The sequence below is a fragment of the Bos grunniens genome, chromosome X (assembly GCF_055505025.1).
Source record: "Bos grunniens cultivar Pamir isolate PY7600 chromosome X, Bosgru_T2T1.0, whole genome shotgun sequence".
Taxonomy (NCBI): Eukaryota; Metazoa; Chordata; class Mammalia; order Artiodactyla; family Bovidae; genus Bos; species Bos grunniens.
In genome coordinates, this window is record NC_141194.1 from 75,915,501 (window position 1) to 76,203,858 (window position 288,358).

At 38.2% G+C, this 288,358-nt stretch overlaps 2 protein-coding genes and 1 pseudogene across 8 annotated transcripts; 2 read left to right on the forward strand and 1 right to left on the reverse strand.

Moving 5' to 3' along the window:
- The first annotated feature begins 40,330 nt into the window (after positions 1-40,330).
- On the forward strand, positions 40,331-146,618 carry APOOL (apolipoprotein O like). 7 transcript variants are annotated; one of them, XM_086386249.1, is made up of 10 exons: positions 40,477-40,595; positions 42,727-42,896; positions 78,143-78,247; positions 117,654-117,773; positions 121,286-121,340; positions 123,681-123,779; positions 131,610-131,701; positions 134,147-134,254; positions 134,438-134,549; positions 146,112-146,618. In XM_086386249.1, the coding sequence occupies exons 2-10, from the start codon at positions 42,738-42,740 to the stop codon at positions 146,198-146,200; spliced, it is 939 nt and encodes a 312-aa protein (XP_086242375.1). In that variant the 5' UTR covers positions 40,477-40,595; positions 42,727-42,737; the 3' UTR covers positions 146,201-146,618. The 7 variants fall into 7 exon arrangements, with proteins under 7 accessions (XP_086242377.1, XP_086242376.1, XP_086242379.1 ...); XM_086386248.1 differs by lacking the exon at positions 146,112-146,618 and adding an exon at positions 135,650-136,747; XM_086386251.1 differs by lacking the exons at positions 40,477-40,595; positions 42,727-42,896 and adding an exon at positions 40,331-40,447.
- Positions 146,619-155,194: 8,576 nt separating this feature from the next.
- SATL1 (spermidine/spermine N1-acetyl transferase like 1) lies at positions 155,195-181,379 on the reverse strand. Its single transcript, XM_086386256.1, has 6 exons — positions 180,535-181,379; positions 168,377-168,428; positions 157,744-157,824; positions 156,988-157,089; positions 156,351-156,391; positions 155,195-155,497 (listed from the first exon to the last, which is right to left on the reverse strand). Exons 1-6 carry the CDS (start codon positions 181,027-181,029, stop codon positions 155,327-155,329), a joined length of 942 nt encoding a protein of 313 aa, XP_086242382.1. The 5' UTR covers positions 181,030-181,379; the 3' UTR covers positions 155,195-155,326.
- Positions 181,380-216,660: 35,281 nt separating this feature from the next.
- On the forward strand, positions 216,661-266,354 carry LOC147340727 (uncharacterized; annotated as a pseudogene).
- Positions 266,355-288,358: the final 22,004 nt, after the last annotated feature.

The window sequence follows — 288,358 nt, forward strand, 5'->3', positions numbered from 1 at the left end:
GGGATTGGAATGAAAACTGACCTTTTCCAATCCTCTGGCCACTGCTGAGTTTTCCAAATTTGCTGGCGTATTGAGTGCAGCACTTTAATAGCATCATCTTTTAGGATTTGAAATAACTAAACTGGAATTCCATCACCTCCACTAGCATTGTTCATAGTAATGCTTCCTAAGGCCCACTTGACTTCACAGTCCAGGATGTCTGGCTCTGGGTGAGTGATCACATCATTGTGGTTATCTGAGTCATTAAGATCTCTTTTGGACAGTTCTTCTGTGTATTCTTGCCACCTCTTCTTAATATCTTCTGCTTCTGTTATGTCCATACCATTTCTGTCCTTTATTGTGCCCATCTTTGCATGAAATGTTCCCTTGGTATCTCTAATTTTCTTGACGAGATCTCTAGTCTTTCCCATTCTATTGTTTTCCCCTATTTCCTTGCATTGATCGCTGAGAATGGCTTTCTTACCTCTCCTTGCTATTCTTTGTAATTCTGCATTCAAATGGGTATATCTTTCTCTTTCTCCTTTGCCTTTATGTTCTCTTCTTTTCTCAGCTGTTTGTAAGGCTTCGTCAGGCAACCATTTTGTGTTTTTGCCTTTCTTTTCCTTGAGGATGATCTTGATCACTGCATCCTGTTCAATGTCATGAACTTCCATCCATAGTTCTTCAGCACTCTATCAGATCGAATCCCTTGAATTTATTTGTCACTTCCACTGTTTAATCATAAGGGATTTGACTTAGGTCATGCCTGAGTGGTCTAGTGGTTTTCCCTACTTTCTTCAACTTAAGTCTGAATTTTGCAATAAGGCGTTCATGATCTGAGCCACAGTCAGCACCCAGTCTTGTTTTTGCTGACTGTAAAGAACTTCTGATCTTTGGCAGAGAAGAATACAATCAATCTGATTTTGGTATTGACCATCTGGTGATGTCCATGTGTAGAGTCTTCTCTTGTACTAGATGTACTAGATGATTCAAATAAGGACTTCATTTGTCCACTCTATACAAAGCAGTCTCCAATAAACTGCACACATCTAACAGTTATAATCTGCAAGTGTCTTCACAATATGAACCTAAGACCAGCACCCTTCTCTTGTCTCCTGCCTCCACCTACCCAGGGGGCTATAATGATCAAATTTTCAGAAGACAATCTTTCCTAGAAATTTTAACACAAAATATATATTATTCACCATTTCTATTTTTGTCATATGCTGGCAATTTCTTTAACATCTAGAATACCTAGATATAAATTAGGGCACATTTGTTTATTATATATTCTTTATACACAGCAAAGTGAAACAAAATGGACAAACATAAAAAAGACAATGATTAATTTTGCCTCACTATAAATACATTGACACAGAACTCTGCACTTCCTTCTCCTCCCTCTGTCCTTGAACCAGTGTGCAAGGAACAGCCTTAGTTCTTCTTGCTTTGTGCCATAAGGGTGGTATTATCTGCATATCTGAGGTTATTGATATTTAATCTCCCACCCCACCCAGCCCTGCCCACCAGTCCCCACCTTCCCTGTCACAAACACCCTGCTCTGCAGCCACAGGGCACAAGGAACAACCCTGAGCTTCCACACATGATGTTTCCCCCCATGTCTGCAGCCATGAGGCAGAGGTTCGACCAATTTCTTCACCAAAAGAACTGCATGACTGAACTTTTGACCAAGATCGAGGCCAACTGGAGTGAACTGGAGCGTCATCGTTCTCGGTGTCATCAGGCTGGTGGTTTAGTATCAGTTACGGAGCCTCTCTCCTCTGCAACATGATAGGATTTGGTTACTCAGCCTATGTCTCAGAAAAGAAAGTTTTGAGAAGCAAATAAGATGAAGATTTACTGAGTATGCCCCCACCCATCAGAACAAGATCCAGTTTCCCCCACAGTTAGTCTCTCCCATCAGGAAGCTTCCATAAGTCTCTTATCCTTATCCATCAGAGGGTAGACAGAATGAAAACCACAATCACAGAAAACTAATCACACTGATTACATGAACCACACACACAATGGTGAGGAATACAATGCACACACAAAACCAGTCTGGCATACAGCCTTCTTATATTTCTCTTCAAGGTCTTCCATTCCATGTCCTCTAAACAAAGGAACAAACATGGATCCCTGGAGCTCCTGAGGTCACTTCTAGAGGTGGTCAAACAACTCAACTTCGAAAAGTAATTTCCAGAAGACATTTATTTTCTTTGTTGTTTTTCAAATAAATGGCATTTATAAGACATGTGATTTTATAACTCTATCATATATTGGCAACTTCTTTACATCTAGGGGGTCTAGATGTAGTGAAAGTTTTCTTTTGAAAAGTTGAGGGGGAAGTTGAGGGCAGATTTTTCATATTATTGGAGAAGGGAATGGAAAACCAATACTCTTGCCTCAAGAACCCATTAACAATATTATATACACAGGCCTTTCATAAATAGCCAGTAAATCTTCCCAAAGGGCAGCGAGCACTTCTTGCCCAGCAACATGGGGCACATTTTCTATCATTTATATCTTTTGACATTAAAGTCTTGGTAGAATTATGACCAACTGCCAGATGGCCTGTTAAGTTTCCACCTATCTTCCAGGCCTGTTAAGACCTTTGTTTGTCATTGTTCAGATAAGGGGAGATCTGGTCCAACTTGGACAGAGGAGTCACTTCAGGTCCTGAATCTCTGTGGCTACAAGGCCTAAGGGTGGCCAGGCTGATATCCACACATATATGCCTTCTGGCACCCCTGAGGCTCTAACAGCCCTCCATGGCATTTGAGCAGCCTCCAATCTTCTCATCCTGACATGCCAGAGGCCCAAATGTGCCACATCCTCAGTAGCCTGGTGGAGGCTTTGACTAGGCCCAAGACCTGCAGCATTGGGCCAAAAGATCCGGTGGTAAAGGAGATCTGGGCTTGGAGGGGCCATTGCCATAAGGTCTCAGCAGCAGTGGGGTGGGCCAGAAGTTCCCAGCTTCAGCCCTACCAGTAAGCAGTCGCATGGAGGGCTCTGGGGCTCCACAAGACACAGCCTGAGGCTGTCCCAGGCCCTCCAGTTCACCCACTGACCAGAGGCCAGAGGATCTGGAGGGTCCCAGGGTAGAAGGCCATGATCCACTTCTTGCCATGTTCTCTGCCTGAACTCTCTTCTGTGTATTCTTGCCACCTTTTCTTAACTTCTGCTTCTGTTAGGTCCTTACCATTTCTGCCCTTTATTGTGGCCATCCTTGTATGAAATGTTCACTTGATATCTCCAATTTTCTTGAACAGATCTCTTGTCTTTTCCATAACATTGTTTTTCTCTATTTCTTTGCATTGTTCATTTAGAAGGCCTTCTTATCTCTCCTTGCATTCAGTCTTCTTATCTCTCTGCACTCAATCAGGTATATCTTTCCCTTTCCCCCCTGCCTTTCATGTCTCTTCTTTCCTCAGCTATTTATAAAGCCTCATGAGACAACCACTTGGCCTTCTTGCTTTTTTTTTTTTTTTCCTTTGGGATGATTTTGGTCACTGCCTCCTTACAATGTTATGAACCTCCATCTTTAGTTCTTCAGGTACTTTGTTCACCAGATCTTATCCCTTGAATCTATTTGTCACCTCTATTGTATAATCATAAGGAATTTGATTTATTAATAAATCATACCTGAATGGCCTAGTGCTTTTCCCTATTTTCTTCAATTAAAGCCTGAATTTTGCAATAAGGAGCTCATCACCTTAGTCATAGTCAGCTCCAGGTCTTGTTTTTACTAACTGTACAGAACTTCTCCATCTTTGGCTGAAAGAATGTAATCAGTCTGATTTCAGTATTGACCATCTGGTGATGTCCATGTGTCGTGTCATCTCTTGTATTGTTGTAAAAGAGTGTTTGCTATGACCAGCGTGTTCTCTTGACAAAAACTCTGTGAGCCTTTGCCCTGCTTCATTTTGTACTCCAAGGCCAAACTTGCATATTATTCCAGGTATCTCTTTATTTCCTACTTTTGCATTCCAGTCTCCTATGATGAAAAGGATGTCTTTTTTTCAGTGTTAGTTCTAGAAGATATTGTAGGTCTTCATGGAACCATTCAACCTCAGCTTCTTCGGCATCATTAGTTAGGGAATAGACTTAGATTACTGTCATGTTGGATGGTTTGCCTTGGAAACAAACCAAGATCATTTTGTTATTTTTTTCTAAATTTCTTTCTTTTAAAATTTTTTTTTTATTTTTTATTGAAGGATAATTGCTTTGCATAATTTTGCTGTTTTCTGTCAAACCTCAACATGAATCAGCCATAGGTATTGTACCCAAGTATTGCATTTCAGACTCTTTTGTTGACTGTGAAGGCTATTCCATTTCTTCTAAGGGATTCTTGCCCACAGTAGTAGATATAATGGTCATCTGAGTTAAATTATCCCATTTCCATCCATTTTAGTTCACTCACTCCAAAGATGTCAATGTTCACTCCTGCCATCTCCTACTTGATTACATCCAATTTGCCTTGATTCAAGGACCTAACATTCCACATTCCTATGCAATATTGTTCTTGACAGCATCGGACTTTACTTTCACCACTAGACACAACTACAACTGAACGTTGTTTCCTGTCTTGGCCCACCTACTTCACTCTTCCTGGAGCTATTAGTAATTGCCCTCTGCTCTTCCCCTGGAGAAGGCAATGGCAAGCCACTCCAGTACTCTTGCCTAGAAAATCCCATGGATGGAGGAGCCTGGTGGGCTACAGTCCATGGGGTCGCCACGAGTTGGTCACGACTGAGCGACTTCACTTTCACTTTTCACTTTCATGCAATGGAGAAGGAAATGGCAACCCACTCCAGTGTTCTTGCCTGGAGAACCCCAGGGATGGCAGAGCCTGGTGGGCTGCTGTCTATGGGGTCACACAGAGTTGGACACGACTAAAGCGACTTAGCAGCAGCAGCAGCTCTTCCCCAGTACCATATTGGACACCTTTCAACCGAGGGTGGCTGGGGAGGGGGGGGGTCGCTCATCTTCTGCTGTCATATCTTTTTGCCTTTTTATACTTTCCATGGGCTTCTCTGGGCAAGAATACTTGAGTGGGTTGCCATTTCCTTCTCCAGTTGACCATGTTTTGTCAACTCTTCACTATGATCCATCCATCTTAGGTGGCCCTCAAGCTTCATTGAGTTATGCAAGCCGCTTCACCACCAGGCTGTGATCCATGAAGGGGATTCATGTGTCACTGTTGTTTTGTTGTTTAGTCAATAAGTTGCACCCAACTCTTTTCCAACCCCATGACCCACCAGTCTCCTCTGTCCATGGAATTACACAGGCAAGAATACTGGAATGAATTACCATTTCCTTCTCCAGGGGATTTCCACAAATCAGGGATCAAACCCATGCCTCCTGCATAGGCAGGCGGATTATTTACCACTGAGGCATGGGGGAAGACTTCATGTGTCATTCAGTTCAGTTCAGTTCAGTTGCTCAGTCGTGTTCAACTCTTTGCGACGCCATGGACCACAGCACGCCAGGTCACCCTGTCCATCATCAACTCCCGGAGTCCAACTAAACCCATGTCCATTGAGTTGGTGATGCCATCCAGCCATCTCATCCTCTGTTGTCCCCTTCTCCTCCTGGCCTCGATCTGTCCCAGCATCAGGGTCTTCTCCAATGAGTCAGCTCTTCTCATCAGGTGGCCAAAGTATTGGAGTTTCAGCTTCAACATCAGTCCTTCCAATGAACACCCAGGATTGATCTCCCCCAGGATGGATTGGTTGGATCTCCTTGCAGTCCAAGGGACTCTCAAGAGTCTTCTCCAACACCACAGTTCAAAAGCATCAATTCTTCTGCACTCAGCTTTCTTCACAGTCCAACTCTCTCATCCATACACGACCACTGGAAAAACCATAGCCTTGACTAGACCAACCTTTGTTGGCAAAGTAATGTCTCTGCTTTTGAATATGCTGTCTAGGTTGGTCATAACTTTCCTTCCAAGGAGTAAGCATCTTTTAATTTCATGGCTACAATAAACATCTGCAGTGATATTGGAGCCCAGAAAAATAAAGCCAGCCACTGTTTCCACTGTTTCCCCATCTATTTCCCATGAAGTGGTGGGACCAGATGCCATGATCTTAGTTTTCTGAATGTTGAGCTTTAAGCCAACTTTTTCACTCTCCTCTTTCAGTTTCATCAAGAGGCTCTTTAGTTCTTCTTCACTTTCTGCCATAAGTGTGGTGTCATCTGCATATCTAAGGTTATTGATATTTCTCCTGGCAATCTTGATTTCAGCTTGTGTTTCTTCAAGCCCAGCGTTTCTCATGATGTACTCTGCATATAAGTTAAATAAGCAGGGTGACAATATACAGCCTTGATGTACTCCTTTTCCTATTTGGAACCAGTCTCTTGTTTCATGTCCAGTTCTAACTGTTGCTTCCTGACCTGCATAGAGGTTTCTCAAGAGGCAGGTCAGGTGGTCTGGTATTCCCATCTCTTTCAGAATTTTCTACAGTTTATTGTGATCCACACAGTCAAAGGCTTTGGCATAGTCAATAAAGAAGAAATAGATGTTTTTCTGGAACTCTCTTGCTTTTTCTATGATCCAGCAGATTTTGGAAATTTGATCTCTGGTTCCTCTGCCTTTTTTGAAACTAGCTTGAACATCTGGGTGTTCACGGTTCACATATTGCTGAAGCCTGGCTTGGAGAATTTTAAGCATCACACTACTGCATATGAGATGAGTGCAACTGTGTGGTAGTTTCAGTCATTTGTCATTAGGGAACTGAAAATTAAAACAACAGTGACATATCACTGCACACTTATTAGAATGGCCAAAGTTTTAAACATTGATAAAACCAACTGCTGGGGAGGATGTACAGCAACAAGTATTCTCACTCACTAATGATGGCAATACGAAATAGCATAGCCACTTTGGAAAGCTGTTTGCCTCCAGCATGTTAGGACTTAGACTGAACATCTAGTGCCCTAATTTTTCTGGCTGCTAACCAAAGGACTGGCTTCCAATCCACATGTCTCTGAGATATGATAGGGTACAACATTACTTAGGCCCCTGATATGACAGAGTCAAGCAACAGTTTAAAACAGCATACATTCTGAGCAAATGTGCAGATATCTGCCATAACTCCTCTTTCTGGCTCAATGCACAGTGAATGGATGATACAATCCACCTCCTATCTTCTTCTGAGGAGAAAAGGAATTGAACCAAACATCTAGTGTCCAAGCTTTTCTTGCTACTACTAAAAGAACTCAAAGAACTCGCTTGTATTTCATCTGTCTCAGAGTACTGATGGAACTTAGCATACTCTAGCCTACAGAGAACCACTAAGAACAAAGATGGTGGTTTGGACACATAGAGTTTTTGTATTCAGGTGAGGTTAATTTGTGATTAGCTTAAAATAATGAGTTATAAATAAACAATATTTTATGTAAGCCCCATGATAACCACACAAAAATTACCTATGGAAGTTACACAAAACAAGAAGTGAAAGGAATTAAAGCCTATCAATTCAGAAAAAAAAAGAAAGGAAAGAAGTACAAAGAAACTAGCATGACAGAAAAGTGGGGGCAGAAAAACTGTAAAGTCATTAACAAAATAACAATAGTAAATCCTTTTCAATAATTATTAAATGAAATAGATTAAATTCTCCAATCAAAAAGAATATATTTAATGGCTTAATGGATATAAAATAAGATCCAACTTTACACTGTCTACAGGAAGCTCACTTTAGATACTCATAGACTGAAAGTGAAGGGATAGAAAACATAGTTCACAAAAATGATAATCAAAAGAGAACAGGGTTAGCTAGACTTATATCACACAAAATAGATCTTAGGTCAAAAACTGTCTCTAGAAAAAAAGATATCCATTACATAAGGGTAAGGGGGTCAATTCACCAGGAAGATATAATAATTATAAATGTATATGCATCCAACATTACATCAACTAAATATATAAAGCAAATATTGACAGGTCTGAAAGGAGAAACCAACAGCAATACAATAATAGTGGGACACTACACTACCCTCACTTTTAATAATGTATAGAACATCTAGACAGAAAACCAATAAAGAAACAACTGACTTATATAACACTACAGATCAAACCTAACATACATATACAGAATTTTCACTCAACAGTGGAAGAAAACACATTCTTCTCAACAGTACATCACATGAAATATTTTCCAGGATTAATCAAATACTAAGTCACAAAACAAGTTTTAATAAATTTCAGTTCAGTTCACTTCAGTTCAGTCACTCAGTTGTGTCCGACTCTTTGGGACCCCATGAACTGCAGCACGCCAGGCCTCCCTGTCCATCACCAACTCCCGGAGTGCACAAAAACTCATGTCCGTCAAGTCGCTGATGCCATCCAGCCATCTCATCCTCTGTCGTCCCCATCTCCAACTGCCCCCAATCCCTCCCAGCATCAGGGTCTTTTCCAGTGAGTCAACTCTTCGCATGAGGTGGCCAAGTACTGGAGTTTCAGCTTTAGCATCAGTCCTTCCAATGAACACCCAGGATTGATCTCCCCCAGGATGGACTGGTTGGATCTCCTTGCAGTCCAAGGGATACTCAAGAGTCTACTCCAACACCACAGTTCAAAAGCATCAATTTTTCGGCACTCAGCTTACTTCACAGTCCAACTCTCACTTCCATACATGACTACAGGAAAAACCATAGCCTTGACTAGACGGACCTTTGTTGGCAAAGTAATGTCTCTATTTTTGAATATGCTATCTAGGTTGGTCATAACTTTCCTTCCAAGGAGTAAGCATCTTTTAATTTCATGGCTGCAGTCACCATCTGAAGTGATTTTGGAGCCCCCAAAAATAAAGTCTGCCACTGTTTCTACTGTTTCCCCATCTACCTGCCATGAAGTGATGTGACCAGATGTCATGATCTTAGTTTTCTGAATGTTGAGCTTTAAACAAACTTTTTCACTCTCCTCTTTCACTTTCATCAAGAGGCTTTTTATTTCCCCCTCACTTTCTGCCATAAGGGTGGTGTCATCTGCATATCTGTGGTTATTGATCTTTCTCCTGGCAATCTTGATTCCAGCTTCTGCTTCTTTCAGCCCAGCATTTCTCATGATGTACTCTGCATATAAGTTAAATAAGCAGGGTGACAATATACAGCCTTGACGTACTCTTTTTCCTATTGGGAACCAGTCTGTTGTTCCATGTCCATTTCTAACTGTTGCTTCCTGACCTGCATATAGTTTTCTCAAGAGGCAGGTCAGGTGGTCTGGTATTCCCATCTCTTTCAGAATTTTCCACAGTCTATTGTGATCCACACAGTCAAAGGATTTGGCATAGTCAATAAAGCAGAAATAGATGTTTTTCTGGAACTCTCTTGCTTTTTTCATGATCCAGCAGATGTTGGAAATTTGATCTCTGGTTCCTTTGCCTTTTTAAAACCAGCTTGAACATCTGGAAGTTCACAGTTCATGTATTGCTGAAGGCTGGCTTGGAGAATTTTGAGCATCACTTTACTAGCGTGTGAGATGAGTGCAATTGTGCAGTAGGTTGAGCATTCTTTGGCATTGCCTTTCTTTGGGTTTGGAATGAAAACTGATCTTTTTCAGCCCTGTGGCCACTGCTGAGTTTTCCAAATTTGCTGGCATATTGAGTGCAGCACTTTCACAGCATCATCTTTCAGGATTTGAAATAGCTCAACTGGAATTCCATCTCCTCCACTAGCTTTGTTTGCATTGATGCTTTCTAAGGCCCACTTGACTTAGGAAGATTAAAATCATACAAAGTACCCTTTCTGACCACAGTAGATGAAACCAGAAATTGATAACAGAAAGAAAACAAGAAAATTGACCAATATATGGACAATACACGATATATTCTTGAACAACCATTTAGTTAAAGAGAAATAAAAAAGGAATCATAAAAATACCTTGATAAAAATAAAAACAAAACACAACATATCAAAACTTATGAAACGTAGTAAAATCAATGCTAAAAGAGAAGCTCATGGTAATAAGCACATTAAAAAAGAAAAAATATCAAATAAAAAACTGACCTTTATACCTCAAGAATTTAGAAAAAGAGCAAACTAATCCCAAAGTTGGCAAAAGGAAGGACACAATAAAGATTAGAGTAGAAATAAAGATTAGAAAAGCTATAAGAAATAGTCTATAAAACTGAGAGCTGGTTTTCTGAAAAGATAAACAAAATCAACAAACTCATACCTAGATTACCTAAGGGAAAAAAAGAAGATGCAAATAAATAAAATTAGAAATGGAAGAAGACACATGACATTGGCTTATTTATTTGCCTCATAAACAATAAAGGTCATAAGAAACTATTATAAATTTTGTATGTCAATAAGTTCGAAAACCTAGAAGAAATGGATAAATTTCTAGAAAATATACAATACCCCAGGACAAAACATGAGAAAATGGAAATACATAATATGTCAATAAAAATTAGGAGATTAACACAGTAATTGAAAACCTCCCAACAAAGAAAAGCTTAGGACCAGATAGTTTCACAGGTGAATTCTACCAAGCACTTGAAGAATAATTAATATCAATTCTTAAATTCTTCCAAAATAGAAGAAAGCACTTTCAAACACATCACCTTGGTGTCAAAACCAGACAGACATCAGAAGAAAAATGCAGGTCAATATACCTAATGAACATAGATGCAAAAATGTTCAGTAAAGTACTAACAAAATGAATTTGACAGTGAATTAAAAGGATTAAACACCATAATTAAATGAGATTTACACTTTAGATGCAAAGATGATCAACATATGCAAATTAATGTGGTCTGTGGTATGATCTCCTAGTAATGCTGAAGACATGGGTCATGTGTGGTTTTATTTACACTCCTAGTTGATTTTACTGCTTTGTTAGAGGCTAAATGAAAACATTTAGATTCACATGGCCATCAATATCCTAGTTCTATGACTCTTTTCAGGTTTATGTTTATAATTAATTCACAATATAATTAACTAGTAAAAATATCTCTTCTGTGAAATATATTTTCAATGATGTACCAAACAAGGTTATAGAACATTTCTGTCTTATACATATTACACATATTTCAAGAAATAGTTCTTGAAATGTGTTCTGCATATGTGTGGTTTCACCCCACTCTAAAGAAAATATATGCTAGCACATATTCTTTTTTCTCAGTTTTATTAAGATACAACTTATAAATACTCGCCCTTATAAAATGGCTTTAGTATGCTCACATGTGGATGAAAAGTCACTTCTGCTGCTGCTGCTAAGTTGCTTCAGTTGTGTCTGACTCTGCGACCCCATAGACGGCAGCCCACCAGGCTCCGCCGTCCCTGGGATTCTCCAAACAAGAACACTGGAGTGGGTTGCCATTTCCTTCTCCAATGCATGAAAGTGAAAATTGAAAGTGAAGTCGCTCAGTAGTGTCCGACTGCAGCCCACCAGGCTCCTCCATCCATGGGAGTTTCCAGGCAAGAGTACTGGAGTGGGGTGCCATAGCCGTCTCTGGATAAGTCACTTCAGTCATGTCCAATTCTTTGTGGCTCTATGAACCATAGCCTGCTAGGCTCCTCTGTCCACGAGATTCTCCAGGCAAGAATACTGGAGTGAGTTACCAGTACTACCAGGTACCAGGAGGCTACCAGTAGATCTCCTCCAGGAGATCTTCCTGACCCAGGGATCGAACCCACATCTCTAACATCTCTCCTGCTTCTGTAGGTGGGTTCTTTACCACTAGTGCCACCTGGGAAGCCCAGTATAATCAGAGTTGTGCAACCATTGCTACAATCTAATTTTAGAATATTTCATAATTCCAAAAGAAATTTTGTGTCCATAAGCAGTTACTTTCCATTCCCCCCACCCCCCGCCTCAACTTTCCATCCCTAGGAAAACATGAATCTACTTTCTATCTCTAGAGATTTCCCTATTTTGGACATTTAACGGTATATGGAATCATACAGTATGAAAACTTTTGCAACCGTTTCCATTTTTTTAAGAATATATTTTACTTCAGTTCAGTTCAGTCGCTCAGTCGTGTCCGACTCTTTGCGACCCCATGAACTGCAGCACGCCAGGCCTCCCTGTCCATCACCAACTTCCAGAGTTCACTCAAATTCACATCCATCGAGTCAGTGATGCCATCCAGCCATTTCATCCTCTGTCTTCCCCTTTTCCTCTTGCCCCCAATCCCTCCCAGCATCAGAGGCTTTTCCAATGAGTCAACTCTTCACATGAGGTGGCCAAAGTACTTAGGCAACAAATATTTATTGAATGGTTCTAATACGAAAATAATGACAATAAACATTTTATGAACATGGTTATTTCCCTTTGAAGAACTAATTATATATAGGCATATGGGGAGAGAAAACATGAGTGTACCAAATATTTTGGAATGTCTGTTTAAAGGAAAAAGTGTATGAATAATCATGAGATAAGCAGTTATGGAAAATGTAACTACAATTCATCCCTATACTTAAAAATATATATATATATATATATATATATATATATATATATATATATATATTCATTTATTTAATTTTGGGTATGTTAGGTCTTCATTTCTTTGACTAGGCTCTCCCTAGTTGCGGTAAGTGGGGGATACTCTTCATTGTGGTGCATGGGTTTCTCATTGCCGTGGCTTCTCTTGTTGCAGAGAACAGGCTCTAGGCATGTGGGCTTCAGTAGTTGCAGCCCATGGGCTCAGTAGTTGTGGCACTGGGGCTTAGCTGCTCCATAGCATGTGGAATCTTCCTGGACCAGGGATCGAACCTGTGTGCCCTGCATTTACAGACTGATTCTTATCCGCTGCATCACCAGGGAAGTTCCATGCCTATACTTTTAAAACAGCATTTATTCACAATGAATTTTTAAATGAGTGGTATGCAATTCTTTCTGTGTGACAAGTATGGATGGATACTAGCTAAACATGAATTTTATAAATTCATGTGTCTATATATTACAAATACTTTATTCACACACACATATAATGCCAATTACACAAATAATTTAAATCATCATTTAGAAAACATATAACTGAATATTAGAACCTCAAAAAAATTCACCTACTTTTTAAATTTCAGTTTGTGTGACTGGCTTCTTTAACTTAGCATAAAGTTTTAAAATTTCATCCATGTTTTAATATATATATGTGAGCACTTTATTCACTTTTATTGCCAAGCAGTACTCTATTGAATGTATATACCATATTTTTTTAATACATTGATGAGTTGGTGGACATTTGGCTTGTTTCCACTTTCTAACTACTATGAATAGGGCTGCTGTGAACATTGATGCACAAGTTTTTGTGTGCACATATTTTTAATTTTTCTTGGTTAGATACATAATAGTGGAATTGCTGGGTTATTAGTTATTTCTAGATTTAACAATTTGAGGAACTGCCAAACTATTTTCCAAAGTGGTTGTGCCATTTTACATTCCCATCAGCAGTGTAGGAGAGTTCTAATTTCTCCACATTCACAACAACAATTGTTATTGTGAACCTTTCTGATTATAGCTAATCAAAAAGTGAGTATGATGTGATATCTCATTGCAATTTGGATTTGCATTTCCCTGATGACTAAGGATGTTGAACATCTTTTCCTGTGCTTGTTAGACATTTGTATACCTCCTTTGTAGAAATGTTAATTTAGGTTATTTTCTCATTGAAAAGACTAGGTTGTCTATTGAATTGTAAGACTTTTTTACATATTGTAGATACAAAGTCCCTTTTTCAGATATACAATTTGAAAAAATTTTCTCTCCCAGTCTCTCTAGAATACATATATATTTTGTTTTCTTTTCACATTCTCAGTGGTGTCCTTTGAAGAATGAAATTTTATGATTTTGATAAATCCAACTTAATTTTTTCTTTTTATGCCTGCACTTTTGGTATTATATCTGGGAAATATATATAAGAAATACAGGATACCTAAACTCACAGTATCGAAGATTTGCCCTGTGTACATCCATTATAATCATTTCTCTACTGCTTTATATATATTTTTTTGATATTATGCAGTGTTTAACAATATAGTTTTTAGAGGAAATTTACCAGCAGCTTGAGCTCTCTGTACGAATACTTAGTAGCTAGCTTTACACGGTTATTAGCAAGTCTTTTCCTCTGTTTCCTATGATAAATACATCTTTGAATGATGCTTCTTTGTTTTGGTCTCTTCTCAAATTTAAGCACTCCATGGAATTGCAAAGACTCAGACATGACTTAGTGGCTGAACAACAACTTTAAGAGAAAAAATAAGTCATCAGTTTTATTTCACAAATAATTATTTTGTACTTGTTTTAGAAAAACTCAGTTCACATTGAATGTACTCTGGATATGGCACAAAATCATCAATAAAACCAATTCATTATTTTCATAATTCTCATAATGGTCAACATGCTAGGAATTTGGAGTGAATATATCACTGATTCAATAAAATCTAATTTTTATATATTTATCATTGCAGTTCCTGGAAATATTTTTTTTTAAGTTACTTAGGCAAAATTATTGCATTCCCAGATGCATATATCTAAATGCATGATGATAAATAGTCTACGCTTGTTCAAAAAGTATACTAAAAAAACTGGTACTCTTCTCCCTTCTGGATAGCTTACCTATTTCACCTCTGTCCATAAGAAAAGAGTTGTTTATACTATTTTTTCTAACTCTTCACCAATTATTATTTATGTGCATTTTATTAAATATGTGATACATGAATCTATTCTTATAAGAAAAAAATTCAACTGATACAGAAATAGAGAAAAACATAAAATCTGTGTTCATTATCCATATTTACATTTTTATGGCTTGTGGTTTTTAGGTTATTTATTGTAGTACTTAGACTATCTTAATAACTATTATGTATTTTTGACACATTCTTCCACCAATGATTAATTTTTGTTAAAGATCTGAGGCAACCTAATTAGTAACAATAAAATGCAAATTTAATAAATCTAAAGACAAAATGCAAATTCTGAAAAATATACTAAGAAAGAGAAAATGAAAATGTCTTTGATGTGCACACATAAGCTTTGAGTATACAATTTTTACTAAGAATATAATGAGATTTCCGTAAAAATATTAATCTAAGATCTCAACTTTGTGATTATGTAACCAAAATTATTTTCTCGTATTTTTACTCTGAAACTTCCAACTAGCCTTGAGATTACTGGAAGAAAGATTACTCCATGCTTACCCTGAGCAGTTTCATTCATTAATCACCTATATGCAAGATTCCAAAATACTTGTAGACAGTTCAGACCACTCATCAGAACTCCAATATGCAAATGAATGCTCCCAAAATATCTCATACCGGGCACATCCAAAACAGAACTCATCAACTCACATCTTCCTTCACTCCACTATATAACTGTCTCTGAGCACATTTGATTATGATAAACAGAAATTACTCAAGGTTGATCAACTTAAAAAAAAAATCTCAGGAAGCTCAACTGTTACAGGGTGTAATAGTTATGGGATTTGGTTTTCTGCTTTAACAACAAGCTCTTCTTTTACTCTGGATAGAAGGTTACTAATTGTAAAAAGTATGGAGTATTTGGAGTTTCCCAGGTGGCACTGGTGGTAGTGGTAAAGAACTTACTTGCCAATGCAGGAGATTTAAGAGACATCAGAAGGATCCCCTCGAGGAGAACATGGCAGCCCATTCCAGTATTTTTGCCTGGAGAACCCCATGGTGAGAGGAGCATGGTGGGATACAGTCCATAGGGTCCTAAAGAGTCAGGCACAACTGAAGCAACTTAACACACACACATATGGAGTATTTATTCCTCCCTTCCAATGAAGGAAAATTCTATTTCAAAAGACTTCAGAAAGGATGTAAAAAATTAAAAGTTAGTGTGTTGTGAAGAACTGAGTCAGGCTCTTTCTCATGATTGTCAGACCTTATTTTGGGGGGGACATGTTAGAATTAAGACTTTTGTGAATAAGAAGAAAAGCAATGCAAATAAGTCAATCCTAAAGGAAATCAACCCTGAATATTCATTGTAAGGACTGGTGCTGATACTGGAGTTTAACCTCCAATACTTTGGCCACCTGATGCAAAGAGCCAACTCATGGGAAAAGACCCTGAAACTGGGAAAGATTGAGGGCAGGAGGAGAAGAGGATGACAGAGGATGAAATGGTTGGATGGCATCACTGACTCAATGGACATGAGTTTGAGCAAACACTAGGAAATGGTGAAGGACAGCAAAATCTGGCATGCTGCAGTCAGTAGGGTCACAAAGACTCACACATGACTTAGTGACTGAACAAAAACAACAATAAACAAAATTCTAAAGTCGGTAGGAACAGTGGGGGAAAAGGCATATTGCAGAGGCTTTGTATCCTGAAGTTCAGATGTCTGGCCACATCCTTGAATTCCATAAACTGTAGTCTGGAAGGTGCTGCAACTAGTGAGTTTCTATGAAGAGCACTGTGCAAGTACCCAGGATCTCTGATTAAGTGGAAAATTCACACCATCACTATATCTTGGAGATGATTTCACCTGGCATGAGCCCTATGAAATTTTGCTTGAATTTTCTTGTCTTAATATAAATTTCTATTGATTAAAGAGTTCAAGAACTGAGGTAAGTAATAACAATACAAAATACAGGACTAGAACTTGGTAATTCCTGCCACTTTATACTACTCATAACCTCCAGGTTTTGGGTTGCAGACTATGTGTGTGGTCTAAATATTTAAAAATCAGAATATTTTGTCTTGAAAACTTGGAATTGAGTAGAAGGGAATGCTCTAATATTTGCCAGAGTATCTCTTTCTCTTTCTATTGTCTTCCTGACACTGAGGCTAAGTACCATTGATCATTACACTAGTATTGTTTTCTTTGTATCCTTTTTTTTTTTTTTCAAAAATAGGAAAATAAAAGGTAGACTAAAAAAAAAAAAACTATCTCTTGCATGTCTTATGATTCACTCATTTACACTAATATATTACGAGTAATTTTGTGCCAATATATCTGAAAACTAAGATGAAAAAAGTCAATAATACTATAACTCGACATATGCATCCCTAAAAAGCAATTCACCATAAAATCATATAATAAAAACTGCAGATCTTATGGGGAAAATGAGATTAGAGGTGTAGCACCCAAACACTTCATCAGTGACACATTACAAAAATATAGGAACTTAATAAAATTGGTAGTACACTTTTATGCATGTTAAACTATTAAGAAATATATACATACTACAAACAATACATAGGGAAGTCATCTGAAGTTTGCTTATGAAAGCAGATGTAGCAAGAGTTGCAGCTCATGAGTCACTGGGAAGTAATTTTGAACAAAATTTGCAATATTTCACAGCCTTGAATCCGAGGTCATTATTCTTTCTTTAAATGGCCATTCAAGAGATGCAGATAACTATTTCATTAAAATTGAAAATGTAAACCAATGTAATCCTTTTTCTTCCATTAACATGTGTTTCACTGCTAGAAATTCTTTTGCAAGTTTTAGATCTGTAATCATAGCTTTATCTAAGGCTGAAAGCTTTGGAAATTACAGCAGTGCTTAAACCATCAAACCGTCATCTCAGTAATTGTGAAATGTCTACTTATTCTTTATTTCTTCTATGTCCTTGGTGATTGTATTAACTGTGTTAAAAGTTTCTTGCAGTTTCTCCATTCTATTTTCAAGTGTTCAGAGCATCTTTACTATCATTATTCTGAATTCTCTTTCAGGTAGATTGCTTATTTCCTCTTCATTTATCTGGTCTTGTGAGTTTCTCTTGTTCTTTCATTTGTCATGTATTTCTCTGTCTTTTCTTTTCTTTTTTAATTTTGCTCCACTTGAGGTCTCCTTTTCCTGGGCTTTAGGATTGCATTCCTCCTTCCTTTTGATTTTTGCCCTCGGAGAAAAATGTTTGTTGAGTGGTTTGTGTTGACTTTTTGTTAGGTGTGACTTTTGCCTGTGTTCTAGTGGGAGGAGATCAAGCAGATCAAGCAGGTAGTTACATAAGCACTGGGACATATACACACACTTCCATACACACAGTTGTAACCAAAGTATTCTAAAGAGTACAGGAAATTGACTTGATGAACAAGGGAAACCAAAGGTGATATTGACCAATTAAAAGCAGAGCTAAACTAATGCTCAATCTTGAAAACTGAGCCTGAGCAGATTGCTAACTGGGGAATATAGCAAAGAGAGCACAACAATTTAACTTACATGATGAAGAAAGAAAGAGTGAAGGAAAAAAGGGAAGAAAGAAAAAGAAAAAAAGAGAATAAGGAGAGAAAAGAGAAAATGAGGGGGTTGGAAAGAGGGTTAAAAAAGAGAGAAAAGAAAAAAATAGAAAAGCAAAGATAAACAGATGTATGTGAAAAGGATTTATATATATTCAGGAATAGCTACAGTTGGTAAAGAACTATACGAAAGGCAGTTTCATATTAAAAATCACAAAAAAGGTGAAAAAGATCTTAAAAATAATGTTTTTAACAAGAAAAATAAGAGGAAAACTCCACAGTAACACACAAGGCTAATGTGAAGGTAGAAATACATAGGGGGAATAAACTGTGATTTATAAGAAGAAAAAGAAAAAGGTCTCAAGATCATAGTTCTGTGTTGTGGAGTCTGCCCCCATGGATGGGGTTGGATTAGTGTCCTGTGATGTTTTCCTGGTTGGGGGAGTTTGTGCCTGTGTTCTGGTTGATGGAGCTGGATCTCGTCTCTCTGAAGGGCAGTGCAGTGTCCAGTAGTAGGTTTTAGGGTGTCCATGGGTTCATATGTTACCAAAAGGTATGCGTGGGGGATACAACTGCTTGCCACTCAGAAGCCAATAAGCAGGCCAGATTGGTGGAAAGGAAAGCTTGCTTTATTTCAGATGCCAGCAATTGGGGGAGAGGGTGGCAGATATGTGTTCAAAGGCTGACCCTTCCTCCTGACAAGCAGAGGGTGCGAGCTTTTATAGACAAAGTGAGGGGGAGGGTTACATGCAGAAACAGTATAGTCATCTCTAACAGTCATCTTCAATTGGTCATCAGTGGTATTACTGGCATCATCTTGGTTATTTTAGGTACAGTTAATGTTCAGTTCCAGGGTGCACTTGTTCCCATTTCTTTGCAGACAATTTTCATAACTGTGGCAGCTCAAGTCCAGGTACAGTCTGGTCATCATGTAGTTAACTTTTCCACCTGGGGTTTTAGTATATATAAGACAGGATATGGTTCAGAATCTATAGTCCTTGAGAAAGAACTAAAGGTCCTTGACTATGCTTAATGACTATGTTATTATTATTTAGTCTCCTTAGACTATTTTCCTTTATTTCAGCATATCTCACTTTTCTGATTAAGCTTATTCTTTGATTAAAGTTTTCCACAGGCAAAAGGCAAGCAGAAGACATTGGGGCTGGTGGGCAAGGGCCATACAGTCCTACTCTGTTTCAATCCTCCCCTTTTCTTTAATACTCCTCAATCTCGAGGAGGGACAGGTACAGAACAAGAAAGGCAACAAACTTTCATAGTACCTGGACAAAAATTTGAAAATTTCTAGACATATTACAATGAGGATAATAATAAAAATATACTTTTGTACTGTTTTTTGTCTTAATGATTAAAGCAGATGTACAACGCATGTTTAATAGGCCACAGATAGGCTGTTTTGGTTAACCTAAAGTTTAAATTAAATCATGTATAGGGCAGAATGACTTCTTCACACCTCAATATGTGAATATTTTTTCTATCATTTTCCCCTTTTAAGTTGTAACTCTTTCTATAGAGAGCATTGATAATCAATATATTTTTCAACGTTACCAGAGTGGTTCATTTGCCTGCTCTGGATCCATCCATGTCCCTCGGTGCCAGGTCTCCATTTTATTGATATATTTGCCTAGTTGTCCACGTTGGGAGAAAACTAATCAGATATCATGAACAGGTTCAGAGGTTAGTAGGGAAATGCTTTATAGGCCATACATTTTCTCATTTATACCCAATTGGCACACAAACATTGTACATGTGCTTTATAGTACACTTCAAGCCAGCAATGCTACACATCATGAGCAGCTATACTTTGTGACACCTTTATTGGAAAAATTTTCCATCCTGAATATTGGGGTCAGAAGTATGATTAGAAACAAAATAATTACTTTCCATTAGAAGTCTTTGTTACCAAAATCAGATCAATATTCCAGGAGAAGTTTGCTTTCTTAACAGAGAGAAAATCCAACTTCAGTCTTGCATCAGCTTACTGTTAATAAAACTCATATATCTAATTAAATTTAGTCTAATGTTAATCATGACAATGTACACAATTCTTTTTAAAAATCCCTTTTTCACAAACCTTTTGTCACTTTCTAGATGCAAACAAATTTGTCCTGTATTTCTTCATCAAGAAACAAGCAACTGTAGGACAAAACTATTATCATCATTTTTCCTCAACAAAAGTATCTCCATTCTTTATGCCTTTTCTTTGTTGACAACATATATCCTACTTGCTTTACATACCAAAATGCTTTGCTTATCATTTTTACATATCACAATTTTTAACCCTTGAAAGCTTTAACAAAATCAAGAAACAATCACTTGAAATGTTACACCAGCATTTCCTGATTGGCAGACTTATGAACATATTTCATAACCTCAAAAAAACATTTTTTTCATAGTGTAGTTTTTCTTCAGTGGTACAACATGTATGTTTAATAAACCCCAAACATCTTTAGTTTCCCTCTTGGTCTTACAAAGGGACCAAAGTAGATAAATTTAGATTTGTTTGATTTGTAAGTACATATATTTTCTAAGGTCAATTAAATAGAGTTCCTTTACAAATTAACCTCAGTGATATTCTCCAAAGACAAAAACACATATTGAGACAAACAAACATCCAGACAGAGATCTCATTGTTTCATCTTTTTACCTTTCATTAATTAGGCATTGCAATTACACTTATCAGTTTACGAATAATAATCAGAATAGCCAAATTACACACTCAATTTTAAAAGTCTTCCCTCCTGTTTTTTTTTCCTTAGCTTGACATTTTACAATTAACCAAAGGCTGGAGCTTCAGGCTATGTGGACTGTGGTTGTATTTCAACAACATGATAAGCATTAACTTAAAGTTTCTTCCTAGGTATATTTTTGTTTTCTCAGGGCCTGAAAAAAGTGTTTTATCAAGTTAGCTTTCCCTAACTGCATATGCAAAAAGAATTGGTCTTTTGAGTTTCAAGAGTTTGATGAATTTCAAGAGTTTTATCTTAGTCAATTTTCTCTGGAGTCTAAAGAATTCTGTAGACATATATTATCCAAAAAAAAAAAAAAAACTTTCATTTTTAGTCATAAATCCACAGCTAAATTTTTCTTAATGAATTGAACCTGGATTTCCCATTTTACATAAGGCAACAAGATTACCAGTCATACAAATAGAACACACACCTATACATGAAACATAGGATCTGTTATAAACCTTCTCCAAGGGTGACCAGTACGGAATCCCAAACACTTCCCCAACACAAACGACCCTCAGTGTTAGTCAAATGTTAGAACAAATTGGCAAAATACCCAAATGACACTCAGTGCTCACAAATAGTCCTCAAGAATAGCCAGACATCAGGACTAATTGGCAAAAAATAACCAAATAGCAGTCAGTGCTCATAAATGATCCTCAACCTCAAACACATGTCAGAACCAACTGGCAAAATGCCCAAATATCACCTCATGTCTCAAACAGTTCTCAACATCAGACACACATCAGAACCAACAGGCAAGAATGCCCAAATAGCACTAGTGCTCACAGTCCTCAACAGTAGTCAGAACTAATTGGCAAGAACGCCCAAATAGCACTATCACTCACAAATGGGAAGGTTGCCCGTGTGCACACCAGTGGACTTAGCCAGTCTTGGAGCTCATCAACTCATCCCGAATGCAAGTTTCCATTCCACCAAGAAAAGCATAAGTTCGCAGTTAGTGCTGAGCAAGGGAGAAATAGGGAGTGTCCTAAAAACACATAGTTTTGGCAGCTTCTAGGAAAGTCTCCCAAATCCCCTACTCAGGGCTAGCTAATCATGAGCAAGCTAATACACTGTCATGGCCACGACTCTCCCCTGGAAGATCCAGGAGAGCCAACTGCCATGAAAGCAAAGGAGTTAGCAGTAGCCAGCCATAGCTAGCAGTAGCTGCACCACGTTGGGCACCAAAAATCTGTTACCGAGAGGTATGGGGGCTGGGTGTCCAGCTGCTTGTTGCTCAAAAGCCAGTAAATAGGCCAACTTGGTGGAAAGGAAATTTCGCTTTATTTCATATGCCAGCAACTGGCGGGGAGGGTGGCGGATATCTGTCTAAAGTCCAACACCCTCCACCCTCTGCAACAAGCAAGGGGTGAGAGTTTTTATAGACAAAGTGAGGGGCGGATTACATGCAGAAACAGTATAGTAATCTCTTAACAGTCATCTTCAATTGGTCATCAGTGGTATTACTAGCATCTTCTTGGTTATTTTAGGTACAGTTAATGTTCAGTTCCAGGTTGCACTTGTCCCCATTTATTTGAGGTCAATTCTCATAACTGTGGCAGCTCAAGTCCTGGGTACAGTCTGATCATCATGTAGTTAACTTTTCCACCTAGGGTTTTAGTATGTATAAGACAGCTCACAGGATATGGCTCAGAATATTAACTATAGCTCTGGAGAAAGAACCAAAGGTCCTTGACTATGCTTAATGACTATGCTATTATTATTTAATCTCCTTAGACTGTTTTTCTTGTTTTCAGCATCTCTCACTTTTCTGATTAAGCTTATTCTTTGATTAAAGTTTTCCACAGGCAAAAGGCAGGCAGAAGATATGGTGGGGGGAGGGCAAGGGCCATACAGTCCTGCTGTGTTTTAAGTATGTCTTTGAGCAGTCCTTCTGGCTTTGGCAGTGTTAGTCACATCTATTTCTGCAGCCATGTCAAAGTGGCCTTCTCAGCATATCTTCACTGCCACCAGTCCCTTACTTACCCATAGAATCTTTGCTGGTGCTTCTGTTCCCAGGTCCTGCTCAGCACTGAAGGCTGAAGCTTGCTAGGTAGGGGCTTGTGTGGATCTTTTCTTGGCTCCCTGGCCCTGTCCTCTGTGTTGTGGACATTTGTATGGGCTTCGCTCAGGCCCCTGGGCTCTTTGTCCCTCAGCCCCCTGGGCCCTCCTTGTCAAGGGGCTTGGGTATTCTTCTTTTGGCTCCCCTAGCCTGCCTTCGGTGACACAGGGCTTCTGTGGGCTCCTCTGGTTCCCCGAGCCTGCCATCTGGTTGGGGCCACAATCCGTGAGCTGTCTATGGGCTGAGAAGTGCAACTTTCTCTGATTTTTGCCTAAGTCCCAGCTTTGCCTGGCTTTCTGAGATTCCACAGCTCCCCCTTGGGCCCACCTATAAGGAAGCTTCCCAGTGCATGGGAACTCTTCCTGCTTCATGACTCCCTCCCTCTCTCAGGATGCAAGCTCCCATCCAGAAGTACTCAGTCTTTTTGCTTTTTATATCCATCCTCTCTCCTGCCTCATTCCAAGGAGCTTAGCCTGCCCCTCTGGAAGCCTGGGGTCTTCTGCTGTCACCTATAGGTTGCTTTGTAGGAGTTGTCTGTATCTTGATGAGTTTTTGATATATTTGTGGGGAGGCTGGTGATCTCCCCATCTTACTCCTCCGCCATCTTCTTCCTCCTCCCATCAAACCATCATTAAAGGAGCCAAGCCACTTCCACAGGATTTAATAATTCTCATTTAAGGTTTTGTGCATAGATAGTGACTTCTGAGTGCCGAAGAATTGATGCTTTTGAACTGTGGTGTTGGAGAAGACTCTTGAGAGTCCCTTGGACTGCAAGGAGATCCAACCAGTCCATCCTAATGGAGATAAGTCCTGGGTGTTCATTGGAAGGACTGATGTTGAAGCTGAAACTCCAGTACTTTGGCCACCTCATGCAAAGAGTTGACTCATTGGAAATGTCCCTGATGCTGGGAGGGATTGGGGGCAGGAGCAGAAGGGGATGACAGAGGATGAGATGGCTGGATGGGATCACTGACTCGATGGACATGAGTCTGAGTGAACTCTGGGAGGTGGTGATGGACAGGGAGGCCTGGAGTGCTGCGATTCATGGGGTCGCAAAGAGTCGGACACAACTGAGTGACTGAACTGAACGGAACTGAGTGACTTCTTAGTGCTTCCCAGGTGGTGCTAGTGGTAAAGAACCCACCTGCCAATGCAGGGGGCATAAGAAACCCAGGTTCGATCCCTGGGTCAGGAATATCCCCTGGAGGAGAATCCTGGAAATTCTCATGGATTCTCATGGAATGCCTGGAGAATCCGTGGACAGAGGAGCCTGGCAGGTACAGTCCATAGGGTCACAAAGAGTCAGACAAAACTGAAGCGGCTTAGCTCACATGCAGGCAGTGACTTCTCAGTGCTTGTGAGAGAGGTTATTCCTGTGTAGTTAATCCACAGAATCATCAATCTTTTCATTTCTTCTATTACTTTAATTCTTATGACTTTTTGTATTTCCTGAAGTTTTTCTAGCTGTAAATGTTTATTTTCACAGTACTGTCTCAGATGGTCCAAAAATGAAGATTTCTTTATACCTACTGTTCAGGAATTATTACATATTCTCTCACTTCTTTCAAAATGCTTGGTTACTTCAAACTTTGAGTTGGTGGCCATTTTCTGCATTCACATCATGTTTCTTATAAATGAAATAGTATATGAATGCACATGAAATTTATGTAATTTTCAAATTATTTTCTAACATATCCATCATATTGGAACAAAGTCACCTTTGTAAAACACATGTTATTGTAGAACTGTCTGTGCACAACTCAGCAAAGCAGCCACTTTGAGAAAATTTGAGAGCATATTAAATAATTTGGATTTATAATTAAAAACTTTATTACAAAGAAATCTCCAGGCCTAGGTGGCTTCATTGGTGAAAGCTGTTAGACATCTAAGGTAGCAACAATGCCAATCTTAAACAAATTCTTCCATAAAATAAAGGAAACAATTCACAACTTGTTCTATGAAGCTAATAAAACACTGATACCGAAGTCTTAAAAGAAAATTACAAACCAATAACCATTATGTACATAGATGTAAAAATCCTAAAGAAAGTATTAGCAAATGGAAACAAGCAATATATAAGAAGGATAACGTATTAGTCTGCTTAGGTTTCCACAACCAAATACTATAGCCTGAATGGCTTAAACAACAGAAATATATTTTCTAACAATTCTGGAGGCTAGAAATCTCAGGTAAAGGTGAAGTAGTGTTGGTTTCTGGACACCACTGAAGGGATAAAAAGGTGAACCACCGTGTGGAAGAAAATATTAAAAACACATATTACTGGCAAAGTGCTTGTATACAGTCTTATGAAGAACACCTACAAATAAATAAGAAAAATAGACAACAGAATAGAAAAAAAATGGATTAAAAGCTTGAATAAGCACTTTATGAAAGATAACATTAAAATGGCCAATTGAAATATAAAATGGTGATCAATTTCATTAGACATCAGAGAAATGCAACTTGAATGAGATATCACTAAACACCTATCAGAATGGTTATAGTGAAAAAGATAATGCCAACTGTTGATGAAGTTATTGAGCAACTGGACACTTCAAACACTACTGATGAAACTGTAAACTGGTATAATCACTTTGGAAAATTTTTTGACTGTGTCTACTAAAGTTGACGTCTCTGGGTCCTGGTGCACACAAAATTTTGTTTGAGCCTTCTGAGCTTCCTCTGGTGTGTATGGGGTTTGATTCTACATGCAATTTTGCCCCTCCTACCATCTTGCTGGAGCTTCTCTTTTGCCCCTGGACATGGGGTATTTTTTGTGTGTGTGAGTGAGATCCAACACTCTCCTGTTGATGGTTGTTCAGCAGTGAGTTGTAATTTTGCACTTCTTTCAGGAGAAGATGAGCATGTGTTCTTCAACTCCGCCATTTTGTGTCTTGCACATCAAGACTCAGACCCCACAGAGACTGAGCCAGACCTGTGTTTGAGTCTCCTATAGAGGTACAGGTCAGCAGTGGTCTATCAAAAGGCCATGGGCTCTGGATGAATCATACCTGAGTCAAAGATTGTGGCATAAGCCCTCTTGGAGGAGCTCACCATGAACCCTACCATATAGCCATTGAGCAGAACAATTATACCAAAGAAATTCTCGCACTGTTAAGAAAGTTCTAGAACCTACAACAGATTTCCCAACCTGGGGATCTGGCAAAGGGACTGAGAACTCCCAGGGAATTTGACTTTGGAGGCCAATTGGATTTGATTACAGAACTTACATAGGTGGGGGAAACAGACTTTTGTAAGGCACAAACAAAACCTTGTGTGCATTAGGACCCAGGAGAAAGGAGCAGTGACCCCACAAGAGACTGACCCAGACTTGCCTATGAGTGTCCAGTAGTCTCCGGCAGAGGTGTGGGTTGGCAGCAGCCTTCTCCAGGGTCAGAGGCACTGAGTGTGGCAGCACATGCACAGGACTTTTTGAATGAGATTGCCATTATCTTCATTACCTCCACCATAGTTTGGTCTCAAGTCAAAGAGGGAGGGAGCACATCCCCGCCCATCAACAGAAAATTGGATTAAAGATTTACTGAGCATGGCCCTGCCCATCAGAAGAAGATCCAGTTTGCCCCACAGTCAGTCTCTCCCATCAGGAAGCCTCCATAAGCCTTTTATCCTTATCCATCAGAGGGCAGGCAGAATGAAAACCACAATCACAGAAAGCTAATCAAATGGATCACTCAATCAAATGGATCACTCAATCAAATGGATCAGTCAATGAAATTATGAGCCATGCCATGTAGGGCCACCCAAGATGGATGGGTCATGCTGGAGAGATCTGACAAAATCTGGTCCACTGGAGATGGGAATGGCAAACCACTTCAGTATTCTTGCCTTAAGAACTGCATGAACAGTATGAAAAGGCAAAAAGACATGACACCGAAAGATGAACTCCCCTGGTCAGTAGGTGCCCAATATGTTATTGGAGAAGAGTGGAGAAATGAATCCAGAACGAATGAAGAGATGGAGCCAAAGCGAAACAACGCCCAGTTGTGGATGTGACTGGTGATGGAAGTAAAGTCCAATGCTGTAAAGAGCAGTATTGCATAGGAACCTGGAATGTTAGGTCCATGAATCAAGATAAATTAGAAGTGGTCAAACAGGAGATGGCAAGAGTGAACATCAACATTTTAGGAATCAGTGAACTAAAATGAACTGGAATGGAAGAATTTAATTTAGATGACCATTATATATACTACCTTGAGCAAGAATCACTTAGAAGAAATGGAGGAGCCCACATAGTCAACAAAAGTCTGAAAAGCAGTCCTTGGGTGCAGTCTCAAACATGACAGAATGATCTCTGTTCGTTTCCTAGGCAAACCATTCAATATCACAATAAGCCAACTCTATTCCCCAACCAGTAATGCTGAAGTGCCGGAGTCCAGCTCCAGCAGCCAGGGAATCAGCCTGAAGGGGTGAGCTTTGTTGGCAGACAATGATGTAGCCTCTAACTCAAGGTGCGGGGCTACATGTTTATTTCAAGCTTCAGGTTTTTTTTTATACTTTGACAAAAGCATTAGGTCAGAGGTTTGATATTTTTAGTTTCTCCCACCCAGATTTATTGTCTCCAGAAATCACTGTTGCCCTACAAACAGAGTTCCTGCTTCAGGGATTCTCTAAGAATCGGCTTTACTATCTATTATCTACTTCCTCTTATGTGTCCTATACTTAACTTGTGATTACATTGTAACTCATGCTACATTCCTCAGTTTATTTCTTATCTTTCCAAATCCTGTTTGCCCCTAGCATCTTAAGATCACTATCTCCTAAAAAGGCTTCTAGCTACTCTTGCTGCTGCTATTGCTAAGTTGCTTCAGTCGTGTCTGACTCTGTGCAACCCCATAGACAGCAGCCCACCAGGCTTCCCTGTCCCTGAGATTCTCCAGGCAAGAACGTTGGAATGGGTTGCCATTTCCTAACTATTCTTAATTATTCCTAAACCCTAAGCTCAGCAAACTTCTTTTGCCATAAACATTCCCTTCACAAAGAGGTCTCAGATAACAATCCTTCCCATGGCCTAAATCTGAGGCCTGTGTACTCATCCTGGAACATTCTTTGTAAAGATCCTTGAACAAATGAAATGGTTACTTTATAGATCAGTTTCTGGGCACAACTGCAGAAGGCTTTGTGCTTTCTTATGCTTCTCTCAAGAACAATAAGCACCTTAACATTCTTTCCAGCCAACTCAACCAAAGAAAGGAAAGAACAAGTCAGAATCACAAGACCTAACTCCTTCATCCTGGGACCGTGACTGCGGGATGAGGAGAGGGGGTTGGGGCCATGCCTCCGTTTTGTTAGTAATACCTAATGCAGCTCCCAACACTGAAGAAGCTGAAGTTGAATGGTTCTTTGAATACCTACAAGACCTTATAGCACTAACACCCCCAAAAAAGATGTCCTTTTCAACACAGGGGACTCAAACGCAAAAGTAGAAGTCAAGAGATATGTTGAGTAACAGGCAAATTTGACCTTGGAGTACAAAATGAATCAGGGCAAAGGCTAACAGAGTTTTGCCAAGGGAACGCACTGGTCATAGCAAATATCCTCTTCCAACAACACAAGAGAACTTGTGTGTTCTCTTTGTGTGTGTGTGTGTGTGTGTGTGTGTGTGTGTGGAACAACACAACTACACATGGAAATCACCAGATGGTCAATACTGAAATCAGATTGATTATATTCCTTGCAGTCAAAGATGGAGAAGGTCTATAAAGTCAGCAAAAACAAGACTGGGAGCTGACTGTGGCTCAGATTATGACCTCCTTACTGCAAAATTCAGACTTACATTGAAGAAAATAGGGAAAACCACTAAACCATTCAGGTATGACCTGAATCAAATTCCTTACAATTATACGGTGAAAATGACAAATATATTGAAGGGATTAGATCTGATAGACAGTGTGCCTGAAGAATAATGGGCCGAGGTTTATAACATTGTACAGGAGGCAGGGATCAAGACTATACCTAAGAAAAAGAGATGCAAAAAGGCAAAATAATTGTCTGAGGAGGCCTTACAAATAGCTGAGTAAAGAAGAGAAGCTAAAGGCAAAGGAAAAAAGGAAAGATATACCCACTTGAATGCAGAATTCCACAGAATAGCAAGGAGAGATAAGAAAGTCTTCCTCTGTGATCAATGCAAAGAAATAGAGGGGAGGAGAGGGTGAAATGTATAGAAAGAGTAACATGGAAACCTACATTACCATATTGTAAAAGAGATGGCCAATGGGAATTTGCTGTATGACTCAGGAAACTCAAACAGGGGCTCTGTATTAATCTAGAGGGAAGGAGATGGGAGGGAGGTTCAAAACAGGGGGGATATATGTATATATATGGCTGATTCATGTTGAGGTTTGACAGAAAACAACAAAATTCTGTAAAGCAATTATTCTTCCATTATTATACAGGAAGCTTGGGGCTGGTGCACTGGGATGACCCAGAGGGATGGTATGGGGAGGGAGGTGGGAGTGGGGTTCAGGTTGGGGAACACGTGTACACCCATGGCAGATGCATGTTGATGTATGGCAAAACCAATACAATATTGTAAAGTAAAAATAATGATAATAATAATAATAAAATAAAATTTAAAAAAAGACAATTTAAAAAAGATAAATAAATTAAAAAAAAAAAAAAAGAATGGCAAAGACTAGAGATCGCTTCAAGAAAATTAATGATACCAAGGGAACATTTCATGCAAAGATGGGAACAATAAAGGACAAAAACAGTATGGATATAACAGAAGCAGAAGATATTCAGAAGAGGTAGCAAGAACACAGAAGAAGTATACAAAAAGAATCTTCATGACCCAGATAATCATGATGGTGTGATCACTCACCTAGAGCCAGACATCCTGGAATGTGAAGTCAAGTGGGCCTTAGGAAGCATCACTATGAACAAAGCTAATAGAGGTGATGGAATTCCAGCAGAGCTATTTAATATCTTAAAATATGATGCTGTTAAAGTGCTGCACTCAATGTGCCAGCAAACTTGGAAAACTCAGCAATGATCACAGCACTAGAAAAGGGCAGTTTTCATTCCCATCCCAAAGGAGGGCAATGCCAAAATATGTTCAACCTACTGCACAATTGCACTCATCTCACATGCTGGCAAAGTAGTGCTCAAAATTCTCCAAGCCAGGCTTCAACAGTATGTGGACCATGAACTTTCAGATGTTCAAGATGGGTTTACAAAAGGCAGAGGAAGCAGAGATCAAATTGCCAACATCTGTTGGATCATAGAAAAACCAAAAGAGTTCCAGAAAATAATCTACTTCTTTATTGATTATGCCAAAGCCTTTGACTGTGTGGATCACAGCAAACTGTGGAAAACTCTTCAAGAGATGGGAATACCATACCATCTAACCTGATAAGTCTGTATTCAGGTCAAGAAGCAACAGTTAGAACGGTACATGGAACAAAAGACTGGTTCCAAATTGGGAAAGGAGTATATCAAGGCTGTATATTTATCACTCTGCTTATTTAACTTATAAGGAGAGTACATTACGCAAAATGCCGGGCTGGATGAAGCACAAGCTGGACTCAAGATTGCTGGGAAAAGTTTCAATAACCTCAGATATGCAGATGACACTATCCTTATGGCAGAAAGCGAAGAATAACTACAGAGCTTCTTGATGAAAGTGAAAGAGGGGAGCGAAAAAGCTGACTTAAAACTCAGCATTCAAAAAACTAAGATCATGGCATCTGGTCCCATCACTTCATGGCAAATAGATGGGGAAACAATGGAAACAGTGAGAGACTTTTTTTGGGGGCACAAAATCACTGCAGATGGTGACTGCAGCCATGAAATTAAAAGACACCTGATCCTTGGAAGAAAAGCTATGACCAAACTAGACAGCATATTAAAAAGCAGAGACATTACTTTGCCAACACAGATCTGTCTAGTCAAAGCTATGGTTTTTCCAGTAGTCATGTATGGATGTGAGAGTTTGACCATAAAGAAAGTTGAGCGCTGAAGAATTGATGCTTTTGAACTGTGGTGTTGGAGAAGACTCTTGAGAGTCCCTTGGACTGCAAGGAGATCCAACCAGTCAATTCTAAAGGAAATCAGACGTTAATATTCATTGGAAGGACTGATGCTGAAGCTGAAACTCCAATACTTTGGCCACCTGATGTGAAGAACTGACTCACTGGAAAAGACCCTGATGCTGAGAAAGATTGAAGGCAGGAGGAGAAGGGGACAACAGAGGATGAGATGGATGGATGGCATCACCGACTCTATGAATATGACTTTGACCAAGATCCAGGGGTCAGTGATGGACAGGGAAGCCTGGCGTGCTGCAGTCCATGGAGTCACAAAGAGTTGGACACGACTGAGTGACTGAACTGAACTGAACCGATATGGACTCCCATTGAATTCACTCTGGGATGATCTATTATTGAGTAACTGAGAATGAGCACGGGGAGATCCACTGAATAAATAATCTTCCCTTTCTTCCCACTGTCAGACTGTCTTATGACAATCGATATAGCCTCTCAAAGAAGAGATTGTGATATTGAACAGTCAGTTGTTTTCATTCCAAATTGTGGTAGGCCCAGGGAACACACACTTTTGTTGACTCACTTCTTCTGAGACTTAATTGCCTTGGGAATGTGCTCCCTAATAAAGTAGCAACATATAAACTTTATCTCAGGCTCAATGTTCTGAGGAATGCAAGCTAAGGAAATATCAGACTGAACCATACACATCTTGTACATGAATCCTGTACATGGGTCAAGAGACATGTGCAAAAATGTTTACAGCAACATTATTCACAATATTGAGTAACTGGAAACAACTCAAATGCCCATAAAAGTATAACATCAATAGATTTTAACATTTGAGAAAAGAAGTCAAGCACAAAGGGGACCTACAATATGATTCCACTTACATAAGGTTCAAACATGATAAAACCAATATATAGTGCTAAAAGACACTCTAGTATTTATCTTTAGAGTTGATGGTAGGTACTGACTGAGAGTGAGCACAAGAAAGGAATCTGGAGTGCTGAAAATGTTCTATTTCTTGATCTGTGTGCAGTTGCTTGAATGGGTATACTCTATAATAATACCAGTTTATACACTTTTCTACAAACAGGTTATATTTCAACTTTAAAAGCTTAAATGATTGTGATCTCACTTGTTCATTTTTACTTGTTGTCTGTGCTTTTGTTGTCTGTGCTTTTGTTGTCAGACAATCCATGGAATGGGAAAATATTTGCAAACCACATATCTGAAAAGGGTTAATTTCCAAAAAGCATGAGGAATTCTATAATTCAATAGCCCCCCAAAAATGTGCAGATTTAAAATGGGCAAAGGACCTAAATAGACAGTTCTCCAAAGAGAACATGTCAATGGCCAATAAGTATATGAAAAGTGCTCAACATCAAATATCATCAGACAAATGCAAAATCACAATGAGGTAGGTAGTCTTTTCACATCTGTTACAATGGTCATTACAAAGACAGAGAGAGAGGGAAGGAGGGAAGTCACTCAGCCTTCTTTATAGTCCAACTCTCGCATCCATACATGACTACTGGAAAAACCATAGGTTTGACTAGATGGACCTTTGTCAGCAAAGAGATGTCTCTGCCTTTTTTTTTTTTTTTTTAATATGCTGTCTAGGTATCTCATAGGTTTTCTTCCAAGGAGCAACCCTCTTTTAATTTCATGACTGCAGTCACCATCTGCAGTGATTTTGGAGCCCGGGAAAATAAAATTTGTCATTGTTTCCACTTTTCCCCATATATATGCCATGAAATGATGGGATTGGATGCCATGATCTTTGTTTTTTGAATATTGCTTTAAGCCAGCTTTTTCACTCCCTCTTTCACTTTCATCAAGAGGCTCTTTAGTTCCTCTTTGCTTTCTGCCATTAGAGTGGTATCATTTGCATATGTGAGCTTGTTGATATTTCTCCTGACAATCTTGATTCCAGCTTGTGCTTCATCCAGCCCAGCATTTTATATGGTGTACTCTGCATATAAGTTACACAAGCATGGTGACATGATTACAGCCTTGATGTTCTCCTTTTCCAATTTTGAAACAGTCCATTATTGTTCCACGTCCGGTTCTAACTTCTGCTTCTTGACCTGCAGACAGGTTTCATAGAAGACAGATAAGGTGGTCTGGTATTTCCATCTCTTTAAGAATTTTCCACAGTTTGTTGTGATCCACACAATCAAAGGCTTTGCTGTAGTCAATAAAGCAGAAGTAGATGCTTTTCTGGAACTCTCTTGCTTTTTTGATGATCCAACAGCAGTTGGCAATTTGATCTAGTTCCTCTGCCTTTTCTAAATCCAGCTTGTACATCTGGAAGTTCTCAGTTCATATACTGCTGAAGCCAAGCTTGAAGAATTTTGAACATTACCTTGCTAGTATATGAAATGAGCACAATTGCATGGTAGTTTCAACATTCTTTTGCATTGCCTGTCTTTGAAATTGGAATGAAAACTGACTTTTTCCAGTTATGTGGCCACTGCTGAGTATTGCAAACTTGCTGGCATATTGAGTGTAGCACATTAACAGCATCATCTTTTAGGATTTGAAAGAGCTCTGCTGGAATTCCATTACCTCCACTAGCTTTGTTCATAGTGATGCTTCTTAAGGCCCACTTGACTTCACACTCCAGAATCTCTGGCTCTAGGGTTATATGTGTCATGAAGATCTTTTTTGTATAGTTCCTCTGTGTATTCCTGCCACTTCTTCCTAATCTCTTCCACTTGTGTTATGTCCTCGCCATCTCTTTCCTTTATTGTGCCCATCTTTGCCCAAAATGTTCCGTTGGCATCTCCAATTTTCTTAAAGAGATCTATAGTCTTTCTCCTGTGGTTTTCCTCTATTTCTTTGCATTGTTCACTTAAGGAAGCTTTCTTATCTCTCCTTGCTATTCTCTAGAACTCTGCAACCAGTTAGGTTTATCTTCCCTTTTCTCCTTTGCCTTTTGTTTCTCTTTTTTTTTCAGCTGTTTGTAAGATGTCCTCAAACAACCACTTTGCCTACTTGCATTTCTTTTTCTTTGGCATAGTTTTAGTCACCACCTCATGTACAATGTAATAAGCCTACATCCATAGTTCTTCAAGCACTCTGTCTACTAGATCTAATCCCTTGAATCTATTGTCACCTCCAATGTATTATCATAAGGGGTTTGATTTAGGTCATACATGAATGGTCTATGAGTTTTCCCTACTTTCTTCAATTTCAGCCTAAATTTTGCAATAAGGACCTCATCATATTAGCCATAGTCATTGCCATATCTTGTTTTCACTGACAGTATAAAGCTACTCCATCTTGGCTGCAAAGAGTATAAACAATCTGTTTTTGGTTTTGACCATTTGGTGATATCTATGTGCAGAGTCATCACTTACATTTTTGGTAGACTGTATTTGCTATGACCAGTGCATTCTCTTGTTACCCTTTGCCCTGCTTCATTTTCTACTCCAAGGCCAAACTTGCCTGTTACTCCAGCTATCTCTTGACTTACTACTTTTGCATTCCAATCCTCTATGATGAAAAGGGCATGCATATTTATTTTGTGGAGCATCCTTAACTGTGTTGCCTGCATCCTAGCCTTCACTGATCCCTGCTGATGTTTCTGATCCTATGTCTCCAGAATTTCTCTTAATTTGGCTTAATGGCTAATATCTTTAAAAATTATTTTATATTTATTAATGTTAGCTAAAATTGCTAAAAACTGTAGCTTATAACTAAGATTTATAGAAGATGTAAGCAGATGGACATGGATGGATTGGAGCCCAATAAGCAGACTTTGTAATAAGGAGACTTTGTAATAATTACAATTTGTTGGAACACATGCTTTTAGACAACAAAGCCTGGAATTTATTGTTGATTAGTTCTTCCTATTTAGATTCTCTTGCTATCTTGGTTCCTGACATTTTAAAGTTCTAGTTATTTAGCTTTACATTTGATTCAATTATTTGTCTAAAATAAGTTCCATTTTTGCTTATATCATCCAGAGCTGGGCTTTGTTGCCTGACAATAAAGAATGCGAAATAATACAGAAATTGGTATCAGGCTGAAGTAATTTTAGAAACACAAAGAATCAGTCTTTGAGTTTAGCTTTTAAAATCTCAGCATTTTTGATCATGTGAAGTAAAGGGGCTTTGCTTTCTTTAGTATGGCTATAAAAAGTCACTGAGGTTTACCATATGTCTTGGGGAAATTTTTTAAAGTTGCACATACTTTTCTTCTCACCTTCAGTTTAGTTCAGTCGCTCAGCCGTGTCTGACTCTTTGTGACCCCATGAATCGCAGCACGCCAGGCCTCCCTGTCCATCACCATCTCCCGGAGTTCACTCAGACTCACGTCCATCGAGTCATTGATGCCATCCAGCCATCTCATCCTCTGTCATCCCCTTCTCCTACCCCCAATCCTTCCCAGCATCAGGGTCTTTTCCAATGAGTCAACTCTTTGCATGAGGTGGCCAAAGTACTTGGAGTTTCAGCTTTAGCATAATTCCTTCCAAAGAAATCCCAGGGCTGATCTCCTTCAGAATGGACTGGTTGGATCTCCTTGCAGTCCAAGGGACTTTCAAGAGTCTTCTCCAACACCACAGGTCAAAAGTATCAATACTTTGGCACTCAGCTTTCTTCACAGTCCAACTCTCACATCCATACATGACCACAGGAAAAACCCTAGCCTTAACTAGACGGACCTTTGTTGGCAAAGTAATGTCTCTGCTTTTCAATATGCTATCTAGATTGGTCATAACTTTCCTTCCAAGGAGTAAGTGTCTTTTAATTTCATGGCTGCAGTCACCATCTGCAGTGATTTTGGAGCCCAGAAAAATAAAGTCTGACACTGTTCCCCCATCTATTTCCCAAGAAGTGATGGAACCAGATGCCATGATCTTCATTTTCTGAATGTTGAGTTTTAAGCCAACTTTTTTTTGTTGTTGTTGTTGTTTCAGATAGCATTTATTTAATACCTAATGCATGCATCATACTATTCTCTTTTTTTTGTAGATTTTTTTAAATTTTATTTTATTTTTAAACTTTACAGTATTGTATTAGTTTTGCCAAATATCGAAATGAATCTGCCACAGGCATACATGTGTTCCCCATCCTGAACCCTTCACCCTCCTCCCTCCCCTCCCCTCCCTCTGGGTTGTCCCAGTGCACCAGCCGCAAGCATCCAGTATTGTGCATCGAACCTGGACTGGCGACTCTTCCATACATGATATTATACAATGTTTCAATGCTATTTTCCCAAATCTCCCCACCCTCTCCCTCTCCCACAGAGTCCATAAGACTGATCTATACATCGTTGTCTCTTTTGCTGTCTCGTACACAGGGTTATTGTTTCCATCTTTCTAAATTCCATATATATGCGTTAGTATACTGTATTGGTGTTTTTCTTTCTGGCTTACTTCACTCTGTATAATAGGTTCCAGTTTCATCCATCTCATTAGAACTGATTCAAATGTATTCTTTTTAATGGCTGAATAATACTCCACTGTGTATATGTACCACAGCTTTCTTATCCATTCATCTGCTGATGGGCATCTAGGTTGCTTCCATGGCCTGGCTATTATAAACAGTGCTGCGATGAACATTGGGGTACACGTGTCTCTTTCAGTTCTGGTTTCCTCAGTGTGTATGCCCAGCAGTGGGATTGCTGGATCATAAGGCAGTTCTATTTCCAGTTTTTTAAGGAATCTCCACACTGTTCTCCATAAGCCAACTTTTTCACTCTCCTTTTTCACCTTTATCAAGAGGATTTTGAGTTCCTTTTCATTTTCTGCTATAAGGGCAGTGTCATCTGCATATCTGCAGTTATTGATCTTTCTCCGGGCAATCTTGATTCCAGGTTGTGCTTCTTCCAGCCCAGCGTTTCTCATGATGTACTCTGCATAGAATTTAAAGAAGCAGGGTGACAATATACAGCCTTGATGTACTCCTTTTCCTATTTGGAACCAGTCTGTTGTTCCAGTCCAGTTCTTACTGTTGCTTCCTGACCCGCATACAAATTTCTCAAGGGGCAGGTCAGGTGGTCTGGTATTCCCATCTTTTTCAGAATTTTCCACAGTTTATTGTGATCCACACAGTCAAAGGCTTTGGCATAGTCAATAAAGCAGAAATAGATGTTTTTCTGGAACTCTCTTGCTTTTTCTATGATCCAGCGGATGTTGGCAATTTGGTTTCTGGTTCCTTTGCCTTTTCTAAAACCAGCTTGAACATCTGGAAGTTCACGGTTCACATATTGCTGAAGGCTGGCTTGGAGAATTTTGAGCATTACTTTACTGGCGTGTGAGATGAGTGCAATTGTGTGGTAGTTTGGGCATTCTTTGGCATTACCTTTCTTTGGGATTGGAATGAAAACTGACCTTTTCCAGTCCTGTGGCCACTGCTGAGTTTTCCAAATTTGCTGGCATATTGAGTGCAACACTTTCACAGCATCATCTTTCAGGATCTGAATTAGCTCAACTGGAATTCCATCACCTCCACTAGCTTTCTTCGTAGTGATATTTTCTAAGGCCCACTTGACTTCACATTCCAGGATGTCTGGCTCTAGGTGAGTGATCATACCATCGTGATTATCTTGGTTGTGAAGGTCTTTTTTGTGCAATTCTTCTGTGTATTCTTGCCACCTCTTCTTAATATCTTCTGCTTCTGTTAGGTCCATACCATTTCTGTCCTTTATTGAGCCCATCTTTGCATGAAATGTTCCGTTGGTATCTCTAATTTTTTTGAAGAGATCTCTAGCCTTTCCCATTCTGTTGTTTTCTTCTATTTCTTTGCACTGATCGCTGAGGAAGGCTTTCTTATCTCTTCTTGCTATTTTTTGGAACTCTGCATTCAGATGCTTATATCTTTCCTTTTCTTCTTTGCTTTTTGCTTCTCTTCTGTTCACAGCTATTTGTAAGGCCTCCCCAGACAGCCATTTTGCTTTTTTGCATTTATTTTCCATGGGGATGGTCTTAATTCCTGTCTCCTGTACAATGTACGAACCTCAGTCCATAGTTCATAAGGCACTCTGTCTATGAGATCTAGGCCCTTAAATCTATTTCTCACTTCCACTGTATAATCATAAGGGATTTGATTTAGGTCATGCCTGAATGGTCTAGTGGTCTTCCCTACTTTCTTCAATTTAAGTCTGAATTTGGCAATAAGGAGTTCATGATTTGAGCCACAGTTAGCTACTGGTCTTGTTTTCGTTGACTGTATAGAGCTTCTCCATCTTTGACTGCAAAGAATATAATCAGTCTGATTTTGGTGTTGACCATCTGGTGATATCCATGTGTAGAGTCTTCTCTTGTGTTGTTGGAAGAGGGTGTTTACTATAACCAGTGCATTTTCTTGGCAAAACTCTATTAGTCTTTGCCCCGCTTCCTTCCATATTCCAAGGCCAAATGTGCCTGTTACTCCAGGTGTTTCTTGACTTCCTACTTTTGCATTCCAGTCCCCTATAATGAAAAGGACATCTTTTTTGTGTGTTCGTTTTAAAAGTTCTTGTAGGTCTTCATAGAACTGTTCAACTTGAGCTTCTTCAGCATTACTGGTTGGGGCATAGACTTGGATTAATGTGATAATCTCTCCTTAAATTAAGTCAATGCCATCAGATGTAGCCACTTCTGACACACTGGCTTTTCTTTAATTGTTGCTACTTCTGCATGGAAGGTTCTTCCCTAAATTCCTTCAGGACTTTTCTCAAATGTCACCTTATCAGAATGCCTTTCCCTAATGTATTGAAACTCCATCCATAGTTTTGTCTATTAGATCTAGTCCCTTGAGTACATCAAGGCTGTTTATTGTCACCCTATTTATTTAACTTATATGCAGAGTACATCATGAGAAATGCTGGGCTGGAAGAAGCACAAGCTGAAATCAAGATTGCAGGGAGAAATATCAATAGCCTCAGATATGCAGATGACACCACTCTTACAGCAGAAAGTGAAGAGGAACTAAAAAGCCTGCTGATGAAAGTGAAAGAGGAGAGTGAAAAAGTTGGCTTAAAGCTCAACATTCAGAAAACGAAGATCATGGCATCCAGTCCCATCACCTCATGGTGCATAGATGGGGAAACAGTTGAAACAGTGGCTGACTTTATTTTCTGGGGCTCCAAAATCACTGCAGATGGTGATTGCAGCCATGAAATTAAAAGACACTTACTCCTTGGACGGAAAGTTATCACTAACCTAGATAGCATATTTAAAAGCAGAGATATTACTTTGCCAACAAAGGTATGTCTAGTCAAGGCTATGGTTTTTCCAGTGGTCATGTATGGATGTGAGAGTTGGACTCTGAAGAAAGCTGAGCACTAAAGAATTGATGCTTTTGAACTGTGGTGTTGGAGAAGACTCTTGAGAGTCCCTTGGACTGCAAGGAGATCCAACCAGTCCATCCTAATGGAGATAAGTGCTGGGTGTTCATTGGAAGGACTGATGCTGAAGCTGAAACTCCAGTACTTTGGCCACCTCATGTGAAGAGTTGACTCATTGGAAAAGATCCTGATGCTGGGAGCAATTGGGGGCAGGACGAGAAGGGGACGCCAGAGGATGAGATGACTGGATGGCATCACTGACTCAATGGACATGAGTTTGGGTGAACTCTGGGAGTTGGTGATGGACAGGGAGGCCTGGCGTGCTGTGATTCATGGGGTCATAAAGAGTCAGACATGACTGAGACACTGCACTGAACTGAATGGATTGAAATCAGTAAATTCACACCTCATCCCCATACTCTTTTTATTTTCCTTCATAGCACTTGGCATTTTGTAACATTTGTCTGTTTCTTTTATTCCTGGAATTGTAAGCTCCGTGACGGAAGGTATTACATTATTTTCTATTTTGAACAATTGCCTGGCACATAGTAGGCACTTAGTCACATGGTCTTAGACTGTATGAACTTGCCCACGTATTGTAGAAATAACCCGTTCTTTTTGTAACTAGTTATTTATTAAGGGGGGGCGTCCCTGGTGGCTCAGGGTAAACAATCCCCCAGCAGTGAGAGAAACCTGGGTCAATCCCTGGATTGAGAAGATCCTCTGGAGAAAGGAATGGCTACCTACTCCAGTATTCTGGCCTGGAGAATTCCATGGACCGTATAGTCCATGAGGTCGCAAAAAGGCGGACACGACTGAGGGACTTTCACTATCAGTATTTATTAAGGCAGCTGAACTTGGATTTTAAGTCCTCAGCTAGAAAAAATCTCATATCCCAGAAACAACTAACATAATGAAAAGTTCTGTACCCAGAAAAGTACCTTTCAAATGGTCTATGGAGAATATATTCTGAAAGGTGTTATCAGGGACGGCGACAATCAATTACAAAGTTAAATCATTTCTCCCCAGAAAGGACAAACTGCTGCAGCTTCCCAGAACAGCACTACAAGGGCGGAGAAAGGGCGGAGCCAGCCGGCGAGGGGCGGGACTGGCTGAGGCTAGTGTAAGTGGAATCTAGTTGAAATGTTTTGTCCCTTTCCGCTCTCCGTGCGACGACTTGGGCGGAGGCGGTCACAGCTATGGCAGCCCTTAGGGTAAGTTAAAAAAAAAAAAAAAATACCTTGCTTAGTTTCTGGAGTGCTGATAGCACTATAATAACCATAGAAGGGGTCCTCCTAACTTCAAAAAGGAGTCCCACAGCAAGAGGCGAGATGGAGATGAGGTTGCGAAAGAACTAGCAAGGTCAGGGAATCTTTAACCGGTTTGAAGCCTCAATACATCTGCCTAGGCTGCAGTCCATGGGGTCGCTAAGAGTCGGACAGGACTGAACGGCTTTACTTTCACTTTTCACTTTCATGCATTGGAAAAGGAAATGGCAACCCACTCCAGTGTTCTTGCCTGGAGAATCCCAGGGACGGGGGAGCCTGGTGGGCTGCCGTCTCTGGGGTCGCACAGAGTCGGACACGACTGAAGCGACTTAGCAGCAGCAGCAGCAGCAGCCTGGAACTGTACTCTCCTCAGTTCCCTGCTGTTGACTTTATACTGCGGTGGGGTGAAAACTGGGAAACTGCTGGGTGAAAATGGCCGCCTGGGCGACGAGCAGCAAACAGACTTGTGTCTTGAGCTGAAACAAAGAGAAAAAAAGCCTGGGCATTTGTCTGAGTGCATAGGGCGGAGCCTCACGACCCTTTGGAGGACTTCGTTCGAAAATTATTTCTGGTGAAATAGACCAGGATAGAGAGGTCTCTCCGCAGTGCGCGGGTTTGTATTCACTGCTGTTACTCTACGGGTTTGAATAACAAACCTGTTTCTTTTGAGTTCTGCAATGCGAAATGATCCTTTTACTTAGGAATCTGTACAGGAAGTGACCCAACTGTCTGCCAACTGCAGTTCCCTCAGTAAGTTTCAGTAACAGTAGTCGACAAAAATCTATGGGTAGATATTTGTAGCAGGTTTTAAGTGTAAAATGCACTCTTGCAGGAGATACAAATATGAATAATTCAGGCTCTATATCGGGCTTGATAAGCCGTTCTCACTTCATTTCTGCATTCATGCATGCGTGCATGCTGAGTCACTTCAGTCGTGTCCGACTCTGTGTGACCCCATGGACAGCACCCCACCAGGTTCCTCTCTGTCCAAGGGATTCTCTAGGCAAGAGTACTGGAGTGGGTTGCCATTGCTCTTCTCTTCTTCTGCATTCATAATTTATTTGAATTACTACAATACCCGTCCAACTGGACTCGCTGCCTCTAGCCTGGTTCTAATGGAATTCATTTTCCCCTGCACTGCCAGAGTACTAAAATGGCAATCTGATTATGTTCCTCCACTACTTAAAAATCTTTATTGGTACGCCATCATCTGGGCTCAGGTCAGACTCTTATGTGTCTAGAACAGCCCAGCCTGCCTTGCCTTTCCAGCTTCTTTTCCTATCTTTCAGGAACTCTCCTAACATCTGTACTTTTTCCCTGCTCTTTCTCTGGGTCTGAAGTGCCCTTTACCATCCTCATGTAGTTAGTTCCTATTCATATTTCACTGATTGATTTAACAGTGATTTGTGTACTGCCTCCCCATATGCTAAATGCAAAATGCCTTTTCCGAGATAGTGTCCCAGATCTCCCCAGTCTAAGTAACTCGCCTTTATGCTCCCAGAGGACCCTGGGCATACTTTTACCTTTGGACTTATCACACTGCAAGTAATAGACTATTTACTGTCTATTCTACCCTCCTAAATGATAAGCTACTTGAGAGCAGTAATTATATGTTAATTTTTTATCCTTAGTACTAAGCACAAGTATGACTTATATTAAGTACTCAATAAATTCTGCATGAATAAATACCAGGCAATGGAGATAAAAGAAATTAAGTTAAGCATTGTATAACAAATGATAATGATTCAAAGTAGGGGAAGTGCTTTGCCTCAGGAGAAGTAAAAAGTGATCTGAGGGTTCAGAAGAGAGCTCACACCTGGTTGAAGAGAATAAAGAAAGACTTCATGGAGGGAGTACAGAGAGAGATTGAGTGGTCAATGGTTAAAAAGCAAACCTGAAAAGTATGTTGTCACCAAAACCCAGAGAAGGAGACCGTTGAACAGTTTTTTGATTTGGCCAGTAAAAAGTCATTGGTAGCTGCCATTTATTAAGTGCTTACTACAAGGCTAGGCACCTTGCTAAAATACCTTGTGTATGTTTTTTCACTTAATTATCAAGACAACTTTATGTTGAAGATACTATGATCACCATTTTACAAATGAAAAACTAAGGCTAAGAAAATTCAATTAAGTTCCCCAAAGTCATAATGCTAATAAGAGCTGAAGTGAGGTAAAGTGGTAGAATGAGAACCTAGATTGTAAAGAGTTATGTTGTGTTGTGCTCAGTTGCTTCAGTCATGTCCTACTCTTTGCAACCCTATGGACTGTGGACTGCCAGGCTTCTCTGCACATGGGATTCTCCAGGCAAGAATACTGGAGTGGGTTGCCATGCCCTCCTCCAGGGGATATTCCCAACCCAGGGATGGAACCTGTGTCTCTTACATCTGCATTGGCAGGTGAGTCTTTACTGCTGAGCCACTGGGGAATCCCCAGATTATAAGGGGTTAAGGAAAGGATTTCCTAAAGGAAATCAGTCCTGAATATCCATTGGAAAGACTGATGCTGAAGCTCCAATACTTTGGCCATCTGATGTGAAGAAGTGACTCATTGGAAAAGACCCTGATGCTAGGAGAGATTGAAGGCAGGAGGAGAAGGGGACAAGAGAGGATGAGATGGTTGGATGGCATCACTGACTCGATGAACATGAGTTAGAGGAAGCTCCGGGAGTTGGTGATGGACAGGGAAGCCTGGCGTGCTGCAGTTCATGGTGTTTCAAAGAGTTGGACATGACTGAGCGACTGAACTGAACTGAGGGAAAGGATAAGGGGTGGGAAACTGGCATTCATTTAGCACCTACTTTGACCAGCTGCTTTAATGTATTATTTCCGTTTAATCTTTTTGATGACCCTAAGAAATGGGGGTAATATACCCATTTTACATATGAAAAAACTGAGGCTTAGAAAAAGTGCTGGGTCCAGGTCATACAGCTACTAGGTGGAAGAACCAGGTTCAAACACAGGTATATTTGGCTTCAAAGTCCCTGATCTTTCCACTACTCCTTGTCTCCTCTGAAAGGGAGGTGCACATCACTCTTAGAAAAATGTTATGGTCAAAGTAGGGAAGAGATCTTAAAATGGTGGTAGGAAGTTCCAGAAAAGATGTCTTTTCATTTAAAAAAAAGTAGGAGACTATGTGCCAATTAAATCTCAATGAAACTGGGGGAAAAACATGTCAGGAGACCTGAGCAGGTTTGGAGACAGGGAGAAATGTGGAAGAACTACTAAAAATTAATGATAGTGATCACAGCTATTGCACTAGGCATTTTGCTAAGTGCATTATGTGAATTTTCACATTTATGCTTCACAGTGGCCCAATGAGTAGTTGCTGTTATGAGCATTTTACAGGTAAAGAAGCTGAAATTCAGAAAGGTTAAGTAACTCTGCCACAGTCACACAGTTGTAAGTGGTCAATCTGAATCTGAAATCTCTGATCTTAGTCCAGATCATGGGGCTTAACCTTGATGAAGCATCTGTAAAGCCAAGGTATAAAACAGATGATCTGTGTTAATTTTGAAGCCCTAGAGTTTAATAATAAGGGATAATGTAGAAAGGAGTCCTGAATGTTGGTTAGATAATTCTGAAAATAGTTTACATTCATTTTGAAAGGTAAGAGCTTTTTGAGCAAACATGATGATAGAACACTGATGTGGAATTAGCCTTGAGAACAGGTCTGTACTGATCTTTCTTCCTGACTTCTTGAATCAGAAAGAATAGCTGGAGGACTGGCTTTCATTTAAAAGGATCAGGAGAAATATAGTGTCAAAAGCCAGATTTCATTAATGCCAAAAGTTGAGTGAATTTGGGGAAAATTTGGGCCCTGAAAAATGTTTGTTTATAATAAAATGCATAATATTGAAATATGGCTACCATGTACTGAGCAGTTCCTGTGTGTCAGACATTGTATTATGCTGTTGATGACATCATTTAACTTAATTCTCACAAAAAGTTTTCTGTGGTAGATAATATTATTGGCTCAAAGAACAGGAGTAGGACAGTAAGGAAGTCAAAACTGAAATAGGAGGTTGTAGTCAGAGAACAGCTTATTGAGTTTATAATTTAAGCTGTTAACAAGTTCCAGAAAATGGTAAATTCAGGGTGTACTCATGGACAGTGTAACTGCAGTGGACTGAAAGCTCTAAGAAGGTGAAGCCAAAGAACAGCAAGGTGAGGCTTTTGAGTGGCTCAATCACATGGACATTAAAGTCACTCAGAGTTACGGCAGGATTTAGAGTATAGAAGAGGGCTTCCCAGGTGTCACTAGTGGTAAAGAACCTTCTGCCAATGCAGAAGAAGTAAGAAACGAGTGTTTGATCCCTGGGTCAGGAAGATCCTCTGGAGGAAGAAATGGCAACCCACTCCAGTATTCTTGCTTGGAGAACCCTATGGACAGAGGCACCTGGTGGGCTATAGTTCATAGGTTTGCAAAGAGTTGGACACAACTGAAGCAACTTAGTACAGCAAACAGAGTATAGAAGAAGGCTGTTGACCAGGATCCTAAATCTTCGATGTGATGAAGTGTCCGGGAGGCAGGTGCTAAGGATGAATAGGTGGGTGGTATGAACCTCAAAGGAGAACTACTTTTCTTTCCTTAATGGGAACTTATTTTCAGTTTAAGTGTAGCATACATACAATTAAGTACACAAATCACAAGCAGCTTAGTAAATTGTCAAAAGATGAACATACCTGTTCAAGTGGCACCTAAATTAAAAGAAAAAAAGAACATTACCAGCAGCCCAGCAACTTTCCCCTTTTCTCCTCCTCCCCCATAGATTAATCTTGCCTATTTTTTAACTTTATATAAATAGAATTATGCAGTATTTACTTTGTTATATCTGGCTTCTTTCACCCAATATTATATTTTTGAGATTCAGCCATTACACATGTATGCTAGTTCATTCATTCTTGTGTGCTATGTGATATCCTGGAAAAAAGTACTGATGCCTGACCCCCATCCCTGATGGGACATTTTAATATTTTAAAACTCCACCAATGATTCTGCTGTGTTGCTAGGTTCAAGAACCACTGGTTTAGGAGGGAATTTGTGGCTTTCATACAAGTTAGAGAAAAAGAGTATTAGGCCTTTTCAGGTTATAAAGAACAGATGCAAGATCAAGTTATCTTAAATAGTAGTTTAGTGAAAAAATATTTAGGTTAGGAAGAATGCCTAGGAAACTGTCTCACCATTCAGGTTTGTAAGTAGAACCATTCAGGATACTGTATCAATACTGGTAGTCATTCTCATGATTATTCTGCTTCTGTTAACTCTGTATGTTTCATATTCAGATTTTCCTAGAGCCAGGATCTGATCAGGTTGTCTAGGCACAAACCACTGCAAAGTATCCTTCTTAGGCAGAAATTGCACATCAGGCCCTTTGGCAAGGCAGTTTCTTGTTGGCTGTCTTTGGCTCAGGTACCAATCCTGGTCCAGTCTGTTTTGGCCAGTGTATCAGTCCTGCATGGTGACCTGTGTTCCAGGGCTTCTTAGAAGGGGCAAGGCAATTGATGGGTACTTTGGGTGTTCATGGTTTTTCTGGTACAATGTACTTTTGAATACTTTCTAGAAGTAAGCAATAAGGTTGTTGAAAATATAATGGAATATATTTAGAGTTGTTTTTAAAAGCTTACTTATTAAGGTCTTATAATTTAAATTGGAAAATTGGTTGCCCATGGAAAAAAAAGAAAGACCATTGAGACAACCAGTGTAGTAGCAATCTATAGTTGATAATACATTTTGTTTAGTTACAATTTGAACATGTTAGGGGGAAAAAGTAACCCATTTCTATAATTTCCCTGATTGAGACCATCTGTTATATAGACTTGATCGATATTAGTACTCTAAGCTAAGTCATGAGTTGCATACTTAATGTAGATTTGGCCTGGCTGTTTTTGGATCTTTTCTCTCAGTCATTCTGAGGCTTACCAGGGACTTTTCGTATCACTAGGCTAACTGCTACTGCCATATCCCTGCTTAGTCTGGCTCTGTAGTTGACCTCTTTCATTCATATTTCCAAATTCATACTTGATATCTTTAGGTGCATCAAATTCAACAAGGGCAAAATTCCTTTCTGTTTGCCAAATTTGACTTTTCTTCTGCATTCCTTATTTCATTTAAGAACATGAGCTTCTAAGCTTGGGGTCATTTTAAATTATCCTCTACACCCATACTGTTAACGAGTCTTCTGGATACTTTATACTTTCATACATTCTTGTTCTTGTATACATTCATTGATTAAAAAAAAAAAAAATCTTAATGCCTATAATGTATAGGAGATGGTGATATACACTGGGGATACAAAAATCAGCAAAATATAAACAAGGTATATAGAAGAGAAAAACTAAAACTAGTAAACACATGAAGAAATGCTTAAAACAATTAGCAGATAACTGCATACTAGAACAATGAGGTAACTCTTTATTAAGCTACAGAAAAATAGAATTCTAGTTAATGTTGGTAGGGATTTATTCAGTGAAATTAAGTATATATACATATCCTATGGCATGGCAGTTCTGTTCTTGAGTGTATATCACAAAGATATACAAGTTCATGAGGACACTTATAGAGTAATATTCCTCACAGTATTTTTTTTATGGTGACAGGGAGTTTAAGGCAATGTAGTTGTCTATCACTGATAGTGGATAGGTGAAATGTGGTGGATATACACCGAACATCAGCTGGAAGAAATTGGTTGTATGAACACAGATGGCTATGTTTTATGAAAAAGGGTAAGAAACAAAGTAACTGTAATACACCATTTATGTTATTTTAAAAAGTAAGAAAAAATGAGATATGTAATAACAAAAAATGTGTGTCTGTGTTTAAATGTGTCTGACTTTTTGCAACCCTATGGAGCCTGCCAGGCTTCTCTGTCCATGGGATTTCCCAGGCAGGAATACTGGAGTGGGTTGCTATTTCCTACTCCAGGGGATCTTCCTGACTCAAGGATCAAACCTTTGTCTCTTGCATCTCCTGCACTGGCAGGCAGATTCTCTACCACTGCACCACCTGGGAAGTCAACAGTTAAAAATATATGTACATGTTACTACAATATGCATTTTTAAAAATGCAAACAAAAAGATAATACAATCACTAAACACATTAAAATACCCATGTACATATGATGGGTAAATTAGAGTGAAATTTGATGTTTAAAGGAAATTAATTAATCAATCAATTTTAAAAGCAGAAGGCCAAAGAAGAGCAAGACCAAACTATTGTCCTCAAGGAATGGATTCTACTAACCGAAATTGATAAATAAACACAAATTCTATTCAAAACAAAAGATATTTAAAAGTTCAGTTCAGTTGTCACTCAGTCGTGTCCGACTTTTTGCGACCCCATGAAATGCAGCATGCCAGGCCTCCCTGTCCACCACCAACTCCTGGAGTTCACCCAAACTCAAGTGCATCGAGTCGGTGATGCCATCCAGCCATCTCATCCTCTGTTGTCCCCTTCTCCTCCTGCCCCCAATCCCTCCCAGCATCAGGGTCTTTTCCAATGAGTCAACTCTTCGCATGAGGTGGCCAAAGTATTGGAGTTTCAGCTTCAGCATCCATCCTTCCAATGAACACGCAGGACTGGTTGGATCTGCTTGCAGTCCAAGGGACTCTCAAGAGTCTTCTCCAACACCACAGTTCAAAAGCATCAATTCTTTGGCACTCAGCTTTCTTCACAGTCCAACTCTCACATCCATACATGATCACTGGAAAAACCATAGCCTTGACTAGACAGACCTTTGTTGGCAAAGTAATGTCTCTGCTTTTCAATATGCTATCTAGGTTGGTTATAACTTTCTTTCCAAGGAGTAAGCGTATTTTAATTTCATGGCTACAGTCACCATCTGCAGTGATTTTGGAGCCCCCCCCAAAATAAAATCAGCCACTGTTTCCACTGTTTGCCCATCTATGTGCCATAAAGTGATGGAACCAGATGCCATGATCTTCGTTTTCTGAATGTTGAGCTTTAAGCCAACTTTTTCACTCTCCTCTTTCACTTTCATCAACAGGCTTTTTAGTTCCTCTTCACTTTCTGCCATAAGGGTGGTGTCATCTGCATATCTGAGATTATTGATATTTCTCTCCGCCCTCTTGATTCCAGCTTGTGCTTCTTCCAGCCCAGCATTTCTCATGATGTACTCTGCATATAAGTTAAATAAGCAGAGTGACAATATACAGCCTTGACGTACTCCTTTTCCTATTTGGAACCAGTTTGTTGTTCCATGTCCAGTTCTAACTGTTGCTTCCTGACCTGCGCATAATCTAAAAGTTACTATGGGAGAAAAGAGGAGGAAATAGTTTAAATGCCTACAGAATATAAGACTGCTTCATAATTGTTCATTTTAGTTCATTCAAGTATGGATTAAACACCTGCCATGTGTTGAGAACTTCTAGTTGGCAAGTGGTGGTAGATTGTATTTTTTATTTTAAATATTTGTGGTCTCTTACTGTAAGAGTATTATACACCCCTGCCTAGATTTCTTATTCTTTTCCTCTACCACAAGAATGACTCGTATTACTTTACTAGGTAAATAATTTTATAATTTGTTTTTGGCATATCTTGGTACTGATCAAAATATGGTTAAAATATTTACTCCACCTTAGTTTAATTGAAACACAAATCCTTGTGTTTATCATGAAAGAACCAGTAGAGTTAAACAGAACTTAATTTTGTAGGCAGAGAAAGTACCATCATATCTATTCACTCATCGGTGCTAATGGAAGGAAAGGAACAGCATAAATAATTGAAAACCAATATTGCATTTAACTTTGGAATGTATTTTTATATGTATTTTTCTGCCTAATGGAAAAATTGCAATTTTGGTCCCTTTGACAAAATTCACAGTAGAGCTCCTATGACAAAAACTCACAGAGCCATGCACTGGCAGGGACAATTCATCCTTCCATTAAATTGTTTTGGCACGTTTATCAAAACTTAATTGACCCTAAACATAAGGGTTTATTTTTGAACTCTCAGTTGTATTCCATTGATCTGTATTCTGTCTTCGTGCCAATATTATATTGTCTTCTTTGCTATAGCTTTTTATTAAGTTTGAAATGCGAAAATGTGAGTTTTCTAAATTTGGCCTTTTTTTTTAGTATTATTTATTGTGAAATAATTTCAAACGTACGGGAAAGCTTAAAGAAGAGTACAGAGAACTCATCTTAAATCAGATCCTACAGTTATTAGCTTTTGCCATTTTCCCCCTTTCACCTCTATTATAATTTTTCTTTTTTTTTTTTTTTAATGTTTCCTTTTCTGATCAGTCTGAGAGCAAGTTGCGGACATGTTGCTATTTCACCCATGAATATTTCACCGTGTATTTCCTCAGAAGCATATACTGTTCTTTAACCTTTGTGCAAGCCTCCGAATCTGAGATGGTAACGCTGATAGAATGCTACCATCCAAACCATAGATGCCATTCAAATTTCACCCACCGCACAATGTCTCCTTTTCTTTTCTAGTGTGTTAGTCATTCATCGTGTCTGACTCTTTGCGACCCTATGGACTGTAGCCCACCAGGCTCCTCTGTCCATGGGATTCTCCAGGCAAGAATACTGGAGTGGGTATCCATTCCCTTCTCCAGGGGATCTTCCTGACCCAGGGATCGAACCCATGTTTCCCACATTGCAGGCAGATTCTTTACCATCTGAGGTACCACGGAAGCCCAGAGGCCAGAATCCAAATCTAGAATCATGCATAACATTTCCTTATCATTCCTTTTTGATCTACTTTAATCTGAAATATTTCCTCAGTCTTCCTGTCTTTCATGAATGACCTTAAAAGTATTTTTTTCTTCCAGTTTTATTGAGATGTAATTGACATGCAGAACTTCATAAGTTTAAATTGTACAGAATGATTTGACTTACAACCTGAAATGATTATCATAGTAACTTTAGTGAATACATATCATCTCATTTAGATACAAAATTAAAGAAATAGAAAAAAATTTCCTTGTGATGAGAATTCCAATTTTTATCTTTTTTCTCAAGATGTTGACTTTTCTAGGTTCCTTGCATTTCCATATGAATATTATAATCGGCATATCAATTTGAAAAAAGAGACATTTGAAATTTGAATTGAATTTTGATAGTGATTACATTGAATCAGTAGATCACTTTGGAGAATATTGCTATCTTGACAATGCTGAGTCTGACAATCCATGAATTTGGGATGTCTTTAAGTCGATTTAGGTCTTCAATTTTTTTTAACAATATTTTGTAGTTTTCAGCCTAGAGAGTCTTGTACTTATTTTGCAAGTCTTGCAAGACTTGAAAATTTAGCACTGTATTGAATTTATTCCTATTTTATTCTTTTAATGTTCTTGTTAATGAAATGGTTTTCATAATTTCATTTTCATATTATTCATTACAGGCAAATAGAAATAAAGTGTACCTTGGTATATAGATTTATATCCTGTGTACCTTGCAACCTTGCTGAATTCGTTTATTATCTTGAATAGTCAAGTGCATGCATGTACGTGTGTGTGTATGAGTGTATTTCTTAGGATTTTCTACGTACAAGATCATGTCGTGTATAAAGATAGTTTTACTTCTTTTCTAAACTACATGCCTTTTATTTCTTTTTTTTGTCTTATTGCCCTGGCTGGAACTTCCAGTGAAGTGTTGAATAGAAGTAGTGACAGTAGACATTCTGTTCTTCTTCCTGATCATAGCTTTCAGCTACTTGTCATGAAATTGTTAGCTGTGGGATTTTATAGGCACCCTTCACTGGGTTAAGGGAGTTCTTTTCTGTTCCTAATTTGTTGAGTGGCTTTTTAAAAACATGGAAAAGTACTAGTATTTGTTAAATGCTTTTTCTGTGTCTGTTGATATGGTCATTTGTTTTATTGTCCATTATTTTACTAATATGATACATTGATTAATTTTCATTTGTTACACTAACCTTGCATTCTTTTTTAAAATTTATTTATTTTTAATTGGAGGGTAATTGGTATATAGTGTTGTGTTGCTTTCTGCCATGCATCAACATGAATCCACCATAGACAGGTATACCTATGTATCCTCCTTCCATGCCCTCCCTCCCACCTCCCACCCCATCCAGCCCCTCTAGATAACCTTGCATTCTTGATACATATCCCACTTGGTCAGATGCATAGGTCTCTTTATATGTGTCTATACTCAATTTTATTATTTTTTACTTGAAGATTTTTAATCTATATTTATAAGCAATATTGGTCTGTAATTTTCTTGTGACATCTTTGGTTTTAGTGCCAGGACACCAAATGAGAGGGAAAGTGTTGCCTCCTCTGCTCTTTTTTCTTCTTTAAACATTAGGTAGAATTTACCCATGAAGCTATGACAAACCTAGACAGCATATTAAAAAGCAGAGACATTACTTTGCCAACAAAAATCTGTCTAGTCAAAGCTATGGTTTTTCCAGTAGTCATGTATGAATGTGAGAGTTGGACCGTAAAGAAAGCTGAGCACCGAAGAACTGATGCTTTTGAACTGTGGTGTTGGTGAAGACTCTTGAGAGTCCCTTGGACTGCAAGGAGATCCAACCAGTCCATCCTAAAGGAAATCAGTCCTGAATATTCATTGGAAGGACTGATGCTGAAGCTGAAGCTCCAATACTTTGGCCACCTGATGTGAAGAACTGACTCACTGGAAAAGACCCAGATGCTGGGAAAGATTGAAGGCAGGGGGAGAAGGAGACAATAGAGGATGAGATGGTTGGATGGCACCACTGATTTGATGGACATGAGTTTGACCAAGATCCAGGAGTTGATGATGGACAGGGAAGCCTGGTGTGCTGCAGTCCATGAGGTTGCAAAAGTTGGACATGACTGAGCAACTGAACTGAATTTAACTGGCCCATGAAGCAGTCTACACGTGAGCTTTCCTTATAGGAAGATTTTTTAGTGTTAATAATTCTGCCTGATCTTTAAAAAAGAATTAACATCAATCTTTCAAAAACTTGTTTAAAAAATAGGACAGGAGGCAACACTTTCCCTCATACTGTTACATATTCAGATTTTCCATTTCCTCTTTCATTTTTTTGGTAATTTGTGTCTTTCTAGGAATTTGTTCATTTCTTCTAAGTTATCTAATTTGTTGTTGTACAGTTTTTCATAATATTAACTTAAAATGTTTTTCCTGTAAAGTCAGTATGTGATGTCCTCTCTTTGATTAATGGGCTTCCCTTGTGGCTCAGCAGGGAAGAATCTGCCTGCCAATGCAGGAGACGTAGGTTTGATCCCTGGGTCAGGAAGATCCCCTGGAGAAGGAAGTGGTAACCCACTCCAGTATTCTTGCCTGGGGAATCCCATGGACAGAGAAGCCTGGTGGGCTATAATCCATGGGGTTGCAAAGGACTTGGACACGACTGAGCAACTAAATAACAACAACAACTTTTATTACTAATTTTAGTAATTTGAGCGTTTTCTGACCTTGTTCAAAGGTTTGTCAATTTTGTTGCTCATTTCAAAGAAGTGACCTTTGGTTGTGTTGATTTTTCTGGGTTGATTTTCTTTCCTCTATTTCATTTATTTACACTCTAATCTTCATTCCTTCCTTCCTTCTACTGGCTTTGGGGTTAAGTTTCCTTTTCTGCTTTCCTAAGATAAATTATTAGATTATTGATTTGAGGTATTGTTTTTCTAACATTTACAGCTATATATAAATTTCCCTTTCAATACTGCTTTTACTGGATATGTAAGTTTTGGTCTCTTGTTTTAATTTTCATTCAACTCAAAGTGTTATCTGATTTTACTTGTGAATTTTCTTCTTTGGCCTGTTTGTTTTTAGGAGTGTTTAGTTGGTTTTTGTTTTTAATTATTTTTTACATACTTGAGCATTTTTTAGATCTTTATGTTGTTCTTTTCTGATTTAATTTTGTTGTAGTTAGAGACTGTATTTTCTTTGTATAATTTAACATCTTTTGAGACATGTTCTATGGCCACTGTATGGTCTATCCTGGAGAGTGTTCCATATGCACTTAATAAGAATGTATATTCTACTGTTGTGAGATAGAAGTGTGCTGTGGAAGTCTGTTAGGTCTACTTAGTTTATATTGTTCAGATCTTCTGAATTGCTGATTTTCTGCCTAATTTAATTTATTAAAATAAGACATTGAAATTTCTGTTATTATTACATTGTCTAATTTTTCCCTTCTGTTTTCTTTGTTCTTTACTTTCTGTTTGTTCTGTTTTTCCTTGCTGTGTTTTGTGTCAGTTTTTGTTTTAAGTATTTTGTGGCTCTGTTGTTAGGTGCGTATATGTTTATAATTGTGATCATATATGTTTCAGGTAGATTTACTATTTTACCATCATAATATGTCTCTTTAGCTCTAGTAACAATTTTTGCCTCAAAGTCAAATCATGGTGGCTGTTTTCCTGGTGTACCACTTTCTATGCTTTTACTTTTTAAAAACTATTTATTTATTTATTTGGCTGCATTGGGTCTTAGTTGTGGCACACAGAATCTTTCATTGTAGCATGTGGGCTTCTATTTGTGGCTCGGGCCCCAGAGTGCATGGGCTTAGTAGTTGTGGTGTGTGGGCTCTCTAGTCTCAGCTTGTTGATTTAGTTGCCGCATAGCATATGGGATCTTAGTTCCGTGACCAGGGATTGAACCATTGTACCCTACATTGGATGGTAGAGTCTTTTTGTTTTTAATTCTTTTTAAAAATTTTATTTATTTGTTAATGGAAGGATAATTACTTTACAGAATTTTGTTGTTTTCTGTCAAACCTCTACATGAATCAGACATAGGTATACATATATCCCCTGCCTCTTACTACTGGGCCACCAGGGAAATCCCTATGCTTTTATTTTTAACCTAAATATATCTTTGTATCTAAAATATATTTTCTTTGGACAGGGTATACTTGGATTTTTTTTTTAATATAAAATCTGACAAACTTTGTCCTTTGATTGTTTAACTCACTCAGATTTAATGTGATTATTGAGGCAATTAGATTTATTTTTGTGATTTTGCTTTCATTTTCTATGTCTCATGTCGATTTTTGTTCTTCTCTTCCTCCTTTAATGCCTTTACTTGTATTCAGTAGATATTTTATGGTGTGCCAATCAGGTACTGTGAGTATCAGAACAACTCTTTAACAGCATAGAGACATGAAGGAATATGGGACTGGAATTTTCACCAACTGGCTTTCTTAACCTTCTCAATAGAGAAGGAGCTAGGCATGGGAAATTAGTGTGTATGGTATCTTCTGGTTTTCACCAACTGCCAAATCCACCTATGCACGTGTGCATGCTCAGTTGCTAAGTCATGTCCAACTCTTTGCTACCCCATGAACTACAGCAGACCAGGCTTCCCTGTCCTTCACCAACTCCCTGAGCTTGCTCAAAGTCATGTCCATTGAGTCAGTGATGCCATCCAACCATCACATCCTCTGTCATTCCTTCCTCTTCTTGCCTTCAATCTTTCCCAGCATCAGGGTCTTTTCCAATGATTCAGGTCTTTGCATCAGGTAGCCAAAGTATTGGAGCTTCAGCTTCAGCATCAGCCCTTCCAATGAATATTCAGGACTGATTTCCTTTAGGATTCACTGGTTTTATTTGCTGTCCAAGGGACTCTCAAAAGTCTTCCACAGCACTACAGTTCAAAAGTATCAGTTCCTTGGTGCTCAGCCTTCTTTACGGTCCAACTCTCACATCCATACCTGACTACTGGAAAAACAATAGCTTTGACTATATGGACCTTTGTCAGCAAAGTGATGTCTCCACTTCTTAATATGCTGTCTAGGTTTGTCATAGCTTTTCTTCCAAGGAGCAAACAACTTTAACTTCATGACTGCAGTCAATGTCCACAGTTTTTTTGGAGACCACCTGAGAGTAGATTAAAGGAGTGCAGGCCCCACCCTCCCTTGCCCCTTGAACCATTATTATGAAACCCTTCATCAAATCCTCTGGGCTTGGGAAAAAGTTTTTAAAGGCAGGAGCCCACTGTGTCCCCATTTGCCTGACAAAGTTATAAAGCCATCCTGTTGCCAAAATCTTGGCTATCTGTGCATCAGTAGTGTGTGCCAAACAGTAATACAGAGACAGAGTTATAGATGAGAAGGAAAGAATGGCTTTATTACCTTGCCAGGCAAAGGGGGAACACAGTAGGCTAGTGCCTCAAGAGCTGTGCACTCCTCCCTGGTGAATAGGGAGGAGTCAGACAGGGGTATGTGATAAGGATCAAGGCAGTAACAGTCTTCCTTCTTTAGAGTTTCAAAAGGGTGGAGTTGCTGACAAGATTATGGGCTTCCTGTGGTTCAGTTCAGTTCAGTCAGTTAGCTCAGTCCTGTCTGACTCTTTGTGACCCCACGGACTGCAGAATGCCAGGCCTCCCTGTCTATCACCAACTCCCTGAGTTTACTCAAACTCATGTCCTTTGCGTGGGTGATGCTATCCAAACATCTCATCCTCTATTATCCCCTTCTCCTCCCACCTTCAATCTTTTCTAGCATCAGGGTCTTTTCCAATGAGTCAGTTCTTTGCATATCAGGTGGCCAAAGTATTGGGGTTTCTGCTTCAACATCAGTCCTTCCAATGACTATTCAGGACTAATTTCCTTTAGGATGAACTGGTTGGATCTCCTTGCAGTCCAAGGGACTGTCAAGAGTCTTCTCCAACACTACAGTTCAAAAGCATCAAGTCTTCAGCTCTCAGCTTTCTTTATAGTCCAACTCTCACATCCATACATGACCACTGGAAAAACCATAGCACTGACTAGACGGAACTTTGCTAGCAAAGTAATGTCTCTGCTTTATAATATGCTGTCTAGGTTGGTCATAACTTTTCTTCCAAGGAGCAAGTGTCTTTTAATTTCATGGCTGCAGTCACCATCTTCAGTGATTTTGGAGCCCCCCAAAATAAAGTGTGCCACTGTTTCCACTGTTTCCCCATGTATTTGCCATGAAGTGATGGGACGAGGTGCCATGATCTTCGTTTTCTGAATGTTGAGCTTTAAGCCAACTTTTTCACTCTCCTCTTTCATTTTCATCAAGAGGCTCTTTAGTTCCTCTTCGCTTTCTGCCATAAGGGTGGTGTCATCTGCATATCTGAGGTTATTGATATTTCTCCCGGCAATCTTGATTCCAGCTTGTGCTTCCTAGGTGGTGCTAGTGGTAAAGAATCTGCCTTCCAATGCTGGAGATGTAAGAGATCCAGGTTCAATCCCTGGTTTGGGGAGATTCCCTGGAGGAGGGCCTGGCAATCCATTCCAGTATTCTTACCTGGAGAATCCCTTGGTCAGAGGAATCTGACAGGCTATCATCTACAGAGCCTCAAAGAGTCAGACAAGACTGAAGTGACCTAGCACACACACTGACAAGATTAGGATGTGTGCAGGGTCTCAGGTGGCCAGGTCTCCTAATCCTGATGAGCTGCTCTTATCCCTTTAATCTTGCCTCAGGTGGTTTTGTTGCTGCTTCTCCTTTTTTAACTCACAGAAGTTCATGGAGGCTGGGGTCTTGCCTACAAGAAATGGGAGACAATGAGGCCTCAGTGTCCAGGAGCTCCACAGGGTTGTGCTCGGCACCAATCCTTTTCTATTTGGCCCAAAACTCTTTCTGCGAGATTCAGTTTGACACTAGTGTATAGAGAAGCTTAGCTTTTGGTAACACATCATTTCTTTCTTCTTTTAGGATTGGTGTGCTGGTTAAAAATTCTTTTAGTTTTCTTTCCTCCTTACTCTTAGTGGAAATCTTTTCTAGATATAGAAATACAGGCTAACAGTTCATTTCTTTCACCAGTTGAGAAATGTTGTGACACTTTCTTTTGGACTGTGTGGTTTCTGATGAGATATCTGCTGTTATTTGAATCATTTTCTCCGTGTAGTTTAGATGTTGTTTCTCTTTCATTGTTTTCAGTATTTTTTCTTTTTCTTTAGTTTTTAGAAGTTCAACTGTGATGTATCTTGGTATGAACTTCTTTGGGTTCTTTGAGCTCACCCACTGAGTTTTTTTATTTCAGTCATTGAATTGTTCAAGCCTAAATTTTCCATTTGATTTTTCTTTACATCTTATATTTATCTGCCAAGACTGTGTTTCTTTGCTGAGACTTTCTATTTTTTAATTTGCTTCAAATGTTTATAATTGCTTGTTGAAACATTTTCTGATTGTTGCTTTAAAATGTTTGTCAGATAATTATGCATCTCTATCACTTGTTGATATTTGTCTTATTGTCCTTTTAAATTAAGTTGCGATTGAGGGTAAAATCAAGCTTCCCTGCTCAGTGTCTTTTGACACCCAAGGAGGGGAGACCCCATTTGATATTCCTGATCAAGAGTGAGTTTAGGTCTCCCATAGATTTCTGCTATTAGCACCCCAGCTGGGACGGGTAGAAGTATCTTATTAGTGCTTCCCACTAGTGAGCACTGTTAGTGGAGTGGGGAGGGGGAGTAACCTTGTTACCATTTGATGATAGGGAAAACTCTCCATTAGGCCTTCTCAGGTACTGCTTTAGCAGGGAAGGGGAGGGGTGGCCTCACTAATATCAGATGGTAGTGGATATTCAGATTCCCTACATGGTCTCGACTAATATCTTGGGGGCCAGGGCTTATTACCATCTGGCAGGGATGAAAGTTCTACCTTCTGTAATGCTACCTTGATGGGATGGGGAGTGTTAGAATACTGTATTTCAGCCTAGCCAGAATGGAAGTCTAGGTTCTCTCTCCCCTCAGCCTTGGCTCATGCAATTTTGTCTGTGGTGTTTGACTGTAGTAGAGTGACTATTTTGTATCTTGCTGGACCACGCCTTTCCGGCTCTTTTGGCTAAAGAGAGCTGCTTTTCTTGGGTGTCTGTCCTCATTGGTTGCCATTTCTGTGTTGCTAGCTTCTTCAGCAGACAGTCTAAGACATATGAGGCAAAAAGAAAATCCAGGGACCTCACTGCCATGTCATTCCTCAGGTCCCGACATCCCTATCTGGTCTTCCATCTTCTCTCCACCACTGAGTCTTCCTGTACTTATTTTCTATATAATATCTTGTATTTGAGCTGTACTTAGTAAAAGGAATTGGGAAAAATATATCTTCTTCATTTTTCCATAAGTGGAAGTCCTCCACCATATTCTTTTATCATCCTTTACTGGTGATATATTTGTCCAACTCCCACACTAGAGATTATACAATACTTGAGGGCAAGAATAATGTTTTTGCATATTTATACCCCTCATGGCCTAAGATGACACCTTCTTGGAGCATAGTGTTTCTTTAGGAATTGTTTGTTAACTGAGTTAAAACTTTGAATAACTTTTAGACTTCTTGCCCTTAAAGAACATAGCATCCTGGTTGAAGAAATATTAATTAATAGTTCATAAGAGTAACATGATTAAATTCTGAATTATCCCAGGCTTTCATAGACTGGGCAGTTTATGTCCTGTATAGGTAAAATTTTCCATCTTTTTGAAATACTTGAAAATGAAGATATCATCCTTATCTCTGCTCCCTAAATAGAAAATATTAATTCCTTCTCTGTATCCCCATTGTACACACTTCTTTTATACTGCTTAAAACCATGTATTGCATTTGTTTTTGTGTTTTTTCTTCATTAAGCTAAAAGTTTCCTTAAAAGTAGAGATCATGTTTTATTCATATTTGTAGCTCAAGTTTCTCAGGCTCTTGAGATATAATATATAGAAGACACTTGAATGGTTGTTGAATGAATGAATCAGTGCATTCTGTTACACCCATATATGCAAACATATGATTCAAATTTTAATGTTTAGACATTTATACTTAAATATATTTAGAGGGAAATTAATCATAACTCTAGATGGGCTTCTCATGTGGCTCAGCTGGTAAAGAATCCACCTGCAGTACGGGAGACCTGGGTTCAGTCCCTGGGTTGGGAAGATTCCCTGGAGAAGGGAAAGGCTACCCACTCCAGTATTCTGGCCTGGAGAATTCCATGGACTGTGCAGTCCATGGGGTCACCAACAGACACGACTGAGTGACTTTCACTTTCACTAGATTTAAAAATATATTAATTGCTTCCTACTAAGTGAAGTAAGTCAGACAGAGAAAGAAAAATATCATATGACATCTCTTATATGTGGAATCTAAAAGGAAATAATTCAAACGAACTTACTTACAAAACAGAAAGAGACTCATACTAAGAGAACAGACTGATTCATGACTGCTGGGGGAAGGATCGGGAGAAGGGATAGTTAAAGTTTGAGATGGAGATGACAGCTTACAGTAAACAGTGTCGGATTCATGATGTCTGAAGGAGAAAATTTCGCTTTGGGACAAAGACACAGCTTCACTCACTCAAAGCTTTGTATAACAAAAGTTTTATTAAAGTGGAAAGGGATAGAGAAAGATTCTGACACAGACATTAGAAGTGGGCAGAAAGAGTGCCCCCCCACCCCCCCCACCCCCACCCCCGCCTCCCAGTCTTAGCAAGGGATTTATAGACCTTTTCACTTGTTTACTAACAATAGGTCAAAAATGCCTCAAGGTTGTGAAGGTCTTAGCAGACCCACTCCCACAACATGCATCTTAAAATAACAAATAACAAGATTAGCCAGAAGGAACAGGCACCTGTTAAGGAGAAACACATCATCCAGCAAGATACATTGTTGTTATATAATCATTAGTACAGAGCTTAAGGAAAAACATACCCTTGAGCAAGATGAGTTGTTTTGTTGTATAATCATTAGCTCTGGCTTAAAGAAAGATTGTTGCCATAACAACTCAGAGCTTAAGAAAAAACGTCTTATGTGACTAAGACAAAGGATGGAAAATGTTTGTCACTTCCTCCTCCTCCTCAACTGGACTCCTTATCAACCTACCTAAGAACTAGCTCTCTCAGATATGTTCAGTTCAGTTCAGTTCAGTCACTCAGTTATGTCCGACTCTTTGTGACGCCATGAACCACAGCACGCCAGGTCTCCCTGTCTATCACCAACTCCCGGGGTTTACCCAAACTCATGTCCATTGAGACGGTGATGCCATACAACTATCTCATCCTCTGTCATCCCCTTTTCCTCCTGCCCTTAATCTTGCCCAGGATCAGGGTCTTCTCAAATGAGTCAGCTTTTCGTATCAGGTGGCCAAAGTATTGAAGTTTTCAGCTTCAACATCAGTCCTTCCAATGAACACCCAGGACTGATCTCCTTTAGGATGGACTGTCTGGATCTCCTTGCAGTCCAAAGGACTTTCAAGAGTCTTCTCCAACACCACAGTTCAAAAGCATCGATTCTTCTGCACTCAGCTTTCTTTATAGTCCAACTCTCACATCCATACATGACCACTGGAAAAACCATAGCCTTGACTAGATGGACCTTTGTTGGCAAAGTAATGTCTCTGCTTTTTATATACTGTCTAGGTTGGTCACAACTTTTCTTTCCAAGAGTAAGCGTCTTTTAATTTCACGGCTGCAATCACCATCTGCAGTGATTTTGGAGCCCAGAAAAATAAAGTCAGCCACTGTTTCCACTGTTTCCCCATCTATTTGCCATGAAGTGATGGGACCAGATGCCATGATCTTAGTTTTCTGAATGTTGAGCTTTTTCACTCTCCTCTTTCAGTCTCATCAAGAGGCTCTTTAGTTCTTCTTCACTTTCTGCCATAAGGGTGGTGTCATCTGTATATCTGAGGTTATTGGTATTTCTCCCAGCAATCTTGATTCCAGCTTGTGCTTCCTCCATCCCAGTGTTTCTCATGATGTACTCTGCATATAAGTTAAATAAGCAGGGTGACAATATACAGCCTTGACATACTCCTTTTCCTATTTGGAACCAGTCTGTTGTTCCATGTCCAGTTCTAACTGTTGCATCCTCATCTGCATACAGGTTTCTCAAGAGGCATGCCAGGTGGTCTGGTGTTCCCATATATTTAAGAATTTTCCACAGTTTATTGCGATCCAGTCAAAGGCTTTGGCATAGTCAATAAGGCAGAAATAGATGTTTTTCTGGAACTCTCTTGCTTCTTCAGTGATCCAGCAGATGTTGGCAGTTTGATCTCTGTTTCCTCTGCCTTTTCTAAGACCAGCTTGAACATCTGGAAGTTCACGGTTCATGTATTGCTGAAGCTTGGAGAATTTTGAGCATCACTTTACTAGCGTGTAAGATGAGTGCAATTGTGCGGTAGTTTGAGCATTCTTTGGCATTGTCTCCAATGTGGGAGACTGGGGTTTGATCCCTGGGTCAGGAAGATCCCCTGGAGAAGGAAATGGTAACCCAATGCATTATTCTTGCCTGGAGAATCCCATGGACGGAGAAGCCTGGTAGGCTACAGTCCATGGGGTCACAAAGAGTCAGACACGACTTAGCGACTTCACTTTCTTTCTTTATTTCTTTCTTTGGGGTTGGAGTGAAAACTGATCTTTTCCAGTCCTGTGGCCACTGCTGAGTTTTTCAAATTTGCTGGCATATTGAATGTAGCACTTTAACAGCATCATCTTTCAGGATTTGAAATAGCTCAACTGGAATTCTGTCCCCTCCACTAGCATTGTTTGTAGTGGTGCTTCCTAAGGCCCACTTGACTTCACATTCCAGGATGTCTGGCTCTAGGTGAGTGGTCACACCATCATGATTATCTGGGTCGTGAAGAATTTTTTTGTACCACTTGATTACTTCCATCAATAGAAGAATTATTTATCAAGTAATTTTGAGACCAAGGAAACAGAAGTTCTTACTATGGAAAACATTCCCAAGTATTCATTATTGTTGTATGCCAGTAGGCTGGTAACTTGGCTTTTCATAACAGTGAACAATAACAGTTTCAAACAAGTAGAATAGGAATTTGTTGTGTTCAGTTTTTATTAAAATGAGTACATATTTATAGCCTTGTTTCTTCTTGAAGTGAAATCCTTCAGTCGTGTCTTACTCTGTGCAACCGTATGACTTTAGCCTGTCAGGTTCCTCCATCCATGGAATTTTCCAAGCAAGAATACTGGAGTGGATGGCCAATTCCTTCTCCAGGGGATCCTCTTGACCCAGGGATCGAAGCTGGGTATCCTTGTTTCTTCTTAGAATTATTTTGATTTGTTTCAGACCCTTGATGGTTATTCATTATATTTTAAAGAGAGAAATCATCTTTAAAAGTGTAAAATACAATGTATTTATTTGGTTACCATTCCATTTATGTGTAACTTAAACGCAGAGGTTATTTCTGAGATTGTTTACTCAAAAACTATAATGTGAAACAGGCATTAAGAAAAGTTTCCTTTTGAATAACCCAAATTTAAGGATTCTCTTGGTAGAATTCTAGTAGAGTGGAAATGAGATTACCATTTTCATTGATCATCTGTTAAAAAGCTAACTGATAAGAGTGTAAATTAAGGTATGCTAGAGTCTCAAACCTTTGAGGATTGAGATGCTAAAGCCTTTATAGTTTGTGGCTGTTTTACCCCTATAGGTTTTTCACAGATTCTTTATTTTTGTTTTAGCATTTCAACCCTTTGAAAAATAGACTGTTTGAAATGCTGACATGGAAGGCCCAAATTGTACAAATACGTTTTCATAGTTTATTTGCTCTTCATCACAAGTGTTTTGAAAAAATACAGGCAGAGTTTTAAAATTTCCTTTTTCAGCAAAGTATCTGCTTTCCATGTACCAGTATAATAAGTAATGCTGTAGCCGATAGACTCTGTTCTCAGTAGATTTAATAATAGCTTATTCTCTTTGAGATGATTCACCCACTCATTATTTCTTTAAGAAAATAAGCACCATGATATATATAGACATGTTAGTGACTCACTGGTGATTACTTTAAAACAGAACAGTCTTGTGTAAGACTTTTATCTTGCTCTCAAGAAATAGTTCTTATACAATAGCTACATAATGAAGCATTAGCACTTTTCTTGTTTCAATTTTAGTCAGAAAAAAAGATATGGTAATATCTCTGTTAAAGCAGAAGATGAGTTAGTGCACTTGCCATTGTCATAAAATTTATTAATCTTGAAAAAGTAATATAGGGGACACACAAGTTAGTAATGGAGAATTACAATATGCTTTCATTGACAAGAGTGGTTGGACCTCTGCTCCATAAACCAAAAGACTGTAATCAGGACCAGTGAAAATTGCATGTTTCAGTTCTGTCTTTAGTAGAATTTTCTCATAGAGCTATAAGAAGATGGAATGATCTGTTAGTGGAGATTCCCATTACTGAGAGGGGGTAAGTACGTACACTCACTTGGGGTCACTTGGTAGTGTGTTATAGAAGGGATTCTATTGTCAGAGGAATGACTGAACCAGAAGACCAGTAAGGTCCCTTTGTATTCTGAGACTGAAACTCTAGTACAAAGAAGGTGCTGAAACACAACACATTTTGAAACCAGTCTCTCTTACCATTTTATATTGGTTTCAATAATGTTTAGTTTATCTTGAAGCAGTGCTTGATTTTTCAGGCCAATTTATGTTCTTCCTGTCTCCTACCTAATATTTCAAAAGAGGCTAAACTTCATCAGTTGCATATTTATGCCTGTGTGTTTGTACTTTAGCTCTGTGGATGAAGGAAATCACCCAGAAAGTCAGTCTTCTCTCCCCTGCTGATAAGGCAAGCTATTAGCCATTCAGATCTACAAAGGAAAGGGAGAAAGATGGAAAAGTAGGAAATGGAGGTAAAATAAGGATAGAAAAATAAGTGAAACAGGGACTTCCCTGCTGGTCCCATGGTTAAAAATCCACCTGCTAATACAGGGGACGTGGGTTCAATCTCTGGTCTAGGAAGATCCCATATGCCATGTACCAAACTACTGAGCCCACATGCTACAACTACTGAAGCCCACACACTTAGAGCCTGTGTTCCCAAGAGATACCACTGTAATGAGAAGCCCACACACCACAATGAACCGTAGCCCCTGCTCACTGCAACTAGAGAAAGCTTGTGCATAACAATGAAGAACCAGAGCAACCTAAATAAATAAATATATTTTTTATTAAAGTCTATTAGAAAAGAAAAATAAGTAGAAGAGATAGTTTCTGGGGGAAAAACGGGTGGGGGAAAGAAGTGATGAGAAGAAAGAGCAAAAAGTAGGAGCAATTGGCGATGAATAAGCTACTTTTTTCCTTTACCAGGGATGGCAGACTATAACTTTCCTCTTTTCCCTACTAAAGGATGGTGGTGGTGGTGGTTGTTTAGTCGCTAAGTCGCAAATCATAAACATCCTTGTGCTAATGAGATTTTCCTTGTGAACAGCTCCTCAGGCACCAGCCTTACACTAAGAGGAATACTTCTTTTCATACCTTTCCAGCTCCCTCCATTTCTGAATCTTTTGACCTCAAAAAATGAAACCTTTTAAAAATTAAGCAATTATCGTATAAAGGTATATTTTTCCCTAAGCAAGGTATTATTGACCATTGTAGCTAAAAATGCATCAACTTAGTATTATATTTTAAGATATTTGATACAATAATTACATTAATTTCATGAAGAAGTTTTGGCATGGCACATGCAAAGTAGAATGTTGTTTCTAGTAAGAAGGAATCAGGCTTGTTCATTAGATATAGTATTCAGAAGGTTGAGATTTAGTCAAGAAATGTGGTATAAGAATACTTCCTTCCATTTATCTAACACTAAACAGTTCATAAAGTTTTCATCTATTGTACTATTTGATTCTTTAAACATTCTTGTGAGAATTGTTAAGAAAATTTCTCTGAGGCATTTATACTTGAATTAGGATAAGATGTATTTGTGAAAAATTTTAGTTGTGGTGGGGCTGAATTAATTGGGTCCCCAAATGTGTCAGAGAGTGTGGCAGAGCCTGCAAGCATATGCAAAATTTTGAGAATAACTACATTTGGGGAGACCATAATACATAATTTTCATTGAATTCTCAAAAAACTCAGACCACTGAATCAGTCTTACAATTTCAGATTAGCTTTAAGCACCTTTAGTTATCATTTCCCTTCACAAATGGTTGGCACATAGGTAGTAAATAAATGTTACATAGTAGAACTTGCTAGATTACCTATGCATACTGCCCTATATAAACAAGTGAATTATTTTATAACTTTTTTCAGATCCTTAGCCCTACAGAGCCCTGTGAATGCAAAAAGGCATAAGACTACTCACTAGGAACCTATATTTTATTAGAAAAATAGGCTATATATGTATATAATTAAGGGTAAATAGTAACATAACATTATGTTTGTTTAATTCCAGATTAGTGTTTCACACAAAGAAGAGCTTTATGAATTTAGAAAGATGGCTCTGAGTGAGCTAGTAGGACTTGAGCTAGACCTTCAAGGAAGGGCAGGGTTTGGACAAGTGTATTCATTCTCCAGATATTTTTTGAGTACCTCGTATGTGCCAGTCACTGTTAGGTTTAGGAGAGGGGTAGATACTTTAGCAGAGAAAATGAAGTGAAGGCACTGAGGAAGGAATGTACTTGACATATTTTGGCCTAGGAAGATGAATTTGGTTAGAGCCAGAGGGTCTAACAAACACATTTGATCCATAAGACAATTGGTTAATGAGACATTTGGACAACACCTCCTTGAAATTTGGTCCCGTCTAAAACATCCGTGAGCATATTTGATCTGTGTCAAATGCTTTTGGATAGGACCAAATATCAAAGACCTTTTGATGTGGGCCAAATGTCTTACAGACATTTTGAACAAGACCAAATGTCTGCTAACCCCCGAGGATATATACAGAGGGAGAAACTAAGATGGCTTGTTTGTTGAGCCAGGAAAACAAAACAGTATTTTAGAAAGATTCACTTTATTTTCTGTATAGTTTATATAATGCTTTTTTGAAATTTAGTAGCAACTGAACTCTAAATTGACAACACCTTGAAAATCATCTCTTACTGGAGTATTATCATATTCTCAAGTAAATAGAATGCTCTCAATGTTCCTTTCCTACAACACTATAAGGTAGATATAGCCTAGATTCTTTGATATACAAATGCTTGTAAATATGTATGTGAAAGGGAGCTTTTAGATGTTTTTGAAAATTTGTTTACTGTTTTTGACAGTAAGTTAGTATTTTCCTGTCTCTGATTACCATAAACTGAATAAAATTGAATTGCACCAATCTACATTACTATTTCTGGAGGATGTTTAAAGTGTTTATGTAACTGCTACATTCCCTGTTCTTATTTTTAATTTTCTACTTTAGTTTTTATTTATCTAAGATGAACTTTTGACACTTTCAGGTGTTAGTAATAATTCAGTTCAGTCACTCGGTCGTGTGTCAGTTTGTCACCCCATGGATTGCAGCATGCCAGGCTTCCTTGTCCATCACCAATTCCCGGAGCTTGTTTAAACTCATGTCCATCAAGTTGGTGATGCCATCCAACCATCTTGTCCTCCGTCGTGCCCTTCTGCTCCTGCCTTCAAACTTTCCCAGCATCAGGGTTTTTTCCAATGAGTCAGTTCTTCACATCAGGTGGCCAAAGTATTGGAGCTTCAGCATCAGTCCTTCCAATGAATATTCAGGACTGATTTCCTTTAGGATTGATTTCTTTAGGATTTAGTAATAATTCAGTTCAGCTCAGTTCAGTCGCTCAGTCGTGCCCGACTCTTTGCGACCCCATGAATCACAGCATGCCAGGCTTTCCTGTCCATCACCAACTCCCAGAGTTCACTCAAACTCATGTCCATCAAGTCGGTGATGCCATCCAGCCATCTCATCCTCTGTCATCCCCTTCTTCTTCTGCCCCCAATACCTCCCAGCATCAGGGTCTTTTCCAATGAGTCAACTCTTCAAATGAGGTGGCCAAAGTACTGGAGTTTCAGCCTTAGCATCAGTACTTCCAATGAACACCCAGGACTGATCTCCTTTAGGATGGACTGGTTGGATCTCCTTGCAGTCCAAGGGACTGTCAAGAGTCTTCTCCAACACCACAGTTCAAAAGCATCAATTCTTCGGCACTCAGCTTTCTTCATACTCCAATTCTCACATGCATACATGACCACTGGAAAAACCATAGCCTTGACCTGACGGACTTTTGTTGGCAAAGTAATATTTCTGCTTTTTAATATGCTGTCTAGGTAGGTCATAACTTTTCTTTGCAGAAGTAAGCATCTTTTAATTTCATGGCTGCAGTCACCATCTGCAGTGATTTTGGAGTCCCCCAAAATAAAGTGTGCCAATGTTTCCACTTTTTTCCCCATCTATTTACCACTCAGCAGTGGCCACAGGACTGGAAAGGTCAGTTTTCATTCCAATCCTAAAGAAAGGCAATGCCAAAGAATGCTCAAACTACCGCACAATTGCACTCATCTCACACGCTAGTAAAGTTATGCTCAAAATTCTCCAAGCCAGGCTTCAGCAATACGTGAACCGTGAACTTCCTGATGATCAAGCTGGTTTTAGAAAAGGCAGAGGAACCAGAGATCAAATTGCCAACATCTGCTGGATCATAAAAAAAGCAAGAGAGTTCCAGAAAAACATCTATTTCTGCTTTATTGACTATGCCAAAGCCTTTGACTGTGTGGATCACAATAAACTGTAGAAAATTCTGAAAGAGATGGGAATACCAGACCACCTGATCTTCCTCTTGAGAAATTTGTATGTAGGTCAGGAAGCAACAGTTAGAACTGGACATGGAACAACAGGTTGGTTCCAAATAGGAAAATGAGTACGTCAACGCTGTATATTGTCACCCTGCTTATTTAACTTATATGCAGAGTACATCATGAGAAACTCTGGGCTGGAAGAAGCACAACCTGGAATCAAGATTGCCGGGAGAAATATCAATAACCTCAGATATGCAGATAACACCACCCTTATGGCAGAAAGTGAGGAGGAACTAAAAAGCCTCTTGATGAAAGTGAAAGTGGAGAGTTAAAAAGTTGGCTTAAAGCTCAACATTCAGAAAACGAAGATCGTGGTATCTGGTCCCATCACTTCATGGGAAATAGATGGGGAAACAATGGAAACAGTGTCAGACTTTAAAGGGCTCCAAAATCACTGCGGATGGTGACTGCAGCCATGAAATTAAAAGATGCTTGCTCCTTGGAAGGAAAGTTATGACCAACCTAGGTAGCATATTCAAAGCAGAGATATTACTTTGCCAACAAAGGTTCGTCTAGTCAAGGCTATGGTTTTTCCTGTGGTCATGTATGGATGTGAGAGTTGTACTGTGAAGAAGCCTGAACGCCGAAGAATTGATGCTTTTGAACTGTGGTGTTGGAGAAGACTCTTGAGAGTCCCTTGGACTGCAAGGAGATCCAACCAGTCCATTCTGAAGGAGATCAGCCCTGGGATTTCTTTGGAAGGAATGATGCTAAAGCTGAAACTCCAGTACTTTGGCCACCTCATACGAAGAGTTGACTCACTGGAAAAGACTGATGCTGGGAGGGATTGGGGGCAAGAGGAGAAGGGGACGACAGAGGATGAGATGGTTGGATGGCATCACTGACTCGATAGACATGAGTCTGAGTGAACTCGGGGAGTTGGTGATGGACAGGGAGGCCTGGCGTGCTGCGATTCATGGAGTCACTAAGACTCGGACACGACTGAGCGACTGATCTGATCTGATCTAATCTGATGGGACCAGATGCCATGATCTTAATTTTCTGTATGTTGAGTTTTAAGCCAAGTTTTTCACTCTCCTCTTTCACTTTCATCAAGAGGCTTTTGAGTTCCTCTTCACTTTCTGCCATAAAGATGGTGTCATCTGCATATCTGCAGTTATTGATCTTTCTCCCAGCAATCTTGATTCCAGTTTGTGCTTCTTCCAGCCCAATGTTTCTCATGATGTACTCTGCATATTAGTTAAATAAGCAGGGTGACAATATACAGCCTTGAGGTACTCCTTTTCCTATTTGGAACCAGCCTGTTGTTCCATGTCCAGTTCTAACTGTTGCTTCCTAACCTGCATATAGATTTCTCAGGAGGCAGGTCAGATGGTCTGGTATTCCCATCTCTTTCAGAATTTTCCAGAGTTTATTGTGATCCACACAGTCAAAGGTTTTGGCAGAGTCAATAAAGCAGAAATAGATGTTTTTCTGGAACTCTCTTGCTTTTTCGATGATCCAGCGGATGTTGTCAATTTTATCTGGTTCCTTTGCCTTTTCTAAAACCAGCTTGAACATCTGGAAGTTCATGGTTCACGTAATGCTGAAACCTGGCTTGGATAATTTTGACCATTACTTTACTGGCGTTTGAGATGAGTGCAATTGTGCGGTAGTTTGAGCATTCTTTGGCATTACCTTTCTTTGGGACTGGAATGAAAACTGACCTTTTCCAGTCCTGTGGCCACTGCTGAGTTTTCCAAATTTGCTGGCATATTGAGTGCAGCACTTTCACAGCATTATCTTTCAGGGTTTGAAATAGCTCAACTGGGACCCCTTCGCCTCCACTAGCTTTGTTCATAGTGATGTTTTCTAAGGCCCACTTGAATTCACATTCCAGGATGTCTGGCTGTAGGTGAGTGAGCATACCAACATGATTATCTGGGTCATGAAGATTTTTTTTGTACAGTTCTTCTGTGTATTTTTGCTACCTCTTCTTAATATTTTCTGCTTCTATTAGGTCCATACCATTTCTGTCCTTTATCGAGCCCATCTTTGCATGAAATGTTCCCTTGGTATCTCTGAATTTCTTGAAGAGATCTCTAGTCTTTCCCATTCTGTTGTTTTCCTCTATTTCTTTGCATTGATCGCTGAGGAAGGCTTTCTTATATCTTTTTGCTATTCTTTGGAACTCTGCATTCAGATGCTTATATTTTTCCTTTTCTCCTTTGCTTTTCACTTCTCTTCACAGCTATTTGTAAGGCCTCCTCAGAGAGCCATTTTGCTTTTTTGCATTTCTTTTCCATGGGGATAATCTTGATCCCTGTCTTCTGTACAATGTCACGAACTTCTCTCCATAGTTCATCAGTCACTCTGTCTATCAGATGTAGTCCCTTAAATCTATTTCTCACTTCCAGTGTATAATTACAAGGGATTTGATTTAGGTCATTCCTGAATCAAATCAAAGTGTGGTTTTCCGCACTTTGTTCAATTTAAGTCTGAATTTGGCAACAAGGAGTTCATGATCTGAGCCACAGTCAGCTCCTGGTCTTGTTTTTGCTGACTGTATAGAGCTTCTCCATGTGTGGCTGCAAAGAATATAATCAATCTGATTTCGGTGTTGACCACCTGGTGATGTCCATGTGTAGATTCTTCTCTTGTGTTGTTGGAAGAGAGTGTTTGCTATGACCAGTGTGTTCTCTTGGCAAAACTCTATTAGCCTTTGCCCTGCTTCATTCCGTACTCCAAGGTGAAATAAATTTGAAAATAATTTAGTTCTTTATTACATCGTAATTAAAGCACTTGGTGCTTGAAATGCTTTAACATAATGTTCTACACGTTAATGCTACAGTTGAAAAACAAACAAACAAACATATCTATCCAAGCCATACTGAGGTGGGCAGTTATTTGTTCTAGCTAATTTAAGATTGGATGTTTTAAGTACTGGAATTTTAATTGTGATGAATATTAGAACTGAAGTGTAACAAGTACTTCCCATTCATCTTTAACCAGAGAGAATTTAACCTGTTCTTCGTCTTTCGATATCTTCGTTATTTAACTTTGCTGGTTTTAATATGCTCTAGCTATTTTTCTTTTTTTAAAAACCAATTATTTACTTTTAAATGAAAAAAAGATGAATATTTTTAATGATAAAAGGTACAGTTCACAAAGAAGATAGACATTATAAACCATTAGACACCTAACAACAAGAAACAAAGATACATAAAGCAAATCAGAAAATATAAGAGGAAAGAAAAATAAGTATAATCTTAGTGAGACATATTAACATTTCTCTAACAATATTTTATCAAGTACAGAAAAAATAAGAATAGGAGCATCTTGAATGATATCATTAATAATTTAAATATAATAGATTTCTATTTATATTAATCTTACATCCTAAAAAAATATAATCAGATTTTGTGTCTCATACGTTGTTATAAGATGTCCATAGGACACTTAGAAAAACTGGCAAAAAGATGAACATTTCTAAATTTCAAAAAGTAGAATTCTTTTGTTTTGTGATTCAGTTATATATGCATTTATATTATTTTTGAAATTATTTTCCATTACAGGTTATTGTAAGCTATTTACTATACTTCCCTATGCTATACAGTAAACCTTTTTTTCTTGTGGCATATCTATTTCTTAAAATTAGAAGTCTTACATTCTATTCATACTAAGTCAAACAAGTGGAATCAAACGTTATACATTTTTTAGTTAAGCAAAAACCCATAAGTATTCTAATATATATATATTATGCATATTATTCATCTATGTGTATACAAGAGATTTTCTGCTACACTTGATGAAGGCTTGAGAAATAACATAAAAAAAAGTTGGAAAAATTGAAAACAAACTAAATGAAACGGGAGCACTGAATATGAAATAGAAAAAAGTGAAGCAAACTGCTGCTGCTGCTGCTAAGTCACTTCAGTCATGTCCAACTCTGTGTGACCCCATAGACGGCAGCCCACTAGGCTCCTCTGTCCCTGGGATTCTCCAGGCAAGAATACTGGAGTGGGTTGCCATTTAACTAGATAAAAATAAAAGGTCCTCATATAGTTCAGTTGTTTTTAAACACGGATGCTAACTAGAATCATATCTGGAGCTCTGGTGGAAAAAAGAAAGCAATAACTGGGCATTTGAATTTTTCAAAAACTTCCAAGACAATTCTGATATGCATCTGGATTTTAAAAAGTGATTACAGGTTTTTCTATTAAATGGTAGTTTTTGTGATACAGAATTCTATTATTTTTCTGTTGACCAATAACAGTACACTTGTTTTAAGTGAGGAATAGTTACATAATCATAATAGTGAAAAATGTTTATTGGTTTTCACGATCAATGAAAATGAAAGTGAAGTCGCTCAGTCATGTTCCAGTCTTTGCGACCCCGTGGACAGTAGCCCACCAGGCTTCTCTGCCCATGGAATTCTCCAGGCAAGAATACTGGAGTGGGTTGCCATTTCCTTCTCCAGGGGATCTTCCCGAACCAGGGATTGGACCCAGGTCTCCCGCATTGCAGGTGCATTGCAGGCAGACGCTTTAACCTCTGAGCCCTTCCCACCAGGGAAGCCCTTCACGATCATTAGCCAGACCCTCCCCCTGCCCCCCCTCAAAAAAAAAGATAATTACAAATGCAAGCTATTATCGGAACATGATTAACCTAACAAATAATTACTTGCAATTTGGGGAGGGGGGCGTCAAGCAGAGTGATGTGGTAAGTGGAATGCACATATTTTCATACATGTACATGTTTTTATCTGCTCAGCCAGTCTTGTCTTTTGGTTGGTACATTTAATCCATTTACATTTAAGGTAATTATCAATACATATAATCCTATTGGGCTTCCCTGCCTCAGATGGTAAAGAATCTGCCTGCAGTGTGGCAGACCTGGTTTGATCCCTGTGTTGAGAAGGTCCCCTGGAGGAGGGCATGGCAACCCACTCCAGTATTCTTGCCCAGAGAATCCCGTGAACAGAGGAGCCTGGTGGGCTGCAGTCCATGGGGTCACAAAGAGTCGGACATGACTGACTGACTAAGCACAGCACAGCACATGATCCTATTACTGTTTTCTTAATTGTTTTGGGTTTATTTTGTAGAGGTAGGTCTTTTCCTTCTCTTATTTCCCATCTAGAGAAGTTCCTTTAGCATTTATTGTAAAGTTGGTTTGGTGATGCTGAATTCTCTTAACTTTTGCCTGTCTGGAAAGTTTTTGATTTTTCTTCATCAAATCTGAAGGAGAGTCTTGCTGGGTAGAGTATTCTTGGTTGTAGGTTCTTCCCTTTCATCACTTTAAATATATCATGCCATTCCCTTGTGGCTTGTAGAGTTTCTGTTGAGAAATCAGCTGATAGCCTAATGGGAATTCCCTTGTATTTTATTTGTTGTTTTTCCTTTGTTGATTTTAGTATTTTATGTTTGTCTTTCATTTTTGTCAGTTTGATTACTGTGTGTCTCAGTGTGTTCCTCTTTGGGTTTTTCCTGCCTGGGACTCTCTGTGCTTCCTGGATTTGGTTGACTATTTCTAATTAGAAATAATTATATATATAATTAGAGGGGTAGGAAAGACCACATGAAGAGTACTGTATCTAAGTAGTTCTTAAGAATGCCGATATAGTAAAGAGGGTATTCCTGGGGGTTATGACATGGAAATAAGCAACCAGTTGAGCTTAACTATGTCAACGAATTCCTGAGGGAGAGTAGTGAACAGAGACAAGGATAGAAAAGTTATGGTAAATTCCCTTGGAGATGGGGCATGGGAAGTGGGGGCATATTTTTTTATGTTTATTTTTCTCGTATCTAGCACAGTTGTTTGACTACTATTTGTGTAAAAAATGGAAAGATGTAAGTATAATGAATACAGTGAACAACGTGAGTTTGAACTGCACAGGTCCACTTATATGCAGATTCTTTTCACTAAATTTTTATTGCAGTACTACATGATCCCAGTTTGGTTGAATCTGTGGGTGTGGAGCCACAGATATAGAAAGCCAACTGTAAAGTTATACATTTTTGACTGCAAGGAGGGTCAGCACCCCTAAGCCCTCCACTGTTCCAGGGTCAACTGTTTCATAGGTTTGTTTTCACGATTTTATGAGAATGTTTTCTGATTTATAGATTTAAACCATCATTCCTATAACAGGATAAAATTTCTCATTTTCATATTTTACTCTCTTAAAAATATAATGCAATTATATTCTTCTGCAGTGGCATAAATAGTGTCCAGTTCTTCCTTTTGCTGTTTTCAGGTTAATATATATGCCCTGAATAGATGGATTTAGAATTAAAACTGGTATATTTGAAATCAGAAATAATCGTTTCTTATTGAATAAATTTGATATGTAATGTGTAAGTTTAAGGTGTATTGTATGTTGCTTTTATACATGTATAGGTTGTAATGTGACTGCTGTTATATAATATTTATCAAATGATATAATTATATTACAACATTGTCTATATTGTGCATTAGATCTCTATGGCTTATTTACTATGTACAAGTTTGTACCCTTAAACCCCATCAGTCTTATTCCCCTCCCCCACATCCCTTAGTAACCATCATTTTACTATCTGGTTTTTACATGTTTGACTTTTTAGATTTCACATCTAAGTGACATTCTCCAGTACTTGTCTTTCTCTGACTTATATGGCTTAGTATAATATGCTCAAAGTCCATCCATATCGTTGAAAATAGTTTGATATCCTCTTTTATCATGGCTGAATAATATTCCATTGTGTATGGGCTTCTCAAGCGGTGGTAGTGGTAAAGAACCTACTTGCCAATGCAGGAGACATAAGAGACCCAGGTTTGATCCCTGGGTTGGGAAGATCCCTTGGAGAAGAGCATGGCAACCCAATCCAATATTCTTGCCTGGAGAATCCCATGAGCAGAGGGGCCTGGGGGGCTATAGTCCATAGGGTTACAAAGAGTAACCCTATGGTTACATGATCAAGGCAATTTAGTGCACAGGCAGTCATGCATATATATGTATATCACATCTTTTTTATCCATTCATCTGTCAATGGACTTTTGGGTTGTTTCCATATCTTGGCCATTGTGAATAATGCTGTGATAAACATAGGAGTGTATATATCTCATTAAAATCTTAATCTCTTTTTTGATAGAATTATAAGAAAATCCTAAATGTTGGAGCTGTAAGGCAGTGCTATCCAATAAAACTTTCCCCTATGGTAGGAATGTTCTGTTTCTGTGCTGTCCAGTTGGTGGCCACTAGAGTCCTATGTATCTATTGAGACCTTGAAATGTGGCTAGGGGGATGAAAGAACTAATTTTTAATTTTAATTAAAATTTAATTTTAATTTTAAAATTTTCATTAATTGAGATACAATTTTAAATAACATGTGGATATTGGCTACCCTATTGGAGAGTGCAGGTCTAAGGCTCTCAGAGATTGTCTGCACAAGATATTTTTACAAATAAAGAAACGTAGGCCTGTGACTTAACTAGAGATTACATAGTCTAAGAACAGAGCTGGGACTAAACTCTTGAGAGTCCCTTGGCCTGCAAGGAGGTTAAACCTGTCAGTCTTAAAGGAAATCAGCCTTAAATATTCATGGGAAGGACTGATGCTGAAGCTGAAGCCCCAATACTTTGGCCACCTGATGCAAAGAACCAAGTAATTGGAAAAGACCCCGATGTTGGGAAAGATTAAGGGCAAGAGGAGAAGGGGGCCAAGAGGATGAGATGATTGTATGGCATCATTGACTCAATGGACATGAGTTTGAGCAAACTCTGGGAGATAATAAAGGACAGGGAAGCTTGGAGTTTTGCAGTTGCAAAGAGTCGGACATGACTTAGTAACTGAACAACAGTGTAGCTAGTAATTACCATATTGGGCAGCATACCTCTTAGGAGCTTAAGTAACTTGCCCAAACGTAGACAGTAAGCTCCAAAACTTGAGTTCAAAACCAAGTCTGTGCAACTTGTGAGCTTATATTTTTGCCATTATGCCATACAGCTTTATCACTGAAAGTCAAGGTGGATGGACTCTGCCCTACAGAGTAGAAAATGTAGCAAGGATATCAATACTTGGGCATTTTTCAAGGTTATACTACTGTTTTAACTTTTCAGTGAAAGTGAAAGTCGCTCAGTTGTGTCCAGCTCTTTGCAACTCCATGGACTATACAGTCTATGGAATTCTCCAGGCCAGAATACTGGAGTGGGTAGCCTTTCTCTTCTCCAGGGGATCTTTCCAACCCAGGGATGGAACCCAGGTCTCCCACATTGCAGGCGGATTCTTTACCAGCTGAGCCATAAGGGAAGCCCAAGAATACTGGAGTGGGTAGCCTATCTCTTCTCTAGCAGATCTTTGCGACCCAAGAATTGAACTGGGGTCTCCTGCAATGCAAGCAGATTCTTTACCAACTGCACTGTAAGGGAAGCCCTAACTTTAAAAAAAAAAAAAAAAAAAAAAAAAAAAAAAAAAAAAATATATATATATATATATATATATATATATATATTCAAACTGATGCTGGCAAGAATGTTCTCTTCTGTGGACTAATTAGTGGCTTACTCCCCAAGTTGCCAGGCTGAAATATGGAAAGTTCATATATCAGGCTGGAAACTGTGCCCCAAGTTCCCGGGCTGAAATATGGAAAAGTTTAGGCCACTAGTTTAATTAGTCCACACTCTGTAGCACAGGATTATAATTATTAAGTAATACCTATGAACTTATTTTATAGTCTACATGTTATTTTTCCATTATGTGAAGTAAAATGACTATGAGAACATTGTTGAAATTTTTTCAGATATTAGCAATATTCAAAGATATTTTTCTTTTATCTAGGAAGTAATGTCTAATCAGGTATTTTAAAAATAGCTTTAAAATATTGTAAGAATTGACTTGCTTCAAATAATCACTTCAGAGCTTTATTAAAATATTTTTTCAGGTACATAGGAGAACATTCTTGCCAGCATCAGTTTTAATATTTTTTTTGTTACCTGACATTATATATTGAGTGGGAATCTTGTTATTTCATTAGTAAATACCAAATATGTATAAGAAATCAAAAGTGATGTATTTCGGGAAGCCAGGACTAGATAAATTGTTCTATGATGCTGACATACGTACAGAGGGAAGTTTGAAGGTAGAAAAACAGTGAAAACAATCTCTTTTTATTAGTGTTGAGTCTTAATTTTACTGTATATTTTTGGAGTCTCAATCTAAGTCAGAGTCATGCCTAAACAGGAAATTGCTTTACTAGTACCAGTACTTTCCCTTATTTTGCCCAGAAATTATGGAAACATATGTCAGAAATGAAATGCAGTTACTATCACTGTTATCCGAGAACATTTGGAATCCTTTGGCTGGTGTTTCTTCCAGTTCTTGAACAATTCCACTTATGTGTAAGCCAGAGAAACCTCTTCCCTGTGGATGTCTTTTGTCAATTTCATCAGGCCCTCCTTTTGAGTCTAAAGAATAAAGCTCTTAAAATAGTTGTTCCCTGGAGAGTTTTTCATTTGGCCTTGTTGAATGTATAATCTTTAGGAATTATTTTGATACTGGATAAACACTGGAGCACTTTGTTCTTAGAGACTAATTTTCCTGCATTCTTAATTTAAATCAAGTTATATCAAAAACAAAGGTCACTTTTGGCTTTAGATCAAGCATTAAATATAATAGCTAAAAAGGAATGTATTAGGGGAATAAGATTTGTAATGGTAGGAAGTTATTTTTATAAATAATGTGATTATAAATTATGTGTCAAGATACAACCTGAATCACCTAGTACTCCAGATCACCCTTATTTTTTACTTTCTCCTTAGCATTATCGATTGTAGTATACCATATAATTTATGTATTGTGTATATCTTCTGTCTCTACTCCACTAGAATGTCAGCTCCATGAAAGCGATAATTGTTGTTTTGTTCCCAATGGGTCTGGCATATAGTAATTACTCAGTTAATATTTGTGAACTGAATGAATATCATAATCTATCTCACTTCACCTGTAAAATTTTATATTCACTTCTTCCTGCTAATTACTATATTGCTGTATTCCATATGAAGTAAGTAGTTAACAAATTGGTGAAAATAATACTCTACCATTTAGCATGAGAGGAGAATTTTAGGAATTATATCCTAAAAAGGTATGAATTGTTTGGAATGCTTGAGTTTTTAATACACTTAAATGAAACCCATAGTGTTCCTCAAATGTGCCACCCCCAAATTTATCAGGAAATATGGGGTGGGAAGCTTTTCAATTAAAAATATATTTTGATATATTTTCTCAGATGGGAAAGTTGACAACCATGCCAACAGGTCTAATATATGCATCTATAAGTGTGCATGCGGCCAAAGAAGAGGAGTCCAAAAAGCAGCTAGTGAAACCAGAGCAGGTAACTTGCCTACAAAAGTTTGTGAATTTTGTATGACATAAATATGATGTAAAAACTGCGAGGTTTGTTTCTTTGTTAACTCTATTCATCAAAAATGTCTTTGAAGTATTTGTTAGGCATGTTTTTCAAGTTGAGAGAAATAGTTACAAGATGTCTCAAAGTAAATATTTTATTATTTTTAGCCCAAACATCTAAAATACTAACTCCAATGAAAAACAGTTTTTTGATTTTTCTTAATGAATAATCGATGAGTAGTATAGGGTTTTAGTTCTTGTAAGCAGTCTAGTTTTTGTTTCTGGAAAAAAATTTATACAGGTGCACATGATATTTGAAAGCTTTAGTTTAAGAAATTCATTAAGATCTCAGTTTTGAAAGCAATCTTAGATGTTTTCTAATTCGCTTACTCTATAGTATTGTAAGTCCCTCTACAATAGGCACACTAACTGGCTGTTTTCTTCAATGTGAATAAAACTGGATAAAGGAACCTAAGGCAGTCCATACCATTTTCTGGCAGCTTTCATTCAATTTAAGGTCCTTTCTTTCATCAAACACAAACCTGTCTCATAATCATATTCTACCTATTGGCCCTGTATCTCTTTCATTGATGCTATCCAGAACAGTTCTCATCTCTCTTCCACAAAACAACTCTTCAGATGTCCATTCACTTTATTTAGTTTTGCTTCCTGGGTAAACATATTAGTAATTTAACAATTACTCCTGGGTCAAAGCTTTGAGTTCCTTCACTTTCATGATCTTTCTCTGCCAAACATGTTCAGGATGGCTAGTGTTTTCTTCTGGTGTAAGTATTTTGAATACTGCAAGATAGAGTCAGACTCTGACTTTTCTTGTTTAAGATAATTTATTTCTGTTTTAATGCTGACTAGGCTTCCCTGGTGTTTCAGTCTAAGATTACATTTGTTTTTATATTTATTTTTGTTTTGGGTCATCACAATCAATCTTGCTTAAAATCAGCTTTTGACCATGACATAGTGAATGTGCAGTTCTCTAAAATTCATTAAATGTTTTTATATGGGCTACTAGTAAGCTACTAGTACATAGCTTACTAGTAATTTCTGAGTTTGTACTTATGCATATGTACATTTTAGATTTAGTTACAGGTACATTTATGCCTTTTTAACTTACATCTCATTAATCTAGTCTATCATATCAGCCTTTTAATGTCTCATTGTAGTAACTTATTCTCTTCACCACGGTATGTTTCATCTTTTCTAGCCTCAAGTTACCCTTAAGATACATCTGCATGCTTAGAAATATATATTGGAGGCAAACAGGCCTAAATCTGAATCTTGACCCTGTCACAGACTGTTGGATGGCATTGGACAGAATTCTTAATAGTGGCATAAATATTCTGTTGTATGAATATATCATATCAAATATATATTTTTCATATATTCTGAAAATTTAGTGTATTTCCAATTATTTTGCAAATGTAATCAGGCTTTGTCAAAACACTTTGTACCTGAATCTTTATGTACATATGTAACTGTTTCCTTAGAATAAATCTCTAGAAATGGAATTGTAGGTGAGAAAGCATGAAACATATCAGTAAGTTGCCAAACCAACATGCATAAAGGTGGTATTTACTTATTCATTAAACAAAAAAATATTTCCTGAGCTCCTCTTATATATGTGAGGCATATACAAAGCACTGGGTAAAGTTTTATTAATTTTCATTAGCAGTCTAGAATAGATTTACTCTTCTGTATACTTGCAGACTCTCAGTATTTTTTTCTCCTTTTTATTAATCTTAGTGAGATGTTGTTTTTAAGCCTACCTTGGCACTTGTATCTTTGGAAAGTTTAAAATCTAGGTTGGATAATAGGAAACTGGCATTTGGCTCTAATACTTAATTTACATATTTCTATATTTTAAAATAAATCTGTGCTCCTTACTATGTTATGGAATGAACAAGATATCTTGGTATTTATTGTGTTCCCCAGTATATTTTAAACAGAATTCAATTGAGTTGCTTATTAAGCAAAGTTGCCAGCTAAGTGCTATGGACTATTTACATATGTGTGTATGTTGAAGTCGCTCAGTCGTGTCCATCTCATGACCCCATGGAGTATGCAATCCATGGAATTTTCCAGGTCAGAATCCTGGAGTGGGTAGTCTTTCCCTTCTCTGGGAATCTTCCCAACCTACTGATCGAACCCAGGTCTCCTACATTGCCATCTGTATGTCTTCTTTGGAGAAATGTCTGTTTAGTTCTTTCTCCACTTTTTGATTGTATTGTGCATTTTTCTGGTATTGAGCTGCATGGATTGCTTGTGTATTTTGGACATTAATTCTTTGTCAGTTTTCACATTTTCTATTATTTTCTCCCATTCTGAAGGCTTCTTTTTCACCTTGCTTATAGTTTCTTCGTTGCCCAAAAGCTTTTAAGTTTAGTTAGATCCTATTTGTTTATTTATTTATTTATTGTTTCTATTACTCTGGGAAGTGGGTCATAAAGGATCTTGCTGTCATTTATGTCAGAGAATGTTCTGCCTGTGTTTTCTTCTACAAATTTTATACTTTCTGGCCTTACATTTAGATCTTTAATCCATTTTGAGTTTATTTTTGTGTATGGTGTTAGAAAGTGTTCTATTTGCTTTCTTTTACACAGGGTTGACCAGTTTTTCCTGCACCACTTGTTAAAGAGATTTTCTTTTCTCCATGGTATATTTTTGCCTCCTTTGTCAAAGACAAGGTGTCCATAGGTGCATGGAATTATCTCTGGGCTTTCTATTTTGTTCCATTGATCTATATTTCTGTCTTTGTCCAAGTACCATACTGTCTTGATAACTGTAGCTTTGTAGTATAGTCTGAAGGCAGGCAGGTTGATTCCTCCACTTCCCTGCTTCTTTCTCAAGATTGCTTTGGCTATTCGAGGTTTTTTGGGTTTCCATACAAATTGTGAAATTATTTGTTCTAGTTCTGTGAAAAATACCACTGGTAGCTTGATAGGGATTGCATTGAATCTTTAGATTGCTTTGGGTAGTATACTCATTTTCACTCTGTTGACTCTTCCAATCCATGAACATGGTGTATTTCTTCATCTGTATGTGTCATCTTTGATTTCTTTCATCAGTGTTTCATAGTTTTCTATATATAGGTCTTTTGTTTCTTTAAATGTATTCCTAAGTATTTTATTCTTTTCATTGCCATGGTGAATGGGATTGTTTCCTTAATTTCTCTTTCTGTTTTTTCATTGTTAGTGTATAGGAATGCAAGGGTTTTTTGTGTATTAATTTTATATCCTGCAACTTTACTACATTCTTTGATTAGCTGTAGTAATTTTCTGGTGGTATTATTAGTGTTTTCTATGTAGAAGTGACAAAGAAGGACACTACATAATGATCAAGGGATCAATCCCAGAAGATATAACAATTGTAAGTATATATGCAGTCAACATAGGATCACCACAATATGTAAAGGAAATGCTAACATGTATGAGAGGCGATATTAGCAGTAACACACTAATAGTGGGGGACTTTAATACCGCACTCACACCTGTGGATAGATCAACAAAACAGAAAATTAACATGGAAACAGACCTTTAAATGATACAATGGACCAGTTAGATCTCATTGATATATACAGGGCATTTCACCCAAAAGCAATGGATTTTTCCTTTTTCTCAAGTGCACACGGAACATTCTCCAGGATAGATCATGTCCTGGGCCACGAATTTACTCTTAGTAAATTGTAAAAAAATGAAATCATTTCAAGTATCTTTTCTCATCACAGAATGGTAAGTAAGATCATATCAACTATAGGGGAAAAAAAAAAAAAAACTATAAAAATACACAAACACATGGAGGCTAAACAACATGTTTCTTAATAACTAACAGATCACGGAAGACATCAAAAAGGAAATCAAACTATGCATAGAAACAAATAATAATGAAACACGACAACCCAAAACCTATGGGATTCAGTAAAAGCAGTGCTAAGAGGGAGATTCTTAGCAATACAGGCATACCTCAAAAAAAAAAAAACAAAACAAATCAAAACAGAAACATCAAATAAACAACCAAACTTTTACACCTAAAGCAGCTAGAAAAAGAAGAACAGAAAAACCCAAAGTTAACAGAAGGAAAGAAATCATGAAAATCAGATCAGAAATAACTGAAAAAGAAATGAATGAAGCTATAGCAAAAATCAACAAAACTAAAAACTGGTTCTTTGAGAATATACATAAAATAGACAAACCATTAGCCACAGTCAACAAGAAAAAAAGAGAGAAGAATCAAATCAATAAAATGAGAAATGAAAATGGAGAAGTCACAACAGACAGACAACACAGAAATACAGAAGATCATAAGAGACTAGTATGAACAATTGACAACTTGGAAGAAATGGACAAATTAGTAGAAAAGTATAACCTTTCAAAACTGAACCAGGAAGAAATAGAAAATCTTAACAGACCCATCACAAGCATGGACATTGAAACTGCTATCAAAAATCTTCCAACAACCAAAAGCCCAGGAACAGATGGCTTCACAGGTGAATTCTACATAAATTTTAGAGAAGAGCGAACACCAATCTTAAACTCTGCCAGAAAATTGCAGAGGAAGGCAAACTCCCAAGTTCATTCTATGAGGTCACCAGCACCCTAATATCAAAACCAGACAAAGATGCCACAAAAAAAAAAAAAAAAAAAAAAAAAAAAAACTACAGGCCAATATCACTGATGAACATAGATGCAAAAATCCTCGACAAAATTCTAGGAAACAGAATCCAGCAACATATTTAAAAGAACATGGTCAAGTGGGCTTTATTCCAGGGATGCAAGGATTCTTCAGTATTTGCAAATCAATCAATGTGATACATCATATTAAGAAATTGAATGATTAAAAACCATGTGATTATCTCAACAGATGCAGAGAAAGACTTTGACAAAATTAAACACCTATTTATGATTAAAAAACTCTCCAGAAAGCAGGCATAAAAAGAACATTCCTCAGAATAATAAAAGCCATATAGGTCAAACACACAGTAAAAATTACCCTCAATAGTGAAAAATTGAAAGAATATCCTCTAAAATTAGGAACAAGAAAGGGTGCCCACTCTCACCACTATTACTCAAGAGAGTTTTGATAATCCTAGCCATGGCAATCATAGAACAAAAAGATATAAAAGAAATGCTGATAAACAAGATGAAAGGGCAGAGAAATACCCAGCAGGTAAAGGAACAGGATAAATGCCCACCAAACCAAACAAAAGAGGAACAGATAGGAAATCTACCTGATAAAGAATTCCAAATAATGACAGTGAAAATGATCCAAAATCTTGAACACAAAATGGAGTTACAGATAAATATCCTGGAGAAAAGGATTGAGAAGATGCAAGAAAAGTTTAACAAGGATCTAGAAGAAATAAGAAAGAGTCAATATGTAATGAATAATGCAATAAATGAGATCAAAAACACTCTGGAGGGAACCAACAGTAGAATAACAGAGGCAGAAGATAGGATAAGTGAGGTAGAGGATAGAATGGTAGAAATAAATGAAACAGAGAGGAAAAAAGAAAAACGAAATAAAAGAAATGAGGACAATCTCAGAGACCTCTGGGACAATGTGAAACGCCCCAACATTCGAATCAGAGGAGTCCCAGAAGAACAAGACAAAAAGAAAGACCATGAGAAAATACTTGAGGAGATAATAGTTGAAAACTTCCCTTAAAATGGGGAAGGAAATAATCACCCAAATCCAAGGAACCCAGAGAGTCCCAAACAGGATAAACCCAAGGCAAAACACCCCAAGACACATATTAATCAAATTAACAAAGATCGAACACAAAGAACAAATATTAAAAGCAACAGCGGGAAAACAACAACTAACACACAAGAGGATTCCCATAAGTATAACAGCTGATCTTTCAATAGAAACTCTTCAGGACAGGAGGGAATGGCAGGAAATACTGAAGGGATGAAAGAAAATAACCTACAGCCCAGGTGTCATTCAAATATACCCAGCAAGGATCCTATTCAGATATGAAGGAGAAATCAAAATCTTTACAGAGAAGCAAAAGCTGAGAGAATTCTGCACCACCAAACCAGCTCTCCAACAAATGCTAAAGGATCTTCTCTAGAGAGGAAACACATAAAGGGTGTATAAGCTTGAACCCAAAACAATAAAGTAAATGGCAGCAGGATCATACTTATCAATAATTACCTTAAATGTAAATGGGTTGAATGCCTCAACCAAAAGCAAAAACTGGCTGAATGGATAAAAAAGCAAGACCCCTATATATGTTGTCTACAAGACACCCACCTCTAAACAAGGGACACATACAGACTGAAACTGAAGGGCTGGAAAAAGATATTCCATGCAAATAGAGACCAAAAGAAAGCAGGAGTAGCAATACTCATATCAGATAAAATAGACTTTAAAATAAAGGCTGTGAAAAGAGACAAAGAAGGACACTACATAATGATCAAAGGATCAATCCAAGAAGAAGATATAACAGTTATAAATATATATGCACCCAACATTGGAGCACCACAATATGTAAGACAAATGCTAACAGTATGCAAGGGTGCTGGGGACCAGCCCCAGCTGATCCAGGGTATTCAAAGGAGAGACGGCCTAGGCGACTATTTATATGCTAATTAGAGATATAAAGAATAATAGAATGAGGATAGCTCAGTAGGAAAATTCAGTGGAGAAAAGAAGCTGAGTAGCTTGGTTTACGCGGGAGACCAATAAAACTTCAAGACAAGAAGTTTGCACCACTTACGTAGGCCACAGGCGCCCTCTCGAATAGCGGAAGGTGCCTCACCCTAGACACCTTCTCGAGTGGGTCTTAGAAGCCCAGGCATGATTAGTAAGCGTGGTGGGTTCCGCGCTTCAGATGGAGACTCAGCTGGAAGTTAAAGGGAAGAATGACATGGGGAGACCAAGCGCTGGTGAGCAAGGCCCGTAGCTTTATTTTCAACAGGGGCTTATATACCCTAAGTTACACATAGAGGATAATAGGGGATGCAAAGTCAGCAGTCTTTGATTCTTATCAAAAACCAGGGTTTCTTTCCTGCAAATTTATCGTATACAAATGGTTTAGGTGATTTACATCATCTTCTGGCCAGAAGGCCTACTAACATTTTATGACTCTTGACAAGGACTTATCAACAAAGACTTACTTTCTCTAAGAGTAATTATTTCAAGGTTTGGCACCATCTTCCAAAGATAAAATTGCATTCCTATAGGGCGGATGTGTAATGGGTTTACAACAAAGGAAAGAATTTATTACCTTAAGGGTCTAAAGTTACTAACACCAAGGCCACTACTTATTTTTTCTACATACCCACTATTAATTAATACACATTCAAGGATACAATTCAGAGGATGTGAAAACTTGGCAACAAGCATTGACTCATCAATGAAATCCTTTACTAGTTTATTCTGACAGTTTTTAACTCTCTTAGAGGCTCTAAGCTATTTGAATATCTTAAGCTTCCCCTGCCTCTGGAGGCTAGGAGACTGTAAACAATCGTATGCATAGCTGCAGGAGTCCGGGTAAACTTGTCAGGCGAGTTAGAGAGCCATCTGAGGGGTTTGGATTTAAACACTCCTAATTGCCCAGGAACTTTATTAATTGGAGCTGTAAGTTAACTCTTTGACAGAGAGAGCGAGATGGTGGTAGGGGACAGCCCCCAGTAAAGTCAGAGGTGAGAGCACAAAGCAATAAAGTAGGCAGACTCTGGTTTTTTGGGGGAAAATGCTCGAGAATATCCGGGCGGACTCCTGAGGCTCGATCCCGCCTTTGCGGATGCCGAGCCTCCTTCCTCATGACCTTTGTCACGAGTGGAATGCCTCACCAGCTCCCGGCACAAGGGGAAATTAACAATAACACAATAGTAGTGGGAGACTTCAATACCCCACTCACACCTATGGATAGATCAACTAAACAGAAAATTAACAAGGAAACACAAACTTTAAATGATGCAATAGACCAGTTAGACCTAATTGATATCTATAGGACATTTCACCCCAAAACAATGAATTTCACCTTTTTCTCAAGCACATACGGAACCTTCTCCAGTATAGATCACATCCTGGGCCATAAATCTAGCCTTGGTAAATTAAAAAAAAATTGAAATCATTCCAAGCATCTTTTCTGACCACAATGTTGTAAGATTAGATCTCAATTACAGGAGAAATACTATTAAAAATTCCAACATATGGAGGCTGAACAACACGCTGCTGATAACCAACAAATCCCAGAAGAAATCAAAAAATAAATCAAAATATGCATAGAAACGAATGCAAATGAAAACACAACAACCCAAAACCCATGGGGCACTGTAAAAGCAGTGCTAAGGGGAAGGTTCATAGCAATACAGGCTTACCTCAAGAAACAAGAAAAAAAGTTAGATAAATAACCTAACTCTACACCTAAAGCAACTAGAAAAGGAAGAAACGAAGAACCCCAGGGTTAGTAGATGGAAAGAAATCTTAAAAATTAGGGCAGAAATAAATGCAAAAGAAACAAAAGAGACCATAGCAAAAATCAACAAAGCCAAAAGCTGGTTCTTTGAAAGGATAAATAAAATTGACAAACCATTAGCCAGACTCTTCAAGAAACAAAGGGAGAGAAATCAAATCAACAAAATTAGAAATGAAAACGGAGAGATCACACAAAGGAACATAAAAGACTACTGTCAGCAACTATATGCCAATAATATGGACAACTTGGAAGAAATAGACAAATTCTTAGGTAAGTACAACTTTCCAAAACTGAACCAGGAAGAAACAGAAAATCTTTACAGACCCATCACAAGCACAAAAATTGAAAGTGTAATTAGAAATCTTCCAGCAAACAAAAGCCCAGGACCAGACAGCTTTAGAGCTGAATTCTACCAAAAATTTAGAGAAGAGCTAACGCCTATAGTACTCAAACTCTTCCAGAAAATTGCAAAGGAAGGTAAACTTCCAGACCCATTCTATGGGGCCACCATCACCCTAATACCAAATCCTGAGAAAGATGCCACAAAAAAGAAAACTTCAGTCCAATATCACTGATGAACATAGATGCAAAAATCCTTAACAAAATTCTAGCAAATAGAATCCAACATCACATTAAAAAGATGGTACATCCTGACCAAGTGGGCTTTATCCCAGGGATGCAAGGATTCTTCAATATCCACAAATCAATCAATGTAATATACCACATTAACAAATTGAAAAATAAAAACCATTTGGTTATCTCAATAGATGCAGAGAAAGCCTTTCACAAAATTCAGCATTCATTTATGATAAAAACCCTCCAAAAAGCAGGAATAGAAGGAACATACCTCAACATAATAAAAGCTATATGTGACAAACCCACAGAAAACATTATCCTCATTGCTGAAAAATTGAAAGCGTTTCCCATAAAGTCAGAAACAAATGCCCACTCTCACCACTACTACTCAACATAGTTTTGGAAGTTTTTGCCAGAACAGTCAGAGCAGAAAAAGAAATAAAAGTAATCCAAATTGGAAAAGAAGAAGTAATACACTCACTGTTTGCAGATGACATGACAGAAAATTACTAGAACTAATCAATGAATATAGTAAACTTGCAGGATATAAAATCAGCACACAGAAATCCCTTGCATTCCTATACACTATAAATGAGAAAATAGAGAAATTAAGGAAACTATTCCATTCACCATTGCAACGAAAAGAATAAAATACTTAGGAATATATCTACCTAAAGAAACAAAAGACTTCTATATAGAAAACTATAAAACACTGGTGAGAGAAATCAAAGAGGACACTAATAGACGGAGAAATATACCGTGTTCATGGATTGGAATAATCAATATAGTGAAAATGAGTGTACTACCCAAAGCAATCTGTAAATTCATTGCAATCCCTATCAAGCTACCAATGGTATTTTTTACAGAGCTATAACAAATAATTTCACAATTTGTATGGAAATCCAAAAAACCTCGAATAGCCAAAGCAATCTTAAGAAAGAAAAATGGAACTGAAGGAATCAACCTGCTTGACTTCAGGCTCTACTACAAAGCCACAGTCATCAAGATAGTATGGTACTGGCAGAAAACAGAAATATAGATCAATGGAACAAAATAGAAAGCCCAGAGATAAATCCATGCACCTATGGACACCTTATATTTGACAAAGAAGGCAAGAATATACAATGGAGAAAAGACAATCTCTTTAACAAGTGGTGCTGGGAAAACTGGTCAACCACTTGTAACCGAAAGCAAATAGAACACTTTCTAACACCATACACAAAAATAAACTCAAAATGGATTAAAGATCTAAACGTAAGACCAGAACCTATAAAACTCCTAGAGGAGAACATAGGCAAAACACTCTCTGACATAAATCACAACAGGATCCTCTATGACCCACCTCCCATAATATTGGAAATACAAGCAAAAATAAACAAATGGGACCTAATTAAAATTAAAGGCTTCTGCACAACAAAGGAAACTATAAGCAAGGTGAAAAGACAGCCTTCAGAATGGGAGAAAATAACAGCAAACGAAGCAACTGACAAAGAATGAATCTCATAAATATACAAGCAACTCCTGCAGCTCAATTCCAGAAAAATAAACAATCCAATCAAAAGGTGGGCCAAAGAACTAAAGAGACATTTCTCCAAAGAAGACATACAGATGGCTAACAAACACATGCAAAGATGCTCAACATCACTCATTATCAGAGAAATGCAAATCAAAACCACAATGAAGTACCATTTCACACCAGTTTTATGGCGGCTATTCAAAAGTCTACAAACAATAAATACTGGAGAGGGTGTGGACAAAAGGGAACCCTCTTACACTGTTGGTGGGAATGCAAACTAGTACGGCCACTATGGAGAATAGTGTGGAGATTCCTTTAAAAAATGGAAATAGAACTGCCATATGACCCAGCGATCCCACTGCTGGACATACACACTGAGGAAACCAGAAATAAAAGAGACACATGTACCCCAATGTTCATTGCAGCACTGTTCATAATAGCCAGGGCATGGAAGTAACCTAGATGTCCATCAGGAGACAAATGCATAAGAAAGCTGTGGTACATATACACAATGGTGTATTACTTAGCCATTAAAAACAATGCATTTCAATCAGTTCTAATGAGTTGGATGAAACTGGAGTCTATTATACAGAGTGAAGCAAGCCAGAAAGTAAAACATGAATACAGTATAATAATGCATATATATGGAATTTAGAAAGACAGTAAAGATTGTTGGGGTCCTTTAATGGACCCGGACCTGGTGGCCCAGAGTCAACGATAAGAAAGTGAAAGAGAGAGCTGGAGGTAGAGAGAGAGAGAGAAAGAGAGAAAGAAAGAGTAAAAGAGAGAATGAAAGAGAGAAAGGAAGGGAGGGAGGGAGGAAGGAAGAAAGACACGGGGATCCAAGCTCTGATGGAGCAAAGGTGCTTTAATGATTTTTCTGTGAGTATATGTAGTCTGTGGTACAAGAAAGTTCTTTCAACAATGATAAAGATCAGAAAACCAAATGTACAGCAGCCATTACCAAGGGAACAAGGGATTAATAATGGTCACAAGGTCAGGAGACAATCCATATCTCAAGAAAGGGGATCGAGACTAAGCAAGTTTGTCGTAAAGAGAATGTTTACTAAAGGAGATTCAAGCCTGTCTCACACAATTATCTCAGTTCCTGGGAGCAGCCTGCTGTTCTGATTAAAAAGAAACAAAGGACTTGTAAGAAACAGCATATAGGAATCTTTCTGTTAAACACTCCGTGACAAATGAGAACCCTTTATGCGAGACAGCAAAAGAGACACAGATATGGAACAGTCTTTTGGACTCTGGGAGAAGGCGAGGGTGGGATGATTTGGGAGAATGGCATTGAAGCATGTATATTATCATATGTGAAAAAAATCACCAGTCCAGGTTCGATGCATGATACAGTATGCACTGGGCTGGTGCACTGGATGACCCAGAGGGATGGTATGGGGAGGGAGGTGGGAGGGTGGTTCAGGATGGGGAACACATGTACACCTGTGGTAGATTCATGTCAGTGTAATGGTGAAACCAATACAATATTGTAAAGTAATTAGCCTCCAATTAAAATAAATAAATTTAGGGAAAAAAAAACAAACAAACAAAATGAAATGCTGGAAATTTGATCTCTGGTTCCTCTGCCTCTTTGAAGCCCAGTGTGTACATCTGGAATTTCTTGATTCACATACTACTAAAGCCTAGCTTGAAGGATTTTGAAAATAACCTTACTAGTATGTCAAATGACTGAAGATTCACTGTAGTTTGAACATGCTTTGGCATTGCTGTACTTTGAGATTGGAATGAAAACTGACCTTTTCCAGTTCTGTGGCCACTGCTAAGTTTTCCAAATTTGTTGACATATTGAGTGCAGCACTACAACAGCATCATCTTTTAGGATTTTAAATAGCTCAGCTGGAATTCCATCAACACCACTAGCTTTGCCAAGGCCCACTTGACTTCGCATTCCAGGATGTCTGGCTCTAGGTGAGTGAACACATCATCGTGGTTATCTTGGTCATTAGACCTTTTTTTTCATAGTTCCTCTGTGTATTCTTGCCATCTCTTCTTAATATCTTCTCATGTGCTTCCCTGGTGGATCAGATGGTAAAAGCTGCCTGTAGTGCAGGAGACCTGGGTTTGATCCCTGGATCAGGAAGTTCCCCTGGAGAAGGAAGTGGTAACCCACACCAGTATTCTTGCTTGGAAATTCCCATGGAAGGAGGAGCCTGGCAGGCTCTAGTGTATGGGGTTACAAAGAGTCAGACACAACTGAGCGACTTCACTTTTTTTTTTTTTTTCTGTTAGATCCATACCATTTCTGCCTTTATTAGATTTGATAGAATGCCTGAGGAACTAGGGACGGAGGTTCAAAACATTGTGCAGGAGGCAGTGACCAAGAAATGCAAGAAGGCAAAGAGGTTGTCTGAGGAGGCTTTGCAAGTAGCTGAAGAAAGAAGAGAATTGAAAGGTAAAGGAGAAAGGAAAAGCTATACCCAACTGAATACGGAGTACCAGAGAATAGCAAGGATAGGAAAGCCTTCTCAAATTTAAAGTGCACAGCTTGATTTTTTTAGATATGTGTACATTGTGAAATGAGCACAGTCAAGCTAATTAACATCTGACATCTTATATAGTTACCATTTTCCTTGTGTGTGTGGTGAGAACATTTAAGATCTACCCTCTTCAATTCAGTTCAGTTCAGTCACTCAGTTGTGTCCCACTCTTTGCGACCCCATGAATCGCAGCACACCAGGCCTCCCTGTCCATCACCAACTCCCGGAGTTCACTCAAACTCATGTTCATTGAGTTGGTGATGCCATCCAGCCATCTCATCCTCTTTCGGTCCCTTTTCCTCCTGCCCCCAATCCCTCCCAGCATCAGAGTCTTTTCCAATGAGTCAGCTCTTCTCATGAGGTGGCCAAAGTACTGGAGTTTCAGCTTTAGCATCATTCCTTCCAAAGAAAACCCAGGGCTGATCTCCTTTAGAATGGACTGGTTGGATCTTCTTGCAGTTCAAGGGACTCTCAAGAGTCTGCTCCAACACCACAATTCAAAAGCATCAATTCTTCGGTGCTCTGCTTTCTTCACAGTCCAACTCTCACATCCATACATGACCACTGGAAAAACCATAGCCTTGACTAGACGGACCTTTGTTGGCAAAGTAATGTCTTTGTTTTTCAATATGCTATCAAGGTTGGTCATAACTTTTCTTCCAAGGAGTAAGCATCTTTTAATTTCATGGCTGCAGTCACCATCTGCAGTGATTTTGGAGCCCCAAAAAATAAAGTCTGACACTGTTTCCACTGTTTCCCCATCTATTTCCCATGAAGTGATGGGACCAGATGCCATGATCTTCGTTTCCTGAATGTTGAGCTTTAAGCCAACTTTTTCACTCTCCTCTTCACTTTCATAAAGAGGTTATTTAGTTCCTCTTCACTTTCTGCATAAAGGTGGTGTCATCTGCATATCTGACCCTGTTAGCAGATGTTAAATATAGAATACATCATTATTAACCATAGTCACTAGTCGCTATGATATACATTGAATCTCTAGAACTTGTTCTTCTTGCATAACTGAAACTTTGTACTCTTGGACCAAGACCTCCCCACTTTCCCTCTGCCTCACCTCACACTGGTAACCACTATTCTACCTCTGGTTTTGAGTCTATTTTAGATTCTACATATAAATGAGATTGTGCAATATATCTCTTTCTGTATCTCCCTTACTTCTCTTAGCATAATGTCCTCTAGGATCAGCCATGTTGTCAAAAATGGGGGATATCCTAATATTCCATTCATGCACACACATATAAGTATACATTTTTAAGCCATGAAATTTGCAGTATTCAGTATCACACACACTCATAATACACCTTTCTTTATCCATTCATCTGCTGATTGACATTTAGGTTGTTTTCATATCTGGCTCTTTGAATAGTGCTGCAGTGAACATGGGAGGTACAAATATCTCTTCAAGATCCATATTTCATTTTCTTTGGATATAGTTACAGAAGTGAGATTGCAGATCATATGGTAGATCTGTTTCTGACTTTTTGAGAAACCCCCATTTTGTTTTCCATTATAACTATACAAATTTACGTTCCTACCAGCAGTGTTTAACGGATCTGTTTAGTCCAAATTCTTGCCAACACTTGTTATCTCTTGAGTTTTGCCATCCTAACAGTTTTGACATGGTATATCTTTGAGGTTTTGATTTGCACCTCCCTGATGATTGTGGGTGTTGAACACCCTTTCATATACCTGTTGGACATTTGTATGTCTTCTTTTGAGAAATGTCTGTTAAAATTATTTGACATTTATTTATTTATTTATTTTAATTGGAGGCTAATTACTATACAATATTGTAGTGGCTTTTGCCCTACATTAATATGAATCAGCCATGGGTGAACATGTGTCCCCCATCCTGAAGCCCCCTCCCACCTCCATCCCCATCCCATTGCTCAGGGTTGTTCCAGTGCACTGGCCCTGAGCGCCCTGTCTCATGCATTGAACCTGGACTGGCCATCTGTTTCACATATGATAATATACATGTTTCAATGCTTTTCTCTCAAATCATCCGACCCTTGCCTTCTCCCACAGAGTCCAAATGTATGTTCTTTATATCTGTGTCTCTTTTGCTGTCTTGCATATAGGGTCATCATTACCATCTTACTAAATTCCATATATATGCATTAATATACTGTATTGGTGTTTTCTTTCTGGCTTACTTCACTCTGTATAATAGGCTCCAGTTTCATCCACCTCATTAGAACTGATTCAAATGTGTTGCTTTTAATAGCTGAATAATATTCCATTGTGCATACGTACCACAGCTTTCTTATCCATTTGTCTGCCGATGGACATATAGGTTGCTTCCATGTCCTAGCTATTGTACTATTGTTAACAGTGCTGCAATGAACATTGGGGTACACATGTCTCATTCAGTTCTGGTTTCCTCGGTGTGTATGCCCAGCAGTGGGATTGCTGGGGCATATGGCCGTTCTATTTTCAGTTTTTTAAGGAATCTCCACACTGTTATTCATAGTGGCTGTACTAGTTTGCATTCCCACCAACAGTGTAAGAGGGTTCCCTTTTCTCCACACCCTCTCCAGCATTTATTGTTTGTAGACTTTTGGATAACAGCCATTCTGACTGGCATAAGATGGTACTACCACATTGTGGTTTTGATTCACATTTCTCTGATAAAAAGTGATGTTGAGCATCTTTTCATGTGTTTGTTAGCCATCTGTATGTCTTCTTTGGAAATGTCTTTTTAGTTCTTCGGCCTATTTTTTGATTGGGTCATTTATTTTTCTGGTATTGAGCTGCCTGAGCTGCTTGTATATTTTTGAGATTAATTCTTTGTCACTTGCTTCATTTGCTATTATTTTCTCCCATTCTGAAGTCTCTCTCTTCTCCTTGCTAATAGTTTCCTTCATTGTGCAAAAACTTTTAAGTTTAATTAGGTCCCATTTGTTTATTTTTGCTTTTATTTCCATTCTGGGAGATGGGTCATAGAGGATCCTGCTGTGATGTATGTCAGAGAGTGTTTTGCCTATGTTTTCCTCTAGGAGTTTCATAGTTTCTGGCCTTATATTTAGATCTTTAATCCATTTTGAGTTTATTTTTGTGTATGGTGTTAGAAAGTATTCTAGTTTCATTCTTTTACAAGTGGTTGGCCAGTTTTCCCAGCACCACTTGTTAAAGAGATTGTCTTTTCTCCATTGTATATTCTTGCCTCCTTTGTCACAGATAAGGTGTTCATAGGTGCGTGGATTTATCTCTGGGCTTTCTCTTTTGTTCCACTGATATTTCTGTCTTTGTACCAGTACCATACTGTCTTGATGACTGTAGCTTTGTAGTAGAGCCTGAAGTCAGGCAGGTTGATGCCTCCAGTTCCATTCTCCTTTCTCAAGATTGCTTTGGCTATTCGAGGTTTCCTGGATGCACCACAAGAACATTGTCTCAGGTGTGCTGTGTGTCTTCTCTGGGAAGCTGATCTCAGGCTGCGACCCTCCTGGCAGATGTCAGCCGTCCAAGATCCCACAAAGACTTGGTTAGCAACTGGGAGCCTGCTCACAGTTTGGTGGAGGATGCCAGTCTCTGGGGCCAAGATTGCCCTCTGTTGCACACTGGCCTCTCTGCCCCCAGCATGCCCATGTTTTTAATCAGTTGGTTTTTGGTATTAAGTTATATGAGCTACTTACATGTTTGGGATGTTAACCTTGATCAGATGTAAGTTTTGCAAATATTTTCTCCCTTTCTTTAGGTTGTCCCTGTTAACTTTTTCCTTTTCTGTACAGAGGCTTTTTAGTTTAATGTTATTTCACTTGTTTATTTTTGCTTATGTTTGTGCTTTGGGGGTCATTGCTAAGACTAGTGTCAGGAAGCTTTAACCATGTTTCTTTTTTTTAATAGTTTTACATTTAATTCTTCAATCTGTTTTCCTTTTTTTCTTTTCTTTAATTTATTTCTTTTAATTGTAGGCTAATTACTTTACAGTATTGTGATGGTTTTTGCCATACATTGACATGAATCAGCCACAGGTGTACATGTGTCTCCCTACTGTGAACTCCCCTCCCACCTCCCTCCCCATCCCATCCCTCTGGGTTGTCCCAGTGCACTGGCTTTGAGTGCCATGCTTCATGTGTTTTGCGTTGATCTTTGTATATGGTATGAGATGTGAAATTTGGGTCCCATTTCATTCTTCTGCATCTAGATACCCAGTTCTCCCAACACCATTTTTTTTAAAATAGTTTTATTTATTTATTTTTGGCTGTGCTGGGTCTTAATTCCCTGGGTGTGGGCTTTCGCTAGTTGTGGTGAGCAGGGGCCACTCTTTAGTTGTGAACTTCACATTGCAGTGGTTTCTCTTGTTGCAGAGTATGGGCTCTACAGTGACCAGATTTCAGTAGTTGTGGCATGTGGGTTCAGTAGTTGTGGTTCCCAGGCTCTAGAGCACAGGCTCAATAGTTGTGGCACACAGGCTTAGTTGCACTGTGGCGTGTGGGTCTTCCCAGATCAGGGGTCAAACCTGTGTCTCCTCCCTTGGCAGTCAGATTCTTCACCACTGATCCACCAGGGAAGCCCCCCAACACTGTTTATTGAAATGACTGTCCTTTTCCCACTGTCTTTATCACCCTTGTCAAAGATCAAGATTGGCCATAAAGGCATATATTTATTTCTGTGTAGTCTGTTCTGTTACATTGTTCTATATGCCTGTTTTATGCCAATATAATAATATTTGGATTACTATAACTTTGTAATATATTTTGAAATCAGAAAGTGTGATTTGTTGTTGTTGGTCAGTCGCTCACTCATACCCAACTTTTTGTGACTCTATGGACTCCAGCACACCAGGCTTTCCAGTCTTTCACTATCTCATGGAGTATGTGCAAACTAATTTCCATTAATTTAATAATGCCATCCAACCATCTCATCCTCTGTTGCCCCCTTCTCCTCCTGCCCTCAATCTTTCCCAGCATTAGAGTCTTTTCCAATGAGTCAACTCTTCGCATCAGGTGGCCAAAGTATTGGAGTTTGAGCTTCAGCATCAGTCCTTCTAATGAATATTCAGGATTGATTTCCTTTAGCACTGACTGGTTTGATCTCCTTGCTGTCCAAAGGACTCTTAAGAATCTCCAGCACCACAGTTCAAAAGCATCAATTCTTTAGCACTTAGCCTTCTTTATGGTCTAGCTCTCACATCTGTGCATGACTACTAGAATAACCATGGCTTTGACTCTACAGACCTTTGTTGGCAAAGTAACATCTCTGCTTTTTAACATGCTGTCTAAGTTTGTCATAATTTTTCTTCCAAGGATCAAACATCTTTTAATTTCATGGCTGCAGCCACCATCTGCAGTGATTTCTGCCATTAGCATGGTGTCATCTACATATTTGAGATTATTGACATTTCTCCTAGCAATCTTGATTACAGCTTGTGCTTCATCCAGCCAGCATTTTGCATGATGTACTCTGCATGTAAGTTAAATAAGCAAGATTACAATATACGGCCTTGACATACTCCTTTCCCAGTTTTGAACCAGTCCGTCTTCTATATCCAGTTCTAACTGTTGCTTCTGCATTCAAATGTGTACATCTTTCCCTTTCTCATTTGCCTTTTGCTTCTCTTCCCTTCTCAGCTATTTGTATGACCTGCTCAGACAACAACTTTGCCTTGTTGCATTTCTTTTTCTTGATAATGGTTTTGAAATCAGAAAGTGTGATACCTCCAGCTTGTTCTTGCTCAAAACTTGCTTTTCTATTCAAGATTTCTTTTTTTTTTTCATTTGAAATTTAGGACTTTTTTTTTCTGTTTCTATAAAGAATGCCATTGGGATTTTAATAGTTGCATTTAATCTATACATCACTTTGGGCAGCATGGACATTTTAGCAATATTAATTCTTCCAATCCATGGACATGGGATATCTTTCCTTTTTGTGTGTCTTCTTTAATTTCCTTTATCAGTTTTTTAATAATTTTCAGTGTCCAAGTCTTTCACCTCTGGTTGAGTTTATTCTTGTCTATTTTATTCTTTTTATTGCTATTGGAAATGGAATTATTTTCTTAATTTTTTTGGATAGTTCACCATTAATGTGTAGAAACACCACTGACTTTTTGTATGTTGATTTTATATTTTGAAGTTTAGTGGCTTTGTTTATTAATTCTCATAATTTTTGGTTGTTCTTTGAGTTTTCAACATATATTATTGTGTCTTGTGCAGATCCTTAACTTCTTCCTTTCTGATTTGATTTTTTAAAATTTCTTTTTGTTGTCTAGTTGTTCTAGCTAGGACTTCTAATATTGTATTAAATAGAAGTTTTGAATGTGGGTATCCCTGACTTGAGTGGACTTAGAGAATAATTTTTCAGTTTTTTTTTTTTTCCAGTTGATGTTAGCCATGGGTTTTTCATATATGTTTATTGAGTTAAGTTCCTTCTGTACCTATTTTGTTGAGAGCTTTCTTTCATTAATGGATTTTGAATTTCATAAAATACTTTTTCTGCATCTATTGAGATGATGACAAATATGAGTTTTGTCTTTTATTCTGTTAATGTGGTGTATCACGTTGATATGCACATGATGAATCATCCTTGCATTCCAGGGATACAGTCCACTTGTTCCTGTTGTTTAATCCTTTTACTATGCTGTTGAATTTAGTTTATTGGGAATCCCTGGTGGCTCAGATGTTAAAGTGTCTTCCTGCAATGTGGGAGACCTGGGTTCGATCCCTGAGCTGGGAAGATCCCCTGGAGAAGGAAATGGCAACCCACTCCAGTATTCTTGCCTGCAGAATCCCATGGAGTGAAGAGCATGGTAGGCTACAGTCCACGGGGTTGCAAAGAGTCGGACATGACTGAGCTACTTCATTTTCACCACTTTATTGAAAATTTTTGCATCTGTGTTCACTAGGGACGGGCTTCCCTTGTGGCTCATCTGGTAGAGAATCTGCCTGTAGTGGGGGAGACCTGGGTTCAGTCACGGGGTTGGGATGATCCCCTGGGAAGGGAAAGTTTACCCACTCCAGTATTCTGGCCTGGAGAACTCCATGGACTGTATAGTCCATGGGGTCCCAAAGAGTCAGACATGCCTGAGCAACTTTCACTTTCACTTCGCTAAGGATACTGGTTTGTAGTTTTATTTTCCTATAGTTCCTGTGTCTGTTTTTGATTAGAGTGATACAATCAAATGAGTTTAGGAGTATTCCCTCTTCCTTTTTGTGGGACAGTTCAAGAAGAACTGATATTTGAATTTTTAATTTACCTGTGAAGCCATCTCATCCTGGATTCTTCTTTGTTGAGGGGATTTTGACTACTGACTCAGTCTCCTAACCGGTCTCTTCAGACTTTGCATTTCTTCTTGGTAGGTTGTATGTTTCTAGCAATTTACTGATTTCTTCTAAGTTATCCAATTTGTTGGCATGTACTTATCGATGATAGTCTTTTATGATACTTTTTGTTTCTGAGGCACCAATTGTAATCTCTGGTATTTCATTTCTAATTTTATTTGAATCTACTCTTTTTATTTATTTATTTATTTATTTTTGCTAGTTTGACTAGCTAAGGGTTTGTCAATTTTGTTTATCATTTCAAGAAGTACTTTTATCATAAACCTTTCAAGTATGCTTGAATGCCCATATCTAAGAAGGAAAATAGTTTAAAGCACCGATTTTAACCATTTGATTCCTTTGAGAATCTGATGAAACTTTGAATGTTCTTCCTAGAAAAGTTCATATTCAAAATTTTGTTTACAATAAACCACAATAAACAAACCTGTTCTATAGACTGTTGATCTAATTTATATTGGGGTATAAAGGAAAAATCAGCAGGTTTTGATTAGGATACAAGAGAGAACAAGAACAGTTTATGACTTATAAGGTTTGAATTGGGGAGTGTAAAAAGAAACATGTACATGTAAAGAAACAAACATGTAAGTAAATGATTTTATCTATTTTAACACCCGTATATCCACATATATTCTTCCTTTCTTGGGAGCTGAGGAACTTCCTTACCTGCTGTGTACCTGCTTTTTATACATGTTACATTCCTTTAATATAAAGTATGTACCTCTGATCTTCCTAATTACACATAGTTGCTAATGTAGTTAATTTAATTTTCAAGTATTAGCCTAAAAAGAGAAACATTTTAATCCTGGTACAGGTAGCAAAGGGTGATCTGTCTAATGGTAAAACAAGAATTTTGTGACCCATTACTTGTAAAGTTTTACCAAACCTAAACTGTCTCATATTTGTTGCTGGTAGATCAGATCTAAAGCTATTAATAATCTAGTTCCCTTGCTGTTGATTGGTAAACTTGATTCTTCCCAAATATGTCTTTCTCAAATCTTAAGGAAAGATGATACACCCTGAATATAAAGCAGATAATATGTAATTTTGAAGAGACTAAGTCCTTACCTCATTAAGTTTTTCATAATTCTTTTATGTTTTATATTTGTTTTTATTGAATATGGATTAGAATTAAGAGACTAATCAGTTTATGAAAGGTATAAAAATAACATGATGAACAACCATATACCTACCATCTAGTTTAAAGGAAAAACAAAATAAAATCCCTTTGTTCTTATAGCATTCCCTATCCATACAGAGATAACCATTACCCTATCCTGAATTTGGATTATTGCTTCCTTTGTTTACTTTTTACCTTTACCTTGTATGTCAGTATTACTAAACAATGTTTTTGGTTTTATAAGTTTTTGAACTATATGTTGATGGAAATATACCTGCATATAATTTTCTCTAATTTTCCCCTTTTGCTCTACAAATACTTTTTTATTCTCAACATTTCTGAGATTCATCCAGATTTTTCCATGTAGCTGTAATTTATACATTTCCCCTTAATTTATAATATTTCATTGTATGTATATAGCCCAATTCAAGGTTGCTCCATATTCTTGTCAACTTGATATTGTCAGACTTTGCCAAATAGGTGGAATTGAAATACTTTCTCACTGTGGTTTTCATTTTCATTTCCATGTTATTGATGAAGTTGAACATCATTATATATATATTAGTTATTCTAGTGGTTAAATACAGGCATAACATTGCACTTGTATTTTTCTATTAACTAATATCTTGAGCATATTTTCATGTGTTTATTTGCCATTCTTCTTTTGTGAATAATCTGTTAAAATGTTTGGGCCATTTTTATTAGGTTATTTGTTTAGTTTGTTATTATTGAGCTTTAAAATTGTTTATATATTCTGGACTTTCAGCCCTATATTAGGTATGTGATATGCACATATTTTCTCCTAAACTGTGACTTATCTCTTCTTTATATATTACTTTTTCATTGCTTCTGTAAAAGACTACCAGGAAATTAGTGATTTTACACAGCACAATTTTATTATCTTGTAGTTTTTATTAAGATAGAATTCTAATACAACTATACTGGACTAAAGTCAAGGTGTTGGCAGGGTTGCATTTGTTTCTGGAGCATCTTGAGAGAATCCACTTTCTTCTTTTTTTCAGCTTTAGAGACTTCCCTTGGCTTATGGCCATTTCATTCATTTTCTTTTTTTTTTTTTTTTTTAATGCAAGCAAAATGTTTTATTTTTTTAATTAATTAATTAATTTTACTTTACAATATTGTATTGGTTTTGCCATACATTGACTTGAATCCACCATGAGTGTACATGTGTTCCCCATCCTGAACCCCCTTCTCACCTCCCTCCCCATCCTACCCCTCTGGGTCATCCCAGTGCACCAGCCCTAAGCACCCTTATCATGCATCAAGCCTGTACTGGCACTTTGTTTCACAAATGTATTTTACATGTTTCAATGCCATTCTCCCATATCATCCCACCCTCTCCCTCTCCCACAGAGTCCAAAAGACTGTTCTATACATCTGTGTCTCTTTTGCTGTCTCACATACAGGGTTATCGTTACCTTCTTTCTAAATTTCATATATACTCCATTGTGGGTTCAGTTCATTTTTGGCTAGTTCCTTGGTCCGACTTAATATTTCTCAAGATCTATAGGCCCCTTCCTATGTAGTCCGTAGTAACCACAGGGTTTTCATGTATTGCCTGTAGCTTCCAGGGCGTTTCCCTCTGTTATAGCTTCTTCTGTTTGCTGGTCTCTTCAGTGTCTGGTTCCCACCCTGACACAAAGGGTACATATACACAATGGAGTATTACTCAGCCATTAAAAAAGAATACATTTGAATCAGTTCTAATGAGGTGGATGAAACTGGAGCCTATTATACAGAGTGAAGTAAGCCAGAAGGAAAAACACCAATACAGTATACTAACGCATATATATGGAATTTAGAAAGATGGTAACAATAACCCTGTGTACGAGACAGCAAAAGAGACACTGATGTATAGAACAGTCTTATGGACTCTGTGGGAGAGGGAGAGGGTGGGAAGATTTGGGAGAATGGCATTGAAACATGTAAAATATCATGTATGAAACGAGATGCCAGTCCAGGTTCGACGCATGATACTGGATGCTTGGGGCTAGAGCACTGGGACGACCCAGAGGGATGGTATGGGGAGGGAGGAGGGAGGAGGGTTCAGGATGGGGAACACATGTATACCTGTGGTGGATTCATTTTGATATTTGGCAAAACTAATACAATTATGTAAAGTTTAAAAGTAAAATAAAATTTAAAAAATAAAAAAATAAATTTCATATATATGTGTTAGGATACTGTATTAGTGTTTTTCTTTCTGGCTTACTTCACTCTGTATAATAGACTTCAGTTTCATCCACCTCATTAAAACTGATTCAAATGTATTCTTTTTAATAGCTGAGTAATACTCTATTGTGTGTATGTACAACAGCTTACTTCTCCATTCATCTGCTGATGGATATCTAGGTTGCTTCCATGTCCTGGTTATTATAAACAGTGCTGTGATGAACATTGGGGTACACGTGTCTCTTTCGATTCTGGTTTCCTCAGTGTGTATGCCCAACAGTGGGATTGCTGGTCATATGGCAGTTCTATTTCCAGTTTTTTAAGGAATCTCCACACTGTTCTCCATAGTGGCTATACTAGTTTGAAGTCCCACCAACAGTGTAAGAGGGTTTAATGGTACCTCACTGTGGTTTTGATTTTCATTTCTCTGATAATGAGTGATGTTGACCATCTTTTCATGTGTTTGTTAGCCATCTGTATGTCTTCTTTGGAGAAATGTCTGTTTAATTATTTGGCACACTTTTTGATTGGGTCATTTATTTTTCTGGAATTGAGCTGCAGGAGTTATTTGTATATTTTTGCGGTTAATTCTTTATCACTTGCTTCATTTGTTATTATTTTCTCCCATTCTGAAGGCTGCCTTTTCACCTTGCGTATAGTTTCCTTTGTTGTTCAAAAGCTTTTAATTTTAATTAAAGCCCATTTGTTTATTTTTGCTTTTATTTCCAATATTCTGGGAGGTGGCTCATAGAGAATCCTGCTGTGGTTTATGTCAGAGAGTGTTTTGCTATGTTTTCCTCTAGGAGTTTCATAGTTTCTGATCTTACATTTAGATCTTTAATCCATTTTGAGTTTATTTTTGTGTATGGTGTTAGAAAGTGTTCTAGTTTCATTCTTTGACAGGTGGTTGACCAGTTTTCCCAGCACCACTTGATAAAGAGGTTGTCTTTTCTCCATTGTATATTCTTGCTTCCTTTGTCAAAGATAAGTTGTCCAATGGTGCGTGGATTTATCTCTGGGCTTTCTATTTTGTTCCACTGATCTATATTTCTGTCTTTGTGCCAGGACCATACTGTCTTGATAACTGTGGCTTTGTAGTAGAGACTGAAGTCAGGCAGGTTGATGCCTCCAGTTCCATTCTTTTTTTCTCAAGATCGCTTTGGCTATTCGAGGTTTTCTGTATTTCCATACAAATTGTGAAATTTTTTGTCCTAGTTCTGTGAAAAATACCGTTGGCAGCTTGATAGGGATTGCATTGAATCTTAGATTGTTTTAGGTAGTATACTCCTTTTCACTATATTGATTCTTCCGATCCATGAACATTGTATATTTCTCCATCTATTTGTGTCCTCTTTGATTTCTTTCACCAGTGTTTTATAGTTTGCTATAAATAGGTCTTTTGTTTCTTTAGGTAAATATATTCCTAATTATTTTATTCTTTTCATTGCAGTGGTGAATGGAATTGTTTCCTTAATTTCTCTTTCTGCTTTCTCATTGTTAGTGTATAGGAATGCAAGGGATTTCTGTGTGTTAATTTTATATCCTGTAACTTTACTATATTCATTGAGTAGCTCTAGTAATTTTCTAGTGGAGTCTTTAGGGTTTTGTATGTAGAGGATCAGGTCATCTGCAAAGAGTGAGAGTTTTAATTCTTCTTTTCCGATCTGGATTCCTTTTATTTCTTTTTCTGCTCTGATTGCTGTGGCCAAAACTTCCAAAACTATGCATTTTCAGAGCCAGGATAAATAGTGTACGTCGTTCTCGTGTCACAGCATACTGACCATTCTTCTACAGTCACATCTCCCCCTGACATTACCCTTCCACGTGCCCCTTCTACTTTTAATGTCTTAAGATTATTTTGAACCCACCCAGATAATCCAGGAAAATCTTCTTCTCTTAAGGTTAAATGATTAATGTTAGTTATATATGCAACTTTAACTCTCATTTATTGTAACATAACATATTCATGGCTTCCAAGGATTAAGAGGTTTTGGGGTGGGTGTCATTGTTCTGCATACACTACCTCATTTTAACAGTGTCTTTTCAGGAACAGAAGATTTTGATTTTTATAAAATCTAATCTGTCAGTTCTTGAATTTATGGGTTATGATTTTGATGTCATGTCTAAGAAAATTTTGCCTAATCAAGTCATAAGCATTTATTCATGTTTTAGTTATTTTTTAGAAATAATTGGGTTTTAGTATATTTAGATTTAATTCTAATATTTTTTTTTAATTTTCATTGGAATATAGTTGATTTACAATATGTTAGTTTCAGATGTACTGTAAAGTGAATCAGTTTTATATATACATATATCAACTATTTTTTTAGAGTTTTTCGTCCCCATATAGGCCAGAGTTCCCAGCAGTTCCCAGCAGTATATAGCAGATCCTTATTAGTTATCTATTTTATATATAGTAATGTGTATATGTGGGCTTCTCAGGTAGCACTAGGGGCAACGGACCCACCTGCCAATGCAGGAGACATAAGAGAGGTAGGTTTGATCCCTGGGTTGGGAAGATCCCCTGGAGGAGGGCATGGTACCCCACTCCAGTATTCTTGCCTGGAGAATCCCAGGGAGCCTGGTGGGCTACAGTTCATGTGGTTGCAAAGAGTTGGACATGACTGAAACAACTTAGCACACACACACACATGCACATTTTGTATATGTAAATCCTAATCTCTCGATTTATTCCTCCCCCCTCCCCCTCTGTAGCCATCAGTTTGTTTGCTATATCTGTAACTCTATTTCTGTTCTGTAGATAAGCTCATTTGTACCCTTATTTAGATTCCACATATAAGTGATATCATAAATTTGTCTTTCTCCTACTTCATCTTGGACTTCCCTAATATCTCAGTTGGTAAAGAATCCACCTCCAATGCAGGAGACCCCAGTTCGATTCCTGGGTCAGGAAGATCCATGGATCTTCCTGGGAAGAAGGGAAAGGCTGCTCACTCTAGTATTCTTGGGCTTCCCTTGTGGCTCAGTTGGTGAAGAATCTGTGTTCAATGCGGGAGACCTGGGTTTGATCCCTGGGTTGGGAAGACCCCCTGGAGAAGGGAAAGGCTACTCACTCCAGCATTCTGGTCTGGAGAATTCCATGGACTGTATAGTACATGAGGTTGCAAAGAGTCGGGCACAACTGAGCGTCACTCAACAGTGGCACTTTGCCTCTATAGTGGTCATGGCTTTCTCCACAGGCATTCCTGGTTTCAGAGCTCCTCACCCTCATCCCCTCATGCTGTCTTCTCATAGCCAGCAGCAATATCCTCCTTTAGTCTGCTTTCCAAACCCCACGTTACAGAACCTAGCCCCAGGACACCCATCTCAGACTGATGTGCACAGTGCTGTGGGACAAACCCTCTGTAGGTCTCCCTCTGTCCTCCCTGCCACTGACCAATTGCTGACCTCTCCTCCAAGACCCCAAATCTCCCCTTCTGTCCCATCTGATCTCCTTGCTGATAAAGGGGCTTCCCCAGATGTTGGAGCTTCTCCTCACCTCCAGCTCCCCACCAGGGACTCAGGTCCCATCCTGCTTCCTCTCTTCCTTTTCTCTTCTTTCTTTTGTCCTGCCCAGTTACGTGGGGATCTTTCTTGTCCTTTAGGTGTCCAAGGTTCTCTGCTAGTGTTCATCAGGTGCTCTGTGAGAACTATTCCATATGTAGATGTATTCTTGATGTGTTTGTAGGGGCAGATGAACTTCACATCCATCTTCTCCTCTGCCATCTTGGAAATCCCCTTACTGCTAATTTTAAGGGAAAAAAATTCATCACTACAAAAAGAAACCCTATACCCATTATCATCACTTCAATTTCACTCTTTCCCAAGCCCCTGGTCTAATCTACTTTCTGATGAAAGTAGATCAATGCCGATGCCAGACATGTCATATAAATAGAATTATATGATTCTAAAGGTCATAATATATGACCTTTTGTTACTGGTTTCTTTCAATTTCCAAATGTTTTCAAGTTTCATCCACGTTATAGAATGTATCATTATGTAGTTTCTTTTTATTGATGAGTAATAGCTTACTCCTTGGAAGAAAAGTTATGACCAACCTAGATAGCATATTGAAAAGCAGAGACATTACTTTGCCAACAAAGGTTCGTCTAGTCAAGGCTATGGTTTTTCCTGTGGTCGTGTATGGATGTGAGAGTTGGACTGTGAAGAAGGCTGAGCACTGAAAAATTTATGCTTTTGAACTGTGGTGTTGGAGAAGACTCTTGAGAGTCCCTTGGACTGCAAGGAGATCCAACCAGTCCATTCTGAAGGAGATCAGCCCTGGGATTTCTTTGGAAAGAATGATGCTAAAGCTGAAACTCCAGTACTTTGGCCACCTCATGCGAAGAGTTGACTCATTGGAAAAGACTCTGATGCTGGGAGGGATTGGGGGCAGGAGGAGAAGGGGATGACAGAGGATGAGATGGCTGGATGGCATCACTGACTCGATGGAGGTGAGTCTGAGTGAACTCGGGGAGTTGATGATGGACAGGGAGGCCTGGCATGCTGTGATTCATGGGGTCGCAGAGTCAGACACGACTGAGCGACTGAACTGAATACTTCATTCTGTAAATACAGCAAATATTTGTCCATGTATCAGCTGATAGATATTTGGGTTATTTCCACTTTGAGACTATTATGGCTGATGCTGCTATGACCTTTGGTGTATAAATTTTGTGTCAACATTTACTTTCATTTCTCTTGGGTATAGACCTAGGAATGGAATTTCTGGTCCATATAGTAAATCAGCTTTCACTTTTTGAGGAAGTGCCAGGCTGTTTTCCAAAGCAACTACACCATTTTATCTTCTCACCTGCAGTGTATTAAGGTTCCAGTTTTTCCACTTATTTACCAGTCCTTGTTATTGTATGTTTTTTTTGATTGTAACCATCCTAGTGGGGATTTGATTTGCATTTCTTTAATAAGTAATAATGTCAAGCATTTTTTCATCTGCTTGCTGATAATTTGTACATCTTTGAAGAATTGTCTATTCAGATTCTTTGTCATTTTTTAAATTGGGTAATTAGCCTTTTTATTGCTGAATTGCAAGTTCAAAATATATATAGTTTATATATTCTAGATACAAGTTCTTTATGAGACATATGATTTGTAAGTATTGTCTATGGTTTGTCCTTTTACTATATTGATATCATTTGCAACACAAGTTTTTAATTTTGATGAAGCCCAACTTATTTTTATTTTTTTAGTTTTGTTGCTAGTGCTTCTAATGTTGTATACAAGAAATCATTGCTTAACCCAAAATCATGAAGATTCACCTTTATGTTTTCTTTTAAGAGTTTTATAGTTTTAGCTCTTATAGTTATTTACATGATCCATTTTGCATTAATTTTTTTGTCTGTGGCATGATGTTAGGATCCAACTTTGTCCTTTTGTGAGTTTGCAGGTGTCCATGTACTATTTATAGAAAATACTATTTTTACTCCATTGAATTTTCTTTGTTCTTTTGTTGAAAATCAGTTGACTATAAATGCATGGGTTCATTTCTAGACTCAAAATTCTATTCCATTTGTATATATGTCTATCCCTATAGCTATAACACACTATTATTTTGTAACAAGTTTAAATTGGGGAGTATGTGTCTTCTAACATTTTTCTTCTTTTTCAAGATTGTTTTGGCTATTCTGGGTTACTTTCACATCTGTATGAATTTAGCATCAAATTTTTCTTTTTATGGGGAAAAAAGGCAATTGGAATTTTCAAAGTGAATCTGTGGATCAATTTGGGAAGTAATTGCCATTTTAACAATATTAACTTTCTAATCCAAGAACATGGGATATCTGTGATGCCTTTTATTTATTTACATCTTCTCTATTTCTTTCAACATTTTTTACAGGTTTTGGTGTATAAGTCTTACACTTCTTTGTTAAATTTATTCCTAAGGATTTTATTTTTTGATGTTTTAAATGGAATTGCTTTCTTAATTTCATTTTGAGATCATTTATTGCTAGTATATAACAATATAGTTGATTTTTGTGCATTGATATTTTATCCTGCAACCTTGTATAATTTATTTGTTTAGGGATTATGCTGGGTTTGTTAGGATTTTCTGTGTACAAGATCATGTCATCTGTGAATAGAGAGAGTTTTATTTATTCCTTTCAGGTTTATTGTCTTCTATTTCTTATTCTTGCCTGAATGCACTGACTAGAACCTCCAGTAAAATGTTGACTAGAAGTAGTAAGAGTGGCATTTTTTATGTTGCTGATGTAAGGGAATAAACAATCAGTCTCTTACCATTAAGTAAGATTAAGCTGTTGGAATTTTGTGTTAGCATATTCTGTATATTAGTCCTTTGAAACTTCCTGAGAGTTTCAGTTCCTGAAATGGCACAGGGTGTGCTCAATTTTTATATATTTTCATTTGTGCTTGAAAATATTATGTATTTTACAGTTGTTCAATTCTTTGTGTTACATGTGTCCATGAGACCAAGCTTATTGATTATATTTTTCTGTACCAGGAGTCAATAGAGTTTTTTTCTTTAAAAAGCCTTATAGTAAATATTTTAAACATATGCATCTCTGTCACACCTTCTTAATTATTGTTGTAGCACAAAAGCAGCCACAGACAATGTATTAATGAATGAGTATAGCTGTGATTCAGTAAAATTTGAGTTACATAAACAGGTGACTGGTCCACAGGTTGTCATTTGCCCATTTCTGCTCATTACTATTTTTTAAATCTTCTTTTGATAACCCATCATAGATGATAAGTTAAACTCCCTCTGTGATGGTGATTTTGTCTGTTTTTCCTTGTTTCATTAATTTTGAGAATATATTAATAGATTCATACAAGTTTAAGAAAGTAATCTCTCTTATTTAAACTTTTGGCCTTAATATAGGCACTTTATCTCTAGTAGTGGTTTTTGTCTTAAAATCTATTTATCCTAATATTCATATAACTTATAGTACTTTTCTTTTGGTGGCTATTTGCCCAATATGTATTTTTTATTCCTGTTTTTCCCCTGACTTTTCTAAGTAGTTGTTTTAGGAATGTCTCATATAAAAAGCATGTGACTGTATTTTGTAAATACACTCTTTTTGTCTTTGACTTTTAACTAGATCATTTTTATCCATTTGCATTTACTATAATTTTTAATATCTTTGGAATTTTTTATATCAAGTTTTTGTGGGTTTTGTTACCTCTTCTTATTTCTTTGCTTTATGTTTACACTTAATTTTTTTCTATAACAGAATTTGTTGATTCTACCTTCTTTTTATTTTCTTTATTGGTCACTCTAGAAATTTTAACCTGTGTTCATTTCTTTTTATTTTATTTTACTTTTTAACTTTACAATATTGTATTGGTTTTGCCATATATCAACATGCATCTGCCACACATATACGTGTGTTCCCCATCCTGAACCCTCCTCCCTCCTCCCTCCCCGTACCATCCCTCTGGGTTGTCCCAGTGCACCAGCCCCAAGCATCCAGTATCGTGCATCGAACCTGGACTGGCAACTCGTTTCTTATATGATATTATACATGTTTCAATGCCATTCTCCCAAATCATCCCACCCTCTCCCTTTCCCACAGAGTCCAAAAGACTGTTCTATAAATCAGTGTCTCTTTTGCTGTCTTGTATACAGGGTTATTGTTACCATCTTTCTAAATTCCATATATATGCGTTAGTATACTGTATTGGTGTTTTTCTTTCTGGCTTACTTCACTCTGTATAATAGGCTCCAGTTTCATCCACCTCATTAGAACTGATTCAAATGTATTCTTTTTAATGGCTGAGTAACACTCAATCATTTCAGTCTCATCATTATATTCACCTCCCCCATCCAAACAATACTAGAAACTGAGAACATTTTAATTTCTGTCATCCCTTCCTAATTTACATGTGTGTGTGTGTGTGTGTGTGTGCGCGCGCTCAGTCATGTCTGACTATTTGAGACCCCATGAACTGTAGCCTGCCAGGCTCCTCTGTCCATGGAATTTTTCAGGCAAGAATACTGGAGTGGGTTGCCATTTTCTGCTCTAGGAGATCTTCCTGACCCAGGGATTTAACCCTCATCTCCTGCATTGGCAGGTGGATTCTTGACCACTGCACCACCTGAGAAGCCTTTCCTAATTTATACTACCTTCAGGGATATAGTTCTATTTTTTAAATACATGCATACAATTATTATGGTATATTTTCATTGTTTCAGTTTTACTCATGTATCTACAACTTTCTTTGCTAATGATTCTTTCTTCTATCACAGACCTTCTCAATGGGAACATTTTTCTTCTACCTTAAGTACATGATTCGAAATTTCCCACTGAACATCATCTTGTTTCAAACTATCTTGGATTTTGTCTGTCTGAATATGTCCTTACTTCTCCCCTCATTTTTGAAACAAAGATATTCTACTGAATATATAATTCTCAGTAGAGTTACTTTTTTAGCACATTGAAGATATTATGCTTTCCAATGTTGTTTTTCAGAATTTTATCTAATTTTTATTCATTTGAAGGTAATCTGTTTTTTCTATCTGGTTTTCTTTTTAATACCCCCTCTTTTTCTTGGCATTATGGAGTTTCACTATCATTTGTCTAGTTGTGGACCACTTTTTATTTATCCTGTTTGGGATATGTTGCATTTCTGAACTTGTCAAGTGTTTGTAAGTTCTAGAAAAATCTTAACTATTCTCTTTAAATATTACTTCTGCCCCAATCGTTCTCCTTTCTTTTGGAACTCTGATTAGACCTAAGTTGATAGTTCTCAATCTATTGTACATACCACTTTCATATTTTTTTTTCATTTCTTTGCATAACAATTTCTCTCAGGACTACTAGTTCACAAAATCCGTCAGCAGCTCTAAACTGTTTCTGATCTATGAAAACTTATCGACTGAGTTCTTTAAGTTTTAATCTCCAGTACTAGAAGTTAGTTCTCTTTCACTTTATTTTCATTAGCTTTGGTAATTTTTGTAGTGATAGAGTCATTTCCTAGGCAGGTTGATAAGGTGTCTAGGGGTCCCCAAGGAGAGAGGGGTCTGGAATTCTCAAGGAGGAAGAAAGGACAAACTTTTTTTCCTTCTCCACATTCCCTAGGATTATATAACAATAATGTATCCTACCTGAGGACAGTCTCTGGGTTAAACCTTCTGGCTAATTCTGTTATCTTAAAATGTAAATTATGGGAGTAGGTCGGAGGAGGTCTTTACAACCTCCAGACATTCTTTGGATTATATAACCTCATTATTAACACTAGCAAGCGGGTACTCTTTCTGCCCCCTTCTGATGCCTATGTCAGAAGCTTTCTCTATCTCCTTCATACTTTAAAAGAACTTTAGTACACAAAAGCGCTGAACGATCAAGCCTCGTCTCTGGCCCTAGATTGAATTCTTCTCCTCCTGGGGCCAAGAATCCCGGTGTCTTCACGTGATTGAATAACAACCTTTCAGTAGTCTCTAGCTTTAAACTCAAATTTCCCCTTTTATTTCTCTAAATATAAAACATATGTTGTTGTTGTTCAGTCACTGAATTCTATCCAACTCGTTGCGACTGCAAGGAATGGAGCACACCAGATTTCACTGTCCTTCACTCCATCTCCTGGAGTTTGCTCAAGCTCATGTCCATAGAGTCGGTGATGCCATCCAACCATCTCATTCTCTGTCACCCCTTCTTCTCCTGCCCTCAGTCTTTCCCAGCATCAGGGTCTTTTCCAATGAGTTGGCTCCTCTCATCAGGTGGCCAAAATATCAGAGCTTCAGCTTAAGCATCAGTACTTCCAATGAATATTCAGGGTTGATTTCCTTCAGGGTTGACTGGTTTGATGTCCTTGCGCTCTGAGGTACTCTCAGGAGTCTTCTCCAGCACCACAATTTAAAAAATAAAAACAATTATTTGGCACTAAGCCTTCTTTATGGTACAACTCTCCCATCTGTACATGAATACTTGAAAAACCATAGCTTGAACTATATGGACCTTTGTCAGCAAAGTGATGCCTCTGCTTTTTAATGTCTAGGTTTGTCATAGCTTTTCTTCCAAGGAGCAGGTGTCTTAATTTCATGGCTATGGTCACCATTCACAGTGATTTTCGAGCATAAGAAAATATAATCTGCCACTTTTCCACTTTTTCCTCATCCATTTGCCATGAGAATCAAGATTGCTGGGAGAAATATCAATAACCTCAGATATGCAGATGACACCACCCTTATGGCAGAAAGTGAAGAACTAAAGAGCCTCTTGATGAAAGTGAAAGAGGAGAGTGAAAAAGTTGGCTTAAAGCTCAACATTCAGAAAAATTCATTAAGATCATGGCATCTGGTCCCATCACTTCATGGCAAATAGATGGGGAAACAGTGGCTGACTTTATTTTTTGGGGCTCCAAAATCACTGCAGATGGTGATTGCAGCCATGAAATTAAAAGACACTTACTCCTTGGAAGAAAAGTTATGACCAACCTAGACAGCATATTCAAAAGCAGAGACATTACTTTGCCAACAAAGGTCCATCTATTCAAGGCTATGGTTTTTCCAGTGGTCATGTATGGATGTGAGAGTTGGACTATTGCCGGGGACCAGCCCCAGCTGATCCAGGGTATTCGAAGGAGAGACGGCCTAGGCGATATTTATATGCTAATTAGAGATATAGAGAACAATAGAATGAGGATAGCTCAGTAGGAAAATTCAGTGGAGAAAAGAAGCTGAGTAGCTTGGTTTACGCGGGAGACCAATAAAACTTCAAGACAAGAAGTTTGCACCACTTACGTAGGCCGCAGGCGCCCTCTCGAATAGCGGAAGGTGTCTCACCCTAGACACCTTCTCGAGTGGGTCTTAGAAGCCCAGGCATGATTAGTAAGCGTGGTGGGTTCCGCGCTCCAGATGGAGACTCAGCTGGAAGTTAAAGGGAAGAATGACATGGGGAGACCAAGCGCTGGTGAACAAGGCCCATAGCTTTATTTTTAACAGGGGCTTTTATACCCTAAGTTACACATAGAGGATAATAGGGGATGCAAAGTCAGCAGTCTTTGGTTCTTATCAAAAACCAAGGTTTCTTTCCTGCAAATGTATCGTATACAAATGGTTTAGGTGATTTACATCATCTTCTGGCCAGAAGGCCTACTAACATTTTATGACTCTCGACAAGGACTTATCAACAAAGACTTACTTTCTCTAAGAGTAATTATTTCAAGGTTTGGCACCATCTTCCAAAGATAAAATTGCATTCCTATAGGGCGGATGTGTAATGGGTTTACAACAAAGGAAAGAATTTATTACCTTAAGGGTCTAAAGTTACTAACACCAAGGCCACTACTTATTTTTTCTACATACCCACTATTAATTGATACATATTCAAGGATACAATTCAGGGGATGTGAAAACTTGGCAACAAGCATTGACTCATCAATGAAATCCTTTACTAGTTTATTCTGACAGTTTTTAACTCTCTGAGAGGCTCTAAGCTATTTGAATATCTTAAGCTTCCCATGCCTCTCGAGGCTGGGAGACTGTAAACAATCGTATGCATAGCTGCAGGAGTCCGGGTAAACTTGTCAGGTGAGTTAGAGAGCCATCAGAGGGGTTTGGATTTAAACACTCCTAATTGCCCAGGAACTTTATTAATTGGAGCTGTAAGTTAACTCTTTGACAGAGAGAGAGAGATGGTGGTAGGGGACAGCCCCCAGTAAAGTCAGAGGTGAGAGCACAAAGCAATAAAGTAGGCAGACTCTGGTTTTTTGGGGGAAAATGCTCGAGAATATCCGGGGGGACTCCTGAGGCTCGATCCCGCCTTTGCGTATGCCGAGCCTCCTTCCTCATGACCTTTGTCACGAGTGGAATGCCTCACCGGCTCCCCGCAGACTATAAAGGAAGCTGTGTGCCGAAGACTTGGTGCTTTTGAACTGTGGTGTTGGAGAAGACTCTTGAGAGTCCCTTGGACTGCAAGGAGATCCAACCAGTCCATCCTGGGGGAGATCAGTCCTGGGTGTTCTTTGGAAGGACTGATGTTGAAGCTGAAACCCCAATACTTTGGCCACCTGATATGAAGAGCTGACTCATTTGAAAAGACCCTGATGCTGGGAAAGATTGAGGGCAGGAGTAGAAGGGGCTGACAGAGGATGAGATGGTTGGATGGCATCACCGACTGATGGACATGTATATGGGTAGACTCTGGGAGTTGGTGATGGACAGGGAGGCCTGGTGTGCTGCAGTTCATGGGGTCGCAAAGAGTCGGACATGACTGAGCGACTGAACTGAACTGAACTGAAAGGGACCAGATGCCTGCCATGCCGTGAAATTAGTTTTTTGAATGTTGAATTTTAAGCTATCTTTTTAACTCTTTTCTTTGAACCTCATCAAGAGGTTTTTTAGTTCCTCTTTGATTTCTGCCATTATAATGGTATCATCTGCATATCTGAGATTTTTGATATTTCTCCTGGCAAACTTGGTTACAGCTCATGATTCATCCAGCCTGGCATTTCATATGATGTAATCTGCATATAAGTTAAATAAGCAATATAACAATATACAGCCATGACATACTCCTTTCCCAATTTTGAACCAGTCCATGTTCTATGTCCAGTAGTAACTATTGCTTTTTGACCTGCATACAGGTTTCTGAGGAGACCGGTAAGGTGGTCTGGTATTCCCATCTCTTTAAGAATTTTCCGCAGTTGTGATCCACACAATTAAAGGCTTTGGCATAGTCAATAAAGCAGAATTAGATATTTTTCTGGAATTCTCTTGCTTTTCCTATGATCCAACAGATGTCAGCAATTTGGGTTCTGATTCTTCTGCCTTTTCTAAATCTAGCTTATACATCTGAAATTTTTCAGTTCATGTACTGCTGAAGTCTAGGTTGAAGGATTTTGAGCATTACCTTGCTAGCATGTGAAATTAATGCAGTTGTATGATAGTTTGAGCATTCTTTGGCATTGTCTGTCTTTAAGATTGGAATGAAAACAGACCTTTTCCAGTCCTATAGCCATTGAGGAGTTTTCAAAATTTAATGGCATATTGAGTGCAGCACTTTAACAGCATCATCTTTTAGGATTTTAAATAGTTCTGCTGGAATTTCATCACCCTCACTAGCTTTGTTTGTAGTAATGCTTCCTAAGGCCCCTTGACTTCATGTTCTAGGATGTCTGGCTCTAGGTGAGTGATCACAACATCATGGTTATGCAGGTCTTAAGGCTTTTATATAGTTCTTCTGTGTATTTTTGCTACGTCTTCTTAATCTCTTCTGCTTCTGTTAAGTCCTTACCATTTCTGTCCTTTGTAGTGCCCACCTTTTCATGAAATATTCCCTTGATATCTCCAATTTTCTTGAGATATCTAGTCTTTCCCATTCTATTGTTTTCGCCTATTCTTTTCATTGTTAGCTTAGGAAGGCTTTCTTACCTCTCCTTTCTACTCTCTGGAACTCTGCATTCAGTTGGGTATGTTTTTCCCTTTCTAATTTGCCTTCAGCTTTTCTTCTTTTCTCAGCTGTTTGTAAGACCTCCTCAGACAACCATTTTGCCTTCTTGCATTTCTTTTTCTGTGGGATGATTTTGGTCACCACCTCTTGTACAATGTTATGAACCCCCCTCCATAGTTCTTCAAGCACTCTTATCAGATCTAATACCTTGAATCTATTTGTCATCCCCACTGAATAATCATAAAGAATTTGATTTAGGTCATACCTGAATGATCTAGTGATTTTCTCTACTTTCTTCAATTTAAGCCTGAATTTTTCAATAAGGAGCTCATGATCTGAGCCAGTCAGCTAGTGGTCTTGTTTTTGCTTCTCCATCTTTGGCTTCAAAGAATATAATCTGATTTTGGTATTGACCATCTGATGATGTCCATGTGTAGAGTCATCTCTTGAGTTGTTTGAAGAAGTGTTTGCTATGATCATTGTGTTCTTGTAGCAAAACTCTATTAGCCTTTGCTCTAGTTCATTTTGTACTCCCAAGGCCAAACTTGCCTATTACTCCAGGTAACTCTTGACTTCCTACTTTTGCATTCCAATCCCCTATTGTGAAAAGGACATCTTTTTTTTTTTTTATGTTAGTTCTAGGTTAGGTCTTCATATAACCATACAACTTCAGCTTCTTCAGCATTAGTGGTTGAGGCATAGATTTGGATTACTGTGATATTGAATGGTTTGCCTTGTGAACAAGCTGAGATTATTCTGTCATTTTTGAGATTGTACCCATGTACTGCATTTTGGAATCTTGTCACCAAATACGGATGGGTCATGGTTGAGAGTTCTGGAAAAATGTTGTCCAGTGGAGAAGGGAATGGCAAACCACTTCAGTATTGTTGCCTTGAGAACCCATGAACCTATGAAAAGGGAAAAATATATGATTCTGGACGATGAGAACCCCAAGTTGGTAGGTGTACAATATGCTACTGGGGAAGAGCAGAGAAATAGCTCTAGAAAGAATGAATTGTCTGAGCTAAAGCAGAAATGATGATCAGGTATGAATGGGTATGGTGTTGAAAGTAAATTCCAATCCTGTAGACAAAAAATGGTACATAGGAACCTGGAATGTTAGGTTCATGAAGCAAGGTAAATTGGACATGGTCAAAGAGGAGATGGCAAGAGTGAACATCAACATTTTAGGAATCAGTGAACTAAAATGAACAGGAATGGGCAAATTTAATTCAGATGACCATTATATCTACTATTGTGGGCAAGGATCCCCTTAGAAGAAATGGAGTAGCCCTCATTGTCAACAACAACAAAAAATACATGTATTTGATATCATGTGTTCTAGTGTTGACATTTTTGCGGCTCTGATTCTGCTCTTTGTTGTTTCTGCTAGCTCTTGTCAAGATCCTTTCTAATTTTTTTCTAATTTTGCTTCTTTGAATTTTTTAAATTTTTCAAAATTGTGGTTTCATATTTCATAGAACTTTATCTGTTGTAATTCTTTGAAGTCTGCATAGCTTCCTCCAGAGAGGATCTGTTCATTTGCATCTGCCACATATCTGTGGGGTATACCAGCCTGGGAGCACACTACATGTATAATTGATTTGAGATTTCTTAAATTATTGAGATAGTTTTGTGCTGTAGTTTATGAGTTCTCACTTGTGATTGCCAATTCTTAGGAAATGTTCTTTCTTCTCTATTCAGTGACCAATCTTTGAGACAATCAGTTATCTTAACAGTCCCTTACAGTGAAATGTTTATTTCTAGCTCAACCTTAATTTGGGATGCAGCACCTTGAGATACCAGTTTTTAAGTAGTCTCCAGTAAGATTGCCCACCTAAAGCTCATTCTGGGTTTTGTTTTCTGAATCCATACTCCAATAACCATCTGTTTCACAGCAAATGACATCAAGGTAAAAGCTGGTTTTGTTGTTCATCTCTGCATTTTTGCTTTCACTTAATGTCTGGCTTTTGAATAGTCTTTATAAACACGTTACCAGGTTATTCCTGCATTTAAGATGGTTTACAACATATTTTGGTCTTCCCAGGTGGCGTTAGTGGTAAAGAACTTGCCTGCCAATGCAGGAGACATAAGAGATGCAGATTTGATCCCTGGGTCAGGAAGATCCCCTGGAGGAGGGCATGGCAACCCACTCCAGTATTCTTGCCTGGAGGAGCCTGGAGGGCTACATAGTCCATAGGGTCACAAAGAGTTGGACGTGACTGAAATGACCTAGCACACATGCAAAATATATTTTATCAGTATTTTTCAGTTGTTTTCAGTAGCAAGGTTGGTAAGGATTCTTATCCTGCAATATGCTAGAAAAAAGAAGTCCAGCTATTTTATATTTTTGACATGAACTTTTTCCCTTCTAGCTCCCCATATATACTGCACCACCACTCCAGTCTAAATATGTTGAAGAGCAGCCTGGTCATTTACAAATGGGCTTTGCATCCATTCGCACTACAACCAGTCGTTATATTGGCTGGTGCAAGGTAAGTGAATTCTGATAGTGGTTTAATATCAGAGGGTTCTCATTTGTCTTACATAACAGTTGTTTCAGTTATCCACTGATGTGTAACAAACTTCCCCAAAACTTAATGGTTTAAAATGGTAACTATTCTAACTCATGATTTTGTAAGTCAGAAATTTAATCATACTTCAGATAGCTGATTCTTCTGTCACATATGTTATTGACAAAGGTCACTCAGTGATATTCGTCAGGTGAATGGATTGATCTAGAGGGTCCAAGACAACTTCATTCTCATTGCTGGTACCTTGTCACAGATGGCTAGAAGGCTGGGCTCAGCTGGGAATGTTGACTGAAGCATCTATACCCAGCCTCAGGTAGTCAGATAACTTATATGTACAGTTCAGGGCTTCTAGAGAAAATGTTACAAGAAGCCCTAGTCGCAATTCACCAACCTATCTTAAGATGTCTGGGAAGGTTACTTGTACAATACTTTGTTGTTAAATAAAGTCACTAAGGCCAACACAGTTTTTATGAGAGAGGAATTAGATACCATCTCTCAGTATGAGTAGCAGCAAAAAATTTGTGGCCATATATAATGTACTCTACCACTACTGCGTAGATTAAAGAAGTTCAACAAGCATTTATGTCACATGGCATGTACAAAACATTGTTTGAGTTTTTACATGAAGTTCTGAGGTTACTTCCGCATTGTTCCTTATTTGACTAAGTAAAATGTTCACATATTGGGTTTGGTTCATAAGACATTTCTGACTATAGTCATCTATTGGACAAAATAGAATTCACCTTATTTTAATACTTAGCTTTGAATCGACACTATCCAGTAGTAGAATGGTGGAATAAGCTAGTAGATTACTGCTGTTTCATTATCACATCCACATAGATGTGTGCTAATATCAACATTTCCAGTATCAGTGTCATAGTGATAATGTTGGTACTATTATTTTAATCATTTTGACCTAATAACCACACAACTTTCCCTCAAATCTAACCTATCCAATTGTGAACCCCTGTGCCTTTTTTGTTTCTAATCCATTCTTTTTAGAAAGAAAATTCTAATGTTCTTAAATAGCAAATCTTTGGACTATGGTCATTTCAGCTGGCATTTCAAACATCTGATGAATACATGGTGTTTTATTTTATGCCTGTCAAACAATTCTGATGGACGTTTAATACACTCTTAATAGTTTGACTAGTTGTACTATAGTTTGGTCTTAGCAAGAAATAGCTTAACTAATAAGGTCTGAATCATGCCCCTGAGGCTATGTGTCAACATCTGGATGATTCAGACTGAAGTCTCTTGAGAGCTCATTTTCCATCGTGTCCTCAAAGTCGTTTTCATTGAGGGAAATTGTTCCTGAGAGATCTTTCAATTGCTATTGTTACCATCACCCAATTTAAGACCAAAAGAACTTTTTATTCTGTTAATATGCTGAACTGAATAAGTTGAAGGAGGGTGCTTTAAAATGCATTTCATCTTCAATGTAAACATTTCCTCTCTAATTTTCTCTTAAAAATAATCTATTCTCTAAAAATTAACTCTGACTCAAAATACATTTTGCATTAAACTTAGAATCATGGAGGGCAAATTCATTTTCTACTCCTATTCCTTAGTGTTTTGAAATTCAGGTAGCAGTGACCTCCAGTGGTAAAAGTGAATTCCTAAACACAGCTAAGGAAAATTTCCCAAAAGAAGTGACTAGTTTTCTTCCTCAACAGTTACATGATTCCCAATCAACTGGTCTGTAAGTATTATAACTTTGAAGGTAACATTTTCTCAAGAGACAATACCTAAAGAAAAATAGCTCAGTGGCAATTAAGGTACCTGTTGGTTTGTACAGCTTTAAAACACAGTGAACAGGTTCTGGACCTGATCATCATGAACGTATCTGAGACAAAGTTACTAATACTTTGTCAATAGCAATAACTTATTTCTTTCTTATTTAATGTAATTATTTCTATTTTCTTTTCTTTGAAAATCTTTTGTTGTGTTTTTTGTTGTTTTTATTCCATGATTTCATAGCATCTAGTTCATAGAAGGAGACTATATATTTACACTGTGTTTTGTAGTTCCATTGATAGAATACAGCATGACAATGGGCAATTATACTGGTAAATTATACCATACCTTCATTTTTCTTCTGATGTAATTGAGATAATACCTATTAAAAAAATGTGTGTAACAATATTTCCTGTATTAAAATATAAACAGGTAAAAGAAGTAATTTAATTTAAAGCTTTAATCCCTCAAATGGGTTAATATGATGTTGATTTGCAGAGAATTTATGTTCCTATTGAAAAACTGTGTAGGATGATTTCTATCCTAAGATAAATGTCTTATTTATTTTTCTAATGCACACTATAAAACTCAACATTCAAAAAACTATGATCATGACATTCGGTCCCATCACTTCATGGCAAATAGATGGGGAAACAATGGAAACAGTGACAAACTTTATTTTCTTGGGCTCCAAAATCACTGCAGATGGTGACTGCAGCCATGAAATTAAGACACTTGTTCCTTGGAAGAAAAGCTATGACAAATCAAGACAGCATATTAAAAGCAGAGACATTACTTTGCTGACAAGGTCCATATAGTCAAAGCTATGGTTTTTCCAGTAGTCATGCATGGATGTGAGCATTGGACTATAAAGAAAGCTGAGCACTGAAGAATTGATGCTTTTGAACCGTGGTGTTGGAGAAGACTCTTTAGAGTCCCTTGGACTGCAAGGAGACCCAACCAGTCAATCCTAAAGGAAGTCAGTCCTGAATATTCATTGGAAGGGCTGATGCTAAAGCTGAAACTCCAATACTTTGGCCACCTGATGCAAAGAACTGACTCATTTGAAAAGACCCTGATGCTGGGAAAGATTGAAGGCGGGAGGAGAAGGGGACAACAGAGGATGAGATGGTTGGATGGCATCTCTGACTCGATAGACATGAGTTTGAGCAAGTTCCGGGAGTTGGTGATGGACAGGGAAGCCTAGCGTGCTGCCGTCCACGGTATCACTAAAGATGGACGCAACTGAGCTACTGAACTGAACTGAATGCACACTAAGAAAAAGGGAGGTGAAGCACTTTGTTTAGGCTTTTTGTTGTTTTCTCCACAAATCATTAATGTTGTTGCTGTTACATCTTTATTAATCAGATGTTGCTTCTAGGCTGAAATGTACCTCTCTTCATGCTTTTTAAAAATTCCATTCATTTTTCTACACTGTCATAAAATAAGATGATAAATCTTTGTATTTCTGTAATAACTTTTCTGTGATCTGCAATGATTATTTTCTAGGCATTACTTTACCCATTTATATGAGGAAAATAATAACATGTATTATCCATGTTAAATAGATGAAAAACAAGAAGAGAAGCTAAGTTCAAGAAGTGTCTTGATAGATAATAGAGAAGCTAAATTTATTTTGGTGAAATTTCATACACTCTCAGAGATGTGGGCTATTTGATCTAATTATCAACATCTTCAAAAATACAGATGTCCTTTTTCCCCTCCTTTTTACTTAGGGCGTTTATGTCTTTGTGAAAAATGGGATAATGGATACAGTGCATTTTGGAAAAGGTAGGTGAGTGAACCATCTATATTCAGAAATGTTCTATTGTCTTTTTAACTTGCAGGGTTTACATGTGAGAAAACATACCTGGAATGTTAATCATTATCATGTTTGACCAACTCAGAAGATACTCCATATAGCAGTTTATGACAATAATAAAGCAATGGTATCAATTTTTTATTTAGCAATTATTATATGTTGAGGCACTATAATAAGCATTTTACATAATTTATCTAATTTAATTTTGTAGCAAACCTGTGAATGTTGGTATTATGCTGCTACTGCTGCTAAGTCACTTACTGATTTAGACAGCTTAATCAGGGTGTTGAATTCTCAAGGATCAGCAACCGTGTCTTATTTGAGTTCTGTAGCCCTTAGAACACCTAATACAGGGTTGCTGCTGCTGCTGCTGCTAAGTCGCTTCAGTCGTGTCCGACTCTGTGCGACCCCATAGACGGCAGCCCACCAGGCTCCCCCGTCCCTGGGATTCTTCAGGCAAGAACACGAGTGGGTTGCCATTTCCTTCTCCAATGCATGAAAGTGAACAGTGAAAGTGAAGTTGCTCAGTCGTGTCCAACTCTTAGCAACCCCATGGACTGCAGCCTACCAGGCTCCTCCACCCATGGGATTTTCCAGGCAAGAGTACTGGAGTGGGGTGCCATTGCCTTCTTCGTGTTGGTATTATACTTACTCCCATTTTATAGATGACGAACCTGTAGTTTAGAAGGGTTAAGTGGATTACCAAGGTCACATAGCTAGTAAGTGGCAACACCTGGACTCAAACTGTTTTGGTTACAAAACCCATATTACATATTCATAAACCATAAACTAGAAATATATCTCCATTATTATTAGTTAGTTTAAATAAGTACTGTTTGCTGTTAAAATGCATAGTAGTTTGCTACCTATTGCTCGGAAACAGTACTTCAATTAGTCACCCTAGAATTTTTGAGCTAATGTTGGAAAATAATTGTATTTGACTTGTTAATTTGATAATAGAGTTTGGCAGCAAATATAGCTCCCTTCTTGGACTAAGTCAGTTGTCAAAATAAATGTGTGTTGGCGGTAGGGACAGAAAGATTAGCTAAAATCTTTAAATGTCACTGATACTGATAACCTGTATATGTATCATCATATAATGTGTGTAGAGATTAATTCCAATTAATTCCAAGTTATATGCCTCATCAGCCTTGAGGAATATTAAATAAATGAAATCCATTAAATAATTATGATAGAAGAGTGTTTTTTGGGGTTGCCTGGAACCAGAAACCATATAAACATATTAAAAAAGTCAAGAAATCTGGACCTCTACCCACCCTCTGTCTACTTTTTGTCTGTACACTGACCATTGGTTTTAACTGAGAGCAACAACTACTCTGAGGTTACTGGGGATAGTGTGACAAGCAGAGTGTAGTAGCTGCATGTTTTACTAGACCCTTATTCAAAGTTCCTTAATAAAGTATCTATTTCAATTCTTTCTGTATCCTGCTGCTGCTGCTGCTGCTAAGTCGCTTCAGTCACATCTGACTCTGTGTGACCCCATAGACGGCAGCCCACTAGGCTCCTCTGTCCCTGGGATTCTCCAGGCAAGAACACTGGAGTGGGTTGCCATTTCCTTCTCCAGTGCATGAAAGTGAAAAGTGAAAGTGAAGTTGCTCAGTCATGCCCGACTCTTAGCGACCCCATGGGCTGCAGCCTACCAGGCTCCTCCGTCCATGGGATTTTTCAAGCGAGAGTACTGGAGTGGGTTGCCATTGCCTTCTCCGTTCTGTATTATACCATTGTTTAAATAGATAAGGCCAGAAGCGTTTCCATTATTATACATACACAATCAGGAATTTATAGTAATCCATCTTAAGGTGTGCACTCTAGCATTATATTTCATTAAAGTGTAATAATCACCTCTATTAAGAAAACAAATGCTATTAAATAAGCTGTGGAAGGAAGATTTTTATTCTGTAGCAGGTAACTATTATAACTGGCTTTTTAAGTTGCTTCTCAAATCATTATTTTGTGTAGTTCTTTTTGTTGTTTTTCAGTCGCTAAGCCTTGTCCAGCTGTTTGCAACCCCATGGACTGTAGCCTGCCAGGCTCCTCTGTCCTTCACTATCTCCTGGAGTTTGCTAAAACTCATGTCCATTGAGCCAGTGATGCCATTCAACCATCTCATCCCCTTCTCCTTTTGTCTTTGATCTTTCCCAGCATCAGGCTCTTTTCCAATGAGCTGGCTCTCACAAATGTTTAAATCATCTGCTATTATCTAAGCAAATCTCTTAACTTTTCATCATACTGATATGAATGCCCAAAATTGTAAGTTATTCATATTAATTTTTAACTGATTTCTTGAGATGCATATGTGTATTTGAAGAATCCACCTCGAGATTTTCTTCCAAAAATTGGAGTGATTACAGTTTCAGGATTGGCAGGCTTCATTTCAGCAAGAAAAGGTAAGGTTAAAATATATATATTCCCTCTTTCAATGCTGTTATACTAATTTCTGAATTTTACTGCTACAGGAAAACCACATATCCCTTATTGAATATTAGTAGGGTAGGCTAATGTAAAAAATTTTTAGATTCTATAGTACCGTGTGTTTACTTTACTTTCACAAAGACTTTTTTGTGTTTTTAGAAATACAGTGATTCAAAAAGAAGTCCAATATCATTAGTTATTAAGGAAATGCAAATTAAAACTACAGTGAGTGAGATGTATGATGAGAGTAACCTGGAAACTTGCAATACCATATGTAAAATAGATAGCCAATGGGAATTTGCTGTATGATTCAGGGAACTCTATAGCAATCTAGAAGGGTTCAATGGGGAGGGAGATTGGAGGGAGGCTCAGGAGGGAGGGGATATGGGTGCACCTATGGCTGATTCTTGTTGATGTTTGACAGAAAACAATAAAATTCTGTAAAGCAATTAACCTTCAATAAAAAAATAAATAACTTTTTTTCAAAAAGATACAGTGAGATAACAATACATACCTATTATAATAGCCAGGACATGGAAGCAACCTAGATGTCCATCAGCAGATGAATGGATAAGAAAGCAGTGGTACATATACACAATGGAGTATTACTCAGCCATTAAAAAGAATACATTTGAATCAGTTCTAATGAGGTGGATAAAACTGGAGCCTATTGTACAGAGTGAAGTAAGCCAGAAAGAAAAACACCAATACAGTACACTAATGCATATATATGGAATTTAGAAAGATGGTAATGATAACCCTGTATGTGAGACAGCAAAAGAGACACTGATGTATAGAGCAGTCTTTTGGACTCTATGGGTCGGGGTGGGGGATGATTTGGGAGAATGGCATTGAAACATGTATAATATTATATAAGAAACGAATCGCCAGTCCAGGTTCAATGCAGGATACAGGAAGCTTGGGGCTGGTGCACTGGGATGACTGAGAGGGATGGTATGGGGAGGGAGATGGGAGGGGGTTCAGGATGGGGAACACGTGTTCACCTGTGGTGGATGCATGTTGATGTATGGCAAACCAATACAATATTGTAAAGTAAAAAAAAATAATAATAATAATAACAATTAAAAAAATATCTCAAATTAAGAATGCTCATACAAAATGTAGTTGAGAATGTAGAGCAACTAACACTCTTGTACACTTTTGGTAGGAATACAAAATGAGATAGCCATTCTGGAAAATAGCCTGACAGTTTCTCATAAAGTTAAACATGTAATTACTATGAGACACAGTATTCCCACTCTTGGGTATTTACTCTGGATAACCTGTACACTAATGTTTATAGTTGTCATTGTTGTTCATTCGCCCAGTCATGTCTGACTCTTTGTGATCCCATGAGCTGCAGCATGCCAGGCTTCCCTGATGTATTTATAGTAACTCCATTCATAGCCACCGAAAGCTGCAAACAACCTAAATGTCTTTCAACAGTGAACTAATCTATGGCACATTCATACAAAGGAATACTACTTAGGAACAAAAGGAATGAACCATTGACACGTACAACAATCTTGATGAATCTGAGTTAAAAAAGCCAGTCTTAAAAAGTTACACAATGTATGATTCCATTCATATTATTCTCAAAAAGGCAAAACTTTAGTGACAAAGAATAAGTTAGTGGTTCACAGGGATTAGGGGTGGGGGAAAGGTGTGACTACAAAGGGATAGCATGAGATAATTTTTAGGAGTGATAGACCATATCCTTATTGTAGTGGTGGTTTCATGACTCTGTACATATATTAAAATGGATAGAACTGAACCCCTGCCAAAAGTTGAATTTCCCGAATGGTCTTTTAAAAATAAAATTTGAAAAATATAGAGCTGTTCCTGTTAAAATTGTAATTTATCATTTTGTTTTTCATCTCTTAGATAACATTATTTTTGACAAGATCTTAATAATCTCTCGCTATTAAAAAAAAGATCTTGAAAATTTTACATTTATATAATAATGTATACTAACCACTCAAACTGCTTTTCTCTGCTTAATTGTGAACACCCATATTTGGGGGACTATATTAAGAAATTGAGACAGAGATACTGATACATCTCAGAAAAATTTTATTCTCTCTTTGTCTCATCCTGACCAAGGTTGTTGGAACTGACATCAGCTAGCTGGGAATGGAGATTCTGAGGTAGACAACTCAATCACTACTCTCATTCAGCATATGAGGGTTAATATATTTCATTTCTTTTCATCTTTGTACTCCGTATCTCTACCAACTTTGTCCTTCCTTCTCACTATACCACTTGTACAGAGAGAGTCCCCACAGCCATTCCCAGATTAGATGGTTAGTTCAGAAGACTTAGAGGAGTCAACCTATAGTCATATCCATGGCTAAGATTTATTCCATTGAAAGGATGCAAAGTAAAATCAACAAAGAGAAAAGATACGTCAGGCAAAGCTTAGAGGAAATGAATTACAAGCTTCCAGGAGTTTTCTCCCAGTAGAGTCGTGTAAGTCATGTGTGTATGCTCAGTCACTTCAGTCATGTCCAACTCTTTGCGACCCTGATGACTACCCTGCCAGGCTCCTAGTGTAAGTCATAGTTCAGTTCAGTTCAACTCAGTTCAGTTGCTCAGTCATGTCCGACTCTTTGCAACCCCATGAATGCAGCACACCAGGCCTCCCTGTCCATGACCAACTCCCGGAGTTCACTCAAACTCACATCCATCGAGTCAGTGATGCCATCCAGCCATCTCATCCTCTGTTGTCCCCTTCTCCTCCTGCCTTCAATCCCTCCCAGCATCAGAGTCTTTTCCAATGAGTCAGTTCTTTGCATGAAGTGGCCAAAATACTGGTGTTTCAGCTTTAGCATCATTCCTTCCAAAGAACACCCAGGACCGATCTCCTTTAGAATGGACTGGTTGGATCTCTTTGCAGTCCAAGGGACTCTCAAGAGTCTTCTCGAACACCACAGTTCAAAAGCATCGATTCTTCGGTGCTCAGCTTTCTTCACCCTCCAACCCTCACATCCATACATGACCACTGGAAAAACCATAGCCTTGACTAGACGGACCTTTGTTGGCAAAGTAATGTCTCTGCTTTTGAATATGCTATCTAGGTTGGTCGTAACTTTCCTTCCAAGGAGTAAGCGTCTTTTAATTTCATGGCTGCAGTCACCATCTGCAGTGATTTTGGAGCCCAAAAAAATAAAGTCTGATACTGTTTCCACTGTTTCCCCATCTATTTCCCATGAAGTGATGGGACCAGATGCCATGATCTTCGTTTTCTGAATGTTGAGCTTTAAGCCAACTTTTTCACTCTCCTCTTTCAGTTTCATCAAGAGGCTTTTTAGTTCCTCTTCACTTTCTGCCATAAGGGTGGTGTCATCTGCATATCTGAGGTTATTGATATTTCTCCTGGCAATCTTGATTCCAGCTTGTGCTTCTTCCAGCCCAGCGTTTCTCATGATGTACTCTGCATAGAAGTTAAATAAGCAGGGTGACAATATACAGCCTTGACGTCCTCCTTTTCCTATTTGGAACCAGTCTGTTGTTCCATGTCCAGTTCTAACTGTTGCTTCCTGACCTGCATATAGGTTTCTCAAGAGGCAGGTCAGGACGTCTGGTATTCCCATCTCTTTCAGAATTTTCCACAGTTTATTGTGATCCACACAGTTGAAGGCTTTGGCATAGTCAATAAAGCAGAAATATATATTTTTCTGGAACACTCTTGCTTTTTTGATGATCCAGCAGATGTTGGCAATTTGATCTCTGGTTCCTCTGCCTTGTCTAAAACCAGCTTGAACATCTGGAAGTTCATGGTTCACATATAAGATGCACCTAATTCCTCCACTAATGAACTGTGACAATACTTATGAGATGTTGTCAGTCAGAGAAGCTCATTAGAGACTGAGTGACCGAGTCTATTATTGGAGGCTAGTCATATAAACACTGTCTTTCTGGCATGTACCAAGACTCCAGACTCCCAGAACGAAAGTATCAATAGTGGTTCAGCATAAACCATGTTATTTGTGAGAGCTGAACTATAAAGAAAGCTGAGCACTGAATAATTGGGGCTTTTGAACAGTGGTGTTGGTGAAGACTCTTGAGAGTCCCTTGGACTGCAAGGAGACCCAACCAGTCAATCCTAAAGGAAGTCAGTCCTGAATATTCATTGGAAGGACTGATGCTAAAGCTGAAATTCCAATACTTTGGCCACCTGATACGAATAACTGACTCATCTGAAAAGACCCTGATGCTGGGAAAGATTGAAGGCGGGAGGAGAAGGGGACAGCAGAGGATGAGATGGTTGGATGGCACCACCAACTCGATGGGCATTAGTTTGAGTAAACTCCAGGAGTTGGTGATGGACAGGGAAGCCTGGCGTACTGTGGTCCATGGGGTCGTGAAGAGTCAGACACAACTGAGCAACTCAACTGAACTGATCCATTCTTGTGATTTAGGAAACAGTTTCTGTTAGTGTAGTGAACTACTTACCAGTCAGGTTTCCAGGTGCCAGCTAATTGCCAGTCTTGCAAGCATACCTTACTAATGGTAGCAGTCTTGGGCATATGTTAACTGTTTTCTGCACATCATTAAATAACTCTCATAAGCACATGGTGAATTTTGTATTTGCCCATTTTCCATCTCTGGTATGGAAATCTCTCTCAGTAGGAATTACTGCCTCCCCTCCTCACTTAAGCCCTTACTAAGCTGGTCAGTTCTCTGGTCAGTAGGCATTTTGAGCGCCTTCCATTTATCCTCTGTCTCCCAATGCCAGTCATTATCTCCAAACTAAATTACATGTGGTTAGAACCAGCTGAACCACATGTCTGAACCAGCCTGGAGTTTGACATCAGATACATTATTGTTGGTTTACCCAGCTTTAGTCTTTAAAGTAGCCTCAGTCCAAGTATACCTAATCACATATAAAACCTCTGTAAGTTATAAAAACATTCCAGTATTCTACTATAGCCCATGTATCTATCACAATAGATCTAACACTTTCTTTATAGATAGTATTAATGGCTCCTTGTATCATAGTTTTTATTCTAACACTATATGCAACCTCTAATTGCATACATATTATAAATTATTTGTTAGGAAAGACATTGAAAACCAAGATCACCATATGTAACAATAAGACAAAGAATTCAATTTTAAAGGAAACTGGCCAAAGTGTATTACTCAGTTCTCATAATCCACTTGTAAGAGAAACTGTTCCTTAGGTCATCCACAATGACTCCAAAGTGTCAGAGCTAGAATAATCTAACCCAATATTTTTTTTTTTAATTACAGAGCTCAGTTTATAAGTAGGTAGTGAAATAAATATGGTGATTCTCAGGAAGCATTTTATTCAAAAATAAAATAGAGGAGGATAGCAAATATGAGTGTTTTATACTCAGTATGGATAAATATTGTGAAACTTTTGTTTCAGTGGTGTGTGTGTGTGTGTGTGAGAAAGAGAAATAGAAAAAGACAAAGAGAGATAGGTCAAATTTGTTCTTCAATGTGAGTCATGGTCAAAAAAGTATGAAAGATGTTGGTTTAGTGTAATCATATAATGCTACAGATAGAGCTCTAGAGAAAGGAAATCATTGGGTGATTGCATAGTACATATTATATAGCTAGTTAGTGACTATGTCTAGAGTCATTTCCTACTTATAGGAGTAGGGCAGTTGAACACAAATGCAATTTATTTTCTTGTAACCTGGCCTTTTATATCAAGTAAAGAAAGGATGAATGCAAATCTTTTTAATATTTAAATAATAAAGAATACATCTTGTGTGTACATATACACACAGAGAGAATGGAATATTATTACTCAGCCATAAAAAAGAATGAAATAATGCCATTTACAGCAACATGGATGGACTTAGAAATTATCATAGTAAGTGAAGTAAGAGAAAGACAGGTATCATATGATATCACATATATGGAATCTAAATTATATAAATGAACTTATTTAAAAAACAAAAATAGAATCATAGACATAGAAAACAAACATGGTTATCAAAGGGGATAGTGGGGATGAGAGAGGGAGGAAAATTAGGAGTTTGGGATTAACATATACACACTACTATATATAAACTAGATAAACAACAATGATATAACACAGGGAACTATATTCAATATCTTGTAATAACCAATAATGGAAAAGAATCTGAAATAGAATATATATAACTAGATCACTTTGCTATACACCTGAAATTAACACAACATTGTAAATTAACCACACTTTCATTTTTTTCCATAGATATATATTCATATGAAAAAAACAGAATAAATCCAAGCATATGTATGCATCATACACTAGACATTTGGATAGTTGTTTAGAGAATGGTATACTATTCAATGTCAATCAATAAAGAAATGGTTATACTTCAATTTTAAAATGATTTTAAGAAGTATAGCAAGTACAAAAAAAGTAAATAAAGAATAAAATAAGATGACACATAAAGGAAAAACTGCCACTTTCCAAGTTTAGGAGCAGCAGAATTAGAATTTGGCTGAGTCAAGGAAACCTACATTAAGAAATATTAGGTCAGTAAAATCAAGAACCAAACTACAGATACTAGGATAATAGTGAGCAAGACATATTTTAATATAATTATACCTTCTTTCCCAATATCACCAAAACCAGTCTATATCTAAAGGAAAGTAAAACTAAGGGTGGAAGCTGCCTACCTACCCACCTCCCTCAATGCTCAATCTATTGTAGACATGACTGTAGAAGGCCTCATTACTAATAGTCAAAACCAGATAGAGAAATACATCTTGTTTTACCTTCCCTAAACTGTTAAGTTGCCTGATATATTTTTCTGATATACCAGATAAACTGGTATATTTTACTGATATACCAGATAAACTGTCCAATTTTTAAACTGAGTTGTAAATTCTGTTCCAGAGAATAAAAGTATTTACCATAATTAGAAATTGCAATATCTATAATAGTTTCCCAGATCATATTTAGAGTCAAGTGTACCCACACAAGCACTTAAGATACATACTGTTTTGAACTAACAGTCTGTTTGAACTAAGCTACGGCTTAGAGTAGTGGGTTTCAAACTATTCTGTAGAATCTAGGGTTCCATGAAAGTGTTCAGTGGTGGTATGGGAATACTGGAAAAGCCACGTAGGTAGGGCATGATATGAGCTTCACTTCCTCAGGCTAACTGGAGTAACTTCAAGTCTATAGATTTTATATATGAAGTTCCTAGTTAGGTTCTATTTGGAAGATTTTTTTTGAAGAATTTTGCTAATTTAAACACTTTGAAAATGACTCCTAGATGCTTAATTAAGGCAATAGTGAAAATTAATGAATTATTACAAATTACTTGCAATTATTAAATTATTACTTCAGTATTCTAAAGCAATGACATGAAGGAGTTATGTACCTTTTAAAATCTTTATTAGTTAGCTGGATCATTTCAGCTTTCTAGAGAGTTAGTTAAAAAAAAAAAAAAAGATATCTGAAAAGAGTCCATTTCAGTTTAACATGGTGTTACAAACTTGGAAAAACTGTGGCTACAACTCTGGGTTTCTTAGGACATGAAAAAATACCTAGCTTTTAAAAAGAAGAAAATTATCAACCCCCTTTGTGTAGGTAATTATCAATGTTAGATTGAGAATACTTTTCTTAAATTGAATGTGACAACTAAGGGAGATTAATTGAACTGTAATACTTAAGGACATTTTAACTCTCATCTTGATTGGTGTTTTTACCTAAAAAATAACTTAGCATAGATGATGGCTTAAAGGGGAACAAAGAAAACATTAAAGTTCTAAAAGCATCAAGTGTCTGGCAGCATCTGTTTGGAGTTTAATTGTTTGTTTGAATGTTACAGGTTCTCGGTTTAAGAGAATTGCTTATCCATTGGGATTGGCCACTTTGGGAGCAACTGTTTGCTACCCCGTTCAATCAGTAATAATTGCAAAGGTAAGCTCTTTTTAAGTGATAGCTTCATTTCAGTATTTGTTTAAATTCTCAGTGTGACAATATTTAAATGTCACACAGTACCTGTAACATTTAATTTTCAGGGAAATATAGTTGGTATTAACTCTGGTGGCAACTCTGTTGGCAAAATGACATTAGCATCTCAGCTTGTTAATGCCATTGTTAATTACATGATTATCACAAATAAATAGGATTAGTTTGTTAACATATAATTCAACAATATAAATGATGATTTGAGGATTAATGTACATGTGGCACTTCAGATCAGTGTGTAAAGAAAAGGTGGACTATTCAAGAAATGTGTTGGAATAATTGACATTTCAGAAAAATACTTTGACCTTTACCAAATATCATGCAAAAATATTGCAGGTGAAATAAAAATATAATGAGAAAATATAATGCTATAAAATATTAGAAGAGCAGAAAGGTATTTTTGTATAATCTTGAGATAGGAAAGGCCTTCTTAAAACACAGCCAGAAGCCATCAAAGATAAAAAATAATGTATTTTGCTACATCAGAGTCATACATTTCTGTTGATCACAGTATACCATGTACAAAGTTAAAGGATAAATGAAAAACTGGGAAAGTTATTTGCACATATATAATACAGGACTAAATAATATCCTTCAATATATTAAAAGCTTCTGTAAATCAATAGGAAAACAATGAATGCCCTCTAAGAAAATGAAGAAAGTATATGAACAAACAATCCACAAAATAAGAAACATAAATGGCCTAATATATTAAAGATCTTCGTTTTCTGAATGTTGAGCTTTAAGCCAACTTTTTCACTCTCCACTTTCACTTTCATCAAGAGGCTTTTTAGTTCCTCTTCACTTTCCGCCATAAGGGTGGTATCATCTGCATATCTGAGGTTATTGACATTTCTCCCGGCAATCTTGATTCCAGCTTGTGTTTCTTCCAGTCCAGCGTTTCTCATGATGTACTCTGCATATAAGTTAAATAAGCAGGGTGACAATATACAGCCTTGACGTCCTCCTTGTCCTATTTGGAACCAGTCTGTTGTTCCATGTCCAGTTCTAACTGTTGCTTCCTGACCTGCATACAAATTTCTCAAGAGGCAGATCAGACTTTATTTTTCTGGGCTCCAAAATTACTGCAGATGGTGACTGCAGCCATGAAATTAAAAGACACTCCTTGGAAGGAAAATTATGACCAACCTAAATAGCATATTCGAAAGCAGAGACATTACTTTGCCAACAAAGGTTCGTCTAGTCAAGGCTATGGTTTTTCCTGTGGTCATGTATGGATGTGAGACCTGGACTGTGAAGAAGGCTGAGCACCGAAGAATTGATGCTTTTGAACTGTGGTGTTCGAGAAAACTCTTGAGAGTCCCTTGGACTGCAAGGAGATCCAACCAGTCCATTCTGAAGGAGATCAGCCCTGGGATTTCTTTGGAAGGAATGATGCTAAAGCTGAAACTCCAGTACTTTGGCCACCTCATGCGAAGAGTTGACTCATTGGAAAAGACTCTGATGCTGGGAGGGATTGAGGGCAAGAGGAGAAGGGGATTACAGAGGATGAGATGGCTGGATGGCATCACTGACTCCATGAACGTGAGTCTGAGTGAACTCCGGGAGTTGGTGATAGACAGGGAGACCTGGCGTGCTGCGATTCATGGGGTTGCAAAGAGTGGGACACGACTGAGCAACTGATCTGATCTGATATTAAAGATGCTTAACTTCATCAGCAACCAAATAAATGAAAATTTAAAAAATCATTTAGATATTGATTTTTAGCCTTTTCATTTGACAAAGATTTAAAAGATTCATAACATTGCTGCTGAGAAATTAGGTTGGAAAATAGTTACATACTCTTGATGGGAGTGTAAATTGCTGTAGGACAGTGCTGAATTTCTGAACGCAATGTGGCAATAGTATCAAAAATTAAAATGCATATCATCTTTAATGATATACCCAAGGAATTACCACAAGGGTATATGATCCCAGTTATTTGTGGAAGAGTGCTAATTACAAATGGTTATAATTGCCTAAAGAAAAAAAAGGATGCCCATCATCAAGGGATTTGTTAAATCATAATGCTCATATGCCCATCAATAGGGGATTTGTTAAATGAATTATGATATGTTCATTATAGTCTACAGACTTTGCAGCTATTAGAAGCAGATCTTCTGGTATATAATCTGATATGGAAACATCTCTGTGACATGTTGTTAAGCTTTTGAGAAAATCACACCTCCAAATAATATATATCGTGAGGCTAATAATTTTTTGTATAAGATACAGAAAATGAGACTTTGTGTTATCATGATCTAGAGACTTATAGTTTTACTGTTGATTCTGACCTGGTTTTTCATATAAAATACAAGACATAATTTTTTAAAATATTTGTTATTTTAACTTTTAAAAATTTATATAATTTGACTCACTTTTTTTTTTAATTAGGTAGCTGGGAAAAAGGCATATGCTACAAGCCAGCAAATGTATGAAGCAGTTAAATCACTGTGGACAAAAAACAACAAAAAACTTCCTGAACATAAAGAAAAAACTAAGGTAGAATTTAAATGGACTAAAAACGTAGACTGTTTTGTTTAGGTGGATGTCCTAGACAGAGGTCAAGGATGAAATGAAAAGAGATGAAGGAATATACTACCTTGCATGCTATAATTTTTTAGGATATTTTATTGTTTTAGTAAAATGATTTACCTATGAAAGAAAAATCTTTTTGGTAAACAGCTAGGAAGCGCTGATGAAACAGAAACACCTGCAGAAACAACTCACAACCTGAAACATTCAGTGCCTTTGCCAGCAGAACTCAGCTCTGAAACAAAGACAAAATCTACATCAGGTTTGTTTGGAATAATTCATTTTTTAAATTATTTTCTTAAATAACTTTATAGTATTATAATTAGTAGTTTGAATTTATTTATGTGTTTTCATAAATGTTTTGTCCTCATATCTGTAGTCTGTGTGTCTTTTTAGGTTATGAGGTTCTCAATAAGGTAGGGGAAAATGTGTATTTCTGGATTCTTCTAGTTATAGGCTATAACAATATGTCATACCTATATAGAAGAAATACCAGGTTTCCATTTCTTGTTCTATCCCCATCTGTCTTTGCTTCCACAGTCAGTTTTATTTAGTTTAGATACTAGGAAAACTTTCAACATAAAATAGTAAAAATAGCACAAATTATAATACTAATATCTTTGCTAGTATTAGATACAGGCAACTATGCGAGATCAAAATGTGACAGTTATACTTTCTAAACATCATGGTTTTACCATGATCAAAAAGAAACATATCAGTTCAATAGTATATTCACATAAACTCACCAGTCATTGGCTTATGTAGGTTTATCTGTACTAAGTAAATGATACTATGCATCAAGTCATCTTATTACAAAGGAAATAGGACCAACTCAGAAGTAGAGAATTAGAGAATAATGAGAATATGTGCCCTTTACTGAGCAACTGCTGTGGGGCAAAGAGCTATAAATGTGTTATTCAATCTTCTCCAAAAAAGAAAAAAAAAAAAACTCTGGTGTGTATGTAATTATAGTTGTTTTATGATAAATAGACTGAGATTCAGGGAGCTTAAGTAACTTGCCCAAAATTATAGTTTACAAATAGAGTTATGTTTAGAGTCTAGATATTCTTGACACCGAAGTCCAAGCTCCTCTTTTGCATATAGATTATCTAATTTAAAACAAGATTTTAGTCTCTAATTTCCTCTGAGGAGATTTTAGTCTCCTCCCCTATCACTTAATCTTTATAAAAGCTCTCACTGAGTAACAAACTTGATTTGAGTTTTAATATTGTCCTGTCACCTCTCTTTTCTAATCAAGATAAGTTACACAGGTTTTAGACTCTCTGAATAACCCACAGTTGCCCATATTCCCTCAAGTATATAATATATCTGGTCATTTCTCTAAATGCCTGTCAACTCCAGAGATCTTTGTGGAGATGTTACAGCTTATCAGTGGGACCAGACCATCCCTGCTGCTGCTGCTGCTGCTAAGTCGCTTCAGTCGTGTCCGACTCTGTGCGACCCCATAGACGGCAGCCCATCAGGCTCCACCATCCCTAGGATTCTCCAGGCAAGAACACTGGAGTGGGTTGCCATTTCCTTCTCCAATGCAGGAAAGTGAAAAGTGAAAGGGAAGTTGCTCAGTCATGTCCGACTCTTCGTGACCCCATGGACTGCAGCCCACCAGGCTCCTCTGTCCATGGGATTTTCCAGGCAAGAGTGCTGGAATGGGGTGTCATTGCCTTCTCCATCCCTAGCCAACATCTTTTCTTCTCACATCTGTATTCTGGAACCTTTTACTGCCTATCATAAGTAATCTGGTATATGTAAAGCATCCTAAGGAGACATGTAGAGGAAAGAGATACTCAGTACTATTCATCGTTATCGTATATCATTCAGGGTTGATTATATAGTAGACCCAGAATTGAGACTCATTATTTCCACATTTCATATGCAATCCCAAAGGTCTATTATGTGAAAAACAGTAGTGATCATGAACATAGGTTTTAAGATAGAACATGAATCTTAATCCTAAATCCAACATGTACTAGTTCTATTGCCTGGGGCAAGTTATCTAATACCCCAAGCCTCAGTCTCTTCATCTATAAAAGAGAGTCAATAATAGTATCTTTTTGACATGATTGTTATGAGGATTAAATGAGATATTGCATGTAAAGCAAAAAGTACAATGTCAAGCACATACTAAATTCTCAACGAGTGTTAAAAGATATCATTGCTGCTGCTAAGTTGCTTCAGTCGTGTCCAACTCTATGTGAACCTATAGACGGCAGCCCATCAGGCTGTACCATCCCTGGGATTCTCCAGGCAAGAACACTTGAGTGGGTTGCCATTTCCTTCTCCAATGCATGAAAGTGAAAAGTGAAAGTGAAGTCGCTCAGTCGTGTCGGACTCTTAGCGACCCCACGGACTGCAGCCTACCAGGCTCCTCCATCCATGGGATTTTCCAGGCAAGAGTACTGGAGTGGGGTGCCATTTTGCCAATAAACAAATTTGTCATTGAGCACACTTTGGGAGCACATTACTTAGCAGGGGAGCATGTCCCTAGCCACCACTTCTCACCATACAGAATAGATTGTGTATACTGTCCAACAATATATTGTAATTCACAATGTGAGTTTGATTGTCCTCTATCATCCATATACATTTTTGGTGACAACTTTTATTTTGGGAATCACAAATTTGGAAATTTGGTGACATGGACTTCTTCAAAATATGATGAAAGTAGAATGAAATCTTTCACAGCCTCACAAGATTAATGTCCCTCTCAAATAGAGGTTGACAAACTATGGACCTTGTGCTAAATCTGGCTCACTATTTTTGCACATTTCACAAGCCAAGAATAGTTCCTATGTAATTTAAATAGTTTAAAAAAATATCAGAAGAAAAATGTTTCATGACAAGTGAAAATTGTATGAAATTCAAATTTTAGTATCCATAAATAAGTAAAGTTTTATTGGAACACAGCCACACTCATTTATGTATTGTCTGTGGCTGTTTTCACCCTAAAATGGTAGAGTTGAGTGGTTGTGATAGAGACCTTATGGTTTACAAAGTTTAAATGTTTACTTTGGTCCTTTGCAAATAGATTTGCCGATTCCTATTTTAGAGGGATGAGGTGTGCCATACATACATGACTCATGTTCCCCTCATGATATTTCCCAGATTATTATATAGGTCATGACACTAAATATCCAAAATCAAAATCCTGAAAGGCAAAACAAGATTTCCTACAGTCTTTTAGTGTTAGGGAGACAGAAACTCAAGCTGTCAATCAGAAGCTACAGAGTACCATACCTGAGGAACAGGGCTGACCAATTCTTCTATAAACTGCAACACAGCTCAGTGCCTGATTGGAGATGATAAGTATCAATACTTTACCCCTCCCCAAGAAAGGAAAAAAGTCCCCACTCTGGCAGATGATATCATCTGGAGCTTCTACAATTCTTTTTTACACAATGTCCACCATACAAATAAAATGTGTGTTAGTCACTCAGTCGTGTCCAACTCTTTGCAACCCCATGGACTGTACCCCGCCAGGCTTTTCTGTCCATGGGATTCTCCAGGCAAGAATACTGGAGTGGATTGCTGTTCCCTTCTCCAGAGGATTTTCCACATCCAGAGATAGAACCCTGGTCTCCTGAATTGCAGGCAGATTATTTACCATTTGAGCTACAGCGAAGTCCTACAAATAAAATATTAGTCATGCAAAGAGACAGGAAGATGTGACTAAGAAAAGAGAAAAAAAACATTACAGCAGATCCACAGGTGATCTAAATATTGAAGTTAGAAGAAAAGCACTTTAAAATAACTATGACTAATATATCAAATGGAAAATATGATGAACAAAATAGATGAAAGGATGGAAAATTTCACAGCCAGTTGGAATCTGTGAAAAAATCAAGTGGATATTCTAGATGTGAAAAATACAGAATCTGAAATTATGAACTCATTGGATGGGTTTAATAGCAGATTGTATACAAAAAGAGGACAGAAATAATGAACTCAAATATAGGATAAAAAAGACAAACTGAAGCCAGAGAGAAAAAAGAATGGAAAGAATAGATCAGTGTGAGAACACACTTTGCAATGATTAATATGTTTAAGTGTTTCAGTTACTGAGACAGCTGAATACTGAATATCATCCCGATTTTATACAGAAGAAACAAAAATAGAATCTCTAATATTCATAACTTCACTCAGCAATTTATTAGTGATCTGTCCTATTTTTGATACCTAACTTGCTTAAAATGTAAATGAGATAAGGAGTGAACTAAATTATCAATGAACAGATAATACCTAATGGCTATTTGAGACAATAATTCATTGCTTTTTAATAAACATCTTTATTCTTTACCTGTTTGCTATAACAGCAGTTTTTTTTTTAAGTCGACTAAAAAAAGCTAAGCATAAATAGTTTTTCATTAGAGATTTATGATAAAGTACAAAGAAAATCATTTTGATGATTAGGGGAATGAGATTAAAGAAGAGTTTTATGACTGCTAATTCTTTGGGAGGACAGAGAGCCTTTTATCAAAAGGGATTAAGAAATATCTGAGGAAAGGTATAATCTTTAATTACTCAGAAAAGCATGAGACAAATCCTTTTTAAAAAGGCAGAAATCAAATGACCTAGGCTAAGTGGTTCTAAGCCAGAGGGATCCACATCACAATTTCTTGAGTTTCTTTTTTTTTTTTTTCTAAAATTCACTCTACATAAGAATTATAAATTAGAATTTCCAGAGGTGAGGCCTCCAAGCAGGTGGATTATAGGAAAAGCTCCACAGGGAATTCTGTATGTACATTCCTCTAGTTAATAATGACCAACATAAGCTATGAATAAATAAAAAATCTGAAGCCTCTCAACAAATTTTGAGAGATGGGGATCTAAAGGTAACAGAGCCTTTCAAATTTAGGTGAGCTGACTATTTGACCAGATTTTGGACAAGAATATAAATTAAGAAAGTTAGTAGAGTGTTAGAAAACTTAGTCAGTTGATGGACATTGTTAAGCAAATCAGACACATTCAGACATACATAAAATAAGTATTTCTCAATGCTTACTATAGTATGTCTATAGTAAGAGTTGGACTATAAAGAAGGCTGAGTGCCAAAGAATTGATGCTTTTGAACTGTGGTGTTGGAGAAGACTCTTGAGAGTCCCTTGGACTGCAGGGAGATCCAACCAGTCCATCCTGAAGGAGATCACTCCTGGGTATTCATTGGAAGGACTGATGTTGAAGCTGAAACTCCCATACTTTGGCCACCTGATGCAAAGAGCTGACTCATCTGAAAAGACCCTGATTCTGGAAAAGATTGAGGGTAGGAGGAGAAGGGGACGACAGAGGATGAGATGATTAGATGGCATCACTGACTCGATGGACATGGGTTTGGGTGGACTCTGGGAGTTGGTGATGGACAGGAAGGCCTGGCATGCTGCGGTTCATGGGGTTGCAAAGAGTTGGACACGACTGAGCAACTGAACTGAACTATAGTATGTCTATTTGATAATACTATTTCTTAGTTCAGTTTTCACTTGTACTGACCAAAAGCTTCCACCAGGAAGATACATTTGGAAAAGGAGCAGTCAGAAAAACTGTTTCTTAACCTACTTGTACTACAGACCCCATCTCAGAATGTTTTTAAATACATAAACAAAATACACAATAATGTATGAGCTTCCCTAGTTGTATTAATCAACAATATTTAACAACATACTGAAAAAGGGTATAATTTTGAAGTGGTAGTAAGTATAAATATTTCAAGATATCTGCAACTGCAGTGTGATATGACAAAATCTATGGTTTCTATTAGTGACAGAGTCTAAGGTATTCTTAAGAGTATAGTATTGTGGTTTGTTGCTTGCATTCATTATTGAAGAAGACATTCATTTTCAGTCAGAGGTTAATGAAAACAAAGACAAATTTCCCCTATCCAAGTTCATAGATCATATGAATTCTATCCACAGACTCCCCTCCTCCAAAGGGATTCCAGGTTAAAAGTCTATGGAGAACTGTATTCTTGTCATGCGTAGTGATTATTTAAGATCTGGCTGTTTTTAAAATATACTTAGTGGTGAAGTTACATATAGATCTATCCCAGTTTATAAAACAGAAACTATTTCTGAAAAGGTAGATGTAAAATAAATAATTGTATGTAAATCTATTTCTCACCTTTAACTAGAAACTAAATTTCTCTCTGGCAAAAAGATGTGTTTCTCAAATGAAAAAAAAATCATTTCAAAATGAATCAGAATTTGAAAAATATTTAAAATTTTAAAAATTGTGAAAAATATCTTTAGTGTATGTCACAAAATAAATATAAAAATTATTCTTACCTACTTAACATACACAGGGTATTATATGTACCACTTTGTATATATTATTATGTTGAATACTAAAAATAATTTTGTGACATTTTGTGACTACTCTAACCCCAGGGTTTGTGACATTTTGTGACACTTCTGCCTACTCTAACCCCCATTTTTCAGAAGATCCAGGGTTGTTGCATTGGGAGTCAGACAAAACTGGATTCAGTCCTGGTTCCAATACTTATCACCTGGATGACACTGGTCAAGTTTCTTAACCTGTCTACATTAAAATGTCCTTATCTGTAAAACATGGATAATATAAAAATGTCATCTATCTCACAGTGTTATTCTGAGATAATGCATGAAAATAATGTGGCATCTTGCCTGGTACGCAGTCAGCTTATCAAGATCACATTGATCCACACTGCCAAATCCAGGTTCCATTCCCAATCTCTATCTTATGTAATCCATCAGTCATTTCTAACAGAAATGATTATTCCTTCCTCCTTGCAACAGTCTCTTTACTTGGCCTGTGGGATATCACTTACTCTTGGTTCTCTTACTTCACTGACTGGCTGTTTCTTCAGTCTTCTCTGCTATATTCTCCTAATATTCTTAACCTCAAAAACTTGGAGTATCCAAAGGTCTCATTCTTTGGACTTCTTTATGATGTTACGGATGACCTCATATGGTCCCATAGTTTTAGATGCTATTTATACCTTAGGAACATAAAATTTATAAACCAGCCCAGGAGACTCTGGAACTTTAGATTCACATTTCTGCTTACTCAGTATTTGTACTCAGATGTTCAGTAAGTTCAGTTCAGTCACTCAGTTGTGTCCGACTCTTTGCAACCCCGTGAACTGTAGCATACCAGACCTCCCTGTCCATCACCAACTCCTGGAGCCTACTCAAACTCGTGTCCATCACATCGGTGATGCCATCCAACCATATCATCCTCTGTCATCCCCTTCTCCTCCCACCTTCAATCTTTCCCAGCATCAGAGTCTTTTCCACTGCTGGGCATACACACCAAAGAAACCAGAACTGAAAGAGACATGTGTACCCCAATGTTCATCACAGCACTGTTTATAATAGCCAGGATATGGAAGCAACCTAGATGTCCATCAGCAGATGAATGTATAAGAAAGCTGTGGTACATATACACAATGGAGTATTCAGTTCAGTTCAGTTCAGTTCAGTCGCTCAGTCATGTCCGACTTTTTGCGACCCCATGAATCACAGCACGCCAGGCCTCCCTGTCCATCACCAACTCCCAGAGTTCACCCAGACTCACATCCATCGAGTCAGTGATACCATCCAGCCATCTCATCCTCTGTCGACCCCTTCTCCTCCTGCCCTCAATCCCTCTCAGCATCAGAGTCTTTTCCAATGAGTCAGCTCTTCACATGAGGTGGCCAAAGTACTGGAGTTTCAGCTTTAGCATAATTCCTTCCAAAGAAATCCCAGGGCTGATCTCCTTCAGAATGGACTGGTTGGATCTCCTTGCAGTCCAAGGGACTCTCAAGAGTCTTCTCCAACACCACAGTTCAAAAGCATCAATTCTTCAGCCCTCGGCCTTCTTCACAGTCCAGGTCTCACATCCATACATGACCACAGGAAAAACCATAGCCTTGACTAGACGAACTTTTGTTGGCAAATTAATGTCTCTGCTTTTCAATATGCTGTCTAGGTTGGTCATAACTTTCCTTCCAAGGAGTAAGTGTCTTTTAATTTCATGGCTGCAGTCACCAGCTGCAGTGGTTTTGGAGCCCAAAAAATTACTCAGCCATTAAGAAGAATACACTTGAATCAGTTCTAATGAAGTGGATGAAACTGGAGCCTATTATACAGAGTGAAGTAAGCCAGAAAGAAAAACACCAATACAGTATACTAATGCATAAGTATGAAATTTAGAAAGATGGTAATGATAACCCTGTATGCGAGACAGCAAAAGAGACACAGATGTATAGAACAGTCTTTTGGACTCTGTGGGAGACGGAGAGGGAGGGATGATCTGGGAGAATGATATTGAAACTTGTATAATATCATATAAGGAACGAATCGCCAGTCCAGGTTCGATGGATGATACAGGTTGCTTGGGGCTGGTGCACTGGGATGACCCAGAGGGATGGTACAGGGAGGGAGGTGGGAGGGGGGTTCAGGATGGGGAGCACGTGTACACCCGTGGTGGATTCATGTTGATGTATGGCAAAACCAATACAATATTGTAAAGTAATTAACCTCCAATTAAATAAATAAATTTAATTTTAAAAAATAAAATAAAAAACAAACAGAGTCCTTTCCAGTAAGTCAGTTCTTCACATCTGTTGGCCAAAGTATTGGAGATTCAGCTTCAGCATCAGTCCTTCCAATGAATGTTCAGGACTTATTTCCTTTAGGATGGACTGGTTTGATCTCCTTGCAATTGAAGGAACTCTCAAGAGTCTTCTTCAACACCACAGTTCAAAAGCATCAATTCTTTGGCCCTCAGGGTTCTTTATAGTCCAACTCTCATACCAGGGGAACATTTTATACAAAGATGGGCTCAGTAAAGGGCAAAAATGGTAGGGACTTAACAGAAGCAGAAGATATTAAGAAGAGGTGGCAAGAATACACAAAAGAACTGTACAAAAAAGATCTTCACGACCTATATAATCATGAGGGTGTGATCACTCACCTAGAGCCAGACATCCTGGAATGTGAAGTCAAGTGGGCCTTAGAAAGCATCACTACGAACAAAGCTAGTGGACATGAAGGAATTCCAGTTGAGCTATTTCAAATCCTGAAAGATGATGCTGTGAAAGTGCTGCACTCAATATGCCAGCAAATTTGGAAAACTCAGCAGTGGCCACAGGACTGGAAAAGGTCAGTTTTCATTCCAATCCCAAAGAAAGGCAATGCCAAAGAATGCTCAAACTACCGCACAATTGCACTCATCTCACACGCTAGTAAAGTAATGCTTAAAATTTTCCAAGCCAGGCTTCAGCAATACGTGAACCGTGAACTTCCTAATGTCCAAGCTGGTTTTAGAAAAGGCAGAGGAACCAGAGATCAAATTGCCAACATCCGCTGGATCATAGAAAAAGCAAGAGAGTTCTATTTCTGCTTTATTGACTATGCCAAAGCCTTTGACTGTGTGGATCACAATAAACTGTGGAAAATTCTGAAAGAGATGGGAATACCAGACCACCTGACCTGCCTCTTGAGAAACCTATATGCAGGTCAGGAAGCAACAGTTAGAACTGGACATGGAACGACAAACTGGTTCCAAATAGGAAAAGGAGTACGTCAAGGCTGTATATTGTCACCCTGCTTATTTAACTTCTATGCAGACTACATCATGAGAAACGCTGTGTTGGAGGAAGCACAAGCTGGAATCAAGACTGCAGGGAGAAATATCAATAACGTCAGGTATGCAGATGACACCACCCTTATGGCAGAAAGTGAAGAAGAACTAAAGAGCCTCTTGATGAAACTGAAAGAGGAGAATGAAAAGGTTGGCTTAAAGCTCAACATTCAGAAAACGAAGATCATGGCATCTGATCCCATCACTTCATGGCACATAGATGGGGAAACAGTGGAAACAGTGTCAGACTTTATTTTTGGGGGCTCCAAATCAGTGCAGATGGTGATTGCAGCCATGAAATTAAAAGACACTTACTCCTTGGAAGGAAAGTTATGACCAACCTAGACAGCATATTAAAAAGCAGAGACATTACTTTGCCAACAATGGTCCGTCTAGACAAAGCTGTGCTTTTTCCAGTGGTCATGTATGGATGTGAGAGTTGGACTGTGAAGAAAGCTGAGCACCAAAGAACTGATGCTTTTGAACTGTGGTGTTGGAGAAGACTCTTAAGAGTCCCTTGGACTTGAAGGAGATCCACCCAGTCCATCCTAAAGGAGATCAGTCCTGGGTGTACATTGGAACGACTGATTTTGAATCTGAAACTCCCATACTTTGGCCACCTGATGCGAAAACCTGACTTATTTGAAAAGACCCTGATGCTGGGAAAGTTTGAGGGCAGGAGAAGGGGACGACAGAGGATGAGATAGTTGGATGGCATCACTGACTCGATGGACGTGAATTTGGTGGACTCTAGGAGTTGGTGATGGACAGGGAGGTCTGGCGTGCTGCGTTTCATGGGGTCGCAAAGAGTCGGACACGACTGAGCAACTAAACTGAACTGAACTCACATCCATACATGACCACTGGAAAAACCATAGTTTTGACTAAATGGACCTTTGTTGGTAATGTCTCTGCTTTTAATATGCTTTCTTGGTTTGTCATTGCTTTTCTTCCAACGAGCAACCATCTTTTAATTTCATAGCTGCAGTGATTTTAGAGCCCAAGATAACAAAGCCTGTCACTGTTTCCATTGTTTCCCCATCTATTTGCCATGAAGTGATGTCTAGTTAGCAATTCAAATATAGCACACCCAAAACTTAACACTTAATTTACCTTCTCCCAAACATGCTTCTGGGGCTTCCCTGGTTGCTTAGTGGTCAAGAATCTGCTTGCCAATGCAAAAGATGCAAGTTCAATTCCTGATTTGGGGGAGATGCCATGGAGAAGGAAATGGTAACCTACTCCAGTATTCTTGCCTAAAAAATTCCATGGACAGAGGGACCTGGTGAGCTACAGTCCATAAAGTTGCAAAGAGTCGGACACGACTGAGCAACTGAATGACAACAACAACAAAACATGTTTCTACATTTACCCCATCTCAGTAAATGTCAACTCCATTCTTTTAGTTTCTCAAATTAAAGAGTATCACTCACACAACATACTGAATCCACTTTGGAAATCCTGTCCTTAAGTTATCACCACCTCCACTGCCCTAATAAAAGCCATTTAGCATTTCCATCCTGGTGTACTGCAGTCTTCTCTGCTATAATAGCTTCCTAACTCGTCTCCCTACTTCTATGCTTATTTCCCTACACTCTCTTCTACCCATAGCCAAGAGTAATCTTTTTAAAAACATAATATCATGTTACACTTCTGCTCAAAACTGTCCAGTGACTTCTCATCTCTTAGAATAAAAGAGAAAAACTTTCCCATGACCTGTGTGGCCTAGCATTCCACTGTTTTCTGATTATGACTTCTATCACACTCATTGCATCCACCATCAGCACATCTTGCTATCTCTGTTACAGCCATATTTGCTATTTTATGGCTCCTCAGACATGCCTAAAGTCTGTTACACTTGCCACCTGCTCCTCCAGTAAGTCATTTCCCTCAAATAGTTACAGGGCTCATACCTGCACCTTCTTCAGTTCTTTGCTCAAATATATAAGGCTTTCTTTCCCTGGCCACCCTGTTTAAAATTGCAGATCACCCAGTCTCTCCATATGCCTCTCCACCCTGTTTTATTTTTCTGCATACCACCATCTGACATACTGTTTACTTAACGTATTGTCTCCTTTACCCAACTTTAATGTTAGGTCCATGTTGGTGGAGATTTTTATCTGTTTTGCTCATTGATGTGCCCCCCATATGAACAAGAATTTTGTTAAATTAATGACTAATTTTCTTTTTCATTTTAATACTTTATCAGGTGCTACACAGTTTATGCCTGACCCCAAGTTCATGGATCACGGGCAGTCCCATCCAGAAGATATAGATATGTACAGCACTAGAAGCTGAAGTAGTCTTCATAGAGAACTACAAGATGTGTGAAGTTTCAAATAATGGTGAAAAAAATCATGTAACATGTAACTGATGCATAGGATATAAATTAAACCAAGTTTTCCCCTTACATCGTCTAATGTACAGTTTGAAAAATCACATTAGTGACTAAAACACAAACTGAATACAATCCAAACAACATTAAATGATCAATGAGGAGGCAGAGGTAGAAGTATTAGGATGCATTTCGTGACTTTAAGGGTGTTTATAAAAAAAAAATTTTGTATATATATAAACATATACACATATATATTTGCTGTAGCTTTTCTGAATTAATATCAGCTAAATTAGAATGGTGTGTGGAAGGATGTGTTCCCTCCCCCTTGTTTGTTTTGCATTTCCCAGAGATATAATAAAATATACATATTTTATGACATGTGCTTGGCTTTGTCTCTTTGTTTAATTAATGCTAATTCCTCTTAGATGTCCAAAAATAAGTCTGTTTGAGAGGACCATGTGCTACATGGGAAGCCTCAGTGCTGCTTAGCATTCCTTCTACTGATTCCTGTGTAGTTTCCTATTCTGGTCTCCAGGAGAGGTTTTCAGTTAAGTTCAGTCGCTCATTCATGTTTGACTCTTTGCGACCCCACGAATCACAGCATGCCAGGCCTCCCTGTCCACCACCAACTCCTGGAGTTCACCCAAACTCAAGTGCATCGAGTCGGTGATGCCATCCAGCCATCTCATGCTCTGTCATCCCCTTCTCCTCCTACCCCCAATTCCTCCCAGCATCAGGGTGTTTTCCAATGAGTCAACTCTTCGCATGAGGTAGCCAAAGTATTGGAGTTTCAGCTTTACCATCAGTCCTTGCAGTGAACACCTAGGACTGATCTCCTTTAGGATGGACTGGTTGGATCTGCTTGCAGTCCAAGGGACTCTCAAGAGTCTTCTCCAACACCACAGTTCAAAAGCATCAATTCTTCAGCACTCAACTTTCTTCACAGTCCAACTCTCACATCCATACATGACTACTGGAAAAACCATAGCCTTGACTAGACGGACCTTTGTTGACAAAGTAATGTCTCTGCTTTTTAATATGCTGTCTAGGTTGGTCATAACCTTCCTTCCAAGGAGTAAGCGTCTTTTAATTTCATGGCTGCAATCACCGTCTGCAGTGATTTTGGAGCCCCAAAAAATAAAGTCTGACACTGTTTCCCCATCTATGTGCCATGAAGTGATGGGACCAGATGCCATGATCTTAGTTTTCTGAATGTTGAGCTTTAAGCCAACTTTTTCACTCTCCTCTTTCACTTTCATCAAGAGGCTTTTTAGTTCCTCTTCACTTTCTGCCATAAGCGTGGTGTCATCTGCATATCTGACGTTATTGATATTTCTCCTGGCAGTCTTGATCCCAGCTTGTGCTTCTTCCAGTCCAGCGTTTCTCACGATGTACTCTGCATATAAGTTAAATAAGCAGGTTGACAATATACAGCCCTGATGTACTCCTCTTCCTATTTGGAACCAGTTTGTTGTTCCATGTCCATTCTAACTGTTGCTTCCTGACCTGCATATAGGTTTCTCAAGAGGGAGGTCAGGTGGTCTGGTATTCCCATCTCTTTCAGAATTTTCCACAGTTTATTGTGATCCACACAATTAAAGGCTTTGGCATAGTCAATAAAGCAGAAATAGATGTTTTTCTGGAACTCTCTTGCTTTTTTCTTATTCTGAAGCCTCCTATACCTGCCAAAGAAGACTATGTATCCTATTACTCAGAGGACAAAAATAAGTTATTAGACACAATCTTTCCCAACTTCTTCCCATCTGTTTTCAATGCTTACCTTTTTTCAGCCATGCATCCCCCTTTTCTAAAGTTGATGTTTCTATTTGTGTTCCAGATCTCCTTCCCGTCTTTTCTAGTACCGTATTCCATCCTGTTTAATTTTCAGTCTTTTGTTTCTCTTTTAACTGATTTCTTTTCCTCAGTCTCTAACAGCTTCACATCCTCTTTATCCAAAAACAACAGTAGCAAAAACCTTTCCATAACTCCCTCTTCCTCTTGAGCTCTCTTTTCTTTCTCTTTCCTATGATTTTCAGACTTCATAAAACAGTAATTAATGTCATTTTCTTAAGTTCTCAATTTCAATTCCTCTATAACTTGCTACACCTTTGCTTCTATGTTGTTTTTCAGTAAATTTTGTCTGATTCTTTGTGACCCATAGACAGGTCTCCCTATCCTTCACTATCTCCCAGAGTTTGCTCAAATTCATGTTCATTGAGTTAGTGATGCTATCTAGTAATCTCATCCTCTTTACCTACTTGAATTTTATGTAATGATTGACTCATAACTACTCCCTCCTAAAAATGAGTCCTCCTTTTAGTGTTATTCCTGCTCCTCTTGTTACTCATTGTTCTCTTGCTTTGAATCCCTTACATGTTAAGGCTCCTCAGTTTGCATTTCTTGTCTTTTCTCATTCAATGCTTTCTCATTTCCATTCAATATACTTCACTGACTTCAAGCATCATTTATATGTCCTTATTATTAATATTTCCATCTTGCATATTTCTCCAGAAGTGTGTATCTATCTTTCTAATTATTAGTCATGTCTATCTTATATCCATATGTGCATGTGTGCTAAGTTGCTTCAGTCATGTCTGACTCTTTGTGACCCTATGAACTGTAGCCCACAAGGATTCTCCAGAAACCCTGGGATTCTCCTGGCAAGAATACTGGAGTGAGTTGCCAGGCCCTCCTCCAGGGGTTCTTCCCAAGCCAGGGATCGAACCCACATCTCTTATGTCTCCTTCATTGGCAGGCAGGTTCTTTTACCACTAGCACCACCTGGAAAGCCATGTATATCCCATAGAGATTCTCAATATCAATAGTTGTTCAGTCACTTAGTCGTGTCTGACTCTTTGTGACCCCATGGAACTGCAACACTCCAGGCCTCCTTGTCCTTCACCATCTCCCAGAGCCTGCTCAAACTCGTGTCCGTTGAGTCAGCGATGCCATCCAGCCATCTTATACTCTGTCATCCCTTTCTCCTCCTGCCTTCAATCTTTTCCAGCATCAGCATCTTTTCTAATGAGTTGGCTCTTCGCATCAGGTGGCCAAAGTATTGGAGCTTCAGAATTAGTCCCTCCGATGAACATTCAGGATCGATTTCCTTTAGGATTGACTGGTTGGATCTCCTTGCAGTCCAAGGGACTCTCAAGAGTCTTCTCCAACACCACAGTTCAAAAGCATCAATTCTTTGGCACTCAGTCTTCTTTATAGTCCAACTCTCACATCCATACATGACTACTGGAAAAACCATAGCTTTGACTAGATGGACCTTTATCAGCACAGTGATGTCTCTGCTTTTTAATAGATAAGATCCATCTGCAATGTAAGAAACCTGAGTTTGATCTCTAGGTTGGGAAGATCTCATGGAGGAGGGCGTGGCAACCCACTCAGCATTCTTGCCTGGAGAATCCACATGGACAGTGGAGGCTGGAAGGCTACAGTCCCTGGGGTTACAAACAGTTGGACATGACTGAGCAACTAATCACAGCACAGCATAGGTTTGTCATAGCTTTTCTTCCAAGGAGCTGCATTAATTTCATGGCTGCAGTGATTTTGGAGCCCAAGAAAACAAAGTCTGTCACTGTTTCCATAGTTTCCCCATCTATTTGCCATGAACTGATGGGACCAGATGTCATGCTCTTAGTTTTCTCAGTGTTGGGTTTTAAGCTAGCTCTTTTACTCTCCTCTTTCACCTTCATCAATACGCTGTTTAGTTCCTCTTGGCTTTTTGCCATTAGGGTGGTGTCATCTGCATATCTGAGGTTATTGATATTTCTCCCTGTAATCTTGATTCTAGCTTATGCTTCATCTAGCCTGGCATTTCACATGATGTACTCTGCATATAAGTTAAATAAGCATGGTGACAATATACAGCCTTGACATAGTCTTTTCCCAATTTGGAACCAGTCTGTTGTTCCATGTCTGGTTCTAACTGTTGCTTCTTGGCCTGCATACAGGTTTCTCAGGAGGCCAGGCTCTTCTGTCCATGGGATTCTTCAGGCATGAATACTGGAGTGAGTTGCCATTCACTCCTCCAGTGGATCGAACCCAGGTCTACCTGCATCTTCTACATTGTCAGGCGAATTCTTTACCACTGAGCCACCTGGGAAGCCCTGATATCAAAAGACCTAAAATTAAATTGTCTCTACATCTCTCTCACTTCTGTGTTTCTCAAATCAATTGTACTTTCTCTAATCCTTACTCTCATTCAGGTCTTCATCATCACTTCCTGGATTATTATATATGCTTCTCATCAATCTGCTTGCCATCAGTCTTGCTTTCTGTCACTTAACATTGCATTCTGCTTATAAGTAACAGTAAACCAGTTAACTGTAGCTACTTAAATAAATGAGTCTGTTTAAAGTCTGGAATTGGTCAGTACAGAGTTGGTATAGTGACTCATTGGTGTCATCAAGGATCTAGATATATTTCTCCTTCTGCTCTACTCTTTAGCATGTTGATTTGTCACCTCATGATCACAAAATGGCTCCCCTACCTCTCGGGAACACACACATTCAAAGTAGGAAAAGGGGTTACAAAAAACTGTACCAGATACTTCTGACTCCCTCTAATCAGAGAATTAAATTATTTCTTAGAATCCCTCTCAAAAGACTTCTGTCTATACCTTAACCAGAATTTGTCTTGTAAGTCAAATTTAAGGTTGGCAAATTACATTTTTGTCTATGAAGAGAAAGGCAAGTGGTAAGGGATTTGGAATGGTGTTGAGTTTAAGTTAATATATAATGTCTGCTACCCTATTCTTCTAACCCATCTATCAGATTATTATGACATAGTTGTCTTCCTGAGATCTTCAGTGACTCAACATTGTCTACAGAATCAAATCAAGACCCATTAGCATGACATACAAGGCCTTCATATATGATCCCAGCTAAACTTTAATCCTTCCTTCCCTCTCCCCACCCACCCTACTATCAAGTATATTATATTGGGTTGGCCAAAAAGTTAATTTGGGTTTTTCCATAAAACTGTACAGAAAAACTTGAACAAACTTTTTGGTCTGCCCAGTATGTTATCTATAACACCACTTGCTTCATAAACATGCTTTGCTCTTTTATTACCTCTTTCTCTGCCTGTGCTAGTGTCTCAAAGTTGTTTTTGTCTCGTCACACATGCTTCATTCCAACTTCCTACTTATTATTCAAACACATCCTTTCTCAGTTCCCCAGGGTAGGATTTAGATACTCTCCTATACATTCCCTTACATTTGGTATTTATGGCTGTGATAGCCCACATAATTTATTATAAAAATAAAACTAATTTAGAGAAGAGCTAACACCTATCCTATTCAAACTTTTCCAGAAAATTGCAGAGGAAGGTAAACTTCCAAACTCATTCTATGAGGTAATCATCACCCTAATACCAAAACCTGACAAAGATCCCACAAAAAAAGAAAACTACAGGCCAATATCACTGATGAAAATAGATACAAAAATCCTTAACAAAATTCGAGCAATCAGAATCCAACAACACATTAAAAAGATCGTATACCATGACCAAGTGGGCTTTATCCTAGGGATGCAAGGATTCTTCAATATTCACAAATCACTCAATGTAACACACCACATTAACAAATTGAAAAATAAAAGCCATATGATTAATTCAATAGATGCAGAGAAAGCCTTTGACAAAATTTAACATCCATTTATGATAAAAACTCTCCAGAAAGCAGGAATAGAAGGAACATACCTCAACATAATAAAAGCTATATATGACAAACCCACAGCAAACATTATCCTCAATGGTGAAAAATTGAAAGCATTTCCCCTAAAGTTAGGAACAAGACAAGGGTGCCCACTCGCACCACTACTATTCAACATAGTTTTGGAAGCTTTGGCCACAGCAATCAGAGCAGAAAAAGAAAGAAAAGGAATCCAAATTGGAAAATAAGAAGGAAAACTTTCACTGTTTGCAGATGACATGATCCTCTACATAGAAAACCCTAAAGACTCCAGCAGAAAATTACTAGAGCTAATCAATGAATATAGTAAAGTTACAGGATAAAAAATCAACACACAGAAATCCCTTGCATTCCTATACACTAATAATGAGAAAATAGAAAGAGAAATTAATGAAACAGTCCCATTCACCATTGCAACGAAAAGAATAAAATACTCAGGAATATATCTACCTAAAGAAACTAAAGACCTATATATAGAAAACTATAAAACACTGGTGAAAGAAATCAAAGAGGAAACAAATAGATGGAGAAATATACCATGTTTATGGATCGGAAGAATCAATATAGTGAAAATGAGTATACTACCCAAAGCAATCTATAGATTCAATGCAATCCCTATCAAGCTACCAATGGTATTTTTCACAGAGCTAGAACAAATAATTTCACAATTTGTATGGAAATACAAAAAACCTCGAATAGCCAAAGCAATCTTGAGAAAGAAGAATGGAACTGGAGGAATCAACTTGCCTGACTTCAGGCTCTACTACAAATCCACAGTCATCAAGACAGTATGGTACTGGCACAAAGACAGAAATATAGATCAATGGAACAAAATAGAAAGCCCAGAGATAAACCCATGCACCTATGGACACCTTATCTTTGACAAAGAATGCAAGAATATACAATGGAGAAAAGACAGTCTCTTTAACAAGTGGTGCTTGGAAATCTGGTCAACCACTTGTAAAAGAATGAAACTAGAACACTTTCTAACACCATACACAAAAAATAAACTCAGAATGGATTAAAGATCTAAACATAAGACCAGAAACTATAAAACTCTTAGAGGAGAACATAGGCAAAATACTCTCCGACATAAATCACAGCAGGATCCTCTATAACCCACCTCCCAGAATATTGGAAATAAAAGCAAAAGTAAACAAATGGGACCTAATTAAAATTAAAAGCTTCTGCACAACAAAAGAAACTATAAGCAAGGTGAAAAGACAGCCTTCAGAATGGGAGAAAATAATAGCAAATGAAGCAACTGACAAAGAATGAATCTCAAAAATATACAAGCAACTCCTGCAGCTCAATTCCAGAAAAATAAACGACCCAATCAAAAAATGGGCCAAAGAACTAAATAGACATTTCTCCAAAGAAGACATACAGATGGCTAACAAACACATGAAAACATGCTCAACATCACTCATTATCAGAGAAATGCAAATCAAAACCACAATGAGGTACCATTTCATGCCAGTCAGAATGGCTGCAATACAAAAGTCTACAAGCAATAAATGCTGGAGAGGGTGTGGAGGAAAGGGAACCCTCTTACACTGTTGGTGGGAATGTAAACTAGTACAGCCACTATGGAGAACAGTGTGGAGATTCCTTAAATGACTGGAAAAAGAACTGCCATATGACCCAGCAATCCCACTGCTGGGCATACACACTGAGGAAACCAGAATCGAAAGAGACATGTGCACCCCAGTGTTCATCACAGCACTGTTTATAATAGCCAGGACATGGAAGCAACCTAGATGCCCATCAGCAGATGAATGGATAAGAAAGCAGTGGTACATATACACAATGGAGTATTACTCAGCCATTAAAAAGAATACATTTGAATCAGTTCTAATGAGGTGGATGAAACTGGAGCCTATTATACAGAGTGAAGTAAGCCAGAAAGAAAAACACCAATACAGTATACTAATGCATATATATGGAATTTAGAAAGATGGTAACAATAACCCTGTATGCGAGACAGCAAAAGAGACATAGATGTATATAACAGTCTTTTGGACTCTGTGGGAGAGGCACGGGGGGATGATTTGGGAGAATGGCATTAAAACATATATAATATCATATAAGAAACGAATCACCAGTCCAGATTTGGTGCAGGATACAGGATGCTTGAGGCTGGTGCACTGGGATGACCCAGAGGGAGGTGGGAGGGGTGTTCAGGATTGGGAACACGTGTACGCCTGTTGATGTATGGCAAAACCAATACAATATTGTAAAGTAATTAGCCTCTAATTAAAATAAATAAAAACTAAAACTAGATTAGTTTTTTTTTTTTTTTTTTTTTTTTAATTTACAAGGCTCCTTGTGGTATAACTGAATCATCTTTGTATAGCTTTTTAAATGGGCTTCTCAGGTAGCTTAAATGGTGAAGGATTGGCCTGCAGTGCAGGAGACCTGGGTTCGATCCCTGGGTTGGGAAGATCCCCTGGAGAAGCTCATGGCAACTTGCCCACTCTGGTATTCTTGCCTGGAGAATTCCACAGAGGAGCCTGATGGGCTATAGTCCATACGGTCGCAAAGAGGTGGACACAACTGAGCGACTTTCACTTTCACTTCATAGCTTTTATACCCATAATACCTAGCATGTAGTAGGAACTCACATGGTGGTTGTAATATAGGGTGAAAAAATAATTATAATTCTATCAAAAGGCTTATATCCTACTAGAAAGTATAGAAACATACACAGATACAGTGTACTATGTAATATCTTCCCTAAGATAGTTACAACAAAAGTTGGTTTCTCAGAGATAGAATTTAGTTCCAAGATAAAGACAGAGATGTAATGTAGTTCCAAGATGAAGTCAAGGCAGTGGTCCTTGATCTGCTCAAGTTGGGAAAGCAGTTCATTTACTAGTTATTCATAGGTAAGCTTTTCATAATTTAGCTTTAGCATTTTATATATATATTTTTTACCTCAGATCTGTTTGTGACCAAATGTACAGTATTTCATCAAATCCAAGACCTCAAAGGGAAAAGTGTTGCCAGTTGATCATAATATTTATCCAAATTTCAGATGTGTTACAATATGAAAATATAAGCATTTGAAATTTCATAGGATACAGTAAGTAGAAAAATAAATATCCTAAAGCCAAGTATAAGTTATTTTTGAATTATCTTCTCTTTTGGGTTATCAGCTCTGCTACTAACCATTAGTATGTTAATTCAGATAATGGCAAGTTGTATCTACAAAATCTGTTTCAAAGATCTGCTGAAGCCAGAGTTTGTTCACTTGCTGTATTATATGACAGTCAAATTGCTGTTGGATTTAGGCGACATTCAGATGTTGAAGCCTATATTGGGACAAGTTGTTAACATTCAGATGTTGGAGCCTATATTGGGACAAGTGATAAGTCACCTTTCACTCTTCCCCTGCCATGTCCATGAGTTCTTCTCTGTTAAACCTGAACAGATGCCAGCCCTCCTCGGAAGAAAGGTCTAAAGCCCCTCGACGAGTGTAGTAGTCGATAGAAGCCTGGTTCCAAATGACGACAAGAAAGTGCATGCAGTTACACTGCCTTCTGATGGCTATCTGTTTAAAAACAAACAGACATTACTTTTATTTAAAAGTATAATCTTCATTATCACATTTATTTTATGGAAAATCTACTATATGCAAGGCACTGTGTGTGTGTGTAAAATACTTCCAAATAATAATGCAATAGTTATCTCTTGGAGTTCTCTAAATCTGTAAAAATAAAAAATGTACTGTTGAGTTTTAAAACCCTTTCTTTAGAAGTCCAAAACAAATTCAGCTTTTTTTCTTTATTCTACAGAAAAAGTTAACCTATATGTATTTCCGAAATGCAAAAGAATCTTTTTATACTGTGGCAAAGATATGGCAATCCACTCCCGTACTCTTGCCTGGAAAATCCCATGGACGGAGCAGACTGGTAAGCTGCAGTCCATGGGATCGCTAAGAGTCGGACATGACTGAGCGACTTCACTTTAATTTTTCACTATCATGCATTGGAAAAGAAAATGCAAACCCATTCCAGTGTTCTTGCCTGGAGAATCCCAGGGATGGGGGAGCCTGGGGGACTGCCATCTATGGGGTCGCACAGAGTCAGACACGACTGAAGCGACTTAGCAGCAGCAGCATATTCATACTGTAGACACATTTTATGGGTAAATTGCCTTCTAATCTCCCTTTTGCTTGCTTCTGCTTTGTAGCAAAAGGGTATATAATGTGGTTGTGGATTATATCAGCTTTTAAACATGTCAAATAAGACCTAATTTGAAAACCTGCTTAATTGGGAAAAAATTAAGTATATTTTGAGATTATGTTTTGATGTTAAGATAAAGTATCTATGCAATGTTAAATAATAACATTTGATGAAGAAAAGGATAACATATAGAATAACAATAGTAACTGTAATGTATACCTGACTTAGCCTCTTCAGCATTTCAGCTCCAATACCTAGACCTTTTCAATAGATAATACAAAACGAAAAAAATATGTTGAAAAATTCCACTTAACAATTTGTTTGCTTTAGTTTAAAGCCTGTTATCTGGTTGTTACATATTCATAATAGCTTGTGTTGAAATTCAGCTCATGAATGCTTTCCATATCTCTTTTTCTGAAATGGAATGTGGTTCCAAAGGTAATGGAAAAGACTTTGGATTTATTTTAAAGATCAGTGAAGAGGAAATGAGTCCTTGTCACTATCATCTTATCACGGAATATATTTCTTATTCATTTTAGACAAATCAACACAAAATATAAAAGCATGTTTTAGAGATTAAAAAAATAGCTTAAAAAAAAAAGAAAACAAAAAAAAAAGATAAAAATATAGCTATGATAACTTGGCTTATTCAAGCCTTGATGGGAACTAATAAATCTTTTCTAATCTGTGATTGAGTCTTCACCACACCATATGCTAGGATAACTAGGATAGTAATCAGTCTAATGAAATAGAAAGTATTTACATAAACTAACTTAAACAGCATATTTATACTAAAACTCCTTTAAATATACCATTTTAATTTTTAAAATATAAGTAATACTATGTGTTACCTGACCTCGGTAAGCTTGTATGACATAAAAGTCCTCTAGGTAAAGTAACTTGCCAATCCAGGGGTCGTAAGTAAAGTAGTACATGGCAAATCCAACAGTCACTTTACCTAGGAAGAGGAAAGATAGGGTATAAAGAAGTTAAATCATTGAATCTTACAATGTTCTTTCCTCCAAAATGGAATATCTTTGTGTTTATTTTTATCTATTAAAGTAATAAAAGCTTGCTGGACAAAATTTTAAATACAGAAATATGTAATAAAGAAGGTTTAAGTCCTTATAATACAACATTTAAGAGCTAACCCATCTTTTAACAGTGTGGAGTACATTCTTCCTAATTTGTTTCTATGCATATACAAACATAAATGCATGTGTGCTGTATACTAAGTCACTTCAGTTTTGTCCGACTCTTTGTGACCCCATGGACTGTAGCCCACCAGGCTCCTCTGTCCATGAGATTCTCCAGGCAAGAATACTGGAGTAGGTTGCCATATCCTTCTCCAGGGGATCTTCCTGACCCAGGGATTGAACCTGTTTCTCATGTCTTGTGCATTGGCAGGCTGGTTCTTTACCACTAGTGCCACCTGGGAAGTCCAACATAAATACATACCACACATTTTCTCTTTCAGAAAGCAAGACTTAGTTTATGTACTTACACTCATCTCCTTGGCTTAAGAGTAACTGTATGCTATCAAACTGTACTTTGTTTTCAGGGTAGAGAAAATATACTCTTGATTAAATTGAAAAATGGAAGTTTATTTTACCTGATGGTTTTTGATGATTCTGTACTTCTGCAATCAGACAGTAGAAAAGGGGATTGTCCCCAAAGCCATCCCTGAGTAAATCTGAAATATTGATTCACATAAAATATATTAGAAAGTTTAGAGTAAAGAGAAGGAAGATAGTGGAGTTGGCAATCCCAGAATTCCTTTCTTCACGTGTACAACAATTGTACAGGCATAAACTGCCTAAAGTGAATATTTTGGAACTAGAGTTTATTTTTTTTAATTTTATTTTATTTTTAAACTTTACATAATTGTATTAGTTTTGCCAAATATCAAAATGAATCTACCACAGGTATACATGTGTTCCCCATCCTGAACCCTCCTCCCTCCTCCCTCCCCATACCATCCCTCTGGATCGTCCCAGTGCACTAGCCCCAAGCATCCAGTATCGTGCATCGAACCTGGACTGGCATCTCGTTTCATACATGATATTTTACATGTTTCAATGCCATTCTCCCAAATCTTCCCACCCTCTCCCTCTCCCACAGAGTCCATAAGACTGTTCTATACATCAGTGTCTCTTTTGCTGTGTACTTGCAGCTTCCAGAGGACAGCTTGACTGACAAATTGCAGTTAATTTTGGTGAAATTCAGCCATCAACCTAGTGGTGGCTTCCAACTACCCCCACCCACTCGATCATCAACAAACACTTTTAAACAACTGTCTTAAATGTACTCAAATAGCTAAAGGGAGACATGCACAAAGGAAAAAGATGTATAAACAAAGTATAAATATCAGTAAAGAAATAGAAATTATAAAGAATAATCCCCACCAAAAAATTCTGAAGCTGAAAAGTATAATAAAAGTGCACTGCAGGGGTTCAAAATCCAAATTTCTAAGCAAGCTGAAAAAAGAATCAGTGAACTTAAAGATAGGATAATTTAAATTATCAAGTCTGAGGAAACAAACAAACAAAAAAAAAGATGAAGAAAAGTAAAAAGCCTAAGGTATCTGTGTAACACCATCAAGCACACCAACATATGTATTATGGGACTCTCAGAAGGAGAAGAGAGAAAGTAAGGAAAAAAGAATATTTGAATAATGACTGGAAACTTCCCAAATTGGATGCAATATATCATTTTACAAATCCAAGTTCAACAAACTCCAAGTAGTATAAGCCCCAAAAGATCAATACCAAAACACATAATTAAAGAGAAAATCTTGAAAGCAGCAAGACAGAAATAGCTTGTCACATACAATGGATCCTCAATAAGATTATCATCTGATTTCTCATCAGAAACCTTGGCAGCCAGTACAGAGGACAGGGGAGGAGAGGAAGAGTGCAGAAACTTAACTAAGAATTCTATATGCACCAAAAAATCCTTCAAAAATGAGGGAGAAATTAAGATATCCCCAGTTCTCCACCAAACTAAAAAAAAAAAGAAGAAGAAGAAGAAGCTGAAGAAATCATTATCACTAGGCCTGCCCTGCACGAAATGGAGTCTTTCAGGAGTCCTTCAGGTTGAAATGGAAGGAAAATAGGTAATAACTCAAAGCCATATGAAGAAATAAAGATAATGGTGCCTAGTTAAAGGTAAACATATGGGCAATTATAAAAAATTAGTGTTACGTCAAATTTATTTATAGTTCTACTTTATATTTTCTACATGATTTAAAAGACAAGTGCATAAAATTAGTCATTAATGTTTGTTCTTGGGCACACAATGTATGAAGATGTAATCTCTGACATCAATAATTTAAAAAGGGGGAATGGAGATATATAAGGGAAGAGTTTTTGCACACTATTGACATTAAGCTAATATAAATACAAATTTTACTATTACAACTTTTAGATGTTATTGAGTTGGCCAAAAGGTCATTTGGGTTTTTCCATAAAACCTGAACAAATATTTTTAGCCAACTTAATAAATATAATCCCTGTGATAACATCAAAGAAAATATCTATAGAATATACACCTAAGGAAATGAGAAGAGAATCAAAACATTTTACTGCAAAAATAAAAAGAAGGTAGAAATGTGGAAATGAAGGACCAAAAACTATATAGAAAACAAATGGGAAAATGTCAGAAGTCCCTCCTTGTCAGTAATTACTTTAAATATAAGTGGATTAAATGTCCTAATCAAAATACAGAGATTAGCAGAATGGATTTAAAAAAAAAAGCATGACCCAACTATATGCTATCTATAAGAGACTGACTATTAAAAAGGTCAAGTCCAACTCTTTGTGACCCCATGGACTGTAGCCCACGAGGCTCCTCTGTCCATGGAATTCTCCAGACAAGAATACTGGAGTGGGTTGCCATTTCCTTCTCCAGGGGATGTTCCCGAGCCAGGGATTGAACCCAACTCTCCCACAATGCAGGCAGACTCTTTACCAACTGGGCCACTAGGGAAACCCTTATAAGAGACTCTAGATTAAAAAAAAAAAACAAAAACAAGAATATATAGTATTGATTGCTGTTGCTGTATGGCAGAAATCAACACAACATTGTAAAGCAATTATCCTCCAATTAAAAATAAATTTCTAGATTCTATATATATGCTTAGTATGCAACATTTGTCTTTCTGACTTACTTCACTCTGTATAATAGGTTCTATGCAGGTAACCCAAAGCTGGTGCTCTGTGATAACCTGGAGGGATGGGGTGGGGAGGGAGGAGGGAGAGAGATTCAAGAGGGAGGGGTCACATATATGCCTATGGCTGATTCATGTTGATATATGCCATAAGCCATCACAATATTGTAAAGTAATTATCCACCAATTAAAATATTTTTAAAATAAAAATAATTTTAATAAACACAAGAAGGTTGATAGTGAAATGAAGGAAAAAGACATTTAATGCAAATAGTAACCAAAAAAAAAGCTGGAATGGCTGTACTAATATAACACAAAATAGACTTTAAGTAGAAAAATGTTACAGGAGAGAAGGATATTAAATAATGATAGAAAGTTCAATTCAGCAAGAAGATATAACATTTATAAACACTTATGCACCAAACATCAGAGCTCTGAAGTATATGAAGCAAATATTGACAGAATTGAAGATAGAGACTGCTCTAAAATAATAGTAGGGAACTTCATGACATCAATTTCAATAATATACTGAACAACCAGAACAATGATAAATACATTAATATTGATAGATTATATGAACAAAGCTATAGAACAACTGGACCCCTAACAGAAGTATTACACGTGACCCAAAAACATATACACATTTTTATTGAACTTTCTCTTTTTTTTTTAGGATAGACCACATGTTAGGCCAAAAATCAAGTGTTAATACATTTTGAAAGGTCAAAACCATACAGAGTATCTTTTCCAATCACAATAGATTGAAACTAGAAATCAACAGAAGGAAACTAGGAAATTCACAAATATGTGGAAATTAAACAATACACTCAAACAACTAATGGCTAAGTAGAAGTAAAAAGAAAAATCAGAAAAAAAGAAATGAATGAGAAGGAAAACACAACATATAAAACTTATGAGATTCAGTGAAAGAAGTGCTCAGAGGGGAACTTATAGTTGGAAATGCCAACATTAAAAAAAAAAAGAAAGAAAAGAAAGGCTTCAAGCAATAACTTAATCTAACACCTTAGTAACCAGAACTAGCAGAAAGAAGACAATAAAGATTAGAAAGGAGATTAAGCTAAATAGAAGATAGAAATGCAATAAGAAAGTGGATGGAACCAAAATTTGGTTATTTGAAAAGGTCAACAGATTTATAGGTAGACTGAAAAAGAGAGAGAGAAAAAAAAAAAGATGGCAGATAATTAAAATCCACTGACCTTACAGAGATAAAAAGGATTATAAGTACTGTGAATTGTACACCAACAAATTAGATAGCCAAAAAGAAATGAACAGATTCCTTGAAACTTATGAATTCAAGAAGAAATAAAATCTAAACAGCACTATAACAAGAATTTGAATCAATAATAATAATAAAAAATCTCCCAACAAAGAAAAGTCAGGGACCACCAGATGGTTTCACTGGGGAATTCTACCAAACACTTAAAGAATTAACACCAATCCTTCTCAAACTCTTCCCCAAAAATTGAAGAGGAGGGAACTTTTTCTAACTCATTTTATGAAGTCAACATTATTCTGATACCAAATACAGAGAAAGACATCACAAGAAAATTAAAGACCAATATCCCTTATTAATACAGATGCAAAAGTACTCAACAAAATATTAATAGCAAATTGAACCCAACAGCATATTAATAGGATCATTCACTATGACCACGTGTGATTCATCCTAGGAATGAAAGGATGGTTCAATATAAGGAAATCAATCGTGTTAACAGAACAAAGGGGGAAAAAGAGCATAGGACCATCTCAATTGTTACAGAAAAGGCAACTGACAGGATGCCCAGTCTCAACATTGCTATTCAACATTGCACTGGAAGTTAGAGATATTATACAAGAAAAAGAAATAAAAGCCATCCCAATAAGAAAGGAAGAGGTAAAACGATCTCTATCCAGGCAAGAATACTAGAGTGGTTTGCCACGCCTTTTTCCAAGGGATCATCTCACATTTCCTGCATTGGCAAGTTCTTTATCACTAACACCACCTGGGAAGCCCTTATCTTCTGATGACATAAGCCTACTTATAGACCATCCCAAAGAATCCAAAGGAAAGCTACTAACACAAATTCAGCAAAGTTGCTGGCTACAAGATCAACAAACAAAAATCATTTGTATTGCTATACACCAGCAAAGAACAAACCAAAAAGTCAATTTAAAAAGCAATTCCATTTACAACCACCCCTAAAAAATAACTAAATACCTAGAAATAAATCTACCCAAGGAGGTGAAATACATACAAAAAACTATAAAACATTGCTGAAAGAAATTAAAGACCTAAAAAAGTTAAAAGTTATCCTGTGTTCATAGACAAGATTTAAATTAACATTGTTAAGATGTCAATATTATCCAAAGTGATCTGAAGATTCACTGTCATCTCAATAAATATTCTAACATCCTCTTTCACAGGAGTGATGAAGCTGATGCTCAAATTCATTTGGAATTCCAAGTGTGTAATTTTATCTAGGTCAAGACTTCACTTGACCTAAGATAGGGTTACATCCTGATAAACCAATCATAAGTGGAAAATGTCAAAAAATCAAAAATGCATTTAATATATTCAAACTATTGAGCATCATAGTTTAGCCTAAACCTAAACCTACCTTAAACCTGGGGCTTCCCTGGTATCTCAGCTGGTAAAGAGTCTGCCTGCAATGAAGCAGACCCCGCTTCGATTCCTGGGTCGGGAAGATCCACTGGAAAAGGCATAGGTTACCCACTCCAGTATTCTTGGGTTTCCCTTGTGGCTCAGCTGATAAAGAATCTGCCTGCAATGTGGGAGACCTGGGTTTGATCCCTGGGTTGGGAAGATCACTTGGAGAAGGGAACAGCTACCCACTCCAGTATTCTGGCCTGGAGAATACCATGGATTTTATAGTCCATGGGGTCGCAAAGAGTCAGACACGATTGAATGACTTTCACTTCACTACCTTAAACCTGCTGAGAGCACTTAGATTAGCCTGCATGCTAAGTCGTTTCAGTTGGGTCCGACTCTTTGTGACCCTATGGACTGCAGCCCGCTAGGCTCCTCTGTCCATGGGATTCTCCAGGCAATAATACTGGAGTGGGTTGCCATATCCTTCTCCAGGGGATCTTCCTGACCCAGGGATTGAACACACATCTTATTATTTCCTGCATTGCCAGGCAGGTTCTTTACCACTAATGCCACAGAAGAAGCCCTTACACTAACCTAGAGTGGGGCAAAATTATCTAACACAAAGCCTATTTTAGAATACTTTAGTATTGAGTATCTCGTGTAATTTATTGAATACTGAGTGAAAACAGAATGGCTGTACGGGTACAGAATGGTTGTAAATGTATCAGTTATTTACCCTCATGATCACAACACTGACAAGGAGCTGCAGCTCACTGCTTCTGTCTAGCATCATAAGAAAGCATTTTATCCATATAGCTAGCCCAGGTAAAGGAGAAACTTCCAAATATGAGGTACAGTTTCTATTGAATGTGTACTTCTTTTCAACCATTATAAAGTCCAAAAATCCTTAAGTCATACTATATGTAAGTCAGGGACTGTACACTTTAATCATTTCATTTCTTCTCTCATTCCCTGCATAAAATGTTCTAATTCATCATCTTGTAGATTTTATGAAGACCTACAAGACATTCTAGAACTAACACCCAAAAAAGATGTCATTTTTATCATAGGGGAGAGGAATGCAAAAGTAGGGTGTCAAGAGATACCTGGAGTAACAGGCAAATTTAGCCTTGGAGTACGAAATGATGTGGAGCAAAGGCTAATAGAGCTTTGCCAAGAGAACACACTAGTCATAGCAAACATCATCTTCCAACAACATGGGAGACAATGCAACACATGGACATCACCAGATGGTCAACACTGAAATCAGACTGATTATGTTCTTTGCAGCCAAAAATGGAGAAGCTCTATACAGTCAGCAAAAACAAGACCAGGAGCTGACTGTGGCTCAGATCATGAACTCTTTATTGCAAATTCACACTTAAATTGAAGAAAGTAGGTAAAACCACTAGACCAGTCAGGTATGACCTAAATCAAATCCCTTACGATTATGCACTGAAAGTGACAAATAGATTAAAGGGATTAGATCTGATAGATAGAGTCTGAAGAACTATGGACGGAGGTTTGTGACATTGTACAGGAGGCAGGGATCAAGACCATCCCCAAGAAAAAGAAATGCAAAAAAAGCAAAATGGTTGTCTGAGAAAGCCTTACAAATAGCTGTGAAAAGAAGAGAAGCTAAAGGCAAAGGAGAAAAAGAAAGATGCAGAATTCCAAACAATAGCAAGGACAGATAAGAAAGTCTTCCTCAGTGATCAATGCAAAGAAATAGAGGAAAACAATAGAATGGAAAGACTAGAGATCTCTTCAAGAAAATTAGAGATACCAAGGGAACATTTCATGCAAAGATGGGCACAATAAATGACATAAATGGTATGGACCTAACAGAAACAGAAGATATTAAGAAGAGGTGGCAAGAATACACAGAAGAACTATACAAAAAAAGATCTCCATGACCCAGATAATCATGATGCTGTGATTACTCAACTAGAGCCAGATATCCTGGAATGTGAAGTCAAGTGGGCCTTAGGAAGCATCACTACAAACAAAGCTAGTGGAGGTGATGGAATTCCAGTTGAGCTATTCAAATGCTAAAAGATGATGCTGTGAAAGTGCTTCACTCAATATGCTAGCAAATTTGGAAAACTCAGCAGTGGCCACAGGACTGGAAAAGGTCAGTTTTCATTCCAATCCCAAAGAAAGGCAATGCCAAAGAATGCTCAAACTACTGCACAATTGCACTCATCTCACACGCTAGTTAAGTAATGCTCAAAATTCTCCAAGCCAGGCTTTAACAGTATGTAAACTGTGAAATTTCAGATGTTCAAGCTGGATTTAGAAAAGGCAGAGGAACCAGAGATCAAATCACCAACATCCACTGAATCATAGAAGAAGCAAGAGAATTCCAGAAAAACATCTACTTCTTTATTGACTACAATAAAGCATTTGACTGTGTGGATCACAACAAACTGTGAGAAAATCTCCAAGGGACTGGAATACCAGATCACCTTTCCTGCCTTCTGAGAAATCTGTATGCAGGTCAAGAAGCAACTGTTAGAACTGGACATGGAACATCAGACCGGTTTTAAAAGGGGAAAGGAGGACTTTAAGGCTATATATTGTCACCCTGCTTATTTAACTAATAAGCAAAGTACACCATGCAAAATACCAAGCTGGATGAAGCACAAACTGGAATCAAGATTGCCTGGAAAAATATCAATAACTTCAGATATGCAGATGACACCACCCTAATGGCAGAAATCAAAGAGGAACTAAAGTGTGTCTTGATAAAAGTGAAAGAGGAGAGTGAAAATGTTGACTTTAAAACTCAACATTCAAAAAATGAAGATCATGGCATCTGGCCCCACCATTTCATGGCAAATAGATGGGGAAACAATGGAAACAGTTATAGGCTTTAATTTCTTGGGTTCCCAAAAATCACTGCAGATGGTGATTGCAGCCATGAAATTAAAAGAAGCTTGCTCCTTCGAGGAAAAGCTATGACCGACCTAGACAGCATATTAAAAAGCAGAGACATTAATTTGCCAACAAAGGTCCATCTTGTCAAAACTATGGTTTTTCCAGTTGTCATGCATGGATGTGAGAGTTGGAATATAAAGAAAGCTGAGCACAGAAGAATTGCTGCTTCTGAAATGTGGTGTTGGAAAAGACTCTTGAGAGTCCCCTGGACTGCAAGGAAATCAAACCAGTTAATCCTAAAGGAAATCAGCCCTGAATATTCATTGAGAGGACTGATGCTGAAGCTGAAACTCCAAAACTTTGGCCACCTGATCTGAGGAACCTGATGCTGGGAAAGACTGAAGGCAGGAGGGGAAGGGGATGACAGAGGTTAAGATGTTTGAATGGGACCACTGTCTCAATGGATGTGAGTTTGAGCAAGTTCCAGGAGTTGGTGATGGATAGGCAAACCTGACATGCTGCTGTCCATGGGGTCACAAAGAGTCGAACACAACTGAGCAATTGAACTAAACTAGCCAACGAAAAAGACATTCATGACCAAGATAATCACGATGGTGTGATCACTGACCTAGAGCCAGACATCCTGGAATGTGAAGTCAATTGGGCCTTAGAAAGTATCACTACAAACAAAGCTAGTGGAGGTGATGGAATTCCAGTTGAGCTATTTCAAACCCTGAAAGATGATGCTGTGAAAGTGCTGCACTCAATATGCCAGCAAATTTGGAAAACTCAGCAGTGGCCACAGGACTGGAAAAGGTCAGCTTTCATTCCAATCCCAAAGAAAGGCAATGCCAAAGAATGCTCAAACTACCACACAATTGCACTCATCTCACATGCTATTAAAGTAATGCTCAAAATTCTCCAAGCCAGGCTTCAGCAATATGTGAACCGTGAACTTCCAGATGTTCAAGCTGGTTTTAGACAAGGCAGAGGAACCAGAGATCAAATTGCCAACATCCTCTGGATCATCGAAAAAGCAAGAGAGTTCCAGAAAAACATCTATTTCTGCTTTATTGACTATGCCAAAGCCTTTGACTGAGTGGATCTCAATAAACTGTGGGAAATTCTGAAAGAGATGGGAATACCAGACCACCTGACCTGCCTCTTGAGAAACCTATATGCAGGTCAGGAAGCAACAGTCAGAACTGGACATGGAACAACAGACTGGTTGCAAATAGGAAAAGGAATATGTCAAGGCTGTATATTGTCACCCTGCTTATTTAACTTCTATGCAGAGTACATCATGAGAAACGCTGGGCTGGAAGAAGCACAAGCTGGAATCAAGATTGCCAGGAGAATATCAATAACCTCAGATATGCAGATGACACCACCCTTATCGCAGAAAGTGAAGAGGAACTAAAAAGCCTCTTGATGAAGGTGAAAGAGGAGAGTGAAAAAGTTGACTTAAAGGTCAACATTCAGAAAACGAAGATCATGCCATCTGGTACCATCATTTCATGGCAAATAGATGAGTAAACAGTGGAAACAGTGTCAGACTTTATTTTTTGGGCTCCAAAATTACTACACATGGTGACTGCAGCCATGAAATTAAAAGACGCTTACTCCTTGGAAGAAAAGTTATGAGCAACCTAGATAGCATATTGAAAAGCAGAGATGTTACTTTTCCGACAATGGTCCGTCTAGTCAAGGTTATGGTTTTTCCTGTGGTCATGTATGGATGTGAAAGTTGGACTGTGAAGAAAGCTGAGCGCCAAAGAATTGATGCTTTTGAACTGCGGTATTGGAGAAGACTCTTGAGAGTCCCTTGAACTGCAAAGAGATCCAACCAGTGCATGCTAAAGGTGATCAGTTCTGGGTGTTCATTGGAAGGACTGATGCTGAGGTTAAATCTCCAATACTTTGGCCACCTCATGCAAAGAGTTGACTCATTGGAATAGACTCTAATGCTGGGAGGGATTGAGGTCAGGAGGAGAAGGGGACAACAGAGGATGAGATGACTGGATGGCATCATTGACTCGATGGACATGAGTCTGAGTGAACTCTGGGAGATGGTGATGGACAGGGAGGCCTGGTGTGCTGCGATTCATGAGGTCTCAAAGAGTCGGACACGACTCAGCGACTGAACTGAATTGAATTGAGCCTATTAATATTGCTGGCTATCAAATGTAGCAAATTCCTTGAAAATAGTTTTAAGTCATTTTGTTTTTATCCATTTCATCCTGTCATGTTGCTTTTAACATATTGGGCATTAAATTATTCTGTCTTTGATCAACTACACTTCTCATTTTATATATTGAAAGTTGAAGTCCATTGCTGCTGTAAAGATGACTTAACTATAAATTTCATAATTTAAAAATGGGGAAAATATAATATTCTGCTGCACTGGCAAAACTATTAATATTATTTCATATGAGTTTTTGCCCCGTACATCTAGATACTATTAATGACAGTTTCTTTGTGCACCAAGGACAGCAGCATCCACATATCTAGGTACAAGTAATGCTTTGTGCATACAGTATGCCATGTTTCTTTTTCTAGCTCTGAAAATACCATGAAACATCTTACCCTTTGATGTCAACTTCACTGCATCTAGCATGTTTTCACAGGCAGCCAATTCCTGTCAAAATAGAGAAAACTTTCAGTTTATGGTTTAGTAACAAATTATTTAATTAAGGGAAAAAAAAAGGGCATTCTGCACACCTGCAGGATCTTTAAGTTCCCCAAACAGGGATTCAATCCATGTCATGGCAGTAAAAGCACCAAGTCCTAACCAGCAGACTACCAGGGGATTCCTAGTAACAAATTATTAAGATGATAATCATGAAGTTTTTATTGAGCATTTATTAACTTATGATGTTGTGGGTAGTATTAAAAGTGAGTCAGATTTAACTCCAGTCATCTAGAAACTTAAAATTCAAAATAACATATGCAACAAGATAATAAATATACAGAGAGATTAACTATGTCAATACATCACTCCTATGAAGGTCTATCTATGTAACTAGGTAACTATCTAGGTAACTAGCTTCGAATACAATGAAATCAGGAAGTAAAGCCCAAAGGTTCTCTGAGCATTCGAGGTAGATATAACAAAGTCTATGTATTATAAATTTCATAGACTTTACAGAGAAGTCTGTTGTATTTGCTTATTAGGTGTTCTTTCCAACTTAACACTAGAATTTATTTGGCTTTTTAATATCATTTTTTCTACACCTTCAAATTAATTTTTCACAGTTTTGATCTCATATTTGGAAAGGCAATCACCATTTTGGAATTATAAAAATAGTGACTTTTGTTTCTTTCTTAATTTTTTTTTCCAGTTTTCTTTTTTGAGATATAATTAACATATAACATTGTATTAGTCCAAGGTGCACAACATAATGATTTGATGTATGTATACACTGTGAAATGATTGCCACAATAAGTTTAGTTAACATTAGTGACGTCATATAGTTACAATTTATCTCTTGTGATGAGAACTTTTAAGATCAACTCTCTTAATAACTTTCAAATATGCACTACAGTTTTGTCAACTATGGGCTTCTCTGATAACTATGGCCACTGTACATGACATTCCCAGAGCTTATTTATCCTATACTTGGAAGTCTTTACCCTTTAACTACCTTCAGCCATCTCCCCAACCCCCACCTCCCACCTCTAGGAACCACCAAACTGTTTTAAGTTCTATATATTAATAATTGATTAATTTGCTTTCATCTGTGTGTAAGAAGGTGGAATTTCACATTTGTTTTTTTCCCCAATTATCACAAAACTGTTTAAACTTTTTAAACATAAATTTATTTATTTTAATTAGAGGCTAATTACATTAAAATATTGTATTGGTTTTGCCATACATTGACATGAATTCACCACGGGTGTACATGTTTTCCGCATCCTGAACCCCCTTCCCACCTCCCTCCCCATACTATCCCTCTGGGTCATCCCAGTGCACCAGCACCGAGCATCCTATATCATACATTGAACCTGGACTGACGATTCGCTTCACATATGATAATATACATGTTTCAATGCCATTCTCCAAATCATCCCACCCTTGCCCTCTCCCACAGAGTCCAAAAGACTGTTCTATACATCTGTATCTCCTTTGCTATCTTGCATACAGAGTTATCATTACCATCTTTCTAAATTCCATATTTATGCATTAGTATACTGTATTGGTGTTTTTCTTTCTGGCATACTTCACTCTGTATAATAGGCTCCAGTTTCATCCACCTCATTAGAACTGATTCAATGCATTCTTTTTAATGGCTGAGTAATACTCTATTGTGTATATGTACCACTGCTTTCTTATCCATTCATCTGCTGATGGACATCTAGGTTGCTTCCATGTCCTGGCTACTATAAACAGTGTTGCAATGAACATTGGGGTACACCTGTCTCTTTCAATTCTGGATTCCTCGGTGTGTATGTCCAGCAGTGGGATTGCTGGGTCATATGGCAGTTCTATTTCCAGTTTTTTTAAGGAATCTCCATACTGTTCTCCATAGTGTCTGTACTAGTTTGCATTCCCACCAATAGGGTAAGAGGGTTCCCTTTTCTCCACACCCTCTCCAGCATTTATTGCTTGTGGACTTTTGGATAGCAGCCATTCTGACTGGCGTGAAATGGTACCTCATAGTGGTTTTGATTTGCATTTCTCTGATAATGAGTGATGTTGAGCATCTTTTCATGTGTTTCTTAGCCATCTGTATGTCTTCCTTGGAGAAATGTCTGTTTAGTTCTTTGGCCCATTTTTGATTGGGTTGTTTATTTTTCTGGAATTGAGCAGCAGGAGTTGTTTTTATATATTTGAGATTAATTCTTTGTCAGTTGCTTCATTTGCTATTATTTTCTCCCATTCTTAAGGCTGTCTTTTCACCTTGCTTATAATTTCCTTTGTTGTGCAGAAGCTTTTAATTTTAATTAGGTGCCATTTGTTTATTTTTACTTTTCTTTTCAGTATTCTGTGAGGTGGGTCATAGAGGATCCTGTTGTGATTTATGTCAGAGAATGTTTTGCCAATGTTTTCCTCTAGGAGTTTTATAGTTTCTGGTCTTAGGTTTAGATCTTTAATCCATAATGAGTTTATTGTTGTGTATGGTGTTAGAAAATGTTCTAGTTTCATTCTTTTACAAGTGGTTGACCAGTTTACCCAGCACCACTTGTTAAAGAGATTGTCTTCTCTCCATTGTATATTCTTGCCTTCTTTGTCAAAGATAAGGTGTCCATATGTGCGTGGATTTATCTCTGGGCTTTCTATTTTGTTCCATTGATCTATATTTCTGTCTTTGTGCCAGTACCATACTGTCTTGATGACTGTGGATTTGTAGTAGAGCCTGAAGTCAGGCAGGATTATTCCTCCAGTTCCATTTTTCTTTCTCAAGATTGCTTTGGTTATTTGAGGTTTTTGTATTTCCATACAAATTGTGAAATTATTTGTTCTAGCTCTGTGAAAAATACCGTTGGTAGCTTGATAGGGATTGCATTGAATCTATAGATTGCTTTGGGTAGTATACTCATTTTCACTATATTGATTCTTCTGATCCATGGACATGGTATATTTTTCCATCTATTAGTGTCCTCTTTGATTTCTTTCACCAGTGTTTTATAGTTTTCTATATATAGATCTTTTGTTTATTTAAGTAGATATATTCCTAGGTATTTTGTTGTTGTTGTTGTTGCAATGGTGAATGGAACTATTTCCTTAATTTCTCTATTTTCTTATTATTAGAGATTTCTGTGTGTTGATTTTATACCCTGCAACTTTACTATATTCACTGATTAGCTCTAGTAATTTTTTGGTGGAGTCTTTAGGGTTTTCTATGTAGAGGATCATGTCATCTGCAAACAGTGATAGTTTTACTTCTTCTTTTCCAATTTGGATTCCTTTTCTTTATTTTTTTGCTCTGATTTCTGTGGCCAAAACTTCCAAAATTATGTTGAATAGTAGTGGTGAGATTGGGCACCCTTGTCTTGTTCCTGACTTTAGAGGAAATGCTTTCAAGTTTTCACCATTGAGGATAATGTTTGCTGTGGGTTTGTCATATATACCTTCTATTATGTTGAGGTATGTTCCTTCTATTCCTGCTTTCTGGAGAGTTTTTATCATAAATGGATGTTGAATTTTGTCAAAGGCTTTCTCTGCATATATTGAGATAATCATGTGGTTTTTATTTTTCCATTTGTTAATGTGATGTATTACATTGATTTATTTGTGGATATTGAAGAATCCTTGCATCCCTGGGATAAAGCCCACTTGGTCATGGTGTATGATCTTTTTAATGTGTTGTTGGATTCTGATTGCTAGAATTTTGTTAAGGATTTTTGCATCTATGTTCATCAGTGATATTGGCCTGTAGTTTTCTTTTTTTGTGGGATCTTTGTCAGGTTTTGGTATTAGGGTGATGGTGGCCTCATAGAATGAGTTTGGAAGTTTACCTTCCTCTGCAATCTTCTGGAAGAGTTTGAGCAGGATAGGTGTTAGCTCTTCTCTAAATTTTTGGTAGAATGCAGCTGTGAAACTGTCTGGTCCTGGGCTTTTCTTTGCCGGAAGATTTCTCATTACAGTTTCAATTTTTTGCTTATGATGAGTCTGTTAAGATTTTCTATTTCTTCCTGGTTCAGTTTTGGAAAGTTGTATTTTTAAGAATTTGTTCATTTCTTCCACTTTGTCCATTTTATTGGCATATAGCTGCTGATAGTAGTCTCTTATAATCCTTTGTATTTCTGTGTTCTCTGTTGTGGTCTCTCCATTTTCATTTCTAATTTTATTGATTTAATTTTTCTCCCTTTGTTTCTTGATGAGTCTGGCTAATAATTTGTCAACTTTATTTATTGATTTAATTTTGCTCCCTTTGTTTCTTGATGAGTCTGGCTAATAGTTTGTCAACTTTATTTATCTTCTCAAAGAACCAGCTTTTGGCTTTGTTGATTCTTGCTATGGTCTCTTTTGTTTCTTTTGCATTTATTTCTGCCCTAATTTTAAAGATTTCTTTCCTTCTACTAACCCTGGGGTTCTTCATTTCTTCCTTTTCTAGTTGCTTTAGGTGTAGAGTTAGGTTATTTATTTAACTTTTTACTTGTTTCTTTTTTTTTTAATTATAAATTTTTTTATTTTTAAACTTTACAAAATTGTATTAGTTTTGCCAAATATAAAAATGAATCCGCCACAGGTATACATGTGTTCCCCATCCTGAACCCTCCTCCCTCCTCCCTCCCCACACCATCCCTCTGGGTCGTACCAGTGCACTAGCCCCAAGCATCCAGTATCGTGCATTGAACCTGGACTGGCAACTCGTTTCATACATGATATTTTACATGTTTCAATGCCATTCTCCCAAATCTTCCCACCCTCTCCCTCTCCCACAGAGTCCATAAGACTGTTCTATACATCAGTGTCTCTTTTTTTGTCTCTTACACAGGGTTATTGTTACCATCTTTCTAAATTCCATATTTATGCGTTAGTATACTGTATTGGTGTTTTTCTTTCTGGCTTACTTCACTCTGTATAATGGGCTCCAGTTCATCCACCTCATTAGAACTGATTCAAATGTATTCTTTTTAATGGCTGAGTAATACTCCATTGTGTATATGTACCACAGCTTTCTTATCCATTCATCTGCTGATGGACATCTAGGTTGCTTCCATGTCCTGGCTATTATAAACAGTGCTGCGATGAATATCGGGGTACAGATATCTCTTTCCCTTCTGGTTTCCTCAGTGTGTATGCCCAGCAGTGGGATTGCTGGATCATAAGGCAGTTCTATTTCCAGGTTTTAAGGAGTCTCCACACTGTTCTCCATAGTGGCTGTACTAGTTTGCATTCCCACCAACAGTGTAAGAGGGTTCCCTTTTCTCCACACTCTCACCAGCATTTATTGCTTGTAGACTTTTGAATTGCAGCCATTCTGACTGGTGTGAAATGGTACCTCATAGTGGTTTTGATTTGCATTTCTCTGATAATGAGTGATGTTGAGCATCTTTTCATGTGTTTCTTAGCCATCTGTATGTCTTCTTTGGAGAAATGTCTATTTAGTTCTTTGGCCCATTTTTTGATTGGGTCATTTATTTTTCTGGAGTTGAGCTGCTTGTATATTTTTGAGATTAGTTGTTTGTCAGTTGCTTCATTTGCTATTGTTTTCTCCCATTCGGAAGGCTGTATTTTCACCTTGCTAATAGTTTCCTTTGTTGTGCAGAAGCTTTTAAGGTTAATTAGGTCCCATTTGTTTATTTTTGCTTTTATTTCCAATATTCTGGGAGGTGGGTCATAGAGGATCCTGCTGTGATGTATGTCAGAGAGTGTTTTGCCTATGTTCTCCTCTAGGAGTTTTATAGTTTCTGGTCTTACATTTAGATCTTTAATCCATTTTGAGTTTATTTTTGGGTATGGTGTTAGAAAGTGTTCTAGTTTCATTCTTTTACAAGTGGTTGACCAGATTTCCCAGCACCACTTGTTAAAGAGATTGTCTTTAATCCATTGTATATTCTTGCCTCCTTTGTCAAAGATAAGGTGTCCATATGTGCGTGGATTTATCTCTGGGCTTTCCATTTTGTTCCATTGATCTATATTTCTGTCTTTGTGCCAGTACCATACTGTCTTGATAACTGTGGCTTTGTAGTAGAGCCTGAAGTCAGGTAGGTTGATTCCTCCAGTTCCATTGTTGTTTCTCAAGATCGCTTTGGCTATTCGAGGTTTTTTGTATTTCCATACAAATTGTGAAATCATTTGTTCTAGCTCTGTGAAGAATACTGTTGGTAGCTTGATAGGGATTGCGTTGAATCTATAAATTGCTTTGGTAGTATACTCATTTTCACTATGTTGATTCTTCGAATCCATGAACATGGTATATTTCTCCATCTATTAGTGTCCTCTTTGATTTCTTTCACCAGTGTTTTATAGTTTTCTATATATAGGTCTTTAGTTTCTTTAGGGAGATATATTCCTAAGTATTTTATTCTTTCCATTGCAATGGTGAATGGAATTGTTTCCTTAATTTCTCTTTCTGTTTTCTCATTATTAGTGTATAGGAATGCAAGGGATTTCTGTGTGTTGATTTTATATCCTGCAACTTTACAATAGTCATTGATTAGTTCTAGTGATTTTCTGGTGGAGTCTTTAGGGTTTTCTATGTAGAGGATCATGTCATCTGCAAATAGTGAGAGTTTTACTTCTTCTTTTCCAATTTGGATTCCTTTTCTTTCTTTTTCTGCTCTGATTGCTGTGGCCAAAACTTCCAAAACTATGTTGAAGAGTAATGGTGAAAGTGGGCACCCTTGTTTTGTTCCTGACTTTAGAGGAAATGCTTTTAATTTTTCCCCATTGAGGATAATGTTTTCTGTGGGTTTGTCATATATACCTTCTATTATGTTGAGGTATGTTCCTTCTATTCCTGCTTTCTGGACAGTTTTTTATCATAAATGGATGTTGAATTTTGTCAAAGGCTTTCTCTGCATATATTGAGATATTCATATGGTTTTTATTTTTCCATTTGTTAATGTGATGTATTACATTGATTTATTTGTGGATATTGAAGAATCCTTGCATCCCTGGGATAAAGCCCACTTGGTCGTGGTGTATGATCTTTTTAATGTGTTGTTGGATTCTGATTGCTAGAATTTTGTTAAGGATTTTTGCATCTATGTTCATCAGTGATATTGGCCTGTAGTTTTCTTTTTTTGTGGGATCTTTGTCAGGTTTTGGTATTAGGGTGATGGTGGCCTCATAGAATGAGTTTGGAAGTTTACCTTCCTCTGCAATCTTCTGGAAGAGTTTGAGCAGGATAGGTGTTAGCTCTTCTCTAAATTTTTGGTAGAATTCAGCTGTGAAGCCATCTGGACCTGGGCTTTTGTTTGCTGGAAGATTTTTGATTAGTTTCAATTTCCGTGCTTGTGTTGGGTCTGTTAAGTTTTTCTATTTCTTCCTGGTCCAGTTTTGGAAAGTTGTACTTTTCTAAGAATTTGTCCATTTCTTCCACGTTGTCCATTTTATTGGCATATAATTGTTGATAGTAGTCTCTTATGATCCTTTGTATTTCTGTGTTGTCTGTTGTGATCTCTCCATTTTCATTTCTAATTTTATTGATTTGATTTTTCTCCCTTTGTTTCTTGATGAGTCTGGCTAATGGTTTTTCAATTTTATTTATCCTTTCAAAAAACCAGCTTTTGGCTTTGTTGATTTTTGCTATGGTCTCTTTTGTTTCTTTTGCATTTATTTCTGCTGTAATTTTTAAGATTTCTTTCCTTCTACTAACCCTGGGGTTCTTCATTTCTTCCTTTTCTAGTTGCTTTAGGTGTAGAGTAAGGTTATTTATTTAACTTTTTTCTTGTTTCTTGAGATATGTCTGTACTGCTATGAACCTTCCCCTTAGCACTGCTTTTACAGTGCCCCATGGGTTTTGGGTGGTTGTGTTTTCATTTTCCTTCATTTCTATGCATATTTTGATTTTTTTAAAATTTCTTCTATGATTATTTGGTTATTCAGCAGCGTGTTGTTCAGCCTCCATATGTTGGAATTTTTAATAGTTTTTCTCTTGTCATTGAGATCTAATCTTACTGCATTGTGGTCAGAAAGGATGCTTGGATTGATTTCAAATTTTTTGAATTTACCAAGGCTAGATTTATGGCCCAGGATGTGATCTATCCTGGAGAAGGTTCCATGTGCACTTGAGAAAAAGGTGAAATTCATTGTTTTGGGGTGAAAGGTCCTATAGATATTAATTAGTTCTAATGGTCTATTGTATCATTTTAAGTTTGTGTTTCCTTGTTAACTTTCTGTTTAGTTGATCTATCCATAGGTGTGACTGGGGTACTGAAGTCTCACACTATTATTGTGTTATTGTTCATTTCCCCTTTCATACTTGTTAGCATTTGTCTTACATATTGTGGTGCTCCTATGTTGGGTGCATATATATTTAAAATTGTTATATCTTCTTCATGGATTGATCCTTTTATCGTTATGTACTATCCTTCTTTGTCTCTTTGCATAGCCTTTGTTTTAAAGTCTATTTTATCTGATATGAGTATTGCTACTCCTGCTTTCTTTTGGTCTTCATTTGTGTGAAACATCTTTTTCCAGCTCTTCACTTTCAGTCTGTATGTGTCCCTTGTTTCGAGGTGGCTCTCTTGTAGACAAGATATATAGGGGTCTTGCTTTCATATCCATTCAACCAGTCTTTGTCTTTTGGTTGTGGCATTCAACCCATTTACACTTAAGGTAATTATTGATAAGTATGATCCTGTTGCCATTTATTTTGTTGTTTTGGGTTCAAGTTTATACACTCTTTCTGTGTTTCCTGTCTAGAGAAGATCCTTTAGCATTTGTTGGAGAGCTGGTTTGGTGGTGCTGAATTCTCTCAGCTTTTGCTTGTCTGTAAAGCATTTGGTTTATCCTTCATATTTTAATGAGATCCTTGCTGGTTACAGCAATCTGGGCTATAGGTTATATTCTTTCATCACATTAAGTATGTCCTGCCATTCCCTCCTCGCCTGAAGAGTTTCTATTGAAAGATCAGCTGTTATCCTTATGGGAATCCCCTTGTGTGTGTGTGTGTGTGTGTGTGTGTGTGTGTTTCCCTTGCTGCTTTTAATATTTGTTTTTTGTTGTTGATCTTTGTTAATTTGATTAATATGTACCTTGGGGTGTTTTGCCTTGGGTTTTTCCTGTTTGGGACTCTCTGGGTTTCTTGGACTTGGGTGATTATGTCCTTCCCCATTTTAGGGATGTTTTCAACTATTATCTCCTCAAGTATTTTCTCATGGTCTTTCTTTTTGTCTTCTTCTTCTGGGACTCCTATGATTCGAAGGTTTGGGCATTTAACATTATCCCAGAGATCCCAGGCAAGAATACTGAAGTGGGTTGTTACTTCCTTCTCCAGGGAATCTTCCCAACACAGGCATCAAGCCCACATCTCCTGCATTGGCAGGCAAATTTTTTACTGCTAAGGCACCAGGGAGACCCTATTATGTACTATATTCACATATATATCTAAGAGAACTTCTAGACTCTCCATTCTGTTCCAGTGATCTATCTCTGCATCTATACTTATAGATTACTATAATATTTTAATTACTGACAGCTTTAGAGTTTCTGGTAGGAATCACCTCCACTCATCACTGTTCTTTTTGGAATTTTTCTAGAAACGGTCACACATTTATTCTTCTTGGAGATTTTGACTGGAATCACATTAAATTTATAATTGAAAAAGTCTTTAAAATACATAAGGAAGACAGCAAGGGCCAGATTATATAAAGCATTGCTAAGAAATTTGGATTTTATTCTCAGTGCAACCAGAACCCAATGAAGTTTGAGCATTTTGGCTGCTGTTTTGAGCACCTTCCCTAAGATACTGTAAGTTCTTTGAGGGCAACAACTATATTTTAATAATCTGATATCCTTTATAGTGGAGCTTCCCAGGTGGCTCAGTGGTAAAGAATGTTCGTGCCAGTGCAGGAGACACAGGATTGATACCTACGTTAGTAAGATAACTTGGAGAAGGAAACTGCAACCCACTCCAGTATTCTTGCCTAGAGAATCCCATGGACAGAGGAGCCTACAGTCCATGGGATCACAAAAGAGATGAACATGACAGTGATTAAAAAGCAGCAACATCCTTTATAGTACTTAGCACATGGCCTTCCCCTAGTACATACTCAATGTTCACATAATGAACAAAAAATCAGTATTAGCAGTACACAGTCCTTCTTATGGATCACCAATTATCCAAAAACCACATTTTGAGAACCACCATTAAAAAAGGCTTTAAATGAAAAGTCTGATAAGCAGGAAGTTATGGCTGCCTAGCCATAAAGTGGCTAGATCGCCAAAAAATGCTGTGGTGTGGTGATTAATAGGATAAAACAGATGCATACAAAAGATGCTTGGAAGAGTTTTAAGACTCTTGGCAGAACAGTAAGTAAAACCTGCAAAACTTTCAGTTAAGGAATGAGTTATTATGATGGCAAACTCTCATGAATTCATTTACAAAGAGAATGTCTTGCAAACTTAGCAATGAATACGAGTTAGGATGAATAGATACATATGTATTAGAGAAGATCATGTAAAAGCAAATGAATCATATTCATGTCTGTGATGCAGAATAATTTATCTCTTCTATTATTTTCTACAGTGAATATTATTTAAATTATTTCCAAGAAACATATAGTGTTTATTTAGGCACAAGAGGCAAATTCAAAAGTAAATGTGGTTAGGAACTTGAGAGATACAGGTTCACTAAAGTCAGAGAATCTAGTGGTATGTTTTTCCCTTGGTGATAACAATGGGCCCTTTTTGTAAAGATAAGGAAGGTAAGTTTTCTGGATAGAGAGATTCATTGTTGTTCAATAATAATTTTATTAACTGCCAACTGAATGTCAGATACTAAGCTAAAAATGCTCTTTAAAATTATTTTCTACCTGGAAAAATATGGTTCAAGAATAATTACCATGTTGGGCATAGTATTTTGATTGATGACCTACTCATGTGGATTAATGCCAATTAGGGAAATTATGTGGGAACTCTGGGGGATAGAATAGAATGGAAGGCATGGAAGGATAGATAACCCACTTCTTACAGATCTGTAACCAGGCCTAGCATCATTTTGACAGACAGATTTCACTCGAAAACTTCCGGTATTTTATTTTGCCCATGAAAACACATTCTATGATCCAAGGGAACAGGAACTTGGCCTAATTTAAATTATATATTAGATGGAAACAGTTCCATTACAAAAATAGTTTATGAATGCCTTGTTCCAGCCACATATTTATTCCTTTAAAAACATCTAACCAACTGCTTTTATATGGAATTGTTTAGGTTGTGTGTCACATAAATGATTGCCTTGAGTGCCACAGAGCTCCAGCATAGTAGCTATGGCTAATTGTTTGTCCCTTTTACTGCACTGGGATGAATTCCAAGAAAACAATTAAAATGAATTTTTAAATCAGAAATTTTAACCCCGATCCTTGGACTCTTAGGAGGATATCTGTGGATGGGCTTCAGTAGTCAAACAACAGTCTGAAATTATACATAAAAAAATTGTTGTGGACAAATATTGTTTCTGGACAGTTAATCATGAGATTCCACAAGTAGGTGTGGTCTTCAAACAAAGATACCATATCCTAAAATCTTAGCTATTATTAGCTTGAAATTCTATCACTGACAGGTCATTCATGTGAGTTAAGCATTCCTTTTATTGAAGATCCTTTTTTAAAGTTAAAATTTCCCAGGAGGGATAACACATTAGGTCCCTGAAATATCTATGAATTGGTTCCCCCTTGATTTTTTAAGCCCCCTACTATAAGTCAAGCAATTAATATGTCATCATTTTATACTCTGAATCATTATAACAATCTTGTGAATAGATAGTATTATGATCTTGATTTTAGATGTGAAAACAGAAGCTTATAGAACTTAAGTAACTTCCATTAATTTATATATATGAGTCATAACTAACAGAGCTGGGAGTCAGACACGACTGAGCAACTTCACTTTGACTTTTCACTTTCGTGCATTGGAGGAGGAAATGGCAACCCACTCCAGTGTTCTTGCCTGGATAATCCGATGGACGAAGGAGCCTGGTGGGCTGCCGTCTATGGGGTCGCACAGAGTCGGACACGACTAAAGTGACTTAGCAGCAGTAGCAGGATTCAGAAAGAATATGCCTTCCATACCCTCAGCCTTAAACTAATGCCATGAAGCTCTATGGAATGAAGAGAAAGCAGCTTACTTTAATTAGATGCAGGATTTCTGGGCAGTCTTGAGCCTCCACAGGTCTTACTCTAAAAGAAGTCACACTTGGTTGCCTCATGCTTGATTGGCTCCTGCCTGGTTGCCTCAAGCTTGGCTGCTTCATTCCTAGTTGGCTCATGCATGTTTGGCTTGTGCCTGATTGGCTCGGGCCTAGTTGACTCATGATTGATTGGCTCAGGCCTAGTTGCAGTTGACTCAGGCCTGGCTGACTTGTACTTGACTGGCTTGTATTTGATTGGCTCATGCCTGTTTGCTTCATGCCTGATTGGCTCAGGACTTCTTGCCATGTGCCAGATTGCCTCATGCTTATTTGGCACAGACCTGGTTGCCTCATGCCTAGTTGACCAAGTTGGTTAGTGTCAGCTAAGCTTGTGCTTCGTTGGTTCACGTCCAGTTGCTTCATACCAAGTAACCTCGTGCCTGGCTGGTTCATGTCTGGTAGGCTTGATTGATTCATACCCAGTTGACTCATGTCTGGTTGGCTGAGGGCTAGTTGGCTTATGACTAGTTGATGGATTGTGGGTTGGCAGAGGACTGGTTGGCCAATGACTGAGTGCCTTGATGTAATAGGAGCCCTTAACTACAGTTCTGTGGTGGGAGGCTGTAGGATGTTTCTGTTTTTCCTCAACTTGATTCGTTCTTTGAGATACCCCTCTATCAAGACTAGAATGGGAAAATAAAGGAGTGCTATCTAAAGATTATTAATGCCTCTGATTTGCTGGAGCTGACACCACCAGCTGTCACAGCTGTATGCTTATCTGGGTTTCAGGTTGTCATCTGGCCTTTCCCTGCCAATGGGCCAGAAGTGAGGGGCAGAAGAAAATGACCCTGGGAGACTATTACTGCCGCACCACCTTGCACTGCCTCACAGCAATGAAGTCACAATACCCTTATTTACATGTGTACGTGCTCCCCCAAGTGGTGAGGGAGAGGGTGAGGCAGGGCCTGCTTGACCACTTTATTTCCTCCTCCCAAGAGCGACAGGGCTGAAACAAAAAGCTAGAAGGAAATCTCAGAGCATATGCTTGACATTCATCCTCAGTGCCCACTGTTTTAACCAACCAATTTAAAGATATTTGCCCTAAACCTTTTTGTTTTCCCCATTCTCCAGCCCTGAAATAATTCACTTCCTATTTTTGTTCTAACTTTTACTTATTATCTTTTCCCCACACCATAGAGGTAGAATATTTAAAAGAGTTCTCCTAGAGAGGTGTTCAAGTCCCTAATGAAGAAGATATTTCTTTACAAATAATTAAGAATATCTGCGGCTACTACTTTTTGAATTATTTTCTGACCTTGGTTCAGTGGGAACATTTTTTTTTTACATTTTGACATTCAATCCCACAGCAACCCTATTATACCCAATTCTAAGGAAATTTATTCAAAAGATTTGGTAACCTAACCAAGATCTGAACAGTTGGCAAAGAGCCTGAATTCAGACCCTGGTCTATCTGATTCCAATTCCAGGATTTTTACCATAATATTATCCTGTCCGTTATACGCACTATACTTATCTCCACCCCCCATATCTGTGAGATCAGGTATGTTGTCCTTTCATCCCATCTCCCCTCATAGAATTCCTTTTCCTATCTTTTTATCTGTTGGATCACTTCCTTAATAACATAGATTATGTGCTGGTGCTAATATTGTTGTAGATGGAGTGTCTTGTATTTTTTTAAAACATACCAGAAAATGTTGGTTGAAGCTGTGAAGTCTCACAGTTTGCTAATAGGTCTCTATGTATGCATTACTTCATTTAATCATCAAAGCAGGGGGGTTGTCCTAAGATGGCAGAGGAATAGGATGGGGAGATCACCTTCTCCCCCACAAATTCATCAAAAGATCATTTGAATCCTGAGGACATTCCACAAAACAATTTCTCAACACTGGTGGAGGACACCAGGCACCCAGAAAGGCAGCCCATTCTCTTCAAAATGAGGTAGGACAAAATGTAAAAGATACAGAGAGAATCAAAAGAGTTAGGGACAGAGACTTGTCCCAAGGAGGGAGTCATGAAAGAGGAGAAGTTTCCACACACCAGGAAACCCTCTCAATGGTGGATCTGTGGGGTGTTTTGGAATTTCAGAGGGCAACGTAATGGAAGGCGGAAAAAAACCCACAGATTACTCGCCTAACTGCAACTCCCAGCAGAGAAGTAGCCCAGACGCTCACATCCACCAACAGTGAGTGGGGGCTGAACAGGGAGGTACGGGCTGCATGCTTAGGGCAAGGACTGGGCCTGAATGCCCTGAGGACAATCTGAAGGAGCAACAACCCAAACTGTGGGATAGCCAGAGAGAGAAGGAAAAAGAGAGAGAGAGAGAACTTTCCCATGAAAAGCTCTAACCTAAGGAACTGCTGGGCCTGCTCACAAAACAAAGGACTGAGCAAATGCAGAGGAGAACTAGCCAGCTGCAGACAGGCTCATCCCCCTGCTGGAGGCAGAGAGGCAGGTGGGTGGCAGCCAGAGCTGGAAGGTGAGGGGCAATCTCGGCCCCAGATATGGCATCCTCCACCAAACCGTGAGCAGGCTCCTGGTTGCTAACCAAGGTTTCCTGGGATCCTGGACAGTTGACATCCACCAGGAGGGTCGCAGTCAGAGATCAGCTCCCCAGAGGAGACACACAGCACACCAGAGATGGGGCTCTAGCACTGCACCCAGGAAACCGAGGGGCTGGGACCAGGGAGGTGATAAGATGCACTGCCCACCTGGGAGAGTGTGCTCACCAAGCACCTGGTCACCTGAGCTGCTCAGACTTGGAAAGGGCACAGAATGCAGAACAAACCGAGTCTGTGCCTTTGTGGAGTACTTGAGAACTGGAACCTGAGCAGTTTAGACCTGGGAAGTGCACGCAACCCAGGGCCCGCTTTAGACAGTTCCCCTGCAGAGCAACCTGGAGCCTGAGCAGTGTAGGCCAGAAAAGCAAACACACCATGAGCTGGGGCAAACCCAATGTGGCTCAGACATTGCGAGTACTCTGCACACATGCCAGTGTTATTGGTTTGCAGTGTTCCACCCTCCCCACAGCACAACTGAACAAGTGAGCCTAAATAAGTGACCACTTTCACCCCCTTGTATCAGGGCTGAGAATAGACACTGAAGAGACTTGAAAACACTGGAAGCCGAAATAAACAAAGAAGAGGGAACTGCTCTGGAAGTGACAGGTGAAACAGATTAAAACCTTGTAGTTAACATTGACTCAGCATTGGAAGGGGCCTACAGATCTTGAGAAGAAGTATAAGCTGTAATAAGAAAAAATCCGAAACTGAACTGACCCCACACTGCCCTCAACAGCTCCAGAGAAATTCCCAGATATATTTTACTATTATCATTTTTTAATTTGATTTTTTAAGTTCTTTATTACTCCTTTAATTTTCATTTTTATAACCTATTATTACCTTGCCAAAAAAAGACCCTATTTTTAAAGCAAATTTCATATGTATTTTTTATAAATTTTGTGATTTTGTTTTTGGTTTTTAATATTGTATTTTTGAGAGTCTAACCTCTAGATTTTTAATCTTTGCTTTTTGGTATTTGTTATCAATTCTGTACCTTTCATAATACAATCTTCAGTACCCATTTTTACTTAGGAGTCTGATTACTGGCTTGATTGCTCTCTCCTCTTTTGACTCTCCTTTTTCTCCTCCAGGTCACTTCTATCTCCTCCTTCCCCCTTCTCTTCTTTACCTAACTCTGGAATCTCTTTGGGTGTTCTGGGCTGTGGAGAATACTTAGGGAACTGATTACTGGCTAGATCCATCTCTCTCCTTTTGACTCCCCTCTTCTCCTCCTGGCCACATCTATCTCCCTCCTCCCTCTTCTCTTCTCTATGTAACTCCATGAACCTCTCTGGCTGTTTCAGAATGTGGAGAGTATATAGGGAATTTATTACTGACTATATTGCTCTCTCCCTTTTTGACTTATTACTGACTATATTGCTCTCTCCCTTTTTGACTCCCCCTCTTTTCCACCTGGTCATCTCTATCTCCCTTGTCCCTCTTCTCTGCTCTTCTCCATGTAACTCTGTGAACTGCTCTTGGTGTTCCTCACCGTGGAGAATCTTTTCACCATTAGCCTAGATGTTTTATCATTGGTGCTGTATGGATGGAGAAGTTTTGAAGCTGATGAAAGAAATCAAAGATGACACAAATAAATGGAGAAATAGACAATGTTCATGGGTCGGAAGAATCAATATAGTGAAAATGAGTATAATACCCAAAGCAATCTAAAGATTCAATGGAATCCCTATCAAGCTACCAATGGTATTTTTCAGAGAACTAGAACAAATAATTTCACAATTTGCATGAAAATACAAAAAGCCTCAAATAGCCAAAGCAATCTTGGATAGAAGAATGGACCTGGACTAATCAACCTGCATGACTTCAGACTATACTTCAAAGCTACAGTCATCAAGACAGTATGATACTGGCACAAAGACAGATATATAGATCAATGGAACAAAATAGAAATCCCAGAGATAAACCCATGCACCTATGGACACCTTATCTTTGACAAAGAAGGCAAGAATATACAATGGAGAAAAGACAATCACTTTAACAGTGGCGCTGGGAAAACTGGTCAACCACTTGTAAAAGAATTAAACAAGAACACTTTTTAACACCATACACAACAATAAACTCAAAATGGATTAAAGATCTAAATGTAAGACCAGAAACTATGAAACTCCTAGAGGAAAACATAGGCAAAACACTCTCTGACATAAGTCACAGCAGGATCCTCTATGACCCATCTCCCACAGTAATGGAAATAAATGACCCAATCAAAAAATGAGCCAAAAAACTAAACAGACATTTCTCCAAAGAAGACATACAGATGGCTAACAAACACATGAAAAGATTCTCAACATCACTCATTAGCAGAGAAATGCATATCAAAGCCACAATGAGGTACCATCTCATGCTGGTCAGAATGGCTGCTATCAAAAAGCCTACAAACAACAAATGCTGGAAAGGGTGTGGAGAAAAGGGAACCCTCTTACACTGTTGGTGGGAATGCAAACTAGTACGGCCAGTATGAAGAACAGTGCAGAGATTCCTTAAAAAACTGGAAATAGAACTGCCATATGACCCAGCAATTCCACTGCTGGGCATACACAATAAAGAAACCAGAATGGAAAGAGACACATGTACCCCAATGTTCATTGCAGCACTGTTTATAATAGCCAAGCCATGGAAGTAACCTAGATGTCCATCAGCAGACGAATGGATAACAAAGCTGTGGTACATATACCCAGTGGAGTATTACTCAGCCATTAAGAAGAATACATTTGAATCAGTTCTAATGAGGAGGATGTGGATGAAATGTGGATGAAACTGGAGCCTATTATACAGAGTGAAGTATGTCAGGAAAAAAAAAAAAACACCAATACAGTAAATGCATATATACGGAATTTAGAAAGGTGGTAACGATGACCCTGTATGCAAGACAGCAAAAGAGACACAGATGTAACGAACAGTCTTTTGTACTCTGTGGGAGAAGGCAAGGGTGGGATGACTTGAGAGAACAGAATTGAAACATGTATATTATCATACGTGAAACTGATCACCAGTTCAGCTTTGATGCAGGGTGCTCAGGGCTGGTGCACAGGGATGACCCTGAGGGATGGGATGGGGAGGGAGGTGAGAGGGGATTCAGGATGGGGAATAAATGTAGATCCATGGCTGATTCATGTCAATGTATGGCAAAACCACTACAATGTTGTAAAGTAATTAGCCTCCAATTTAAATTAATTAATTTAAAATTAAAAACATTAAAACCTTAAAAACAATCATCAAAGCAACCATAAGAGATATATACTATTGCTCCTAATTTTATCAATAAAGAAACTGAAACTCAGAAAGATTAATTTTCCCAAATCTGATACATGCCAAAATGGGGACAATGTTCAAGGTCCATTCTGTAGAGATAAGGTTTGAATAGAAGTAAAGAGTAACCACCATTTGCCTCCTACTAGCTATAAATGGAACCTAGAGAGCCCACCTTCTTAGCATGACAGATAAATACAGTAACATCACAGAACTATGCCAAACTTAACACAAATTAGATACAGATACATTTCTGATCTTGATCAACCCATAATAATGAAATCTAAAACTTTATGAATGATTCCTGTGGTGTTAGCTATGGTTCTAGGGGACAATTTACTCATTTAATCCTCACTTATTGTGAGGATTACTTACCCAGTGAGGTAGATAATATTATTATGTTCATTTTTTCAGGTAAAGGAACTGAGACTCAAAGATGTTAAAAAATTTAAGTCACACAACTGAAAGTCCAGACAAAATAAGGAAAACTCAGTTCTCATTATGACTTTTTCTGAAATGACAGAATACCCAGCTGTGGATGTGATTGGTGATGGAAGTAAAGTCTGATGCTGTAAAGAGCAATATTGCATAATAACCTGGAAACTTAGGTCCATGAATCAAGGCAAATTGGAAGTGGTCAAAGAGGACATGGCAAGAGTGAACATAAACATTTTAGAAATTAGTGAACTAAAATGGACTGCAATGGGTGAATTTAACTCAGATAACCATTATATCTACTACTGTGGGCAAGAATCCCTTAGAAGAAATAGAGGCGCCATCATAGTCAACAAAAGAGTCCAAAATGCAGTACTTGGATGCAATCTCAAAATGACAGAATGATCTCTCTTCATTTCCAAGGCAAACCATTCAATATCACAGTAATCCAAGTCTATTCCCTGACCAGTAATGCTGCAGAAGCTGAAGTTGAATGGTTCTGTGAAGACCTACAAGACCTTTTAGAACTAACACCCAAAAAAGATGTCCTTTTCATTATAGGGAACTGGAATGCAAAAGTAGGAAGTCAAGAAACACCTGGAATAACAGGCAAATTTGGCCTTGGAGTACAGATGGGCACAATAAAGGACAGAAATGGTATGGACCTAATAGAAGCAGAAGATATTAAGAAGAAGTGGCAAGAATACACAGAAGAACTATACTCAAAAGATCTTCATGACCCAGATAATCATGATGATGTGATCACTCACCTAGAGCCAGACATCCTGGAATTCGTAGTCAAGTAGGTCTTAGGAAGCATCACTATGAACAAAGCTAGTGGAGGTGATGGAATTCCAGTTGAGCTATTTTAGATCCTAAAAGATGATGCTGTGAAAGTGCTTCATTTAATGTGCCAGCAAATTTGGAAAACTCAGCAGTGGTTACAGGACGGGAAAACTCAGTTTTCATTCCAATCCCAAAGAAAGGCAACACCAAAGAATGATCAAACTACTGCACAATTGCACTCATCTCACACACTAGCAAAGTAATGCTCAAAATTCCCCAAGCCAGGCTTAAACATTACATGAACCATGAACTTCCAGATATTCAAGCTGGATTTAGAAAAGGCAGAGGAACAAGAGATCAAATTGCCAATCTGTTGGATCACAGAAAAAGCAAGAGAGTTCCAGAAAAATATCTACTTCTGCTTCATTGACTGTGCCAAAGCCTGTGACTGTGTGGATCACAACAAACTGTGGAAAATTCTTCAAGAAATTGGACTACCAGACCACCTAACCTGCTTCCTGAAAAATCTGTATGCAGGTCAAGAAGCAACAGTTAGAACTGGCCATGAAACAGACTGGTTTCAAATTGGGAAAGGAGTACATCAAGGCTGTATATCGTCACCCTGCTTATTTAACTTATATGCAGAGTACATCATTCGAAATGCTAGGCTGGATGAGGCACAAGATGGAATTAAGATTGGCAGGAAAAATATCAATAACCTCAGATATGCAAAGGACACCACCCTTATGGCAGAATGTCAAGAAGAACTAAAGAGCCTCTTGATGAAAGTGAAAGAGGAAACTGCAAAAGTGGCTTAAAACTCAACATTCAAAAAACGAAGATTATGGCATCTGGTCTCATCACTTCATGACAAATAGATGGGTAAACAGTGACAGACTTTATTTTGGGGGGCTCCAAAATCACTGCAGAGAGTGACTGCAGCCTTGAAATTAAAAGACACTTGCTCCTTGGAATAAAAGTTATGACAAACATAGATAGCTTATTAAAAAGCAGAGACATTACTTTGCCAACAAAGGTCTGTCTAGTCAAGGCTATGGTTTTTCCAGTAGTCATTCATGGATGTGAGAGTTGGACTATAAAGAAAGCTGAGAGCTGAAGAACTGACGCCCTTGAACTGTGTTGTTGGAGAAGACTCTTGAGAGTCCCTTGTACGGTAAGGAGATCCAACCAGTCCATCCTAAAGGAAATCAGTCCTGAATATTCATTGGAAGGACTGATGTTGAAGCTGAAACTCCAATACTTTGGCCACCTGATGCAAAGAACGGACTCATTTGAAAAGATCCTGATGCTGCGAAAGACTGAAGGCAAGAGGAGAAGGGGATGACAGAGGATGAGATGGTTGGATGGCAGCGCTGACTCAATGGACATGAGTTGAGTAAACTCAAGGATTTGGTAATGGACAGGGGGGCCTGGCGTGCTGCAATCCATGGAGTCACAAAGAGTCAGACACGACTGAGCAACTGAACTAAACTGAACTGAACTGAGCTGAACTGAAATGCCAGAAAAGAGGTGAAAGAATTTTGTTGTTTGTTTAACAAAAATCCAACCACTTTCATAGTTTATGGTAGGGATGAATGGAGGAGGAGACACGTGTTAGGTTTCCGGCTGATGCCTTAAAGCTGTAACATTAGAAATTACAGTGTGTGATCAAGAACTGTTAACAAGTTTATTTTATATTTTGGCTCATGAACCTTATCATCACTTGAAGGTGATTTAGGTGTTAGTTTTTTAACATTTAATGTTTTTTAAACTTTATAAAATGGTGATTTTAAGGGGTTGTATCAAAAATGCATATTCTTGCTTGCAGTTACTTATTAACACAGCTTGTTCCATCTTAGAAACAAAATGACACTGTCTTTATCAGTCATACAAATTATCACCACACTGTACCTGATATATTAACAGGGGAAAAAATAGTTTTTTGTTTTTTTTTTTAAATCTATTTAGACAGAAGTGTCAGTAATCAGTCTTTGCCAAAAGGTGGAAATGTCCAGTTTAGGGACAAAGTCTAAATGATAAACGTTGTAATCTTGCTTATATTTAATAAATATATATATATTATTTAAATTTCATGTTTTTATCATTTCCATATATTATCAGAAAATTTCTAAAATGTAACTTTAGTCTTAACATATACAGATCTAGCCTAAGTTGTTAATTTTGTAAGCCAAAATCTGCCAAATTCTATGAATCAAAATGTACATTTATAGTCTACTCTACCAAAATATTTTTAATTTAATGTATAAGCCACTTCCTATAGGTCTAAAAAATGGAAATATTTATGCACTTAAACTAATGACTACAATACATAAGATCCCCCTTACTGAAGATGCTAAGTAAAATCCGGTATTCTGAATTCTGACCCCAACTTGGTTTCTTCTAAACGTCTATTCACAATTGAGAAAGGCATTTGTATAATTATCATCTATAGCAAGCAGATGAATTTGTTGGAATCTCCCTATACTTCACAGCCAACCTTTTTTCTGTCCCTTTTAAGTTACAGGCTTTTTATTTTTACCCCTGTAAAATACAAACAAACAAAAAGAAAGGAAAAGAAAAGGCAGGAGTTGAGGGCACAGGATGAGGATGGGTTTAAGGCAAGGAGAACAGAAATAATGCATAGCAGTTATTTTCTGAAATAAAAACTTAAAATGCTTTGGAGACATTCATCAACAGAATAATATTTTTTATAATATTTGCTGTATTTTATTTTATTAAAAAACACATGCTCATTGTAAAACATTTGGAAAATATCTGTAACAGATGAAAAATTTCCTCTAGATTTTCCTCTGATTAAAAATGAGCACATCCAAGAATTTTCATTTTCTTCCTTTCCATATATTATCAGCAAATTTCCAGTTAAAGGAAATTATGACTTAACTTATGCTGTTCTTTTACTTAGCTGAGAGTGTAAATCAGGGATGCATGGATTTTTGTTTGTTTGTTTGTTTGTTTTGTTTTGTTTAGAAAAGTTCCCCAACAGTAACTTTATGTAGAAGACAATATGCGTCCAAAGCCTAGTCTGGGAGGGAAGACTAAGAACTAGATTGCTTTGCATATAAAAACAATAAATTGGACTTTTTCCCCCCCAGGGAGAAATCTTGAGAAAGAGGCTGGGCACTTTAGGAACTAGGGAAATAGAGGTTAAATGGAAGGAAGACTTCTTGGCTTGAGGAGCAGTACCTGGCCCAACTGTGGTACACTAAGTTCTAGGGCACAAGACAGCCAGTAAAGGTTCTCTTTAAGATATCACTATTCAGTTTTAAACTTCCCTGGTGGCTCAGATGGTAAAGCGACTGCCTACAATGTGGGAGACCCGGGTTCAATCTCTGGGTCAGGAAGATCTCCAGAAGAAGGAAATGTCAATCCATTCCAGTATTCTTGCTTGGAAAATCCCATGGATGGAGTACCCTGGTAGGCTACAGTCCATGGGGTCACAAAGAGTCAGACACTACTGAGCGACTTCACTCACTCACTCATTCAGTTTTAATTTTTTTCCTACTGGATGCTGTGTGGAAATATGCCTACCAATAATTTAATGGAAGTCACTAGACTAGCCTCGGTGTTTCAGAGACATGTAAATGGAGGAATGAAGGCTACATGCCTGACAGAGGTGCTGAAAGAAGACAGCAGCTGTAGGAGTTGAACACAGAGACTAGTAGAACTATAGCTTGGACTGATTGGTGAGCAGATATCTAAGAAGAAGTTTATGATAGAAAGGAGGAATGGGTAAAGAGCATAGACCCTGCTGTTACCTGGGGTAGGAACTCAAGACATTTGCTTGTTAAAGGAATACATGACTACAGAAGACTGGGAGACCTAAGAAACACATAAAATAGAAATGAAAAATCTCTCAGAGTCCTATCTGCACATAACCATTATTTACATTTCAATGGCTGTCCTTTGCCTCTCTCTATATTTTTTCTCTCTACATAAAAATATATAAAATTTTAAATAAACTTGACATCATAGTAACTATCTTTCTTTACTTAACAATGTATTGTTAGTCTTCACCATTTGCTATAGCATTACATATAATGCTTTTAAAATTTGCTATCATTCAACAAATGCTTTTTTAATTAGAGGATAGTTGCTTTACAGTGTTGTGTTGGTTTCTGCCATACAACATGGCAAATTAGCCATAGGTGTGTGTGTTTGTGTGTGTGTGTGTGTGTGTGTGTGTGTGTGTGTGTATATACATACCCCTCCCACTTGTGCCTCCCTTCCACCCCACCACTCATTCCACACTTCTAAGTTGTCACAGAGGGACAAGCTGGACTCCCTGGCCCTCTGGACTGCAAGGAGATCAAACCAGTCAATCCTAAAGGAAATCAACCCTGAATATTCTTTGGAAGGACTGATGCTGAGCTGAAGCTCTAATATTTTGTCCAGCTGGTGAGAAGAGCCAACTCATTAGAAAAGACCCTGATGCTGGGAAAGATTGAAGGCAGGATAAAGGAATGACAGAGGACAAGATGGTTGGATGACATCATTGACTAAATGGATATGAGTTTGAGCAAGCTTTGGAAGATGGTGAAGGACAGGGAAGCCTGACATGTGACAGTCCTTGGGGTTGCAGAGTCAGACACAACTGAGCAACTGAACTGAACTGAATGAGAATCATAAAATTACTTGCACTAGAAGGCCCAAATCACAGAATAAAAGAAGAATTGATTAGCTGACATTCCATACTAATATAATTGTTTATGTTTTCTTTAAAATAAATAACTAAAAGAACATAAAATCTCAGAAGTCGTTTGCTGATAATATACACATATATTGTATAAAAAAGTATACTTTGGTTTTGTTAAAACCCTTATTAACTTTCTACAGTGAACTTTCTTTCAGCTTGTTTTTTTTTTTTTTAATGTTAGTTTTTTTTTGGGGTGGGGGGGAATGAAGCATCAAGATAAGAAAACAGAAAAAGAGCCAAAAGGAAAAAAAAAAAAAGAGAGAGAGAGAGAGTAAAAAATAAAATCATTTTTAAAAAATTGATTAAGACAATAAAAAAATAAAAAATTCCCTGATGCTTCTTGTATTGTTGTCCTTACCCCATGGTGAACTGCAGCATACCTCTGCCTCCTCAGTAGGCCTTCAATATCTCTAGATATGTCTCTGGACCCACTGTGTCAGCTTAAAGTCTGTGTGTGTTCCTCTCACCAGCATCTGTTTTTGGAGCTGGTCCGAGGCACTTATGCCCATGCAAGCCTCCACAGGCATGCTTACAGGGGCCTGTGCAGCTGGAGGAGACCTTAGAGGGTGTGTAGCACTCAGCCTGCCTGAATCTCCACAGCCAGAGTAGGTCCTTTCAGGGCTGCCACTTGATCTGCCAGGACCCACACAGCCAGAGAAGACTTTGCAAAGGTTAGGGGGAGCTCAGACCTGGCGGTTCACATGGGCAGAAGAGGCCCTGGTAGGGGGAGCTCAGGCCTTGGACACCAGCAGTCATGCTGGAGCCCATTGGGAAGGGGAGACACTGGATGAATTCTTCTCCAGTCTCCTAATTCTCTGAAGGTTTCTCTCCTTCCCTCCTGATCTCCGCACATTGAGCAGACCCCTCCAAAAACAGGAACCTCTTCCATCCCCTATGCACCCTTCTGGCGCATAGTCTTATCCTGTCTCCACGTTTTCTCTCTCCCTACTTCCCTCCCATGACCTACCCAGTTGCACTGAGGTTCTTTCTGTACTTTCTGGTGTCTGAGGACTCCTACTAGCACCCAAGGTGCTAGTTGTGCCCTGGTTGTGAGATGTGAACTCCATGTCCTCCTACTTTGCCATCTTGACTCCACTCCACTAAGCATCTTAAATAGAGCTTTTGTCTGGGCTTCATCTACTGCTATTTTTCCAAAAAGTTTCCAGGTTCTTTGGGAGTATTTAAAGTGATATTTATTTTAAAATTTATTACACAAATATATTCACTGGAGCCCAAAAAAATAAAGTCTAACACTGTTTCCACTGTTTCCCTATCTATTTCCCATGAAGTAATGGGACCAGATGCCATGATCTTACTTTTCTGAATTATAAGCTTTAAGCCAACTTTTTCACTCTCCTCTTTCACTTTCAAGAGGCTTTTTAGTTCCTCTTCACTTTCTGCCATAAGGGTGGTGTCATCTGTATATCTGAGGTTATTGATATTTCTCCTGGCAATCTTGATTCCAGCTTGTGCTTTCAGCCCAGTGTTTCTCATGATGTACTCTGCATATAAGTTAAATAAGCAGGGTGAAAATATACAGCCTTGATGTACTCCTTTTCCTATTTGGAACCAGTCTGTTGTTCCATGTCCAGTTCTAACTGTTGCTTCCTGACCTGCATATAGGTTTTTTTAGGCTCGAAAAATCGCTGCAGATGGTGACTTCAGCCATGAAATTAAAAGACGCTTACTCCTTGGAAGAAAAGTTATGACCAACCTAGACAGCATATTGAAAAGGAGAGACATTACTTTGCCAACAAAGGTCCGTCTAGTCAAGGCTATGGATTTTCCAGTGGCCATGTATGGATGCGAGAGTTGAACTGTGAAGAAAGCTGAGCACCGAAGAATTGATGCTTTTGAACTGTGGTGTTGGAGAAGACTCTTGGAGTCTTCTCCAAAACGTGGAGAAGGCCCAGGATGTGATCTGTCCTGGAGAACGTTCTGTGTACACTTGAGAAAAAGGTGAAATTCCTTGTTTTGGGGTGAAACGTCCTATAGATATCAGTTAGGTTTAACTGTTCCATTGTATCACTTAAAGTGTGCGTTTCCTTGTTAATTTTCTGTTTAGTTGATCTACCCATAGGTGTGAGTGGGGTATTAAAGTCTCCCATTCTTATTGTGTTACTGTTAATTTCCCCTTTCACCTTTGTTAGCATTTGCCTTACATATTGCAGTGCTCCTATGTTCGGTGCATATATATTTATAATTGTTATATCTTCTTCTTGGATTGATCCTTTGATCATTATGTAGTGTCCTTCTTTGTCTCTTTTCACATCCTTTACTTCAAAGTCTATTTTATCTGATATGAGTATTGCTATTCCTGCTTTCTTTCGCTCTTCATTTGTATGAAATATCTTTTTCCAGCCCTTCACTTTCAGTCTGTATGTGTCCCTAGGTTTGAGGTGGGTCTCTTTTAGACAGCCTATATAGGGGTCTTGCTTTTGTATCCATTCAGCCAGTCTTTGTCTTTTGGTTGGGACACTCAATCCATTTACATTTAAGGTAATTATTGATAAGCATGATCCCATTGCCACTTTGTTGCTTTGGGTTCGAGTTTATAAACCTATTCTGTGTTTCCTGTCTAGAGAAGATCCTTTAGCATTTGTTGGAGAGCTGGTTTGGGGGTGCTGAATTCTCTCAGCTTTTGCTTGTCTGTAAAACTTTTGATTTCTCCTTTATATTTGAATGAGATCTTTGCTGGGTACAGTAATCTGGGTTTTAGGCTTATTTCTTTCATCACTTTAAGTATATCCCGTCATTCCCTTCTGGCCTGAAGAGTTTCTGTTGAAAGATCAGCTGTTATCCTTATGGGAATCCCCTCGTGTGTTATTTGTTGTTTTTCCCTTGCTGCTTTTAATATTTGTTCTTTGTGTTTGATGTTTGTTAATTTAATTAATATGTGTCTTGGGGTGTTTTGCCTTGGGTTTATCCTGTTTGGAACTCTCTGGGTTTCTTGGACTTGGGAGGCTATTTCCTTTCCCATTTTAGGGAAGTCAATCTTAAGTATTTTCTCATGGCCTTCCTTTTTGTCTTCTTGTTCTGGGACTCCTATGATTGAAATGTTGAGGCATTTGACATTGTCCCAGAGGTCTCTGAGGTTGTCCTCATTTCCTTTAATTCTTTCTTTTTTCCTCTCTGCTTCATTTATTTCCACCATTCTATCTTCCACCTCACTTATCCTATCTTCTTCCTCTATTATTCTACTGTTGGTTCCCTCCAGAGTGTTTTTGATCTCATTTATTGCATTATTCATTATATATTGATTCTTTTTCATTTCTTATAGGTCCTTGTTAAACATTTCTTGAATCTTCTAAGTCCTTGTCTCCAGGCTATTTATCTGTAATTCCATTTTGTTTTCAAGATTTCGGATCATTTTTACGATCGTTATTCTGAATTCTTTTTCAGCTAAACTCCTTATCTCCTCCTCTTTTGTTTGGTTTGGTGGGCATTTACCATGTTCCTTTACCTGCTGAGTATTTCTTTGCCTTTTCACCTTGTTTATATTGCTGTGTTTGGGGTGGACTTTCTGTATTCTGGCAGTTTGTGGTTCTTCTTTATTGCAGAATTTCCTCCCTGTGGGTGGGGTTAGACAAGTAGCTTGTCAAAGTTTCCTGGTTAGGGAAGCTTGCATCGTGTTCTGGTGGGTGGAGCTGGATTTCTTCTCTCTGGGGTGCAATGAAGTGTCCAGTAGTGTGTTTTGAGATGTCAATGGGTTTGGAGTGACTTTGGGCAGCCTGTATACTAAAGCTCAGGGCTATGTTTCTGTGTTGCTGGAGAATTTGCGTGGTATATCTTCCTCCAGAACTTGTTGGCTCTTGGGTGTGCATGGAGGCTTTTGGATGAGCTTTTATTGATTAATGTTCCCTGGAGTCAGGAGTTCTCTGGTGTTCTCAGGTTTTGGATTTAAGCCTCGTGCCTCTGGTTTTCAGTCTTATTCTTACAGTAGACTCAAGATTTCTCCATCCATACAGCACCTATGATAAAATATCTAGGTTAATGGAGAAAAGTTTCTCCACAGTGAGGGACACCCAGAAATGTTCGCTGAGTTACATGGAGAAGAGAAGAGGGACGTGGGAGATACAGACGACCAGGTGAAGTTCAGTTCAGTTCAGTCACTCAGTCGTGTCCAACTCTTTGCGACCCCATGAATCACAGCACGCCAGGCCTCCCTGTCCATCACCAACTCCCAGAGTTCACTCAGACTCATGTCCGTCGAGTCAGTGATGCCATCCAGCCATCTCATCCTCTGTCGTCCTCTTCTCCTTCTGCCCCCAATCCCTCCCAGCATCAGAGTCTTTTCCAATGAATCAACTCTTCACAAGAGGTGGCCAGAGTACTGGAGTTTCAGCTTTAGCATCATTCCTTCCAAAGAAATCCCAGGGCTGATCTCCTTCAGAATGGACTGGTTGGATCTCCTTGCAGTCCAAGGGACTCTCAAGAGTCTTCTCCAACACCACAGTTCAAAAGCATCAGTTCTTCGGCACTCAACTTTCTTCACAGTCCAACTCTTACATCCATACATGGCCACTGGAAAAACCACAGCCTTGACTAGATGGACCTTTGTTGGCAAAGTAATGTCTCTGCTTTTTAATATGTTATCTAGGTTGGTCATAACTTTTCTTCCAAGGAGTAAGTGTCCTTTAATTTCATGGCTGCAGTCACCATCTGTAGTGATTTTGGAGCCCCAAAAAATAAAGTCTGACACTGTTTCCACTGTTTCCCCATCTATTTCCCATGAAGCAATGGGACCAGATGCCATGGTCTTTGTTTTCTGAATGTTGAGCTTTAAGCCAACTTTTTCACTCTCCTCTTTCACCTTCATCAAGAGGCTTTTTCGTTCCTCTTCACTTTCTGCCATAAGGGTGGTGTCATCTGCATATCTGAGGTTGAGAAGAGGGGGAGCCAAAAGGGGAGAGAGCAATCTAGCCAGTAATCAAATACCTATGTTCTCTCGACAGCCTGGAACACCCAGAGAGTTTCATGGAGTTACATAGAGAAGAGAAGAGGGAGGAAGGGGATAGAGGTGACCAGGAGGAGAAGAGGTGGGGGCAAAAGGAGAGAGACAAATCTAGCCAGTAATCAGTTCCCTAAGTGTTCTCCACAGCCCAGAATGCCCAAAGAGATTCACAGAGTTGGGTAGAGATGGGAAGGGGGATGGAGGTAATAGAGGTGACCTAGGGGATAAAAAAGGAGTGTCAAAAGGGGGAGAGGGCAATCAAGCCAATAATTCCACTCCCAAGTAAAAATGGGTACTGAAGGTTAGATTCTTAAAGATACAGAATTGATAACAAATACCAAAAAGGAAAGATTAAAAATCTAGAGGTTAGATTCCCCCCCCCAAAAAAATATATATATATATATGTTTAAAAAATCACAAAAAATAAAAAAAAATCTATTAAAATTTCTTTAAAAACGATGTCTTTCTTTTTTTGCAAGGTAATGATAGGTTATAAAAATGAACTCCTTAAAAAACTGGAAATAGAACTACTTCATGATCCAGCAATCCCACTGTTGTGCATACACACTGAGGAAACCAGAAGGGAAAGAGACACGTGTACCGCAATGTTCATTGCAGCACTGTTTATAATAGCTAGGACATGGAAGCAACCTAGATGTCCATCAGCAGATTAATGGATGAGAAAGCTGTGGTACATATACACAGTGGAGTATTACTCAGCCATTAAAAAGAATACATTTGAATCAGTTCTAATGAGGTGGATGAAACTGGAGCCCATTATACAGAGTGAAGTAAGCCAGAAAGAAAAACACCAATACAGTATACTAACGCATATATATGGAATTTAGAAAGATAATAACAATAACCCTGTGTACGAGACAGCAAAAGAGACACTGATGTATAGAACAGTCTTATGGACTCTGTGGGAGAAGGAGAGGGTGGGAAGATTTGGGAGAATGGCATTGAAACATGTAAAATATCATGTATGAAACGAGTTGCCAGTCCAGGTTCAATGCACGATACTGGATGCTTGGGGCTGGTGCACTGGGACGACCCAGAGGGATGGTATGGGGAGGGAGGAGGGAGGAGGGTACAGGATGGGGAACACATGTATACCTGTGGCGGATTCATTTTGATATTTGGCAAAACTAATACAATTTTGTAAAGTTTAAAAATAAAATTGTAGTTGGAAAGAAAAATAAAAAAATAAAAACCAAAAAAGAAGAAGAAGAAGAAGAAAATAAAGGAGTAATACAGGACCTAAAATTTTCAAAAAAATTTTTTTAAATTTCAAAAAGTGATAATAGTAAAAATATATCTAGGAATTTCTCTGGAGCTCTTGCAGGCAGTGTGGGGTCAGTTCCATTTCAGATAGTTCCTTGATCTAGCTTATACTTCTCAAGGTCTATTGGCCCCTTCCAATGTAGTTGGTACTGACTACCGGGTTTCAGTCTGTTGCACCTGTCACTTCCAAAGCAGTTTCCTCTGTTTATTTTGGCTTCTTCTGTTTGCAAGTCTCTTCAGTGTTTAATTTCTGCCCTGACACAAAGGGGCGAATGTGGTCACTTATTTAGCCTCACTTGTTCAGTCATGCTGTGGGGAGGGAGGAACACTGCAAACCAATATCACTGGCGTGTGTGGGGAGTGCTCAGTGTCTCAGCCACACTGGGTTTGCCCCTGCTCATGGCTTATGTGCTTTCCCAGTCTACACTGCTCAGGCTCCAGGTTGCTCTGCAGGGGAACTGCCTAAGGTGGGCCCTGGGTTGCGTGCACTTCCCAGGTCTAAGCTGCTCAGGTTCAGGTTCTCTGGTACTCCACAAATGTGCAGACTTGGTTGGGCCTGCTTTTTGTGCCCTTCCCAGGTCCGAGCTGCTCAGGCGATCAGGTGCTTGACGAGCACACTCTCCTCAAGTTGGGCAGTGCATCTTATCACCTCCCCTGTCCTAGCCGCTTGGTTTCCTGGGTGCGCATTGGGAGTGCTGTCTCAGGTGTCTGGTGTGTCTCCTCTGGGGAGTTGATCTCTGGCTGTGACCCTCCCGGTGTATGTCAACCATCCAGGATCCCAGAAAGACTTGGTTAGAAACTGGGGACCTTGCTTGCAGTTTGGTAGATGGTACCCCTTTCCAGCTCTGGCTGTTGCCAGCCTGACTCCCTGTCTCCCTGCTTCCGGTGGGGGATGGGCCGGTCCTCAGCCAGCTAGCTCTCCTCTGGTATTCGCTCACTCCTTTGTTCTGTGAGCTGGCCTGGCAGTGCCTTAGGTTAGAGCTTTTTGTGGAAAAGTTTTCTCTCTTTTCTCTCTCTCTCTTCTCTCTCTCTCTCTCTCTCTCTCTGGCTATCCCATAGTTTGGGTTGCTATCTCATGTTAGCTCCCTCAGATTGTCCTCAGGGTATTCAGGCCCGGTCCCTCCCCTGAGCAACGCAGCCCGGGCCTCTATGTTCAGCCCCCACTTGCTGGTGGCGAATGCAAGAGTCTGGGCTACTTCTCCTCTGGGAGTTGCCATTAGGCACATAATCTCTGGGTTTTATTTATTTATTTTTCCTCCCAGTTATGTTGCCCTCTGAGATTCCAAAACTTCCCACAAACCCGCCTGTTTCTTGGTGTTTGGAAACCTCTTTTATGACTCCCTCCCCGGGATGGGTCTCCATCCCTAACTCTTTTGTCTCTCTTTTTATCTTTTATATTTTGTCCTACCTCCTTTCGAAGACAGTAGGCTGCCTTTCTGGGTGCCTGGTGTCCTCTGCCAGCATTCAGAAGTTGTTTTGTGGAATTTTCTCAGCATTCAAATGGTCTTTCGATGAATTTGTGGGAGAGAAAATGGTCTCTCTGTCTTATTCCTCCACCATCTTAGGACCGCCCCTCATCCCCACATTAATTTAATGTAACTAATTAAAATTAAGAAATTTAATGTAATTTAAATCTTGCTTTTTCCCCTTCAAAGAGTCCTCCTTTTACACTACCTAATAACCCAACTAAATATTATTATAATCTTACTTTTCTAGTCTTTTCAATTATCCCTATTCCTGCACTAGCTCTCTGGGAAAGTTTCTCCCTCCAGAGTGTGGTAGAGGCAAGGGACTGACACTACAGCTGTGTTCCCAGAGAAATTTTAAATTCTTTCCCCATTAAATATAGGGAACACTAATCTTATTGACTTTTAACCACTTAGTCATTGTCTTTCTGAAATGTCCCCAGTTTAAGAAGAATCCCAACTCCAAAAGAGAAATAACAACAACCTTTCTCCAGCTCTAATGAAGAAGTAGTATTCTTGGAGACAGTGAAAAGTAAAGTTAGAAGCTCTTAAGAACATAACTCTGAAATGAAAGTAGACCAAAGAAAATAACAGAATTGATGAACCTGAGAATTCAGTTCTCTTAGGAGTTAGTAAGAAATATGCAAATAGAAGGAAGCAAAGTTAAAGGGCTTCCTTGGTGGCTCAAGCGGTAAAGAATCCACCTGCAATGCGGGAGACCTGGGTTCAATCCCTGGGTCAGGAAGATCCCTTGGAGAAGGAAATGGAAACCCGCTATAGTATTCTTGCCTGGAGAATTCCATGGACAGAGGAGCCTGACAGGCTACAGTCCATGGGGTCGCAAAGAGTCAGACATGACTGAGCGACTAACACTTTGAAAGTTAAAGGAAGCACATTTCCAGAAACTGAGTTTATGTCAATGGTGTTTTATGAAAGCATTCTGCTTTATTTGAACTGTGAAACTGAAAATCATAGCAATAAACTCTTTTATAGTATGTTGGGCTGTTATAGAAAAGGCTATTACTATGAATATTGTACTTAGTTAATAAGTACTCACAAGGTACTGCTGATTTTGCAACATGTACTATAATGTCAACACATTTCTTTTCTTCTACAAGCTTGTTACCAAAAAAAAAATTAAGGGTTATCCATCATAGAGAGGGGTGAAAAAGAGTAGGTCTTACTTAAGTTGCTGGGACCTGTGCCATCATTACTAGTTTGGTGACAATATTTTCAACAGTGTAATGGCTTTCAGATGGCTGGAATGTATATAATTTTGGAGGATAAAGTCAGAATTCAAAAAACCCTCAAATAGGGGAATAGAGAGTATAAGAACATTGAAAAACATACCCCAAAACAAATCATAACAAACATTAAAAAAATCTAAATCATGTATCAGTTTTGTGCTTCTTAGTAACTTTGAGGCCTTAAGAAATTTAACTTCTATGAGCCATAGTTTTCTCGTGAGTAAAATGGAAATAATAATATCTGCCCAATGTATCTCATATATTTGTTGTGACAGTCCATTTGAAAGGAAAAATGTGTGAGAGTAAAAATGTAAGGGATTATTTTTTATGTTTAGAGAGAAAATGATATATGTATAAGTGGGAAAAAGTATATGACAAAGACATGACAGAAAATAATTGAATGGCCCTTGTTAGTCTTCTTGACCTCCTCTTCACTTCCCCTAAATGTTAACAATTCCTGCAATACTAGCCTTGGTTGTCACTTCAAACTACTCTTTCCAAAGGGGTTCTTATTCACCTGCCATTTACCTACCCACCTCAAACTGTACTCTTTAGCCATATTGAACTTCTTTCACTTCCTGAGTGTAGGCTCTCTCCCTCTCAGATTCAGGCAAGTCTCTCTTCTTTTGCACTTATCCACCTCCCCACCCCCAAATTCCAATTGCCTAGTTAGTCCTGACTCATTGTTCAGGTCTCAATTTAGACATACTGTTCTCAGAAGTCTTCCTTAACTCCCTTTAAACAAACTTAATGCCACATATATACTCCCTATTGCTCTCCTTCTGCCTCTATATGTCGCCAAAATAAAATACTCCAGTTGGAGCCACCTGGGAGCTTATTAAAATACAAATTCCTAATATCTACTCTCCAGATTTAGTGGGTCTGGTGTAGGACCAGACTGCAATTTGGCGAGAATCCCAAACGACTGTGCTGTGCACTAAAGTTTAAGAGTCACATTCTGTCATACTACTCATCACCTTGAGTTAAAATTGTGTATTTGTCTCTTCTCTTTGGGGTTCTTCCCTTTAACCTATAAGGAGACCAAGGACTGTGTCTGTCTTGTTCATGATTATATTCCTAGTGCCAGACATATTGTAGGCACTCAATACATATTGGAACAAATTAATATGTGAGTGACTGTAAGAGAGGAAGAAAAAGGAAAAGAAAAGGCTTCCTTAAGTAGGAAGTACCATATGAAATCTGCATGGCCCTTTGAACCCTGCATGTAAATTATTACAAAGACATGCTCTGAGAAAAAACACACTAAATGAAAAACATTTACCAACACCTGGATTCACTGTCATAATAACTGCCAATTGTGAGTTTCATAACAGTCTTTTAGTGGAAATTGTAGATATTTTTTCAGAAACCAAAATACATGTTCACAACACATCAAATTATTAAATCTGGTTACTGCTGGAGAGTGAGATTGGGAGGGAGGTTAAGGTGATTTGGAGCTTTACTTTATAAGCTTCTGTATTGTTTTATTTTTTCAAATAGGAGTACATATTACCTTTTTACTGATGGCTCAGTGGTAAAGAATCCACCTGCAATGCAGGAGACACAGGAGACATAGGTTTGATCCCTGGATCAGGAAGATCCCGTGGAGGAGGAAATAACAACCTACTCCAGTATTCTTGCCTGAAAAATCCCATGGCTAGAGGAGCCTGGCGGGCTACAGTCCAAAAGGTCATAAAGAATCAAACACGACTGAGTGATCTGAGCACAGCACATTGTTGACTTACAATATTGTGTTAGTTTCAGATACACAGCAAAGTGATTCAGTTATAATTATATATACATATTCTTTCTCATATTCTTTTCCATTAAAGGTTATTACAACATACTGAATAGAGTTCCCTGTATTATACAGTAAATCCTTGTTGTTTATCTGGTTTATATATAGTAGTACATATCTATTAATCCCTACTCCTAATTCATCTCTCCTCCCCTTTGGTAACCATAAGTTTGTCTCTATGTCTACGTGAATCTGTTTCTGTTTTTTAAATAAGTGCATTTGTATTTTATAGATTCCACATATTAAGCGATATCATATACTTGTATTTCTTTGTCTGGTATACTTCACTTAGTATGATAACCTCTAGGTCCATCCATGATGCTGCAAATGGAATTATTCCGTTCTTTTTATGGCTAAGTAATATTCCATTGTATATATGTACCACATCTTTACCCATTCATCTGTTGATAGAAACTTAGGTTGCTTCCATGTTTTGGCTATTATAAATAGCACTGCTATGAACATTGGGGTGCATGTATCTTTTTGAATTATGGTTTCCTCTGAATATAAGCCCAGGAGTAGGATTGCTGGGCCATATGGTAGCTCTTTTTTTCTCATTTTTTTAAGGAACCCCCATACTGTTCTCCATAGTGGCTGCAACAGTTTGCATTCCCACCAATCTTGTAGGAGGGTTCCATTTTTTCTAACCCATGTTCAGCATTTATTATTTGTATACGTATTACCTATTAAAATTTAACATACCCAAAATAAAATATGTTTTAAAAATTTCAGGGGTGTGCTGTTGACACCCCAATTTATCAATATGTTACTTTACAAAAATTCATTTGTATAGTTGTTTGTAATCCAACTTTCTCTGTGATATTTAGATATTTGGAATTGAAGTGAAAATATTTAGCTTCAAATATTTGTCTTATTCCTTCCTTCTGTTTCTTTTATTTTTTTTTTTTAATTTTTAAACTTTACATAATTGTATTAGTTTTGCCAAATATCAAAATGAATCCACCACAGGTATACATGTGTTCCCCATCCTGAACCCTCCTCCCTCCTCCCTCCCCATACCATCCCTCTGGGTCGTCCCAGTGCACCAGCCCCAAGCATCCAGTATCGTGCATCGAACCTGGACTGGCATCTCATTTCATACATGATATTTTACATGTTTCAACGCCATTCTCTCAAATCTTCCCACCCTCTCCCTCTCCCACAGAGTCCATTAGACTGTTCTATACATCAGTGTCTCTTTTGCTGTCTCGTACACAGGGTTATTGTTACTATCTTTCTAAATTCCATATATATGTGTTAGTATACTGTATTGGTGTTTTTCCTTCTGGCTTACTTCACTCTGTATAATAGGCTCCAGTTTCATCCACCTCATTAGAACTGATTCAAATGTATTCTTTTTAATGGCTGAGTAATACTGCATTGTGTATATGTACCACAGCTTTCTTATCCATTCATCTGCTGATGGGCATCTAGGTTGCTTCCATGTCCTGGCTATTATAAACAGTGCTGCGATGAACATTGGGGTACACGTGTCTCTTTCCCTTCTGGTTTCCTCAGTGTGTGTGCCCAGCAGTGGGATTGCTGGATCATAAGGCAGTTCTATTTCCAGTTTTTTAAGGAATCTCCACACTGTTCTCCATAGTGGCTGTACTAGTTTGCATTCCCACCAACAGTGTAAGAGGGTTCCCTTTTCTCCACACCCTCTCCAGCATTTATTATTTGTAGACTTTTGGATCGCAGCCATTCTGACTGGTGTGAACTCCCTGGTACATCCTTTACATCATTGAGTCAATAGGGAAGTCACAGTAAACAGATATTGAAGTAATGTAGTAAAGGGCTGGGGGATGGAGGACCTGGGGAGATGTTGTTTAAGGGTAAAAACTTGCAACTAGTAAGTAAATAAATTCTGGAAATCTAAGGCACAACATAGTGATTATAGACAACAAAACTGTGTTATACAATTTAAAGTTGCTAAGAAACTAGATCTTTTTTTACATTAATTAATTTATTTTTTTGGAGGCTAATTACTTTACAATATTGTAGTGGTTTTGCCATACACTGACATGAATCCATCACGGGTGTACATGTGTTCCCCATCCTGAAACCCCCTCCCACCTCCCTCCCCATCCCATCCCTCTGGGTCATCCCAGTGCACCAGCCCCAAGCACCCTGTATCATGCATCGAACCTGGACTGGCAATCCGTTTCACATATGATAATATACATGTTTCAATGCCATTCTCCCAAACCATCCCACCCTCGCCCTCTCCCACAGACTAGATCTTAACTGTTCTCAACACAAGAAGAAATAATTATGTGACATGAGAGAGCTGTTAGCTAATGCTCCCGTAGTGATCATATTGTTATATATATATATATATATATATATATATATATATAATTTCACAATGTTGTATATCGATTATGTCTCAATTTACAATAAAAGAAGAAGCAATGTGGTAGAGTGAGAGCACTAGCTTTGAATTCAAAGTATCCTCAGTTTGAATCCTGATGCTGCTAGCTAATAATGCTGTGATATTAGGAGAGTTATATAGTCTCTCTGACTTTCATCGTCTTAAAAATGTGCTAATAATTCCTTCCTCACAAAACTGTTATAAGGTATAAATGTGAATTTATGTGAATGTGTCTAGCATGAGGCTAAGTGTTAAATAAATGCCAGCTTTCTTCTCTACTTTGTTCATTAAACAAATAGGTACTGAGCACCTGTCTGCCAGACATCACTTTATGTACTGGGAATACACTGGTGTATAAAGACAACATGGTCATCAGGGGAGACAAACATTAAATTATATCTATCTGTCTAGAGGAAAAAGTGTGATACATTCTGTGAAGAATAAGCAAATATGAGAGAGCAGATGTCATACCAGTACAATACAGATCTTTGGCCCATTGGGATCATACCAATGGTAGATTGGTTAGCTGCTGCTGCTAAGTCTGCTGCTAAGTCGCTTCAGTCGTGTCTGACTCTGTGCAACCCCACAGATGGCAGCCCACCAGGCTCCCCCATCCCTGGGATTCTCCAGGCAAGAACACTGGAGTGGGTTGCCATTTTCTTCTCCAATGCATGAAAGCAAAAAGTGAAAGTTAAGTCGCTCAGCTGTGTCTGACTCTTTGCGACCCCATGGACTGCAGCCTACCAGGCTCCTCCATCCATGGGATTTTCCAGGCAAGAGTACTGGAGTGGGGTGCCATTGCCTTCTCCGAGATTGGTTAGGGTTACCTCTAATTCATTAACATGTATGACCTTAAATTCATGAGAATCCCAGGCTACACCTTCGTATCCATTCCTGTAGATGTGAAAGGCACAAATTAGTGCCACAAATCCACTGAGTTACATACCAATCACTCTCTCTAAGGGTAATAATAGACATAGTTCATAAAGCACCCAGCCTTGTCTCATAGTTACCAAGTTGATCATTTTAGTATGGTTTAACCCTTCCCAACATAGAGGAGCTTTTAAACTTAAATAACCATAGCCTGGTGTTAACCATGTAGATCCACCCCATAATTGTGGGAGTCTTCCTTTTAATAGATGAGAAGTTAATTTTTTATTGAGACTTAGCTCATCACTCTGACTGAGTTTAAATGACCCTAAGAAAAAACTTAAATCTATCGCCAGCATCAGAGCAGGTATTTTTAATTGGCCAGGTGGGAGGATCCCATCTAGTAATATCATAAATAGAACAGGACTGAACACTCATCTAAAATAAATTTCCTAGGGGGTGTCCAATCAGAGCCCTAGAGAACAGAAATCTACCTAGAGAACAGATAGCCCAGAAGTACTAGGCACAGGTAATTGGCCATAACCCAACAATTGGATTGAGTTTTTAAAACATGTAATTGATAGACATAGGTCCAAGGAATCAAGAAAACATTACAAATGATCATAAAAATCAGATCAGTAGCTTGGGCAAGCTGTCTACTTCTGATGTCATCTTCTTCTCATCCTAGTGTAGTTTAGTTTCCTCCGTTTGAGCATTGTTTTAAAGTGAGTTTGAGGTCATCAGGCCTCACTATGGACCAGTCCAGCTTAGGGGCCTTTGGAAGCGGGAGTTAACCAAAGAGTCAATTTCCCTTCAATTTCGCTGGGCATGAGCTAGTTAAGACTACCTGATAGAAAGTTCATTCCATACAGGTTAGAGACAGTTCCTTAAATTATGTCTTCTTCCAGTCTTGATTGAAAGTAATGTGAGAGGCATCTGATCTTCATCTAAAGAGAGATTACTGAGATGAGCTTCAGAAACAACCCTAGAGTGTCCTTTAATAATTCAATTAAATTTTACATTAATATACCCTAACAGCAAAGAACTATCCAGGAAATGAGTCTTAGTAGATACAGACCTCCATTAACAAACTGGTATTTAACATTCATTGAAACATCTTTTTCTCCCTAAAATCACCATCATTTTTAAGAAATATAACAAATTAATACTTGTTTGTAATATAGGTCTGGTCGCAATAAACTTGGCTTGATGATTTATATAACCATAATTGATCATAGACTTTTTTGCTTTGCTGAGACTATAAAAGTCTCAGACTGAACTTTTAAAATAAAACCTTTCAGGGCAAGAAAAGTCATGCCAAAGGTTTATCATAGATTTTGTCTAACAGATCTAAGTAAATTCCTCCCTTCTCAAGGTCTCAGATTCCTTCAAGTTCTTTCAGATTTCTGTACCTGCTAGTACGATAACCTTCCTAACTTTTCTGATAAAGTTACTGGAAACTAAGAGTTTCTAATCTCTGGAGGGTTCAGATAGAAAAGATAGATGTTTCAATTTGTTTATAAAATATAATTTTACCAAATTACCATCATAATTAGTTTGAGGGGAAGGTTTTTCTTAAGCTTGGAAAACTAAAAACCATAAAAGTAATAAGCATATTCAGTTCTAAGCAGTTCATTCAATCTTTTTTGTAAACCTTTGTGACATCATCAGGTTTTTCATTAGAATTTTTACCCAGTTCAAAAACTGGTATTTATCCAAAAGTCCTTTTTATAAATCTTGAAGAGGAAGCATTTTTTTCAAAACTTGGTTAGTGCTATGACAATATTTTGAGATAGTAACTAGAATTATGCTTGATAACATTTTACCCAAATATATCAAACTTTTAGGAACTCCATACAGTTTCTAGGATATCTATATTAGTAACATTTACCATACAATATAACCCAAGACTTACTGCTCACTTGACAATATCCCCCATGTAATTCTGTATACAAAATGAACCTAATTAGTGTAATATCTCTCTTTGGGATGCTTCAGGGGCCCTCTGAAGCATCCCAAAGTTAGCTAGAAATCTTCATTAGAATTATTTAGGAAGCTTTGTCAACAAATATAAAAAAAATCAGAGGGATGGTATAGGGAGGGAGGAGGGAGGGGGGTTCAGGATGGGGAACACGTGTATACCTGTGGTGGATTCATGTTGATGTATGGAAAAAGCAGTACAATATTATAAAGTAATTAACCTGCAATTAAAATAAATAAATTTATATTAAAAAAACACATTTAGAACACTCAGTCAGATAGGACTATAGGTCATTGTGAAACAATAGCTGTTCACCTAGCCAAAGTCACAATAAAGAATTTCAGAACAGAACATTAAAGAGACAAAGAAACTTAAATCTATTATCAAAGGCAGTCCAATATCTGAAGACAAAGTGTCCTCTTAACAGAGAGAAAAGCTAAATTCAAGTTTTGGCATCAGCTTACTTTACTTAAAAGGTAAACTTGATTAACTTTATTTTAAACTTAGTCCTAACCATATACAAAACTCTTTCCTCATGGTTCACTTTTCACAAACCTTATCACTTTCTGTACCCATTACTGTGTTCTTCCATCCTAAAAAGCCACCTATAAGTCAGGGTTACTTCCTTTTCCCTTAACAAAAAGGTAATTCCATTCCTCATACCTTCTTTATCGAAAAGACACTTCCTACTTCCCTTAAGCAACCAAGAACTGACTTTTACATCAGCATTTTATAGATCGGTGAGCATAAATACCAGTGATAATTTCTAAAACCTTTGTTTTCTTGGAGATAACATTTTAGGATGGCACCAAACATTTCTTTTTGATCCCAAATCTCTTTAGTTTCTCTGTAAGAGGTAGTGTTTAGTAGTAAATGTTTCAAAATCTTTTTATTTATTTTATTTGGAAATGACTTAGCTATTCAATAGGCTTCCAACACTTAGTTTAGCACAACCCTTAGAAGTTCAAGTTACCCCAATCTGGATAGACTATTTAGACAGACATTCCTAAAGCATAATTATTCTTAATAGAGTTTGTCTAAAGGCTCATATCTCATTTACAGTTTTTTAGAAGTTTCTTCACTCAGCAAGGTAATTTCCTCGCTAACAAACTTGTAACAGATATAATATTTAATTTATATTAAATCTAGGTACAGTGAAAATATTCTGCTTAATGTTAATTACTCTTAAACATGTCTACATTATTCAGATCAACAAATAAACATTAATATCAGGTGTTTAACACTGAATATTTTCCAATTCACATGAACCTGAAATTCATTTAGGTTAATTTCTCTTGTATTTAGAATTATTTGATTTGTAAGCATTTACTTTTTTTTTTTAAGGCAAATTAGATTAGAGCTCATTTACAAACCGATCCCAGCAATCAGCAATATTATTGAAAGAAATAAAGACACACACTGAGACATACTGGAGTCTAAAAATATTATGACCACATTGTCAAAAATTGTATATTTTTTGTGTGTGACCATAGTTTTAGAGCCAAAATTTAGACCAGGTAGTACTCAACTTGGCCCTGAAAACAAGGGCAGATTGGTCCCAGCAGGGATTGTCCCTCTGAGGAAGTAGGGGTCTTAGTTTGATCAGCTCCAGGCTGTTGATTACAGGAGGAAGTCCTGGACAAAAGGGAACTTCAGTTCATTTTCCTATCCTATGTCAATAAAGATCTAATAGTTTTAGGCCATTTTCTTTGTCACTGGATCATAGCTATAGATTGACCAATCATTTAAAAATTTTTTTCCAAGGGATTCCCAGGTAGAGTGTGGAACCTTGGAGTGAGAAATTCACATATTAGCTCGAATAGTTTGTACCAGATGTCTGTGCAGTCAAACTAAACCAACAAACCAAACCGAACCAGAACTTCACCAGCCAGGAGTCACACTCCAAATGAAACAAAAGGCAAAGAGATGCCCAGAAATCAAAAGCCAAAAGGCATAAATGCCAAACGTGACTTCCCAGTTCAATTAGACTTGCGACCTGGCAAAGTCAATGCTAGCAGCCTTGTTTTAGTTTTGATATAGTTTCAAGCAATTTCTTGTTGATTTTCTGCAAAGAAGTTACTCTATCATTTTCTGTTTTAGAAGCTTCTAGGTACCAGTCAAACACGGCCGGCCTTTTCTAATTGTACACGCAAAAATATCAATTTTAGAGTATCAAAAGAACCCAAATTTGGCCGTTTTAGGTTGAGATCTCTTTTAGTATAATTTCTCCAATTAACTAGGTACTTGCAAGTGTGAGCTTCATATGTATTGTACATGAATCTGGCGAGAATGTTAGTCAGAGGCTGGCTTTATGACACGCCTTTGTGTCTGTTGAGAGATTCTGTTTCCCATTTTAAGCTGAATTTGTCTGGGATAAAAATCACTAGTGAACTTGTGTAGTGGGCCAAAGTGCTGCTTGTGAACTTAACTCCTCCAGGAGTCACTCCAGAGTCGTTTCAGCTCGTCTTACGTGTCTCGGATTCTGCCTCCAGCAATCTAAGACCACCATGGCTGCTCAGGTCACTGAATGGCCAGCTCTTATGTGCGGCCCCCAGACAAGCAAGTGTTTTAATTAATGAGTGGGTTTCCCTATGGGACCACTGCACGGCATGAGGACTAGGCCTCCACCATGCCCATAAAGTTCTCAGTCACCTGAGAAAACCGAAACCAGCCAGGAGGAGTCTTGTCCTTTTTCTTCAGAGCAATGCTCTCATGTATTTTCCTCACTTTTATCCTGACAAATTCTATAATGGCAGTCAAATTGAGGAAAAGTGTCAGATCAGCCTCTTAACCACTCAGCCAAGACAACTGAGTGCCCTACAACGCAGCAACCTTGGCATCTATCAGCCAAGCCCTGGATATTCTTTGATTTTTTTTTTTTTCAGTCGATCCCCCCATACCCAGTACCTTTCCACTGGATGGGCAATTCTCCTGGCATCTTTCAGCCAACCCCCCACCCAGCATCTTTTAACTGTGTGGGACTTTGGTATCTTTCAAACGAGTCCCACTCAGTGTCTAGACCATGAGTGGGTATACCCCAGATGTTTCACCCGGGTTCCCCCTAGTATCTTTCCTACTAGGAGGGGGCAGGTAACCTGCTCAACCACCAAATAGAATCTCAACCATTATGAGAGATTCAAGAACCAGGAAAGACTTACCCAAATTCGTCTGTACTCCCCAAGGAGGCAGATGGGCACAAGGGGCCGCCGCTGATACCAAAGCTCCAGTTCCTTGTAGAGTCCAGTTGAAGGAAGGAAGTGCATTCTGGGTCACTTCATCGGTAGCCATAACTGTCGACTAAAAAGGGTGTACAACGTAAGAGTTGTGAGTTAAGTTTTATTTGGGGCAAAATGAGGACTGCAGACCGGGAGGCAACATCTCAGATACCTCTGACAAACTGCTCCAAAGCAGCAGTGGGGGAAAGTCAGTATATAAAGTTTTTGTGAAGGGGGAGTTCAATACCATGAAGCACTCAATTTACAAAAGGTTTTTTGTTAGTCACGAGGGTCTGATGTCACCATGAAGGAATTTAGTGCTTCTCTAGATATGAGGAGATGCAAGGATGGAGATCATAAAATCTGTTCCTAAAAACATCCAACTATCTAAAGACCTGTCCCACCAGATTCCCTGGACCACAGAGTGCCTCACTCCACTCTGAACTTCCATGGGGGTTGCTGACAGTCACCAGCTATAGCAGCATGGTGTTCAATCTCAGTAGATGTAGATGGCAAATGCCTTGTTCAGTCATTGGGAATGCTCTTGGTAAGTGCCAGTCTGTAGTTGACAATGGAAATTCCATCCTTTCACTTGCTTAGGCCAAAAACCTAAAGTCATTCTTCAGTCCTCTTTTTCTTACACAATCTCTTTCTTGTCCATCAGGAAATCTTGTTGGTTCTGTCTTTAAAAAGATAAGCAGAAATCAACTGCCCTTTCAGTTCAGTTCAGTCGCTCAGTTGTGTCCATCTCTGTGACCCCATGAATCACAGCATGCCAGGCCTCCCTGTACATTACCAACTCCCGGAGTTTACCCAAACCCATGTCCATCAAGTCGGTGATGCCATCCAGCCATCTCATCCTCTGTCGTCCCTTTCTCCTCCTACCCCCAACCCATCCCAGCATCAGAGTCTTTTCCAATGAGTCAACTCTTCGCATGAGGTGGCCAAAGTATTAGAGTTTCAGCTTTAACATCAGTCCTTCCAATGAACACCCAGGACGGATCTCCTTTAGGATGGACTGGTTGGATCTCCTTGCAGTCCAAGGGACTCTCAAGAGTCTTCCCCAAAACCACAGTTCAAAAGCATCAATTCTTCAGCACTCAGCTTTCTTCACAGTCCAACTCTCACATCCATACATGACCACTGGAAAAACCATAGCCTTGACTAGATGGACCTTTGTTGGAAAAGTAATGTCTCTGCTTTTCAATATGCTATCTAGGTTGGTCATAACTTTCCTTCCAAGGAGTAAGCGTCTTTTAATTTCAAGGCTGCAATCACCATCTGCAGTGATTTTGGAGCCTCCCAAAATCAAGTAAGCCACAGATTCCACTGTTTCCCCATTTATTTGCCATGAAGTGAAAGGACCAGATGCCATGATCTTAGTTTTCTGAATGTTCACCTTTAAGCCAACTTTTTCAGTCTCTTCTTTCTCTTTCATCAAGAGGCTTTTTAGCTCCTCTTCACTTTTTGCCATAAGAGTGGTGTCATCTGCATATCTGAGGTTATTGATATTTCTCCTGGCAATCTTGATTCCAGCTTGTGCTTCTTCCAGCCCAGCGTTTCTCATGATGTACTCTGCATAGAAGTTAAATAAGCAGGGTGACAATATACAGCCTTGATGTACTCCTTTTCCTATTTGGAACCAGTCTGTTGTTCCATGTCCAGTTCTAACTGTTGCTTCCAGACATGCATATAGGTTTCTCAAGAGGCAGGTCAGGTGTTCTGGTATTCCCATCTCTTGAAGAATTGTCCAAGTTTATTGTGATCCACACAATCAAAGGCTTTGGCATAGTCAATAAAGCAGAAATAGATGTTTTTCTGGAACTCTCTTGCTTTTTCAATGATCCACCAGATGTTGGCAATTTGATCTCTGGTTCCTCTGCCTTTTCTAAAACCAGCTTGAACATCTGGAAGTTCACAGTTCACGTATTACTGAAGCCTGGCTTGGAGAATTTTGTACTAGCGTGTGAGATGAGTGCAATTGTGCGGTAGTTTGAGCATTCTTTGGCATTGCCTTTCTTTGGGATTGGAATGAAAACTGACTTTTTCCAGTCCTGTGGCCACTGCTGAGTTTTCCAAATTTGCTGGCATATTGAGTGCAGCACTTTCACAGCATCATCTTTCAGGATTTGGAATAGCTCAACTGGAATTTCATCACCTCCACTAGCTTTATTCATAGTAATGCTTTCTAAGGCCCACTGGACTTCACATTCCAGGATGTCTGGCTCTAGGTCAATGATTACACCATCGTGATTTTCTGGGTCATGAACATCTTTTTTGTACAGTTCTTCTGTGTATTCTTGCCACCTCTTCTTAATATCTTCTGCTTCTGCTAGGTCTGTACCATTTCTGTCCTTTATTGAGCCCATTTTGCATGAAATGTTTCCTTGCCATCTCTAATTTTTTTGAAGAGATCCCTAGTCTTTCCCATTCTGTTGTTTTCCTCTATTTCTTTGCATTGATCACTGAGGAAGGTTTTCTTATCTCTCCTTGCTATTCTTTGGAACACTGCATTCAGATGCTTATATCTTTCCTTTTCTCCTATGCTTTTTGCTTCTCTTCTTTCCACAGCTATTTGTAAGGCCTCCCCAGACAGCCATTTTGCTTTTTTTGCATTTCTTTGTCTTGAGGATGGTCTTGATCCATGTCTCCTGTACAATGTCAAGAACCTCTGTCCATAGTTCATCAGGCACTCTGTCTATCAGATCTAGTCCCTTAAATTTGTTTCTCACTTCCATTGTATAATCATAAGCGATTTGATTTAGGTCAAATGATCTACCTAAATAGTTTACCTGAATGGTCTAGTGGTTTTCCCTACTTTCTTCAATTTACATCTGAATTTGGCAATAAGGAGTTCATCATCTGAGCCACAGTCAGCTCGTAGTCTTGTTTTTGTTGACTGTATAGAGCTTCTCCATCTTTGGCTGCAAAGAATATAATCAGTCTGATTTCGGTGTTGACCATCTGGTGATGTCCATGTGTAGAGTCTTCTCTTGTGTTGTTGGAAGAGAGTGTTTGCTATGACCAGTGCGTTTTCTTGGCAAAACTATATTAGCCGTTGCCCTGTTTCATTCCATATTCCAAGGCCAAATGTGCCTGTTACTCCAGGTGTTTCTTGACTTCCTACTTTTGCATTCCAGTCCCCTATAATGAAAAGGATATCTTTTTGGCGTGTTAGTTCTAAAAGGTCTTCCCTCACACTTACTGTTATCATTCTTATCTAAACTATTCTGAACAGCTTTGTGACATTTCACCCTGCTTTTACCTTTGTCCCCTATGGCCTTTTTTTCAATGCAGTAGAAAACAGAGTGATCCTTGTAAAACAACCTAGATCATGTCCTTCTTCTCAATATCCTATAACTATTCCTCATTCCACTCTGTAAAAGATAAAGTCCTTACAATGACCTTGTAAGGTCTTCTGTGATCTTGTTGCCATACTTCTTTGGCCTTATCTTCTACCATAGTCCCTTACTGTGCTTCAGCCATACGGATTATCTTCTGTTCTTCAGACACATGGGCATATTCCATCCCTTTGCTTTGCTGTTCCTGCTGCTTGGAAGCCTCTTTTCCCAAAGTAACCTATGACTAACTCCCTCACCTACTTCAGTGTTTCTTCAAATATTACCTTCTCAATAAATCCTGCCCTTTACTAGCCTATTATGTCACTGCAGTCTCTCCCACTATCTTTTCCCCCATAATTGCTAATCCCCTTTACCATGCTCTACTTTTTCTATTTTTCCTTAGCACTTATCACCTTTAAACATTCTAGATAGTTTATTAATAATGTTGCCTGTCTTCGTTCTGTTACATTTTAAGCTGCTTGAAGACATGAATCTTGTTTTATTCTCTGGTTTATCTCAAATGCCTGGCATAGTACTAGGCATGTGGTAAAGTGTTAGTCATTCAGTCGTGTCCTACTCTTTGGGAGCCCATGAGATGTAGTCTGCAAAGCTCCTCTGAACATGGAATTCTCCAGGCAAGAATACTGGAATAGGTTGCCCTCCCTTCTCCAGGGGGCCTTCCTAACCCAGTAATCGAACCTAGGTCTCCCACATTGCAGGCAGATTCTTTACCATCTATGTCACCAGGGAAGCCCAATAAATGTTGTTGAATAAATGAACTGTTACTGTTTAATGGATAATTCCTTTGTGATTTGATCTTAGACTAAATCAGAAATGCACTTTTAAAAGTCTTTTTTTAAGGAAGAAATCCATGAGAGTTTATAAGATATATTTTTCAAACATATTTTCTTAAGTGAATGACATTATATTTTAGAATCCATGCCCCATTGAGTAGGTTACTACCTATGTGAAGCCAGTAGATACATTTTATAACAGAATCCTAGGCTATCAGAGCTATAAAAGATTATAATAATCATCTAATCAATCCCTTCATGTCATCCACGGCAGTAGTCCTTAATATACTGGAACAATAAAAACCAGGAGTAGTTGACTTATGATTTGATAGTCACTGTTTAAGTGAGTAATTCTTTATCAATTCTACAAGAGATAGTACAATTCTACAGGCAATTTCTAAAGACACTACAAGAACTAACCTCACCATTAGTCCCTCCAGAGGAGGATGTTGAGAAGTCATATTATTCCTATCCACAAACCCATAGGCATTTCTATGTGGGTGTATGCTATCAATCCAGACACTAGAGAACCACATTCAGGTTATCTGGTAAAGTGTCAAACTTTATAAAAACATGAGAAGTTTATATATGTCATTTATTTCTTTAAAATAGAGAAGGATCTGGAATCATGGGAAAGATGGAGGCAGGCAGATTTGGCTGACAGACAGTTTATTCTCACCTTTGCATGTTTATTCTTATATTTGCTGTCAAGTGGCATAGTTAGGTTGTTAACCTCATTCATCACTGTAAGTGCTGGTGAAGGGAACATCCAGCTGCAGTTACAGAACTAGTAGATTAGACTGCTTCAAACTCTTTTCATAGCACTTATAGAACTGAAGTAGTCAGAGTGAATAAAGGTGTGAGCAATGGGCAAAATATAGAGAGTTTTAAAAGCAGTCTTGAGACAACCATTCTGTGTAAGACTTTTTTTTTTTTTTTTCTTTCATTTCTAACTAAGTGCTACATTTTAATTACTCAATGGTTGGGAAATCCTGACTGCCTTCTGCATGCTAACTCAATGTATCCAAACCTGTACATTTCAGCATGTTTGGTGGCTCGGTGGTAAAGAATCTTCCTGCAGTGCAGGAGATGGGGTTCAATCCTTGGGTCTGAAAGAACCTCCTGGAAAAGGAAATGGCAACCAACTCCAGTATTCTTGCCTGGAAAATTCCATGGACAGAGGAGCCTTCTGGCTACAGTTCATGAAGTCACAAAGAGTCAGACACAACTGAGCATGCACACACACTCAAGTGGAAAAAAGGACAATAGAAATTTCATAAGGACCTTAAAGGGAAACCTCATGGTTTAGTAACAAAGAAAGACTGGATTCTTTCATTGAAAACATTTTGTTTTTGTTTCTCAAATTTGTGAGATTTTTTTATTTTTATTATCTCTATATAGATGTCTAAATTTCAGAGGTCGGTGGGGAAGTTTTTGGTACATGGGAGCCAAATGTGACCAACTCTGGAATACTCTGGACCTGATTTTGGTAGCAGCATTATCTAGAATAGGACTGGCAGTACTAGTTGGTGTAAAAAGCCAGACTATCCACTACTATAAAAATAAATCAAATAATACAAATGATCACGAATAAGAAATTTCTAAATACATGTGAGAATAATGGGAAATCTCTCGTGAGATCAGCAAATGATTCAAGAAATAATGGATATCATTTATCATGCATAGAGCTGGGTATGTTCTCTTCCATATTCATTGACATTTAATTAAATTCAAATAAAACTCAGCATAACCAAATACATTTTGTTCAGGATTTGGATGCAGCAAAAACTGGAAACCCCTTCCTCAGATAAAATCCAAGTGACCCAAGTGTAATTCACTAAAGAATTGTCCTATTTGAGCAACCCCTCAACCCCCAGCAACAATGTCAGAGAAATGGAAAGAGGGATCCAATACGCTTGACTGTAATTTGACCCTGTCTTGGAGAAATCTCTTCACTTCACTGGGCTTCAATTTTCTCAGCTATCAGTTCAGTCTAGTCGTTCAGTTGTGTCCGACTCTTTGTGACACCAAGAATCGCAGCACGCCAGGCCTCCCTGTCCATCACCAACTCACGGAGTTCACTCAGACTCACGTCCATTGAGTCAGTGATGCCATCCAGCCATCTCATCCTTTGTCATCCACTTCTCCTCCTCCCCCCAATCCCTCCCAGCATCAGAGTCTTTTCCAATGAGTCAACTCTTTGCATGAGGTGGCCAAAGTACTGGACTTTCAGCTTTAGCATCATTCCTTCCAAAGAAATCTCAGGGCTGAACTCCTTCTGAATGGACTGGTTGGATCTCCTCGCAGTCCAAGGGACTCTCAAGAGTCTTCTCCAACACCACAGTTCAAAAGCATCCATTCTTTGGCGCTCAGCTTTCTTCACAGTCCAACTCTTACATCCATACATGACCACTGGAAAAACCATAGCCTTGACTAGACGGACCTTTGTTGGCAAAGTAACGTCTCTGCTTTTCAATATGCTGTCTAGGTTGGTCACAACTTTCTTTCCAAGGAGTAAGCATCTTTTAATTTCATGGCTACAATCACCATCTGCAGTGATTTTGGAGCCCCAAAAAGTAAAGTCTGACACTGTTTCCACTGTATCCTCATCTATTTCGCATGAAGTGATGGGACCAAATGCCATGATCTTCATTTTATGAATGTTGAGTTTTAAGCCAACTTTTTCACTCTCCTCTTTCACTTTCATCAAGAGGCTTTTTAGTTCCTCTTCACTTTATGCCATAAGGGTGGTGTCATCTGCATATCTAAAAGTCCATTAATTCTACAGTTAAGAGGATCATTTCTTTATGTAAGGATAATCTCATTTATGAATTACACATGATATGTAGTTTAGGATCCATCTACATTATGCTTGTAACTGCATGCTGCTGCTGCTGCTGCTGCTGCTAAATCACTTCAGTCGTGTCCGACTCTGTGCGACCCCATGGACTGCAGCCTACCAGGCTCTTCTGTCCATGGGATTTTCCAGGCAAGAGTACTGGAGTGGGTTGCCATTGCCTTCTCCTCACTGTATAATTTTAAAGGATTTGATTCAGTTCATACCTGAATGCTTTAATGGTTTCCGCTACATTCTTCAATTTAAATCTGAATTTAGCAATAAGGAATTTGTGATCTGAGCTAAAGTCAGCTCCTGGTCTTTTTTTTTTTTTTTTCCTGACTGTATAGAGCCTCTCCATCTTTGGCTGCAAATAATATAATCGATCTAATTTCAGTATTTCATACTGTTCATGGGGTTCTCAAGGCAAGAATACTGAAATGGTTTGCCATTCCCTTCTCCAGTGGACCACATTCTGTCAGACCTCTCCATCCTGACCCGCCCGTCTTGGGTGGCCCCACACACCATGACTTAGTTTCATTGAGTTAGACAAGGCTGTGGTCTGTGTGAGTAGATTGACTCATTTTCTGTGATTATGGTTTCAGTGTGTCTGTCCTCTGATGCCCTCTCCCAACACCTACCATCTTACTTGGGTTTCTCTTACTTTGGACGTGGAGTATCTTTTCATGGCTGCTCCAGCAAAACACAGCCACTGTTCCTTACCTTGGATGAGGGGTATCTCCTCACCGTCACCTCTCCTGATCTTGAACATGGAGTAGCTTTTCTCGGCCCTCCTACGTCTATGCTGCCATCACTCCTTGGACAAGAAACCTGGAGTGTTGGGTCCATGAATCAAGGCAAATTGGAAGAGGTCAAACAGGAGATGGCAAGAGTGAACGTCATCATTCTAGGAATCACCGAACTAAAATGGACTTGAATGGGTGAATTTAACTCAGATGACCATAATATGTACTACTGCGGGCAGGAATCATTTAGAAGAAATGGAGTAGCCATCATAGTCAACAAAAGAGTCCGAAATGCAGGACTTGGATGCAATCTCAATAATGACAGAATGATCACTGTTCGTTTCCAAGGCAAACCATTCAATATCACAGTAATCCAAGTCTATACCCCAACCAGTAATGCTGAAGAAGCTGAAGTTGAATGGTTCTATGAAGATCTAAAGACCTTTTAGAACTAACACCCAAAAAAAGATGTCTTTTTCATTATAGGGGACTGGAATGCAAAACTAGAAAGTCAAGAAACACCTGGAGTAACAGGCAAATTTGGCCTTGGAGTACAAAATGAAGCAGGGTAAAAGCTAATAGACTTTTGCCAAGAGAACGCACTGGTCATAGCAAACACCCTCGTCCAACAACACAAGAGAAGACTTTACACATGGACATCACCAGATGGTCAACACCGAAATCAGACTGATAATATTATTTGCAACCAAAGATGGGGTAGCTCTATACAGTCAGCAAAAAGAAGACCGGGAGCTGACTGTGGCTCAGATCATGAACTCCTTATTGCCAAATTCAGACTTAAATTGAAGAAAGTAGGTAAAACCACTAGACCATTCAGGAATGACCTAAATCAAATACTTTATGATTCTACAGTGGAAGTGAGAAATAGACTAAAGGGACTAGATCTGATAGATAGAGTGCCTGATGAACTATGGACAGAGGTTCATGACATTGTACAGGAGACAGGGATCAAGACGATCCCCATGGAAAAGAAATGCAAAAAAGCAAAATGGCTGTCTGGAGAGGCTTTACAAATAGCTGTGAAAAGAAGAGAAGCGAAAAGCAAAAGAGAAAAGATATAAGCATCTGAATGCAGAGTTTCAAAGAATAGCAAGAAGAGATAAGAAAGCCTTCTTCAGCGATCAATGCAAAGAAAGAGAGGAAAACAACAGAATGGGAAAGACTAGAGATCTCTTTAAGAAAATTAGAGATACCAAGGGAACATTTCTTGCAAAACGGGCTCGATAAAGGACAGAAATTGTATGGACCTAAAAGAAGCAGAAGATATTAAGAAGAGATGTCAAGAATACACAGAAGAATGGTACAAAAAAGATCTTCATGATCAAGATGATCACAATGGTGTGATCACTCACCTAGAGCCAGACATCCTAAATGTGAAGTCCAGTGGGCCTTAGAAAGCATCACTATGAACAAAGCTGGTGCAGATGATGAAATCCCAGTTGAGCTATTTCAAATCCTGAAAGATGATGCTGTGAAAGTGCTGCACTCAATATGCCAGCAAATTTGGAAAACTCAGCAGTGGCCACAGGGCTGGAAAAGGTCAGTTTTCATTCCAATCCCAAAGAAAGGCAATTCCAAAGAATGCTCAAACTACCACACAATTGCACTCATCTCACATGCTAGTAAAGTAATGCTCAAAAGTCTCTAAGTCAGGCTTCAGCAATATGTGAACCATGAACTTCCAGATGTTCAAGTTGGTTTTAGAAAAGGCAGAGGAACCAGAGATCAAATTGCCAACATCCTCTGGATCATTGAAAAAGCAAGAGAGTTCCAGAAAAACATCTATTTCTGCTTTATTGACTATGCCAAAGCCTTTGACTGTGTGGATCACAATAAACTTGGATAATTCTTCAAGAGATGGAAATACCAGACCACCTGACCTGCCTCTTGAGAAATCTGTATGCAGGTCAGGAAGCAGCAGTTAGAACTGGACATGGAACAACAGACTGGTTCCAAATAGGAAAAGGAGTACATCAAGGCTGTATATTGTCACCCTGCTTATTTAACTTGTATGCAGAGTACATCATGAAAAACGCTGGGCTGGAAGAAGCACAAGCTGGAATCAAGATTGCCAGGAGAAATATCACTAACCTCAGATATGCAGACGACAGCACCCTTATGGCAGAATGTGAAGAGGAACTAAAAAGCCTCTCGATGAAAGTGAAAGAGGAGAGTAAAAAAGTTGGTTTAAAGCTCAACATTCAGAAAACGAAGATCATGGCATCTGATCCCATCACTTCATGGGAAATAGATGGGGAAACTGTGAGACTTTACTTTTTGGGGCTCCAAAATCACTGCAGATGGTGATTGCTGCCATGAAATTAAAAGACACTTACTCCTTGGAAGAAAAGTTATGACCAACCTAGATAGCATATTGAAAAGCAGAGACATTATTTTGCCAACAAAGGTCCGTCTAGTCAAGGCTATGGTTTTTCCAGTGGTCATGTATGAATGTGAGAGTTGGACTGTGAAGAAAGCTGAGCACTGAAGAATTGATGCTTTTGAACTGTGGTGTTGGAGAAGACTCTTGAGAGTCCCTTGGACTGCAAGGAGATCCAACCAGTCCATTCTAAAGGAGATCAGCCCTGGGTTTTCTTTGGAAGGAATGATGTTAAAAATGAAACTCCAGTACTTTGCCCACCTCATGTGAAGAGTTGACTCATTGGAAAAGACTCTGATGCTTGGAGGGTTTGGGGGCAGGAGGAGAAGGGGATGACAGAGGATGAGATGGCTGGATGGCATCACTGACTTGATGGACGTGAGTCTGAGTGAACTCCAGGTGTTGGTGATGGTCAGGGAGGCCTGGAGTGCTTCAATTCATGGGGTTGCAAAGAGTCAGACACGACTGAGTGACTGAACTAAACTGAACTGAATTTCAGTATTGATCTTCTGGTGATGTCCATGTGTACAGTCTTCTCTTGTGTTATTGAAAGAAGGTGTTTGCTATCAACAGTGAGTTCTCTTGGCAAAACTCTGTTAGCCTTTGCTCTGCTTCATTTTTTGCTCCAAGGTCAAACTTGCCTGTTACTCCAGATTTTCTACTTTTGCATTCCTGTCCCCTATGATGAAAAGGACATCTTTTGGTGTTAGTTCTAGAAGGTCTTGTAGGTTCTCATAGAACCATTCGACTTCAGTTTCTTCGTCATTAATGGTTGGGGCATAGACTTGGATTACTGTGATATTGAATGGTTTGCCTTGGAAACGAACAAAATCTCTCATTTTGTAGATTGCACCCTAAGACTGCATTTCAGACTCTTCTGTTGACTATGAAGGCTCCTCCATTTCTTCTAAGGGATTCTTGCCCAGAGTAGTAATACAATGGCTATCTGAAATAATTCCCCCATTCTAGTCCATTTTAATTCACTGTTTCCTAAAATGTCAATGTTCAGTCGTGCCATTTCCTGTTTAACCACTTCATATTTACCTTGATCCATGGACCTAACAATCCAGGTTCCTGTGTAATATTGTTCTTTACAGCATCAGACTTTACTTCCGTCACCAGTCACATCTGCAGTTGGGCATTGTTTTAGCTTTGGCTCCATCTCTTCATTCTTTCTGGAGTCATTTCTCCACTTTTCTCCAGTAGCATGTCAGGCACCTACTGACCTGGGGAGTTCATCTTTCAGTGTCATATCTTTTTACCATTTCATACTGTTCATGGGATTCTCAAGGCAACAGTACTGAAGTGGCTTTCCATTTCCTTCTGCAGTGGACCATGTTTGGTCATAACTCTCTACCACAACCCATCTGTCTTGGGTTTCCCTACGTGGCATGGCTCACAGTTTCATTGAGTTAGACAAATGTGTGGTCCTTGTGATCAATTTGGTTAGTTTTCTGTGATTGTGGATTTCATTCTGTCTACCCTCTGATGAATAAGGATAAGATTTATCTTATATTTATCTCAGTAGCACACATCCTCTAAAACAGAAGACTTGTATGGATCTCTTTAATTCACTGTACCTTACAAATAGCTCTGAAGTTAAAGGTCTGGATATCAAAACAAACCACAAGTATAAAAAGAAGCAGCAATGCTTTTATTGTTTTAAATATAACAAATAGCTAGTAAGATACTTCAAGATCATCTTTTTGTTATAGTATATTAGACCTAGAATATGCCCAGTTATGGGCTTCCCTTGTGGCTCAGCTGGTGAAGAATCCGCCTGCAATGCAGAAGACCTGGCTTCAATCCCTGAGTTGAGAAGATTCCCTGGAGGAGAGAAAGGCTACCTACTCCAGTTTTCTGGCCTGGACAATTCCATGGGCTCTGTAGTCCATGTGGTCCCAAAGAGCTGGACACAACTGAGTGGCTTTCACTCACTCACTCATGCACAATTATGATCTCTATATTTTAAGGAAGACCTAGTTTGAGACTAAAGAACACAAGCCTCAGTATAATTCTACATATGTTCTTGATTTGGTACCTTCTGAATAGTATCAAGGTCAGTGAAAATTAAAACTCTTGAAAAAGTTAAGACAAAAAGTTGATAAAGGATAGATAAATGAAGGAGAGTGGTCAGATTATTTTTATTTTCTATTAAAAATCAGAACAATTTAAATTGGGACTTAAGAAGTTAAAAGTACTCTGGATGAATAGACTATAGTGAATAATGTTGATGTTATAAAAGGCTAACTATATTGTTGTTGTTGTTGTTGTCGTTCAGTCATGAAGTCATGTACTCTGTGACTCTGTGGACTGCAGCATGCCAGGCTTCCCTGCCCATCACTATCTCCCAGAGTTTGTTCAAACTCATGTCCATTGAGTCCGTGATGCCATCCAACCATCTCATCCTCTGTCACCCCCTTCTCCTCCTGCCTTCAATCTTTCCAAGTATCAGGCTCTTTGGCAGTGTTTCAGCTCTTCACATCAGGTAGCCAAAGTATTGGAGCTTCTGCTTCAGCATTAGTCCTTGTAATGAATAGTCAGAGTTGATTGCCTTTAGGATTGACTGGCTTAATCTCCTTGTTGTCCAAGAGACTCTCAAGAGTCCTCTCCAGCACCACAGTTCAAAAGCATCAATTCTTTGTCACTCAGCCTTCTTTATGGTCCAACTCTCACATCCATACATGACTACTGGAAAAACCAAGGCTTGGACTACACAGACCTTTGTCAGTAAAGTGATCTCTGCTTTTTAATACGCTGTCCAGATTTGTCTTAGCTTTTCTTCAGAAGAGCAAGTGTCTTTAAATTTCATGATTGCAGTCACTGTCCACAGTGATTTTGGAGCCCCCCAAAATAAAATCTGCCACTTCTTCCACTTTTTCCCTATTTGCCATCAAGTGATGGGACCAGATGCCATGATCTTCGTTTTTTGAATGTTGAGTTTTAAGCCAGCTTTTTCACTCTCCTCTTTCACCCTCATCAAGAGGTTTGTTGTTGTTGTTGTTGTTGTTGTTTTTAGTTTTTTGAATGTTGAGTTTATTTTTTTAATTAAATTTATTTATTTTAATTAAAGGCTAATTACTTTACAATATTGTATTGGTTTTGCCATACATCAACATGAATCCACCACGGGTGTACACATGTTCCCAGAGTGAAGTAAGCCAGAAAGAGGTTTTTTTAATACCTTTTCACTTTCTGCCATTAGAATGGTATTATCTGCACATCTGAGGTTTTTGATATTTCTCCCAACAGTCTTGATTTCAGCTTGTTATTCATCCAGCCCAGCATTTCACATGATGTACTCTGCATATAAGTTAAATAAGCAGGGTGACAATATGCAGCCTTGACATACTCCTTTCCCAATTTTGAACCAGTCTGTTGTTCCATGTCTGGTTCTAAGTGTTGCTTCTTGACATGCATACAGGTTTCTCTGGAGACAGATAAGGTGGTCTTTTACTCCTATCTCTTTAAGAATTTTTCAGTTTGTTGTGATCCACAGTCAAAAAGGCTTTAGTGTAGTCAATGAAGCAGAAGTAGATGTTTTTCTGGAATTCCCTTGGTTTCTCTATTATCCAGTAAATGTTGGCAATTTGATCTCTGGTTCCTCTGCCTTTTCTAAATTCAACTTGAACATCTGGAAGTTCTCGGTTCACATACTTTTGAAACTTAACTTGAAGGATTTTGAGCATTACCTTGCTAGCATGTGAAATGAGCACAATTTTATGGTAGTCTGAACATTCTTTGACATTGCCCTTGTTTGGGACTGAAATGAAAACCGACTTTTTCCAGTCCTGTGACCACTGCTGAGTTTTCCAAATTTGCTGGCATACTGAGTGCAGCACTTTAGCAGCAACATCTTTTAGGATTTGAAACAGCTCAGCTGGAATTCCATCACTTCCAGTAGCTTTATTCATAGAAATGCTTCCTAAGGCCTTCTTGACTTCACACTCCAGGATGTCTGACCCTAGGTGAGTGGCCACAACATCGTGCTTATTCAGGTCATTAAGACCTTTCTTTGTATAGTTCTTCTGTGTATTCTTGCCTCCTCTTCTCAGTCTCTTCTACTTCTGTTAGGTCCTTGCCATTTCTGTCCTTTATTGTGCCCATTTTTGCATGAAATATTCCCTTGCTATCTCCAATTTTCTTGAAAAGATCTCTAGTTTTTCTCATCCTGTTGTTTTAAGGTTGTCAAATTGTTTTAGTTGTCACTTTTTCCTTCAAGTGCCCGATTACTCTGTAGATGAATCCTATGTGTTAGAAAAAGTGAGCAGGGAGGTGATGCCTTTTCACTTCTAAGGACTCACTTGTTCTTAGCCTCCATAGTTACTTCAGCTACCCACCTGTTTTTCAGATCTCCTTCTCTCCTCACATTATCCCGTTTTTACTTAATGGTGTACAAGCTTTATTAGTGGGTACAATTCAGGAGAGCCAAGTATAATGCACATCATTTAGGCTATATTCAATTAATGTTACTCTCCCATTTCCAGGTCTCATATTCCCATAGCTAAATTCCTACTTAGTTTCTGTTATATCTATCTAAATACTTCCACTGTAGACACTTTCTCTTCATTGCTGTGACCATCTCCTAAACTTCCCTTTACTGGGCACACCACAAGTGAACTGCTATGCCTCGTGTCAATCTACCATTTTCTTCTCTTCCTTATGGTAGAGTCGGGGAATTAGGAGGAAGAAATGGACTGCAGATTTACAATTTAATAGAGGACTTAGGAAACTTTTGGACTGAGTTAAACTTTTTAGAATGGTGTACAGAGGTACTGTGCTCTGAGTGTACATATAAAATATTGACTTTGACGTGTGAGACTTTTCAGAAGCTAAGGCCCAGATCAGATTTCCACAGAATTGAATAATGCTTCTTCATGCAAAGTCATCACTATATTCTTTATGCAGGTAGTTCACACACAGAGAACTAGGAACTAAAAAGCAGAGCCTGAGTTAATTCTTGAGTTGTCAACATTAATCTTTTCTAATCGACTTAACAATTAGATTTGAGTGACTGGAGGTTAGACTACTACATACTTGCTACCTCTTCTTCACTTCCACCCGCTTTTACTTTTACCACAGAATAGCTTGTGGGTTTCAAAGCTGTTACAATCCTAGCATAAGTCCCAATATATTCTGTGAATCTCTAACAGGAAAATGTGTGGCATAGTTTAGTCCTGTGAGAATTCACCATTGCCTTTGTTGTTTATTTTTGGTTTTTGTTCTGATAATATTTTTTTTTTTACGTTTATCTGCCTTTAAAGCCAAGCTTACATGACATGATTGAGCGACATTCAGCTACAGGCTGTAACATGTTTTGACTACTTTCACCTTGTGAAAATATACAGCAACTATGTCAAGAGAAAAAAAAACAAAACAACCCTATATTTGTTAAGAAACTCAGGGATAGTCTGAAGAGCATAGAAATAAATACTGGTATGTAATTAAAGTATTCTTTAGACACATGAGAATATTATCATTAAATAATTTTTTATTAGAGGTTGTTAATATCATCTTGAAACAGTTAAACGTTATCAAACTCCACTACAGATAGCACTGGGCAAACTGTGATAATCTCCAGACCATTGTTACATTTTCAGTCTGCATTATCATTGAATATGTTATATTCAATAAGGTATGTTATTCTACCTTATCAGTAAATGATTAGTCACAGGCTTCTGAATATTTTACATAGTTAAAGCCTTATATTTTATCACTTATCCAATCCATGAAATTAATTTGTTCAAGACAACAAATAAAATTTAAACGAACTGGAAATCAGCAAGGTAGAAATAATACGTTTGTGATTAGTTTTTTCAACAGTCCAATATTCTGCTATTTGGCTACAATCACTAAAGGAATCTTAGTAATTGAAAAAGGAATATTATTTTGAGCATTTTAACATTTATTTTATTATTTTTTTTTTTTGCTTTTTACTTTTTATATGATTTTAAGGGTTACTTTCCATTTATAGTTATTAAAAAATATTTGCTATATTCCCTTTGTACAATACATTCTTGAGCCTATCTGACACTCAACAGTTTATATCTCTCTCTCTTACCCTTTTATTGCCCTTCCTCCCCCACTGGTAACCACTAATTTGTTCTCTATACCTGTGAGTCTGCTTCTTTTATGTAGTTTATTCAGGAATTTGTTGTAGTTTTTAAATTCCACATATAAGTGATATCATACAGTATTTATCTTTTTCTGACTTATTTCACTTAGCATAATATCTTCCAAATCCATGAATGCTGCTACAAATGGCAAATTTTCATTCTTTTTATGGCTGAGTAGTATTTCCATTGTATATCACATCTTTATCCATCTGTTGATGGACCCTTAGATTGTTTCCATGTCTTGGCTATTGTAAATAATGCTGCTATGAACACTGAGGTGCACACATCTTTTTGAATTAGTGGTTTCAAAGAAAACTATGTTTTGACTAAACTCATAAGCTTCCTAAATTTTTGTTTCTATTTCTTTGCCATTTTATTTAAGACTATCAAGCATCCAGATTTTCTGGAATTTTTTTTTAAAGTATATGCTTTATTGAAGATAAAGTGTTGTTCACTCCATGTAAGTGATTGGAAATTGTAGATGGAATAGAAATGATGCTCAGGTTCAGCATCATCTCCTCTAGAAAGGATTGACTTCCCCTCCCTGGTTAGTTTCCTCCTATTGGACTTCTACAGTCCGCTCTGTGTTTACCTTAGTTGTTGCACTTGTACCACTTGATTTTAAAAGTCTGTTTATGGGATTGTCTTTCTACTAGGCGTTGACTGACTTGAAAATAGGAACTGTATTTTTTTTTCTTTTTTTTATATTGTTTTTCACTTTATTTATTTTCCCATGTTATATATATATATATATTATATATTATATATATTATATATATTATAATTTTTAATGGAAGGATAATTGCTTTATATAATAATTTTGTGGTTTTCTGTTGTACATCAACATTTTAGGTTGTCATACATAAAGCAAATCTTCCAAGCCACAAGGGCAAGTAGCTAGACGAAATTTCCATCTTTACCAGTAGATGGCAATGATTAACCATTAAATACATCTTTCTAGGCCATCTGGTTTGGAGAGGAAGAGGCTTTGTGAAAATTCAAAAGCAGAAAACCTGTAGTTAAGCATTCAGGACCAAATCATTGAGAGGATTTGCCATCAGTATAGAATCATGGAGATTCTGATAAAATCTTAACTGATTTGTGTCACACAAATAGCATTGTAAAGGAAGCATCAATCAATTGGAAAATAGGAAGATAAAAATGTAATGCTGAAGGATTACAACTCTCCTTTTTCTAAAGTATACATATATGATGGAAATACTTTAGCCAAAATATTAAAAATATTTTTCTTTATGTGGGAACCTATAGGTTAATTTTCCTTAATATATAAAAACTTCATATACATGAAGTGAAAGATCAACATTAAATGGAGAAATGAGATGAACTGACAATTCATTGAAGAGGAAATCCAAATGGCTCTTAAACAGAAAAAGATGTTAAGCTTCCTTCATTATTGTGATAGAAATGTGACTACTGAAATACCATATTTGCCTATCATTTTAGTAAAGAACCAAAAGCTTGATAATATATTCTATTAGAAAGGCTCTAAGGAAAATGGTTGGTGGAAAGGCAGTTTGGCAATTACAAATGCCATATATCATTTGATCTAGCAATATGCCTTCTGAGAGTGTATATCCTGCAAATATATTCCCACAGGTGCATACTGATACATTTTCAAGATTTTTTATTGCAGCATCAATTACCATAGGAAAGGATTGGAAACAACACAAATGCCTATCAAGAGAGGCTAGTTAATTAGTCTATAGTACATCTATATACTGAAATGTTTGGGGGCTTTACAAAAGAAGAAGTTATCTCTGATATAAAAAGCCCTCCAAGAAAGGTATAGTGAAATAAAAGGTGCAAAAGAATGTGTATGACATGTTTCCTTTTGTATAAAAAAGGAGAGGAAGTAAAAATATATATTCATGTTTGCTTATATTTACACAAAGAAACTTTGGATTAATACACAAGCAACTATAAAAATGGCTACTGTTGGGGGGTTAGGGGGTGGGAACTTAGTGGTTAGGGGACAGGGTAAGAAAAAGAAAATCATTGTTTAAATTATTAGTCATTCAAAATTTTCATTGTAATTTGCTTTTAATGATGGAATAAATAAAACCTTATTTAGTTAGATTTAGTTAGTTATGCTAATTAGTTATAGCTATTAGTAATATTGTGCCATTATTCTTTTCCTGATTTTGATAATGTCCTATAGTTATGTACATATAGTTATATACAGTAGGTCTTATAAATAGCTGAGAAAAGAAGAGAAGCCAAAGGCAAAGGAGAAAAAAAAAGATATACCCATCTGAATGCAGAGTTCCAAAGAATAGAAAGGAAAGATAAGAAAGTCTTCTTAAGTGAGTAATGCAAAGAAATAAAGAAAAAAAATAGATGAGGGAGACTAGAGATTTCTTCAAGAAAATTAGAGATACCAAGGGAACATTTCATGCTAAGATGGGCACAATAAAGGACAGAAATGGTAAGGATCTAACATAAGTAGAAGAGATTAAGAAGAGGTGGCAAGAATACACAAAAGAACTGTACAAAAAAGGTTTTCATGACCTAGATAACCACAATGGTGTGGCCACTCACCTAGAGCAAGACATCCTGGAGTGTGAAGTCAAGTGGGCCTTAGGAAGCATTTCTAGAACAAAGCGAGTGGAGGTGATAGAATTCCAGCTGAGCTATTTCAAATCCTAAAAGATGATGCTGTGAATGTGCTGCACTCAATATGCCAGCAAATTGGAAAACTAAGCAGTGGTCACGGGACTGGAAAAGGTCAGTTTTCATTCCAATCCCAAAGAATGTTCAGACTACTGTACAATTGCAATCATTTCACATGCTAGCAAGGTAATGCTCAAAATCCTTCAAGCTAGGTTTCAACAGTATGTGAACTGAGAATTTTCAGATGTTAAAGCTGAATTTAGAAAAGACAGAGGAACCAGAGATAAAATTGTCAATACACATCTGTTTCTGCTTCGTTGACTATCCTAAAGCCTTTGACTGTGTGGATGGATGACAAAAAACTGAAAATTTTTTAAAGAGTTGGGAATACCAGACCACCTTACCTGCCTCCTGAGAAATATGTATGCATGCAGGTCAAGAAGCAACAGTTAGAACTGGACATGGAACAACGGACTGCTTCCAAACTGGGAAAGGAGTACATCAAGGATGTATATTGTCACCCTGTTTATTTATTTATATGCAGAGTACATCATGTGAAACGCTGAGCTGGAAGAAGCACGAGCTGGACTCAAGATTCCCAGGAGAAATATCAATAACCTCAGATATGCAGATGGCACCACCCTAATGGCAGAAAGAGGAACTAAAGAGCCTCTTGATGAAAGTGAAAGAGGAGAGTGAAAAAGCTGGCTTGAAACTCAGCATTCAAAAAACTAAGACCATAGCATTTGATCCCATCACTTCATGGCAAATAGATGTGGAGAAATGGAAACAGGGACAGACTTTTATTTTCTTGGGCTCCAAAATCCCTGTGGATGGTGACTGCAGCCATGAAATAAAGACACTTGCTCTTTGGAAGAAAAGCTATGACCAACCTAGACAGCACATTAAAAAGCAGAGACATCACTTTGCTGACAAAGGTCTGTGTAGTCAAAGCTTTGGTTTTTCCCAATAGTCATGTATGGATGTGATACTTGGGCCATAAACATGGCTGAGTGCTGAAGAACTGATGCTTTTGAACTCCAATGCTGCAGAAGCCTTTTGAGAGTCCCTTGGACAGCAAGGAGATCAAGCCAGTCAATCCTAAAGGCAATCAACCCTGAATATTCATTGCAAGGACTGATGTTGAAGCTGAACTTCCAATACTTTGGCCTTATAGGAAGAGCCAACTCATTGGAAAAGACCCTGATGCAAGGAAAGATTGAGGGCAGGAGGAGAAGGGGCTAACAAAGAATGAGATCTTTGGATGGCATCATGGACTCAATGGACATGGGTTTGAACAAATTCTGGCAGATAGTGAAGGGCAGGGAAGCCTGGCATGCTGCAGTCCATGGAGTGGAAAAAGTTGAACACGACTTAGCGACTGAACAACAAATACTTATGTAAGATGTGAACATTGGAGGAAGCAGAGTCAAAGTAATCCAGGACTCACTGTGCAATTTTTTCAACCTTTATGTAATCTAAGAGGTGGGAGGGGGGTTCAGGATTGGGAACACGTGTACACCCGTGGTGGATTCATGTTGATATATGGCAAAACCAATACAATATTGTAAAGTAATTAGCCTCCAATTAAAATAAATACATTTCAATTAAAAATAAATAAAATAAAATAATTTCAAAATAAAATGTTTTTAAAATAAACATTGGTTGAAAATCTCTTTAGTCCAAAATCTTGATGGGATGTGTGGGAAGACAGATGGACATCATTATCCCTGGTATCCAGGGAGATTATAAAGATCCATGAAACAATGGACAGGTCTGAATCAGGTTCCTTTGCTATACCCTCTTGCAGGAAGGTGTGTCTCCCTCAGTAACACATCTTTGTGACATGAGTCTGGGTGAACTCCGGGAGTTGGTGATGGACAGGGAGGCCTGACGTGCTGCGATTCATGGGGTTGCAAAGAGTCGGACACAACTGAGTGACTGAACTGAACTGATAGGTATATATATATATAGGTACTTTGCACCTATGTTCTTATCTGGGTGGTTATTTTTTTTTTAAATATTTGCATCCCCACTAGGGGCAGGGAAATATATGTACATGTTGTACATGATAGGTGTCTTAAAGCATATGTAGGGAATGTAAGTAGAAGAAAGATTATGTTTATTTTGCCTAGTTACAAAAGGCAGAACCAAAACCAATGGTGGAGATTAATGGAAGCAAACTTCAGTTCAATGTAATATATCTATTTTCTAGCAGTTAGAGCAACTAAATAATTAAACAGATTGGCCTAGTGAGGGGTGCACGCCTCAGAAATGGAAATATTCCAAAAGAGGGTAGAATGAGACAGGAGTGACATCTTCAGGTGTCATTAAAGACTAGATAACAGTTAAGATTCTATGATAGTCACTGCTAAGATTTTATATCCTTTCTAGCATATTATACTTTAAATTTGCTTCAGCTTCCTTTATATTTGAGGAATCAAAGGAGCTCTTATTTATTTTGCTATCCTTCAACTCTGTGTTTTCAGTATGTTAAATGCCAAGGTTATTGTTTGAAGCCCATTTTCTAATAAATAACATTTAGCTCATTGAAGCTTATCTGTTGAGTCCTACCCACTCACCTAGCCTTGGGAGATCTCCATGCAGATTATCCTTGTCAGCTTGTCAGTTCATTTTCATGAAGGTCAGCATCAGATGTTACTTTGGAAGGAATTTTGGAGACCAACTATTCAATGACACACTTTTAAAGGCCTTTGGTGTGGAAACTTAGAGAAGATTTTTGCAAATCTAAATAAGTTATAACCATTTCAACTCCCTTACTAAAAATGCTCAAAAAACCCTAGTTGATTTTGTCAGTCATAATTTTCCTTATAGAAATCATGATCACTTTTACCTAGTAGGTTATGCTTTCTTAAGCATTTGATGATATTGCTGTTAATCTTCTACCTCACCCACAATGTAAGAATAAGAATTATTGGTCTATAGTTCTCAGAATTCTATCCTTATTGATTGAAGTGGCCATTTATTAAAAAAAAAAAAATCTTACACATTGTGGTCATCTACTGCACAATTTTAACTGTGAGTTCCTTCAAACTAAGAAATGTTCTCTAGTTCTTATGCTCCTCCTACATCTAGCACATTGACTAAGATTTGACAAGTGATTTCAAATATCTTTCTGCAATGACAGAAATGTTCTATAAATCTATGCTGTCCAATATGTGAGCCACTAGCCACGTGTGGCTATAGTGGAATTAAAATTCAGCTAGTATGACTAAGAAATGAGCTATTTTATTTTAATGAATTTAAATTTAAATAAATCTAGTTAGCAGCAATTGTATTGGATAGAAAAGGCATAGACCATCTAAACATTTAAAATATTTTTTTTCTAATACGTTTGATTTACTAAACACTTTCAGGAAAGCTTTATTATTAATTTCCCTCAGTAAAAACCAAAGAAAATAATTCATGTAATATCTTCTCTAATCATACTGTTAATTCTAAGACCTATTTTTGTGTCTTCTCTCATTTGCTTCTTTGGAGGCATATGATCAGAGCCTGAGAAATGATTCTGTGGTCTTTTTACATGCAGAATTTATAAAAAATCTGAACCTGTTAAATCATGGTAATCAAGTAGTTCAAATGATTTTTTCCAACCTTTTATTTTTTATCTTTTATTCTTTATTTATTCTTTATTTTATTATTTTGATGTATTCTTTATTTATTTTTTATCTTTTATTCCTTATTTATTATTTTATTTTTTATCACAACAGTCAAAAATATATTTGTAGACATTTTCAGACTCATAGTGCATTTCCCTATCCTTTTTAATTTCTCTACTTTGTAGACATACAAATGACCTACAACCACATTAAAAGATATCCAATGTCACTAATTAATAGAGAAATGTAAACCAAACCTACAATGAGGTACCACTTCACAGCAGTCAGAATGGCCATCATCAAAAAGTTTATAAACCATAAGTACTGGAGAGGGTGTGGAGAAAAGGGAACCCTATTGCACTGTGAGTGGAAGTGTAAATTAATACAGCCACTATGGAGAACAGTATAGAAGTTCCTTAAAAAGCTAAAAACTAAAAGTTCTATATGACCCAGCAATTCCACTACTGGGCATATACCCTGAGAAAAATCATAAATCAAAAAGATACATGTACCCCAGTGTTCATTGCAGCATTATTTACAATAGCCAGGACATGGAAAGAACCTAAATGTCCATTGACAGAGAAATGTATAAAGAAGATAAGGTACATATATACAATGGAATAACACTGGGGTATGAAAAGGAATGGAATTGCATCATTGTAGTGATGTGGATGAACCTAGAGTCTGTCATACAGAGTGATGTAAGCCAGAAAGAGAAAAATAAATATTGCATACTAACACATATATATGGAATCTAGAAAAATGGTGTAATGAACCTATTTGCAGAGAAGCGGTAGAGATTCAGATATGGAGAATGGACTTGTGGACACAGTAGGGGAAGGAGATAGTGGAACAAATGGAGAAAGTAGCATCAACATATATACACTGCCGTGTGTAAAATAGATAGCTGATAAGAAGTTGCTATATAACGCAGGGAGCCCAGCCTGGCTCTCTTGATCACTTAGAGGGGTAGGTTGGGAGGAGGAGATAGAGGCTCAAGAGGGAGGTGATGTATGTATAATTATGACTTATTTGCATTGTTATATAGCAGAAACCAATATAACATTGTAAAGCAATTTTCACCCAATTAAAAATAATTTTTTAAAAAAATTGTAAAGTAAAAATTGTTTTTAATTTTTTTAAAAATTTAAAAGAAAGAAAAAACAGATAGTGTATATTAATGCATATATATGGAATCTGGAAAAATGGTACAGATGAACCTATTTTCAGGGTAGGAATAGAGATACAGACATAGAGAATGGATATGTTAATACAATGGGGGAAGTGTAGCATGGGATGAATTAGAAGAGTAGCACTGACATATATACACTATCATGTGTAAAATAGACAGCTGGTGGGAAGCTACTGTATAGAACAGGGAACTCAGCTTGGTGCTCTGTGATGACCTAGAGGGGTGGGATGGGGATGTGGGAGGGAGGCCCATGAGGGTGGGGATATATGTATACTTATAGCTGATTCACTTTGTTGTTCAGTAGAAACTAACACAACATTGTAAAGCAAATACACTCCAATAAAAATAAAACCATAAAAAAGAGTCTATAAATAATAAGTGATAGGAGAGAAAGGAAACCTCCTACACTGTTGATGGGAAAGTAAATTGGTGCAACCACCAAGGAAAACTGAATGGTTGTCCCTTAAAAAACTAAAAATAAAGTTAACATAAGGTTCAGCAATTTCACTCTTGAGGTCATATACCTGGAGAAAACCATAATTTGAAAGATCCATGCACCCAGATGTTCATAGCAGCACTATTAGCAATAGCTGAGACATGGAAGCAACCTAAATGTTCATAACAGAGGAATGGATAAATAGATGTGGCATTAAGCACTAAAATAATGTGTACCTTTTTTTCTGGATTTTTTTTTTTTTTTGGTATGTTTTAAATGCATAACACTCAAAATAAAGCAAAAGTGTTTTTTATTTATTTTTTTTCAATTTTAATTTAAAAAAATTATACATGTGTTCCCCATCCTGAACCCTCCTCCCTCCCCATACCATCCCTCTGGGTCATCCCAGTGCACCAGCCCCAAGCATCCAGCATCGTGCATTGAACCTGGACTGGCATCTCGTTTCATACATGACATTTCACATGTTTCAATGCCATTCTCCCAAATCTTCCCACCCTCTTCCTCTCCCACAGAGTCCATAAGCCTGTTCTATACATCAGTGTCTCTTTTGCTGTCTCGTATACAGGGTTATCGTTACCATCTTTCTAAATTCCATATATATGCGTTAGCAATCCCACTGCTGGGCATACACACTGAGGAAACCAGAAGGGAAAGAGACACGTGTACCCCAATGTTCATCGTAGCACTGTTTATAATAGCCAGGACATGGAAACAACCTAGATGTCCATCAGCAGATGAATGGATAAGAAAGCTGTGGTACATATACACAATGGAGTATTACTCAGCCATTAAAAAGAATACATTTGAATCAGTTCTAATGAGGTGGATGAAACTGGAGCCTATTATACAGAGTGAAGTAAGCCAGAAGGACAAACACCAATACAGTATACAGTATACTAACGCAAAAGTGTTTTTTAAAAGTTCTAGACCTTTTAGACTCTTCTAGAAATTTCTAACCCTTACTCTATTATTGTAAAAAGAAAGCAAACTAGCACAGAATTCTAATAGTTCTAATTTGCTCATCTAAAAACTACTATGAGTCTCTGAAATTCCTCGCATATGTTTTTAGTATATGCTGCTGCTGCTGTTAAGTCACTTCAGTCATGTCCGACTCTGTGCGACCTCATAGACGGCAGCCCACCAGGCTTCCCCGTCCCTGGGATTCTCCAGGCAAGAATACTGGAGTGGGTTGCCATTTCCTTCTCCAATACATGAAAGTGAAAAGTGAAAGTGAAGTCCATTTATTATTCTTTGGAAATAAATTTTTACCTTTATTGCACCTAAAAATTGTAGTATAAAAAAGATATTTGGCCATAAAAATACACATGAAAGTGCAAAAAATATATATGTTTTAATCCAGTGGAGATATGGAGCTCTCTTTTTCATACTTTCCATAAAATAATTAACTACTAAATTTTCATGTTGGTGTGGGTTTAAAGATAGTTTTACATGTCTGTGAGTTGGGTGGCATGTGGGGAAGTAGAAGGATTTCAGGAGATGGTTAGGAAGAGTTGTGTGTGTGTCTTAATGTAAGGAATAAAAATAGTCAATATTATAAAAGGGAATGTCTAAATGAAAATAATTGTTAATATAAATTAGCCACAGCCTTTTTAATGCTTTTGAACTGCGGTGTTGGAGAGGACTCTTGAGAGTCCCTTGGGCTGCAAGGAGATCCAACCAGTCAATCCTAAAGGAAAACAGTCCCGAATATTCATTGGAAGGACTGATGATGAAGTTAAAACTCCAATAATTTGGCCACCTGATGAGAAGAATGGACTCACTGGCAAAGACCTTGATGCTGGGAAAGACTGAAGGCTGAAGGAGAAGAGGATGACAGAGGATGAGATGGTTGGATGGCATCACTGACTCGATGGATATGAGTTTGAGCAAACTCTGGGAGTTGATGATGGACAGGGAAGCCTGGAGTGCTGCAGTCCAAGCAAAAAGTCAGACACGACTGAGCGACTGAATTGAACTGAACTGAGGTTTTTCAAACACATTTGTACATGCAAAACAGTATATTTCAAATGGAGATATTATAAAATATTGGGAGGAAATATCTTCATTACTTTTCCACTTGGATTGCAAATTTCTTAAAAAATTGAATGTGGCAAAATTCATCTTGATATTCCCTTATGCTTATATGGTTGCTATGTACCTCATGAATGCTCAATTAATATTATCTAATGATGTTAAAGGATGAATATTTAGTAAACAGCGCCACTTTTTACTTATCACTTCTAGCTCTCATACTGTATTAAAGGAAAGCATTATTTACATCAATAGTTACCTAGTTGGTCATAAAATTTTTGGATTTTGTATTTCAGTGTAAAGAACAAATTGTTGATCATGCAATTAATTAACTCACATATGCAGCAATAAAATTCAACCATTGAAAGTGAAAGTTTTATATGCTCAGTTGTGTATGACTCTAGGCTGATCAAGGTAACCATACCAAATTCTTTCAGGCTCAAGCAATTTTAGTCATACCAGCCAAACATAAAAACTATGAAGCTTCATTTCTGTTAGCTTTGCTAAAATGTTCTATCTTTGAAAGTTTCTATCTCTGGCTCTATGGGCATGATGTCTCAGAAAACGTGCTATTAAGGGGATCCTTTTTGGAAGGAGACAAAATTTTGATGTGGCATTTTGTTGTATCCAAAAGTCTTCATCCAGATTTCAACATGGAAGCTTGTGGAATTATGAATATGTGTAGGAAAAAATTTAGATTCCCCAGAGTCCAAGGTTTAAAATGTTGTTATTGTTCAGTTGCTAAGTCATATCTGACTCTTTACGATCCCATGGACTGCAGCATAACAGGATTCCCTGCCTTTCACTATCTCCCAGAGTTTGTTCAAACTCATGTCCATTGAGTCAATGATGCCATCCAACCATCTCATCTTCTGTCACCCCTTCTCCTCCTGCCTTCAATCTTTTCCAGCATCAGGGTCTTTTCCAATGTGTCAGTTCTTAGCATCAGGTGGCCAAAGTATTGAAGTTTCAGCTTCAGCATCATTCCTTCCAATGTATATTCAGGACTGATTTTCTTTAGGATGGACTGGTTGGATCTCCTTGCAGTCCAGGGGACTCTCAAGAGTCTTCTCCTACACCACAGTTCAAAAGCATCAATTCTTCAGCATTCATCTTTCTTTATAGTCCAACACTCACATTCATACATCACTACTTGAAAAATCACAGCTTGACTAGACAGACCTTTGTTGGCAAAGTGTCTCTGCTTTTTAATATGCTGTCTAGGTTAGTCATAGCTTTTCTTCCAAGGGCAAGCATCTTTTAATTTCATGACTGCAGTCAAAATCTGCAGTGATTTTGGAGCACCCCCCCCAAAAAAAATAGTCTACCATTGTTCCACTGTTTCCCCATCTATTTGCCATGAAGTGATGGGGCTGGATACCATCATCTTCATTTTCTGAATGTTGAACTTTAAGTCAACTTTTTCACTCTCCTCTTTCACTTTCATCAAGAGGCTATTTAGTTCTTTGATTTCTGCCATAAGGGTGGTGTCATCTACATATCTGAGGTTATTGATAGTTCTCCTGGCAATCTTGATTCTAGCTTGTGCTTCATCCAGCCCAGCATTTCACATGATGTACTCTGCATATAAGTTAAATATGTAGAGTGACAATATACAGCCTTGATGTACTCCTTTCCCAATTTGGAACCAGTCTGTTGTTCCATGTCCAGATCTAACTGTTGCTTCTTGATCTGCATATAGATTTCTCAGGAGGCAGGTAAGTTGGTATGGTATCCAATCTCTTGAAGAATTTTTCACAGTTTGTTGGAATCCATATAGTCAAAGGCTTTGGTGTAGTCAATAAAGCAGAAGTAGATGTTTTTCTGGGACTCTCTTGCTTTTTCGATGATCCAACAGATGTTGACAATTTGATCTCTGGTTCCTCTGCCTTTTCTAAATCCAGCTTGAACATCTGGAAGTTCACGGTTCACATATTGTTGAAACCTGGCTTGGAGAATTTTGAGTATTACTATGCTAGCATATGAGATGAGTGCAATTGTGCAGTAGTTTGAGCATTCAGTGGCATTGCCTGTCTTTGGGACTGGAATGAAAACTGATGTTTTCCTGTCCTGTGGCCACTGCTGAGTTTTCCAAATTTGCTTTATACTGAATGCAGCATATTCACAGCATCATCTTTCAGGGTTTGAAATAGCTCAACTGAAATCCCATGACCTCCACTAGCTTTGTTCATAGTGATGCTTCCTAAGGCCTACTTGACCTCGTATTCCAGGATGTCTGGCTATAAGTGAGTGATCACACCATCGTGGTTATCTGGGTCATAAAGATCTTTTTTGTATAGTTCTTCTGTTTATTGTTGCCACCTCTTCTTAATATCTTCTGCTTCTGTTAGGTCCATACCATTTATGTCCTTTATTGTGCCCATCTTTGCATGAAAAGTTTCTTTGATATATCTAATTTTCTTGAAGAAATCTCTAATCTTTCCCATTCTATTGTTTTCCTCTATTTCTTTGCATTGATCACTGAGGAAGGCTTTCTTATCTCTCCTTGCTATTCTTTGGAACTCTGCATTCAAATGAGTATATCTTTCCTTTTCTCCTTTGCCTTTAGCTTCTCTTATTTCTCAGCTATTTTTAAGGCCTCCTCAGAAAACCATCTTGCCTCTTTGCATTTCTTTTTCTTGGGGATGATCTTGATCACTGCCTCCTGTACAGTGTCTCAAACCTCGTCCACAGTTCTCAGGCACTCTATTAAATCTAATCTCTTGAATCTATTTGTCACTTCCACTGTATAATAGTGGGGGATTTGATTTAGGTCATACCTGAATGGTCTAGTGATTTTCCCTACTTTCTTCAAGTCTGAATTTTGCGTGATCATGGTCTGAGCTACAGTCAGCTCCCGGTCTTGCTTTTGCTGACTGTGCAGAGCTTCTCCATCTTCAGCTGCAAAGAATGTAATCAATCTAATTTCAGTATTGACCATCTGGTGATGTCCATGTGTAGAGTCTTCTCTTGTGTTGTTGGAAGAGGGTGTTTTCTGTGGCCAGTGTGTTCTTTTGGCAAAACTGTTAGCCTTTGCCCTGCTTCTTTTTGTAGTCCAAGCCCTAATTTGCCTGTTACTCCAGGTATCTCTTGCTTTCTTACTTTTGCATTCGAGTCCTCTATGATGAAAGGGACATCTTTTTTGTGTGTTAGTTTTAGAAGTTCCTATATGTCTTCATAGATCCGTTCAATTTCAGCATCTTCAGCATTACTGGTTGGGGCATAGACTTGGATTAATGTGATATTGAATGGTTTGCCTTGAAAATGAACAGAGATCATTCTGTCATTTTTGAGATTGCACCTAAGTACTGCATTTTGGAATCTTTTGTTGACTTATGAGGGCTCCTCCATTTCTTCTAAGGGATTCTTGCCCACAGTAGTAGATATAATGGTCATTGGATTTAAATTCACCCATTCCGGTCCATTTCAGTTCAATGATTCCTAAAATGTTGATGTTCACTCTTGCCATCTCCTGTTTGACCACTTCGGATTTACCTTGATTCATGGACCTAACATTTTAGGTTCCTATGCAGTATTGTTCTTTATAGCATCAGACTTTACTTCCATCACAGAAAGTTCATATCCCTATGAATTATTATTCATATGCACTGTTCATATCCATTTGAATATTTTAATTCACATGTGCCCTAACTCAAAGAATGTTAAGGAAGTCTTCCCAGAGATAAGTACAAGTTACTCAGGCAAAAAAGCAAAATGTATAGTCCAGGTACAAGAGTCCAAAAAAAAGTATGTGTGTCAGTGAAATCGTGGCTTATTTGAAGAACTGCACACATATGCATGTTTCAATATATCTAGAACATAGGGAACACAAGGGTGAAAAAAGGCATGGTCTTTTTCAAAGACTGATCTAAGTCATGTTAAGGGATTTTCTTGAAGTTTGTGACAGGGGTGTAGAAAATTGGGGAATAAAACTGAAGAATTTTAAATAGAAGACTGTTATGATTAGATTTGCATTTTAGAAATATTATTGGTTATTGTGTGCAGAATGAATGGGAGTAAATAGTTGGCAAGATTGGAGATAGAAACAAAAATTGTAATCAACACAAAATGTATCATAGCCTGAACTGATTTAGTAGTAATGGAGGTGAAAAAGATGTAAAACCTAGAACCGACATGTCTGACAGGATGTGTGTGTTAAACACAAAAAGAGGACCTAGAATAAATCCTTAGATTTCAGATCTGGGTTACTGGGTGTTTGGGCTACCTATTTGAATACTGGTATTCTCTTCAGTCTGGAGAAGACAATGACAACCCACTCCAGTACTCTTTGCCTGGAGAATCCCATGGATGGAGGAGCCTGGTTGGCTGCAGTCCATGGGGTCACTAAGAGTCGGACACAACTGAGTGACTTCACTTTCATTTTTCACTTTTATGCATTGGAGAAGGAAATGGCAACCCACTCCAGTATTCTTGCCTGGAGAATCCTAGGGACAGAGAAGCCTGTTGGGCTGCTGTCTATGGGGTCACACAGAGTCGGACACAACTGATGTGACTTAGCAGCAGCAGCAGCATTCTGTTCAGTAAACTTGGGGCAAAGAAAGAGCAGATTTGGAGATAGTTTTGGCCCTATAAAATATGAAGGAAGTGAATCATGAGAGTGGAGATATATTAAACAGTTGAATGTGTAGATCTGTAGCTTAAGAGAGAAGTCTTAACTGTAAATATTGATTTGGGAGACATCACCAGAGAAATGATAGTTAAAACAATGGTAGTAAATGACTCCAAAATCTTTGCTTTTAGCTCAGGCTTTTCTTCTGGTCTCAAGACTCAGAATAAGTCGTATTTTCAGTGGACTAGTGGAGAGAAGGCAGATTGTAATAGATTGAGAAGAGAGCAGGCAGTAAAGAACTAGAGGTACCATGGACCACACTTTTAAGAAGATTGAATGTGAAGAGCTCAAGAAGCAGTGTTATTCCTCGAGAAAATTTAGGACCAAATAGTTGATGATAGGAGTTGGGTTTCAGAAAGGACTATTTTCCATTGAAAGTGGGGCAAGCAGATAAGGATGTGTCATATGAAAATATTTTTGGCTGTGGGTACTTAGAAAATCCAGGGCATGTCCAGAACCACATTTTACAATACATTTATGTGTATTTCTCAAGGCTGAAGAAAAATAAAATAGGATTTTAGATCTTAAAAGAACAATCATAGTCATTTTAGATCTTAAAATAATAATCATAGTCAATATCTTCCTACAAATCCATACTAGTCATAAGATTGAATATAATTTCAGGTTGTATTGAGCTTGTGGTTAAAATTGAACAGGATACAAGATCAATATACACAAATCAATTGTATATACATTAGCAATGAACAATCCTAAAATCAAATTAAGAAAACAATTCCATTTATAATAGCATAAAAATAAAAATACTTAGAAACAAATTTAACAAAAGAAGTACAAAATTATAAACTACAGAACTTTGTTGAAATAAAGAAGACCTTAATAATTGGAAAGAAATTCCATGTTCATGGGTTGAAGGACCTGTTGTTTTTTAGTCGCTCAGTTGTGTCTGACTCTTTTGCAACCCCATGGACTGTAGCCCACGAGGCTCCTCTGTCCATGGGATTTCCCAGGCAAGAATACTGGATGCAGTAGGCTGTCATTTCCTTTTCTAGGGGATCTCCCCATCCCAGGGATTGAACCCACATCTCTTGCATTGGTACACAGATTCTTTACCACTGAGCCACATGGGAAGCCCAAAGACTTACTCTTGTTAAGATGGCAATACTCCTCAAATTGATATACAGGTTCAGTGCAAGTTCTAACAAAATTCCACTTACTATTGGTTTGTTTGTTTGTTTGTTTTGGAGAAAGAGTAAGTCTGACCGTAAAATGAGAAAAACACACCATGAAAATGCAAAGGAAACAGAAGTCAAAACAATAATGAAGAACAAAGCTAAAGTTCTCACTTTCCAACAAAGCTACTGTATAATCATGATGGTGAGGTGTGACAAGAGGATAGACATATCAATGGAATAGAATTGAGCATTCAGAAATAAAACTTCACATTTCAGTCAATTGATTTTTGATAAGGGTACCAATATAATCCAATAAGGGAAAGAACAGGCTTCTCAAAAATTGTGCTGGGACAACTGACTGTTCATGTGAAAAAGAACAGAACTGGACACCTATCTCACAACATATATAATAATGAACTCAACTATTAAAATAGATCAAAGACCTAAATATAAGAGCTATTAATAAAACTATACAACTCTTAGAAGAAGGAAACAGGTGTAAATCTTCATGACTTTGTTTTAAGCAACAGTTTATTAAATATGACACCAAAAGCACAACTGAGGACACACAAAAAATAAGTAAATTCAAAATCACAAAAATGTAAACTTTTGTGCTTTAAAGAACACCATTAAGAAACTAAAAATACAGCCCAGAAAATGTTGGTAAGTCATATATCTGATAAGGGACTTTTATCTAGAATTATATAACACACTCCTCTAACTCAAAAGCAAAAAGTTTAATCACATAACTAAAAATTTGGCAAAGTATCTGAATAGACATTTCTCTAAAGAATATATAAAAATGGATAGTAAGTACATAAAAACATGTTCAATGTCAATAGCCATCATGGGAAAGCAAAATGAGATTCTGCTTCACACCCACTAGGATGGCTATAATAGAAAAGACAGACAATAAGTGTTAGAGATGATATGGAAAAATTGGAACCCTCTTACACTGCTAGTGTAAATGTAAGATGGTGCAGCCACTTTGGAAAAGAGTCTGACAGCTCCTCAAAAAGTTAAACATAAAATTGCCATATGACCCACAATTCCAGATATTTACTTAAGATAACTGAAATCTTATGTCTAATCAAAATCTTGCACATGACTGTTTATAGCAGCCTTATTTATAATAGCTAAGATGGAGTTCAACTCAAAATGTCCACCAATTAATGAACAGATAAACAAAGTGTGGTGTATGTATAGAATGGAATATTATTTGGTTTAAAAAAATGAATTAAATATTTATACACTATAACATGGATGTAACATTGTGCTAAGTGAAAAAAGCCAATTTTATGATTTCATTCACCTGAGAAACCTAAAATAAACAAATCCATACAATCAGAAAGTAGACTGACGGTTGCTTAGGGTAGAGGTGGGAGAGCATTTGGGAGAAATAATGAATGGTTGCTAGTGGGTACAGAGTTTCTTTGGGGAAATGATGAAAATGTTCTAAAATTAGAGTGATGGTTGTGTAACTCTGAATATAGTAACATTGAGTTATACAGTTTAAATGGATGGACTTTATGGCATGTAAATTATATCACAAAACTTTAAGTGAATAAGTGTAAATGACCAGGATCATCTTACTACACTGCTGCATTTCTCATTTTTTAAATATTTCATGCATGTTTTCCCACTTAATCCTTTATTGTCCTTTGGAGACAGAGGCTAGACTATTGACTCTTCCTTTCCCTCAAACTATAAGGTCTGTGTCTTATCCCTGTGTACAGATTCTTGACACATAGAAGTTGCTTTATAAAAAATTATGGCACAAATAATTGAAGAAGTTGTATCTCTATATTAAAATTTTTCTTTCAGACAAACCCAGTGAAAATATATGCCTTGGCAGGCATTGTGCTCAGCATTTTATACACATTATCCCCTTTAATGCTTATAACAGAAACCTATGAGGCAGATATTATTAGTCCCATTTTTAAATGAGGAAATCGGGGCTCAGAGAGGATAAACAATATATTTCTGGTAGTCAAACCCTAGGAGTATATGTGATCACTAAAGGAGAGCAAGCACATGGATGAAAAAGAGAGTAAAGACAGAAACTTGCCCTTTATCCTCTGGTTCATTCCACTAAAACTGAGTTCTCTTATTCATCACTGATTCATGAAGGAATTTCTTTAAAATAGGGGGCAATACATGAATAGTAATTATATTTTCTGATATAAACATAAGGACATATGGTCAGAAAAAGTTTTTTTTTTTTTTAATCTGCTGTCAAAAGAACACACAACAAGGACTATAGCCTGGGAGACAGCTTCTCAGATAGCTCTGAGGCACTGTCCCCAAGAGGTAGGGTAGGAGTCATGATGTATATGAAACATTTTGGCAGGAAAATGTATGTGAGCAAACATCCATCTTGGTAAAAGATTGCATGCATGTGCAAGCTCAGTCACTTCTGTCGTGTCAGACTATTTGTGACCACATGGACTGTAGCCCACCAGCCTCCTCTGTCCATGGGACTTTATTGCTAAGAATACTGGAGTGGGTTGTCATGCCCTCCTCCAGGGGATCTTTCTGACCCAGGACTGAACCCACATCTCCTACAATGCAGGTAGATTCTTTACCAATGAGCCACCAGGAAAGCCCATTAGGTAAAAGATTCAGTTCAGTTCAGTTCAGGCACTCAGTGGTGTCCCACCCTTTACAATCCCATGGATTTCAGAACACTAGGCTTCCCTGTCCATCAACAACTCCTGGAACTTGCTCAAACTCATGTCCATTGAGTCAGTGATGCCATCCAAACATCTCATCCTTTGTCATCCCCTTCTCTTCCTGCCTTCAATCTTTCCCAGCAACAGGGCCTTTTCCAATGAGTCACATCACGTGGCCAAAGTATTGGAGTTTCAGCTTCAGCATCAGTCCTTCCAATGAATATTCAAGACTGATTTTCTTTAGGATGGACTTGTTGGATGTCCTTTCAGTCCAAGGGTCTTTCAAGAGTCTTCAATTAGTTCAGTTCAGTTCATTTCAGTCACTCAGTCGTGTCCGACTCTTTGTGACCCCATGAATCGCAGCACGCCAGGCCTCCCTGTCCATCACCAACTCCCGGAGTTCACTCAGACTCATGTCCATCGAGTCAGTGATGTCATCCAGCCGTCGCATCCTCTGTCGTCCCCTTCTCCTCCTGCCCCCAATCCCTCCCAGCATCAGAGACTTTTCCAATGAGTCAACTCTTTGCATGAGGTGGCCAAAGTACTGGAGTTTCAGCTTTAGCATCATTCCTTCCAAAGAAATCCCAGGGCTGATCTGAATGGACTGGTTGGATCTCCTTGTAGTCCAAGGGACTCTCAAGAGTCTTCTCCAACACCACAGTTCAAAAGCATCAATTCTTCGGTGCTCAGCTTTCTTCACAGTCCAACTCTCACATCCATACATGACCACTGGAAAAACCATAGCCTTGACTAGACAGACCTTTGTTGGCAAAGTAATGTCTCTGCTTTTCAATATGCTATCTAGGTTGGTCATAACTTTTCTTCCAAGGAGTAAGCGCCTTTTAATTTCATGGCTGCAGTCACCATCTGCAGTGATATTGGAGCCCCAAAAAGTAAAGTCTGACACTGTTTCCACTGTTTCCCACCTATTTCCCATGAAGTGATGGGACCAGAAGCCATGATCTTCATTTTCTTTCTTTTTTTTTTTAATGATCCTTTTTTTTAAATTTTATTTTATTTTTAAACTTTACAATATTGCATTAGTTTTGCAGTGAAAAAGTTGGCTTAAAACTCAACATTTCTGAGTGCTGAGTTTTAAGCCAACTTTTTCACTCTCCTCTTTCACCTTCATCAAGAGGCTTTTAAGTTCCTCTTCACTTTCTGCCATAAGGGTGGTGTCATCTGCATGTCTGAGGTTATTGATATTTCTCCCGGCAATCTTGATTCCAGCTTGTGCTTCTTCCAGCCCAGAATTTCTCATGATGTACTCTGCATAGAAGTTAAATAAGCAGGGTGACAATATACAGCCTCGACGTACTCCTTTTCCTATTTGGAACCAGTCTGATGTTCCATGTCCCGTTCTAACTGTTGCTTCCTGACCTGCATACAAATTTCTCAAGAGGCCACAGTTAAAAAGCATCAGTTATTCAGCTCTCAGCTTTCTTTATAGTCCAACACTCACATTCATACATCAATACTGGAAAAATCACAGCTTTGACTAAACGGACCTTTGTTGCCAAAGTAATGTCTCTGCCCGAGAAGGTAATGGCAACCCACACCAGTACTCTTGCCTGGAAGATCCCCATGGATGGAGGGACCTGGTAGGCTGCAGTCCATGGGGTTGCTAGGAGTCGGACACGACTGAGTGACTTCACTTTCATTTTTCACTTTCATGCATTGGAGAAGGAAATGGCACGCCACTCCATTATTCTTGCCTGGAGAATCCCAGGGACGGAGAAGCCTGGTGGGTTGCCATCTATGGGGCTGCACAGAGTTGGACACGACAGAAGTGACTTAGTGGCAGAAGCAGCAGCAAAGTCTCTGCTTTTTAATATGCTGTCTAAGTTGGTCATAGCTTTTCTTCCACAGAGCAAGTGTCTTTAAATTTCGTGGCAGCAGTCACCATCTGCAGGGATTTTGCAGCCCCCCAAAAATAAAGTCTGTCACTGTTTCCATTGTTTCCCCATCTATTTGTCATGAAGTGATGGGACCAGATGCCATGATATTAAGGTTTTTGAATGTTGGGTTTTAAGCCAGCCTTTTTACTCTCTTCTTTCACTTTTATCAAGAGGCTCTTTAGTTCCTTTTCACTTTCTGCCACAAGGATTGTGTCATCTACATATCTGAGGTTATTGATATTTCTCTTGGATATCTTGATTCTACTTGCACTTCATCCAGCCTGGCAGTTGGCATGATGTAGTTTCATATAAGTTATATAAGCAGGGTAATAATATACATCCTTGACATACTCCTTTCCCAGTTTGGAACCAGTCTGTTGTTCCATGTCCAGTTCTAACTGTTGCTTCTTGACCTGCATACAGATTTCTCAGGAGGCAGGTAAGGCAGTCTGGTATTCACATCTCTTGAAGAATTTTCCAGTGTGTTGTGATCTACAAAGCCAAAAGCTTGACTGTAATTTGAACATTATTTGGCACTGCCCTTCTTTGGGATTGAAAAGAAAACTGATCTTTTCCATTCCTCTGGCCACTGCTGAGTTTTCCAAATTTCATGGACCTACATTCCAGATTCCTGTGTATTACTGCTCTTTACAGAATTGGACTTTACTTCCATCACCAGTCAGATCCACAACTGGGCATTGTTTTCACTTTGATTCCATCTCTTCATTCTTTCTGGAGTCATTTCTCCACTTTTCTCCAGTAGAATATTGGGCACCTACTAATGAAACTGATCACATGGACCACAGCCTTGTCTAACTCAATGATGCTATGAGCCATGCCATGTAGGGCCGCCCAAGACGGATGGGTCATAGTGGCAAGTTCTGACAAAATGAGGTCCACTGGAGTAGGGAAATAACTTCAGTATTCTTGCTTTGAGAACCCCATGAACAGTACAAAAAGGTAAAAGATTACTGCCAATCATAAAACAACAACTACAACAATCAGAAGTTAATGATTTTAGTGCTTTTCTATGTATGGGAGGATGTAAGAATCTAAGGTCATAGAAATTCTTCCTTAGACATGCATTTTAACTGTCTAGGAGCCCTGTATATCCAAAACAGAATGCTTCCTCTTTTTCCATTCTAAATTTCTCTTAAGGAACACTTCAGTTGAGATTGCAGTGGGTTGCAACCTAATCCTTATAGAACTGGAAGGCCAGGCAACATTCTATGTTTACATCATGTATTTATTTTAATCTACGTAATTTTTGCACATATATGGTGTCATATTTAGGTAATATGTTTAGCAAATTTCCATTATTGAAAAAAATTACATGAAGTCAGTATTGTCCCTATAAAAAGTAAAGACATATGGTCTCCCTATTAGGTATAGTGCTGATTGAGGAACCTGTGACATGCATTATGCTCTCTCAGGATTTAAATTATCAACCATTGTAAAATGTATACCTTTGGCAGATGCATTAACTCTTTCCAGACTATAATACCTTGGGGTTCTGTTTTGTAGCACTAAATAGAAACCAAACGAATTGAATGCACTTTAATGTAGCTTCCAATGCACTCACATGAACGTATGCTTGTTTGTGTATATGTGTGCATGTGTGTGTATATGTTACTTAGATCAAAAGAAAGAAAGTTTTTACCCAGAACTTTAAAATACTTAATTTCATTAGACTTCTGGGCTTCTGGCTGGAGAGAATTTAAACACAGCCTAGGAGAATGCTAACTAGTATGAATTTTTAAATTAATTTAATTATTTTAATTGGAGGCTAATTACTTTGCAAAATTGTGGTGGTTTTTGCCATACATTGACATGAATCAGCCATGAGTGTACATGTGTCCCCCATCCTGAAACCCCCTCAATCCTCCCTCCCCATCTCATCCCTCTGAGTCATCCCAGTGTACCGGCCTTGAGTGCTCTGTCTGATGTGTCAAACCTGGACTGGCAATCTATTTCACATATGGTAATATACATGTTTCAATGCTATCCTCTAAAGTCATCTCAGCCTCGCCTTCTCCCACAGAGTACAAAAGACTGTTCATTACATCTGTGTCTCTTTTGCTGTCTTGCATACAGAGTCATTGTTACCATCTTTCTAAATTCCACATATATGCATTAATATACTGTATTGGTATTTTTCTTTCTGACTTACTTCACTATAATAGGCTCCAGTTTCATCCACCTCATTAGAACTGATTCAAATGCATTCTTTTTAATAGCTGAGTAATATTCCATTGTGTATATGTATCAGTGCTTTCTTATCCATTCATCTGCCAATGGACATCTAGGTTGCTTTCATGTCCTAGCTATTGTAAACAGTGCTGTGATGAATGTTGGGGTACATGTGTCTCTTTCAATTCTGGTTTCCTCGGTGTGTATGAACAGCAGTGGGATTGCTAGGTCGTATGGCAGTTCTATTTCCAGTTTTTTAAGGAATCTCCACACTGTTCTCCATAGTGGCTGTACTAGTTTGCATTCCCACCAACAGTGTAAGAGAGTTCCCTTTTCTCCACACCCTCTCCAGCGTTTATTGTTTATAGACTTTTTGGTAGCAGCCATTCTGATGGGCATGAGATGGTACCACATTGTGGTTTTGATTTGCATTTCTCTGATAATGAGTGACATTGAGCATCTTTTCATGTGTTTGTTAGCCATTTGTATGTCTTCTTTGGAGAAATGTCTGTTTAGTTCTTTGGCCCATTTTTTGATTGGGTCATTTATTTTTCTGGTATTGAGCTGTGTGAGCTGCTTGTATATTTTTGAGATTCATTCTTTGTCAGTTGCTTTGTTTGCTATTATTTTCTCCCATTCTGAAGGCTGTTTTTATACCTTGTCTTCTCCTCCTAGTTTCCTTCCTTGTGCAAAAGCTTTCAAGTTTAATTAGGTCCCTTTTGCTTATTTTTGCTATTATTTCCATTACTCTGGGAGGTGGGTCATAGAGGATCCTGCTGTGATTTATGTCAGAATGTGTTTTGCCTATGTTTTCCTCTAGGAGTTTTATAGTTTCTGGTCTTATATTTAGATCTTTAATCTATTTTGAGTTTATTTTTGTGTATGGTGTTAGAAAGTGTTCTAGTTTCATTCTTTCACAAGTGGTTGACTAGTTTTCCCAGCACTACTTGTGAAAGAGATTGATTTTTCTCCATTTTATATCCTTGCCTCCTTTGTCAAAGCTAAGGTGTCCATAGGTGCGTGGATTTATTTCTGGGCTTTCTATTTTGTTCCATTGATCTATATTTCTGTCTTTGTGCCAGTACCATACTGTCTTGATGACTGTAGCTTTGTAATATAGCCTTAAGTCAGGCAGGTTGATTTCTTCAGTTCCATTCTTCTTTCTCAAGTTGGTTTGGCTATTCAAGACTTTTTGTATTTCCAAACAAATTTTGAAATTATCTGTTCTAGTTCTGTGAAAAATACCATTGGTAGCTTGATAGGGATTGCATTGAATCTATAGATTGCTTTCGGTTTTATACTCATTTTCACTATATCCATTCTTTCAATCCATGAACATAGTATATTTTTCATCTATTTGCATCATCTTTGATTTCTTTCACCAGTGTTTTATAGTTTTCTATATATAGGTCTTTTGTTTCTTTAGGTAGATTTATCCCTAAGTATTTTATTCTTTTCATTGCAATGGTAAATAGAATTGTTTATTTAATTTCTCTTTCTGTTTTCTCATTGTTAGTGTATAGGAGTTCAAGGGATTTCTGTGTGTTAATTTTACATCCTGCAACTTTACTATATTCACTGATTAGCTCTAGTAATTTTCTGGTGGAGTTTTTAGGGTTTTCTATGTAGAGGATCATGTCATCTGCAAACAGTGAGTTTTACATCTTCTTTGCAAATCTGGATTCTTTTTATTTCTTTTTCTTCTTTGATTTCTGTGGCTAAAACTTCCAAAACTATGTTGAATAGTAGTGGTGAAAGTGGGCACCCTTGTCTTGTTCCTGACTTTAGGGGAAATGATTTCAATGTTTCACCATAGAGGATAATGTTTGCTGTGGGTTTATCATGCATGGCTTTTAATATGTTGAGGTATGTTCTTTCTATGCCTGCTTCTGGAGGGTTTTTTTTTATCATAAATGGATGTTGTATTTTGTTAAAGTATGAATTTTTAAAGGAGACTGAGGCTCTATTATGCTTGTTTCAAAGGCCTGTTTAAAGACTGTATCTTGTGTTAATATAGACTTAATTTTAAGTTTACTTACAATGAATTAACTCCATTTATATATACTTTCTATATATTTATGGATGTAGGGCTTTTTTATGGTTGTGAAACTTTTCTCTGAGTTTCATGGGCCAGTCATGTAAGTTAAAAATTCATATCACAACTGACCCAAAAGAGCTCTAAGGCAGCCTAAAGTCACTATTTTCGGTGCACAAGGCTATTATTTGGGGGCAGAAGCAGGTAAAGAAACAGTTCTTTTCTCATTGTTGGAGTAATCTCAGAGTGAGGGCTAAAAAATAGTTAGCTCTTTCTCTTTCTTCCACTTCTTTGACTCACTTATTCCATGGATAGGTGATCACTGTTCATCAGATCTTAAATTCTCGATGCTTTTACTTATCTTTACTCCTGATCAAAAAGTAAGCCAAAGGAAAATGTGGATATAGTAAATCTTTAAACAAAAAAATAATCAAATTTCCTTTCAGAATATTTTCCCTTCTACCAATGTTTCATTAAAGCTGCTGATGTTTGACAACAAATTGATAAGTTTGAATATCAAATTTTATTTTTCACTATTATTCACCTTAGGAGGGCATAAATATCCCAACAGGCAAGCGGTAAGGATAGAGAAGTAAAGGATCCTACATAATCAATACATAGGTTCTGATTGGGAGACCTCTATGCCTTATTATTGTTCAGATTATTTCTGATTTGGGCTTGATGCTCTTTCAAGATAGATATATTATGATGCCTTTAAAGTATAAGGTCACAGCAAAGGGATTGCAGACTTCAACAGGAAGGAATCAATGTTTCACTTTGGTTCTTAGCATAAAAATGCACTCAGTAGTACTCATTAGATATCATTATTCATTTAGCCACTCAATGAAAAATTACCAAATTCCAATATGTGCCTGGAATTGTTCTGTATTCTAACAATACAGGGGCTTTTGAGACTAAGTCTTGCCTTATTGATCTTAAATTAGAGAAGGGAGAGAAGGCAGATAATAAACAAGTAGATAAGATAATATTATGTTAAATTCTGTAAGTACAATAAACAGAGTGATATAGTAGTGACTTAGAGTGGGGTAACATTAGATAGGAAAGTTAGAGATGACTTTTTGAAGATTTGATATGTAAATTGAGACTGACGTGTAAGTTGAGAAAAACCCTTCCATACAAAGGTCAGGGAAAGAACTTTCTAAGCAGAGAGAAGAACAAACACAAAAACCGTAAGGGAAAAACAGGCTCGATGTGCCCAAAAAGAGAAAGTTAACATGGTTGAATTGTTGATGAGGTAAGCACATCATATTGGGCTTTGTAGGATATGGTGAGATATTTAATTTTGTTATCGGTTCAGTGAAAAGTCACACTGGAAAACTTTCTTCATGAGAATGATTCTGAATGCTGTGTAGAGAATGTTTTGGAGGGGTCCACAACTGGAAGAAAGAAGAAGAGTTCAAAATCTGACTGAAGTCCAAGAGAGAGCTAATGATTTCTTGAACTAGGGTGGTAACAGTGGAGATAAAAAGAAGTGATCTATTTTACAAGTATAACAACCAAAATTTACTGATAGATTGTATAGGAGAGGGAGGTAAAGAGAAAAATGAAACATGAATTCACAGATTTTGATTTAAGCAACTGGGTGAATGAGGATTATTGGAGGAAAAGCAGGGTATTTTTTCAATGAAGGGATCACATTTTTGGTTTTGACATGATTAGTTGGATATGTCTATTAGACTTCTAAGAAGAGGTCTTGAGTAGGCAGTTGGATAAATGAATTTAGATCTCAGTAGACAAGTACAGACTAGAGATATAAATTTGATAGTAACCAAGATATGGCTCCTATTTAAAGTCATGTTACTAGACTTATAGACAGAGTATAGATATTGAGTAAAAAAGTCAGTAACAAGCCCTCAGGTGTTCTAACATTTAGAGGTCAAGTTGCAAAGGAGAAGCTGGGCTGGCAAAATGGTCTGGGATAGATCATATAGAGCAATAGGAAAAAAGCCAGGACAGTGTGATATCAAGGAAGCAAAGAGAGAAAAGAAAGTATTTCAAGAATCAGGGAATAACTCATTATATTAAATGATACTGAGAGATAAAATCAGATGAACACAGAGAAATAAGATTGGATTTGGCGATATGAGGTGGTTGGTAATCTTGACAAGAGCAGTTTCAGCAGAGTGGTGTGGACAGAAGAAAGACTGACATGGACTGAAAAATGAAAGAGAGGTGAGGGAATGGTTACAATTAGGGTGACAAATTTTCTGAGATGCTTTACAGTGATAAGAAGCAGAAAAATGAGGCAGTATATAGAAAATGATGTGGAGTTAAGAGAGTTTTGTATAATGCAAACCTGGGTGATAATAGGAATGATCCAGTTGAGAGGTGAAAAAGTGATACTGTAGGATAATAATAATAGTATGACCAAAAAAAAAAAAAAAAAAAAGCCACAGGAGGGCAAGAAGAGGGATCCTGAGCATATTTGGAAGAGTTATTCTTTGATATAAGAAGAGACACTTCATACAGAAGAAGGTGGGATGATAAATTTGGTGATTGGAAAATGAAATAGTTGTTAGCGAAATAAAATGTGAGGTCATTAACTAGAAATAAAGAACATGGAAGAGAAGTTGGAAATTTGTGGAGAGATGAGATGGTTAAATAGTTGTCTCAGAGAATAAGAGAATAAATTAGGGAATTGTAGGATTGCTCGCCAGTGCTATTGGGCTCTTTGGAGATTTTTAATCATACATTTTAAAATCTGATATTTATCTGAGAAACTAAAATCCAGCCCTCTACTGGTGCAGTCCACTCCTGGTTCCAAATATTGCTGCCCTAGAAAGAGCCTTGATCTGTAACAACTGGGAAAAAACTTTAATGGCATTGGAGAGGAGAATTAATATGACAACTGCCTCTGTCAATACATGAGGCACCTAGTCAGGCTGTCCCAAATAGATTAGATAGAACTGTGTGTCTTCCTACACACAAATTTTCTCTTTGGAATGTCATCAGGGAGTTCCAGAGACTTCTCTTGATTTCTTTAATTTTCTCAACACTCAGATGATGTTTTGCTCTTTGATCATAGATTTAAATGAAAATCTGCTCACTTTTCTACATTTACTAATGTTTCCCTCCACATGGCTTTTTCTTTGCCTTTTGAAGTTGTCAAGGTGGACTATGGCTTAATGCTTTGGTTCCACAATGGCTTAATTTGGAATATATCAGTCCCACACTCTCACAAGGTCAACCTTGTGAGTTCTGAGAAACAGAATCAACGATTGTGCCTATGTAATACCAAACGGGGTATTTCAAGGTTTTCCAAAGCAAGATATGGAAGAGGAATTTATTTTGATATAGAAAATGGAAGCTGTATTGACTGTATTTCTGAAAACAGGTTGGAGGCTCAGCTTTTCGGTCCAACAACTTGTGACTTCAAGGTAGGGTGATGAGGATAGTCTCACCTTCTGTTGGTTGTTCCAATGTAAACATGGTTACCCCTGTCATTCTATTTATAAGTGTTTTGGTTTGGGCAATAAATTAGTCAGTCTACCTCAAGAGGCTGATACAGTCACTGATTCTAGAGAGAAATGTCTTCATAGCTAGCTGTTATTCTTCTTTCTGGACCCCCATGGGCTCATAAGAGTAGAGTGTCATACTACAATCACATAACCATCACCACTACCTCTAGTATCTGATCTTTAAAAAAAGGTCACTATGTCAATCTGACCCCACCTTCTAGTCAGTTCAGTTCAGTTCAGTCACTCAGTCATGTCTGACTCTTTGTGACACCATGGACTACAGCACACCAGGCCTCCCTGTCCATCACCAACTCCCGGAGTTTACTCAAACTCATGTCCACTGAGTTGGTGATGCCATCTAACCATCTAATCCTCTGTCGTCCCCTTCTCCTCCTTCTTTCAATCTTTCCTAGCATCAGGGTCTTTTTTTTATTATAAATTTATTTATTTCAATTGAAGGCTAATTACTTTACAATATTGTATTGGTTTTGCCATACATTTTCAAATGAGTCAGTCCTTCACATCAGGTGGACAAAGTATTGGAGTTTCAGCCTCAACATCAGTCCTTCCAATGAACACTCAGGACTGATTTCCTTTAGGATGGACTGGTTGGATCTCCTTGCAGTTCAAGGGACTTTCAAAAGTCTTCTCCAACACCAAATTTCAAAAGTTCTCTATTCCTTAGGTTCTGCCTGAAACACTTTTCTACATCTATCTAGTTGAATCAAGGCCCAGGTCTGGGTTAATGAGTTTAAATAGGCCAAAAATGGACAAGTGGGAAGTACAGAACATCCCTCCATGTGCTGAGACTTACTTACTGCTTCCTATGGGATTCTTTTCCCCAAATATATCTACATTGCTAAAGCTAGAAAATCTGGTTTGTGATCCTCATATCCAAAATTTTAGATAGGTCTCATTAAATTGCATCAGACATGCTAGTCTCTCTTGCCTGCTAGAGAAAAAGTCCTGGACCAATGGAATTAAGTCCATGGATGGAAAAGGTAGCCCCTTTAAGAAATGATGCACAGAATAGTCAGGAGCCTGTGATTCTGTCTACTATGACATCAGGCAGCAAAGACAAGAAGGACTGGCTATAGACAAAAGAGAAGCTTTCTTGCCAAGCTTCACTGAAATCACATTTTCAAGAGTCATGGTTTTCTTTTTGTGTTTTGTGGTGGCCTTTTATTTCATTTTAAAGAAGATTGCAAAAACAAAGCAGAAGAGGAAAGCCCAAAGACAGAAGAAAAATATTTAAACAACGGAGGAAAAATACTGGGTCTGTTTCATTCTTCCTGTTTTTATCAGTTTCTCTTTCCAGATGATGCCTAACCTTTATCTTATGTCTAATATTATTACCAAACCAAGGTTCCCCCCTCTCCAGAGTGGTTGTGGATCGACATGAACTGAAACTTAGGGATGAGTTTTGGTATATATTTCACATCCAACTTAATCTTCTGTTAATCAGAAAGTACAGTGAATTATTTTACAGTCTGTATCAAATTTTGCCATGTCAAAATACCTCTGTCAAAGTAGCTATGTTAAAATATTCTTGATTTCAGTATGGCTCATCAGAATGGCTATGTCACAATGTTATGAACCCACTCATAACTTGCATGGCTATAAGAATAGACTCTGAGTAGATCTGGTCTGCACCCACTTATATGCCTCATGTCTGTGTTATAAGGTCAATTTCAAAGTCCATTATTACTAGAATTTACTCTTTGCTTATGCACTTACTGAAACTATGGTCTTTAAGAACAAAGTTTTTATCAGTTAAGGTTTATATGTATTAGCTTCCCTCCAAAACTCTGTTGTATAGTGTATCTGTTTAATGCTGCAACTCTCTATATTCAGCCCCAGTATTCTGTAAGTTATTTTTTGTCAACTTTGTTTTCTCTGGGAATAAGCATTTTTTCACACTATAACAATGGGAAGGGGAGTTTATATTTAATTATTTTGGCTGGAAGGTTCACTCACTTCTTACAGTAACAGCTGAAATGAAGCTTCCATTTGCATTTCCCCTTCTATAAGCCATTCTATATCATAGAAAGATAGATAAATGTAAATAGATGACATAGATACAAAGACCTGTTAAGTTACTACCATAATACCCAAACATTTGCCTTTTAAAAATATATTTGTTTATTTGTCATCATTTAGGGGCAGGCCTAGAGATATCTGGATATTTACATACTTAGCATGTGGTATCAATATATGTCACCTTCCCTGGTAGCTCATTGGTAAAGAATCTGCCTGCCAAGCAGGAGACGCAGATTTTATCCCTTGGTCAGGAAGACCCCTTGGAGAAGGAAATGGAAACCCACTCCAGTATTCTTGCCTGAAGAATTCCATGGACAGAGGAGCCTGCCAGGCTACAGTCCACAGGAGTCAAAAAAGAGTCAGACACAACTTAGTGACTAAACAACAACAATCAATATGGGTCATTGTATTTCAAATCTCCTTAAAATCATGGCTGAACCTTTCCTTTTGCACTTAAAAAAATCTATGTACAGAATCCCCGGAGCTCATCCCTTCAAAGTGTCTTTCCTAGAAGTCCTGTATCTCCACCACAACAGCTCTCTGGAAGAAATTACAAGTAAGCAATCCCTTAAAAGGAAAATTAAAGCTTGTAAATACTGTGGGGGCTTGGGGAGAAAGCAGAATCTTACTTGGAAATAATTTTAGTAGAAACTTTTATGTATTTATTTCTCAGTAGGAGGTGGGGTTGCAGAGAGGGAGGGGCATTGTCAGAGATAACAATATTTCTAACTATGAATATATACATAATTTTTTCATGCCAGAAGATAACTCTATTTCCTGAGTAAAAAAGCACTGACCTAAATTAATCTGTAATATTTTTAAAATTGTATTTCTTTCATTTATCTACGTATCCTAGTGATTTCTTAGATACTCTTAGACACAGTAAATAGTCCCTAACTAAAACCTTAGTTTTAGTGAGGAATAGAATAAAAGGAGAATGATTTCTTTGTTTTCTGAAAGATGCCATTATATTAATATATCTGTCATCTAATGTGCTTTCTGGATGATTTCATTTATTTGCTTCCTAGAGAATATATGATAACAGTCTAGGTGTGTTTGATTTTTTTTTAATATCCTAAAATATTTCATGTTTAATTTTTCATTTAGCATTATGACTCATGAACCCAAAGAGGACAATCCTTATATCTACCTGTCTTTTAACTGGGATGGCTTCCTGGGAACAGCTAAACCTGAAGCAAACTATGGGGGCAAGTATTCCTTGGCAATGCACATGAAGGCACTTTTTGTGTGTATCATGTATTTCGTTTTCTATATATAATTATTATCACAATTCATATAAAAGTATTATAATGAATACTAAGGCTTTGCTATAGCAAAATTATATGACAGAATCAGTTAAGATAAAGATACAGAAAGTTTAGCTTATAAGACTGTCACCATTATTTCATTTTGTAAAATGGGATTAGGAAATATGAGTCCAAGGTATAGTATATGTAAAACTTCATATGAATTAATATGCTATATATATAGCTTAAATTTGCAATATTTAGAAAGGAGATTTGGGATCAAAGGAAGACTGGTTAAATTTCATAAGACTAACTCAGAGGTCAGATTGATATTATGATAATCATTAAATTATCAAAGTGCTGCACTCAATATGCCAGCAAGTTTGGAAAACTCAGCAGTAGCCACAGGATTGGAAAAGGTCAGTTTTCACTCCAATCCCAAAGAAAGGCAATGCCAAAGAATGTTCAAAACTACTGCACAATTGCACTCATCTCACACGCTAGTAAAGTAATGCTCAAAATTCTCCAAGCCAGACTTCAGCAATACATGAACCGTGAACTTCCAGATGTTCAAGCTGGTTTTAGAAAAGGCAGAGGAACCAGAGCTCAAATTGCCAACATCCTCTGGATCATCAAAAAAGCAAGAGAGTTCCAGAAAAACATCTATTTCTGCTTTATTGACTATGCCAAAGCCTTTGACTGTGTGGATCACAATAAACTGCGGAAATTTCTGAAAGAGATGGGAATACCAGACCACCTGACCTGCCTCTTGAGAAAATTATATGCAGGTCAGGAAGTAACAGTTAGAACTGGACATGGAAGACCAGGTAACCTATATGCAGGTCAGGAAGCAACAGTTAGAAATGGACATGGAACAACAGACTGGTTCCAAATAGGAAAAGGAGTATGCCAAGGCTGTATATTGTCGCCTTGCTTATTTAACTTATATGCAGAGTACATCATGAGAAATGCTGGGCTGGAAGAAGCACAAGCTGGATCAAGATTGCCAGGAGAAATATCAGTAACCTCAGATATGCAGATGACATCACCCTTATGGCAGAAAGTAAAGAGGAACTAAAAAGCCTCTTGAAGAAAGTGAAAGTGGACAGTGAAAAAGTTGGTTTAAAGCTCAATATTCAGAAAACGAAGATCATGGCATCTGGTCCCATCACTTCATGGGAAATAGATGGGGAAACAGTGGAAACAGTGTCAGACTTTATTTTTTGGGGCTCCAAAATCACTGCAGATGGTAACTGCAGCCAAGAAATTAAAAGGCGCTTACTCCTTAGAAGAAAAGTTATGACCAACCTAGATAGCATATTGAAAAGCAGAGACATTACTTTGCCAACAAAGGTCCGTCTAGTCAAGGCTATGGTTTTTCCATTGATCATGTATGGATGTGAGAGTTAGACTGTGAAGAAAGCTGAGAGCCGAAGAATTGATGCTTTTGAACTGTGGTGTTGGAGAAGACTCTTGAGAGTTCCCTGGACTGCAAGGAGATCCAACCAGTCCATTCTGAAGGAGATCAGCCCTGGGATTTCTTTGGAAGGAATGATGCTGATGCTGAATCTCCAGTACTTTGGCCACCTCATGCGAAGAGTTGACTCATTGGAAAAGACTCTGATGCTGGGAGGGATTTGGGGGAGGAGGAGAAGGGGACAACAGAGGATGAGATGGCTGGATGGCATCACTGACTTGATGGACGTGAGTCTGAGTGAACTCCGGGAGTTGGTGATGGACAGGGAGGCCTGGCATGCTGCAATTCATGCCGTCACAAAGAGTCAGACAAGACTGAGTGACTGAACTGAACTGAACAAGACAACTGCTATTTGTGTTTAAGTGTACATAATACATTAAATAGCACATTGCTCAAGCTACTGCTGAATACTAGCTAACTGCTGATCTCTAGTTACATGTTAACAACTAATATGAGGTGCAAACTGTTTCTTTGTATGTGTTTAAAACCAGAAATCAAAAAAGATGAAACATTATCACCTGAAAGTTATCTTTATGAATGTTCTTGACAAATGCAATGAATCATATAAAACTGAAACTAATACATCAAAAATGAATATCTAATGTTTGTTGACATATTGAAGTGTTGCTTTTTGTGGGGGGAAGGTCATTTTTAGTTTAATAACCACTGACAAAATGACCTCCCCCAAGAAACCCACAATGGGGAGAGTGATATCACCAAGATGGCAACATATGTCATTCTTGACTTCACTCCTCCTCGGAAGAAGAGCTAACATCTATTTAAGAATATGGCACAACTGAGAGAATTCTAGAAATAGGGGTGAGATTAGAGCATCCCCTGCACCAGAGAGACCAAGAGATACTGCATTAGAAGGATAAGAGGATCTGCTCCACATTGACTGCATTGTCCTTCCTATTGCCAGTATAGCACCACTCAGAGAGGTCTCTGTTTCCTCCAGTGGAAAAGGAGAGCCAGTGGGTCAACAAACCTCCTAAGCTTCATGGGTTGCTTTGTGAGAGCCCCTACTCTGGTATCACCACATGGGGATTTCAGGGGGACTTGCAGGGTTCAACCACTGGGAATCTGACTGTTATGGAGTGGAGGGAAGGGGCTTTCAACAAGGATCTTGGCAGACCAATTTCATAGCTGCAGTGCCCAAGTAGAAATCCTAATTAAATGGCTTTGCTCATTTGCAGAACCGAATCAGTGGTGCACTTTGACCAGGCTTAAGTGAACTGCTCAGCAGTTCTCATCAGGATGTGGATATGCCTGATTTGGGTACTCAGATGAGGAGTATTTCTGGCCATAAAGCCTGGGCCAAGGAGTCTGAGGCAAGGAGCTGAGTCCACTGAGATCCATCCACTGGGGAGAGTGTCCCCCAACCCCATATGATCAGAGAGGCTGATGAGAGCACCTGGAAGCTGTGTAGCCTAGCAATACTCCAGCTGAGAGACATGCAGAGCTGACTGCTCCCAGAGTAAAGCCAGTGGGCTTGGAGGGTTTCCTTGCTAAGCCCAGGCTGGGAGATTAACTCATAGCCAGGGCTGAGGGTAACTCCCAGCCCCTCCAGTCCAGAAAGCCTGCTTGGAAAAAATGGGCACTGCCTACAGTGACTCTTCAGTGTCCCACTCAGGCAAGTGACCTGAAACATAGCCCAACCTACTATGGATCCAGAGCTTCATCTGACCAGAAAAGCTGGCAAGAACACCTAGAAACTGTGTAATCAGCAATGCTTGGACCAAGAGGTGGGCTTGCCCAGTCAAGGGAACTGAGACATATCCCCACCTACTGTGAAGAGTATCTCCCACCTCATCTGATCAGAAAGGCTAGCAAGAATATCTGGAAGTTGTGCAGCCCAGCAACACTCAAGGCAAGAAGCAGGCAGGCAGAGCTGATAGTTTGCACAGCAAAGCCAATGAACCTGTTTGGCCAGAGAACTTGGAGTATGGGTTGGCTTAAGACAACAAACAAAGAGCTTTACTACCTTTAGAACTGCATCTGTCACTGCACCCAAGCAGGGAAACTAATTCATGGCCCTGCTCATTGCTGAATATAGCCTCTTATCTTGCCTGAGCAGGGAACCTAACCAGAGCACACAGGAAACTGCATAGGCCACCCAACACCCCTGATTAGAGTGGCACTTGAACAGAGAGCACAACCCATATCTTTCCCTATTTTCAGAAAAAACAAAAACAAACAAACAAAAAAAACTGGTGTTCTCACCTGACCAAGGAATTCAGTGCACACTATTGCCTGATTTGGGGTCCCAAACAATAAAGCGATACAGGCACTTGATACCCTACCAGGGAGGAAAACTAATTCATGTGTCCATCTACTATAGAATATAGTACCCAGTCTCAGTCATCTAGTAAGCCTGACCAGAGAATCCAGGAAAGTACAGCACCATCTAACAGCCTTACTTATGTAAAGAACCAAGCTAACAGTGCTATCTGCATGTTCTCAGTCAGTGGCACACCTCCCCATCCCCAAACTCAGAGCTTGAATACTTGCCTCCCTCCACCCTCAACATAATAGCAGACCCCACTTGCCTAAGGACATTACCAACAGATATGCCTAGAAACCCAAACTGAGTTGACTGGTGAAGATCCACCTCTGCCTAAATGTGCACTAAATGTGCCTCAGTGTGCAGATACCAATATAAGAAATCAAGGATAACAAAAAAACAAATAAATATAACATCAACAAGGGAAACTAATAAAGCTCCAAGAACTGACCCTAACAAAATGGAAATCTGCAAATTGTCACACAAAGAATGAAGAACAATCCTCTTAAGGAAATCTAGCAAAATAAAAGAACACAACATAGACAACTAAATAGGATTAGGAAAACTGCTTTTGTGGATGGATGGATGGAGGTCAGGCCTGCAGCCAGAGGAAGATGTTGTTCTGTGGAAAGGCTGCTCCACAAGAAAGTGAGGAAAGTGAAGTCGTGTCTGACTCTTTGCGACCCCTGGACTGTAGCCCTACCAGGCTCTTCAGTCCATGGGATTTTCCAGGCAAGAGTACTGGAGTGGGTTGCATTTTCCTTCTCCAGGAGATCTTCCCAACCCAGGGATTGAACCTGGGTCTCCCGCATTGTAGGCAGATGCTTTACCATCTGAGCCACCAGGGAAGTCCACAGGAGGACACCTAGATATCAGAAAAAGCTAGAGCTGAAAAGTACCCTGCAGGTCATCTAGTCTAACCCTTTCATTTTACAGTGAGAAGCCTAAAATTCTAGGAGGAATAGGGCTGTCCAGGATTTAATTATTGGCAGAGCAGGGAAATTCCAGGTTTCTTAAGTCTTGCTTGACTTTTTTCTATCATTAACTTTGGTGAGTGCAAGGCTATCTTGGGGAAGACAAGCAGCTCTGCCCATGTTATATAGCATATATCCAAAGCATATGCATAGATATATTCAAGTGTTGTAATTGTTATAAGACCTTAATACTTTGGCCACCTGATGAGAAGAGCTGACTCATTGGAAAAGACCCTGTTGCTGGGAAAAAGTTGAGGGAAATAGGAGAAGAGGGCAACAAAGGATGAGATGGTTGGATGGCACCACTAACTCAGTGGACATGAGTTGAGCAAACTCCAGGAACTTCCAACTCTGTCTACAACTTAAATAGTACTGTTTTTTCAGGGTTCCATCTTTCCGGTAAATTTCAAATCTAATTTCAACTCATAAAATTCTCTCTAGATCTAGACCAGTGATTCTAATACTCTATAGGATATTTGTACACTTATATTTCTAGCAGACTCCTTAAAGACCTATGATATTTTCTCTACACTCCACCCTACTCCTCTCCTATATTCTGTATTATAGTGAATGGTGCCACTGACCCAATCATCTAAGACTGGAGTCTGTGAACACAAGGAAGTTCTTTTCTCTCCTTTACTGCTCCCTTTAAGTCTAATCATGCATGAAGTAGTATGTTTTTCTTTTTTCCCTTAAATCTAGGGTGACCAACTCACTACAGTTTGCTTGGGAAGGTCTTGGTTTTAAAAGTGAAAGGCCCACATTCCTGGAACCCCTTCAGTTCTGGGACAACTCATTCCCTCTGTCACTGACTTACTTCAGGTCTTCAGCATGTCTCTTCTAAATTGTTGGTGGTGATTTAGTCACTATATCCAACTCTTGTGACCCCATGGACTGTAGCCCACCAGGCTCCTCTGTCCATGGGATTTCCCAGGCAAGAATACTCCAGGGAATCTTCCTGACTCAGGGATCAAACCTACATCTCCTGCTTGGCAGGCAGATTCTTTACCACTGAGCCACCTCTTCTAAATTATGGCCAGCTAATTCCTTTGCCACCTCTGTCTCTATTTCAGGTTTACCTGTCACACTGCTGCCTAAGTTATCATCTTAAAACCAAATATGATCTTATTGTAATCTAGCTTAAAAGACCATGCTTGATCCTCATACAAATAGGTCAAAGTTCCTCAAGTAAGCATTATATGAGGGATTTTATCCCCCCTCATCTCTCCAACTCTCTATCTCCATCTCTTGCTGATCTTAGTCTTCCACTCTATGTTCCAGCCATACCAAATGTATGGTTTCCCAAGTACATGGTTCCCAAGCAATTATGGTTTCTATGTCTGCAAAACTCCCAGTCATCCTAGTATATACTTTGGGTATCACATTCATGAAGCCTTTCCCAAACCTTTAAGCAGAGGTAGTGCTCTATTCTCTGCCTTCCCAACAGTACTATTAATGTCTTCATTCTTATACTAAGGTATCATGTTATAAATATTTGTCTTCCTTTCTATAGTATATGTGTCTTCCACTTGATTTTTAATTCATCCAGATCAGCAACCATCACTTATTCATTATTGTATTCTGAGTGCCAAGCAGAATGCTTGCTACAGAGTGATGGTCAACATGTGTGTATGTGTGTGTTTTTATCTTTGAACCATTCTCTTAAAAATGGGGAAGGTGATTAGTATAATGGTTTCCAATAAAAATAGAGACCCCTCAAAATAAAGGCCTACATCATTCATTCCTTTCTCAGATCTGTTTTAAAATAGTATTTCTAAATGCTCATGAACATGTTTTTCAAGGTCTCTGCAATATAAAAGGGTATCTGTGAGTAGAGATTTTTAACTGTTAAAAAGTAACATTAACATGTTGAGAAAGTGAGGTTTCAGTATGACCCCTATCATAAAACAATTTTATAGCACTGACAAAAGTCTGGGTTACTATGACATAAACAATGTTGTTACATTAATAATAACATATGATTTGGAAACACTAGTGATGTAGCTTAATATTTGTCAATATGATTATACAACAAAAGTGAGATACTTCATAAAAGCAACAAATTTAATTAACAGTTATATAGTACTAACATTCATCCCTGCAAGATTAGAGTGTGGACTTTGATACTGTAATTTCAGGGGAAAAAAAAAAGAGCTGTCTGTTTTTCTTAGGTAAATTTGCTCTTGTAATATTAAATTCTTACTTTACTGTGGAGATTCTGGATTGCACTGTATCTAAACTTGTCTAGGGAAACTGTACTAAAAGTACAGTATTTAATGGTTATTTAAAGTCAGCCAACAATTCATTTGCTAAAAAATTTTGTGAGTTGTTTTAAATAATTAACTTTTTTAATGGTGATTAAACAAATTCCTAAAATGATTCAGATATTGTATGTCCAATTTTGTAGTATATGAATATATCTAAACAAGAATAGAGATTTTATTAAGTATCATTTAATTATGTTTGATATTTTTAACTTCCTTGCAGAGTTTGTCCATCCCAGGAGGTCCAAAATCAAGCTACATTCAAAGAGAGAGACAATAAATTGGACATCCAAGCTCTGAGGATTCAGAAGTCCCTTATAGGATAGGACACATGCTATAAGATGAAACCCAACTATTAAGTTTCCTGCAGAAAAAAATTATATAAAATCATCTGATCAACCTCAAAGCGTACTTGGAATATTTTTATAAAGCTATGGGTGTGAGTTTCCTATGCTATAAATTATCCTTTACCTTTCTTTCTCTTTTAATGCCATTAATTCTTATCTCTAAAATTTTTTAACTTTTCCTTCCCCCCACCCCTCTCTATGACCACAGAGCAAAACTTTCATTTTCGATTACCAACTTCATTAATTCACCAGGGATGGCAAATACTTGTTATCTCCAAAATTTAGCGTAACATTTGCTTACTGATTTATGACATGTATCTTTATAACATGCTCAGTGAAATGCACAGAAGGTTGGCTGCAAATTGCCTACAGAGAACATTGAATACGTTTTAGTTCCTAGATAAGCATATAGAATTTCATCAAAGCATGTAAAATTAATTTTATTTGAAATGTGTGGCTTGATTATAAATTAGTCTCTTAAAATAAACTGCTGCTGCTGCTGCTGCTGCTAAGTCACTTCAGTCGTGTCCAACTCTGTGCGACCCCATAGACAGCAGCCCGTTAGGCTCCTCTGTCCATGGGATTCTCCAGGCAAGAACACTGGAGTGGGTTGCCATTTCCTTCTCCAATGCATGAAAGTGAAAAGTGAAAGTGAAGTCGCTCAGTCGTGTCCGACTCTTCGGGACCCCATGGACTGCAGCCCACCAGGCTCCTCCGTCCATGGGATTTTCCAGGCAAGAGTACTGGAGTGGGGTGCCACTGAGAATTACTAAATAATTTCTGTAACTGAGTGGTGTTGAACCCAAGATCTGGGTTCTTCCTTACCCTTTTCCTTTCTTCCATTATTCCTACTTCTCTTCCTTTATCCCTCCTTTATTTATTTTTTATGAATTTTTATTGGAGTATCTTGCTTAGTTGTTCAGTCATATCCAACTCTTTATGACCCCATGGACTGTAGCCCTCTGAAATCCTCTGTCCATGGAAATTTTCAGGCAAGAAAACTGGAGTGGTTGCCATTTCCTTCTCCAAGGCAACTTCCTGACCCAGGGATCAACCCACGTTTCCTTCATTGGCAGATGTATTCTTTACTACTGAGCCACCAGGGAAGCCCTTATTATAGTTGCTTTCCAATGTTGTGTTAGTTTCTGCTGTACAGCAAAGTGAATCAGCTGTACTCATACAATACAGCCCCTCTTTTTTGGATTTCCTTCCCATTTAAGTCACCACAAAGCATTGAGTAGTTTCCTGTGCTATACAGTAGGTTTTCATTGGTTATCTATGTTATACATAGTAGCGTATACCTGTCAATCCCAATCTTCCAATCCAGCACACCCCTCCCCGTCCCTGCTTGGTATCCATACATTTGTTCCCTGTCTGTGTTTCTATTTCTGTTTTGCAAATAAGATCATCAATATCTTTTCTCTATATTTCACATATATGTGTTAATGTATGATATTTGTTTTTCTCTTTCAGACTTACTTCTCTGTATGACAGTCTGTAAGTCCATCTACATCTTTACAAATCACCCAATTTCATTCTTTTTTATGGCTGAGTAATATTCCATTGTATATATGTACCACATCTTCTTTGTCCATTCTTCTGTTGATGGATATTTAGGTTGCTTCCATGTCCTGGTTATTGTAAATAGTGTTGCAATGAACACAGGGGTGCATGTATACATTTTTTTATTTTTAAAAATTATTTATTTTCATTTTTGACTGTATTGGATCTTTGTTGCTGCATGTGGGCTTTCTCTAGTTTCGGCAAGTCAGGGGTACAATTTAGTTGCAGTGTGTGGGGTTTCTCATTGCAGAGGCTTCTCTTGTTGTGGGGCATGGGATCTAGGCACATGACCTTCAGTAGTTGCAGTTGATAGGCTTAGTTATCCCAACAATATGTGGAATCTTCCTGGACCAGGGATAGAACCTGTGTTGCCTGCACTGGCAGGCAAATTCTTAACCACTGGACCAACAGAGAAGTCCTGTATGTATTTTTGTGAATTATGTTTTTCTCTGGGTATGTGCCCGGTAGGGGGATTGCTATGTCACATGGTATTCCATTTTTAGTTTTATGAGGAACTCCTATAATGTTTTCTACTGTTGCTTTATCAATTTACATTCCCATTAACAGTGCAAGAGGGTTCCCTTTTCTCCACACCTTCTCCAGCATTTACTGTTTGTAGATTTTTTTTGATGATAGCCATTCTGACTGATGTGAAGTGGTACTTCATTGTAGTTTTGATTTGCATTTCTCTAATAATTAGTGATGTTGAGCATCTTTCCATGTGTTTATTGGCCATTTCAATGTCTCCCCTCCTTTCTTTAAAGGCACTTATTTCACACCAGTTGCGTGCTAAGCACTGCTTAGTTGCAAAGATACAAAGATGAATCTGAGATAGTCCCTGGAACTCAGATTAATAGAAAAGACAGAGACAAAAGCCACTTATTTTTATCCAACGTGATTAGTACAATGATAAAAATGTATACAAGAAAGTAGGAACCCAAAGAACAACTAACCAATAAACCATTAGGGAGAAGTGTGATAATACTGTTGAGAGTTAGCTTTATAAAGTGAGCTTGGGAGAGAGTTTTTAAGACAGAGGAAAAGCAAAAAGTGGAGAAGTGAAAACCAACATGGAGTACGCAGGAAACTTCCACATACTGCTGGTGTGTAAAAGTGACCAAGGGCATAAGAGATGAGGCTGGGGAGGTAGCCAAAAATTACATCACGGAGACTTTCATATGCCTTGTTAAGGAGTTTAGACTAAATTTTACTGGTTATGGGGATACTTTGAAGGATTTAAAATAATCATGAGTGAAAGTTGCTCAGTCATATCCGACTCTTTGCGATCCCATGGACTACACAGTTCATTAAATTCTCTAGGCCAGAATACTGGAGTGGGTAGCCTTCCTTTTCTCCAGGGGATCTTCCCAACCCAGGGATTAAACCCAGGTCTCCCACATTGCAGGAAAATTCTTTACCAGCTGAGCCACAAGGGAAGCCCTTAAATAATCAAAATCAGATTTAATGTTTAGATTGATCACTCTGATGGTTATGTGCAAGATGGATTTAAATGAGACAAGATGAGAGGCAAAACAACCAGTTAGAAGGTAGAGATGAGAAATCCTATCACTCGAGCAGTGAGAGAAAAAGATTGAGAGGAAAGGAAGTTTGAAGCAAATTCTAACAAGTAAACTAACAGGACCTGGAGGCTCATGAGATGTTACAGATGGGAGGAAGAAATTATTATGGTTGAAAAGATATTGGCAGTATTCACGGAGGTAGGTTGTTAACAGATTAACAGGCCAATGAGCAGACTGGGTGAGGGGAAAGAGAATGAAAGAGCTGGGAGGAAAGGGGCAGATTAATGCCACTGGTTTACATGACCAGACTCAACTGGGCACATTAACACTGTCCAGCCATTTGAACGCAAGACAGGTCGCTCTCAAACTCCCCACAGTGATTATTTTATGCCTTTCCTTGAACTCTGACCCACCCCCACACTCATAATCCCATTCTCAGGAAATGACCTCAACTTGTAATGTTTTTTCCAAACTTTAAACTTTCTCTCTCTCTCTCTTTTTTTTTTTTTGTATTGGGGTATAGCTGATTAACAATTTTGTAATTTAAAAAATAAATAGAAACCATGAGATTGGAACTCCCAAACCAACAAATACTCCTACATCCACCCTCTTCTTTCAAAGCATCTCACATCTCATCTAAGGGAAATAACTTTTACTCTGACAGATCCTATCCTCCCCAGCCTTTACTTGGACCTTGCTGCATTAATTATCTTCCTTTTATCCTGGGTATCTTCAATCTCTCTCTCTCTAGTGGCTCCATTTAATGAGCTTAAATACACACTAAACTTTTAAAAAAGCCATGAAAATCCATCTGTGAAAGCCATGAAAAATGTGTCTCATAGACCTCTAACCAAGGGTCCATATTACTATGTTCTGAAATCCATTCCTACATTTTGCCTGGAGACTATGCTTCCCCCACACTACCCTAGCTTATGCCAGAGACAAAGAAGAATGTTACTGTGAATTCATTTCTGAAAGTCATGGGACTACTCTGATGACTGACTTTGGCTTAAGCACTCCCTAATGGCTTCGTTGAACCTCCTTAGACTACATAGCAGTCCAAGACATTTTCTCCCAACTTTCCTCCCCTCTCTCCTTCAGTTCAGTTCAGTCGCTCAGTTGTGTCCGACTCTTTGCGACCCCATGAGTCGCAGCACGTCAGGCCTCACTGTCCAACACCAACTCCCGGAGTTCACTCAGACTCACCTCCATCGAGTCAGTGATGCCATCCAGCCATCTCATCCTCTGGCGTCCCCTTCTCCACCTGCCCCCAACCCCTCCCAGCATCAGAGTTTTTTCCAATGAGTCAACTCTTCGCATGAGGTAGCCAAAGTACTGGAGTTTCAGCTTTAACATCATTCCTTCCAAAGAAATCCCAGGGCTGATCTCCTTCAGAATGGACTGGTTGGATCTCCTTGCAGTCCAAGGGACTCTCAAGAGTCTTCTCCAACACCACAGTTCAAAAGCATCAATTTTTCGGCACTCAGCCTTCTTCACAGTCCAACTCTCACATCCATACATGACCACAGGAAAAACCATAGCCTTGACAAGATGGACCTTTGTTGGCAAAGTAATGTCTCTGCTTTCGAATATGCTATCTAGTTTGGTCATAACTTTCCTTCCAAGGAGTAAGCGTCTTTTAATTTCATGGCTGCAATCACCATCTGCAGTGATTTTGGAGCCCCAAAAAATAAAGTCTGACACTGTTTCCACTGTTTCTCCATCTATTTCCCATAAAGTGATGGGACCAGGTGCCATGATCTTCGTTTTCTGAATGTTGAGCTTCAATCCAACTTTTTCAGTCTCCTCTTGCACTTTCATCAAGAGGCTTTTGAGTTCCTCTTCACTTTCTGCCATAAGGGTGATGTCATCTGCATATCTGAGGTTATTGATATTTCTCCCGGCAATCTTGATTCCAGCTTGTGCTTCCTCCAGCCCAGCATTTCTCATGATGTACTCTGCATATAAGTTAAATAAGCAGGGTGACAATATACAACCTTGACGTACTCCTTTTCCTATTTGGAAACAGTCTGTTGTTCCATGTCCAGTTCTGACTGTTGCTTCCTGACCTGCATACAGATTTCTCAAGAGGCAGGTCAGGTGGTCTGGTATTCCCATCTCTTTCAGAATTTTCCACAGTTTATTGTGATCCACACAGTCAAAGGCTTTGGCATAGTCAATAAAGCAGAAATAGATGTTTTTCTGGGACTCTCTTGCTTTTTCCATGATCCTCCTTCACTCAGGTCATACTTTTTCAGCTTTTTCCATATTTCTCCTAGTTTTCTCTCAACACGTGTTTCCTCTAATTAAAAAAAACCAAAAAACAAAAAAACTTTGCACAGTCTAATCCCGTCTTCATGCTTGCTTCTAGGAGGGCCTACTTAAACACACTCCCTTAACAGCATTTTCCCCTGCAACTTCTCTGTTATTTCCTTCACTGTTAAGTTTCTGGAATGAGTTGTCATTACTCCCTGCCTTCATTTTTCTCTCCTTGCTCATCCCTCAGTTCACATCAATTATCATCAATACCTAGTACACATGCTAGTAAAGTAATGCTCAAAATTCTCCAAGCCAGACTTCAGCAATATGTGAATCGTGAACTTCCTGATGTTCAAGCTGGTTTTAGAAAAAGCAGAGGAACCAGAGATCAAATTGCCAACATCCACTGGGTCATCAAAAAAGCAAGAGAGTTCCAGAAAAACATCTATTTTTGCATTATTGACTATGCCAAAGCCTTTGACTGTGTGGATCACAAAAAACTGTGGAAAATTCTGAAGAGGCACGGAACAAAGAATTGAACAGAGATAGCCGGCTGCAGACCTTCCCCCTCCGGTGACAGGCAGCCAGAGCCGGAAGGGGGCAATCGCAGCCCCAGAGAGACATTATCTATAAAACTGTAAGCAGGCTTCTTTGCTAACTAAAACTTCTTGGGGGTCTGAACGGTTAACATCTGCCTGAGAAGGTGTGCCAGTTTTACACCCAGATAACCGAGTGGCGGGGAGGTGATAAGTCGCAGCATTGGCGCTCGCCAAACACCTCATCACTTGAGTTGCTCGGACCTGGGAAGAGCACAAAACTCAGGCCCAACTGAGTCTGCGCCTCTGAGGACTACCCGAGTGCCTGAACCTGAGCGGCTTGGACCTGGGAGGTACATGCAACCCAGGGCCAGCCTCGGATTGTTCCCGGCGGAACAACCTAGAGCCCGAGCAGTGTGGGCAGGGAGGCTACACGCGCCGTGAGCAGGGGCAGACCCAGTGTGGCTGAGGCACTGCGAGCGCACGCCAGTGTTATTTGTTTGCAGCATCCCTCCCTCCCTCCCTCCCCACAGCGCGACTGAACAAAGAGAAGAAATACAGCTCCACCCATCAGAACACCGACACAAGCTTCCCTAACCAGGAAACCTTGACAAGCCACCTGTACAAACCCACACACAGCGAGGAAAAGCCACAATAAAGAGAACTCCACAAACTGCCAGAATACAGAAAGGACACCCCAAACTCAGCAATTTAAACAAGATGAAGAGACAGAGGAATAGCCAGCAGATAAAGGAACAGGATAAATGCCCACCAAACCAAACAAAAGAGGAAGAGATAGGGAATCTACCTGATAAAGAATTCCGAATAATGATAGTGAAATTGATCCAAAATCTTGAAATTAAAATGGAATCACAGATAAATAGCTTGGAGACAAGGATTGAGAAGATGCAAGAAAGGTTTAACAAGGACCTAGAAGAAATAAAAAAGAGTCAATATATAATGAATAATGCAATAAATGAAATTAAAAACACTCTGGAGGCAACAAATAGTAGAATAACAGAGGCAGAAGATAGGATTAGTGAATTAGAAGATAGAATGGTAGAAATAAATGAATCAGAGAGAATAAAAGAAAAACGAATTAAAAGAAATGAGGACAATCTCAGAGACCTCCAGGACAATATTAAACGCTACAACATTCGAATCATAGGGGTTCCAGAAGAAGAAGACAAAAAGAAAGACCATGAGAAAATACTTGAGGAGATAATAGTTGAAAACTTCCCTAAACTGGGGAAGGAAATAATCACCCAAGTCCAAGAAACCCAGAGAATCCCAAACAGGATAAATCCAAGGCGAAACACCCCAAGACACATATTAATCAAATTAACAAAGATCGAACACAAAGAACAAATATTAAAAGCAACAGCGGGAAAACAACAACTAACACACAAGAGGATTCCCATAAGTATAACAGCTGATCTTTCAATAGAAACTCTTCAGGACAGGAGGGAATGGCAGGAAATACTGAAGGGATGAAAGAAAATAACCTACAGCCCAGGTGTCATTCAAATATACCCAGCAAGGATCCTATTCAGATATGAAGGAGAAATCAAAATCTTTACAGAGAAGCAAAAGCTGAGAGAATTCTGCACCACCAAACCAGCTCTCCAACAAATGCTAAAGGATCTTCTCTAGAGAGGAAACACATAAAGGGTGTATAAGCTTGCTCCCGGCACAAGGGGAAATTAACAATAACACAATAGTAGTGGGAGACTTCAATACCCCACTCACACCTATGGATAGATCAACTAAACAGAAAATTAACAAGGAAACACAAACTTTAAACGATACAATAGACCAGTTAGACCTAATTGATATCTATAGGACATTTCATCCCAAAACAATGAATTTCACCTTTTTCTCAAGCACACATGGAACCTTCTCCAGGATAGATCACATCCTGAGCCATAAAGCTAGCCTTGGTAAACTCAAAAAAATAGAAATCATTCCAAGCATCTTTTCTGACCACAATGCAGTAAGATTAGATCTCAATTACAGGAGAAAAACTATTAAAAATTCTAACATATGGAGGCTGAACAACACGCTGCTGAATAACCAACAAATCACAGAAGAAATCAAAAAAGAAATCAAAATTTGCATAGAAACGAATGAAAATGAAAACACAACAACCCAAAACCTGTGGGACACAGTAAAAGCAGTCCTAAGGGGAAAGTTCATAGCAATACAGGCACACCTCAAGAAACAAGAAAAAAGTCAAATAAATAACCTAACTCTACACCTAAAGCAACTAGAAAAGGAAGAAATGAAGAACACCAGGGTTAGTAGAAGGAAAGAAATCTTAAAAATTAGAGCAGAAATAAATGCAAAAGAAACAAAAGAGACCATAGCAAAAATCAACAAAGCCAAAAGCTGGTTCTTTGAAAAGATAAATAAAATTGACAAACCATTAGCCAGACTCATCAAGAAACAAAGGGAGAAAAATCAAATCAATAAAATTAGAAATGAAAATGGAGAGATCACAACAGCAACACAGAAATACAAAGGATCATAAGAGACTATTATCAACAATTATATGCCAATAAAATGGACAACGAGGAAGAAATGGACAAATTCTTAGAAAAGTACAACTTTCCAAAACTGGACCAGGAAGAAATAGAAAACCTTAACAGACCCATCACAAGCACGGAAATTGAAACTGTAATCAAAAATCTTCCAGCAAACAAAACCCAGGTCCAGATGGCTTCACAGCTGAATTCTACCAAAAATTTAGAGAAGAGCTAACACCTATCCTGCTCAAACTCTTCCAGAAAATTGCAGAGGAAGGTAAACTTCCAAACTCATTCTATGAGGCCACCATCACCCTAATATCAAAACCTGACAAAGATCCCACAAAAAAAGAAAACTATAAGCCAATATCACTGATGAACATAGATGCAAAAATCCTAAACAAAATCCTAGCAATCAGAATCCAACAACACATTAAAAAGATCATACACCATGACCAAGTGGGCTTTATCCCAGGGATGCAAGGATTCTTCAATATCCGCAAATCAATCAATGTAATACACCACATTAACAAATTGAAAAACAAAAACCATATGATTATCTCAATAGATGCAGAGAAAGCCTTTGACAAAATTCAACATCCATTTATGATAAAAACTCTCCAGAAAGCAGGAATAGAAGGAACATACCTCAACATAATAAAAGCTATATATGACAAACCCACAGCAAACATTATCCTCAATGGTGAAAAATTGAAAGCATTTCCTCTAAAGTCAGGAACAAGACAAGGGTGCCCACTTTCACCATTACTATTCAACATAGTTTTGGAAGTTTTGGCCACAGCAATCAGAGCAGAAAAAGAAATAAAAGGAATCCAAATTGGAAAAGAAGAAGTAAAACTCTCACTATTTGCAGATGACATGATCCTCTACATAGAATACCCTAAAGACTCCACCAGAAAATTACTAGAACTAATCAATGATTATAGTAAAGTTGCAGGATATAAAATCAACACACAGAAATCCCTTGCATTCCTATACACTAATAATGAGAAAACAGAAAGAGAAATTAAGGAAACAATTCCATTCACCATTGCAACGAAAAGAATAAAATACTTAGGAATATATCTACCTAAAGAAACTAAAGACCTATATATAGAAAACTATAAAACACTGGTGAAAGAAATCAAAGAGGACACTAATAGATGGAGAAATATACCATGTTCATGGATTGGAAGAATCAATATAGTGAAAATGAGTAGACTACCCAAAGCAATTTATAGATTCAATGCAATCCCTATCAAGCTACCAACAGTATTCTTCACAGAGCTAGAACAAATAATTTCACAATTTGTATGGAAATACAAAAAACCTCGAATAGCCAAAGCGATCTTGAGAAAGAAGAATGGAACTGGAGGAATCAACCTACCTGACTTCAGGCTCTACTACAAAGCCACAGTTATCAAGACAGTATGGTACTGGCACAAAGACAGAAATATAGATCAATGGAACAGAATAGAAAGCCCAGAGATAAATGGACATATGGACACCTTATCTTTGACAAAGGAGGCAAGAATATACAATGGATTAAAGACAATCTCTTTAACAAGTGGTGCTGGGAAATCTGGTCAACCACTTGTAAAAGAATGAAACTAGAACACTTTCTAACACCATATACAAAAATAAACTCAAAATGGATTAAAGATCTCAACGTAAGACCAGAAACTGTAAAACTCCTAGAGGAGAACATAGGCAAAACACTCTCTGACATACATCACAGCAGGATCCTCTATGACCCACCTCCCAGAATATTGGAAATAAAAGCAAAAATAAACAAATGGGACCTAATTAACCTTAAAAGCTTCTGCACATCAAATGAAACTGTTAGCAAGGTGAAAAGACAGCCTTCAGAATGGGAGAAAATAATAGCAAATTAAGCAACCGACAACTAATCTCAAAAATATACAAGCAAGTCCTACAGCTCAACTCCAGAAAAATAAATGACCCAATCAAAAAATGGGCCAAAGATCTAAATAGACATTTCTCCAAAGAAGACATACAGATGGCTAACAAACACATGAAAACATGCTCAACATCACTCATTATCAGAGAAATGCAAATCAAAACCACTATGAAGTACCATTTCACACCAGTCAGAATGGCTGCGATCCAAAAGTCTACAAATAATAAATGCTGGAGAGGGTGTAGAGAAAAGGGAACCGTCTTACACTGTTGGTGGGAATGCAAACTAGTACAGCCACTATGGAGAACAGTGTGGAGATTCCTTAAAAAACTGGAAATAGAACTGCCTTATGATCCAGCAATCCCACTGCTGGGCGTACACACTAAGGAAACCAGAAGGGAAAGAGACACATGTACCCCAATGTTCATCGCAGCACTGTTTATAATAGCCAGGACATGGAAGCAACCTAGATGTTCATCAGCAGATGAATGGATAAGAAAGCTGTGGTACATATACACAATGGAGTATTACTCAGCCATTAAAAAGAATACATTTGAATCAGTTCTAATGAGGTGGATGAAACTGGAGCCTATTATACAGAGTGAAGTAAGCCAGAAGGAAAAACACCAATACAGTATACTAACGCATAAATATGGAATTTAGAAAGATGGTAACGATAACCCTGTATACGAGACAGCAAAAGAGACACTGATGTATAGAACAGTCTTATGGACTCTGTGGGAGAGGGAGAGGGTGGGAAGATTTGGGAGAATGGCATTGAAACATGTGAAATGTTATGTATGAAACGAGATGCCAGTCCAGGTTCAATGCACGATGCTGGATGCTTGGGGCTGGTGCACTGGGACGACCCAGAGGGATGGTATGGGGAGGGAGGAGGGAGGAGGGTCCAGGATGGGGAACACATGTATACCTGTGGTGGATTCATTTTGATATTTGGCAAAACTTAAAACTTAAAAAAAAAAAAAAAGGAAAAAAAAATTCTGAAGAGATGGGAATACCAGACCACCTGACCTGCCTCTTGAGAAGTCTGTATGCAGGTCAGGAAGCAACAGTCAGAACTGCACATGGAACAACAGACTGGTTGCAAATAGGAAAAGGAATATGTCAAGGTAGTATATTGTCACCCTGTTTATTTAACCTATATGCAGAGTACATCATGAGAAACTCTGGGCTGGAAGAAGCACAAGCTGGAATCAAGATTGCCGGGAGAAACATCAATAACTTCAGATATGCAGATGACACCACCCTTATGGCAGAAAGTGAAGAGGAACTCAAAAGCCTCTTGATGAAAGTGAAGGTGGAGAGTGAAAAAGTTGGCTTAAAGTTCAACATTCAGAAAACGAAGATCATGGCATCTGGTCCCATCACTTCATGGGAAATAGATGGGGAAACAGTGTCAGACTTTATTTTTTTGGGCTCCAAAATCACTGCAGATGGTGATTGCAGCCATGAAATTAAAAGACGCTTACTCCTTGGAAGGAAAGTTATGACCAACCTAGATAGCATATTCAAAAGCAGAGACATTATTTTGCCAACAAAGGTCCAGCTTGTCAAAGCTATGGTTTTTCCTGTGGTCATGTATGGATGTGAGAGTTGGACTGTGAAGAAGGCTGAGCACCGAAGAATTGATGCTTTTGAACTGTGATGTTGGAGAAGACTCTTGAGAGTCCCTTGGACTGCAAGGAGATCCAACCAGTCCATTGTAAAGGAGATCAGCCCTGGGATTTCTTTGGAGGGAATGATACTGAAGCTGAAACTCCAGTACTTTGGCCACCTCATGCGAAGAGCTGACTCATTGGAAAAGACTTTGATGCTGGGAGGAATTGCGGGCAGGAGGAGAAGGGGACGCCAGAGGATGAGATGGCTGGATGGCATCACTGACTCGATGGATGTGAGTCTGAGTGAACTCCGGGAGTTTGTGATGGACAGGGAGGCTTGGCGTGCTGCGACTCATGGGGTCGCAGAGTCGGACACGACTGAGCGACTGGACTGAACTGAACTGAACACCTACTATTTCACCCAAAATGCTCTTACTAGTATAACCAATTACCTCTGTCTTAAAATCTAATATATGATTTCTAGTCTTTATTTCACTAGTCTAATCATCAGCCTTGATTACCAATGACCCTCCTTGAAACATTCTCTTCCTTTGGTTTTGTGAGGCTTGCTCTCATTTTATCATGCCTAACTCTGCTCCTTCTCAGCCTCCTTACTGGCTTCTTCCCCTATTCAATTCACTAACTATTGGAGTTAAGTCCTTTCTTCTTCTAAACTTATTCATTCCCCATAAGTAATTTAATTTGCTCCCATTGTTCTAGTTAACATCTGTAGTAACTCTTAATTCTGCATCTGTATTTAAGACATCTTCCTGACTTTTCCATGTGGTCATCTGCCTACTGCAAAAGCATTGAAAACTCAATATTTGTAAAAGTGAGCTCATCTATCAGGTTCCATCTTAGTTTCCTATGGCCACTGTAACAAATCACCAGGAACTTAGTTGGTTTATAACATTAATTTATTCTCCTAAAATTCTGTAGGTCAGAGTCTGGACATTATTCTCCCTGAGCTAAAATCAAAGTATGGACATGGCTGTATTTCTCCTGCTCTATGGGAAAATATGTTTCCTCTACTTTTCCAGCTTCTAAGATACTCACATCCCTCTGCTTATGGTCTCTGTCAAAGCCAGCATCGGTGGGTTGAGTTCTTCTTACACTGCATTACTCAAAATACCTTTTCTGCCCTCCTTTTCCACTTAAAAAAATAAAATAAAATAAAATAAATTGGACCTACCCAGATAAATCCAAAACAGCCTCCCTATCTTGACATTAATTGATTAGCAACCTTTATTCCATCTGTAACTTTCATTCCCATTTACTATTGAAGGTAACATTCACAAGTTCCATGGATTATGACATGGATATCTTTGGAGGAAGGACTGCTGCTGCTGCTGCTAAGTCGCTTCAGTCGTGTCCGACTCTGTGCGACCCCATAGGCAACAGCTCACCAGGCTCCTCTGTCCATGGGATTCTCCAGGCAAGAACACTGCAGTGGGTTGCCATTTCCTCCTCCAATGCATGAAAGTGAAAAGTCAAAGTGAAGTCACTCAGTCGTGTCCGACTCCTAGCGACCCCATGAACTGCAGCCCACCAGGCTCCTCCGTCCATGGGATTTTCCAGGCAAGAGTACTGGAGTGGGGTGCCATTGCCTTTGGAGGAAGGGCATTATTCCATTATTCAAGACTTTGATCACATTGCTTTGATAAAAATGAAGGTTTTGTTGGCAAAAGGAAAGGAGAAAATGGGTATTGGAATGGCACCTAAAAGTGTCTGTCAGATTCTCCAAATGTAATTCTAACACATGCAGCACTCTTTTTCTCTTACAGAAAAGCAGATGGGGATGGGTAGAAGAGAGACTGCATCTCTCATTTAACTGTTTCTCCAGCTAAACTGTTATTCAAAAACTAGAGAGAAAGGATTCATATGATTATTCCAAATTTGGGAGAATTTAGCAAATTCCTTGATATCTAGTGTTGAATGTAGAATCAACTCAAATTCTGTAGATGCAATGGGGAGGAAGAAAATACAAAGGTCTTCCAGTTGAAGTTGCAGTGAGGCAAGTTCTTCTTTAGAGTACCTAAAATCAATTTCTCTACCAAAACTAATATTATATAAGGGTGCAATTGCCCCCCTCCCCATGAATTTAAGACATATTGTAAAGATACTAAAAAAAAAAGAAAATTATAGTCCAATATCACTTATGAATATAGAGGTAAAAATCTTCATGGTAACAATAACCCTGTATACGAGACAGCAAAAGAGACACTGATGTACAGAACAGTCTTTTGGACTCTGTGGGAGAGGGAGAGGGTGGGATGATTTGGGCGAATGGCATTGAAATATGTATAATATCATATATGAAATGAGTCGCCAGTCCAGGTTCGTTGCATGATACTGGATGCTTGGGGCTGGTGCACTGGGACGACCCAGAGGGATGGTATGGGGTGGGAGGAGGGAGGAGGGTTCATGGTGAGGAACACATGTATACCTGTGGCAGATTCATTTTGATATATGGCAAAACCAATACAATATTGTAAAGTTAAATAAAATAAAATTTAAAAAAAACCACAATACTTTAAAAGGATCACATATTATGATCAAGTGGTATTTATCCCAGGAATACAAGGATGTGGTTCAATATATGCAAATAAATCAATGTGATACACCACTTTAACAATTGAAGACTAAAAATCATACGATTTTTAGATGCAGAACAAAGCATTTAACAAAACCTAACATCCATTGATGATAAAAAGAAACTCTCAACGAAGTGAGTATAGAGGGCACATATCTCAATATAATAAATGTCATATATGAAAAACCCACAGTTAACATACTCAAGGGTAAAAAGGTGAAAGCATTTCCTCTAACATCAGAAACGAAGCAAGGATGCCCACTGTTGCCATTTTTACTCAACATTGCATTGGTAGTCCTAGCCATAGTAACCAAACAAAAAATAAATAAATAAATAAAAAGAATCCAAATCAGAAAGGAAGAAGAAAAACTGTCACTTTTCATAAATGACATGATATCATATATAGAAAGTCCTAAAAATACCATAAAATATACTAGAATTAATAAATGAATTCAGTAGTTACAGGACACAAAATTAACGTACAGAAATTCGTTGCAATTCTGTACACTAACAAGGAACTATCAGAAAGAAAAATTAATATTAGAGAAATGCAAATGGAAACTATAATGAGATACCACCTTACATCTGTCATAGTGCCTGTCATCCAAAAGACAACAAATAGCAAGTGTTGGCAAGGCTGTGAAGAAAGGGAACACTCATACACTGTTGGTGAAATTGAAAATCAGTGCAGCCATTATGGAAAACAGAATGGATATTCCTCAAAAAAATAAAAAATAGAACTGCTATGTGATCAAGCAATTTCACTTCTGGATATTCATGACAAAAAAACAAAAACATCTTGCAAAGATATATTCACTCCAATATTCACTGCCGCATTATCCACTATTCATAATAGAAAAGATTGGGATCAACCTAAATATTCATTGATAGAGAAATGAATAGAGAAATGTGATACTGTGTGTGTGTATACATATTGCAATACACAATGGAATGTTACTCAGCCAAATATAAAATGAAATCTTGTCAATTGCAACAATATGGATGGATCTAGAGGGTATTATGCTAAGTGAGATAAGTCAGACAGAAAAAGACAAATACTCCATGATCCAATGGATATGTATAATTTAAAAACCAAAACAAATAAACAAAGTGAAAATAGACTAATAGATACACAGAACAAATGGGTGGTTGCCAGAAGGGTGGGGGATGGAGGTAGGTGAAATAGTTGAAGAAGATTAAGAGGTACAAACCTCCAGTTATATAATACATAAGTTGCCAGGATATAATATGCAGCATAAAGAATACTGTCAAAAGTATTGTAAAAACTTTGTATGGAGACAGATGATTATTAGACTTATCATGGTGATCACTTCATAATATATGCAAACATGAAACCATTATGTAATACACCTGAAATCAACATATTTTACTTCATCTATATTTCAATAAAAAATACAAAGTAATGTTGTTACTTTTCTTCTTAAAAACATTCAATATCTTTCAAATACCCTAGAATAAAGAGTATTCAAATTCTTACCGTAGTTTACAAGGCCCTCCAAGACTCTAAGATCTAGGGTCTCTGTCTGTCTTTCTATCTACCTATTTATCTATCTACATCTGTATCTATCAAGTATGTGTTAGTGTTTAATATTTATAGAATACTTATTATGTAAGTGAAAACTGCTTTATATGCATTTTTATAGAGTCCTCATAAAGTCCCTATGAGGTAGGTGATCTTTGGAGCCTATTATACAGAGTGAAGTAAGCCAGAAAGAAAAACACCAATACAGTACACTAACACATATATATGGAATTTAGAAAGATGGTAATGATAACCCTGTATGCGAGACAGCAAAACTGATGTATAGAACAGTCTTTTGGACTCTGTGGGAGAGGGAGAGGGTGGGATGATTTGGGAGAATGGCATTGAAACATGTATAATATCATATAAGAAACAAATCGCCAGTCCAGGTTCAATGCAGGATACAGGATGCTTGGGGCTGGTGCACTGGGATGACCCAAAGGGATGGAATGGGGAGGGAGGTGGGAGGGGGGTTCAGGATTGGGAACATGTGTACACCCGTGGCGGATTCATGTTGATGTATGGCAAAACCAATACAATATTGTAAAGTAATTAGCCTCTAATTAAAATAAATAAATTTAAGTTAAAAAAAATCCAATTTTACAAATAAGCAAATTGAGTCAGTCAGTTCAGTCACTCAGTCATATCTGACTCTTTGCAACTCCATGGACTGTAGCATGCCAGGCTTTCCTGTCCATCACCAACTCTCTTCAAGTAGTTTAGTAATTTGCCCAGACCGCATCATTAGTGTCAGAGCTGGGATTCAAACACAAGCAAGCTGACTCCAAAGTCTGTACCAACTGACTTATATTCTTCCCAGTTTCTTCACACACCACATTCCAGAAGACTCTCTGCTTTGATCTCACTGACTTTTGGGTTCTCTTTGAGGGCCTTCAAACATACAGTTGGTGGGCTACAGCCCGTGGGGTCTCAAAGAGTCAGACACAACTGAGTGACTAAGAACAGAAACAGAACAAAACATTTAGTTTCCTCTACCTTGATAACCTAATCAGAAGTAAGTCCCTGGCACACAAACACTTCTTCTGTGGAAGATATGGCCACAGCCTAATTTAGAGGCTGGTCCTGAAAGAGTTTTTGAGAGGCTGAATGTTTTGTATCATATGCCACATAGTCCTGAATATCAATAGTCTTCAGGTTGTTGAAAGCCTTCTTTAGTCAACCTGAAAGTCTTGTAGAAGTATACCCTGTAGATGTTTAATACCACATAAGAATAAATTCTAGCTGACTCCTATAGTTCTCAGCAAAAAAATATCTGATATTTTCATGAAAAGTCTGGCATAAAAACATCATCTGTGCAGTTAGAGATTTGTCTGTATGCACTGACACATTCCCAAATTGTCAGAAGCTTCTACTGCAAGTGCTAGAGTTAGAGCAGGAAAAGACCCAGGATAATTAAAGGCATGGTTTATATATTAGAGATAATATAGCACAGTGATTAACAGCCTAGACAACTTTGTAGTCAGCCTCTTCATTAAAATCTTAGCCTCTCCACTTATTAGTTATGGGACATTGAACTAATGACTTATCTTTTATGCTCTTGGCACTCTAAGGAACAAATATCACATTTCAAATTTTGATATATCCTAGATTATACCTTCCTTAGCTGATTTTTCCAAACTTTTTATACAAACATACACACACATATATAAACTTTACTCTTTCCAATTCTGTTTATTCCCTTGGTATATACCACCGGGATTGCCTGAATTATGAAATTGTATTCAGGTCTGTTTTTTTGACTCCTACATCTACCTCACAGTGACAGAAGCAATTTGTTCTTTAATTGCTTCCTGCTAGGCACAAGGATGATTTTGGTTTGCCTTTCTGACACTGAAGCAACAATTAAAAGTCCTTATATCTTTTGTTTTTCATGACTAAAACAGACAAAAAATAACACAAATAGCAATGTAAGAAAGTTAAGTACCCCTACGAATAGGTTCTCCTCAGTTAGGACAGAATATTTTTTTACTGAATTCTTATGGAATAAAAGAGTCCATTTTACATTACTTTTCTAACTAAAAGTCTCTAGAAAATATTATTTTTAAGTTATACTCAATAGCTCTTGTTTTAGCTATCCTTGAAATGTCTACAACTTTATGACCTTGTATACAAAGTTATTCATTCTATTTTCTAAAGGAATATTCATCCCTTTGGTATTTTTAACAGTTTCATAGGAATTTTAAAATTTTTCCTCTACTGTTAAGCTACTATCTTAGTAGATGTTTGAATGCATTGTATATTTAGTTATGATTGGTCTGGGTACTACACATTCAAGGTTCATGCCTTCATATCATGTGGTTGAGATATTATCACAATAAAAATATTTTATCTTAAGAATTATCTCATGTCCCTGCCCACAAAGTTTGTGTTATGACACTTGTAATTCAGAGACTTGAAAAGATTGGGAGAGTATCTGGCTGGGGATTTTATTAGACTGTAAGAGGGATAATACTTTGAGTAAGCCAGAGAGAATTTCAAGGAGGTCATCTAAGACCAAGAGAAAAAGACAGCTATAACAGGGCCAGAGAGAAAAAAAAAGAGGCCGAGTAGTTTACCCCTCTATAAAACAAAGTTAGACTAGATGGCTTCTCAGTTCACTTCCAGACATTAAGTTGCATCATCCAAATCCTGCAGGACGAACCAAAATAAAGTCCAGAAAGTGGATTATATCTAAGAGAACAATTAGCAGAGATCAGAAACCCAGGCTTGCTGACTGGGGAACAAAAATCCTAGACCAAAAATATTAGGGCCGCAAAAAGCTGCTATCTATTTAAGGGATCTGAGTGATATACACAGGGCGTCAGCAACAAAAGGGACACTTGATACTGAGCCAAACACATTTTCAGGAGGAATTTCCTACATACCTCTTGCCCAGGGTCACTCAGAACAGTTTGCGACATATATGCAGACTTGAATCTATAGACATGAAAGTAGGAGTGATTGTCTGAAGTAATGGCTTACAGGAGCAGGGGAAAGGATAATTCCAGGTAAAGGGCATCATAGCAAATATCTTTGCCAGGGACTGGGGGTGAGTTCAAAAGGAAAATTCCTACTTAAAAATTAAATCCTGCAATATTATCTTATTTCTAGTAAGAAAACAATTTCCTTTCTTTTAGCAATAACATTCTATTGAAATATATTACAAGATGCTCTGTATTTTCATGTTCTTAAAGCTGCATCCAATCTTGTGGTAGGCCATTATGAATGGATTTGAAAAGACTGGAACTTTCAACATTAGTAAAGAAATAAGAGCATATTTTGTCTTTTCAAAAAGTTGTTTGAAACCCTGAAGTCCCGATAAACTTATTAGGATTTCCCTTCTGTGTTAAGTAAGACAAAGGTCCCATTACAGTCCTCAGATGAGAGTCAAAATCTGTGTTAGTCAGAAGCCTGCAATTCACAGAATTTTTTTTCCTTTTAAGAAAGCTGACATCTGGAAATAGCTTGTTTACTTTCCAAACACAGGACTGGAGAATATGTTAAGATTTCTGATGGGGACTCCAAATTTTAATAGTTTAGTATCTGATTAGGTACATCCATTTGACATCAGCTATAATACGTGTATATTATCTGTTTTTGAATCATATAATTAAAATGAAGTATGATACTATATGGGGCTTCCCTGGTGGCTCAGTGGTAAAGAATTCACCTGCCAATTTAGGAGATGCAGGTTCAGTCCCAAGGTCGGGAAGATCCCCTGGAGAAGGAAATGACAACCCATTCCTGTATTCTTGCCTGGGAAATGTCATAGACAGAGGAGCCTAGGAGGCTATAGTCCATGGGGTCGCAAAGAGTCAGACACAATTTACTGACCAAACAACAATTATACTATATATTAAATTACCTTCTTGCATAAGGCTCCTTGAAACAATACTAACTCTCATTGGTGAACTCATTACTGATATTGAGGAGCTCCCTTGGTAGCTGCAGTATTTGTAGACTAGTATTTCAATGCCTAGAGCCTTAACTGAACAGATAATCAGATCTGTCACATTAACCTTGTGATATTATCCCTGTTAACACTCGAAACCTATGTATTCAGGCTGAGAGTAAAATAATATATTCTTGGGGCTTCCATGGAGGTCCAGTTCTTGGCTTAAGAATCCACCTTCCAATGCAGGGGAAATGGGTTCGATCCCTGGTCAGGGATCCCAACTGCTGCAGGGCAACTATGGCTGGGCACTATTAACTAAAGAGTGCATGTGCTCTGGAGCCCATACCATGACTAGAGAGAAGCCCACGTGCCACAATAAAAAGGAATGAGCTACTGAAACATGCAGCAACCTGGATGGATCTCCAAAGAATTGTGTGTGAAAATGTGAATCCCAAAAGGTCCCAAACTGTATGATTCCATTTTAATTACATTTTTGAAATGACAACATTTTAGAAATAGAGAGCATATCCATGGTTGTCAGGAGTTGGGTTGCAGGAGGTAGAATAGAGGGCTGTGGCTATAAAAGAGCAACAAGAGGGATCCTTGTGGTAAAGGAATTATGCTGTGTCTTGACTGTGGTGGTGGATACAAGAACCTACACATATGATAATACTGCACATAACTAAATACACACACACAAATACAGATAAAACTGGGGAAATCTGAAAAAGATAGATGACCTATACTAATGACAACATCCTGGTTGCTATACTGTATTATAATTTTGCAGGATGTTACAATTGGGAAAAACTTCTGTGTTATGTCTTAAAACTACAAGTGAATCTACACCATCCTAATAAAATATCAATAAAAGTTTAATGTTATGATGGTGTATTTATAGAATGCTAAGGAACACAGTGGGAGGAAGTACTTAAAACTGCCTCAAATGCAAGGGATAAGGGAAGACTTTGTATTAAAATAGATGCCTAAACTGAGTCTTGAAAAATGAGTAGGAGCACTCCAGTTAGGTGGGGATATTTTAGAGAATATGCCAGGAATAGAGACTTTTATAGAAAGCAACGAAATCTGAAAAAGCATACCAGACTGAGGAGCAGCAAGTAAAGGAAGTATGGCTGAAGCATAAACAGCATATGCAAGAAATATCACTTTTCCTTTTGCAAGTAGTCAAAAGGGATCCCTGGAATTCAACACTATGATACATAAGAACTGAAAGTGAATCCTAGCACTCCTTGCTCTCCAGGAGTTAGGAGGGAGCCATACCCCCTACTCTGGTCTCCATCTTTCCATTACATAAATAAAGAATTTGCCCCATATCTCTCTGTGTTCCTTGCAGGATTCCCACCTCTTCCTCAACCCCAACACTCAACAACCTCACAATCATTATCTGCTTTTATGTTATTAGGACCATCTCTTTATACCCTTTATCTCTGTTTACTTCAGTCACCTAAAGAAATCCAGAAATCCCAAGTCTCTAATCTGCATATAACTTTGCAAATTATATTTTGACCCCTTTTCTCCACTCCTCACAACCTCCTGAACTTTTTCTACATTGTCTACTGAAGCTTACAATCCATTACCAGAAAAACTACCTATATTCTCAACTTATTCATTTTACTTCTTTTTTTTTTTTCAAATATACATTCTTAACCTCTAAAGTTTAACATTATAACCTAAAATCTGGTAGAGAAAGCCCTCTATATTTTTTCAAAACAATCTTGGATATTTTCATCCCCCTAGGTCAATGATTCTCAGTTAGGGGTGATTTTGCTCACAGTGGGATGTTTGTTGATGTCTCCAGACAAGTTTGATTGACATGAAAGATAACTTGAGGACACACACCAGAGATGCTGCTAAATATCTAACAATGCACAGAATGGCATCCCACAATTAAGGCTAAACTGGCTTCAAATGTCAATAGTACCAAAGTTGAGACCCCCTGCTCTAAATGAATTTTAGAATCAGTGTGCCTGGTGATACAACCAATTTGGAAATTTGATTTCAATGCCACTAAAATTTTGGAA

What these genes read in the sequence shown, in the direction of transcription:
- APOOL (XM_086386248.1), top strand. Translation starts at nt 42,738, where the DNA reads ATGTCCTACTCTTTGCAACCCTATGGACTGTGGACTGCCAGGCTTCTC. An exon ending in AATCAGTAATAATTGCAAAG is followed by an intron (nt 131,702 to 134,146) that starts GTAAGCTCTTTT and finishes TTTTTTAATTAG; the next exon opens with GTAGCTGGGAAAAAGGCATA. An exon ending in AACATAAAGAAAAAACTAAG is followed by an intron (nt 134,255 to 134,437) that starts GTAGAATTTAAA and finishes TTTGGTAAACAG; the next exon opens with CTAGGAAGCGCTGATGAAAC.
- SATL1 (XM_086386256.1), bottom strand. Translation starts at nt 181,029, where the DNA reads ATGAGTCAACTGGGTATGAATCAATCAAGCCTACCAGACATGAACCAG. An exon ending in AGTGAAGTTGACATCAAAGG is followed by an intron (nt 157,825 to 168,376) that starts GTAAGATGTTTC and finishes TCAATATTTCAG; the next exon opens with ATTTACTCAGGGATGGCTTT. An exon ending in TGTCATACAAGCTTACCGAG is followed by an intron (nt 156,392 to 156,987) that starts GTCAGGTAACAC and finishes TCTATTGAAAAG; the next exon opens with GTCTAGGTATTGGAGCTGAA.